Below are 249,144 nucleotides of genomic sequence, written 5' to 3'. Positions count from 1 at the left end.
ACTCATCAGTATTCCCCTCTGTCTCTCTCACACTTTTCATCTTGTCCTCATCTTCCAGCTCCACCACCGTTGTTTTGGGTCACATTCCTGGTACAGACTGTTACAGAGATGTGGAGCTCTACCTTGAGGTAAACCTCAGAAAAATATAAATCCAATTCACAACAACAAAAAGAAGAAATAATCAGAAAATAATTAAAACACAACCCCAGTGAAGTCCCTGTTCTGTTTTGTTACAGTTTTAACTTTGAAATCTTTTCCAAGCGACTATAAACGTTGAGAACATGACTGTCGTTGATCTAAAGAAGAGATTCTTTGAAATTCTTATAAGGTCAGAGTATAAATGAGGTTTTACTACACGGCTGCAGAACTGACTGAATTTAAACTCTCTTCAGACTTCTTATTACACTTTTATTTGGGGTTTCTCCTCCTTCAGCATCTCTCTGTGATTTAAGCCCATTTCCATGATCAGGTTCAGTTTTACACACCCTTTATATTTGCTCCTTAAGGCGAAGTATTCCTCGTGCCCAGATGTGTAAAATATGTCTGTAGGACGAGGGTTAATAATCCAGTCGGTCATAATTGGGTCATGGGCTATTAAAATGTGAAGAGCTACAATGATTTATTGATTGGCAGAGATGAATCACGCTGACATTACATGACTCCCGATGATCCTGGCTGGCTGCAGTCTGTGAGCTAGCGTATGTAAAGTGGTATCAGTATGAAAGCCAGTCAATTATGAATTCTCCACAGCTTGTTTTGTATCTGCACATCAATCTTTCAGACAGAGGCTGGTGTGCAAATTAGCATAAACACAGCAACATCAATGTCAGCGTGAAAGACTTTTTGTAAATTTTTTTGACATAATGGAAAAGAATTGGGAAATACGTAGATACATTTAAGCTGGAATATTTCAGTAGCTGTGTATGCATGCATCACAGCTATTAAATCCCTTTGCCCTCATCAAACCAAATCTCTGTTGTTTATGTTGATGATATAAAGTACTAAACCCCCCAACGACAGAAAAAGCATTCAAACTGACACCCAATAACAAACCACGTTTTCTTCCTCAGGTCAGGTTTTATTAAGTGAAACTGTCACAGAGCCAAAACCTACTAAAAATATACCCCAGGCTGAAACCGACCATCTGTCACACATCAAAATACCAAACTGCAACCCAAGGCAATCTGTCTGGGCACAGAGCATCAGTGACTTCCTCTCAACTTCTCACTCTCTGTTCCCTCCACTCGATTCTCTCCTCAGTCTGTTACTCTGGTGACTGCTGCACATCTCCCCTCTGTGTATGTTCTTCATCTTACATCATAGATGCTGTGGTACTGTATACAGTGGAATTCCCTGTAGAAGACCCTACATGAATCACAGATTCCCCAACAAAAGATCCAGATTAGCTGACAAAAAGCGGTTAGCAGTTAAGTCTCAGGGTCATGTTTTATTTGAGCAATAAGAAACAGCCTTTTTTTTTCTATAGCTATATAGACTTAAACAGTTTGACCCTAAAATGAAGAAGAATTTAAGTCTTTATGTGTATAGATATTTAATGGTAACAATAATGAATATTAAGTCTGTTCATACATCTGCTGAAAAAGGCAAAATATAACAGCAAAATAGAGAACATATACAAATACCTTCATCAATATCTAGTAGCATCTTTTTTTAATGAACAGAGGAGATGGCACAGGTGTTACCCTACTGTACTGCACACATCTGTTTTTCTAATGTCCCTTAAAGTGAGTGCACCAGACTTTTGCTGCAAGTACTGCCCGTGTGTCACTACAGTAACCTGTTACACTGTGGATGCTGTCCACTGTTAAATGCATGTCTGTTTTTCTTAACAGGCGAAGCAAATTCCAGGCATGACGATACTCACATGTTCAAGTCCACTTTACTTTGCCAACTCTGAACTGGTGTTCACAAAGATCAGACAGGTGCCAATACACACACACACACACACACACACACACACACACACACACACACACACACACACACACACACACATTGATCTCCTAGAGCTCTGTCCTGATATGTAACTATTAATCTTGAATCTTCAACCTAATGATTATCAAACATTAAGTCTTTATACTTTCATTTAGTTGACATTATGGGGATTTATTTTCCCCATAGTGCAACTCTGTAAACAGAGTTTATAGACAGTCTGTGATAGTAAAACAAAAACAAATAAAAAAAAGCTTATGAGTTAGAGATATGATTCTTTGATAAAAAGAATGAATGAATCCTTATGAATGGTTATTTTTCTCTATCTCTTTGTAAGTTAGTAAGTAGGCATAAACTTTGTTACACATGTTTAACTGCTTTTAAACATAAAACTCTAATCAGCCAATCACATAGCAGTAGCTCAGAGACAGGTGATTTAGGTGACTTTGAACGTAGGATGAGAAAAGACGGGCTGGACTGAGTATTTCACAAACTGCTGATCTACTGCGATTTTCCCACATGACCATCTCTACAGTTTGCAAAGAATGGGATGAAAGAGAGAAAATATCCTGTGAGCAGCAGTTCTAAAGGAAAAATGCCCTTTTCATGTCAGAGGTCAGAGGAAAATGACTCGACATGGTAGACATGGTAACAGAAAAGCGACAGTAAATCAAATAATCACAGATTACAACCATGAAGAGCATCTCTGAACACAAATGTTGAAGCAAACGAACTGCAGCACCACAGGACCACACTGAGTACCACTCCTGTCAGCTAAAGACAAAAAACTGAAGCTGCAATTTGGCAAAACTGGACAGTAGAAAATTGGAAAAATGTACCCTCATCTGATGAGTTTTGATTTCTGCTGCAACGTTCAGATGGGAGGGTCAGGATTTGGTGTAAACAACATGAAAACTTGGCTCCATCCTACCTTGTATCAACAGTTCACTGTATTCAGATGATCTCCATGGTCACCAGATCCCATAGCGCACCGTTTGGATGTGGTGAAATTTGAGATTCACATGAAGGATGTGCAGCCGACAAATCTGCAGCAACTGTGTGATGCTGGCACGTCAGCGTGGGACCAAAATCTCTGAGGAATGTTTCCAGAAACTGAATCGGTGAAAATGTCCAGTGAGTGTAACTCTGAGTTTCATCGCCAGCCCCATGCATTATGCAATGTGCTTGTGTGTGGATTTGTGCACTAGATTTGATCCCTCTAGTTGAAATAAAAAAATCTCAAAAGCATGTTTGAAGCACTGAAATGTAATTCTTTCACTTGTAACTTTTCCTCTTCACTTCTTTCCTCTTGCAACTTGGAGACGGTGAATCATGGTCAGAAGGAAAACTCAGCTGGAGTTCACATCGCTGCTTCTTCGGTTTCTTCCCCCCCAGCGCAGACACACATGCACACCTACTGCTTGGTTCTGGATCTCAGCTCTGTTACCTTCATGGACTCTGTGGCCATGACGGCACTTTGCAAGGTGAGGAGAGAAGTGCAGGATGAATGCAGCCAATGCATTTCTATGAAGTTTCATGTTGAATAAATTACGTTACTTTAAACATGGAAGAAATTTATTTGTTTGATATATTTATATTTACTCTAAACAGTCTAAAGGGAACTTATTCTCTGAGGCACTGTCATAGTGGGCAGTATTGTAGGTTTTTTATTTGTTCTCTGAAAAAAACTTATCTTTCCACTATCACCCAGAAAAAAAAATTACTGAATAAAATCTATAGAAGCCAGTAACATGCTACGAATAATGCTAATGCTAATGTAAATAGTTAAGATGCTAAATAATGACAAGATAATTAAAATCTACAAGACTCCAGGTCAAACAGAGTCCAGATATATTTTTCTGAGACAATATTTCTAAGTTCCTGAAATTTATCTTCATGTTTGAAAGTAAAGTGAAACGTTTTTTTGCAGGGTTTTTGTGTGTGATGGAACAGATCAGTGTTGTGTCAGCAGCAAATGTGGAGAATATGATGGAAACTACAACAGACTGAAGCTGAATGAACAAAATAATGACATTTTCTTTCTCACTAAGCTAAAGCTTTTCTTTACCTACAACTTTTTGTCACATTTGTCACAGATAAGACAGAAAATATAGTTTAGAGAAATATTCAGTCAGTTGTTTTACGTCAATATCACTAAAAATAAATTCAGCTTTAGAAATTGGATCACCAAACAGATGTATTCACTAACTTCTCAAGGCTTCAGGAGGGAAAAAGAGCTGTCAGCCTGATATCTTTTTGCTGATTAAAGATATTAGCAAGAAATGATTATGTAAGAAAAGACCAGCGTACTGATCACGTGTGAGATAAAAACAAACCACGCGATTAACAACGTCACGTGTGTGCATGTTGACGCAGAGCTTTTGCATAATTCTTATCTAATGGATAAGAAGAATTGAAACGTATTTGTCCCACTATGTATACATGTGCTTTTATATGATATTGGTAATGTTTATATGGTCACAAGCTCCCTATGTTTGTGTGTGTATTCACCAGGTTGTAGAAGTCTTGGACATCCAGGGTGTCGGTGTTTTTCTGGCAGCTTGCCCAGGTCAGCCTCATGTTTCATGCGCTCTTACTGTATCTCCCACAGAGTGACTTATCTTCTATTTCTCTCTCACACACTCATTCACGCACACACCCACACACACACCCTCCGTTTCTCTTGGGTTTGGCTGTTACTGTTTCCACAGGTCAGGTTCTCACAACCCCTCCTAACTGGAGCTTTGCTTCAAGCTTCTTTTTCTTTCATTTTGAACTTCATGTAGCTGCCAGATTTTTTTTTCTTTAGGAGCTTTTTTTTGTATTTCAGTGCACACACGGCAGGTTGTGTCTTTCTAATGAGACATGTAATTTCTAATTCTCTCTGCATGTTTACAGAGAAAGTTTTATCCCAGCTCCAGACTCAGGGTTGTATACCAGACAGCCTTCCCCGCTCCTGTCTCTTTCCATCGGTCCATCATGCCGTCCAGCACTGCCTCACCATCCTGCCCAGGTCTCTGGAGGTACGCACCATATCACTCTCTCTCTCTCTCTCTCTCTCTCTCTCTATATATATATATAGATATATATCTATATATCTATATATATATAGATATATAGATAGATAGATAGAAAATTCTTTTATTCTGCCTTTCGCAACTGCTCAACTCCACTTTCACGAGGAAGCAGAGCTCATACACTCCTAAAATCATTCCTATTGTTTCTGTAAAACTGTACAACAGCTCTCATGTTTCTGACAGGTGAAGACACCTATCAGGACAAAAGGTCTCACAGACATACCTGTATCAAACTTTCCGGCTGCTTTTGTTACTGTTGTATATAAAATTTTGCCCTTACATATTAAGGTCATCAGTATGAGTCTATGGTGCTTTTTTCAATCTTGTTTTTATTGTAAATTATCTATCTATCTATCTATCTATCTATCTATCTATCTATCTATCTATCTATCTATCTATCTATCTATCTATCTATCTATCTATCTATCTATCTATCTATCTATCTATCTATCTCATATTTTTAAATATGTGTTTTGTTGAGCAGCAGGTTTTCTGCTGTGTTTGTGTAGCCACAACGAACATGTAACTGTTTACAGCTCCTCTGTACTGTACTACTGCATCTGTGAAACTGACTCACTCACTTGAGAGTGTAGTCAGTACAGGCTGAAAAATACTAAGTGTGAAAATGCAAATTGAAAAAAGAAAAGACAAGAGTAGTTAGTTAGAGGTGAATTTAGCAGACTGTAGGTTGGTACACTGTCTCTGATTGAGGCGGGAGGATTGAAGCTGTGTTACCTGGATTTGCATGTGAGTCTTTTCAGTTGCATTTTAGATCATGTATGAAGGTGATTGGATCTGGCTGACCAGAGGAGACAGTGTGGATCACAAAATATTATTTCTGTGTCCGAAAACTCTCTTTGCTCATTCAATCATTTCTCCCAATATAAAATTAAAATGCTTAGTCATAGTTACCAGTAAACTGAGATTTTGGACACTTATTGTCACAGGTGCGGTCACAGCTCTTGGGAGAATTGTATGCGTGTTGTGAACACTATGTTTGTTTTGTTCTGTTGGGGGGATTTTTACACTCTAACTATTGAACTGTAAATCTGGTGAACTGATATTTTGCTGCACTGGTTTTCTTTCCTTTACATTGCTCATTTAAACTGTAATGTGCTTTTGTGTCACATAGCATTTCAACATATTTAAAGATTTTCTCTGTTTATTCTTTGCTTCTAATCAGGAAATCAACTCGGACACAAGCGTTTGTTAAAACAACAAAGGGACAATAATCCTGCATAAAGCAGACCCCAAACACAACCCTGGGGTGGACAGCGTCCATTTATTTTTGACAGAAATGCTCTTTTGCATTTGCATGTTGCACATTTCCCAGGTTGGCTTTTCTCAGTCTTTGCTTTTTTGTATTTCCACAAATAAATGTAACAACAAATGTATTCTCCATTTCATGCTGTTATTAAACATTCTGAAATTTTGCTGATTTTCAAGGCAGAGTGAAAAGTTTGAATCTCCTGGTTTTGAGCCTAGTACACCTGCTGCTCCGCAGCACTATCTGTCACACCAGAAAGGACTCAAACCCAAACATCCTAGCTTTGAAGAGAAGCGCCTTATCCATTAAGCTGTTGAGACTTGAAAATACCTGATGACAATGCAGACACAGAGCACTGATGGGCTTATTCATTAACCGAGGCAACAGTGTTCTTACAGTTTTTCTCCGTCGCTTTGGTGCTTTTCTCACATCACTATTAACATTAAAATGCTCAAGACAGCACTATGCACTTTTTGTACAGCCATTTACAGTAAAATCTACAGTAAAGTTAAATATTCCTGTAGTTAGGGAAGTAAGTGAGTACAAGACACTGAATACGTATGTATTATCTATTCAGCATCCACAAGTATGTTTTCCATTTTTACTGTGTAGGCTGTTTGTAATTCAATTTCCGGGACATTTCCAGGACAAAAATAATAATTAAAAAAAGTATAACATTTGCTTGACAGCATTTGAAAACTATACTTGTATATAATGACTCAAGCAATGAAATGAAGACAATTAGTTTTATTGGGAACGACTATTCAGCATCCACAAGTATGTTTTCCATTTTTACTGTGTAGGCTGTTTGTAATTCTACAACATTGTGCAAAAGAAAAATACTCTACAGTCACTTATTTAGAATAAACATAAGAAACACCCTTTTGGAAGAGCTGTGCACAAATGTGAACCATATAACAGTACATATTGTAACTGAACATACGTAAATCATTCTGGCACATCCAGACGTTCCCGTCTGTCTGGCTACATATTTTCATCTACATCACAATGGATATCATTCCTTGCAATGCAGCGAGGAAAGTATCACCTGTAGTGGTGAATCCACCCTCTGCATGACTCAGCTGTGATGTCATCACATGCTGCATCCATTGGTGCTAGCAGGGCCATTTGCGCAAGTGAATGCCGGTCATAAACCTTCCACCTCCAGGCAGAGAAAAACTCCTCTTATCGGATTAAGGAATGGGGAGTAGGGAGGGAGAAATTCAACCAGCATTATGTCATGTGCTGCAAACCACTGTCTGACCAGATATGAGTGGTGAAAACGGATGTTATCCATGAGTGATTGTGAACAAGCGGCTTGGCATTGGTTACAACTAATACTTCACACACCTCCTTGTCAGTGAAAGCTGAAGTTCACCTGAGAGAAATTGTTCAATTTCCGGGACATTTCCAGGACAAAAATAATAATTAAAAAAAGTATAACATTTGCTTGACAGCATTTGAAAACTATACTTGTATATAATGACTCAAGCAATGAAATGAAGACAATTAGTTTTATTGGGAACGACTATTCAGCATCCACAAGTATAGTTCATTTTGACTGACATGACATAAGCAAATGATAATGTTGTCGACGGCAGAGAATTGTATGAAAGCAACTGATACATGTCCAAGACCACTTACAATTTGTTCAGAGGAAGGAGAAATTGCTACTATGATGTGCACAAATGACTAAATGTTGTTGTTGCTAATGGCTTTGAGAATTTTCATTCTGATCTGAGAAAAGCACCAAAGCGACTGAGAAAAACTGTAAATAAAATATGCAATATAGAGTAATCCATAAAGATATAAGAGCTTTGAATGTGATGCACAGTCTTCAGAATGTGGTAACAGCATGCCTATTGTCATGGTCCGGAGTTACTCGGTGTTTTAGTTTATTATTATTCTGTGGTTTTGTTTATTCTGGGTTTTTGTACTCTGCTTTTTCACGTTTCATGTTCCTATGTTCTGTCCCCCCCAGTCTGTGTCAAGTTTGTGTGTGTGTTGTGTCATTACGTGTATGTGTTTCCTGTTTTACTTTGAAGGTCTCTGTCTGATGTCAGTGCGTTCTGTTTACGTTTCCCCTGCCTCGTCAGCTGTGATGTCTCCCAGGTGTGTTTCCCTCCTGTTTCCCATCCCCTGATTGCTGGTCTGTGTATTTGTAGTGTGTGTTCCCTCGTCCACGTTGCTGGTTCGTCTGTGTTATTCCCCTCTATCATTCTGTGTAATTCCCTGTGTATCCCTACATCGCCATTTCTGGTTAGTCTCTGTTAGTTTTTCCCTGTTTGGGTCATACTTCTCCAGGCTTCTTGAAGGGCATTCAAAGCTCTTCTTCAGATGAAAGACATGTGGATGAGAAAGAACCAGTACTTTCTGATGAATGTCATTGCTGGATTTATTAAAGAGGAAAAAGACATACATGTTTTAGCCATGAGCCATCATTAGCATAACGTAAAACAAAAAACAGTGACAATATATAAGGGGAGGTCCAAACGCCTATTCGAGTCCTCTCATCAAACACTGAATAATCATATATCTTTGTGAGAATAATTTGAGCACACTCCCAATGTCAGTATCACTTAAAGACAATCTTATTAGAAACATAATAAAATTGTGCATTACAAAGTTTTCATTGATTTTAAAAGAATGTATGTAACAATCTCTATGTGAGTTTTCAAGGTTACTGACGTGACATTGCAAATGCGTGTGTGGTGTGTCGAACCATGTTGGAAAAAGGTCAGGATGAGGTCTATGAACCTTCACTATCATCAACTTTGACAGGATTACCCCGTTGACTCACTCAATCCCTGACACTGGCTCAAGAAGTAATGAACAGCCTAGCTAGTGTACTATTCCCTGTAGCTTCACATTATCACGTCACTGTGGCGACTAAACAACAAGAGTTGGAACCATGTGATAAAAATCCAGGTTGGTCAGGTTTGTAACACATGCACCAAAGCCATACTGCCATGAACTATGTGGCTGGATTGTGACACCCTGTTTTTGTTTTCATGCATTTTTAAAGTCATACAAAGATTTAATGCACACAATAATGCAGGTTAACAATACAGCTTGTATTTAATGACTGGCTCAGTCACCGTCGTCGCTGCTGCTGCCTTCCGCACGGCCGGCCTCCGGACCGGCTCAGTCGTCTCCTTCGCCGACGACGGCGAAGGACCAGTCACTGGGTAAAACTATGCAAAACTGAACAAAAATAAATTCTCTCTCTCTTTTTTTTTTTTTAGAAAATGTTTGATGAATTGTAAATGTGTTCAAATGTGTTTACACATCATGATGTGCAACTGTAATTAATGATTCACCATTTCAAACATAATATCCAAGATGATTAAACTGATATTACAGTCATAACAGATCCCCTCCCTTTACTGTTCTCTTAAATATCAACTTGATTTTGGGTAGCAGTCATGTGTCTTTCCAAGAAAATGTTCTCGAGTTCAAAGATTAAATCTGAGCAAAGTTCATGGTTTGAATGCTGCTATGTTCAAATGAACATGCTGCTATAGAGATTCTCTTTACTTTTCATGTAGATCCTTCTCATTAAAATATGCTGATAAAAGTTGTACAAAAGGTTAGACCCTTCTCAGTCTTATCAATAGACAAAGGGGCCGCATTATAAGACCTGTTAATATTCTTTCCTGAGGAAGAAACCTCACCAGATATGTCTACTGTACCTTTTGCAAAACACTGAAGACAAGAGTCAATCTCATTTGTGAGTAGGAATGAGAATTGATAAGAATTACATCCAATTCCATTATCGATATTACTTATCGATTTGATTCCTTATTAATTCTCGATTCTAGATTGGGTTCTCACTAGCTCTGCATTTAGAGTTACCACCATCACTAAGCAGCATATCAAAGACATTACAAATTAATTGCATGTTGTCTGGTCAAATGTTCGCGTACGCTGGAGGTATTTCATCTCTTTGTTAAGATCAGTGTCAGGTCAATACTCAAAAAAGTAACACTTTTATTAAAGGTAATGCAGTACGTTACTTAATTACTCCAAGAAGAAAATAATTCATTATACTCCTCATAACATTACTTTCATCTTACTCTGTAAAATGACCTGAAGTACACTGTCTTATAATAACCATTTCACAATATAAACTTGAGGCTACAGCCCCACACACCAACACAAATCCCTATCCTGATGAGGACACATATATGAAGAGAAAGCCAACAGCACAAATGAAAGAGGAAGCATATGTTTCTTCTACTGTAGAAACATGAACTGATAGAAATGGAGGCTGCAGCCTGACTGCTCATCCGTTTGTTACCTGATGAAGTTCAGCATCAGCTTCACTGCAGCTCACAAATGATGGCTCACTTGAGCCGTCCTGGGCTGAGGTCGGCATTCCATCAGCTTTAGCATCACTCTGGGTTCTAGGCTAGATTAGCATTAGCATGCTGTCTGTGCAGGTGTTTGCAAAGAGCCAAAGTTGTGGTGGTAGCATAATGCAGCTGTTTCTGTCCTGGATGCAGTTTGCACTTTACCATTATGCCCTTGTCCTTTAGAGCAATAAAAATAGAAGTAAGGTCCATACCCATGATGCAAACTGTCCTGCTATTTTCCTCAGCTGACAACTGAAATTAGCTGAATGTAGTGCAAGTGCAAGAATCGATGAGTCCAAGGGATTCGACTACTAGGAACTGATTCTTGAAGAGAACTGGTTCTCGATTCCCATCCCTTTTCATGTGACATCATCCTCTGGGGTCTTGGTCATTGTTTTCTTTTTTTTTCTTTTTTTTTTTTTTTTGTGTCCCGTTTGGATCTTTAGCCATCAGAATTGTTGTCTTAAGGCCAAGAAAGATGCCAAGCGGATTTATTTTACCAAGTGGATCATCATGGCCTTGCCATATTGGTCCATTTGATTGACCTTTATTATAATTATGTATTTATTTTATTTTCGGTTGCTACAAACGGGACAGACGTGACTGGGGGATAGGACAGGGAGAAAGAATGAAAGAAAGAGAGGGAGAGAAAGAAAACCAAAGGGGAGAAGAGACGGTGAGAAGGGGGGGAAGAAAGGAAAAAACAAACAAACAAACAAACAAACAAAACGCCTGGATCACCTGTATGGAGAAAAAAAAACAGAAGAGAAAGCAAACAACAAAGAGCAACATAATAAAAACAGCACCATCACAATAAACTAGCTAGCAGTAGATAACAGTAGATACTAAATAATAAACGATATTGTGCAGCACGCAAGATAGACAGCGCACAATGTGCTTTGAGGCAGCAGCCAAGAAAGGTGTAGTCCGCGTCTGTGAACACCCGTGTGTACACCTGTGTGCATACCTGTGTGGATCAGCATGCTTGTATTCCAAAGGTTTCTCCATGTAACGATCTGCTAGGGAGTGTGGGGAGCCATAGCCCCGTCCACCAGGGTATGAAGCAGGTATGGAGGAGATCCAGGCCCCAGATATCCAGAGGCCCCAGAGTACAAGGACCCGAGGAGGACCACCAAAAGGGGGGGGGAACCGTGCCACCCTCCTGGGAAGAGCTGAGTAGAGCCCCAAACGAGAGGTCACCCCGCAGCTACGGAGCAGAGGCCAGAGGGGGTTGCAGTGGCGTGCCCGCGGGCTCCGCCGGCAGCCAGCTGTGCCAGAGAGGACCGAGCTTCAGGCCCAGAGGCCAGAGGCCTGAGGGCATCCCACCCCCCGGAAGGAGCCCAGCCGGGCCACAGGCGCCCGGCCCCGCCAATCGGCCACCAGGAGTGAGCCGGTACATGCATGAGCGCCCAGCCCCAGATGACAAGGACCACCAACACACCAACGTCTAAGGGCATCAGCCACCGGCAGGGAGTGTGGTGAGGGGAGATAGGCCTCCGTACTTTAGAGGGCCTGAGATGTACCCAGAGAGGTTGAGTCTAAGACCCAACCTGACATATAGACACAGACAAAAAGGCACACGCGGACACAGACGTGCATTCCCACCCCCATATGCACAACCAAATACTCGGCACTCACCCAACGTGTAGACAGACACAAATAGACACTGCACAGACAGTCGCACTCCCCAAACATACTCTATATCTCAGGTCTAGGTACCCCCGCCCCCAGAGGGGCAAGCCGCACCTAGACCCAGGAGATGTAACCCTTCTCTCTGGGGTGGAGGCAAGCGGACCACCTCCTTATCTGCAGTAGCAGGGAGGCCCCGCATCCCAGACCCCAGTCTGACGGCCAGCACCTCCTCCCAGCCCCCCAGCCCTGACGGCTAACAGAACCGGGGTGAGTGAAGACCTCAAACCTCCCTACGCCCGCTCATATGTAATGTTGTTGTGTGCTGTTCTAAAGTGCATTTAAAACTCAGGAGAGCATGGTACTAGCTTCCTCTCAGAGAGCAGCACGGCTCCTCCCGAAAACCCTCAGTGTCTAAATGCATTTAAAATTGAGGGTAGGGCACCAGCGCCAGAGGTGGGTTGGAGTACAACGACCATCCTCTGGATGCTGTAAAACGTGCCCACCCCCAAGGCCCTATATGTATGTGTTATGTGAGAGTGTGAGTAATGTGGATGTCTAGGTTGCAGAATAAAATTGAGGCACAGGCGGCCAGAAGGGGACAGAGGGGGAGTGCCTCCCCTGCACCCTGGTGACATACCTGCACCCCAAGCCCTGCGTGTGTGGGTGGGTGTGGTAGAGCGGGAATAGGGAGGCAGCTGAGGATGGGGAGGGAAGAAAGGGAGGGGCAAGCGGCCCCTCCCTGGGGCCAGCTCCCCCGCTGACCCCAGTAGGCACCCCCACGCTCTGGAACCCACCAGGGCAAGGAGGCCCAGGCCCATCCGGACCGGGGCCCGCAGCAGCAGCACTGCCCAGCCCTACAGAGTCCGGGGCAGCCCACCCGACTCCACCCCAGAGAAAACTGCACCCACCCCATCATCCAATCATCTCCCAAACTACACAAGACAATAGACACCCAGGTTGAGTTCATTCTCCCCCTCTCCTATATCTCTCCCCCCACCTGCAGAGTGAGCTCCTGTAGTGAGGAGACCACCTGCAAAGATGTAACAACCTCCCCACCAGTTAGAGAGCCCCCTAGTTGGGCCGATGCACCAGAGGTCCCCTGCACTGGGGCTGAGCCCCCCTGCACCCACCCGCCCACTACTCCGGCGACACAACAGCCAGGACCCAAGCCCCCAAGGCCCGGCCAGCACCCCAGACCGGGGGGCGGAGCACCCCCAGACCCCCAGGCCTCCACGCCCGTCCCGGACCCTCCCAGGGGCAGCCAGGCTACCAGGCCAGTAACCAACGTCCACCAGCACAGACCCTCCCCCATCTCCGCTGTACGCAGCCACAAGGAAAACACCATCCAAGAGCCCCAGAGCTTCTAACCAGGTCATGGCCACAGCCCCCAGGTTAGGCCCTCCAGGGAAACGTCCCTAGGGACTCCCCAGACGCCCTAAGGCCGTCCCTACCCCCACATCAACCACAATAGCGAAGGCAGGACCAAACCATGACCCCCCACCCCCACTAGGTGATGAAGCCGATCAAAGGAGCCCAAAGGGATTGATCAAATGTGATGGCAGAGGTTGTATCAAGACTAATGTGATCTATTAGATGGTTTTTATATTGGTTAGAATTAAGATTATTTTTATTTTTCCAGTTAATGAGGACCATTTTCTTGGCAATGCATAGGGCCGTAAAAACAACGTGGGCTGTGTTTATTTCTGCAGTGACCTCATCCAAGTTGCCCAGCAAGCATACTAAAGGGGAGGCTGGAATGTTACATTTCAGACACTTTGATAAGTCTTCACATATCTCACGCCAAAATTTCTGAACTGGTGGACAGAACCAAAGAGCGTGGATGTAATTGTCCGGTGTATTTGCTGTGCAGTGTGAGCAGTTGTTGGAAGGCGTATAGCCCATCTTGAACATCCTATGACCAGTATAGTGCACTCTGTGTAATATTTTGTATTGTATTAATTGCAAACTGGGATTTCTGATCCATTGAAAGGTTTTTAAGCATATCTGAGACCAAAGGTTTGGGTCTAAGTTGATTGATAAATCTGCTTCCCATTTTGCAATAGGAAGGGATATTGATTCATCTATTTTAGAAAGTGTTCTGTATATTTTAGACAATAATTTGGGGGGTTTTAGACTAAGAAATTGTACCACACTTGGTGGTGTTTGTAATTCAGCTTCACTGGGATTAAATTTCTTTTTTACTATGGATTTAATTTGTTGATATTCCAAAAATCGTTTCTTGTTGATCCCATATTGTATAACTAGTCTGTCAAATGAAATAAAGTCTGTTCCTTCCAATATATGTTCCAAGTATTTAATTCCTTTGCAACTCCAATCTGAAAAGTTTATCATATTATTGTTTTGTAATATGTCTGGGTTGTTCCAGATAGGTGTACGTTTGCATGGGATTAATGAAGACTCTGTCATTTTTAGAAACTCCCACCATGCTGTCAGAGAAGAGCTAATATTGATGCTTTTAAAGCATTCATGTCGTTTGATGTTTGAGCTGATAAATGGTAGGTCTGAAATTTCTAGGTTATTACATAGTGCCTGTTCTACATCTATCCAAGGTTCATCTAAGAAGGTGTGTTTAAACCATCTAGAGATGAACTGAAGCCTGTTGGCTAAAAAATAGTGATTAAAGTTAGGCAGATCTAATCCTCCTTTATCCTTGGTCCTTTGTAGTGTTTTTAAGCTGATACGTGGGGGTTTATCTTTCCAAAGGAATTTAGAAATGTACGAGTCTAGAGATCTGAACCAATCTTGTGATGGCTTATTTGGGATCATTGAAAATAAATAGTTTATTTTTGGCAAGATCATCATTTTTATAGCGGCGACCCTTCCCATGAGTGATATGGGTAAAGATTTCCATCTAGCCAGGTCGCCTTCTACTGTCTTTAAAAGTGGGATGTGGTTTAATTTAGTTAATTCTGAAAGTTTAGGAGAGACATTAATACCTAAATATTTTATATTTCCACATTGCAGTGGGGAAGGAGAAGAATTATGGAAGGAGCAATTAATCGGAAGAACTGTTGATTTCGACCAGTTAATTGAATAATCTGAGACACTTGAGAAGGAATTTATCAATGCAATTACCCCAGAGATATTGGTTTGTGAGTTTTGGAGAAAAAGTAACACATCATCTGCATAAAGGCTGATTTTATGTTCTATATTCTTACATTTTATGCCCTTAATTGTTGTAGCCTGTCTAATTGCTGCTGCTAATGGCTCAATAAAAATTGCAAACAGTGAAGGGGAGAGTGGGCATCCCTGTCTGGTGCCCCTCAGAAGAGAGAAGCGGGAGGATGTTTGGTCATTTGTTCTGACACAAGCTGTTGGGGAGTTATATAATATTTTTAACCAGTTTATGAAACAGGGTCCGAAACCAAATTTATGTAAAGTTGCAAATAGAAATTTCCAGTTAACTCTGTCAAATGCTTTTTCTGCATCTAAAGAAAATATTATGGTTTCAGTGTTTTTACTGCATGAGTAGTCTATTAAATTACGTAATCTACGTGTATTTGTTGATGAGTGCCTACCTTTTATAAAACCAGTTTGGTCAGGATGAATTAAAAGGGGGGTTATTTTCTCTAATCTCTTTGAGAGAGCTTTGCAGATTATTTTAAGGTCTACATTAATAAGGGATATTGGACGATAGCTTGAGGGATATACAGGGTCTTTGCCTGGTTTTTGTAAGAGACTGATATTTGCAGAGTTCATATTTGGTGGTAGTCTACCATTTTCTTTGATTTCCTGCAACATCCTGTGAAAAACTGGTGCCAGAATTGTCCAGAATTCTTTGTAAAAATCTGTTGGAAAACCATCTGGACCTGGAGCCTTATTATTGGGCATACTTATCAGAGCTTCCTGGAGTTCACCTGGCGTCAGTGGCGAATCCAGTGCCATTGCTTGGGTGTCTAATAATTTTGGAAGAGTTATGTTGTCGAGAAATTGATCAATTTCGTTTTTAGATGGGTTTATTTGTGGTGTATATAAAGTTTCATAGAAATCCCTAAAAATGTTATTTATTTTTTTAGGATCATATATTGTATTCCCAGATAAATCTTTAACAGCACATATAGTTGTTTTTTCTTTATTGATTTTTAACTGGTTAGCAAGAAATTGTCCGGATTTGTTACCGTGTTCATAATTTTGCAGGCGAAGTCTTTGTACTAAGAATTTAGTCTTTTTATTAATAATTTCATTTAATTCTAGTTTTGTCTTGCGTATTTTGTTTAATATTTCTTGATCTTGGTGTGACACATAGGCTTTTTCTAAGGATTTGATGTTTTTCTCTAGTTCCTGAATTTTTTTGTTTTCTTCTTTCTTCTTATGTGATGAGAAAGAGATTATTTTACCTCTCATCACGGCTTTCCCTGCTTCCCAGAGGACAGATGCTGATGTTCCAGGAATGTCATTAAAGCCTAAATATAGAGTCCATTCTTTTTTAAAGTATTTGATAAACTCTTCGTCTTTGAGCAGTGATGTATTAAATCTCCAGTTTTTTCTTGGTGTAGTATTATTCATCTGTATTAGTGTTAAAGATACAGGAGCATGATCGCTGACAGCTATAGGATGAATCTCAGTGTCTGTAATGTTACTCAGCAGTGAGCTGCTGACCAGAAAATAATCCAGACGAGAGTAGGAGTGATGGACATGTGAGAAGAAAGTATATTCCTTACTATTGGGGTGAAGGGTCATTGTTTTCAGTCATATCACATATTAGCGCTCAGTTACACAGGCCTAAGGACGGATCAGGGTTCCCATGGCAACCTCCAGACAGTAGAACAAAATATGTATTCCCCAGCTGGTTTGCGAGTACTTGCTGGGTGAAATCGGCCACAACGTGGGTGCTGTATCTCTTTGTGGCCTTCCAGTTGCTTTGGCTGCTAACAGATTGCCACAGTAGTTTGCATGGAAAATGGCAACTTGTCTGCAAACACTTGCAACATGTTTGGCAATGAACAGCGAAACCGCAGAATGTCTAAAGCCAACCACAAACTTTTCTCCATCAGAGTAAAAGTTGTCCCTTATGTGCAACCAACACAGTTCAAAAGGCACAACTTTTACTTTGAAAGTGAACAGTCTCTGTTTGTGGTTGGATTTGCTCTTTTTCAGGTTTCACTACAGCTCAGGCAGCAAATGGTAAATGATTGCAAACGAGTCTGGGTGTTCCATGCAAACTATTGGCGACTGTCACCAATACTTATGGTATACTTATACTTGTGTTTATAAGTATTTCGACAGTGCTAGATTTTAACCAAAGCACTTTTATCTAATGTTCACACACACACTTACGCTCCAATGGGGCAACTCTGGCTTTACTATCTTGCCCAAGGATACTTCGACATGCAGACTGGAGAGTCTGAGATTAAACCATCAACTTCCAATTTGCAGACAACTGTGTCTCTCTGTGTGTCCCGGTACTCTGAAGTACTTCATTCCAGATGTATGTTCACTTTGAAATAACTATATGCATGCTGTATTAAAATGCCAAGCTTTGGCTTTTCTTTGAGAGTAACTTCGTATAAATAGATTGTGTACATAATGTCGAGATCAAAAAGTAATTGGACACGAAGTCAGTAAAAGTTATTATATTTAATATTGTGTGGAAAATGCTTTTACTTTTTGACCCACAGACATCAGCAGATGGTTTGCCTCTTCCCTGGTGAAGCTCTACCTGTCATTCACAGCAGTCACTGTCAGCTTTTGGTTGTTTGGGGACTCAATCAATCAAAAATATGCAACCTCTTCACCATGTGTTCACATTGGCAGTATGAATGATGAAATGTCATCTCATGAGTTTTGATGAATTTGGCTGAATCTGAGCACTCATTTTGCTTGTGTATATCTTGGCATTCACCCCATTGCTTCTGCCAGCAGTAAATCCTCAATAAATGTCATGTTGCCAGTGTCTTTGGCAGCTATACATGCCCAAGTAACTTTGATGTCTCTCTAACAGATTAATGCTTTGATTGAATCACGTTATTCATATTATTTACTTGTATAGTCAATTTTTTAAATTGACAGGTAATTCCATCTCAGCGTAACAAGTGACTATCAACTCTCAATGAGTTTTTTCCTTCGTGAACTTACGCTGAAATAAATCACAGCTGCCTACAATATGTTATATTGCAGATGAAATACTATTCATTAACTGCACAAATATTGTGTTCTGCATGCTAGTACTACAACTAGCATGCAGAATGTAATACTAATACTGTGCCATACTAGTACTATTGTTGCAGTACTGTTATACTGCAATAAACATAGTGGAACATACATTACAAACAGTGCATAGTGGAATCTAAATGGATCTGAATGGTGTCTAAATACACTTCAGAGCTTCATTACAGAAGAAAAGCACACAAGTTTGTAAAAATCTTTGTATGTGTGTTGATTTTTTTGTGTGAAAGCGCTTCCCATTGTAGTTACTATTAACATGACAGCGATGAGGAAAGCTAAAATTAAAATGCATATAACTGCTATCACAGTTGGTTAACAGTTATCTGGATGAAGTTTGTGACGTGGGTTTCCAAATACAGATCATTAACTTTGACTAAATTATCTTTTTCAGAGAGACTGCAAATCTAAGTCACTGGGTCAGGAAGCAATGAATAGCCTAGCTTCACGCCGTTGCATTACTGTTGCAAACTAATCAGTAAGACCCAGTTGAATATCAACCAGGTTTCTGGTACTGGCTGTGCGTGTTTTTCTAAGAAAATGTCCATGGGTGGAAAGATTAAATCTGAGCAAAGTTCACTGTGATGTTAAAAACCCTTCTAGATAAAATAGATAAAGCCTTTTTTTATCAGTCAACAAAGAGGCTACTTTCAGAAGTTGATATTCTTTCCTAAGGACAAAATCTCACCAGATGTGTCTGCTGTGCCTTTTGTGACATGAAGTAAGAAGCACTGAAAACGAGAAACTAATTTGTAAGTTCTTAACCTTCTGGGCTCTTGGCCATTACTGCTCTGTACAGATGTGTCTGATGTTTCATGTTACTGTGTAAAAATGTATAAATTCAAATGATTTTAACAAAAATGTAATCATTTTCTTTTTAACACGAGTTCCTTTGCAATGCTAACACAAAACCTTCTTTAGTTTCTTTAAACGGTGCATTATGTTTAAAGCAGTTCTATATCAGCCTGTCAAAAAATCAATACAGTAAAAAGTGTTGTTGCTGTTGTTTAAACTGTGTTGAATTTCAGTCTTTTTGAAATGCTATATGTTCCGTTTACTATTAACATGACAATGATGAGTAAAATAAATGTATATACAATACAATGTAAAGGTCTGGAGTCATCCTTCATTTTATTACATTTTATTTTAAAAAATGGGAAATATGTGCAGTGATTTATTGAAAGATGTGTATAGATACATAGAAATACAGTATATATAACACAATCAGAGCTTCTACAAGTCTAATAATCATCAATATTTGGTATAATTACCTTTATTCTTCAACACAGTCTGAAGTCTCTTAGCCAGCTTTCTTATACTTTCTTTAAGTAATACTTCTCCAGGCTTCTTGAAGGGCATTCAAAGCTCTTCTTCAGATGAAAGACATGTGGATGAGAAAGAACCAGTACTTTCTGATGAATGTCATTGCTGGATTTATTAAAGAGGAAAAAGACATACATGTTTTAGCCATGAGCCATCATTAGCATAATGTAAAACAAAAAGCAGTGACAATATATAACGGGAGGTCCAAACACCTATTCGAGTCCTCTCATCAAACACTGAATAATCATATATCCTTGTGAGAATAATTTGAGCACACTCCCAATGTCAGTATCACTTAAAGACAATCTTATTAGAAACATAATAAAATTGTGCATTACAAAGTTTTCATTGGTTTTAAAAGAATGTATTTAACAATCTCTATGTGAGTTTTCAAGGTTACTGACGTGACATTGCAAATGCGTGTGTGGTGTGTCGAACCATGTTGGAAAAAGGTCAGGATGAGGTCTATGAACCTTCACTATCATTAACTTTGACAGGATTACCCCGTTGACTCACTCAATCCCTGACACTGGCTCAGGAAGTAATGAACAGCCTAGCTAGTGTACTATTCCCTGTAGCTTCACATTATCACGTCGCTGTGGCGACTAAACAACAAGAGTTGGAACCATGTGATAAAAATCCAGGTTGGTCAGGTTTGTAACACATGCACCAAAGCCATACTGCCATGAACTATGTCACTGGATTGTGACACCCTGTTTTTGTTTTCATGCATTTTTAAAGTTATACAATGATTTAATGCACACAATAATGCAGGTTAACAATACAGCTTGTATTTAATGACAGGGATGTGTGGATATCCCCAAATAATATTAAATTTAGCTATAGAATCTATATGGTTACAGAATATATGTGAAAGTGTGTAAGAGGGGCGATAAGGATGTGTGTATTTGAGGGTTTTTTTAATGTATATGAGTATTTATTTCATATATTTATAAATTTCATCTCTAAGATTTAGTGTGTAATGTGAGGGAGGACAAATATGAATAAGCAACGACAGGATCATAAAGCTCCAAGTCCAAAAATAAAACCTACTATATTTCTGGTTGGTTATCAGTTTATCCAGTGATCTGTAATTATCCTTCAGTGTGACCACAAATAAATCAAACAAATCTGACTCTGCTGAAAGGACCAATATCTTTAATCATGCACAGATAAAACATAGAACACAGATAAGGCGCAATAAAGGAAACTAATGCGCAGCAATTCAGTCTGTAGTTATCTCATAGGTTAACCTGTGTGCGTCTGCTGTCTATACCACAAAGTCTTTTATGGTAGTACCATAACATGCCAGAGTACAAATTCATTCTGAGACAAACCATGATTAACAATAAATAAATAAATAATTTTAAGTACAACATGAGCGATGGAAATCCCTCATTAAATCATAAAACAAAAATGTTCTGAACATTTTTCGACCATGTCTGTTTTCACTTGTACAGCACGTACAAGGAACTTTGTCCTCTTCCTCGACTGACATGTGCTGTGTCAAATCTAGAGTTGTCTTCAAGGTCTCAAAGCAATCAGACCACAAGACAGACAGCAACTACCCTCAGGCAAGTTGGGGAGAGAGGAGCTCAGGAGCTCTCTTGGCTTTCAGAATAAAACTTTGCCTTTATCTCTTTGCTACAAAAAAAAAGAATATAGGAATACATAGAAATACCGTCACTACTTGCAGCCACTTGGATCTGATGCAGAAGATTTCATTTGATGCCTGTGCACCATTGTCCACAAGAAGGATTTATTTATCCCAATAGGTATGTACAACTTTATTACTAGCTTTTGATGCAGCTGCAGACATAACAAGGTAGTTACTGACAAATGTTTAAAGATTTTCAAAAACACATTTTTTTTCCCCCACAATAATTATATTTTATCATGATAATTTTTTAATAATGTCTAAAGTAATGGCAAAGATAAGAAGCATTTTTGTACTTCAGCCATGGCAGAGAGAAGGCGAATGAGTTACAGCGTCCACAGGGAGGTCCTGGATGAAGACGCAATGGATGAGATGGGACAAAAGTCTGTATCAAAAACATCTCTGCGTGAGAAGGTCAAAAAGTCAGTAAGGTAAAGCACTTTACAGTATATTTAATCAACTGTATATCTCATCCCATTCACAAATGACATTAACCTCCTAGGACCCTGTGTCCACATATGTGGACATCACATTTTGGGTTATTTAGACTAAAATACTCAATTTTGCTCTACATGGGCCTGATATCCACTTACGAGGACATTATACTGCTTCTGTTCTATCAAACTTTTAATCAAATAGCCTCATATGTGGCTCTTATTTTTCTTAAAAACAAAAATAAGGTTAAAAAAAATCTGGTAATTCTTTGTTTTTTCATTCATCGGGCCCCAATATGCCCAAATATCAAAGAGAAATTAAAAATGCATGTTGTGAAAGAGTTCGGGTCTTAGGAGGTTAATATTATAAACAATAAGCGTTCTACTGATGAATGTTATCAGCAGACATACTCCAGTTTTACAGTTGATCATAGAAACGATGAGATCAATGAACTGAACAAAAAAAAAAGTATATAGACGAGTAACATCAGCATCACCACAGGTATTATGCCAAAAAATTGATTTCTAAAGACCACAAGCTGGCTGTACACATGCATATATCTGCTGTAAAGTCTTTAACTTCATGTGGCTGTCCGACTGTGTAGAAAGGGCGATGGCTCACTTTTGGGACCAGCCTCAAGTGGCTATCCTAGGAACTGCAATTAGAGATTGAATTCATAGCTCTTGATCACATAAACCAAATCAAACTCAAAGAAAAGTGTTAAGTCTTGCTTTATCTAATTATTGCATGCAAAAGCCATATTGAGGTATGAGTCTCACTTCACACTTTTGTGAAAGCGTCTGCACTGGTCTACACTTAGGTTAAGATATTTTAAAGTTTAAAAAAAAAAATTTAAAAATTTAAAAATCTTGATTCTTGTTTTTATGGCCTTAAGAGTTAAAGCTCCCCCACACCAGTCTACTCCACTCCTATTCTCCAAACCGGATCCTTAGGTCAGCAGATAGAGGTCTTCTGGTGATTCGACGTACCCGTCTGAAAACTAAGGGGGATTGCAAACCTTAGCGACAAAATTGTGGAACAGCTTATATCTCTCTATTCTCACCCTCGACTCTGTGGCATGCAACATCTGAAAACACATCTTTTCAGACAGGCACTTGGGTAATGTCTCTGTGTTTTGTGTTGTTTTACTTGATTTAGGTGTGCGCATTTTGAATGCCTCTGTAAAGCACATAGTGGCTGGTTTTCGTCTTACTTATTAACTTTTTCAGTAGTTCAGTAAAAAAGCTGGAGTCATCAGAAGTGGTTTGGCATCAACTTCATGATTAATAAAAAAGCTTATCCCTGAAGTATTTTCTTTTAAATATCACTTTCTGCATCTATTTTTACCCTCTGCTGACACAAAACACATCAGGTGTTCTGGCCACCGGATGAAGAGCTGCCTGCTGGGTACTGTTCCTATTTTGTCATGGCTTCCCCGTTACCCCATCAGAGAAAATGCCTTGGGCGACCTGATCTCTGGGATAAGTGTGGGCATCATGCAGCTGCCACAGGGTGAGATGAAAGTTCAAGAGATAGTAGGAGAGCTAGATATAGGTATAATGTTCTAATTTGTTTATCATAAACTGCGGTCAAAAATGTTTCTTCTCCATTGTTGAAATAATAAAATGTTTCTTTATCTATTATAAAAAAGTGTAGAAAATCCTCTGTTCCTATCACTGCAGGTATGGCCTATGCCTTGCTGGCATCTGTTCCTCCAGTATTTGGCCTGTACTCATCCTTCTACCCAGTCCTTATCTACTTCATCTTTGGCACATCCAAACACATCTCAGTTGGTATGTAATAGTTTATGGTTGCGTGTTCTATTACAGCTTGGTATTAAACTAGTAATAATGTGGCAACAGATAGTTACTACTATTAATTACAAATTAACATACAAGTAAATATCTTGCCTCAATAGTGGTTATATATGAGTAATATTACCTTGAAATGTGTGTATCACAACAGAAAGTGATGGTAATAATACTTATTCATACTTATACAAACGTATGTCTATGAGAGAAAACGACGAAGAGTAATAGTACTTTGGTATATTAATAATTAAAATATTAATGATGACCTGATATCAATAAAATGGTAACCTTTACACCTTTGAATTTTCATATGCTGACATTAGTAGTAAAGTTGATGAGATGGTGACCCCAAATTAAAAAGGTGATATTAGGTGATTTCTTTTATATTTAACAAATAAAAAGGTGAAATTAATTCCATCGTAAATCCCCAGCATTCTTTAGTGTTTAAAGGTTTAAAGGTACAACACTACTCAGCATTATGTTTAATGTTGTGTGATAATTACCTGGAAATGTGTGACAACTACATTCAACAACCACTATGGAGAGTGCCGTAGTTTTACAAGTTTATTATGTCGGTCAGCTTTAAGGCCAGCAAATGTCTGATTTATATATTTTAAAGTCTAAAAGTTTGCTTACATGCGCATTTATAGACATATTAGAAAATATTCAGTAAGACGTTCTTGTAGAGACACATCAACACTTGTCTAAAATAAAAGTTTTTGTAAATCTATTTATAATATTTGTTTCCTAAATCACTAGACGACATTAAAAGACATCACACTTGGAAAAGTTGCCTTTTAAACTGGCTAATCAAAAAGGAAACAACTTGGAAGCGAAGTAACATTAATCAGAACGAATGGAGACTTTATACACTAGTGATATGATTCCCTCAGAGCAAAGTCCAAACTACTTCATGTTTGTGAAGGACCCATCAGTTTCCAGGCTGAAATAAATCAGTAAAATAAAAAAAATCTGTAATAATAAAATTATTAATCAGTGGAATAACATGTTGCTCCACTATGTTTTCATAACGCCGCCTAATAGAAATCATTTTCTATCTCTGTTTTTTAGGAACATATGCAGTGATGAGCGTGATGATAGGAGGAGTGACTGAGCGACTGGCCCCAGACTCAAAGTTTATGACATGGGACAATGTGACCAACACCAGTATAATTGACACAGTTGCCCGTGATGAGGAAAGGGTCCGAGTGGCTGCAGCTGTCACATTTATATCTGGGTTATTTCAAGTAAATATTTGAAATCACTCAAAATTTCCACCCTGCATTCGTGAATTTTGGAGCCATAACGGGGCACTTGTCTCACTGAGTTTGGATGTTTCTTTTGAACAAATGGAAATATCTTGTCACCATCAACAGGCAGCTGCTGCTCAAACATTAGTGAATAAAGTAAAATGCTGTGCAAATGCTAATAAGCTTACATAGCTGTTTGAGGCCCATCTGCCTGACAGCAAATGCTTTTAGACTTCAGTTTCAATATGTTATTGATTACTTCAAAAGAATGAAAAGAAGCTTCTCGCTGCATGAGCCTGCAGGGACTCTGGGAACTTCAGCCTGGAAACTGATGATGTTTTTGAGTCCAACGGCTAAAAGGGTCAATTTAATCTATTTCATAAATTTTAAACACAATTTTTTTTGCATTTCTAATAATTTGCACAGCTCCTGTGTCGTGAATGTGAAATGCAAATGAGTGTTCTGAGCATTCACTTTTGCAGCTACTGCATGTTAATCTCCACTGATTCATGTGATGTGTGTGTAGATTCTACTCGGTCTGGTCCAGTTTGGTTTTGTGGTAACCTACTTGTCTGAGCCACTGGTCCGAGGTTATACTACAGGAGCTGCTATCCATGTCATCGTGTCTCAGCTCAAATACACCTTTGGCGTTAACCCTGCGAGACATAATGGACCTTTATCCCTGATATATGTAAGAATTACATTAACTTAACCATTTAGTGCTCTTGCTGGCAATTTTATGTACTTTTTATTTTGAATGTTTTGTATTTTAGATCCATTCAATTATTCACTTATTTTAGCAGTCATTTTCTTGCTCCTGTCTTCCTAGACTGTATTGGAGATATGCTATCTCCTCCCAGAGCCAAACATCGGCACTCTTGTGACCAGTGTTATTACCATACTCGGCCTTATCGCTGCTAAGGAGCTCAATGCATTTTTGGGCAAGAAAATACCCATTCCTATACCCGTGGAGCTGATTGCTGTAAGTATGCAAGAATACAAACAGTAGTCTTGAGTCACACTTTATATCTTTCTATATTACTTCCAATGAGCCAAACATGTCTTCAACAATAGTTCTCTAGTCTTTCTCAAGGTCAAGGTTTTTTGTTTGTTTTTTTAAACACTGGCTGTTTTTTCTCTCATTTTCAATCCGGTCTTTGTACCCGACCATTTCACAGAATTGTGTTTTGTTTGTTAACCCATTTAACACCAACCTATGAATCATTGGCCAGTGGTGTACCTATTTGGTACCCTGAGGTACCCCTAAGCAAGGTACCTTCCCTGCCCACTGCTTCACTGAGTGAATGGGTTAAATGCAGAGAGGAATTTCCCCATGGGGATCAATAAAGTATATATGTTATTTATATGGTTGGCTCAACAACAACAAAAATGCATTTTCAATATGTGTCACATACACAAATGTCAGCAAAGAGCTGACAGATGCATCTGACCTCTACTGCTCACTGAAGCCTCATCATTAACAGTCTCAGTGGAAGAGTGGCTGTCAAGAAGCCAATTTATACAAGAACTGGACTAAAAGTCAGCAACTGCGGGTCTTATGAATTAGTAATCCAAATTTGAAAATTCTGTTGTCAAGATGACAACAGCGTCTACAGTCCAGCTGTAAAACACGGGGTGGCTCTCTCATGGTTTGGGGCAGCATTTCAGCCAGTGGTGTTGGCGGTCATAAATTTATGGATTTATGACCACAGAAAAGTACCATCAGAGTTTGATCCACCATGCAATACCACCTGGAAAGCATCTGATTGACAACAACTTCATTTTTCAGCATGGCAATGATTGCAAACACACTCCCAATGTGGGAAAAGCATACATACAAGAGAACAATATCCCAGACCTTGATATTATTGAAGCAGTGTAGCATCGTTTTGACTCGAAAGGAATAAAAGGCAGAACCATCCAAAGAAGCCTGGAGAACTATTCCTCAAGACTACTTGAAAATCTCAAAAAAATAAAAATTAATATTAAAATAGCGACCCTCAAGTTTGTAAGAATTGTACTGATTATATTTTTGTTTGCACCTTACAATAAATCGCTACACTTAATTCCTTAAGACTTTGTACTGCACCATACAAAATGTGTACCCTGAAAATCACTATTATTTTATTTCCAGATCGTTATAGCTACAGTTATCTCATGGCAATTTAACCTGCAGCAGGAATATGGAGTGGATGTAGTGGGAGTTATTCCCTCAGGGTGAGAAACAAACACACACACGCGCACACACACAGGCACGCACACACACACACACACACACACACACACACACACACACACACACACATCTGTCACTTGAAAAGTGACAGTCACTATGAAAAGTAAAGCTTTTCTTGACTCTTGTCTCTTCCTGTATATCAGTCTCCAGCCACCTGTTTTCCCAGACACCTCTATCTTTGGTCAAGTGATCGGTGATGGCTTTGCTCTGTCTGTGGTTGGCTACGGCATTGCCATCTCTCTGGGACGAATCTTTGCCCTAAAATATGGATACAAGGTTGACAGCAACCAGGTAGGATGATTACAGGTGGACACAAACATGAAGTGATACTTTAGTACACTGTAAATAAAAAGTGTGTTTCATGTTTTAGGAACTAATTGCTCTGGGTCTGAGTAACTCCATTGGAGGAATTTTTCAGTGTTTTACTGTCAGCTGCTCCATGTCTCGCACTATGGTTCAGGAAAGTGCAGGGGGCAAAACTCAGGTCAGTAGAGAGTTCAAAAAACTCTCTCTTGTTTTCTCACCTATCATTCCTAGTATCCATGTTAAAGAATACACCCACAACCAGCAAGCACCAAAAGAGGTTTAAAGCTGGGATATGGAACCTGTTTTTGGTGTGTTTGAAATTAAAAAACAACCCCAGGATAATTATTCAGCATCTTGCAACTCAATTGATCTAAAAAGACACTCTTGCATCTCCTTTTGGTTCAATGTTCACCTTTTAGAAAATCTAGGCCATGAAGGAGTCTTGTTTACAAACCAAATCAATGAGTAGTATAAAACAGTATGAAAAATGTATACCAGGGAAAAATGTTGTAGATGACTCTCATCTGAAGAAGCCAATATTAGGAGCTCAAATCCCATGTGAAGTCAGATGCACTGACTTACTTTTGGTGGATTCTACATGTAGCTCTAAGTGAGAAAAAACAATTTGAAATGATCTTTTAGACAGTTTGATCTCTTTTCTAGAGATCAAAATCTCTTACTTGGGAGACCTTTGCCCCACATAAATCAACCCAGAACCAACTATTTTAGCTCCACACATTATACCACAAACTCTGTAATGTATGAATCTGATATTTTGCCCTAAACAAACCACAAAATATCATGAAACACTGTTCCCTTGCCATAGCCTTCAACTGATTTAGTAAATCCAATAAAGATAGAACGGTTTTCTTTATTTGTCTTTTGTAACATTTGCCGCTTTCCCCATCTTTGTTCTGCTATCTTTGATATTTGAACGCTAATGATGTTTAATGCTTTGCCATATTTAAGCTCTAAAGGGATGCTTCATGAGATCATTGAAAGCATAAACATTCTCATCCCTGCACTTCACTCTGCCTCTAGCGAAAAACAAAGATCACAAAGGTTAAATGCAATGAACCACACATCATAATTAACGTTACTCTGATACAGTGCATGATTAAAAAACACTTAGGGAATTGATTTTTTTTTTCATCATCAAACTCCACCTACACAAGTACAAATTTACTGAAAGGCTAAACTGATTTAGTCTGACAACACCATTAATCAGCCAAGGGCTATCGAGGAGAGGAGAGGGTTCAATCGATGTAAGTTCGCTTTATAATCATATTCAAACTAATGACCCTGACATCAAGCAACTGTTTCGCAGATCTCACTGTCCTGATTGCCATTCACTGTGTGCATATTTCCCCGCCTCTTCACTCCAGGTTGCTGGGGCTCTGTCAGCAGTAGTGATCCTTTTTATCACGTTGTGGATTGGATCACTCTTTGAAGATCTGCCCAAGGTACTCTGTGTGTGTGCGTGTGTGTGTGTGTGTATGTTCCTGTTTAACTATCCTTGTGAGGACCAAAATCTGCATTCTACTATACTTGTGAGAACCAACAGTCACTTGTAAGGACACACTCACCGGTCCTCACAAGTTTGAAGGCCTTTTTGAGGCTCAAAATGTGGTTTTAGTGTCAGGGTTACAATTAGGTTATGGTTAGGTTTAGGGTAAGGGTTAGGCATTCATTTTTAATGGTTAGGGTAAGGGTCCTCACTAAGATAGCTGAATGGGGTTTTGTGTGTGTGTGTGTGTGTGTGTGTGTGTGTGTGTGTGTGTGTGTGTGTGTGTGTGTGTGTGCGCGCGCAGATTAGCATACGCATGCTAATCTCTTAGCCTTAGGTAAAAAACAACAGCTGAGGTTATGTTGTCAAAATGCACAAACAGGTATTTCTTCTGCCTCAGGCTAAAGTTATCAGCTACTTTTAGAAAATAGTTTTTTTAAGCCCAAACATGGACCGAGCATGATGTAATAACTACTATTAAACAGTACTTCAGTGAGAGGCTAATGAAACTCGTTTCGACTGTTTCGAGAAACGTTTCCACTTAAACCGTTTCCCTGATTTTGCAGGCGGTCTTGGCTGCCATCATCCATGTCAACCTCCATAGCATGATGAAGCAGTTCTTGGACATCCCTGCTTTGTGGAAAACCAACAGAGTGGATATGGTGAGTGCACTAAAAAGGCCACAAGGACGTGGTTAATGCAGCAAAGGTATTTTACTGTGTTAACATAGCATATCTTGTACTGCATATACCGCATATCTTCCTTACCTGCTGACTTTTAGATAAAGTACTATCCTGCTTCACAGTGCCATTTTATAGAAATTATTTGGAATACAAACTACCTGGATGAGCAACTCCATATAAGAAATCATCCTGGCTTCATATGTTTCAGCTAATTTCCTTGGAATTAGCTAAAAAAAACAAAAACAAAAACAAAAAAACTGTTAAGCAAATAATGCCCATAAAATTAATGACAGTTTTCTGCCAACATGTGTACATGTACAACATGTGACCTGCTAATAACAATCATATGTTTTCTTCCTCACAACAGTCCCCCATTCGCTGTGGAACGTTTATGTAGGTCTTTGGACTACAAGTATGCAGGCAGACAGGCTTGTGTGAAATAAAAACCAACAGCGCACAGCCCAGTGGCATTGACACAGGTAGAATGGCCAATGATAGAAAAGTGGACTTGAACAAGAAAGATAGCGACATTTCACCACAGGGAGGAAAATGCAGAAAAAACTTCAATGACTTTTTATTTCAAATTACAATGTAATTATATTGACAAATACTGTATATTGTATAGTATTATGTGTTTCAATACTATGTAATACTATATAAGTATAATCTACAAATACTTAAAGGTAGGCACACTAGAATGAGATGGTACCAAGTCAGGTTATTACAGGATATAGAAAAATAATTATACTATAAGTAAATTAAAGTACAGCGTAAGTAATTTTTTAAATTGTGCAATTTCATTGTAAATTTGCAGAAATACTAATTATATTTCCCCATCTCACATCCAACCAATGCTGTGATGTGTGATAGAGCTTCTTTTATTCCACTGGCCCTTTACTTTGCCAATATAAATGTCACAGCAACTGTTCTCCCTTACCAATTTACAAGAAAAAATAATAACTGTCAAAATTTTCAGACCTATGTCACCTCATATTGATAGAGACAAGTCTTAATTTTTTCCCCACAATCACTGTTCAAACACAACTTTTAAAAGGACTGTAAAGGAAAGAAGTGTCTCCTTTACTGTGAAATACTCAAGATTTAGAGGTTTAGCCTCTTCATAATATGACCCGAGTCCTCCAAAATAATGTGCACGTCCAGTGTAAAACGGGGGAGTATTGTTGTTTTTCAGTAAAATTATCAAGAAATTAAACAGTACCTAAAATTAATTCTGCAGTACCATGATTAATTGTAGTATAAATAATTACAAATACTTATACAAAGTACTAGAAGTAATCATTTTTATTTATTTAATTACATTTATTATTTAAATATAATTTTAAAAATGCAATAAATATAATTTTTTAATAATCGGTCATTTAATTTCAAATAAAACTGAAACATTGAAATTTCATTTAACTTTAAGCGAATGACGTCTTTGGTCTGGGGCCATATTATAAATTGTTTCTGGCAATGTTGCCCTCTTTTTTTCATGCTATCAAATCTATTCTGGGCTTCACAGGTAGGGGGCGTTAAAGAGACCGAGACTAACGTCTTTCAAATATAATAGAGGCAGGGAAACAATGTACAGTATGTGACAAATGAGGCACTTTTTTTTAATTACAGCAGACCACAGGCGTAAGCTATTCCTTATGCTCTCTGTTTCTCTTTGCAGCTGGTCTGGGTGGCCACCTTCATCCTCACCTTGCTGTTAAACCCTGACATAGGACTGGCTGCATCCATTGGTTTCTCCTTGCTTACTGTCATCTTCAGGACACAGCTGTAGGCACACTTTGCGTTGGGTTATATATATATATATTCACAATTAATTATGTTTTTTCACAACCATGTGGTCTGTCCTGACCCATGTGTTCATGTCAGCTTGTCAGCACAACTTCACTACAAGTACGCAAACAAGACTTGTGCACCAAAACAAAACAATAGCTGCTTTTTTTGTGTTTGGTCCTCAGCTTGCCAAACAGCCATACACAGCACTATCTTATATACACTTCCCTCTGTAAACATGGCCTGCACGTATCTATGTATCTATATATATACATACATAGATATATATCTACATCTATATCTATATCTATATCTATCTATATCTATATCTATATCCTCCTGACTACCAGCAATGCAAATTTATCCTCTGTAGAGCACCTTTCTAAACCTGAATATCTCCCATGCACTGCATACTACAGAATTGCCTCCTTTTGGTATCTACAGAGGACATTTAGGGCTTTCCAATGATACCAAATGTGAAGGGCTGGAGCTTTGGGAACTTTAGTTTTTTCATTAAGGAACATGGCGGCCATCGCTGCAGGCACATTTTATGGGAAGAAGACAAGTAAGTGCATAAAACTTCTTATTGAGCAATTTTTAGCTATAAATGTTGTTAACATATTTTAAATAAGTCTCTTAATAACACATTAAAACATAGTATGCTTAATTCTAACTTCATTTTAGTATAGTATTGAAGTGTTTAAAAAATGTCCTCCGTAGTGGACATTTGTAGTCATTTCCTCCATTTTGTTCTGTTTTTTTAAATGACCAGAAAAGGAGTCATTTTTAGAAGCAGAAAGAAATTTATTGCAGTTTGATGAGGGAAACCCAGATCTTGAGTTGTCTGATGAAGAAGATCATAGGGAATAAGCCCTTGAAGAAGAAAGAAGGAGGAGCATCAGAGATGGTACTCAGACCTGAACTTGCTGTCATTAAGTGGTTGGACAACAAGCCAGTTGTCATGGCATCCTCTGCCTATGGCAATCAACCTCAGGACAGACGCACAAGATGGTCTAAGAAAAACAAAAGGTTTGTCCATGTGCCAAGTCCACTGGCAATTTCTGAGTACACTACCACTATAGGTGACGTGGACCTTGTTGCCGAATGTTGAGTTTCTACAGGATGGTCTCTCGCACTCAGAAATTGACAGTATGTGCAGTTCTCTACTTTTTGATCTGACAATCACCAACTCGTGGCTTCAGTATAGCAATGACTTGCAGTTTTGGGGGAAGAAACCACTAGAGTTCCTTGAGTTCAAACTTCTCCTTGGTGAAGAGTTGAAGCAAATATTTGCCATCAAAGTTCATTTTTACATGTTTGGCCTTCCAATGTCCTCTGCAGTGGACATGTGATATCTAAAAAATGTAAACTTTTTTTTCCCAAAAAATTATTTCAGTTTTCTAATTACCTTACAAACATTGGGGGATTTAAAAAAATTTTTGATTGGACAAGATTTTTTTTCCTGGTAGTCAGGAGGATATCTATATCTATATCTATATAGAAGTGTCCAGTTGAACATTAAAACTCACTACAATTCAAACTGATTAATGGCCTACAATGGCCTATTAATGGATTAAAGCATTAGAAATTGTTAATTAAGGTTTTCTGTGTGTGACTATTTCAGACCTAAATATTCCATACTAGGGCAGGTCCCTGAAACTGACATTTACAAGCCACTGGACGAATACCATCAGGTACAGAACTGCTTTTTTTTTTTTTTTTGCTTTTTAAATCAACTGAAAATGGAATGGAAAATGAGCACTGGTACAGAAATGAACAGCACGTTTTTAGCGTAGTTACTCTTATATCATACTGATACTATATAAAATGTCTTCTTTTATTATTATTTCAAAATTTCAGTTTAGCTAGTTCCAGCAGTCGACCATGAAATACTTTTTCTAATCACATTACATCTTTGTACTTTAAATAGTGTTGTATTATCAAGTTTTAAATATCATTTTTCAAAAGTGAATTACTTAATAAGTGTTGTTTTTATTCTGTCAGAATTTTACTTGGTTTGGTCATTGATGGGGAAAGCATGGATATGTAACAGATGAAATAATGATGAAACAATGAACTTTTTTCTCACAGCAGTTTTGTTTTTGTAGTTCCAAAAAGACAGTTTAACAAAAACTACAAAGTCCTCATTGGCTGGGATGTAAATTTAAGATGCTGCTTTTTAGTTAATTAATTTTACTTAAAATAATTTAAGTAAAATTACCATTGGTAGCTTATGCCCAGTGGATGGTGATCAGGGGTGGAGGCCCAGTTTACAATGAGGTATGCTGCAGTTATAGGGGCATCACAAACAGCCTTCCTAGGAAGCTCTACGCCGGGGTACTGGAGACAAGATTTCATCCATTAGTCGAACCTTGGATACAGGACATTTGGTACTCATACAATAATAGTGAGAGGTTGGCCTGTGTTACCACCAACAAATCAGACCATTTCCTGGTGGAGCTGGACTCCATTCACGATAGAGGGAACAAGTTGGTACAACGTCCAACACCGTTGGATGTTGTACCAGTCTGTTTTGGTTAAGCGGACTATTTAAAATAAGCTACATTCACACATTCACCTATGGCCACAACCTCTGGGTAGTGACCAAAAGAATGAGATCACTGATCCAAGCCATGGAAATGAACTTTCTTAGACATGGGATGAGGTTTTGCGACATTTAGGGGAATTTCTTAACTAAAATGAGCCAGTTGAGATGGTTTAGGCATCTGACCAGGATGCCTTCAGGACATATGGTAAAGTGAGGTGTTTTAGGCAAGCTTCAGGACCCAGAACACACTGGAGAGAATTCACTGGCATGGATGGATGAATGGATGAATGGATGGATGGATGGACGGACGGACGGACGGACGGACGGACGGATGGACGGACGGATGGATGGACGGACGGACGGATGGACGGATGGATGGATGGATAGATTGATATTAGATAAATTGCTATGAAATTATGAACAAAAATCCATATATCTGATTGGTCAGGTGTAACTTTTACTTCATACTAAAGCCATAATGGAATGTTTTGATTGATTAGCCTGTTTAATCCATTCGATTTCAGGTGAGGCGAGTGCCAGGGATTTTGATCTTCCGTTCCTCTGCCACCCTCTACTTTGCCAATGCTGAGATGTACCAGGAAGCCTTGAACTCAAAGGTGAGAACACAGATATCCTAAACCGAAGCTTCAAACCAAATCTTAATCCTACAAAAAGATTTTTTTACAAAGTGACAAGAAAATGTCTTTTAAAAACATCATTACTCTTAAATTCTCACAAAGAGCACAAATTAACTTATGTGGGTGCATTCACCCCCACCAAGACCATAAAGCCAAAAACAAAACACAGTATCAGTTTACAAAGCACAGCATGACATACTAAAAGCTCAGATTTAAATGAATACACAGAAACAGCACACCACAGCTACACACACACGGAGAAAATGAAGCAGCCAAACACATCATGTTGCCGTTTCCGTGCAATTAACTCCTCTTTTAAAAACATGATTTCTGACACACTAATAACCAACCAGACTTGTCACCAATTCACACATCACAACTGTGACAGACATTGTTCGCAATGTCATTCTCTTCTCTCATTTTTTTCCCCGCTCAGCTTTTGTTTAAAACACCCCATCCCACTCGCTCCTACGCTTTCTTCCTGCCCCTCCTCTTCTGTCACGCCGCTTTGGGGTCAGTGGGAAGACAGACAGAGGGAAGTTGGAAATAGGATGACAAAAGATGCGGAGAGGGAAGGCACAGACACTGAATAAGAGAAGGATATAATGGAAATGTTTCATTCATTAAAATGTCAGCATGTCAAAGTCAAAGGGTTGCTTTCATGCACAAATAAGCTCTTGCTGAGCAGTCTGGCAGAGGCTGCAGGTTTGTTTGCGAGGTGAGACAGACTCAGGTGCTTTTGTGACACCAGTTCTGACGCGTTCTCGAGAAATGTACGATTACTCTCTGCGTGTCCTCACCGGCACTAACGAAGCTCATGAGCCATGCTGTTATAGGATTGTTACTGCTCCAACTAGTCATGTCATTCAGCACAAAATTCCACACAGAAAAGCCCCAGCAATCAAGCCCAGGACCTTGTTGCTGTAGGCTAACAGTCCTAACCACTGGACACTACACTGCCCACTTTGAGAATCTTGTTATATCAAAGTATACAACAACGGGAAAGAAATAGCCAAAGTATGTCCTTATATACTTTTTGCTCACTTTTACTCTTGATGTTAGAACTATAATTAGGGCCAGGCTCGTAACATGAACGTTACAATTTACTCCTGTAAAAATAAGTCATATATAGCAAAGACCAAGCCTCATAAAAATGCAGTGCATGACACTAAGATACACACTAAGTTACATTCTTTGCCATGCATTCGAATTGCAATTTGCTAGAAATATAAAGGATCATCATTTAAATGAAAAATAAAGTTGGATCAGGCATGCCCAATTTTGTCTTTTTCTCTACAACAAGTTCCCTTTTTTTTTTTTTCTTTTTTTTTTTTTTGCCTGTCCCATTTGGCTCCTCAGGCGTCAGAATTGTTGTCTGAAGGCCAACAAAGATACGCAACAGATTTACTTTATCAAGTGAATCTTCATCACGGCCTTGCCATATTGGTCCATTTGATCGACCTTTGTTGTTGTTATTTATTTTGTTTTATTTTATTTTCAGTTGTTACAGATGGGACATACATGGCTGGGGGATAGGAAAGGGAGAAAGAAAGATGAAGGAAAAGAAAAACAGAGGGGAAGAGGGACACTGAGAAAGGGCACTCAAAAAAAAAAAAAACTCCCAGACCACCTGTTGAGAGAAAAAAAGACAAAACAAGCAAAAATAAAGAGAGCAACATAATAAACACAACACCATCGCATTAATCTAGCTAAGTGTAAATAACAGTAAATACTAAATATTGAAAGTAGTTATGCAGCACGCAGGACCGACGGCGCACAATGTGTTTTGTGGTAGCAGCCAAGAAAGGTGTTGTTTGTGTGTATGAACAGTGAACACCTGTGTGCACACCTGTGTGGATGAGCGTGCTTGTATTCAAAAGGTTTCTCTATGTAAAAAGGTTTCTGCATGTAATGGTAATGGATTTCTTTTAGTCAAAGAACTTGACTTACAACAAGTAAGCCAAGTAAAAGAAAGAAATCCATTACCATTCCTAATAATCAGTCATTGTATTGTAACAGTGACTCCACTCATTCAAGCTGCTGTCTACCACACCTCTGCTGCTTGGTTGTTTGTTGTGGTTATATTATGTTGGTGCTAAAAAGAAACTGGACTGACTGAACTGGCCAAACTGGCTGAGAATCCCTGCACAAAAGTTTAAGCACCCAACATAATGCATCACCTAAAGGTGAATGGTAATTTGTCTCTTCTTGTGTTAGCCCTGTGACACGCTGACTCACTTTCTAGGGTGTACCCCGTCTCCGATAACTGGAGACGAATGATTGGGTGATTCCACAGTCATATGAAGTAAAAGATTTTTGTGTAGCATGTTCTCCTTGTCCTGTCTTTTCTGGGAAATGTTAGTTTCCCATTATTAAAACACCAACCAAACACTTTAAGTTTACAGCTTAACAAATAGTTTTAGTTTTAGTTTTTTATCAGACAGGGTAACTAGCAGTGGTATTAAGTAACTGATCTGACTGTTCTTTGTTTTGTTTTGTAGTCTGGCTTTGACATTACAAAGCTCCTGTCAGCAAAGAAAAAACTGGAAGCCAAAAAGCAGAGACACGAGAAAAAAGAAGCCAAGAGAGTCAAAAAAGAGCTCAAGAAGAAAGGGGTGGACGTGGTAAGGACAAACTAAGAGATGACAGATTTAGAGGACTTTATTTCACATTCGAATGCAAGAGCTTTCTTCCACATATACCTGTTTCAGCATTCCAGACCCTATAGCTTCGATTGTGGTCGTCTTAAATGTCACTTTGATTAATATCTACCCAGAACAGGGAGCCAAACATGGAGGAGCAGAACTATGTGTCTGTCATTGAAGTAGATGCTGAGCGGGACCCCTCACTCCCAAGAGCCATTGTTCTCGATCTTGGCCCTGTCAACTTCCTGGACACCGTGGGGGTCAAGACACTACGAAGTGTAAGGACAGATCAGTCACATTTACATGCATATATACAAAAAGAGCGAAATGTAACATCTTTTTCAAATGCTTAAAAAAACTGAAGACAACTGCAAACTAGTTTTTAAAAAATCAATCCCTCTGTCCCTTTTGCTAGAATTTAGCTCTCAGGTGGTAAATTTCTATGACTCGAATTATGAGAATAATGCGATCATTCACAGTTTGTCCCTCACTCTGTGCTTTTTTGTGTGTTTCAGATTCGAAGAGACTACGGAGAAGTTGGAGTGGAGGTGTTTCTTGCTGGTTGCCAAAGTAAGTCCAGTTACTTTCAACATTCTCACTGGAAATAAATGCAATACACTTTATTATGACTTTATAAGGATTTGGTAGATATAATTTTCCTTGTGCAGTTTTCTAAGAGCCCATTTGTCTTTTTGCCTTGTAGTGATCTAAAAATACCTTTAAAAATAGAAATACTCCCAAATAATATTACTTTTTACTCTTACTCTTCTTATGTCTTTTTACTTTTACATATGCAGTCCTGATCTACTCGGCCACATGCAATCTGAGGCGTTCAATGACAGTAGATGTTATCTTAGCTGATGTTATAGTGCATAAAATACCTGATATGTTTTCTTTTCTCAGAAGACTATGTAATTAGCCCTATTCATGGCAAGCTAACACATATTTTTAAAATGACATCTGGTCTAACTAATGTGTTTTAAAGCCTTTACTCTCAGCTTTTATTTTTTGACATAATAGCCTCCTAATTTAGGCCTTACTTGCAGTATGTGGACAAAACACATTTCTCTGGAACCCGGCTGTGTGGAGGTGGGGGATCTTATTTCACAGGATCAGCGCCTGCACTTAATACAGGCTCGGGACTTAGCAGTTAGACAAAACCAAAAAGGACAAAAGACAAAAATAGAAAGTGTTAAAGTGAACTTTGAACTTAAGAAAACAACTAAGGAAAAGCAAGGAAAAGAATTACACGGGACAGGAAGCAAATGGAAAATGGCTGGATGGCTCTAAGGACCAAAACAAATTCTGTTTTTCCTCGCTTTTTCTGGAACGTGTCAGTTTAACTGAGAAAGAAATGACATGGAAGTGTTTGTATGACAGCCTTAATAAGAGCTGTTTGAGTTCTTGGAAATACCAAGGAAAGGCGCTTCGTTTATGACTTCCTCTAGCAGATGACACATTGCTCCATCCTCTATGATAGGGAAGAAATGATTTAATTTCATAATTCACAGCAATAGACCATCCAGCCATTCATAAAAACAATTAACTAACCTGATTAAGTGGCATAGATCATGTAAATATAGGTTTTCCACCCAATGGTGAATTTATATAAACTCTCCAAAATAAGATAATGAGCTATATTAACTGATCAAATTACATTTAAATTGTATTTAAAAGCTTGCATTTGTAATGTCCATTTCTGCATTTCCAGAATTTGGGATGATCATGAACATAATGAGAAATAGGGTGGCTGTAATTTATTAGGCAGAGCGTTGGTGATTCGATCCCTGGCTACTCCAGTCTTCATCCCAAATATCCTTGGGCAAGATAATCCCAAGTTGCTCTTCAATGCATCTATTGGCGTATGAATGCGTGTGAAAGTTAGATGGAAAACACTTAAGCATAAAAAAACCTTGTGTAGCTGGGTGAATGAGTATAAAGTGCTTTGAGCGCTAAATTTCTGCAGAAAGGTGCTGTATAAGAACCAGTCCATATATGTCTGAGCCTTTGTGATAAAAGGTGAACACAGAGAATTTTACTTCAGATATAGAAATCCTAGACAAAGAGGATAATAGATCACATCTAGCAGAACTAAAAAAGAAAAGAAAAAAGAAGTAGATTTATTTCATTTTGTGGGGTATATTTTCCTGTTTCTTTCAAATTAAAGGCATCATAATTGCAAAATTACTGATGTGATGAGGAAAGACAAGTCTGACTGTGAAACTGCATGCTTATTGACTAATGACTCCTGACTGACAGCTCGTAAGCCCATGAGGTTTCTTACCACAGACAATCGTCTGTCCTGAAACATGCGAGCCTATGACCAAGATTTAATGTAACCACGATTTTATTTTTGATTCGCTGTGATCCAAAAAGTGCGACTAAGCCCACAAACTCGACAGGAAAGTGTTCCCAAAGGTCCCATCAGAAAGCCATTTTTCCATTGACCTCTATACGACCAGAAGTCTTTTTACGACCACAGCTATCGCCATCTGGTGGGATTCAGACAGAATGCAGCTTTTAGGCGCTTCCACAGTGACTTCGTTTTTCTGACCTGGAAGCTACCACCATGTTTGATCCTGTCTATGATTCGAATGTTTCCTATGAAAACAATGAACAAATGCAAAAATTAAAAATAGTAGAGTATATTACATTTTAAATACAGCAAGTCCCATGAGGAATACAGTCTCAGTCACTGAAAGACAGACAAAGTATACATAAATGCGCATAAATAAAGAAAGGAAGACACAAGCAGGAAGGCGCGGAAGGAGGGGGGAAGTGAACACCAGGAAAGAGCACAATGAAAGCCATAGAAAATTGTGGAGCTCATAACAAGTTTATTGTTAGTTAATATTTACACAGGTAGGAATTTTATACAAGAGCAGCCCTTCCTGTTTCTCCGTTCTCTCCTTTTCATATTTAAGACCTTGTTTCTTTTTCTGCTCTCCATGCTCCACTCTGTGCCTCCATCTCTTGTTTCTATTCTATTGCTTTTCTTCCTACACCGACATGCTCAATTACCCATTTCATCTTCCTCCAGCTTTCTTCGCACGTCTCTTTTTGTGTCTTCATCTCTGCCTCTCTCTGTGTCTGTCTAGGCGGTGTGGTGGATAACCTGCAGACCGCAGGTTTCTTTAATGACAAAGTAACAAAGTCTTGTCTCTTCACCACCATCCACGACGCCGTTCTGTACTGTCAGTCTGCCATAACACAGAGCCAAAGCATGGAATATAAGGTATGGGCACTCAAGCATACACATCATGGCACATGATGGAGGATGTCAAAATGCACTTTGATGTTATATAAAGTGATGAAGAATGCAAAGAATAAATCCTTTGCACTTAAACCTCCAAAGCAGGAAACTTTCTTTGATATTTATTTGTTGCAAGTCATTAAGCTGCACAGCATTGTTGCTTTCTCAAACACCCAACCTCTAATTTGATGTTTGTGGGTAGCTAAATTTTCAGGAAGCTGGTGTTACTATGTTTCTTCCTATGAGTTAGATGGGCATACTCTCAAATCTGTCCATTAAATAAGAAGTTGAAGGAGCCAGAAGGTGCTTATTATAGCGTGCTTTGAACAGTGGGAGCGGTTATATCTATGTTTACATGCTTTGTTTTCTTGTAATGTTTAACTTTAAAGACTTTGTTTCCATCTTACTGTAATCACCATGTGGAAAATGTGAAGCCACATTCCTGATTACCTTACTTCATTGCTAAATATATTAGGGGAGTGATTGAGTTCACTTGCAGTCAGTGGTGTGGAAATTATTCATTAAGCTAATCTTTATAGACAATAATTAAAATGTTTTTTCGGGATTGGTTCATTGATCCTTAATATGTCCAAGTAGTGTGACCTGCACCTCAAATTGACTGCACAACCTGAGGCAGATGGGTGTTGGAAAAACATGACAAACATTTTCTTTATTTTGAAATTTATTGAGTATCTACATGTATTTTTCTGTGGTTTAACTCAAAGTTCAATTTAAAACACCAGAATTTTTCACCTCATGTATACATTTAAGTATCAGAAATGCTTCACACACCCACCACACACCATCAGTCTCTGTCTGAAGGCAAATTATATTCTGCCTACACAAGGCCAGTGTGTGTGCACGCACGCGTGTGCATACGTGTGTGTACGTCTGTGAGCTAATCTCATTTATTCACCTGTGCTTCCATGCATGTCCGCAAATTGTTCGGCGTGTATGCTTTTGTTTCTGCCTGGTCTGCCTCGGTATTTAATTGTTTACGTGTCTTAATGTTCCTGTTCCTGTAGAAAGACAAAGGAACAAAGACTATTCAGGGTGTAAAATACAATTAACAGAAGCAAAGCCCTTTCACAGAAGAAGTGGGAAGCTCACACAAAAACACACACGTATAGCAGTCTAATTTTCCACTGCTCTTAGCTTAACCTAGCATTGTGAATTATATTGATTGGCTGATGAATGCTAACATCAGCAGCTTTCCCTAATGTTGTTCCTTATTGTGATCCTAACTGGGATAGCTGATCAAGTACACACAAACATGCTGGGATACCGGTGATGTAAAAGTCGACCGTTGGTCTCACACACAAAAAAAGCAAACACAAAACAAAATCACACATAGTCATGTGCATGCAGAATTCCCCTTTGAATCCGCATAAACAGCCTATACTATATACTGATACCAGTGTGGATCCATACTGTGGGTTTACATGCAGATGAGAGGTTTTTGGAAGGTGATAATATAAGAAGCAGGAGAAGGCAGTCTATCTCCCATGTAGCATACACTACACGGACAAATGCACATAAGGAACTGCTTTGCCATGAAAACCTGTGTAAAGAGGCTCCCTGTGCACGACTTGGTGCTGGTGTTAACGCCAGAGGAGGCTTCGAGATTTGCAGTTATTGAGTCAGAAGAGTGTTGGAGACTTTTACTCACTATGTAATTCAGCACTCTGTTACCCTGTCGTATAAGTTTACATTGTCTGCTACTTTGTGGCTGGGTTGCTGTGACAACTAAATGCTTCCCCTTTTCAACAACAACACCACTTACAGCCAGTCATTGAATATCTAGACCCACGTCTTGCAACAGTGGCAAACTGTTACAGCACTATGTGCAATTTCAGTAAGAGCTTTAGGAGAACCCAGTCTTTCACAAATGTTTGTGGCAGACTGGGTTTGGCAATGGGACTAAAAACACCTGAATTCAAAAAGGGAGAACATGGTGAATCTCCAGTTCACTTAATTTGAAATCTATCATGTTACTCTCTCTAAGGTAAACTTTAACTGAAAAAATTAATATAACAATATTGTGGAGCTTCTTCTATATTTGATCACTCCTGTTTTATTTCACAGGAGATTGCTGCAACACATTTTTGAGTCCACAGAGGAAACAATATGATATTATAAAGAAGTGACAGACACTCTGTCTGTTGGAGGAGTTATCCATGGAGCTTCAGAACTGAATCTACCTTCTGTCTCAAACACAGAGACATTTACACACAGTACAACAAACACAGTACACATCATGTGTATGCATATGCACAGCTATCTGTTATATGTGTACGATTATATGGCTATAAGAGTTTGTATGTAATAGAAGTCACTGTAATAAGCTTCACTTTTCTGATCAATATTATATGCAATTTTTTTTTAAACCTTTAAGTGCATTAGATTAATTTAATTTCACATTATCTGTAAAAGTATACTATCCTTCCAGTATGTGCGCATCCATATAGGTAATGGTCTGCATATTATATGGTGCTCTGTGTATAGACGTATAGACTCTAATCAATCAATCAGTCAATCAAATAATATGTATAGATTGTTTTTCTCCTGTGTAATTTTTAGACAAACCTTGCGTGTGTTTTTTGGTTTTGTTTGTGTTGTGTTAGTGTTTTGTTTAGTTTTTTACTGTTAATCATAACATAAATGCTTGCCATGATAGATTATTTATGAAGGCAGTGTTCGTGCTCTTACATGGAAAAATAAATATTATTTTAAGATACTTTTTGTCTGTCGCTTTTGTTTGTTTCCCTTCTGAACAGAGGCAGTATTAATTACATTTTTTTTTCCAAGGAAGACGTTTCATTCTGTGTCACAACAACAGGAAATCTCTCGACGCTTTTGAAACAGTCTGGGCAGATGACGCAGTTGTGGATGTAGGATATTCTGTTCTCTCTGAACTGGGACTGGCTGCCTGATGGCTGCTTAAATATAAACAGACACCATTCATCATATTTTGACTCTTTAACGTTAGGCATGGTCAAAAGAAAGGCATGTGACTGAATAGATTCCAGCTGTCTTCACTCTTAGATCTGCCTATGTCTGCTGTTGGTCACGGGTGTGCATACATGTGCATACAAGTGAGCGAAGAATAAAAACATTTCTATCCAGTGTTTCACCCAAAAAAGATTTGCCTTTGCTGTTAAGCAAAACCGGGTGTAATGAGTCATTGTTTATTGCAATAGGAAAACAGTGAATCATATTTAGCTGTAACAAAACAGTCCATTTTCCCATAAAGGTTTCCATTAAAATGCCCTTTTTGTTCTTTGGCATAAAAACAAACCTCCTATTTTCTGTGTGTTTACTTTCAGAGTTCAAAAAACATACAGCCTGTACATATTAAATAAGTAACAGCATGGTTCTGCTCTAACACTTAGAGTATGTTTTGGTTAGCAGCCATGTAAAAAACAGCAATGCTTTGAAGTACTCTCGGGTTAAAGATTTACACCATGACATTTCTACATAACTGTAACAAGGTAAGAAGTTAAACCACTAGAAGTCAGGTTTGATATCGTCAGATGTATATATGCTGGGTGAGGATGAATCTTGGCCTAAACCAACTACTATTACCATGTGGGTGGTGATAAGTTCTGAAACCAGGATCTTTTTCCAACATTAAATCTGCACTAATCAGTATTTTAAATAAATAAGAGCTGCCATGATTGTGTGCAGTGTTACAGTGGTCACTATAAATGTCAGTCCCACAGAGAGGTGGTTAGAAAAACAAGTGATTGTTAATATTACTCTTTGTCAACAGAATATGCAAACACCTACTTAAAGTGTCCAAGCAGAAATTTCTGGTAATATTCTGTTTTGTTTCTTTCATATTCTTCCTTACCTTTAATGAGTAAAAGGAATTTGTGACACATTCACTACTGCAAATTAAAAGGGTAGCCCAAATATAAACTCAGGGGACATTTCATTAGGTGATGTGATCAGTGTGGATAAAATCTTTTAGCGACATTTCCAGTAACTTGCTGAATATTTGCCATGAAGAATTACGGTATACCTAAATAAAGTTGCCCTGAAGCATGTGCTTCATTAATGGAATGCCAGTGTTTATCCTAAAGAGAGACTTGACCGAGATTATTTTTTTAATCTTTGCCCATCTACTTCAGTTTATGTATGTTTTTTTTTATATATATGTGTGTGTATTTAAGATTGTGTACATTGTTCACATCACCTCCACAAAAATGTAAACTGTAGAGCGTGTGGTTGGAAGAACTGTATTGTTTGTAATTCAGGTCTTAATGTGAAATATATGAAAATTTTGCATGAAACATTTGAAACAGGGCTGTATATATGACATAGTGATTGTAGTACTATTATAGTACTAGCCAGTACAGTTGACTATATTAAAGAATCAGGTATGTGACAGAAACCGTGCAGTTGTTATTTTTCCACCATTGCAGGTCTGTGAGTTACCCATGGCTAGTTCTACTGTCATTTTCAGATGTAAGCACAATATGTCTGTTTCCTGTACTGTATGATTTTCATCATTTTCTGTACGTATCTGTACTTTTCTCAAGCAAGGTAGGCGGAAGCAAGTATACTCTGCTTCTCGTAATAGAGCACGGCCTTGCAATGGCTTTGTTTGAGAACATGTTCATCTACTTTCTACAAATTTATTTTAGCTCACAAAGGAATGCAGAGACTATATATACCATGCCAAGAAGAAACATTCCATACCGAGAAGTATTTTAACCTAACCCTAGAGCTGTAACATGGGGCTGTTTTGGAGGACAATCACAACCGACTTGTTTTGTGGCGTCAAATGGAGCAGGCGCTCCATTGCAAAGAATGCACGGGGGATGCCCATGGTACTATTAATAAGTAAATATTAATGGGTCTGGTATGTTCCGATGTGAGCCATGTGGGCTGGGTTGTTTTTTTTAAGTGTGTGCTAAATGAGGCTAAATAGAAAGGGCGCATCCCCGCGTCTGGGGAAAAAGTGTGTGTGAGTATCGGCTCTCTGTGCGTGTGTATGTATGAGAGAGAGAGAGGGCGTGTGTGAATACTTTAGGTTCTCCCTCAAACGCCGCCGATTGCATTCTTCTCTTGACGGGCGGCGAGAGGAGAGCGTCGAAGCAAAGAGGCAAGGAGAGCAAGAGAGAGATTAAGGCTGAAACTTCTCTGCATACGCTCCTGAACAGGTCAGCTCCTGAACGCTGAACACTGAACGCTTCATATTCTTAGAATATTCTTTTAATACTTCTGCATATGGTGAATTACAGTGCGGGGCAATACAGGACCCTTCTACTGTTTTTCTCCAGCATCGACACAATGTTATTGCTTTAACCAGTGAAACTTGTTTTGTGATGGGTTTATGCGCATCCAATATCATTTCAGGCTTTCATTCATCATTTCATCATAAATGTGAGTGGTACTGTTGCAGCGCACAGATCCACTGGCGGGCACTGGTATCGATACGCTGCGCATAGCAGAGGAATCGATGAATTAAAAGCTAGTAGGTATCAGAGATGCGTGCAGGAACCAATCATTTGCTCTCCTTACTGGAGGCACGCAATTGATGTCCCGTCGTCGCGCATCTCAGTTATTTTACGTATTTATTGGCGCACGCAGACGGGAATGTTTGATTGCAGCACAAAATGAAAAAAATAGGGTTTTGCACACACATGTCGCCAATGTGTTCCAGTAATGATCAGTCCGCACGAACGGAAGCTTATTTCCGCCTGTGTGCGACACATGAATACTGTTACTCACTGACTTATTTGCCCTCTTATGATCCTGTCAAAAGCACCTGACACCAGCCACGTTTCCCCGCATAGAAACGGGTACGAAAACAGACACGGAGCGCATTGCTGAGGGAAAACTATCAATCACAATCCATTCTCTTACACCCGAATTTGGATGTCCGGACATCACTGGCTACTGGTATTGAACCTGAATTAACAATGGAAATGTTGAGCGGAAGTAGATATAGAGTTTACTCACATTGTAGCTAAGTATTTCTTTCCTTTAATTAAATCTATAAATAAATAAAAGGTTGGGTTGCAGTTCACCAAAACTGAAAGGGACGACGCGATATCTCAGAAAACTGCTTCACACCAGAGCTATTTTTATCTCAGGTGATTTGCCAAGTGTTACACACGCCGCCCTCTTCGTTGTAAACCACCAATACTATGCAAACTGACACAGTGTATTCAGATAGACCTAGAAAAAAAGCCTCAATGATGCAAGACATGAAGGAAAAGAGAGAAGGAGGAAGGGGTGTTGTGTAGAAGAAAGAAGTAGGATACACTAAGATTTGTAGAGCAGTAGAAAAGGTAGAATAACTGGAAAGGCATATCCCTCTTTTTTGAATTTTGATTTTTTTTTTCTGCGGCATTTACAGCATAACTAATCCAGTTTATACAGTTTAGAACTACTGAAAATCTTCTTCTTCTTCTTCTTCCGGCTGCTCCCTTTAGGGGTCGCCACAGCGAATCACCTGCCTGTATCTCACCCCATCACCAGCATCCTCCTCTGTCACAATAACCCTCTCCCTCCTTCACTACATCCATCAGTCTCCTCGGTGGTCTTCCTCTCTTCTTCTTCCTTACATGGCACCTCCATCTTCGACACTTGTTGTCCAGCATGTCCACCATCCCTCTTCCAGACGTGCCAAAACCACCCCAGCCTTGCCTGTCCAACTTTGCCTGATAATTTATAACCTGTGGAAACTAAACAAGTAAACATTCATTTATATTTCATCAGAGCTTTCCCGCGCTTTTTGTCATCTCGTTTTCGTGCACGACAGTGTAGTAACGCAGTTCTGTGACATCGCAGGCGCAGTGTAGGTGTCTAAACTCAATTAGAGAGAGAAGGGTTAAAGAAAGAGAGAGCACGTGGAGAGAGAGAGAGCGAGAGAGAGCCCATATGGTCTCGTGACGTAACGCCGGACGCTCGAGCCTCTGCTTGTGTGTGTTTATGTGTGTGCGTGTGCGCGCGCGCTCTGCTTAGAATCCGGAACGGCACCATAATAATACCGTGCACAAACTGTCGCCGCCGCGTGCTGACAGTAATTAAACAACAAAAACAACAATGAACGCCGTGACCGCCGCGTCCTGCCTGCTCGTCGCCGGCTTCAGCTGCTACCTCTACGGCAGCGACGTGTTGTCATCGCTGCTCCGTGTCTCTGTTACAGACTCCTCCATGCCCGAGCCGGGAGCTGCTCCGCGGCGAAGTCCGCAGGGAGTCCCCTACTCTGACCTGCCGCACATCGTCAACGCAGACGGATTGCACCTGTTCTGCCGCTACTGGGAACCCACCGGTCAGCCAAGGTCAGTGAAACGGGAACTAAATGTGTGGCTGCGTTCACTCTCTGTGTGTCCCTTTGTTAGCCCATAATCTGTTGGTCTGCAGAAGAGTGTGCGGCTGTCATTTAAAATGAAAATAAAAAATATCTAAAACGTGTAGTAATTGTGTTCACATGATCGCTCTCCTGTGAGTCACATGATGACTTTTTGACGCCTAATTTTCAGACATGCGCGCAGTCCACTATTCAGCTACAGTTACAGAGTTTGTTCCGTTCAGTGTAAAACCGGCACCAGTGCAAACAGTTTGAGTTCATTTATTTGTATAAATGAGAAGTTCACTCAAGTTTCACTTTCAAACCGCCTCCCAGAAGGAACTCTGCGACTGGTTAAACAAGTTCAAGTGCTCTCCAATCACAACTCGCCGTCTTCTACGCTAGTACAGGAAACCACAATATGTACTTGCAGATGTGATATGAGGCCTAACATCGTCTGAAAAGCACCCAAGATTAAAAACAGGCTGTGTGCAGTAAATCAGCATTAATGAGTCTCTTTGTCTGACCCATGCTCAGAGACATTTTAATTGTGTTAATCTCCTCATAAAGGGGTGACCAGATGCACCAGTGACAAACACTGGGCCATGGTGACCTTCATTAACACACACAAAAAAGCAGATCCAGGATCAGTTGATTTGAATTTATATATAAGTCTGCAAAGCTGATCTTTTTTTAAACAAAGCTAAAATATCACACGGTTATCTCTTCTCATAGAAGCTTCATTTGAAAACATCAAAAGTGTTTTTGTAAGAAGAAGCCCTTGACACAAATGTAAAACCATACAGAGACTGCATACATCATCTCTGTATAAGGAACCTCATATGGAGCCAAGCATGTCTTCCAACTGAGCTGCAGCTGCTCGTAGGGACACACGAGAGAACCGATGAATGAGCTGAGAGTGTCGCTCCAGACTACAGCTCCTTTTCAAAACCTGTCCCAGCAGGAGGAATTACTGGTTTTACAGCATCCGCATTTGTCCACTCTGTATTCGCAGGCGCTTGAGTTTTTAAGGTTGTTTCCTTTCGCCTTCCCAGCAACAGTGAACGGCATCATAGTTCATGTGCGAAAGGCCTCAAATCCTGACTCATCCGGCATTCTGGTGTGTGAAAGAGTGTAAATGGCACTCCTGCCTCTTAGCCAAAAAGACATCAGACAACATAGCTGGTTGATTAATGGGTCGAGTTTGTTAAAAAAACACACTGACTGGTTCGATAGTGAAACTTTCCGCAGTCTGCTGTTGCAGGCCCTTTAGCTATCACTCACATACTTTGAACATTTTGACGTCTGCAGCCTCTGCACATGTGGCTGTGGCATGAAACAGAACGCAGAGGTCACATTCGTTTACAAATCACACTGTCACATGCTGGACGAGAGCACAAAAAGACAGATGTGGAAGTACCACCAAACATCTGGCATCAAGTTATTACTGCTCACCCATACGTCTCAGGGGAGCAACGACTCATTAACTCATACTGTGTCTACGCCTTTGCTGTAAAATTGTGTATTTGCTCCATAAACTCCGTCTTATAGTTTACCACAGCATGTGTGAATATATGCATGTTTACTATGCACGCATACATATTTTGTGTGTTTATAGCTGTGTATGTGAGTAGCAAAGCCTAGATAGCTCTATATTCTAGCTTTTACTAAAGCATAAATGTGCAAGTGGGACAAAAATTACTGCTTGTTATTGCTCACAGTTCCACTGTGGACTAAAGCCTCACTGTAGTCACATGAAAACACCAAAATCACCCAACAATATTGTAAGGCTTGTAAATGTGGTATCTGGACTAGGCTCATACTTTAGTGCTGCACATGCTAGGTGAGTTTATTTGAGTTTAGTGTCTTGCAAGATCACATTTAACAAGTAGAGCTATAAAACAGCCAACTCTCTAACTGGTGGACAAGCCACCGGAGCCACCTTGTCAATAGAGTTTTTGGAAATACGCAGTATGATTGTTGTTTGTGGTCCCCAATGTCCCCAGTGTCAAAAATACATAAATAACAAAAGGAATTCCAGTGGTCCATCATCTCAGCTGATGATTTCTCCTCCTAATCATATGTAAGAGAAGTTAAAAGCTGAATCATTGCAGAATTAAAATAGCTGCAGAGTCCTCTGTGTTGTAACACTTTTAGAGCAGAGCTTTGCCTGGCTTATATAAGAGCTTTCTCACTGGAGGGCCAGCCAATGAGCACGCTAAAACTGCATGCAGGGATGGTAACAGGGAGACATGCAAGAGTCAGTTTAATGATGTAATGTGTATTGCCCAACTCTTACTTAAAGACTGATACAATAATGCGTAGTTATATAGCTGAATTCAGTTATTTTTCTTGGTGTTTTGTGGGCAACGTTTTACATCCTCCTAATCAGCAGTTTATTAGCAATGTAAAGTGAATAAAACCCCAGAAGCTGCATTAAAAATGTTTACAGGATGCTTAAACTCTTCAGTGAAACCCAGACTTATAAAATTCTTTATTTGAGACAGCAGCTCCTGTACGTTAGACGAGGTAGGTTTATTAATTTAAATGATCACAGGTGGTCGTCTAACTGTTCTCTGTATTACTTTAGGGTCTTTACCTTGAAAATATAAAGCAGCTTGCAGTGATTATTGTTGTGATTTGGTGAACTGAATAGACCACCAAGATATCCATATGTTCTTCAAGATATCCAAACGTTATCCCTGTTAGTTCAGAGTTAAAAGCAGCGTCTCCCAAAACTTAGTGTGATCTAAATCTCTCGTTGTAAAATCAAAGTTGGACAGTGAAGGTACAACTGCCGAGGACAAAGCGGCACTCAGTCTTTTGTCTGTCGTACGGCCTACGCTTAAGAAATTCTCTCCTGTTTTTACATGTTTCACAATGACTTTTCTGTAGTCTGGATGATGGATCCACAGGCTCACAGCTACCCACTCACTGCAGTAATCAGATTAGTAATTTAACACAAAGTGACACAGTGTGTCCAATTTGTGAAGTCTAAGTCTTTGTAAGTGCAGCTTAGCCAGAAACATTTTAACAATATTATGTGTTCACGTGTTATTAAAAAGGGCTTACAGTTGTTATCTAAGCAGAACTATATCTGAACTGGTATATACAGTACCTAGGGGAAAGCTGAATATGTTATAGGTTAATAGATTGTTCCTGAAAGCAGCAGCAGGAGTATTTATCTTTTTCACTTTTGTGATAAGAATAGTTTCACGTCGACCTCAGTAGCACCTCGTGTAGAGATAAACTCTGAGGATCAAAGAAATCTCCAGACAGGGTGTTTTCCTTTTGACAGTTTATTAAAAACAGCGAAGGGTTTGTGTGGTTATGAATAGAGTGTAGCAATGATAATGACATTATGTGAACATCTAGGACTACAGCTTATTATTTTATTTATCATATTTTTGCCAGTGAATCAGACAATGATAAAAATGAGAATTTCACGAAGGCAAAGTGACCTCACAGCTACTTTCACCACGGCTGTTAACATCACCAAAGTTATGAAGAGAGGTGTTGTAACCATGGTGGCAGGCCAGCAATTAATGACTCATATCTGTGTGGGCCATGTAGTTTATTGCATGTGATGTTTGATTAGTGACGAAGCAGAAACTGAGCACACGGTTGGAAAGCAAATGTATGCACTGGAAACTTCAGCTCCTGAAAGCATGTCCAGGCAGGTGTTTACCAGGCAGCCAGCACCACGCACCTTTGTAGAGCTTGTACAGAATCAAGCTTCCACAAATCATTGATTATTGCTGTTTAATTAACAAGATAATCCTGCTTGGAGCAATAGCCACACGCTCTGACTGATGGACATGTACGAAATTTAGGTAACTTCTAGGGTGGCTTTGCTGTTGTTCAGCATTTACCAGAGTGAAATAATAACTAGTTTCGTAAACACTAACACTGACTACTGTTATAAACCTTATCAGTGCTCCTCTGTTTTTATATCTTATTTCACGTTTAACTTGTACTAAATAAGACATTTTCATTCTTAAGTTAAATAAGGCTTTGTTACCTTCACTCTGTTGTTGCCATTTCATTTAATGATGCATGAAGAATGCAGATGTACAGAATATATTTTTATGTTCACAAGCTGTTAACTGGCTTTATCTTTTATTATACAACGTAAAGCCATATTATATAGTTCTTTATTTTTTTCAGTATTTGTTATTTGCATTAGTATTAGAGGAAAGGTCAAAGGCTTCTGAAAGTTCTTTCACTAGAAGCAGGAAGTAGGTGAAAAGTCGACGGGTGGACTACTTGGATATAAACAATGATTGACAGATCTTCCGCTACTCGGATGGACACTAGTATACCACACACACATACATTGTACACCTGTATTTTTACAGAATACAGCACACAAATATGTGCACGTACACCAATCAGGCATCACATTATGACCTTTCTATCAGAACCAGCAATTTGAGCTACAGTTTTTCTGTGGGATATGGGGGAATGAGGACCCAAAACGCATGGTTCTGCGATGCAAACAGTGCACTTTATTTACAGCGAAAGCTGTAAACACAATAACTCCCCGTTGCTCCCTTGAATCCCGTGTGTGTGTGCTCCCCTCCGACGTCTGTGCTCGTGCTCCCCGCTGTTGTGTTCTCGCACACCCTGTGCGTGCTGCTGTTCTGGTCCACTCTTCCACCTGGGGGGGAAACCACAGAAACAGCCATCAACACCAACCCTGGCGGGAGCTCCAACACTCTCCTAAGTAGCTCCCCCGACGAGCCCTGATCACCAACAGGTGTGTGGCAGGAACTTCAGGTGTGGCCAGTCCTCCTGCAGGGCCACACCCATCAGGCCTGCATGTGGCTGTTCTCCATCCTCCAGCCACACATGTACACACCCACACCCTGCCTATACATATAATGAGTGGAACACAGACTAACACAGCATTGTGCAGAAAGACACACACATCACCAAATAATAACGATAATAATAATAATAACAATAATAATAATCATCATAATAATAATAACAATAACAACAACAGTCAAAACTGCTCACGGACCCCCAGTCCTCCAGAGCCGGGTCCGTGACATTTTCAGTAATTTGAGCTACAGTGGCTCGTGCTTTGGATCGGTCCACATGGGCTAGCCTTTGCTCCCCACATGCATCAGTCAGCCTTAGCTGCCTATGACCCTGTTGATGGTTCACCACTGTTCCTTCCTTGGACCACTTTTGATAGATACTAACCACTGCAGACCGACACTGACACCCCACAAGAGCTGTAGTTGTGGAGATGCTCTGACCCGGTCGTCTAGCCATCACAGTTTGTCTCTTGCCAAACTCTCTTAAATCCTTACTCTCGCCCATTTTTTGTTTCTAACACATCGACTTTGAGGACAAAATGTTCACCTGTCCCCTAATATAGCCCATGCGCTAACAGGTGCCATGATAAAAAGATAGTAAGGACTATTCACTTCACCTGTCAGTGGTTATAATGTTATACCTGATCGGTGTATGCACAGGTTGTGTAAACAGGCCATGGTCTTATCAGCCTTTTTTGCTGATAAACTCTAAACAAGCTTCTTTGTGTGTTCATGTTTCTGGGGTCAGCCTCTTTAATTTCCTCGCTGCTCATTTCCACTGTATCCATGATACATGATACAGATACTGTATGAAGACAAAAGATGCACTGCATTGTATTTCTTTTCGTGTTGGAGCTTGGGGGGAAATTAGGCTGAGTAATTGAGTATAAAATATGAGCACCATGTGAAATTTCCCAAATGGGTGATTCCAGGTGCCAGCTGGGATAATTTACTGTAAATTAATATAGAAAAGAGAAAAAAAAAGAACTGACTCCAAGTGATCTACTAAACAGTAAGTAATCATTTTTGCATAATTATCACCTCCAGCAGCCTTTACATTAAAATGAGTTGAGCCATGGATTTTCCAATTGAAAGCATAAATAGCCATTTAGATACTTCAGGTGGTTATGGTAGGTAATTTGGTAACACTTATGATGTGATGCATTGTGATGCATTGTAACAGCAAGTAGCGATAAAAAACATATTAAAATGCAGTAAGATAGCAAATGAAGTGCTACATTACATCACCATTGGTTTAAATTAGAAACAAGAACAAATATGCAACAGGTGTAAGTGCATACCTGTGCAATATGACTGAAATGTCAAATTATTCAAAATTGTAATAGCTTCATATTTCAGACGTATGCATTAGTTCCAATGATTTCCAGTGTTCTTGGTCTATCTGCATGTCTGTATTTGGGGTCCTTGGGGAAAATAATTTCTACTAAATAAAAAATCTGAACAAGACACTTCAAAAAAATGGAGAAGGATACAGACAGAACAGTGACAAAATAAGAATCAGCCACAATCGAGCTGCCGCAGTAATCAGGAGGTACAAAATGAGTACAGTGCAGTTTATCACAGTAGCTGTGTGGCTCTGCTTTTAAAACGATGTCAGAGATGGTGCACCTCATGAGCAGTCAAGCCCCATAAAACTCTGGGAAAGTGCTTCAGTCTTGGCACAAGAGAATTTTGTGACAGCTCAAAGTATGCGTGTAAATGTGAAGATGTAAAAGTCTTAATATCGGAAGTACAGTTTTTTGGTCAATTCAGATTCAGTACATTTCTTCAGCTCAGACGGTGTCCAGCATGTTTGGTGTGAAGCTCCAGTAAATGCTTAAGAGGTGGGAGTGTGATAATGTAATGGCTATTTACATTTATAGGCAGCACCACAGGAGCCTGTGGGTATACCAAAATAGGGACTGACTGACTCTCTCAGTCTCCAGAAACCTGACAGGAGAGGAATATTCCAGCTTGTTAACAATTCAAAGCATGTGGCTAAAATCAAATTATGGCTGGGCCAAGTGTGTTGGTCAACATACTTGGCCTGGCCACAACCATTTGGGGTTATTTTAAAGAGAAAAGTTGTGCAATAGGAAAAAACGCTTTTGTGTGCGTTACTCGTGTCCTCCATGCTGAGGGGGATTGAATCCATCATTAACACTCTCTGTGCCAATGACAAAATATTACAGCAATCAGTGTTTTTACATTATGGATTAGTGTTAAAAGTTGAACTTTCTGCTTTTTATTTTGATATAGAGTGCTTATCAAATTTATTAGACCACCAAAGTTTATGCTACAGCTGTCCTGAATTAGTATTGGTGATTACCAAAATAATTTCTTTATGTTTCAGTAATGGTTAATCCACCTGCATGCACAGGCTCTAAACTGTAACCCTGCTCACTCAGTTTAAAAGTAACATGATTAGTGGAAGGTGAAACAATTGTGGTTCATTTATTCCTGTTTACTGTATGAAACAGAGGAACAGGTTAACATGTTAATGTGAAGACATTATTACACACGCTGCCCGTAACTCATGTATGGTAACGTCGTTCCTCTCAGGATGTTTTTGCACTGGACGCTGACTGTGCAGACCAGTTCACTTCATTTATCTTTTGATATGAAGCCCTGCTTTACATGTGCATCTCATGCCTGAGCTGATGTCCTTCTGCTTGAAAGTAGACAGCTGGCAAATGTACTGTGACATTTCATTTTTAAACCTTTCACAAACAACGGGCTGTTTGACATTAAACTAATACCATTTGTTGGAATTTCAACAGCATGTGCGCTCTTTAGTTGAACTGATCGTTTTTTTATTTGAAATGTTTCACGGTGCAGAAGAGTATTATTTATCTAAAGACCGTAAATATTTAGCTGTTTTTTCTGGTTTGAGTTTTCATTTCACTGGTGTAAACTTTCCCGGTAAACATCTTGACATTAAATTACCGTCGGCTGACCGTCTCTCCTCAATATTTAGTCTTGGTGGAAAAACGGCAGCGTTGGCCTCTGAGGTATAAGTCTGCCTTCAACATCGTCTGGAGCAAGAGAGTCAGAAAGAAATTAATCCACAGAAACATAAAGATCAGTGGAAGAAAGCCAAATAAAAAATATTTGAGCCCATGAGCATGACAGGGGCCCAGTCCTCAGCCCTCAACAGATGACACACTGACACTGCAACACAAGTCTATAATCTTGACATCAGGAGCCATGGGTGTGGTTCACTATGCAAGAAATGAGACAGAACTGACATTTGGATATGTAAAAGAGCCTTCTCAAGGCTCTAGTAATACTAGTCTGTGTACACGGAGAGACCTTTGTGTGGACATCTGGTCCTTAGCAAAATTAGCTTTGTACTGAAATTTGATTTTGTATTAATGTATTAAAAATAAATTAAAATAAAAAGAAATCTTTGTAAAAAGACAGCTTTGGTGTACCACTATAGTACGTGCACTTTGCAGTGTTTTGCCATCATACTGCCACCAGTTTTTACCCTCAAGATAACATTGCTGTCTCAACCATGTTTACTGGGTTTCTGATGAGACTGCCTGCAGTCTGTCTGCCTCCATTTCTTTCCATCACACAGCAGTCGCTCTCTTGTCTGTTTGCGTGTGTGTTTTTTACTGTCAAGCACACCCTTGCACACCTTCTATAATAACACCACCATTTCTAGCGTAGCTTTCCATAGCAGTTTGTCACAGTTTCTCTCTCTCCAAACCTCCTTGTCATTTTCCGCCTGTCACATCGTTCTTCTCTGTCATATCCACTTTGTTTTGCTCCGATTGCATCAAATCTTCCTGTCACCTTGGAAGTTACTGACTCATACGAAAGTCTGAAGGTCTGAAATGTCTTGAATCGAGCACACTTGTTACAATGCAGTATTTGTGTGTCTTCTACCACTGCATTTCATGCTGCAGAGTTAAAGAACTTGTATAGCAGTGCAAGGTGCTTTGGATCCTGGATTTCTTCCAGTCACCTGTTGCATTAAAAATAATCTCATGTTGTGCAAAAGGCATGCTTTCTATATAGACCACTGTTAAAAAAGAAAATGTAAAACTTGACAGGACACCAACTGCAAACCCCATATAGTACTTGTATTGTGCATTATTTTTAATCCAATGACATTTCATCGCTGTGAGGCTTTCTCAGATTAAGCTCTGTGACATGCTTAAATGCCTAGAGCCAGACAGCATAAATAATCCTGTGGCAAGAGTTCCTGTGGAAAAATGTACAAGGACTTATTTGTGTCCTCTGTTTTACTGTTTGCGAGCATCAAAATGCCAGAAATTATTTAACTTTGCATTTGAACTGGAGAATTTGAGCTCTGCTGGTAGGTTCTATAATCTTGCTTGTAGTCCATCAGCATTGTGTTAAGGGGATTAACTCCTTGGTTTTGTTTAGGCCTGTGGTTGTTTAGAGTAGCTCTGAGTAGAGCCAGTGGGAGGCATGAGTGTTTTAATAAGGCTGGTTATAAGCCATGCTGTTCCAGCAGCTAAAACTGTGTGAGAGACAAGTGGGTCTCTGGTTCCCATGAGAGAAAAGACAGAATAAAAAGAAATAATGAGAAGGGGTGAGAAAAGTCTTTTTTTTTGGTATGATTTAAGTATTTCAGCTTCATGTATGAAATAATCCGAGCTCTAATTCATTATGCAAAAGATTCATCATGCAAGTGTAATGAGCCACACCAGGATACAGCTTAGAGTTCATTTGCAGCTGCTCCAGCTTTCAAGACATCAAGAGAAAAACTTCCAATTCTAAACATCATTAATTCAACATACAGATTCAACATACAGAACTGCAACAGACTTCTTTCCTGTGGACAGACGAGACCAAAGTAGAGATGTTTAGCCATAGTGCACAGCACCATTTTTGGCAAAAAATTAAACATAGCATTTGTGTGCAAACAACTCATACCAACTGTCAAGAATGGTGGTGGAGGGTGGATGATTTGGACCTGTTGTGCAGCTACAGCATGTGGGCACCTTGCAGTCACTGAATTGACTATGAGCTCCTACCAACGTATTCTAGAGTTAATGTGAGCCGATCTGTCCGAAAGCTAAAGCTTGACCCAATTAGGGCTGTACAACAGGACTGCACAGAGTCCTGTGAAAACTCCAATTCAAAGTTGTATATCGCATGTGTGTCTTCTCAGACATACAATATGCACCTATAGCTTGAATGGTTCGTGTAGTTGTATGAGTGTAAAGTGTAAATTCCAGATATCGTCTAATCCAATTATCCAAAAGTGCATTCTGATAGGACACGTGACTAACATTTGATATTTTGAAACTCCCATTGTTCTTCTTCTGTAGCGAGAACTCGTCCACTCAGTTAAAGGTAAGGTTTGTATTTCACAAAGAGTCAAATGTCAAAATGCCACAGTCTTCTGAACTATTTGCAAGTAATTGATTCAAGCGAACTCCTCCTGCCTCTTCCTAGAAGACATTTAGCAAAGTGAAATTGCTTGCTTTGCAAGGCTGACCCAACACACCACTGCGGCCTGAATATTTCTGAAAATGATTCTTCTGGAGATTCCTGCTGTTGAATGAATAGATACATATGTTAAGATTCAGTTAAATCCTTACATCTCTTACTGTTAGCTGCCAGCAGACAGTAGCTACACAGATGAAGCGCCATTAAGCTAAAACCTACTGAAGGATGAGAAAGACGGAGAAAACTGGAAGAAAGAGGAAGAAAATGATAAGATCCCACAGACATAGGAGGCATTTGAAAAGCAAAGACAGCAAATTAGCAAAGACGGCGTGTATCCTATTGTTCACCATGCAGTTGTCTTTACGGTGAACTTAGACTAACCCCAATAATCCCCTGCTGCCCCTTGGCATGTGTGTTACACAATATTATCCTCATACAAAGATGGTCATTCACACACATGCTTTTTTTGCGAGCCGAGGAACATGTAGCCCGAAGCAACGGCTCTCTCCAAATAAAAAAAAAAAAAAAAAACGAGGAAAAGAGCTGTTAGTGAAATTTGCTAATGACGCCCGATGAACATCTTCTTCTATTATACTCCTCTGCATCCACCCCTCAGCTTGCCTCACACTTTCAGTCCCTTTCCTCCTGTTTCACTTGGTTCCTTTTTTGCCTCCCTCTGAATACATTTGGGCTAATTGTCTGCTGCTGATTGAAGCTTTCACAGCCTTCTCAGTGCTGCTGCTGCTGCTGCTGCTGCTTAGAGTGGAAAAAAACGCTTGAGCATTTCGGTGCCGCTCCGCTGCTTAATATGCACCGATAGCAGAGGCAAAACCTTTTAAAAGAAACTTGTCTGACAGGAGAAGACTAGACTGTTAATTAGCAAAAGATATCCCTTTCTGAGTAAACAGGAACTAATAGCCTCATGTCACAAAGTACCTTTAATGTTTGAAATATAAAATTGTCTATTTGGGTGTAGAAGAAGAAATGATGCTTTGTTATATTTAGGGAGGCGTTAAGCAAGTCTCTACATGCTTGAAGAACAGTATGTTGGTGTAAGATTCTGAAAACGTGTTACACATCACTGACAGTGTGCAGGGATGCAGTAGAAATACTTGTCAACTGTGTAACTTCTAGAGCTAATGAATCTTTTCTCTCTATGCTATCCTTGTGATGGACATGTGCAGTGTGTACCTTATCTCTTGCTCATTGTCAGTTAGAACAGGCTCCAACTTGTGTCCTGCTCCAAACGGATAAGCAGCAAGAAAAGAAACAGATGAAAATGGATGAGCAGTGATGGTTCACTCTTTGTTTTACTGGACTCCTCTGATTCTGTTTTGAGTTGAAGAGGAAGGGATTGGTTGAGGCAGGCATGCAGGCAGATGGACGATAGCTGTTATCTCTGAAAACACAGCCTGCCCATTCTTTATCTGCCATTTTTTCCCAATGTCCGGCTTCACAATCCCCCCTTGACACACATACGCAAATACATTGATGCACATCCAGTCAAGTAAGTGGTGGGCAGATGCGTGAATTGAATCCTACTGTTAATAGGTTTCTTTTAGATTACATTTAGATGATGCTTTTCCATCCATGAACAATTCTACTTTAACCCCATTTTAAGTGGTCAGTGCAGGAGTTTATCAGGAAATCTAGGAAGTACGGTTCTGCACAAAAAACAGGATAAAGCTCTGTGTTTGTGAAGAGCTAAACTATTTTTTTGTGTGTTTTTTCCTCTCAGGGCTCTGGTATTTATTGCCCATGGAGCTGGGGAACATTGTGGCCCATATGATGAGATGGCACGGAGACTGAAAGAACTCTCCTTGCTGGTATTTGCACACGACCACGGTGAGTGACAGACACGTAAATCACAGTGCTGTTTTGCATCCATGCATTTACACTTATGGCTGCCTTCATTTTTTATCGGTAGTTTGCACGCAAAGCAACTGGCACAGAAAATCCATCACTAAGGAGAACTAAGGCTATCAGGGAGAATTAATTAGTTTTCATTTTCCCCTGTTGTTCCACGGCACTGCCTCTCTGCATTGTTGTTTTAATGCCATGTCGAGGAAAACTTCACATTCAAGGCTGGCTGTAATAATGAAACTTGTGACTTGTGGTTTAGAAACAATCCAACTGACCTCTTGGCAAAAGAAAAGAGCCCAGACAAGAATCAGACAAGACACAGCATGCTTTAGGCTTTGGGTTTCGGTTTAATGAAACAACATCTCTGTTAAAGATCACCCTTAATAGCGCTCTCGAAATCTTTTCATTAAGGAAACTATGAAACTCTTGCGATAGATAGAACTGCACAGGCTTCAAATTCCCATATTGACATCCACAGAAGGGCCGCTGTTAATGGAGTGAAAAGATGTATTTGGTACTTTAACGCATTCTATTCAATCCAAAATCATGAAGACTTTCCATAATTGTTCAGCAGCTGAAAAGGCTGATTGAGTGGATTCATTAAAGTTTAAAAACTGGCTTATCGTGGTACTAAACTGTGAACTTTTTGAGTAATATGTGGACTGTGAAATGACACATAGAAACTGGCTATGGTGGTGCTTTAAATTACACAGTAACCACCAATATTTTGAAATTTACCTGTTAAACAGTATGCGCCTAAATGTTGCGCCTTTGAGAAAGGCGCCTGTAATTGTGCAGCTACGCTGTGGGTTTGGGTTTACTGAGGTCAGTAAATCTTTGCTATAGACTGAGACATCTCCACATATACTTAGGAGCAGAAGTCATAAAAAGAACTTTAGGAATCACTCACGTAGTGACTTGGTCGGGGGGAAGTGAAAGCTTTTGGGATTTTCCTGATCAACACCTTTGAACATTTACGGCACATTTCCACCCTTGTTTGAAACGATCAGTTGACAGACTACAGTGACCACCTTGGTTGTATTTCCTCAAAAACAAAAGAAAAAAAAAGAAATGAACCCAGGCACACTTTGGGCCATTTCTTCCTCTCTGACATTGCTCCCAGTGTAGATACTTATATTTGAAGTCATAGTTGTTTTATGCAAAGCCATCAGAAATCCATGCCAGTACCAATAAAGTAAGAGATAAGCTCAGAGGAATGCAATTCAGATGGATTGGACAATCTGGGAGCAGTTCTCAAATGGAACTGACTTCACCTTAAAAGCACTTGATATAGTTTAATCTAGTCACTACATGCTCAATGTGTTCACTTAAAAAAGAAAATGTAAAATTCTTTCAAATGAAAGGTTTGGGTAGAAAGAGAAGGACACAGAGTGTTAGCTTTTTAGTCGATCGTAATTAGGTAATGGCTTGTTAGTCAGTAGTAATTAGATAAAGGGAAATGTCTGTCCCGATGCCTCCATCAACAAGGAACGATGTGCTCGTAGGCTAAATACAGCAGGGACGTTTAAATCCATGTGACTGTGCAGCAGTTGCCGTTGAACAGCAGTCTGTGCACTCAATAAAACTCCATAATAACAACAAAAAGAGTGAGAATGAGATGACAAAAAAGTCTCAGTGGCAGAAATGTGAAAATATTTACAGAGGTGAAGATCCTAATAAAGAGATGACAGATAATAAACTGGAGTGAATGATAAGGACGGCTGAGGCTGCTCGCAGAGGAGCAGTTTGTTCAATGCCTCGCAGTAAAATGTCACACTGTTAAATGGAAAATACTGAACTGGAACAAGTCCCTGTAGACTCCAGTTTTTCATCTATTTCTTCCACATTTACACACACACACATCGCCTTGGGCAGCTCTTGATAGAGTTTGCAGATGAGATCTTTCACTCTTTCTCCTTTTTTCTGTCTCTTGTGTTTTCTTTCTAATTATGGGCCGGTAAGGTTTTCATTCATTCACACCCTGCATTGACTGGTGTTTTTTTTTTTCTTTTTTCTATCTAGAACAGGCTGCATCTTTTTTTTTTACCAGTTAACAATATTTACAGATCAAGCTGCAGATGGCTGTTGTTTCTTTGAAAGTTACTGATTTACAGAATGCAAAAGCAAAATGCAAACTTCAAAAACCAGGTAGCTAGCAAATATTAATAATAACCTTTGTAGTTCTTATTATCTTTATATGCTTTATTACTAGTGAGTGTTGATTTTAACCACCTTCCTGATCTGGATCTTAGATCTCTGAGAGCGTGAGATCTGTTGATCTGCCATGCTCTGGGGGCTGTAACGCTTACTGGAAATCGTTTATGTAAGGGGCATCTCTGAAGAAATGCTCTTCACGGCTTTTTGACTTTGCATCTCATAATGCAAACGCAGATACTATGATGGGCTAATAAAAAGGACCTCCCTCTCTCCTACATGAAAAGTTCAGTCGTAACCTGACTCATTCACTGCAAGAATCACAGGTTAGAACTTAAAGTCCACGATGCTGTAAACCACATTACTGAGGCAACAAGGCATTTTCAGATACGTATTGACTGGTTATGGCCACAGAGAGTCCAAAAGCCTGCTGTGTTTCTCAGTAAATGTGTGAGGATTTGTCTCCTTCCCTGTCTGGAAATTTGCAGAGATGTGGGTAAAAAGAGCAGTGACACACCAGAGGTGGATCCCTCCACAGGAAAACAAAAAGTCATTGAAGAAAAGCAGTTTTCCATTTGTCTATACTTTGGTAAACAAGGGAAAGAAATTCCCAGATTCCCTGAGCTCGACAAAAGTCCTGAAGTTCTGAATCTATTTAGGTACCGTTCATAATTATTCTGTAAATGCCGTGCTGACATTCATTATTTTCACTCTCCTCTGATTCATAACTGTTTCTAAAATCTTTGTATGTAACATGCACATTTGTTCAAAGCAAAAAGGATGAGGAAATAGGACTTTTTTGGTGGTGGGGGTTGGTTGTTTTCTTTTTACCTGTTGCAGCTTTTGTAATGAAATGGTTTGTTGGATCTGAGTCCTGGAATGTTCTCATGGCCTTATCATAACCATCAGTTGTCTAAAAGGTTAGGTGTGTGCGGGGACATGTGTGTTTTCCAGAAATACCTGTTATTACCTGTACTAACAGAAGATATGGATTTAATGGGGTGAGAAGCCATTGAAAGAATAGAGCGGTGGTGGTTTACTGTGCATTGATCTCAAGTTTGCACCACTCCATCACTGAAGCTGTGATTGGACATTGATTTGCACACAGTGATGATTGCTTTTGATGCTATTGATGGACAGGAAAGCACTGAGGGTGAAGACGTGCTCTTGTACAACCCCTTTTCCAAAGAAGCTGGAATGATGAAAAACAAAAGGACAAAAAGACAAACTATCAGATGTTAAAAAAAGGAAATATTATTCTTTTTAGAAAAATTGGGTGACATGTTTGGACTTCTTGCAGGCCACTTTAGCACCTGGATTTTTCTTTTTTTTTTACTATGAACCCGTGCTGTGGTGATGTGGTTTGGCATTGTCTTACTAAATAAATAAACAAACTCTTTCCTGGAAAAGATGTTTTCTGTATTTCAGAGCTTGGATATATTGTATGTGTTTTGACATTCATGATAAGAGAGCAGCCTAGCTGTCAGGTGACCACCACCTGGTGGTGAGTTTGATCTTGTGGTGCAGAAGGATGCTGGGTAAGCCTGGCGTGCCAAAACGTTTAGTTTGAGGATGTGCTGCGAGCACATAGCAGAGGCTCCTACCCCAGAGATCTTCAACTCCCACCATCAGCAGAGATTCAACAGCATCCTGAGGGAGACTGTGGACATTGAGCCTGAATAGATCCACACCTCAGATGAGCTACAGCTGTGAGGGGGCATGTGCCTGCAGTGGTGGCCATTTCCGAATGAGATGCTGGACCCCAGCCATCAAGCTGAAAGAAAGAGTCCTGTCAACCTTGGTTGGTTGGAATTCGTAGAAGGCTGGAAGGTACCTGCAACTCAAGCCATGCGTGGCTTGTGCTAAGGAGGAGATTGAATATGATTTTCAGTCAGCCAAAGCGGAATCTGGTAAACTGTCCAACTACTCAGGAGGGTGGAGCTGCTGACCTGAAATGAAGACATTGTCGGGCAGTGGCGCTCTAGAATCCAACTTATATGCCTTTCGTAGAGGATCAGGGACTGGAGTGGATGAGAAGCTCTTGATGCTGTGGGACTGTCTTAGATGACACACCTCTGAAATAGGACATGGAAATTTGGGACAGTGCCTGTAGACACTTGTGTTCCAACTTGCTGGGGATTGCCCTGCCTACCTGGGATGGTCGCATGGGCCCTAGAGAGGAAAGATGGCAGAATGTTCACATACCGTTCAGCATTTATGGTTAGCCAGGCCATGTAAAAAACTACTCTTCTCATACCATAATGGATGCTTATATGTAGCCACTGAGTTCTAGTTTTTCATAGCCCTTTTCTTGCTTAGAGACTTCTCTGAATTCTTCTAATCCCATGTCATGTATTTGTTATGTAGATAATGAAATCCACCAATGCTCTGCAATTTTACAACAAAAAAAAAAGAAAAAAAAAAAGAAACATCACAAACTTCTTAAAAGTGGTAAACCCTTCCACATGTTTACTTGAAAACATCTTGAAATTCAAAATAAGCATACATTTTTTGAATGCGTCCCATCTTTTTTGTAGTGTTTTATAGGACGCATGCATTTCTAAACACTGACACACTTTCAACATTACAGAGCCAACGAGAGAAGGTGTGAGATGCACATGTGAATGTTTATTAGCTAGTGTTATTGGGTTGGTGGTTACCATGGCAGCCAGCCTCACCTCTCAGTTATTGGTGCAGAAAGCCCGAGGACAGCACATATATAATATATGGATGTGCACATACATATTCAGATATTTTCCCTCCTCTCCATCTGTCAAGCTCACTTCTATCATCTCTGTTTTCGTCTTTTCTTGCTTTCATCTTCTTGTTTGCCCCCTTTTCCCTCCTCTTTTGTCTTGAACCATCATTTTTTTCACTTCATCTCTTCCCCCATACTTTTCCTCTACTAGTCCATTTTATTCTTACTCTCCCTGTTTTTTCTGTTTCCCTTTCCATCATTTCTTTTATTTTTCTTTACGTCTCTCATCACCAAAGCAGAAGGCTTCCCCTTGAGTTGAATTGTATGTGGATGCAGTCAGTCCTTAAAAAGTTTAAGGAATAAATGTAAAACATATTTTTATAGTATGCCTGTGATTTGCCTTTTATTCTCATGCAGTTACCCTTTCAACAGTTTTGTGTTTAATTCAACTTGTTGAACTGCTATAAGCTATCACTCTAGGCTTATAATTACCCTTGTATCATGCTACTTTGCCCTCTTTTTATAAAAAAAATGTGAAGTTTTCTTGTTTTTGAAGGTCTTAAATAACGTGTTAAACTTTCCTGATTCTTTCTTCCACAGTTGGCCATGGCCAGAGCGAAGGTGACAGGATGAACATTAAGGACTTTCAGATTTATATCAGAGACTCCCTTCAGCACATTGACCTGATGAAGTCTCGCCACCCTGACCTGCCTGTATTTATTGTGGGCCACTCCATGGTAAGACACTTTCCATGAATGTGTGTCAGTTCCTGGAATAAACCATGCATGTCTTTGGAATTGTTTGCACAATGATGTCTTTGGCTTTTGTCTTGTTCTGTGTCCTGGGAGCAGTGTTGTCTTTTGATCAGGTTGGTTTTCCTGTTTTGTTTGGTGTTAAATTGCATAATGTGCCTGAGATCCTCATACAGTATGCTTGACACAAATAGAGCGAGAGAGCTGGCTAAAACCAATGTACAAGTCCCGCTCAAGCACACATTTGATGAGGCTTCCTGTGACATTTTGACACGTAAATGGGGAAAGTGTTCCTCGTCTAGTTGCATGGTTTTCTGCTGCTCTGGACATGCAAGTCTAGATAAACTGGTTGTTGAATATCAGCAGAATCAGGCATTTTTTAAGTAGCAGTGATTAAGTAATATACTAAGTAAAATACTTAGTAACTTGCTACCTTTAATTATTAATTGACTTGCTAGGAGAACCGTGTACAGTTTTTCTGTATAATGGTCAAACTTTACCTATCATCTAAAGTATAACAGACCAAAAGTTCAGGGAAGGCTTGCGAAGTTCGCTGTTCTTGGTAAACCCCAGTTTACCTTTCACCTTTCACACAGTGCCACAGATTCCCGAGAGCCTGCAGCTGCTACGGAAAACCTCCAACAGGGCAGTCGCAGGTTCAGTGACCTGCTCAAGGGCAAATGTGGCTGTATGGCAGACACAGACAGAGAGTGTTCACTTTCGTCAGTCTGCGTAGAAATCTTCTATTGACCTGCCTCATCATTGACTAGCCTATGTGTTATTATCCACTAATGAAACAGATTTACCTAGCAAAATGAAAGCATTACGGATTCCAGTATCATCTACATTACATCTGAATAGAAGCTAAAGCTAGCTGCTGTACAAGCAAGGAGCTGGTGCTAAGTAATGAGCTACTGGCTGCTGTATTTTACTTGCAGTCCTTCAGAATTATTCTGGGGTTTTTTTCCATTTTAAATACAGCCAACTAACTTTCAAAACCCTATATTAAACTTAACAGACTGTTATGCTAGCTGCTTGTCATTCTCGAAGCTAAACGTATTACCCCTTGACTTGTTCTTATATTGTACTTTTCTACTCTGAGTGGTCAAAAGGCTCTTTGCTACAAGAAAATTCAGTGAAATGCAGTATTAGTTGTTCATTTAACTGAACCAATTAAGCGTAGACCACTTGTTTTCCTCAAAGCTTATCCAGCTAGGCTTGCATATCCGGGCTAGTGCTAATTGAAATGGCAGTTCATTACATAGCTCACTCAGAGAAGCATAGAATCTTTAATTCTCACATAAATAGCTATGGCCAGTTAAGAATCGTTAATTGACAGTGGACTGTGGAGGGAGAGCTACAGGGTGTGAACTTCACACAGAAAGGCCAAACCAGGAGGTTCACTGGGCAGTGCACCACAAAGTTGCTCTACTTTCTTAAACAACGCTGACACATGCAAAGAAAAATTCCTAAACTAAGAATTAAAGCTTCGTTTTAATCCCTTGTTAACCGCAGAAAAAGTTATGCTGGGTCTTCAGCTGGTTTAAACTTCAGTGCAGCGAACATGAAAAGAAAATTCAAATAGCCTTTACTGTGGCTCTGTGAATTCGGCAGACACAAAACTGAACCAGAATTCTCATTAAAAATAATTAGACAACGCCTGGAAAGCTTCAAGGCCAGCTTTGGAGCTATTTTTAACTGATTGGTTTATTCTGTTTTCACAGCCTCTCGTTGTTGTGCTCTGCGACCCAACTCTCAGCACAGCTAACAGATCACAAATGGTAGTGATGAGTTATATAATAAATGATTACTGTCAGTGTTTCTAGGTCGAGTCACTTTGTACTCCCGTGAACTTGTTTCGGTTAGATGAGCAAGTCGCTCCGATTCTGCATGCCAACATTTTTTATGCTTTCATATGTGAGGCTTTATGTTTCTTAAGGAAACTGACATCACTCACTGAAGTCAAAATCTAAAACAATAAGTCCTTTGAGCATTGCGCTGTGCAAGTCAGAACGCTTCGAAACGAACCCAAGTATGCTTTCAAAGATTTTTAGTACACAGCTGCAGGTATCAAGCAGAGAATTGTGAGTTCATTGCAGAACTGTTTCGCCATGCCTTCCAGCACAGCTCTACATGCTGGTGTATAAATACTGGCTCATGAAGCTCTGTTTTTGTGATTAGGACCTTTATTTCATTCAGACAATCACTAGCTAAGTTCAGGATATACTTTTTTGTATTATTTTCTGCTATAAAGATTTTAAGTGCTATGTTTTGCATCTAACTGTCCTCTATTAGAGATAACAGCTCCTCCTTCTTTGATGTCTTTCTTTTAAATAGGTCATATTTACTGTCGTCACTTGGGCCTTTAGTTGCTTCAAACAACATGCTGTTTAATTAATGGGTCCGCCTTGGCGAGCCATTTATGGCTCATGCGCTTTAGTGCAGTAGGACTCTGTATACAGACTGAGGCTGTGATAAAGGGATCTTAGAAGCACAGAAGTACATACTTTGTGTAAACTCCACTGTGGGATCCCAGGCTGAGGCGGAGTGCTTGTTTAGACAGCAGATTCTGTAAATATTAAGAGACAGCTGAGCAAAGTCACAGCAAAACCTCTTTCTTTTCCAACTTCTTTCTCTATTTTTCATCATCCCTCACTTTCCTGCTTCTTTTGGACTTCTAATAAATCCATTCAATGTGTCTCCTTTGGCCTTTTCTGTTGCTGGCTAAGGATTATACTTGTGTATGTACACATGGACAGTTGTGGACACCCTAGATATTCTTCAAATCTGCCTGAGGGAAGCGTGTTACATTGTAAGTCTGTGCAGCAGGGAGCTTCTTGTTCCCCTTCTGGTGATGAAAATTAAATCACTCAGACTGAAGCAGACCCTACTTACTCATGGACACTGAAAGTCATAAGACTCTCAAGTTATTGGTTTAGACTCAGGTCCTTCTTTTTTTTATTTTTTTTTTTATTTTTGGTACCACCTGTGATAGCAATGGAAATAAAATCGACTGGGATTTATGTAGCTTTTTCTCATCTGACTGACTACTACTTTAACTGATCAAACACACACATCCACACATGTGCAATAACACTAAGTGCAATAATCTTTTCTGTCATCGTTGTATCTTTACTCAGTTGTATATAGCATTTGTATTCTATTTTTATCTTATTGTATATTTATTTTATTTTATTCTACTGTATATAGTATTTTATTTTATTCTATTCTGTACAGTTGTGTACTGTATTTATTCTTATTGTATCCTAATTTTTGCCTCATAACTTTTGCACTGTCCACTTCCTGCTGTGACAAAACAAATTTCCCACGTGTGGGACTAATAAAGGTTATCTTATCTTATCTTATCTTATCTTATCTTATCTTATCTTATCTTATCTTATCTTATCTTATCTTATCTTATCTTATCTACTCGAAGCACAGAGAGGCCCCAGCTGGAGATAAACCTATTTTAACTTTCTCAAAGGCAGTTTTGAGTATCTGGGCTTGTGTCTGCATTGATGTCTATTGACAGCAACAATGCAAGAAACTAAACAGCAGGGGTGTCAAATATAAAGCCCAGGGGCCAGAATTGGTCTGACAAAGACTCTAGTCCAGCTCACTGGACTAAGACCTCAATTATGGCCAAACTACAGTTACTACTACAAATAATTATTATGTGGAAAACAATTAAATGACTGAAAAGTTCCTATTTTTTCACATTTTTTTTACAGTGGGTCCACAGTAACAAAAAATATCTGAATATTTTCTGTTAATTGACAAAAGCTTTCAGTTTTCTAATTACAGGGCAGTCTGGGCAATTAGCTTTTTCTCAAATTTTACACTTTTATGTCTTACAATTTAAGCCCAAAGAGTGGTGCTGACACAATAATTTCATTTACAACAACAGCATTTCAATGTTGTGTAGAAAAATGACATACTGTTATAATTGCTCTTCTTTTTCTTATATTAAGAAATCACCAGGATTAAAAATGCAGGTAAACTTCTGCACAGTGAAAGACAGAAAGGGTCCGGCCCGCTTAAGATTAAAGTGAGCTGTATGTGGCGCACGATGTAAAATGAGTTAGACATCCCTGTCGAACAGTCATGAAACTTCACAAGCGTAATTGAGATTTAACTAAAGCCAAGTTTGGAAATGACTCACTTGTGTATTAGACCCATGAATACAAGTATACATGTAAAAATCGAAGTAGTTACTGCTCTATGGTCTATGGGGGTGGCTGTGTTTTTGTGTAAAGACCACAAACACCGTCCATTTCAGTGATTCAGATCAGCTGAGGTAATACATCGCAGGCTGGAAGCAGCCACACCCATAATGATGCACAACTTTTAGCTTGTGCTAAAATTAAATTAAATCAACTTAATGGTGTGAGTTATAAAAGTCAGCTTTATTTTTAACCCCGTTGCTTGTTGCTAGACAACATCAGAGGGGTTTGTAAGTTTTTTTAGGTTACAGCTGGAACCAGAGGAAAATCCTAAAAAACACCCTGAAGATGAAGTCAGTTGTGTAGTTGACTGTGTAGTGTAGAAATGGGTGTGTCTGAGGTTTCACTGGTGTCACTAATGTCAGTTGGTCACTAGTTTCCCTTTCCATTTAGTTTCATATCCTTCTCCCTAGATATAACTTTTTTTTTTCATTTTCATCTCTCTTCATTTCATCCTCTGCTACATTCTTGTTTCCTTTGAAACAAATAAAAACCCAAACTCAGTTTTCAGGAAACCTGCCGCGGGTCAAGTGATGTGCAACTGTGTTTTCACAGGCCTCATTTTCCAGTTTCCCTGTGTTTTCACTTTGCATCCTGTTTCTATTAGTCTGTTCCTCTGCTTCTACAGTTTTATAAATCTCTCAGGCCACGATGACGCAAAAAATCCAAACGACTACACAATAGAGACCACCTGGGTATTCTGCTGTGTGTGTTGAGAGGCTGCTCGAGTGATAACATCCTGTAATGTAGTCGGCAGAGTCAAGCTGCAGTGACGCTGTAAAGAAAGTCACAGTTCTAACTCATCAAAATGTTAATTTATAGTTAATCACAATTGTACCATGTTTTTCATGATATTTTATATTTTATTATATTTATTAAGACCTGTGAAACAGGAAAATTTCAGATTCTTTGATCTTATAGTGTAATTCATGTCACAGTAGTCTGAAAGTGCGACCTACTGATGACCATATAAACCTCAGAACATGAGCATTTTTGTAGCGTGGGTTTAAGTTTTTAGTTCAAGCTATTTACAGCTTGATGAAAAAAATACCACAATTCATTTTCACAGTTTCCAGAACACATAAACATGTGTGAGAACTTTTAAACGTGCGACAGCAAGAACTAAAAAACACATTACGGTTGCAAATTTACACAAAACCAAACACTCGACTTTTTTAAGGGGCTCCGCTGTATCTCTTTTGGTTGAGCAGTGACACAGAAGTTTTCAGCAGTTTGTCCACGTTGTATCTGCTCGTGGGATGCTGTAAAATCCCTTCAGCTTTGGCGTCTTCCCACTCGTACTCATTTATTTCTTTCTCCATCAGTATTTCTGGCCGAGGCTTACTTGTCCTTCCTCTGTGACAGCCTTTTATGTAACGGTTCAGCAGTGCTTAGGAACTATTTGTTCAGCTTCTAAGCCCTCTGTCTCATCTCCCCTCAGTATCCATTACTCACACTAACCAAAAATTCCCTTTGTGATGCACCGTGGCTTCAATAAAAACGCTTCTTCATTTCTAATCGGCTTGGAAAACTTACATATAATGGGTGACATTTTTTTAATTTGAAACATTAGTTCAAGTTAAACATCTCTTGGTGCAGTCCCTAATTTGTCCTCTTGGCACCATTGAACAACACCATTGCATTAAGTTGTTTTTGTTGTTTTTTTGTTTTTTCTATTAGTGGTGAGTTCATACTGAATGCAACAGGTGTTCACTTATTGGCCATATAATGTTTATTAAGCCTACATCATATAATGCCGCTATTTTAGCCTTCTAGTCCATATAATGTCAGTGGTGTACTCTCTGTTTACACCATGCAGTGTTAGTGGGGCAGCTGTACAGTCCATATAATATCAGAGTGTTAGCTCCTTGGGCTATTTTTTGACAGTTCGAGTCCACCCACTGACAGTGTGTAGCACTGTGTACAATACCAGCATTCATTTTGTCAACTCAAGTTCAGAGGTAGAAGAGTGTATAGGGCCTCTTATCAGCTTCTGAAAGAGCTTCTCTGTCCCAGTCATCCATCTGTCACTCTGTCTCCCTCTCTTCCCTTCCCTATTCACACTTATCTCACTCTATCAGTGCAGACCCTTTGACACAACTGCATTCATTGGCATTTTTTGTTGATATTTAACAGGCACTAAATATGCTGAACCAATCAGCCATTTTGCAGCTTTTAGCAGCCCCACCACTACCCACCACCACCACCACCAAAAAAAATGCAACTTGAAGTTGAGCATTACTTCTGTTTTTGCAGCAGTACGTCCTGGTGTTCACATGTAGATGTTTTAGCGAAAGACAAAAATAAGAAGAAAGGGGAGATTCAGGCAGCTGCCCTCTTTTTTTCATACTCCCTGTGTGTTTGCATGCAGGCGGCGATGCGCGAGCGTGCACTTGTGTCTTTACAGAGTGAAGTTTTCTGGTGGGAACGGTTTTGTCTTCCTTTCGGTACCCTTTTTCAACAAAGCGAGGCTGTGATTGGCCCCCGGGCTGATGAATATTCACGTAGGTGACAAAGAAAGCTCCCCACATAAACAAAGTTGAAGCCAATTAGTCTCCCACACAGAATCACTGTGCTCCCGTGCGTGTGTGTGTCATGCACTTGTTGCGTACGAGAGGAGAAACCGTGCCAGAGTCGACCCTGACGAATCGATTTAGGTTTTGGCTGCCATGGAGCTGCTAATTGTCGTGGCCCTACGTTACAGAATTGAAATCACAATATGAAAAAAATGTCAGCGTGGGTGCTAAAGTGTGGCCCTGGTGCGGATGTTCTGTGGAGCTCAGCAGTGTTGTGCCCCCGGGGCCCATGGTCCCACACTGACATTTCTCTGTGTGGAACAATAGCAAGAAAAAATAGGGTTGGAGATCTACACAAAAGATGGCTTGTTTCATGTTAGCTGTGACCTCTGAATAGTTTTCCTACTGCTCCTCGCATCAAGACCTTTCACCTACTTTAGGACCTTTCCACTTTGATCACATGAGAAAAGGCACTCCTTTTCCTCTATTGGAGACTAAAGAAGTAAGACGTGCCGAGTCTGTCTCCTTACTGAAACCCTGTCTTTATAACTAATGCTGTTATTTGTGGTTTTCTCTGTTTTGTTAATTTTTTTCTCATTTTTTCAATTTATTTTGGGTCCCTTGAGAACAATATGCTATATTTTTAAATAAGAAGATATCGTACATCGTACATGATGAGGTTACTACTGCACTGATCAGTACACAGCGACCAGTGACAACATCCACTGAGGTGAAATCTCCATGACTGCCATTTTCTTTTTTATTTTAGATATATGTGCTTTTTTTTCTTTGGCCTAGTGAGTGCTCTCACCTTTATTTTGGTGTGTTATATAGTTCATTATCAAACAACAGCTGTCGACCGTAGCACCGCAGAATCTTTCATCTACTCATGACTGGAGGCTCATGCTCGTGACAGCATGACAGGATATAAAGATTACAGCATCCTCCCTCTGCTGAGCTGTGTTGTTAGCTAGCTGCTTCTTTTGATAGGTGGATGAAGACAGAAGTACAAAGAAAAATTAGTTCTTACATAAAGAAAGCTGTGCACAACAAGTAGGCTATGATTTCTGGAAATTTACATGAATGTTGGCGTTATTAAATGTGTTTTTTGTACACCACCAGGCAGCTGCCATTCAGTCTTATAATATTTAAGAAAAGAAAGTCGATTTCTCCCAAACCAGGATTTTCACACGTTAAAAAAAATGTTGTACATGCCCAAAGTAAAATATGTTAAGTTTCTAGATAATTTTAAATAATGTAACCAAGTTTGGTAACCGTAAGAATCTTCATATCCTATTTTACATACAACATCTTTAAGCAGCATATAAAATTAAAGAGGAAAATTCAAAATTAAGTGACAGAAGCATGAAATGCTCGCAATAGATTTAAAGAAATAGCTTGACAAATATTATTTGTATTACAGTTTCATTAAGCTAATATGTTCTGCATTTCTTTTATAGGGTGGTGCTATCTCAATCCTGACAGCCTGTGAAAGACCTGGTGATTTTGCTGGAGTGGTTCTGATAGCTCCCCTGGTCCAGATGAACCCGGAGTCAGCCACACCATTCAAGGTACCACATACCAATCACCAACCCTTTAAACCACTATTCTCTTCTTTCTGTTCTTTTTTTCTCCTCTCCCAACCCAAGAGGCAGTTATCTTCCTTTACTCAGGTTTGCTGTGGATGGTGTTTATAATACTTATAATACTGGCACCTTTTATTTTGTGTGTTTCAAAGGCAACAATCAGTTCAGGTATCACTAGAGCTGCATAAATGGCCTCTCACTGAGTCTTTGATACAAGTATGTCCCAAGTGTGGCCAATCTCTGACAAATCTCACAGAGGAGGCTGTTTTAACAGAAATAAATGACTTTTTTATTCCCTATTTTATGAATTAAAAGTCTAACACTAATACATAATACTGCAATATTTAAAACCAAAATAGGAGAAGGAAACAGTCTTCATGAATGATGTCACATGAAAATAAGCTATGCTCTTCTCTGTTTGTAGGTTTTCATGGCAAAACTGCTGAACCACATGCTGCCCAGCCTCACTATGGGCTCCATCGAGTCCAAATGGCTCTCCCGGGACAAGAGGCAGGTGAGAGACTGATGCTGGCAATGTGTGTTTTGGGTGGCTGAGCACTCTTGTTGTTTGAAATTGAAATATCACTCACGGAGATTGTGGGAAATAGAATTTCCAAGGTGTAAATTTGTCCGCGGTTGATTGTCTACGCTCATGTCAAGTCACACTTTTTTATTGTCCAATCCCATGCCAAAACACCACATCTTTGTAGACACTGTACGCCTTTTCCAAACAGCAGGACAGGTTTGGGTGCATCTGTTGGTTGTGTTATTTTGTAAACACATTACATGCTACACACCCATACTTTGTAGTGCCCCTAGAGACATCCCTGGAGAAACAGAAACAAATTATCATGTCACCACGCCTAAATTTTGCACGGATGTGTGTGTGTGTGTGTGAGTGTGTGTGTGTGTGTATGCCTAGTTTACATTAACATTCCTACATCCTGCTGCTTCTGCTTCCTACAGTCAGTCAGAGGAAGTTGTGTTCTTCCAGATACAAGAATAAACAATAGCAGATAAATACTGAATCAAAGGATGTAATCATGTAACACACAGGTATCCAACTGCATAATGAGACTATGTGATACGATATTGTTACTAGAATGAAAGTTGCAGGGGTGGATCATACTTTGCTCTGATTTCTCACTGTAACCTTTTCTTCATGTGTTTTCAGTAAGCAGAAAGATCAATTTCACAACTGAATATGAAACCGTTCGGATCAGTGGGAATGAACGTCTCAGTCAAGTTCGGTACATAAATGTTCATGGCCTCAAGATGTTCTTTCACCAAAAGACAGGAGAAAAGTAAAAAAAACTAAATGAAATTTGCTGTTGCAGGATTTATATTTCTTTTTTCATCATCTACCACCAATCAGCTCACAAACGATCTTATGATCAGTAGAACTTTTTGATCAGTAGCAGTTACATTCTTGCACGTTATCTTTAAAACGTGAAATACAATCTTTAACATTTAATACAAAAAACAGTGAAAAAAAAATAGGTTGAAAAGAAATAATAAACTATTACTCTCATCAAAACATTTTGAAGTTAATTTATTTCATTTTGTAGCCCAAAGTTTTCGATGATAGATTAGATGGAAGGACGTCATCTACAGCACGAGGTTTCACAGTCTCCTGGGCTGATGTGGTGTCATTAGTCAAGCCACCTGTGACAATAGAGGAATGCTCTTTCTGTCAAAGTCAGCCACAGCTGTGCTTACATAGATGCTGAATAGACATGAGTAACTGTATGACTTATGTGACAGCTACTTGTAACTACATGTTTAATGTCAGAGAAACAGGGAATTCCCTCTCCGATTTACCTCCTTAGCCTCCTTTTTCCTCCTTTTTCCTTTCTGCTTCCTTTTAACGTAACTCCACTTTATCATCCTGCTTCGCTCACATTTTTATTTCTAAATAAAACTCCCTGTCCATTTATTAGCGACCATTTGTTCCCGCTTCCCCTCCAACTGCCACAGATTTCCCAGGAGTCTTTTCATTTTCATGCCCATATTTTCTCCCTGAGAACAACTTTTCTCCCTTCAGCGTTATGCCATATTTGGAGAAAACTACAGTATGTATTTGCTTGTTCATTCTAGGCTGTGCACACCCTTTCTAAATGTGTAACACATATCTTCTCATAGTTATATATTGCGAGAAATTAGAAAATGATTAGGCTTGCAAGATCTTGCCTTTATTACAAGTTGCATTAACATTTAAGTGGGGTTTTTATTGAGCATTCTAACAAATTAAAATTAAAAAAATTAAATATTAATTTACTTGTATGAGTTTTAACAACTTGAACACATAAAATGTATTTCTCCAGCATATAATCTATAATGCAGTTCAAACGTGTTGTAGCTTCCAGCTAATTTTAAATCCAAACACTGACCACAACCTGACCAGATGTATTTGGCATCTGTTACCATGGTGATTTAAGCCAGGTAAAGGAGAGGAGTAAGAAAAGGGCCAGTTTAACTCGCTTTATCTATCAGTGGTTTTAACTTTTAGGGTGATTGGGTGATGGCAAAATGAAATCCGCCATATATTATGTTAATTTTTGAATGAAAACAACCGAATCCTCATTTAGTCTGTTGTCATGACATCCTTTAGTGTTTACAGAATGTTGTGGGAGCAACCTGGAGAATTGTTTTTGTTCAGTCAGTTGTGTGCTGAAGAAAGAGAGGGGAAAGAAGCAGACAGTTGTCAAACCAAAGATAAGCGATATGCAGCGTCGTGAGAATCCAGCAATGACCGGCAGACCAAGGCCAAACAACATGCAACCTGCAGGGACTTGGTATCATCATGGCAGGCCCCGTTTTCCACCAAGAGTAAGGCACAATCCGATGCAGGATACTGCTGGACTCAGAGCCCAACTGGAAGAGACTCAGTGGCAGCTACACATGTGTAAATCCAGTCTTAGAGAAGCAAACACGAAGGCCTTGTATCTTGAGAGTCAGGTGGATGAGTATCGCAGAAAGTTCTACTATTTGGATATAGAAACTGAGAAGACAATCAACGATCTGAAAAAGCAGCTGGACTCAGCGCTCAGTAATGAAACCAAGTCTTCCCTGCAGGACATTCACACGCTCAAATTTGAGCTTCGTGAAGCTAAAATTGAACGAATCAACAATGCAAATAGGTTGATTCTAGCAGATAAGATCATGCATAAGCTTACTTCTAACCTGGGCGATGCCAACAAGAAGCTGCAGCAGCCGAACAGAAACTCTATAGACACCCAAACGATGATCAGTGACGATCCTTCAAAGAACCAGTGCTGCGAGATGCAACAGATGTGCATTGACCAACTCCAGCAGCAGCTTCAAAACGCTAAGGAAGAACTGAAGAAGCAAGCTGAGGAACACGAGGATGAGAAAGAGGCTTTACGCTCTGAAATTAAGCAACTTAAAGGCCTCAAAGAACAAAATGAGGAGAAGCTGATGAGTTTAGAGAAAGAGCTAAACGACACGAAAGCTTCCTACATCGCACTCCTGGAGGAGCAAAAGAAGGAGAATGCTAACTTCACACAGGCACTGCAAAAAGAAGAGGAGGAGAAGGCCTCACTTCTAAAGACTCTGAAGGAGCAAGAGGACATGGAGAAGAGATTGGAGGAACTCACGTCTATAATCAATGAGTTAGAACAAGAGTCGGAAGAGAGGAAGAGGAGTTGCTGGCCTTTTAGGTTCTTTTCTTAACTGGCATCTGTCAGTCTGTATTAAAAAATGAATAAATAAATGTGTTTTATGAAATAGCCTTTCAGTCTTGTGCTTTTGTTTAGGTGACAACATGAGTGCACAGTTTTGGGGCAACATTTTGAATACGTTAGGGCAATAAAATGACTGGGTAACACCTTAAAATAAAAAAATTCAAATGAAACTTTACACAACTTAAAATTCACAACCATTATTTGAATTTACTTACAGTACAATAAAAAAAAATGAAAAACCTGACTTTTCCCCTCATTCTTATGTTCTTAGGTATTTGTAGGTAAATATAATTACATTTTAATTCAAATAAGATACACTGAAATTACATTTAATTACAAGGGAATTACATCCATAGATGTGGGCTGTATTATAAAGTGTTACCAAGGACTTTAGTTAAGGTTAGCAGAAGATCACATTTTTCCTGATACATTTGAAGTTTGCATGAAATACTTCACATTATAAGTATAATTTTTTTCAAAGAAACAATGGAAATGACTATTTGAAAAGCTGTCAGAGCTGTTGCATTTAAATGTAGCCAATAGGGACAAAATATTGTTTATATATTAATATTGTTTCTTGTAGATACAGTATCAGGTAAAATATTTTATACATATATATATAAATATATATATATATATATATATATATATATATATATATATATATATATAAATAAAATACAGCCTGCGACTAAGGGCATAATTAAAGAGAATGTAAGTGTATTTTATTTAAAAGTAAATTGTTATTATACTTAGCTACAAATATTGGGTTAACAACTCAGGTTTTTAAGGGAAATAGTAGTAGTAGTAATTTTGCAGAAAAACAAAAAAATGTGTGGGTTGAGTGGGTTTTCTCCGGATACTCCGGCTTCCTCCCACATTCAAAATATGTGCAGTTAGTGAGGATAGGTTAATTGGAAATTTCCCATAGGTGTGAATGCAGGAGTGAATGGTTGTCTGTGTCTATGTGTTAGCCCTGCGACAGACTGGCGACCTGTCCAGGTTGAACCCTGCCTCCCGCCCTAAGACAGCTGGGATAGGCTCCAGCCCCCCCCCCCCCCCATGACCCTGAAAAAGGAGAAGTGGAAATGAATGGATGGATGGATGGAACAAAAAATAGATAGATGCATAGGAATAAGGGGGTAACAAGTGAAGTGGAGTGGCTTAACCTTGCCTAACTTCCAGGTCTTTTATGTTTTAAGTGAAAGAAATTAAATTAGACTTGGCTCCATCAGTTTAAGGTCACATAGGCCTGCACATTTATTTTATTCTGATAAGTTGGCAAGGGAATTTTAATGTTGATAAATAATAGAATATCCATCATAGAGATATATAGGGACATATAATGAATATTAAATAAACCTGTAAAAAAAGACGTAAAAAGGCAAGGCAGTTAATATGAATGTCAGTGAATGTGACATCTGTTATAGAGCGCTTTGAGTACTCTGAGAGAGTAGAAAAGCGCTATATAAGAATCAGTCCATTTACCATTTATATATTAATATTGTTTCTTGCAGATACTGTAAAATACAATTTTCCACATTTCACACTGTGTACTTCTGAAAAGTTTTTCTCACAGTTTTCTGTTATAAGTTTGGTTTGAGAAACAAAGTGAATATTTGATCACTGTACTAGCTGTTAGATTCAACATTTAAAATGCAGAAAGGACTCTTTATTGTTCATCTGCTCTTAGGAGACTCCAGGCCATCTGTGCATGAGCAACCGTTTTCCCTTTTAATTTGTACTATTTTTCTTCTGGCTGACACGTTTGTGCAATTTATTGCCCACAGTAGCGCTGCATGCATCTAATTGTACACAGACTCTCACTGATGATGTAGAGGTGTCAAAAACTTAAAAACTTGGCATTACAGGGTTGAAGGAGCGTTTGTGTTCTATGAAAGGGTTGCTGAGTTGAGTTAAGCCTGACCAAAATTATTTCTCTGAGCTTACTTAGAAAGAGGAACAGCAGGAATGAACTTACATTGATATCAGTCCAACATCCGGTGGAGAGAGATGATAAACCAAAGCATCTCCACCCTGGCCTCTTTTGTTTCTCTCCTGTCAGGTGGAGGCATATGACGCTGATGAGCTAAACTATCACGGCGGGATGCGAGTATCATTCGGCATGCAGCTGATGGCGGCAGTGGAGCGTATGCAGAGGGAGATCCCGTCCATCAGCTGGCCCTTCCTGCTCCTTCACGGTGACGCCGACAAACTCTGTGACATCAGAGGCTCCAGGATGATGTATGACAATTCACCGAGTACAGACAAGAAAATCAAGGTGTGTATGGTTAGTTTACAGAAAACTGTATCTGTAGAACTGCCTTAGGTTCAACAAGGTGTTGGAAACATTCCTCTAAGATTTAGATTCATATTGATAGATTAGCATCACATAGTTGGTGAAGATTTGTTGACTTATTGTCATGTTCAATACACCAGTTTGACATGATATGAATAAAACATGCCATGCTGGAAGCAGCCATCAGAAGATGGATGGTTGGATGGTGGTGGTCAGCAACAGTACACGCTGGGTACAATGCTCAGTTGGTACTAAGGAGCCCAATTACACCACCAGCAACACACTAAACTATTGGCACGAAGCAGGACTGCTTCATGCTTTAATGGTGCTGTAGAAATAAAATAAAATTGAATTGAGTTGAACTGAATGTTGTTTATGCCATATTCTCTCCCTACTATCTCAATGTTGAAGCTGAAATCGAGAGTCATCAGACCAAACAACACAATTTCTGGTCTTTTGATATCCAATTTTGGTGAGCAGGTGTGAAACACAGACTCAGTTTTCTGTTCTTAGCTGACAGGACTGGGGTGGTCTTCTGCTGCTTGAAGGTTCAATCTATTGTGCACTGAGAGAAATTGTTATGCATATCTTGGTTAGTTGGTTATTTGACTTATTGTTGCCTTCTTGTCAGTTCAAAGCAGTGTGACCATTACCGTGACATCTGACAGTGTCCAGGAAAATCCCAGTAGATTAGCAGTTTCTGAAATACTCCAAATACACCAAACGCCATGCCACGTTCAAAGTCATTTAAATTATGTTTCTTCCCCATTTTGATGGTTGGCCTGAATTTCAGCAGGTCTATATGTCTAAATACACTGATATGTAATTAGGTGATTAAATATTTGCGTTAATAAAGTTTCAGATGAGCGTTTATAAAGTGCAACAACTGAACGTGACACAGTGCATAAATATGGTGAATAACGTTGCCTCCAGCATTAAAGGTGTCTTCTGACACTTTAAAAATGATGATTCGAGATTACAAAGCTGAGGTCTTTGTGTTTGATTAATACAGAGACTGTCCGTCATTAAAACTCGTTGTTATTAAAATATAACATAGAGATGGGTGGCAAACTAAAGGAAAAATATACAAACCCTTGACTTTACAGTCAGGGGATTTTACACAATGCTGTGAAGCATTTTACAGTGATGTGATGCAACACATGCCTATACCTGTATTACATTATGGAATGCAGCTTAAACCTCTTAAATCCCAAGAGCTTCAACACTGGTATTTGTAAAGAGGGAAGTTTCACACACTATGTTGTCACATGGTTCATCACATGGAGGTTAAAAAGAGGATGAACAAGAGACATGAGAATGAGACACATGAGACGTGAAATCAGATATAACGAATGTTCTGTTTTCGTGCAGCACCGTGAGACAGATAGTGCAGGGAGCAGAAAATCAAGTGGTGCTTGTGAGGCTCAGATGCTTCTTTATCACATGTTTCATCAAAGTAATAATTGGACCAAATGCAGGGGCTTTCCACGTTAGTTCAAGCTGTAAATGGAAGTCATTTGATCACAGCAAAATATTTGGTGTGATCAAATGACTTTTGTATTAAATCCCTGTAGGTTTGGCAAAGCAGGAAGAATCCGTTGCAACTTTGACCACACTGCAAGTTGTTAAAAAGCATTGTAGAACAAAAATGAAATGGTTTTACATACATCCCTCTGATCGTTTCTTATCGTTTCTAAATGTTATCCCAGATCTACGAAGGAGGCTACCACGCTCTTCACCATGACCTCCCTGAGGTTGCTGAGTCCGTGCTAAAGGAGCTGACCACCTGGATCACAGAGCACATCCCAGCTGCAACATCGCAGGAAGCGCAAGGCTCCTAAATGTATGGCCTGCACACCTCTGTTGAAGCTCTGAGGAAACTGCCAATCTCGTCATAAAACGCCTGCTCACGTTCCTGTAGTGCGTCAGGCATAATAATACTACTGCACTTTCCTGTCTGGGAGTTATTTGGGCATACTGATGGACATTATAGTCTCTGTATAACAGGTTTATTAGCAAATCCTCTGGGTTACTGTAAAAAAAAAAAAAACACACACACTCTTCCTCCTATCTGTACATCAGGCCACTGATATAAATTGGGCAATAGGGTCAGTTCTTATTGTAAATACTCTGTAGCAATGGTCAGCATCATGGCAAAATTTCTGATCAGGGATGTGCCTCATGTGTTTATATGCTTCACATCATCTCCACTGAACTGCTCGTGTGCAGCTTTTAGAGAGTAAAGACTGTCACAAACTTTACTCCCTAAAAGCAAGGGTTCGAAGTGCAATAATGGGTATGGCCTTTCATTTTCTCATTTTATAAACAGGCCAGATCTTTTAAATATTAATAACAGAGGCAGCAGAATACAGAAGCATTTCTTTCTGCCTCAACTACCATTAACAGACTGGGTTAGAGGTCAGGTACAGAAGGAGGACGGCACCTTTGGAGCTGTTGTTGGTTCAGGGATGGATGAATACTTAATAGATAACTTATCATTTAGCGACACTGAATAGCCATCTTAAAGTCTCCTTAGTTTACTCCACCATACTCTCTGACCTTATCCCATCTCCTCTTCCTCTCCTGCCTCCTCACTGACTATAAAGGCAGCTTTTATAGAGCTGATCAGAAGCATATACTGAAAGCACTCTATATGTAATAGTCTTCTCCTGACTTCCTCTTTGCCTGATCTGAGGACAGATGGTTAGCCTAAAGACAGATGGTTGACAGTGATACATCATATGAGGATAAGGTACTGTAGTCAGTCTAAATCCAGACGATGATCTAGCTTCATATATTTTGTCCTAATGACGATGTAAGTACTTCTTATCTGCCTAACTGAGTGACCGATTATTAAAATAGTTTTCCATATAGGTGCTATATATGCGATCCTAGTCAAGAGTGTAAGATGGGGCTAAATTATTCAGATGAAACTGCTTTGAATCGCTCTGCAGGTGGGAGGTCAAAGGTGAAATGTTCTCTGACCTTTATGGCCGTAGTCGAGCTCACTGTCAGTTGTTCGCTGAGGCCAAGCCTTGATTGATTAAGTTCAGGCTGCAAACTGGGGGGCCCAGCTATAAAGTGAAAGGGGAACATTACATGACTTTATGCCAGGAAGCAGCCAGTCTGGCTTCGTTTTTTTTTTTTAATCTTGTTCTGTAAAACTAACCTTTGATGTTCTTAAAGTATAGGGACATCAAAGGTGAGGACAAGGGGCCGTTCAAAGGGTTAGCATTTAAAATCAGCTCTTGCTCGATGTGGGTTTTCAGCTGAACCACAGCAATAATGTCAAAGTAGCCTACATTTGTGGTTTGTCAGTAATTATAAACTAGACAGACACGCTCTGAACTACCTATTTTATAGTGTCATGTAGACTGTAATTACTGGTCACATGCACTTAGCTTTTACCTGTTCGTCAAGCACAATGAGGTTTCAGATTATTAAACGTGCACCGCTCACAACTTGGAAAGCAATTAGGGTCTTTTGTGGTGCTTCATTTTTGACACCAGACATCCGTGATACCGCTTTTAGTGACTCGTTCTGTGGTGAACACATCCAGTAAGCAGTTCTTTGATAGGGATTCAACTGGCCAGCCTGTTTTCTTTTTTTTTCTTTTTTCGGTATTACCCGGAGTTCAAAGAGACTCATGCACATAGTGAAGGGGGAAGCTTGCTGCTGTAACCACGGTGACCGTTACTCTTGTTTAGTCATAGCAGCAGCAGTGTGGCAGAAGAGTCCTTTTTTTCTTTTTGACATGTGTTGTCACCACGGTGACCACTAAAAGACTGGCAGAATGAGAGCAATTTCTGGCCTCTCTGTCTTTATGTCTCTTCCCTTTGCCCCGCCTTGTCTCACCCATACTATTTTTTCTTTGTTTGTTTATTTTTTAGCCACAGTAACCGGTGCTCTTTGTTCCATCCATCATGCAAGCCTTTGTTCTACTACATACTCAGACATTGTGTATCCTCAGCCACCCACACTGTCCCTAGTGGCCAATTATCAGAGCTGCAACAGGTTATATTGTAAAGTGTTCAGATACTATTTTTATCCTTTTTTTCTGATTCTTGGACCATATGGCTGAGACCAAGGGTGCTAGATGTAGGTGGGAGGAAGGGGCCATTAAATCTTTTTTCTTTCGTCAGCTTCTTCTTTAGGTGAGCTGGTGTGCTTTAAATCAGAAAATGGGTTTCTGCAACATTAACCAACAAGAAAGACTTTTACATCGCAGCAAAACAATCAGAAGGAGCAATTTAAAATGTCATATTAAAGACATTTTAGTGTGACGTTGTTTTGCTCCCAGTGTAAAAAGATTACATAAAATGACTGATGATGAGGGAAAAGGCTCTATTATCAGGACTGGCTTAGGCAGTAGACCACGTGTTTTTTTGGGAGGGGGTTGTGGGAAGGAGAGGTTATCATAAGGTCAGTAGTTTAACGTCCAGGTCTGACATCTTTAAGAGCTTTTTGCCCACCTGCTTTGAAATAAGTCGAGCGTGACACATACTTTAACTTTCCACCGCACCGTTTAAATGTGACCTGAAGTCACTTACTTACAAACGTTGATGTGGCTTCTTCTTCTATTAACATCTTTCCTGATGTTTTCAGACTGAACTGCGTCAGCTGTATTATCGAGTTGCATTAGAAAATAAAATAATTAATCGTTATTGGCAGAGTGCTTTCCATAATGTGAAAAAAATAGCATTGAATACAAAATACAACATGAGACATGAAAGCAAACAAATCAGTGTAGAAGAGGGAATAAATAGAAGGAACTTCAGGATGTAAGTGCATCCTCTTCTCTATTTTTACAGACGTCAAAAAATACTTTGCCAGAACAAATATTGGATTACTTTGCAGCGGGTGCAGACATAGATGGAGATGTAAATGTATTCATCAGTCCCGATGGGAGTCAGACCCTTAACCTCAACTGAACTGCAGGGGTTTTTATCACCAGCCCTTCAAACACAATCTGCTCCTGATTAGGCTGCAGCAGGAACAGCGCACACAAGTGTCACGCGGTCCCAGTTTTATTCAAACTCATAATAGCACCCCTGCTGCAACGCATCAGCGTGATTGTTTCAGCCTCGCAGGATCCTGCATAATTTCAAAAAGCTGTACCTGTCAGACTACATGAGTGCATAATACTGCTGTCGCTGGCTACGGGGGTGGAGAGAGATGGAGATATGGTGAGAGGGGAAGAGAAAGAAAAAGGAGAGGAGAGAAGCTGTCAGTAACCATGGCAGCACTGTTTTTTTGGGGGGGGGGTTTTTCAGAGTAAAAATGTGGATTCATTAATGCTACAGGAAGTGTGCCAGACGTTTGTGTGCTTTCAGGGCCGGTTGTCCATTTGCTGCTCTGAGGATTCCCTTTTGTGTGAGCACTGAGATAAGAGAGCAAATAATTAGCATCATCAGCTCACAGTGAATAATAAGAGCTGCACACACTCAGTGAATTTGGAAAAAAAAGACTGTCTAGTCTGCTGTTTGGTCTAAAAACATACTATTTCCACTGAATGATTTCGAAGACATAACAAGGCCTTTTATCACATAGGTTTTTGCATTTTCCCTATGGAAGCAAAACCTTTTCACTGGATTTTAGTCCTTTCTTAATAAAGTGTAGTCCCCTTATATTGTCTTTACATCTTGTGAAGGCTTGTAAGCCATCACATGCCCCCTTTTCCCTGATATGTATCCTTACAAGCATGGAGTGAGAGAAGAAATGCCATAAATGTACACATACATTACTCTATTAATAAATGATAATCCACTTGACTGTTAAGGTCCTTCAGTTTTTAGGCTTAGGAAGTTCAAATTAAAGTAGAGAAAAGAATGAGGGCAGGAAACCACTCAATCTAATTTGGCTGCAGCTTTCATAAAGAAATGTATCACAGCTGGCCTACAGGGTGGTGTAATTAGGCCGCTTCAGTTTAATGTTTGTCATTTTTTTATTTCGACTGTATGACTGTTTCTAAGAGAAGAGCTGTTTTATGCTAATAAGCCTGAGGTGCACAGGCCAGTCTTTATGTAGTTTTATAAGATTAAAGTGCACTTGAAAGATTCAGTTTGCATGAATGGGGCTCTGGAGTGAGTGCTGAAGAAAGCAGCAAGAATTGAAGGGGTCGTCTTCCAAAGTGAATGTAAATCCAGGAAAAAGGTTTTATCTTATTGTCGTAATCATGTGTGTAGAAACAAAAACAGATGCTCCAGGTTGTTAACACGTAAACCTTTAAATGTTTGAATCGTCATAACTGTGTTTTGGAGCAACGCCCCAGCTCAAATCTTGCTGTTCTAACCGACAGTTTTGACAAACTTGATTTGTTTCCAGCCGTCACGCTGCTTGGTTGCTGAACACAATTGTAATACTCTGCACATAGAAATGCTAATGAAGAAATGAAGACTACATTGTATTTTACATATCTTTTATTTATCTTGTATTTATAGAAATTCATTTAATGTATAGGCATCAAAGTACTGATAACACATCACGACAAGGCACTTTTTTTTATACCACAATCCAGTCGCTCATTGAGTTTCCCATCTATTCAAGACTTCATAACACTTTTGTTGTTATGGAAACTGGTTGACGGATGTATGTTTGTACAGTTAAGCAACCCAGAAAATGTATGGCAGTGTTTCTGAAAAGACTCTGTCTACTGAAGTTCATGTCTTGAAAAACGTCACACACTGTCTTTGTCAAAGAGTTTTGTTTAAACTTCCAGATTTTAATTTGACTTTTTTTTTTTTTTTGTTCTTTTTAAAAAATATATATTTTTTAAAAAAATGATTAACAACCAAAGGGTGTTACTGCTAAAGGTTTGTTGCCTTGTACTTCTTTATCAAATTAGATTTTCAGGAAGTTGTTTTCTCATTTTGATCTTTATCTAAGGTGAAATAAACATGAGTGCAAAACATTTACATAACACCTGCAATTTATACACCACGCAAACTACTGAAAGAAAAAAACAAACAGTTATCAGGTTTTCAAGCAGATAAAAAAGCAACTCTAATCAATTTGGGGAAATTTTTAATTTCATATAATTGAAGAGATTTTTGTGACAATAACTTTTGTACATTTATTTTTGAATTGTATTCTGGTTGTTGTCTGTGCCTTATTATGCTAATGAATGTGGTTTTATGCTCACGTGTGAGTCTGTGAGTGTTTTCTGCACTTGAAGCATCTGTTTCTCTGTTTACTCTTTTCTGAGTGCGTGTGTGAGTGGGTGTGGTCACGTCTGTTTCCGTTCCTGGTTGAGTAATTGTGTCTTTCTGCTTATCGTCTTCCTGTCTGTCTGTTTTCACTGATGTCTGTCTAAATTTCTGTCTTTATCGTAGGTCTAAGCAGGTTGGGGTTGAAAACTGTTTCCGAGTCTTTCAGTACAGGCTCAGCTACAGCACATAAATACCTCCCAGATTCTTTAAAGACCTGTTTTGTCTAAGCCATTTAGAGAAATGCAATATTTAACACAAAAATTGATGCATTTGGCTTGCTAATATGGCAACAGCGTTGCTGGGTTGTCTTAAAGTTATTTCTTTTGCTCCCAGTGGGACTCAACAGCAAAAACAGGAAGTTCAATCACATAATAATAATAATAACAATAATAATGATATGAGGGTTTGTAAAACAACAGAAATAACATGCAGATTTTTCCATTCTGACCGCCGTGTATTGAACGCCTACATTATTTAAGTGCTGTGAGGTTAAAATTATAACTCTAGAAAGTCTCACAGTTATGTCGTCTGTCTTAGAGAGTCCAAGATTTACTTTAATCTGCGTTTGTGTCAGTATTTCATTTTGATTTTTAAGGGTGGCACGGTAGCCTTCTTGGTAGGAAAAGCTCTACATCTTGATAAGCTGAGGAATTTTGGCACTGCGGACAAAATTGTAAACACAAACCCTAACGTCATCTTCATAATCGTGCATTTGCAATGTCAAATCAATCAAATGGTTAGTGTTTAGAGACCATACACCACAACCTACAAAAAAAAGGGATTTGTTTTGTTTTTTTTATGACAAAACTTTATTGAGTCTTCCTTATTAAAATTTTTTTTCTCAGTTTATGTAGTACTGGATGTACTTTATGTTAACAGTGTTGATGTGAAAAATATGCCAGTTTTTAAACATTTTCTACACCTCTAAAGACCGTAGTGCACACTTTCATTTAACATCGTCCTGTACTTCTCATACTTCGCACTGATGCATTATAGTCACATCATAGGTTGAGTGTCAGCATTTGACATTTTACTTCAAATCTGGCACAAAATTGTATATAATATGTAATAATGGAAATACTTCTGAATGGCTGAATGGCAACTTATTTGTTACTAGACTGTTGATAATGTCCATACTCTCTTACAGAATAAATGACTGTTTAACTGAACAGGCTGGCTGGCTGGACTTACTGCTGTCTCAATTCTGTTATGTGGCTGGGTTTGCGTAAAGAGGGGAGGTTATCAGTCATCTTCATTGTTATTATTTTATTTTGAAATCACATGTAGCTCATGACCTTAACACTTAAGGTCACGATTAAGGTCATAAAAAGAACAGAGTATCACATGTGAGAATTTTTCAAATTTGTCAAAGAGTGTAAACAAAGAAAAAACATTTGGATTCAGCTCCTACTTCGGGTGAAATGAAGCTTGGAAAGTAGATTTTTTTACACAGTAATACATATTGCACGGTTAAGTGAGGTGTGACACAGGTCAGTAGGCTTGGTCGACCTGATTTTAGTAGTGTTTCATGAGCAAAACTAAAGACTTACCTTGGGAGAAAAAAAATCTGCATTTGTTTGCCAGGCTGAAAAGTACGCATCAGGCAGTAGGTGGCAGTACTGGCTCATACAATTCACTGAAGACAGGCTTGGTTATATGAATGTGGTACTGGAACTGGTACACACACATGCAAAGCATGAATGAACCGAGGACTGGTGTGAGATTTCTAGGGTTTTTTTCAGTCTTGGAGCATTAATGTACTCTGACATCTTGTCCACAAGCTAAGGTCCTTGTGTTAAGCGCCGTCTTGTCTTCCAAGTGCTGACCAACCTTTCTCTCTGTCTCTCTGCTACTGCTCTGTCTACCTCTCCCTAGCCTCAGCGTGTGTGTGTGTGTATATGCATAATAACTCTTCTTACTTCCTCTCAGGAGTAGGCATGGCCACCTAAACTCTAACGATACACCTGTCACTCGTTACCTTCATCACCTTCATCTACAGTACTTAAAACCAGCTCTGCTTATCATTCACTGCCAGACTGTTGCACTACACTGCTGCTAGCATTATTCTGGCTTTAATTAAAATTCCAGTCCTATTTAGCTTTGCCTGTACCTCACTGCCTTAGATTCATTCCTGAAGAGTCAGCTGATTGTTTTGGGAGGAAGCCAGCCCTAAGCCCATCTCCAAGGACTACCAGCAGGTGGAGTGAACATTTGGAGAGCAGAGTATGGGGAGTGTTTCAGTATCAACCCTGGGAGTCAAGTTTTTTAGACATCTGGACATGGATTTTGTTTGGAGCTTCAGATTAATCAATCTGGGGGAGGTTTGATTTGTTAGTCTGTCTTAACTACTTTAGAAATCTCCTTTCTGATCTGGTTTGATACTCAGACTTGTGAATGAACAATCTGCAGGCAGATCATTGCAGATTTATCCAATGGAAGAGACTAAACTTGATACTTGATAGAAATATTTTTGAATTTCATTCTGCATCATTCTGAGCTTTTCTGCTGGCAATGTTCACATTAAAATCTCTGAGCTCTTTGTTGCGTGTCCTTTTGGTAACAAAACACAACACCTTGTTTAATAAATTTAACTGTATTCTTAGAGTGGCAACATGAAAACATCACTTATGTGTAATTGTTTTGGCTTTCCTCCTTTACCATTTTTTTTTCTGCTCAAAGATTTTTGCCATGTAAAGTACAGCCGTAGAGTCATTTAACATTCTTCGAGTTTATTTGTCTTAATGCACAGGTGAGACAAAGTTTGCTAGAAGCATAATAAGCCACGCAAAGCACATCAATGGAAGCAAATCAGATGGGACCTGTCATCACTCTTCTCTCCTCCTCATCCATCTTGTTGTCAGCACCTGATAACAAATAAAAATGAAAGTTGCTGTATGTCTGAAGTCCAAGACTCAAGTGTTTGGAAAGGATAAATACAAAAGCTGTCCAATTTTCTTCTGGTTCCCTGTTTTCTCTGCTTTTCCTCCTCCTCTTTACCCAGTAAATGTAGGTTAGTAGCTCTCCTTGAGACATTTTTAGAGTTTGTCAGGACCACATTAGCAGTAACTCTCAAAGGATGATACTTCCAGGAAAACCATGGCCAGAATCCACACTCTAAATCTGTATATTATACCACCATGGTAAGATATAGATAGATAGATAGATAGATGAAACTTTATTAATCCCTCGGGTGGGTTCCTCCGGGAAATTCAATTGCATGTTACAGATACAATAAGGGGAATGAGAGTAAGGAAATACACAATCTAACCCTGATTTCCACAGTGTATCGTTTTGCACAATCTAACCTGTTCAATGACAATGTGGAGGTATATTTTTATATATAAACGTTTTACTTGTTTTATGTTGAGTTCATTCTTCCAGCAGGGGGAGCCTGGAGGTAGACTTTCCCGTTTGTTGGAAACAAAGACCTGAGCCAATCAGAAACCGGTTCAAGGAATTAAATCCGGGCTCGTTGTGGCCATGGCAACGGATTTACCTTGGTGACAGCTGAGAAATAGAAATGGAAGAGGAGATGCGACATCGGCTGTAATGGTCCTGAGCAATACTCTCAGAATACTTCAGATCCACCCTCAGTGACCCCACTGCACCATGACAGGTTAATTTCTTCAGGGGGTGGACTCCCGAAGATCTGCAATAAAACAAAGTAAACAAAGGCAGGAATATGGAAAGGGAAACAGCAACCTTCAGTAGTACCCTAATTCAGGAGAGCTCTGTGTATGAAAATAGAAGTAAATATAGACTGGTGCATTTAAGGAGATGATATTCAGAAGGTTACATGAAGATTTGATGTATTGGCTCAGAGGGTGATAGCAGAGACTGTTGCCTAATCTGAACATATATATGAAAGCCCAGAGAGTCTGGAAAGAAGGAAAGGATAAAAGATACCAGGTTAAGGACGAAAATTAGAAAGTGATGAGAGCAAGTGAACACCAACGAGGTTAAGGCCGTTCAAGAAAGGTTTTCTGTTGCAGCTTTTTATACAGTTTACTATTTGATATCATCCCATTTCAGCATTTAACTTGTCAGGAAAATGTGTGTTACTTGGGTTACAGTGAAACAAAATTGACCATTGTCCTCATAACTATAATGATAATTCTCAGAGACACCCCATTGGCAGCTGGACAAAGGCAGATATTCACACTCAGCAGCGTCTACATATATAAAGAATGTTTAAATTATTACACACACGCATCTTTACCAAATTGTCAAGGCCACTTCTGTAGGTGTGGTCCTCTTGTAACTGTACAAATATGGTTCTGCCTTCTCTACAGCGTCTAATCCAAGAGCTGTATGTAATTGGCTGTGGTATTGGAATTTTTTATTTTAATTGGCCCTGGTTTCTGTCACTCTACGTCAAACGCTCTCTGCTCACTGTGTAACCACGCCTCCTCATGCTTTCCGGAGCCAGTGGTTCATTCGTGCGTGTAGAGCCGTGGATTGCCTCGCCGGGAGGGAGGAAACGTGTTTCGTTTAATTTTGCTGGGTTCTCGTGCTGTCATTAGCAGTGCTGCTACTACAGTAACGTTTTAAACAGTATTTTCGCGGGTACTTTGCGTTGTAATTAACGGCGGCGTGGCATAACGTTGCGAACAGCAAGGTTAGGCTCTGTCACCTGGCTGCAGCAGCTGACTTGGTGTCTTGCGGAGAGTGGCGACAGTTCCCAAAAGAAAACAAGCAATTGCTAGTTAGCAATTCAGCCAGTTAGCCTGTTAGCTAGCTAGCTCTTGCCTTATTTCCACAGCAAGTCCCTCCCTCACAAAGTGCGTGGACGCTGTTGGCTGCGACGGTGAAGTCGAGTGTTTTTTTTTCTTTCTTTCTTTTCCTTTTTTTTAAACTCCCCTCCTATCAACTTAATAGCCAGCATCCCTATACAGTTGGTTTGCACGGGAAATACCCCCCACAAAGGTTAGATAGGTTAGGAGACGGTAACGTAAAATTGCTGGCTTTACGTTCGACAAGTGTGTTCTGTGGAGGGATACGGATCATACACTGGCAGAGAGACTGGCTAAAAGAAGACGCGAAATAAGAGCGAACAAGGAAGACACCAGGAAGGAGGGGACTGGCTAGTTTAGCCGGTGAGACAGAATCGCACGTAAGTGACTCATACTTCGCAGCAGTAAGTTAGGTTGACAAATGGCTTAACCTGTACAACCTGTACAACTTGCACTGCTTGCGGCTATCCAGTCTTCTACTCTTCTGCGGCTTAGCACCTACAACCAGTACGCCATACTACAAATGTTAGCTAGCTGCACAGGCTTCCTTGAAGGTGGCTTAGTAGCTAGCACGACAGCTAATTGAATGGTTCGAAAGTGAAAATGTGCTTGAAACACATCTCGACTACGCTTTCTTCACACGTTCCGTCTTAACTAAGGCTCAGTTAAATAGAGGAGTTTAGACAAGTTGGATGTGTGGCTTGAACAGCACCGTGTACCAGCTAGTTGTCATGAATGGGAGCTTATTAGCCGCTTTGCTAGCTAATTCCTGCCGGCTACCCACTCAGATTGACAGCTCAGCTTCTGACGACACGAAACCTGAATATTAGTTTAACCCAGCTCGTATCGCCCCTTTACAAAACACAAGGCTCATATCTATTACGTGCAGCTGTGGGAACTGTGTGTTCCTGAGCTGAACCAAAGATAAACTTGTCAATGTCATGCAGAGTTCACATGACATTACACTATCTTGGTTATAAATGACTGTAGCTGTCAAACTACTCAGTTAATCAGTTTTCTCATTTGTATAGGTTTCATCAGTCACTTAGCATTCACAAGTCATGCACACGTTTATAGTAGTCTATAGTAAGCCACAGCTGTGTAAATCAGCAAATAGGCAACAGCACAGCCCTGCACTTAAACACAATTATGATTCTGTACCAAGATCAGTTGTGACAAATATTCTCTTCTCTTTTAGATAGTACATCAAGCCACACACAGCCATGAGTATTGAGATACCGGTTGGGTTGACAGAACTGCTGCAGGGCTACACTGTGGAGGTGCTCCGACAAAGGCCGTCAGACCTGGTGGATTTTGCCGTACAATACTTTACCCGTTTGCGGGACACTAGAAGTCAGGATGGGGCCAGCACAGGCGGCAAGACGGGAAAAGGAGTGATGTTTGACGGGGAGCCGATGCAAACAGAGTCCAATGGAGAGGATGATGAAGATGATGACTCCGACTTTGAACGTAGGTTGATCTTTTTGTTGTTGAGATTGTCAGCTGTTGTGGTGCAGGTGCTTGTGTGAGTGAAATGGGACACAATGAGTGATTGTGTTTGATTTTGTTAGGGAAAGAGCATGTGAAGGTGAGGCCAAAAGACTTGTCACTGATATGGTCAGAATTTATCCGTCTTCTTGGGAGATTCTTTAGCGTGTTACGTCTGCCATATTTTCATACATGCACTTGCTCTCAGAAAATCCCACTGAGCAAACATCTTGGCAAAGCAGACATGATCTAATCTGGGTCTACTACATTCTCATCATCTGACTTTCAGGATCTGAAATAATTTATTATTTACATGTGTCTAAGGATCTGAAAGAGCCGTCTTTGTTAAATATAGATTCAATCTGCTCTTTAACATATTCTTAAATTAAATTTATACTTCCAGAAAACTGAAGTAGCCCAAGATGCGAAAGGTAACAAGGTAAAGCTGTCCTGTAACGACATATAATGTTGTAATAACAAAATCGGCATGTTGTTTTCCCAGAGCAGTGAATGTGTGTGTATATATAACTCTAAATTGTACCTCAATAGTGATACTGGGCCTCTTTTGCATCAATCCCTTGTGTTTGGCACACTGGCATAAGATGTAAGCTGCTCCCAAACTCAGTTGTACTCTGTGCTCCTGAGAGCAATGTGACCTAGATCACACCAGTATGTTCACTGGCATCATCTGTAAACTATCATGCATATATGTGAAACTATGTGGAGATAAAAACTGAAGCCCCTTTTTTGTTTGTAAATAGTAATTGGAATCCAAATGCTGCAACCTAGCTGGCTGCACAGCTTTTGTCAAATCACCAGCAGGTACCGGAGCACTAAAGTGAATTTTGGGCTTCATGAGATCTATTCTTTTTGGGCCTGTTGTTAGTATTCCTTTTTTTTTTTGAGCTTCTATTTTAGTTTTGTGGTTTAACAATTATGCCAAATATACAGTTTTAAATATACAGTTTTAATCTCTGCTGAAAGCAATGTTGGCCAGCCTTGTAGATTGGTACAAGCTGGTTCATGGTGAACAGGGATTATGGTTTCTTTTTCTGCTAATACAAAATGGGTTCTGCCTGCTGTAAAACAGCTGTGACTTCAGCTGAGAGAGGTGTGTGCATGCGTGCGTGCGTGCGTGCGTGCGTGCATACGCTTTGGTGTACACGCGCCAGATGTATTTGAGTTTCAGTGAGTCCTTTTGCATACTTGTGAAAGTAAGCAGTTGTGTTCTGGCATTATTTCACACCCGTTCAAATTCTAGCCTGGTGACACATAAAAAAATGTGTCCAAGTACACTGTGATTAGCAATCACACCTCATTCTAGGGGATAATAAAGGAAAGGGAGCTGCAACAGTTGTGCTCCAGGGAGAAATCTGGATTCTGGAGTTCACACACATGACTTCCATGACATTAGATTATCCAGTAGGCTTGTGTATACTTCCCCCAGGGGAACATTAACATTATTTCTGATGGTAATAACACAGGCCTGCATAATGAAAGGTATCATGTGCTCTTGCCTGACCACTGCTGCAGCCTATAGGTATAAAGAGTGATCTAATTCAGTTAGTTCACTAGCACGTGCTCTAAGACAGTTGCTTTAGACACCAAAATAGCATTTTTAATCCACAAACCAAGAACGTCATTACTTATTTTTCTAGGTGAGAAATACAAACCTGGTTCTGTTAGCTATAAAGGGGACATTCTGCATAACTATCAGCACAGTCTGCAAACTATGCTGGTAAAATACAAATGTCATACTTCTACTTAGTTGAAATATGATTGGTTATTTGGGGCATTTTGTTGAATTTGGTACTTGCTGCATGTCCTCTCTTGCATGCCTTCTGTTCAAGACTAGGAGTAATTTTTCTCACATTTAGAGCACAAGTGATTAAACTGTATTACTGCTGAGTTGGCAGGTAAGGTATTTTGAGTTGCTATCCTCTTTATAAAGTATGGCTGTTGTGAAATTAGTATTGAGCTGTGCAGTGTAATATAAATATTGTTTAGCTGGCCCTGAATTCAAGAAAAAATTGAAAGAAGTTCAAGGTGCTTTTCCAGTTGTGTTGTTTTGGTTGATTTTTTTCATGAATCTGTGGTATCTGGATATTCTTTAGACTTTAATTCTATTGTTTTAATAGGCTACTTACATTTACGATGACTCACCAGTGTGCTCTTAACCTTTCTTTTGCTCTGCAGGAAATCATTGAGTGAGTGTGTTGGCTAAAGGCCTAACATGTAAATGAACTAGATAGCTGCTTGTGTATTTCCATGGATGGTACACCGTATCCCTAAAAACAGGACGTCTTGCGGTAATTTACTTGTCTTGTTTCTGTAACTCCTGCTGCCTGAATCCACTTAGGGCTCACCACACAGGTCTAAGCTGGTTAACAATAGGGGATTTAGTTATACATCCATCATATTTTGGTGATATTCAGGTTTTTAAGTAACCCTTTTTATATTGAGGCTGAGCTTTTAAGAAGTCATTTATTGACAATTTTATAATCTTCTTTCTTTTTGCTGAATGGGTGACATGGACACCAAACTGTGGGTTTCTGGTAGTGAATTTAAGATTTGCATTTGGCAGGAGTAAAATTCACTTCTGTGAATATTAGGATTGCATCATACTTACCTTTAATGGTTAGTAGCTGAATCCAGAACAAATGCGTCCATTTTACTCAATTTTCAGAAATACAGTGATAATGAGAAAAAGGGTGCAACACAACTCCTAGAGATGATAATAGAAACTAATTAAAAGTGTTTTTATAAGAAAGACAGCAGGGATAAAGCAGAGGCTGTATTAAAAAATAATTGAGGGAGGAGAAGAGAATGGGTTTATGTAATTATTCTAAGCTGCACAAAACTTTGTAGAAATGCTTTGTAGCTAGATGGTTGTGCTGCATGGATTCATAACAGAATGCTAGCTTAGATTTTTCTCTTCAGAGTGCAGATTTTCCATAGATTAATAGCTCTTAGCCAGTTTTGTCTAGTAATGATTTAACTGTAACACTTTAAAGTTTTTTTTCCTTCCTTAAAAGCATCGGTCCATATTTTCAAAATTCTACCTCCGTGTGTTGTTTTGATTATTTATAAGCACTGGTATTTTGAAAACAGATATCTTGAGAGGAGTCATAACGTCATCAGTGTTTCCTTTTCATCGCAGCAGCTCTCTTGCAACAGTAAGTGCAAATTTTCCCAGATGGTTGGTATCCATTTCGGACTGCAAATCTTCTGTTGCTGTTAAACACACCATTAGATTAAGAGATAAGGTCTGTTAGAAATTTTTTTTATGATACATAGACATCTTTCTAAGAAGGGTGTCCACCAGCCTTTAAATGTCATCAAAATGGAACACATTAAATAACAGGATTGAGGGCCTTACAAAAATTTAATAAAGTGCAATAAAAGGTTTCCAGATCTCAAACTCATTTGCTGTTTTATTTAGGTGCAAATTAAATGTGACAGTGTGTCATCAGGTTTGTTTTGATGTGATTAAACCTAGAGTAAATGTTTTGAGTTAAAGTGTGTTTACCCTGTTAAGAGTAAATACTGTTAGGAATTTATGTATTTAAGTTCTTCTACCAAAGAAAATGTACAGGAAACATTAAAGCTCTATGGTTGAAACACCAGTAATTGGAAAAAAATATATTTTTGAGTTTGTGTTGCAAGTGTCAAGTGTTTTAGTTTCTGTCATATCTGTCCAACATGATAGAAAAACACTGTCATGCACTTGTAGATTTGCATTGAAGATGTGGTTGTGTTCTAGTTTTGCATGGCCACAAGAGTCCCCCAGTCCCAAAATTCATCATCTGGCCAAATCCGAAAGCTTCATCAGAGCTCAAAATTTATCAGTCCGAGTTTGGCATATGAGCTGACAAATGTGTGGATGTGTCTGTCAATGCAGACCACAGTTTGTTTCTGTGTGGAGTAGATAAAATGTGTTTCTTGCATGTTTGGTTTGTGTCAAAGGCTCTGCGTAATTTAGCTCAGAGTATGGCCGCACACAATGTGATGAAATTCTGCCTGTGACCTCTTTCTGTCTCCACCCTTGCTCTGTCACCACCACCTCAGTGTTGTTTACACCCTGCTCCCCCCAGTCTCTTCCTTTGCTCCCATAGTGTTCTGCCTTTCTCCCTCTATGTCCCTCTTTTTTTCCCTTCACATTTTTCCTTTATGTCTCTTAAGCAGTTTGATTTGGCTTTTTTTTTTTTTTTAGTAGATAAAATTAACTCATAACATGATTGTCAGAACAAACTGTTTCTAAAAGAGAAAACAGAGAGACTCCTATAGTTTTCTTTGATGTAAATTGTGATCCTGCTACTGTTTTCATTTTTTTTCTATCACTCTTTAATTCATATATTTGCTACTGGACCATTTCCCCCCCCCCCTTAATATTGCTTTGTGCTTTAGTTTCACTTATTTGGGATGAAAGTACAGACTGCTTTGTCTCTAAAGACACTAATAATTGGTTCAGTAAGACGAGCTGAGATGTCAGTTTTCATTTTCGTCTAGGAGCTTTGTGTCTGTGCACAGTGGTAACAGTGATTAGTGGAAGAGGGAGTACGTGTACACTCAAATGACTGTTGTCACTCTAAGTGTGCACAATTTTATATCTGTAGGTTTGCGTGCTTGTGACTGGTCTCAGTTTAGTGTTGTGCAACAGGTGACCTGATTAGTAGACAGCAGTGTATGTCCAGGGTGCTTTTAGCCTGCAGGCAAATCTCATCCAGCCTACTATGGAGACCAGTTGGACTGGCAGTCTGATGGTGTTAAGTGGAAAAGCCCCCAGACGGCTCATACTACTCTGCCTGGCTGACAGTTCACTAATGCAGTCGCTGTCTTTACTCTTGTCTTATTTTTATCATATGCAAAAAAGACAAGTTTTGAAAATGCCTTTTTTTTAGCCTTCTGTCCATATGAAAACAGGGGTTTTGTTCATGTTCAGGGCGAGTAATTATCAAATTACCAGCATGGTGTTTGTGTGACCCTCGTAGGATTGGCTACCTCCATAGACTGAACCTGACTGAATCTAAACTCGGTAGCCCAAACACATAAACTGAACCAGCTGTAAGATAATGGAGTGCTGGTAATAGGATATTCAGAGGGGAGTAATACCAGACTTATGGCATTAAGAAGAAGAAGGAATAGGCTGTACTAGCTGAAAAGTCTTCAGATACAACTATTAAAAATTTTGCCTATCTCAGTTGGTGACAATACGTGATATTACCAATTATTAAGTCATAAAATCTGTCTGGGTCTGTCTCACCTTTGCTCTTCTCCATGCCCTACCTACACACAGCAGTTTCAGTGTGACAGTGACACCAATTTAATCAAGAAATTGAGGAGTAGTGGCAAAGTTGTGCGTCAGCAGACACAATTACAATACATTTAATAATGATATTCATTTTCTGCATTAATTGGAAAATAAGCTAAAAATTGCCTGGATTGACTAATCATTAATACCAGAGATCATTATCCATCTATTTTAAATGCCGTGTAGAGTACATAGCAGAAGATGTGATGTTCCAAATTCATGATACAAACATCCTTCGTTGTGTATTAGTATCCACACGTCATCGCCTATTTTATGGTCTTAGTCATCTCTACACTAGTAATAATAATATAGAAGAAGAAATTTTATGGAAGAGACGTTAGAAAAGTTATGTGAAGTATGACCAACTGGAATTTGAACCAAGTCAGATACGTCTTTAAGCACCTAATTGTTAAGCCCACTTTTTGTGCTGATGTCAATAACAAGTTTATGTATGTAAAGCTGAGAAATAGCATTTAAGATTTTTTTTTCAGTATTGTATCATATATTATAAATTAACTAGTAATGTAACTGTTTTACTTATGCTAAATAACTTTGTGCTGCTGCTAAATGATTCGTGGTTAAAGCATGCCAGTCTAATGGGGGGTGGAGTCTTTAAACATGGCTAAGGTCATAAAATTGATCTCTTTTGTGCACTCTGTGTTTTCTTTTCCTTTTTAGCACCAGGGGAGTAGTATGCATTTATGTATATATGTATGTATTTTTTGTCTGCCTGTTGATCAGACTGTAGAACTCTAAATTTGTCTCTTTGTTGTGTCATTCCTTTGATTTCTTCAGAGTGTGTGTGTGTGGGGTTTTTTTTTTTTGTTTTGTTTTGTTTTAAATCTGCTTAAACTTCGTTATCAGCTTCTTTTTTTTTTTTTTATCTTGGTGTCTCTTTGTTTGAATGTCTTTGTAGCCTTATCTCTCTACCTTTCTTCACCCTGTTTCTTCACGTCTCTTTGAATTAAAAAAAAAAATGTATATGGAAACCGACAAATTTTCTTAATTCTATTGTCCTGTTTGTATATTTCTGTATATGACTTTTTGAAGTATTTGTCTTTACATCATTTTCTGGATCTATATCTTTTTAAAATAACAATACACTAAAATAGTTTGAGATGGCTATAGTGTCAGTTCTTTAGTCACTCTTCAAGTCTCAAACACTTTATGTGGAAATGAGATTTCAGGAGACATTTATGTAGCTGTCCTAATTTCCGTTGTCCATTTAAGGGATTGTCATCGGTTATTGGTACAGCAGGCTATGAGACAACTTGGCTTGCATGTATTTGCTAGTAGACATCATTTGAACCTTTGTACTTCCTTGTTCTCTATCCTCTAGCCATCTTAGTCCCTGCAACAAAACAAGGAAGTGGTGAGGGATGACTGGCTTAAAGAGAGAGATTGCATTTTATCTTCTGCTGCTCCTGTTTGAAGTTAATATGCATCCCGTGTCTCTAGCACACTATTCTTGTGAATCATAATGCTGTCTGAACCCTGCCTCGCCAGTCCAGTTAAAGCCTTCAGTGACACGTATATGTAGATTTATTACCGCCATCAGAGGCATCTAGATTACATACTTCTGGACAACAGATCTGAGTATGATGCCAGCCTTCTTGGTGTACATTAAATCCAGGCTGGAACCCTCTCAGGAGACTGTCTCTGTCCCAGTCGTGCAAAAGGGTCAGGTTGACCAGTGCAGACTACTGTCATGTCATCATGTTGATCTCTTTGGTGCATTATAAGAAGGTGTGATGTTTTCTGAATTCAGTTCATTATGTGTTACGTCTCACCTTTGATTGTCATTTGCAATAGATAATGTGGTATAAGCCAGACTTCCCATCAGTGGAAATGATCAGGTCTGTACTTTAGTTTGGTTTGGTTTCACTCTTTCTTGAAAAATAAAACTATAGTCTCTTTTGAAAAAGTTAAAGGCTCAAAGTTATTTAGCTTACCCCAGTGTTCTAACAAAACATGCTGTATTTATCCTACTATACGCACTGTATATGAAGATGTGCAAATTAAAATAAGAAGAAAGAGTGCAGGAAGTAAAAGAGCTGAGAAGCATCAATGTTTTTTGTAGAAAATGTTTTAACCAGTTGTTTTTACTTTTTTTCCCCCAATTTGGACAATCCACAAAGCAAGAGTTTTAGTTTCAATTCACTGGCCAAATAAAGGCAATAAAACTAACACTAAACCAATATTCTAGGTATCAGAAACATGCTCATTTATTGATGTTTCTCCTGGGAGAGAAGCGGGGGAACTACAGAGGGGAGTGAACAGATGAGGGCATGGGATAGCAACAAAGTTAAGGAGGATGACAAAGACCTGAATTGAAATTATAAAAAGAAACAAATACAACTAAAGGATGTGGGAATCATTCCTCCAGCGTTTAGGGTTGTTACTGGCGCCACATTTGTCTCAGAGGGCCATAGCTCCAGGCTGGAATTTGGGAATCCCGGTCCTTACTAAGAAGTAAACCAATGCTTTTTTTTTTTTTTTTTTTTGCTTTTTTTCCACACATTTTCATGGCACTCTAACTGATTCCTGATGTATACCAAAGATGTATCGTCACAGAAATGTATCAGATCCATATGTCTTATATTGTTTTGTCATTTTTGAGCACTCTTAGCCACTATTGGATTGTCTGCAAACATGCTTCCTGTATGAACAAGTGCTTTTCCTTTTCATGGAGCAGCCATTGTTGATTATTCTCTCTTAGCTCATGCTGCTCTCATATATTCATATAGAAAACATCTATAAATGGAAATTATAGCGCATATAGTACAGAGCAGGATTGTCAAACTCATTTTACATCACTTCAGTTTTAAGTGGGCTGCATCAGTGCAAGTGCCCCTTCCTGACAATGGATGGAAGTTTAACTACATATTTAATCCTTGAGATATCTTAAGATCAGAAAAAAGTGCAAAAGTACATCTCAGATTTTCTACATGATAAAGAAATGCTGATGCAGCAAATGGAAGAAAGCTGTCAGCACAAATTAAATATGTACAATTACAGAAAGAAAATCCTGGTAGCCCAGACTCCTGTAATTACAAAATTGAAAAGTTTTGAACAGAAATTTCTATAGTGGATGGTGATAAAAAAGGAATTTTTTCTGTCATTTAATTCTTTATCTCTTACAAAATTACTTTTGAAGTATGAATAGCCATTTCCCTAAGCTTTCCAGTGGGCCGGATTAGAGTTTTTACCAGGCTGATTCTGGCCACTGGGCCTTATGATTGACACCCCTGGTGTAGAGGAAAAATTGTGTTCACATAAGGTTCAAAGGTAAATGCTGAAGGGAAACTTTGTTGTCTGAGTATGTATATACACATTTTGAATAGTTCATTTAGTATGAAGTCAGCTGCCTGTTCAATGCAATAAACTCAGATAAGCCTGTGACCAACAGTTGTTGTTTTAGCTCTGTTTCACAACCTAGCGATGTGAGATAAGAATGAACTGATGAACCTGAAACCTGGTCGGTTATCAGTTTATTTTTTTTAAATAATTTCTACCAAAAATACGTGCATTTATTTAAAAAAAAAAAAAAGATATCATAGTAACTTAGTATTTAATGTCCTCCATTGGCAGGTTGTTTACCTATGTGTTAGCCATGACAGAACTAGGGCTGCCACGATTAGTCGACTAGTCACGATTATGTCGACTGTCAAAATCGTCGACGACTGATTTAATAGTCGACGCGTCGTTTGAAGCTTTGTAAGATCACAAAAGACGCAGGAATAAGTAGTAGTATTTAAGAGTGTAATAACGGACTGAAACAGAAGATGGCAGCACTGCATGTACAAGGATGCCAGCTGCCGTTAAAACCCGAAGAAGAAGTAGCTCTGTCCCAGAATTCATAGCGCAGCCCAGCTCAGTTTCCAACAATGGCGGCAGCTAGTTAGTTTTAATATTACTCTTATTATTCTTTCTGGGTCACAAAATAAACGTTTAACATTTTTTTAGGCGAGAATGTAACTGTGTAAACCTCAAATATCTGTTCAGTTTATCAAGACACCACATATTTTCAAAAGCGCTCTGACGTTTTCGGAGACGTCTGTTACCCACTAGCTCGATAGCTAGCCGGGGGCAAGGGTAACTAGAGCCCGTGAAAACACCGGACTCCCGGCAAATCGTTTTCAAACCTACCGCCGTCTTTCGCTACTCAGGTTAAACATATATAACTCACTTAGATAATTTAAAAATGGTATTGTTTGGCTTTTTTTTTAGTATTTTATTTGTTCCTGAGTAAATCGGTTTGGCTGAGATTAAAGTTATAGTTTTTACACAGCTGAATAAACGTCAAGCAGACAACTGATTATCAGAAGTGTGAGATGCTCGAGAATATACTCCGGTGTCCTGTTATATTTTAGATAGCAAGGAGTTTATTAAACTTCACCGAAACAACCTGCAGATTTCATTAAAATTTAATAAACTATCATCTTGTCTTTATTTTTAGTTAGCACATACCTTAAACACTTAAAGCTTTAAGCTAATGATAGTTATACAAGAGCAGATCCGTGCTGGTGCAATAAGCTGTACGCTGTACATCCAATGAATGCATGATCTGATTAGTCGACTAATCGCAAAAATAATCGGTGACTAGTCAACTATCAAAATAATCGTTTGTGGCAGCCCTAGACAGAACACATCATTTTAACCTTGGTTCTTAAATAAGTAGGACATTGTGTAAAAGGAAATTTATGATTCATATTTTGCAAATCATGTAAATCCTATATTTTAATTAAAAATAGGACAAAGATGACATCATCATGTTGAAATTGATATATACACTCTTTAAACATTTGAATTTGGATTTTATGTCAACAGTCATGTCCTCCCTTTGTTCTCTCAATCGGTCTGTCAGCTTGCCGTTCTGTTTCCACTGGAACCTACTGTGTCATTCTCACGATCCCCTGTCTCCCTTGGCCTGCCTGTGTTTGTCTTGATGTACTTGCCCAATCTCATTAGGTGACATGGCTTAGAGAGAGAGGTTATTAGGGGGGTTTAGCAGAACCATCTTTGGCACAGTAAGAAAGAGAATTAACAAGGGTTCGAGGTATTGAGAAAGAAGGAAAGCATGAATGAGAAGAGGAGACTGAATCAGCGAGAAAGCTGCGGTTAATATCAGCCAAATATCTTTAAAGTTTGCCTTTATCTGCTCTTTCAGCCTCTTTAGCTGACAGGATGTAAATACTGTTCAGAAGTATTCTATAATACAATATTTTGTTGCATAACTGCTTAAAGGAGATTTGTTATAATCAATCTAAATAATCAGTGGCACAGTGGCCTCCATAAAGTGTTGCCGAGGAGGTAAAAATTAACCTTGCAGGGTTTTTGTTTTCTTTAACTCATCAAATAACATTTTAATATTGGAGCCACTAGGCAGCAGGTATTTGTATAAATTTGTTGTTCAAATAAAAACAATCACAACAAAATTCAGAGTGGGCATCCTGGAACTTTATATTTCATGGGATTTTATTGAATGCACAAGGAGAAAGCTTTATGTAGACAAGCACTAATGATTGTTTGTGTAATTTGTTACATATGAAATTAGCCATTTTTTTTAAATTGTATTTTTTTTGTGTTTTGTGTTAGGCAAAAGTCATTGAGGATTTTTTTTTAATTTCTAAACTCCTTTGATTTGTAAAAGGAGAGATGAACCTGAAGTATATAGGTTATAGCAAGATGGAGTCCTTCATGTTCCTCAAACCTCGGCCTTCCAAAAATCCTTCCTTCCATACCAACCCACACTACAGGGAGTGCAGAATTATTAGGCAAATGAGTATTTTGTCCACATCATCCTCTTCATGCATGTTGTCTTACTCCAAGCTGTATAGGCTCGAAAGCCTACTACCAATTAAGCATATTAGGTGATGTGCATCTCTGTAATGAGAAGGGGTGTGGTCTAATGACATCAACACCGTATATCAGGTGTGCATAATTATTAGGCAACGTCCTTTCCTTTGGCAAAATGGGTCAAAAGAAGGACTTGACAGGCTCAGAAAAGTCAAAAATAGTGAGATATCTTGCAGAGGGATGCAGCAGTCTCAAAATTGCAAAGCTTCTGAAGCGTGATCGTCGAACAATCAAGCGTTTCATTCAAAATAGTCAACAGGGTCGCAAGAAGCGTGTGGAAAAACCAAGGCGCAAAATAACTGCCCATGAACTGAGAAAAGTCAAGCGTGCAGCTGCCAAGATGCCACTTGCCACCAGTTTGGCCATATTTCAGAGCTGCAACATCACTGGAGTGCCCAAAAGCACAAGGTGTGCAATACTCAGAGACATGGCCAAGGTAAGAAAGGCTGAAAGACGACCACCACTGAACAAGACACACAAGCTGAAACGTCAAGACTGGGCCAAGAAATATCTCAAGACTGATTTTTCTAAGGTTTTATGGACTGATGAAATGAGAGTGAGTCTTGATGGGCCAGATGGATGGGCCCGTGGCTGGATTGGCAAAGGGCAGAGAGCTCCAGTCCGACTCAGACGCCAGCAAGGTGGAGGTGGAGTACTGGTTTGGGCTGGTATCATCAAAGATGAGCTTGTGGGGCCTTTTCGGGTTGAGGATGGAGTCAAGCTCAACTCCCAGTCCTACTGCCAGTTTCTGGAAGACACCTTCTTCAAGCAGTGGTACAGGAAGAAGTCTGCATCCTTCAAGAAAAACATGATTTTCATGCAGGACAATGCTCCATCACACGCGTCCAAGTACTCCACAGCGTGGCTGGCAAGAAAGGGTATAAAAGAAGAAAAACTAATGACATGGCCACCTTGTTCACCTGATCTGAACCCCATTGAGAACCTGTGGTCCATCATCAAATGTGAGATTTACAAGGAGGGAAAACAGTACACCTCTCTGAACAGTGTCTGGGAGGCTGTGGTTGCTGCTGCACGCAATGTTGATGGTGAACAGATCAAAACACGGACAGAATCCATGGATGGCAGGCTTTTGAGTGTCCTTGCAAAGAAAGGTGGCTATATTGGTCGCTGATTTGTTTTTGTTTTGTTTTTGAATGTCAGAAATGTATATTTGTGAATGTGGAGATGTTATATTGGTTTCACTGGTAAAAATAAATAATTGAAATGGGTATATATTTGTTTTTTGTTGAGTTGCCTAATAATTATGCACAGTAATAGTCACCTGCACACACAGATATCCCCCTAAAATAGCTAAAACTAAAAACAAACTAAAAACTACTTCCAAAAACATTCAGCTTTGATATTAATGAGTTTTTTGGGTTCATTGAGAACATGGTTGTTGTTCAATAATAAAATTATTCCTCAAAAATACAACTTGCCTAATAATTCTGCACTCCCTGTATAGGTTAGTGTGGAGGGAAGGGTTGTAGGGAATGGTGGTAGTTTACATCAATACTAGAGCTATTCCTTCTGGACTTCCAGTGTTCATTTTAAAACAAGATGTAAGCCTGTTATAGATCATTTATGAATGCAACATCTGGAATTAAAATACTTACTAGCACAGTAATAAAAGAAATAAAATGGTCTGCAGGGTTGGACAAGTTGCTCCATAGTCTATCGACTATTTGGCGTCACTGCTAGGCAGCAGAACAGGCCTCCTGATCCACCTTCCATATTGCATAATGTGTGGCCCTGTTGAGAGAGAAACACAGACTGGCGTTTCTCACTTGCTGCATAAAGAAAAGTTTAAACATTAACATATGCTGCTCATTGATTTAGGCGACCATAATTAGTTAATGTAAGTGGATGGATAAACAGCTATGCTGAGCAGCTATAACAGTAGCAACTTGTAACACTCACTGGTTCTTTACTCTTTTACCTTGGACCTACAGATCTACTGTCTATATTTCTACCAAAATGTACAAATGTACTCTGTTCTCTAGCTTAAAAAAATTCTATTAGGAAAAAATCCAGCAGTTTGCCTTGTTTCTCATTTGATGATGATGGATCAGTGTTGCCACTTTAAAGGTAAGCATTAATTTCAAAGCCGGTTTTGTTTTTTGTTGTGTTTTTTTTGTTTTTGTTTTTTTTCCCCCCTCCCAAGATTTTGGGATGTTTTATTAGTTTACAGACAAACATGATTGAAAACACAACCACCTTGTAGGAGGAAATGGCAGGTTGCTTTTAACAAAACCATGTGAATGGACTATACTTGGTGAAAGAAATTTGTTTTATTTGCTAACAGTTGATAATGATAAATGGTGAATCCCAAAATCCACAAGTAGTTTTCACCACTTACCTGACAATAGGGACTCTAAATAACTACCTTTAAAATAAAAATGAAATGGTTCGCTTCAAGACATGTAGATTGCCTTCAACATGGCGCTCTACACTGTTGCAGCTATTGTTACCATAGAAACCAATGTCCTTGAAAATACTCTCAGCCAATTGCTGCTGGACATGACAGTGAAGGGGAGCGGTCTCACATAATTGTGAATCAGATAAAGAAAGTTGGGAGGTCACAGGTAGTTCACAGCCCTCACTTCCATAACAAGTATCTGTAGCAATATATTTGCATAGCCTTGATATGACTGACTTTCATATCCCTGTCCTTGCGTTGCACTTCTGATAATGTGGGTTTGTGTAAGCCTGTTACTGTTTTTCTTCTTAAAAGAGTAGCTGCTCTGTTCATTGGCAGTCAGTAAGAATTGAAGCTGCAAGTGAGAATCAAAGAAAATAAGAGTGATTAATTAAAAACAAAAGGAGGATGAGTGCAACCTGTCACTATCTTTCTAAATCTTATAGACTTCCTTCATTTCCATAGTAACACAAACTAATTATGTGTACTGGGTTGGATTTGTTGACTTGACTGAAGGACCAGGTCAAACACGCTTGGCTGCTTCAGTGGCATAACAAGTGGTACCCATTAGTTAGGTAATTAAATTCACTACCATTTGACATTTAACTGTAAACATAAGCTTGAGAATTTGGAATTTTGACCCACTTTTGTGACTGTAAATGGTCATGTAATGGGAAACCACATTGGCCTTGTTTATGTTATACTTCAGTGCTTTGATCAGAATGTGTTACGCTCTAGGCTGTGCAGGCTGACTGTTCTGCAGTTCATAGTTGTACCACCACACAGTACTGTTGAAGGTCATATTTGTTTTTTGTTTTTTTTAACTTGGGCGTTAATGACATTCTTTGTCATCCCGCAGATTAAAATAAATACATGTAGCATTATCATGGGTACAAGTAATCTTACATCAGTTAGCCACAGCAATAACACCAACTCCCTAATATTATATAGATCTGCTTTGTACCCCCAAAGTAGCCTTTACCATTCAGTGTATGGACATTGGTGCACTGGGAATGCACATTTTCACATTTGCAAATGTGCAAGATCCTTCGGGTCCTGAGAGTACATAAATAAGAGTACAAAATACCATCCTGAGCAGTAACCAGTCAGTGGCTGTAATACCACTGTCTGGTGTGAGGAGTAATATTGGTACTAATATTGATATTGGCCAGATGGCACATGATTCATTATAGCTATTCATGTTTTTTGCTTTGGTTGCCTTTGTCATATGAAGGATGTGTCATCCCTTGAGCCCTTTTCTGACATGGGATGCATAAATGGGATGCTTTATAAATCTATCAAAGTAATGGTATTCATAATTGCAAGGTATGTTGCTGTGCTAAATTGTGTGTGTTATTTACTTTAAAATTGGATGACATAATTAAAGATGCTTCGCCCTATATGCGGTTACGAAAACGCGTTTATATACACTTTACTAAAATTAACTAAGCAACAACAACAACAAAAAAAAGATTATAAATTGTGTCTCTATGTTGGGGGATATTATTTATGGCACCCTGTACATAAATTCACACTACATTCTCACTTTGTACAAGGTTATGATAGATGTTGCTGCTGTATGCCTGTAGTCTGCAAACTAACCTTAGTTCCTGTTAATGTACTTGCCAAAGCTCAGATTATTTTCATTACTGGTGAATCTCTAGTCTGACACGTCGCAGTCTTCATTCAGACTGTTAAGTTTTATTCCATAAACATTTCAGTCTTTAATACAGCAACTTGAGTGAAGAAAAACTCAATGTAGGAGAGGTCTGTGTTCATCTCTTTCAACTAAAGTCTTGCTCACAAAAAATGGAAAAGCAGAAGCACAGAAAACTGCAGGACCATAATCTGGGAGTTCTCTGCACGGCATCGGAGTCACCAAAAGGGGAATCGAGGTTGGTCATGACACAGGCGCCTGAGGCTAAGGACTATAAATTATTTCCTGCTATTTACAGATGATAAATGTTGCAGAAAAAACTACACCAGCTAGGTTCATAAATTTAGTACCAGATAAAGTCAGAAGGGGGATTGCTGTCATATACGTTCTGCAGCGTCAGTTTTCACAGGTGACTGATAATAATGCCCAACTTGTGCAGATTTATAATCCAGCAAACTATCAGTTATATCGCAGATTCTGCTAACATTAACATACTAAACACTACTTAGAAACCAAACCTTTTTTGGTCTTTAAACGTTTTTTTAAATGGAAATTTCATTGTTGCAATTATACTAGTGTTCATATCTTGGCTGTTACTTGTCTCTGGCAGCTTGTTTTGGGCTGCTATCACTGCCAATACTCAGCCACACTCGGCTGAATTGTGTTAGAAGCATCGTGTTAACCTCATAATCCCGTAGTCCAATTCCTCCAAAACACAGGTGAATCCTTCAGCGCCATTTCTGCAGGAATTTAAAGTGTTCCTGTGGTCTTCCTCTGTTTTTTGTAATATTAACCATCTTTTATCATCCTTTTTCTTGTGCAAGATTGCACAAATTCCTCGATACTGGCACAAGTACTGTGCATCAGCTTTGACATCAGCATAAAGCTGTCATCAGTGATCCCCAGTAACTATTAGCTGTCTTCGTGAATGTGGTGTTTCTAAGAATTTCTTTTTGGGAGGAGGCAGCATATTGGTCATTAGAGACAGTGTATTGCCCCCCTGAGAGAAGAAGTCTGGGAAAACAAACTACAGCGTAGTCATTTAGCTTGGTCACTCCCATAATCAAGTCATAACTACTAGGTTATGAGTCAGTAATATGTATTTTATTGAGTAGACAATCATCAGTGAACCGTAACCTCTCTTAGTTTACTCAGAATGGTCAGGATTGCATTAAGTAGCTGCTGCTGGATTAAAGTGACACTTGACGCTTATTAGTCTTGGTGTCATATAGCATAGTTTGTCTGTGCCTGTTTGTTTGTTTGTTTTCATTGATGCTATGTGATGTCCAATAATTGAAAAAGATAGCACACTCATGATGTTTGTAAAAGAGTGGTGTTTCTTTTGCTGCACTAACTGCTACCCTGTGTGAATACTTGGGAATTGCATAGTATTAACACTACCAGGGGCATGGGGGATTTCCAAAGACCTTAAATAAGCACTTTCTCGTGGTGCTTGAATATCATTTGCAAAAGCCTTCGTACGCCTGTGTCTGTGCTGCCATTGCTGCTGCTGCTTACAAACTTTGAAATTTTAGTGAGACTTTTGTGATAACTTGGAGTATATACTGAAGTCAGACTTCAGATAACTGAGTAATCAAAATAAACATTACATTTTTAGATGTGTTGTCGATCTTTTCAGCCACCTCGCATGTAAGCTGTGCGGCCAATTTATTTTTTTCTCTGTGTGAATTCTGTGCTTTTTGGGTTACACAGTAAACCATCTCCTAAGGGATGTGTTTAGCTTTCCACTCCATAGATGACTCTTTGAGTTATCTTTCTCACCAAAAACAAAGGACGACAGGTTTGTTATATTACAGCCAGCTACAAGTTGATTTTGGAAAGTAGTACATTTTAAAAAGACAGAATGTACCTTCTACTTGACACAAAGAAAACATTTTGCTCCCTGTGTGAATCTAACTAGGAAGTGGCAGGGCACATTTTTTTGGTTTTCTGGTTATTTGCTACAAGTTCACTTTGGAGTGCATTTGATTTTTAGTGGTCAAAAACTATCCACAAGTTCCCATAAACACGGGTAATACAGGAAATTGTATTAGTGAGAATGTTTTGACAATATTACTTTAATATCACATTTTGTGACAGATTGAAGTAATAAACACAAGAAAAATTGTCAATTTGAGCTTAAAGACATTAGAGGCATTGGCAAACCTGATGGCTGTGGTGATGGGAAAGGGTTAACACCAATGCAGCTATAAGCAGTACAGGGTTACTTCCTTTTAAGGGCCTAAGTCTTAGGGAGCGTGTGATAGAGGGAGTTAGATGGGAAAATGAGTGAGTCACATATGGGGCAAGGGGAGAGAGGGAGAGGACGAGACTTTTTTTGTGTTGAGAGATGGTAAGAGTTAAATCATAGGCAGGATGTGGAGTGAGCAGAAAGTCGCATGGTGTGAAACACAGACTGAAACAGTAACTAAACTGAGTGTAATAGCAAAAAGAGGAAGCATTATGACAAAAAAGATGAAGGTATAGGCTTTGAGAACTGCTGAGACGTTTGTTTTGGCAAGGACGAATCGAAATAGTCTGAATCAGTGAACAGTAGGATGCAACATTTACAGCAAATGTCACTGCAAGCACAGTACTGTAGAAAAGGAAGGAAAGGGCAGTGTAAAGATACAAGCAAGGTAGATCCTCCAAGACCAACATGAACAGAAGGGGAAAAAAGTAGTATGTACATATCAGAAGTATAGGAAAAGACAATGTGGAGGATAAGATGAATAAAACAAAAAATAAATTATTAGATAGTCATAAATTCCAGAACACATGGTAAATCACAGCTAACTATAGGCTGTGCCAGTTTAATTTCTTTGTCCCTTTATGTCCATACTTTCTATATTACATGTCATCAACCATTAGTTTTTGCATCAGCATGTCACAGTGACTGTACAAGCTATTGTTTTATGCCGAATTGCCTAAGATGGGGTATAAGATATAGCCCAGTTACTGAGTAAAATTGTTCTTGCATCATTCAGTGTAGCGCTGGTAGATTTACTGCTCTTTATAGAGATATAAAAGCTATTTTTCCTCCTTAAAAATCTATATCAGCACTTGCCAAAATCCTGCTTGGCTCATTGCAGTAGCACCTCATATCTCGCCACTCAATTGTCTTTTTCCTCCCGTGAACTCCTGAAGAATTGCTGCTTAAAATCTCCTAAATTTCTATGCAGTCCTGATTAACAGGTTATGTTATTAGTCTGCATCCATAAAGAACTATTTCTTGCACAGTCTTCCAACTGTTAAAAAGAGTTATTTTGAAAAATTGTTTTTGGTTATTTGGGCTGAGGCTTAACAGATGAGATTGATGTCATGTATTTGTCAACAGTACTACCATAGTTTTTGCTGCTGTGACTTATCTTGCTTATTTTAGGTGTTGAACTTTAAAAAAAAAAAAAAAAAAAAAAATGAGCCCAAAGTTCGCAAGCTTGATCCTTGTAATCTCCATCCTACTGCTGGTGGTATGAACGTGCAGTTATGAACTGATGTTAACTATAATTTTGTTGAAATATTAAGCATTTTCAGAGTGCGCTCTGTCTATTTGGTAAGGTCCCAATTTGCTAGATGCAGTAATTGGCAGGTTGCTTGACACTCATAATTTGACTCTGGTATGACGCACTGCAGCCAGCAGGCATGATATGTCAGCGTTCTTGATACCTGCATTGCACTACACATTTTAACCCAGTATGACACAAAAAGATGCCACAAGGTTTGTTATCGATCTGCTTCCTCTCTGTAAAGCCACAAAAGAAACCACACACTGAACTGATTTATCAGAAAACAGTGAGAATACTGTTCTTGATAAGACAATTGAGATCAAATTATTTAATTTTTACTGCAAAGCTATTTTGTCACCACTTTTTTTTTTTTTCAGTTTTTTACACTTGCTGCTTAGTTCACCTAGAGTTATGAAAAAAAAAAACCATTTGGTCAACAAGACCAGTCTAAAAGGAATAAGTTGTTGTAGCTCTCTTGTTGCCCAAAAAAAAAGAGAAAAAAAGACAAACATTCACTACTCTGGGACTAAGACTCTGAGACGACCCAGTCGCCCACCATGTCCACCTATTGTATCCCTACTAGAGCTGTGCCGTGTCATATTGCCCAATAATACCAGTATAAATTTTTACGTGATATTAAAATGTCATATCATGATATCATTGCTATAGCAACATTATGCATTTACCTTAGTTGTTGTGTGCACTAGGGAGATGAGACTAGGTATGTCTGTGAGCAAAGCTGCCTGTAAGGCCTCCCATGAAGATTTAGTACCTAAAAAGAGAACTAGCTTAACAGCCTATAACAAAGCGTAGTACTTTGGGAAATCTGCAAGAAGATTGTTCCTGCTAGGGAACAAGATGGAAACAGCAAACTTGGTTCACCACTTCAAAAACATACCAGTGAGTACAAGGATACGAAGGAGGAGATGCTAGAAGCTGGTGATATGCGACCCAAAAGTAAACAAACGACTCACTTGCTAGCTGCACACCATATGACAGGAAGAGCAAACAGTGGATGGAAATTACTGAGGTGGTCACATGGTAAAAAGGCAGGGTTTTAAAGCAACTGGTTAAAAATCTTGGCCCAAGATATACAACATACCAGCTAGAAAATGTTTTTCAATTTTATTTTACAGGATTAACTCTTACTTCTTACTCTTACTTCTGTTGCTGTTAAACTAAAGTGTTAAACAACTATATTATACTTTTACTTAAAATTTCCAGAGAAAATACTACCTAGGCTACTTTAGTGCTTACATCTTTATGCTTGATATATTGCTGTGTCACTACTGTTGCACTGTAATGCTCCTGGTGCTGGCACCTTGCTTCAATAGCTTCACACTTCAAATTATGTAATGGGTCATTTGTGACAGTTGCTCATTAGAAAAGGATATTATAAATAATGCTGCCTGCAAGCTGCAAGCTTTGATGAAATGTTGTTCTGTATTTTTTCTGTATATTCAGAAATCTTCTTGAAATATTGTGATATAATTTTGAGGGTATATTGCCCCTATTCCCTACTATGCATTTAGTTAAATTTAATAAAACTGTATTCATTAAAAATTGTATTAAAAAATGTATTATTGTTGCCGACTGCTTATATATATATATATATATATATATATATATATATATATATATATATATATATATATATATATATATATATATATATATATATATATATATATATATATATATATATATATAGGGGTACATGTGTAAATGTTATCTGCGGAGGAGGACATGCAGGGTAATGGCAGAGAATTTTTTTCCCCCACTTCAGACCAGTCTGCCAGTCCTCTGTACTTTTCCCTCCAGTGAGTGGATTTGTATTCAGTGTACAAGGGAGTGTGCAGTACTTCTCGAGCTGATGATGTGTTTTATTGAGTCTGCTTTTGAGCTTGCCAGTTATGTGTCTACATCTCCTGTTTGTGTGCCTATATGAACACCTTTCTTATGCTTTATGTATCTGTGTGGATTGCTCTTTCTGTCTTGCTGTGGGTCCAAATGCCTGTTTAAGCTACTGTTTGTAAATGCATGCGAGTGTGTTTATGTGAGGGCGTGCCAGCAGAGTCTTGCTGAAGTCCTTGGCGGCTAGCTCTGGAGGAGAGGCAACACGTGAGGGGAAGCTCCACATCTGACCCTGACCCCTGACGCTCTTATCAATCAGGCCTTGAGAGGCGGAGAAAGTAAGAGGAACAGGCATAAGCATAGAGGCTGAGAGGACTGGATGAAAAAAGATGGAGAGAGGAGGAACAGATGGCAGGAACTGTTGCTGAGCAGGGAATATGCTTTAGGTGAGGGGGGAGAGAGGAATAGATAGAATACATCAAATCCAAATCACAAATGTCTGTAAAGTCATAGTTTATTCTCAGGGCTAGTACCAACTAAGTTATTATATTTGTTTTTTTGCATTTATTGAAAGATTATTGAATGTGTGTTTTTATATTTTAGATGTATTCATAGATCAGCTGTGAACATTTTAGATGCAGTTGTTGTTTTTTTTTCTATGAGACATAAAGCCACAATATCAAAACAATAATACTAACATTTCATTTTTGCAGGTTGAGCCAAGTTGTAGGGATGAAACTATACAAATTTCTCAGCAATTGGGAGTTGCTACTGTGGAATTAGAGATGAAAAAGCAATCAATCATTACACTTCTTCAGCTATGTTTGATATGCTGGCAAAATAATGGTCTTCCCCCTCCCGTAATAGGACCTGTGCATGTGTATCATTTTTTAAACTTGAGTTAGGGTTAGACTTTAAGGTAAATTTTCTTAATTTAATAAAGGGTGTCAAATAGTCACACATAGACTATTTTCAGTATTGTTCTGAAAAATTGCCAGCAGCACATAAATGCCAAGCACGATCAAGTCCCCGTAGGGCTGTGCGATATGTCCAAAATCCTCATATCCCGATATTAAGACATCTATCGTCCGATAACGGTATAAATCACAAAAATGTAACATTTTCTGTAAATTCTGTGAATCTCGGGCAGCTCGACTTGCGTGAAGTGTTTCCAGCTGGGCGTTGCAAACCTGGAGTCGAGTGTTTTAACTGATGCATGAAACTATACATTTTTAGACATAGGTTGTAACGGCCACCGTTTTCTTTGAGTATTTATTACACAGCGTGCTGCGGGGAAAAGCCTGTTCTAACGTTTGAGTCTAAGGTTTATTTTTTAGCACCTGACGGCTCTTTTTTGCTTCTCATCCGTAAACACTCTGCATCTTTCACGTGATTCAGTTTATTTTGAAAAGTCTCAACAGGATCTTGAGCTTTATTGTGAAAGGTTTATGTGGAACAAGTGGACACGCGGTGGTTTTTACCGCTGTTTTACCGCTAACGACAGCGCATAAAAACAAACACTTGTCTGTCTGTAGTGTGGTTATATTAAATATAAGAGAAAGAGAACTTTAAGAAATTAATATAGCCACTACAGTGACCATCAAAAAAAATATTGCTGTAAACAGTTTATTTTGCGACACCACGAAACAAACGATAGCGTAAAATGAAACGATAGACGTTTTTACATCGTCATCTGATATATATCGTTATATCGAACAGCCCTAAGTCCCCGTCACTATTTTATTCTGCCAGACTCATTCTGTTTAATAGATTGAAGACTAAATGGTGTTTGACTCTCTGCCAGGATGGCTAATGTAATGGACTGACCCGGTCTTTTAAAAGCCAAAAATTTCCTCCATTTCAGTGTTACTATTCCAGGAAGAGTGGTTAAACGGAAACTAGGAGGTGTGAGCAGCTAATACCAGACAAATCCAAACTTGTCACTTTTTTTCTTGTAGCACTACGCTTTGAAAGCCAGCACTGCTTCCTTAGTTTAAGTTGGGGCTCATTTATTCCTTGTTAACTGTAGCAGATCTCTTTTGTGTTTTCTTCAACTGTACCTCTCAAACTTGTCAGTATTATTAGCGTCATCACCTAGTAGGCCTGTTGTTGAAGCAAACATTGCAGAATTGGAATTTGAAGCCTCTTGTGGCTAAATAACTCATTTGGTCTCCTCCAGCTAACTGAATGATGTATCGATGGGCTGAGCAGACAGTTACACACTGAGAAAGGTTGCAAGGGAAATCGATAGAAAACACCAAGCAGGGAATCTCTCTCTCTCTCTCTCTCTCTCTCTCTCTCTCTCACCCCCCCCTCATATCGGTTTGCCGCTTCCTGTATTTATGCACAGTCTCAAGTCAGGGTGCTCTCTTTTTTTCCTTCCTTTTTTCCTTTTCTGTATTGATAGTCATACAAGGTAGCTCAATAGTCATCACTCATCAAATGCTATCAAGGCATTTTATAGTCTTTTTTTCCTTCACTTTGTTTCCCCCTCCACAGTCAGAATCACTCTATCACCCCTTCTGGTGTTTTTGTTTCTTCCTCTGTGGTCCCCTCTCTATTTTACTCTTCCCTCCATCTGTTAATGCTGTTATAGCTGTGCGTGGGAGTATAGGGAGGGATGGAGAGAAATGGAAAAAACATGAGGAGGGGGGTGCTCTTCTACTTGTTACGAGCTGGATTGTTTGGGGTGGGGTGGGGTGGGTGTGTGTGTGTGTGGGGGGGGGGGGGGGGGGGGAGATTGTGAAGGGGGTTGTGTTGTTATGGCAATGAGATCTTCTTTGTGTTAGGTTGCCAAGGCAACTTCAGGCGTACACTTGGTACCGCCACCACCACCACCCTACCCCGCCCCCAACCCCCTCAGCCACATGACTGCAGGGAGAGCACTTCACGCTTTGCATGCGCAGCCTTATGCACCCACACACTGGAAATGCATAAAAGCATGTGCACACACAATTTTATTATATCTACATCCTTTTAACAGAGGACTCTGCAGACTGACAGTACCCAAATCACTTTTAAACTGACTATTGTAAACAAACTATTTTACAGTTAAGGTTTAGATATACTTTTTTTTTTCTTAGCCATTAGCATGGACATTTGAAAATTATCCAAACATCTACTGGCTACACTGGAACACTTGATCAGCAAAGTCATCAGACCAGCGTCGATGGGTTTTTAGAGTAGATTTATTTTTAAATATTAGAGATCTACTTTTCAGATTTTTTGGGGGTGGGGCTGAAAAGATTTCTGCAGCACAATTGTTTCTCACCTCAACACTGCACCTAAATCACCCCGAAAGATCCACGTCTACTTGCTGTTTCGTTTGTTGACTTTGGTTGCAGTTTGACACACATGGTGGTGAAGTGCATAGCTCTAAAAAACCACAGGACCAGAGAAAAGTCATCTCACTGTTCATGTCACTGCCCAGACTTTATATCGCATTAAAATGGTCTGTTCTGAAGTAAACACAGTGCAGCAGCAGATCGCCAGTGCAGTGATCATCACTTATGTGAACTGCTGCAGATCAGCAGTTTGTGATAAGATCCTGCGGGTGTAGCTCCTCATACCACTGTCATTTCAGTGCAACCTTCATGGCAGCACTGAAATATGGTTGCAGTATCACAGCAGCAGTAATCCCAGGGCAGCGCTAAATATATCAGAGCCCTCAGTGTTATATGGAATCAAGCAGTATGCTGCCTACAATCAGGGGACACAGACAACCAACGGGAACTTAACCTCCTAGGACCTGGTGTCCACATATGTGGACATCACATTTTGGGTTATTTAGACCAAAATACTAAATTTAGCTCTACAAGGGCCTGATATCCACTTACGAGGACATTATACTGCCACTGTTCTATCGAAATTTTAAACGAATGTCCTCATATGTGGCTCTCGTTTTTTTTAGAAACAAAAATCAGGTTCAAAAAAAATCTGGTAATTCTTTGTTTTTATATTCATCGGGTCCCAATATGCCCAAATATCAAAGATAAATTAAAAATGCATGCCATGGAAGAGTTCGAGTCTTAGGAGGTTAAAAGCAATTCTTATGGACTTGTCTCTGCCCAAAAGAAACTAGATGAGACTTTGAAAACTTCTGGACTCTAAGAAGAGGGAATCAATCTTTTGCATTCAAATAAAAAACACCAAAAAACCCAAAAGAATTTAGGCACCATTTGAGGATACAGTAAAATCACGGAGGAGGACAGTATTAACTTGTAAAATATGTGATTAGTTAGTCTTTTAGATAGACCATATAAAGGAACGTGAAACCTAAGCAACAGTGGTCCGGAAATCAGTGTGTGCTTTAAATGTAAAGGGCAAAAGTACAGACAACAGCCGTAAAAAAAGTATTGTCTGCATGTATTCAGTCAAACAGCAGTGAGGTGGGCATTATAGCAGCTTTTTGCTGAACAAAGTACATCAGTGTTTCCAAGCATGGCCTTTTGTGGTCTATGTGTGGATCTTAAATTCTGTGTGAGGAAGAGGGAAAAAAAAAAAAAAAAATATATATATATATATATATATATATATAATTTTTTTTTTTTTCCTCTCTCGTCTTTGTGCCTCTTGCCTGCAGTACCTGCAGCGATCTGACCTATTCGTGAGTTTGAGTTGGATCAAAACAAATCATTTTAAGCAGTTTGGAATGCGTCCTCCCTGTTGGTGGGTGAATGGTAGCGCTTTAAGGGAAATGGGGATTGTGTTGAAGGGAGAGAAAAGTGTGTTTGGGAAAGGGTAAAAATTAGGTTAAGATGAAGTTAAATCTTCCCAGTTGGTGTCGGGATTTTTCTCAATGCACCTCTTTTAAGAAACCAGCTTATGTTATGTTTTTCGTTCAGTGTATCACAAATTGTATATCTTCAGACCTACCAAGCTCTTATGGAAGAAGGGCTGATAGATGAATGAGCAGGTGAACCTGAGGTCACTGATGGAAGAATGTTAGTGCTATGTGCATGTGTGTTAAAGGCATAGTACATTGTTATGGATTTTAGCATGTTTAGCATTGATGTCTAAGTTAACTACAGCACATATTCATCTTGTTAGTTATAGAAAACAGTATTCTAGTTTATTCAAGAACACTTACAGTCAGTGATAGACCATTTAATTTTAACCCTGAACTAATGGGTGGGTTGTTTTCCAGCCTTGCTTTTCTGCAGGCTTCTCCTCGAGTGCTGTGTGCTGACCACATTTCTTATGGACATGATTTCCAGTGAAAGAGGTGGAGGAACAACTAAACATGTGAAAAAAGGGCAAAAAGTATACTACTGCTCTCTGTGAAGCTAAGACTTGTTGACTTTGGTTGCATGACGACGCATCTGAAGTCAGAGTGTTGTTAGACTTTCCCTTTGTAGCTTGTAAAAATCAATAAGAAGATGTTTTTAAAGCTCATCACAGTAATTACCAATATAGAAAACAGTGTTCATTTATGAAGCCATACTGACATCACTACTGTAAGACATAAGTTAGGTGCCCCGACTGAGATTTCTTTCTAATTTCACATGAAATATATTAGGCTCCCTGTTAAATAAGTGAAATAGGATATCAGTGTAATTGTGTGTCACCACTGACTGCTCATGTGATAAACAAAACAGTGACCCTTTTGTAGATAAAAAGACTACTTTTGGATTTTTTATCTGTATTTATGAGCCATTTGTGGGGTGTTTTTGTTTTGTTTTTTAGACAAACATTGGTTTGTCAAAGTGCTATTTTACTTCTCCCCCCCCCCCCCCCCCCCACTTCATGCATTAGTGTTGGCAAAATGAAAATTAATCTACTTCCTGTTTTGGCTAATGTTAAATCACAATCTGCCAAGGACTGCTTCAGTTGGGCGTGTAACTTTTATGGGAGGCTCCGACACTGTTTTACTCATGCATGGCATTAAAACTGAACATACAAGCAGGCAGATCCAGATTTCAAGTAAAGGAGATCACAAGAACCTGACTATCTGGTATATATGTGAGAGCTAACACACACACACACGCACACTTGTGTATCATTTACTCTTGGATGTGACACAGATGTCAGTGTACTATTAACTAGGACCCCTCTATGGCTTTATCTGTTGAGCCAAAGTAAGCCTGATCTCCAGAGAGAGCAGGCATTGTTAAACCCTCTCCATATCCCCAGATGACTGCAGTAAAGTGGTGTGTGTATGTGAGTTTTCCCCAAGCTCCTGTCTTCACAGTCCAGATCTAATTTGCTCTGACAGGATGGTAATAAGGTAGCAATAGACACATGCTGTGTGTGTGTATCTGTATTTCAGCCGTGAACCATACCCACGCTGGCTTGTAACAGCCCACTGCTAGAAAGCAGGTGTTTAGAACCTCAAACTTACCCTCTGCGTGCGTAAATGAAGGCCATGTTGCACACAGACTTAAATACTCACAAGCACATACAAACTCGAGGGCACAGCTGTTGCACTGGCTTTACCGAAGAAACACATTATGTAACCAACTTTAGTTTGTCTAGATAGAAGTGATATCGTCTCATTTTGTATCTCATTTGAAAACCTATCAATGCACTAAAGTAGATATACTTCCCAGCCATAACTAACACACACACACACACACACACACACACACACACACACACACACACACACACACACACACACACACACACACACACAGCTAATACATTGTTTCACTGTACATATGTCATCTCACTGTTCATATCATCTACACTGCTATCTATTTATACCCAGCTGTGTTCTTCCGGGCTGCCATAGCTCTGAAATTTTTCTTTTGTCAAGTGCGCAGGACTTGAAATCATGACCACATATTAAACTTGATTATAGTTGTTGTTGAAACATTTCCAGGAAACATTCCCTGATTTAGGTAGGATGTTTTTCCTGTGTTTGGGTTTAATGTTGTTACTAACATTGGCTAAAGCCAGGTCCTGTATAACTATCAAAGTAACACAGGAAATGAATGTGTTATTGTCTCTGAATACTGAATACTCTGAATAATAACGGCTAGAAATGTTAAAGCTGTTTTATTTCCTTTGAAGAGCTCATTGCCCTGTTAATAATTTCTTTGCCACAGGGCCTCACCGGTCCTTGATCTTGAGAGGCCATAAAGCCAGGAGAAAAGATTGTGAGCAAAGGGATGGCTTCCTGGCAAGTATTCCTGTGGCTCAGCTGGGAAAAGTCTGGGGAAAAAAACAAAACAAAACAAAAAAAACAACAAAAAGGGGCAGCACCAGCAGTGAGTGTAGCTGCTCCATGCCCAAATGGTCAGCTTACACTCACAGAACTAGACCAGTTTCAGGCTGTAGTCTCACCCAGTTAACTCTAAGACTACAGCCCTACTTTTCATGACTGGTATGCACTGTGGATAGCTCGTTTGTAGCATGATAAAGAGTTCAGTATTAATACATGCAAGTTTATTGGTGTCCCTAAGGAGAAAGGCCTTTACTAGGTGTTTTAATCAAGACTGAAGGCAAAGTCCATTTCTTGTTTTATTGCTCCTTGTATCATGATTGACACCATAAAGGGACTTTTTCATGATTGCTCTTATTTATAAATTATAGGGCAGTGTAATAAAAGAAGGGTTGCTCCACTTTATTTTACACGTCACCACATCTGAAACTGTATTGTAATCTGAGTTCATAGTGCACTCCATCCACTTGTATGAACATGACGCAAATTGATAAGCATCTCTGTGAATATGCAGTTATTAATGTAAATGCATTGACCATTATTTGGCTCAGTGTTTGTTTAGTTTGTACAGAGTACAATGTGTTTAGCTTTGGGTTTCAGGAATACATTGTTTTTTATTGCCCAATCTGGGATGAGCAGAACTCAGAAAAACACATCATGCCGCCTCATAATTTGTTTTTTCCTCATCACATTGCATTGATCTGCAGCGATTACCGTTACATACTGGTAGTGGAGGTGCATGCTGTTTTGAGTCCTTGAAAGCTGAATTTGAAAGCAGAGACAGATCACATGTGCTACCCTGGCGGCTCAAAAATGTTAACAGCGCCCCAGCAGCATCTGTGCATCCAAACAGTGCTTTGCAGCAGCTTGAAGCTGGCTACACTGGCCTGCATACAAGTCGTCTTGTCGAAGCAAAATATAAACAAACCGTAAACCTCTGAACGCAGAAACCTGTCGACACTTGGGGGGGAAAAATTGTGTTGCTTATTTAGGCAACCAAATGATTATTACATGTAATGTGATCTGTCAGCTAGATTTTATTCCAGCATAACCTTCATTACACGTATGATTAGTTAGAAATGTTTTACTTGTAAACATGCATCTGAGACTTCCTTATTAAGTTGTTTGTTAATATATTCATATCTCTATTTTGTTTTGTTTTTTGGTGATCAACTTTTGTTTTATTTTTCCACTTTGTAGTCATGAAAAAATGCATCTCTTCAGCTCAGGGAAAGTGTGTGTGTGTGTGTGTGTGTGTGTGTGTGTGTGTGTGTGTGTGTGTGTGTGTGTGTGTGTGTGTGTGTGTGCTGGTGTCTTTAGTCACTGCTCATTAATGTGTATAAAGAGACTGATAACTGCTAATCTGAAAATGCTCTTTGTTGCGTTCTCATATCTCTTAGCCTAAATCTCTCCTGGTTGCACTTGGTTTCTCTCTAAATCTTCTTGCCCACCTGCATCTCTGAATGTGTCCCACTTTTAGTCTCATTATTTCTGTCTGTCTACCTTTTGTCCAATCTCCTTCAATTATGAACACCGTCTATTCAGAGCACAAAATAGTTATATGGATTTTTTTTTTTCTTGCATATAATCATGAAATTGTATTAAATGTCACCACATTAAAACATAATTCTTTCTTTCTGTCTGTTCACAGCTCCACCACCAAGCAGATTCATCAGGAGAGTGTCAGGTAAGTTCACCAGCGTGTGTTTGTGTGTGTTTGACGTCATGTCCCCCAAGTGTAAACCACACCATTGGCGACATTACATACATCACTGCCAAAACAGCTTACCAACAGTTTATTTGTGTGTGTGCGTGCCTGTGTGGCTGATTAGTATCTGCTTTTGCAGTAGAACGGTGTTTAGGCATTTTTTTGGGGGGGTAATCACTGTATTTGTGCACGTCACAAATGTACAACAGTGTTAAGAAGCTTCACTGTGGTGTGTTTTGGGTCTTGTGCATCTGCCTCGTCTCTGTTTCTGTGCTTTAGCGTCTGTGGTTTGGTGTGCACTGTGCTCTTGTTTTCTCACGCTCCGTCATACTTCTGTAGTGTTTACACGAGTGGCTGAATGTCGTCAGCCGTCACAGAGCGCTGCACTTTGATTAGGCTCTGGGTGTGTCCCCTGATGTTTATCTGCACTGCCTTTTTATCATTACTGACCTCCTGTCTTTACCACAGTCTTATGGTTTCCTTGGAGAAATTGCACATTTTAACAGAAATTGCACATTTTAGCAACTTTATTTTCTTTGTTTTTTCTTTTCTTTTTTTAAAAGCTAATTTAGAACAATGACATTTTGCTGCCCAGAGGTCCTTGTTGCTATGATTTGATAAACAAAACTGTTCAAATATTCTTTGTTGACAAAGATACTGTGTGGTGCCACAACCTTTGTTGTGGTAATGTTGTAAGACACGATGATCCCTTCTGATCCATGAGGAAGAATTGCTTTAATATAACAACAAAGATGGAGCGTCACTGTGCTGCTCGTCATGTTTCCCAGAGCTGTCACTGCAAAGATTCTTCAGAAACGAAGGCCCATGTTTGTAGTTTTCCTTTTCAGGCATTTGTATGTATATTCAATGATGGCTTCATTTTTTATTTTTTTGGCATTTTGGTTGTGATATACAGTCCTTTGCAAAAGTCTTGAGCTCCCCTTGTTTCTTTATATTTTACGAGGAGCCACACTTTTTTATTTTTAAAGTAGTCTTGAGCAGTAGTTCTCTTTCTGAAGGTCTTTCAAAGGTTTTCTTTGGAGTTTGGCTGCTTTTTCACGCATTTTTAGTCCAACGTATGTACCTGACCTTTTACACAGGATGCTTTTCTTTTTTTTTTCTCTCTTTTCCTACCTAGAAATCAGGAATTAATCAGTCCTGTATCTACACATAGCAGACAATCAATTTTCAATTGTATCCTGAGGCAATTTGTTACTAACAGCCTGTTGCAAAAACAAATTTGCTCCAGTTTAATCTTTTAAAAAATCCCAAAGAAGAGCTATTTGAAAAACTGTAGAAGTGGAGGATAAAGGAAGAGGTTATAGGCCTTAAAAAACACACACAAAAAAAACAAACAAACAACAACTTACACCAGATGAACAAATATCCCACGAATCCCCAAATTTCACAAGAACTGGATTGAAAGTCAGTGGGGACAGGTCTTATGGCGTGATGAATCCAAATTTGAAATTTTTGTTTAAAATTTCTGTTGGTATTGATGGAGAAGGAAAAAGAGGTTCAACAATGTCTACAGCCATCTGTAAAACATGGTGGAGGCCCTGTCATGCTTTTCAAGCTGCACGTCAGTCAGTGGTGTTGAGGATCTTGTCAAAATTGATGAAATTATGAACCCAGAAAGCTACGATCAGATTTTGCAATATATCTAAAAGGCAGCCAAAATCCAAAGAAATGCGTTGTCTGTGTGTTTCATTAAAAATAAAGGGGTAGTCTGCCCTTAAATGAATAAGAGAAGAAAAGGGAGTAGAATACTGTCCAGAAAAGGTGTAATGATGTCATCCAACAGTTACACAAAAGCATTTACTCTTTACTTTTCTAAATGGTGAGGTAGGTGTAGCATCCAAAACTTAATATGTGACTAATTTCACAAGGAGATTGTTATTTAGATACAAAGATGTTTGCCTAAAACCTTCTTGGCATTGTCTTGTAATTAGGATTCCTTAATAATTAGATTATTTTGTGATATTAAACCACTGGTCTGTGGTTCATTTAGTAACAGGCGTGATTTCACTTTCAGACCGTCTAGTGCAGTGTTCGACAACACTTCCAAATAAGTTAATTAAACAAAGATGGGGCATCGTTTGTTGTGGCTTGGCACTATAAATCAAAATATCCTCTCTGTACAGTGATATTATGAGAGTCCTGTTTTGTATTGTAGCAGTTAATATGAGGATCTGCTCAGAGTTTCTGTCCGCTCTAATGCAAGAACAAATAGTTGGGGGGAGAGGGCCGCTTTCCAAGGACGTGCTAAGTAAAGGAATTTCTGATGACGTAGTTTAAAGTGTTAAACAAAAAATTCAGCCTTGGAGCTTTTAAACTGTGCTTTAAATCAAAAAATGCACTTATCATCATTATTTTCTTTTTTAATAATACAGCGTTTGGTCCAAACACTTGTATTTTGGGGCAGAAAAAGTAAGGAATAACCTATTTGGATGATCCAATATGTCCATCACCTTTGTGTGTCTTGGGTGTGATGCCTCATTGTTTAAGATTGTGTTCTCACTCCTAATTAACTACCATATTCTGAATTGAAGAGCACTGAAACTCACACTTTTGCATTTTTATTTCTTCAAACTGAAACAAATGAGTTAGCACATTGACTCTCTAGAGATCACACTGCTTCAGACATCATTGTTATGACTGCTGGAAGAGAAGACTCTACTCTTGTGCGCGCGCACACACACACACACACACACACACACACACACACACACACACACACACACATGGAGGCATCAATGTGTTTTGTGAGAAGTGGTGTCTCTCTCTACAGAGATGGAGGAAACAGATAAATAGTGACTATCTAAAATTACCTTGTCAGTGTTTGTCATTCACTGTGGCAAAACATGTCGCTGCACGTGTCATTTCCTCAATCCAGTGTCCTGCGGTCCTCTCTTTCCCTACGCTTGTGTGTAGAAACATTTGTTTGTTTTTCCTTGTCCAGAAGAATGTGATAAAATTGAATTATCTTACAAACATAATTATCTTACATACACACACTTTTTGTTGAGTGGACTCTGGGCTGTTAAGAGTGGTTCATTTTGAAGTTAAATTAGTAAATTAGCTTACCAGTTTACAATGTAAGGGACAGAGTAGTGTGTTTTTGACAAGGTTTGTCATTTTTAAGGCAAGTTTTTGGTATGTTTATAACAATCTTATTATATTTTTGTATGCCTTCTTGTCCTGGTTATTTAGAGCTTGGTTAAGTTATTATACAGTGCTATGCAAAACTCTTGAGCCCCCTTATTTTGTTTATATTTTGCTGCCAAGCAGCCAGACTTCCTTCAGTTGTTTTTTCTTTTCTTTTTTTTTGTGTTGAGTAATAATTCTCCAGGCTTTCTAAAGGTCTTTATATTGGCTGCTGTTATACTCACTCACATCTGACCTTTCTCATAGCAATCTTTTTTTAAAGACTTGACACTAACATATGAATCATTAAGGAGTTAAAAAAAAAAAAACCTACCTAATTCAAGGGATGAACCAGTGTTGCTTCTACACATAACAAAACAAGCCATAATACCACATAATTTGTTTCCATTTCTGTAGTTAAATCTACGAAAAATCCTAGCAATAACGCAGGCATGAAATTGTATTTTTTTTCCACTAACAAAGTGATCAACAAAGAAGCTATTGGCTGAAAAGAAGGGGCAGCCATAAAATAAAAATAAAAAACTGTCTCCAGCAGATGAACAATACCTGAAAGTCATGTCCTTACAAGAAAAAAAAAAAAAGCCAGCAAAAACCTGACACATGGCCTGAAAGATGCTTTCCTTTTAGTCGATCCATCTAGTATTCACTGAAACAGTCTCAGTAGAATAATGGCTGTGCTGAAGCCATTCTTAACTTAACTAACCCGAACTCTTTCATGGCATGCATTTTTAATTTCTCTTTGATTTGACTTTTGGGACCTGATGAATGTAAAAACAAAGAATTTCCAATTTATTTATTTATTTATTTATTTTTACCAGATTTTTGTTTCTGAGAGAAATGAGATCCACATAGGAGGACATTCGTTTAAAATTTCGATAGAACAGTGGCAGTATAATGTCCTCGTATCAGGCCCTTGAAGAGCAAAATGTATTATTTTGGTCTAGACATCCCAAAATGTGATGTCCACATATGTGGGCGCCAGGTCCTGGGAGGTTAAGGTAGATGTGGAGAAAAGGCCGAGGTATGCCACATTCCACAAGAACTGGACTGAAAATCGTTGCAGACATGTAGACAGGAGGACAGGAAAAAGGTGCAGCAGTGAGAGTTTGCAGCCATCTTTAAACCACGGTGAAGGCTTTACAGTGGTTTCAGGCTGCATTTCAGCCAGAGGTGTTGGGTCTTGTCAAAATGGACAAGAAGTTATGAAGAATCACGAAAAATGCCATCAGATTTTGATGCAGCATACAATACTATTTGGAAAGTGTCTAGTAACAGATTAATTTTTCAGCATGACAATGATCCCAAACAGACTTCCAATGGAGTAAAAGCATCCCTGGATACAAAATCCCATAGTGCAATGCCATCAGTCACAGTGGCTTTGGGACCTGAACATTATTGAAGCAGTGTGGGATTATCTTGACAGAAAACAGAACAAAAGTTAGCCAACATCTAAAGAAGAGCTTTGAATGTCCTTCAAGAAGCCTGGAGAACTATCCTTGAAGACTACTTAAAAAAAAAATACAAGAAAGATTGCATAAGAGAGTTCAGGCTGTATTGAAGAATATTTCCATGTATGTTTGCTTGTTTCAGTTAATCACTGCATGTATTTCCCATTTTCCTAACAAAATATAAATGAATGGGGATGGGTCCAAACTTTTGCACCGTACTGTAATTATGTTTTTGGTTGAAGTGGCTTAATGCTTACTCTGAAAGAGTAGTAGAAAACTGTATTTTTTACCTGGATTTCTTTGTCTGTAGTGTGTGCGGAACCATTAAACCCAGACGAGGATGACGAGGACACTGAACCCAGAGTGGTTCACCCAAAAACAGACGAACAGCGCTGCAGACTGCAAGAGGCCTGCCGAGACATCCTACTCTTCAAAACACTAGATCAAGTAAATCAGTCACACAAACAAACAAAACAAAACAGGAAGAGATGTGTACACAGATGGTTAGCAATGGATAAAACTATTTAAAAAAAAAAAAAAAAGGGGAAAAAGGTTGAACAAAGAATGATTCCTGAAGGGATGCCTTCCTCATTAAACCTGTCAGTGAGGCCATGAAACAATATTTATTATTAACTTTCCCCATTTGTTTATTCAGGTTTCCTGCATGCTATGAGATACGTAAAATACTCAAACATTTTTTATCCACCCTGCAAAGAGTAAATCTGAAGCATCGAGAGGGTACAGTGCAGTAGAGTTACACGCAAATAATGCTATATTACTACTTGTGGTGTTTGTGTGTGCAATGAATTACTGTCTTGTTTGGGTCACATAAACAGCACAGGTAAATTATGTTTCTTAAAGTCAATTGCTGTTGGAGTAAATCTGACACTGTGAAAAAAAATATTGTATTGTGGACTCGAAAATGGTCCTCTTCCTTTCCCTTGTGTATTTTCTAATACCATTTCCCTGATGGGATAATTAAATTTCTTCTCGTCTCCCTTCAGGAGCAACACACACACAGAAGCTAACTGAAATTATTGATGCACGAGCGCATGCGCACACAAAATATATTTTCCCTGTTACTCATCTTCCTCATTTGTGGCTGACATCCTTTTTCTGTTCCCGTATGAAGGAGCAGTTCTCACAGGTGCTGGACGCTATGTTTGAGTTGATTGTTAAGCCTCAGGAGCACGTCATAGACCAGGGACATGATGGAGACAACTTCTATGTCATAGAGAGGTAAGAAGCAGATGCCCGTGTCAGATCATTAAAACTGGGACTGTTTGTTTATTCAAATACAGCCTGTTTATTTAGGCTAGGCTGGATGGCAAAAAGGCCAGTGATGGTGTTTTACATCATATTTGTTGCAAAAGACGGTGATGACCAGAGTTCCTGTTTTGTATATTTGAGTTATTATATTATACTGAAAGACCAGACAATATACATTTGTATTATTTAAACCAATGCAGTGCCATATTCCTGCATCATAATGTAGCATCAGTCTGTATGGAAAAGAGTCAGACAATTATGAGCCTCCTAAAGTATAAACCATAAATCCTTCCATTACATCCTAAACAACTGCCAACTAGATCTGACATAGTGATATCACTTAGAAAGTATATTATGGTAATTAAGAAATGAGTAGAAGGTAGTTTAAAAAAGCACGGCTGTTATTTTAGAAATCAGTAAATAAGTTGTGACTGCTGGTCATAACAGTTGGGCTTGGGTTTGTGCATTGTTCAGGTTTGACAGGCGTGTGTATCTGTGTTTATGGTATTAGTGGAGCTGTGTATTTCACCTGCTGTATTGTTAATGTAAACACATGGTGCGTTCACAGGTCTTTACACGCCAGGTTAAAGTTAACTTGCATTAAATATACCCTCCGTGTTATATTTAATATGGAAAAATGAACACATTGTGATTGGAAAATTATAATTACTCATTCGTCTGCAGGAAGTTGTGCTGATTGCTGCGGTAGCTTTCTCAGGCCTTGGTGAAATACAAACATTTTAAGTTCATTTCAAGAGTTTTGTACTTTAAAATGTTAGATGCAACTTGAAAGGTTTCCATGGTGATCTCGAAGAGTACAGTGCTCTTGTAGGATATAGCATCTCTTTGTCGCTTACATTACTCTAACCAAAGTGATTACTTAAGAATGACTTAGGGATTACTTGCACTGAAAAAAGCCTGACCTCAAGATGTCAGTTTTTAACCTCTACCACTGAAGAGAGAACAGACTTCCCACTGTGTTTCTGGTGGCCTGCCAACGTTTGTCCCACCCTGGCCTCAGTTCATTCTTGGCATGGCTCATATCAGTGCAGTACAGCAGTGTAGTTCCACTCGTGTGCTATCGTTTCATCTGCATACACACTTTTAAACACAGGGTGATCTTTGTACATGAGACATGCAGTGACCTTTATGAGCAGCATGCCTGCCTGATCATATACTATCCTGTGGTTTTTTTCCTAGCCTGTGCAAAGTGTAGGTGGCAGCTAATGTCACGAGCAGGGTGGGGTGTGAACATGGACACACAGAGAGACGAAGGGATAAACAGAAAAGAAAAGCAGTGAGGATAATAGGATAAAGTAACATTGCTTGTTTCCCATTTAATCTTTTTCTTATGTCACTGAGGCATATTTGTATTATAGACATCTCCTGCTTTCCTTATGGTGTCGTATTATTAATCAGCTTAAACAGATTGGTCTGTTTCTGCTGTCAGCTGATTCTGAATGGCATAACTAAATGGGTTTGTGTAGCTGGCGTGTGTGCCACTATATGGTAAATGTCCACTTAACAAAATCATAGACAGTCAGTTCTAAAGCCTCTAAGACAGGAAGTGGCTAGAAATCCTTCAGAGCTCCTCAAGGATGAGGAGTAAATATATAATGGGAGGAGTGACGTGAAAGATGTGAAAAAGGATCATTGTTGCTTTCAGCTGTGATTACTTAAAGTGTTATTACTGTAATCATTAAATTAAAAGTTTCAGTTTTGAAATCATTAAGTTGCGTAATCTTTCTCTCCTGCCTGGATTTTCCCATGAAAGCTGTAATGTCTTATATGTTTTCAAATCACTGTGAAGCTCAGTGCCCAAAATAATTTTTTAATTCTGTTTACTGATATTGAGCATTTGCACCGTGTATCTAGTTTAAACATCACTGAAGGCTGTGCCCAAGGGTGGGCTTAGAAAAATTATGTACACATCCCCTAAGTGCAGGAAGAAATATCTGTTTGTCCTTGAGCAGCAGTTCCACAAATATACTCGTCGCGTTCTCATTTGCTGCAGTTTATCAAGAAAGTACATTTAACACTAGAAACACTTCAAAAGCACTGAACTACGTTAGTGTGATGTTATTCCTAGTGGTTGAATGAAGAAACAGAGGTGGTGAAAGAATCATGGCTCTTTGTTTATATTGACCCAGACATATTTATCCAAGCATGAAATTTATCAGTGACCACCAGGTTTCACACCTGTTTGGTTGTTGAATAATGTGTGAACAACACATACAGATGGGTCTAGAGGGGGGAAGAAAAGAGAGGCTATAAAATTGTCGAAGTAACTTGCAACAGCTTTAATCCGCTTTGGCATGGATTCTACAAATCTATGAAACTCTACCAGAAGGATTTAACCGATGTAATGCTAATACAGCTTTCAGATCTCATATCATATCTACTATCATTTAAATTTAATTCATTTTCAATTTTAATTTATCAATGGATTTGAATCAAATCATCAAGCCATTCATTAACTTCTCTTGCCCTATGAATGGCAGAATGGTCTCACCATAGGATGAAGGTGACCACATCGAACAAGTTTGCATTGATTTGCAATGAACAGATCCACCAGATCCTTCACTGCTTAACTTTCTCACTCATCTGTAGCTACATCTTAACTTCAGGCAGCTGGTGAAACAGGTTATCATTGTTCCCTCTGTCATGATAATCCAGTCGACGTAAGCTAATACTCACTCGCCACCGATAGGGTTTTATCCCCTCTACGCAGCCAATGGGAAGACTGGCTAGCCTACAAAATGAGGGGTTAATCCTGCCAAGCAACAACGCTGCAAATTACCTACTGCAGGTTTAATCCTCATGCAGACAGACAGGGAGAGTGGGCTTCTCAACTGAAGCATTAGTCTCAATGAGTCAAGTAGGCACTATAACCTTTTTTTATTAGACAGTGGGATAATATAACAAATCCAACTGTTTTCCTGTCATGTTTTCCTGCTATTAAATCTTTTACATAATGGATTGCAAAACAGGATGCTTTGTAAAATGAAAGAATTTGAATGCAATGATTTGCAAAACATTTGAAGTACATTTAATTGGTAGAAGAACAATGAAAAAACAAAAAATGGTAAAAGTGAGGAATTTTCTTGAGTTTGAAAAATATATGATCATTTTAAATTTGATGGCAGTACCACATTTTAGAAAAGTTCAGACTTTTGTTAATCACATTTTCTTTCAAGCATGGCTAATGGTACTGTTGGAGTTATAATAGTGAAATGTGTTGTCATTCTCACTAAATATTTTGAGCGGTTCAGGCAATCCTCTGTGGTATTTTGCATTTCATAATGTACCAGATGCTTTTAATAAGCGACAGCTCTGGACTGCAGTCAGATCAGTTTATCACCCCAACACTCTTACTGTGGAGCTATAATGTTGTAAGAAAGTAGTTTGCTATAGTCAGGCTGATACAGATACAGCAGCATGTACTACTTCAAAATTTGCATTGCTTGTTCGGTGTCGGTGTCCATAAACATATGTGAGCTAATGCCTCCAGCCCATAGAAATCGCCGATGCTTATTTTGAATGGTGCAGTCCTGATGGCACCTCTGTACCTAAATGAGCTTGTGCCCAGAGGATGTGTCATTTACACTTTTATTCATTGCTGACAGTGTTTTTCACACGTGTTCCTGAGCTTGTATGAACCCACTGATTTTTCCATTATAAAATCTTTTATGTTTTAAATGTAGTGCCTCCTCGGGGCCTTATGATTCTGCCTGTTCACTGTTAGTTTTCAGCCTTGTCCCTTGGAAACAAAGATTTTCCTTGTTATATTACACTGAGAGATGTATTACAAATTATTGAGCTTCTTCTTACACAGTATTTCTCAGGGAAATAGACACTTCTCCATCTTTACTTCCTCTCTGAGATGCTCTTCAAATTAAGTGAGTTTTTGCAGTGATACGTTTTCCCTGGTTATACATATGCGCGCCCATCAATCCATTTTAGATAGCTTCACAGAACATTGCAGCATCTTTATGTGCTTACATTACTGAAATATAGCATTGAAATTATTTGCAAATCAATGCATTCTGTTGTTTTGTTTTTTTTCTTTTTAAGAATAAACACAAGTCACCAAGTGTGCCACACTATCACGGTCCTATCCACAGGATAGAGATGCTCTGTAAATAGATAACCATGTACACCATTTTGTAGTTAATAAACATTACTCATTTTGGGTGATCAGTGATGACTGTCATCAAAAAACCTCTTATAGCAACTAAAATGGTACATTTTTTCAAAGCTTGTGGAGAGGTTGAACACAGTCTGAGGAAGAAACCATAAAATGTTTATGCAGATCTTGAATCACTTTCTTTGAAACTGCAGCTCTGTCCAAGTGCCCTACTTTTCTCACTTTGAGACTCTGCCGCTGGCTTCTTGTTATTTCTAACCTTCTGTCCATCGCTCTCTCGCCTTCTCTCCAGGGGTGTGTATGACATAGTGGTATCAGGAAAATGTGTGGGTCAGTATAACAATAAGGGCAGCTTTGGAGAGCTGGCACTCATGTACAACACGCCACGTGCCGCCACCATTGTAGCCACCCAGGACGGAGCTCTATGGGGACTGGTAAGAACTTATAATCCACTTTAAATCCTTTTCTAAAGCCACCACCTACATGAAACTCCACATTATTAAGCATTTTCTAACTCCATTTTGTTCTTTGTTTTTCAGTAACATTTCAGTTATGACCCCTTTGAACTTACATCAGCTGTTGTACATCTGTTGTAATAGTATAGCAGCCTGTACGGGTCTGTAAAGCTCAGGTTTAAACTGTTTTCATTGAAAATTGTCTCCAGAGGATTGCATTGTGAAGGCTGGGAGCTGTTTCTGTGACTGAACACAGTTTAATAGGCTGTGATGCTGAAGCATGTTAAGAATGGACTCCTGTAATCTATGAATGGAGCCAGTGGCTTTGTAATGTCTTTTGCCGCTGCAGCTCCACCTGCTGGCCAAGCAGAGGAAGAACAATGTGACTTTTTCTCTATATGAGGTATTTGTTTATTAGAGACATTTTTCCTCTCCTAGGACCGTGCTACATTTCGTAGACTCATTGTAAAGAACAATGCCAAGAAGAGGAGGATGTACGAGTGTTTCATTGAGTCAGTGCCCCTACTCAAATCACTGGAGGTGAGTTATACTTGGATTGGTTTGAAATAAGCCTCATCTTACTCAGTTTAGGTCCCCCCCACCCCCACCCCCTCATATTAAAGAGTCTAAAGTTCAGCAGAAAGTATAAGAATGTGATTGATGAATCTGAGATGAGCTGGGATTGACTTTGGGGGTATTTGCAACATTTGACGCATTTCTTCTACAATATTGCCATTTTCCCTTAAATGTTTGTCTTCTCGCTTTCCAGGCAACAGAGAGGATGAAGCTAGTTGATGTATTAGGAGCAAAGCAGTTCACAGATGCTGAACGTATCATCACACAGGTGAGAGATGTATTTATCAGCTGTAGTTTCATGCTGCAGCGTTGAAGGTCTTTACATTCATATAGAGCACTATATTTATAAGTGTCTTTTCTTTCTCCTCAGGGAGACAAAGCTGATTGTTTCTACATTGTAGAGTCTGGGGAGGTCAAGATCATGATGAAGAGTAAAGTAAGAAGCTCAACTTCTTTGAATGAATGTATTTTCAGTGCGCATTTCTATAAGCAGAAAACTTAGGATCATACTTACTGGTTTAACAGTATGCAGTTAGACAAAAGCCTGATTATATTCTTTCACCAGGTAATTTCTGTACAGCACAATAGCAACCCACACTCTCCATTGAAATCCATCACAACACAAAAGCGTGTCCTCTATTTGCCTAGCAACTATGGGAATCATGATTGTCTGCTCAGTCTGCTGAGTGCCTCTTGCTTCGGGGTTGAGGCTCCTAACCTTTAATCCTGTTCCCTTTTCTCCTCCCCCCTCTCCTGCAGACGAAGGCAGACCACGCAGACAATGCGGAGGTGGAGATAACACGCTGTACCAGGGGTCAGTACTTCGGGGAGCTGGCCTTGGTCACTAACAAGCCCCGGGCCGCCTCAGCCTACGCAGTGGGAGATGTCAAGTGTTTGGGTAAGACAAAATATACTTGGACATCAATGCCAATCCTGCTATCTCAAGGATAGTGATAAGGAACTTAGATGTGTGTAACCCTTGTATATAGTTGGGCATCATATAAAATCTGTGAATGAGTAGTATTTAAACCACTCAAACTTTCAACAGGTCTGTGGTATTCATTTTCTACTAATTGAACTGTTACAAGCACTTTGGCCTGAGATATCAAGTGGCATTTGAATTTTGATTAATTCACGGCCGGCTGTTCATCACCTTTTTTTTTTCTTTCTTTCGTTTTTGATTGAAGGTCATTGTGTCATTATTTTGCCTTTAAAGTGGGTACACTAATTCAGGCTCTTCAGAGTGTGTATGAGCAGCTCTTCAGTTTTGAAAATGAACAGGATTATTATTATTTTTTTTTAATAACTGGTTGTGTTTTTGTAGCATCCCTGTGGTTTTTATTTAGTTTTCCAGTCATCTGTTATTTGTTTTAATGGTGTATTAGCTCCACTCTGTGTTCCCCTGTTTACTCCTCTTTAGTGTTAACCATAAATACACTGTTAGTATACACTCTTATCCATCTTGTATTTCAGTGTATTTTCTGTTCCCTGACGGTACCCCAGCCTGTCTTGAACAAATGCTTGATCTTTTAAGAAGAGGAAGTGTCATTAATCCGTACTGCAGCGGCATATGCTGTCTGCTGTACTCCTGTCACTCTCCCACCGTTGTTAAAGATGAGCAGGACTTCAAAGGCCCCCTGGTGCCTGTAGTGCTGTTATGAACATGTATATCTGTCACAGTGCATCTGTGACAGATAAGATAAGCAGTCTGCTAAATGTATTAATGATGCATCAGAAACATTTCACTGATGACTGAAGTTGTTGTTTCATTCGGGATGAATGCTTATGCTCGCATTTGTCCCGATGGAGGTGAATTTGTCTGGTACTTTGGAGACCTCGGGGTTCAAGTGGGGTTCTTGTGAGATGTGTTTCCAGCTTGGCAGCTTCAGATGATTCTAATCGCAACTCTACTCATTGCACTTGCCTCTCAGAAATACGTCTACCCTGATATTCTAATGTAGATGTTTGGGAAAGCCAATCCTTTATTTATTCTTTTCAGGAAATTTACATCACAAAGGCAGGCAGCTTCAGCACAGACATAATGCCTCACATCCCAAACAGAAAAACTTTATCTATTCCTCATGGCTCCAACTTCCTGTTGAGCTGCACACCAAAGTATCTGTGGTTAAAGACTATAGGGAGTGCAGAATTATTAGGCAAATGAGTATTTTGTCCACATCATCCTCTTCATGCATGTTGTCTTACTCCAAGCTGTATAGGCTCGAAAGCCTACTACCAATTAAGCATATTAGGTGATGTGCATCTCTGTAATGAGAAGGGGTGTGGTCTAATGACATCAACACCCTATATCAGGTGTGCATAATTATTAGGCAACGTCCTTTCCTTTGGCAAAATGGGTCAAAAGAAGGACTTGACAGGCTCAGAAAAGTCAAAAATAGTGAGATATCTTGCAGAGGGATGCAGCAGTCTCAAAATTGCAAAGCTTCTGAAGCGTGATCGTCGAACAATCAAGCGTTTCATTCAAAATAGTCAACAGGGTCGCCAGAAGCGTGTGGAAAAACCAAGGCGCAAAATAACTGCCCATGAACTGAGAAAAGTCAAGCGTGCAGCTGCCAAGATGCCACTTGCCACCAGTTTGGCCATATTTCAGAGCTGCAACATCACTGGAGTGCCCAAAAGCACAAGGTGTGCAATACTCAGAGACATGGCCAAGGTAAGAAAGGCTGAAAGACGACCACCACTGAACAAGACACACAAGCTGAAACGTCAAGACTGGGCCAAGAAATATCTCAAGACTGGTTTTTCTAAGGTTTTATGGATTGATGAAATGAGAGTGAGTCTTGATGGGCCAGATGGATGGGCCCGTGGCTGGATTGGTAAAGGGCAGAGAGCTCCAGTCCGACTCAGACGCCAGCAAGGTGGAGGTGGAGTACTGGTTTGGGCTGGTATCATCAAAGATGAGCTTGTGGGGCCTTTTCGGGTTGAGGATGGAGTCAAGCTCAACTCCCAGTCCTACTGCCAGTTTCTGGAAGACACCTTCTTCAAGCAGTGGTACAGGAAGAAGTCTGCATCCTTCAAGAAAAACATGATTTTCATGCAGGACAATGCTCCATCACACGCGTCCAAGTACTCCACAGCGTGGCTGGCAAGAAAGGGTATAAAAGAAGAAAAACTAATGACATGGCCTCCTTGTTCACCTGATCTGAACCCCATTGAGAACCTGTGGTCCATCATCAAATGTGAGATTTACAAGGAGGGAAAACAGTACACCTCTCTGAACAGTGTCTGGGAGGCTGTGGTTGCTGCTGCACGCAATGTTGATGGTGAACAGATCAAAACACTGACAGAATCCATGGATGGCAGGCTTTTGAGTGTCCTTGCAAAGAAAGGTGGCTATATTGGTCGCTGATTTGTTTTTGTTTTGTTTTTGAATGTCAGAAATGTATATTTGTGAATGTGGAGATGTTATATTGGTTTCACTGGTAAAAATAAATAATTGAAATGGGTATATATTTGTTTTTTGTTAAGTTGCCTAATAATTATGCACAGTAATAGTCACCTGCACACACAGATATCCCCCTAAAATAGCTAAAACTAAAAACAAACTAAAAACTACTTCCAAAAACATTCAGCTTTGATATTAATGAGTTTTTTGGGTTCATTGAGAACATGGTTGTTGTTCAATAATAAAATTATTCCTCAAAAATACAACTTGCCTAATAATTCTGCACTCCCTATACTTCTGCTTCTGGGTGGTTATCGGTATTGGTTATGTCCTCCTTCTACCTCTCTTAAAGTCCACAACCATCCCCTTGGTATTTGCGATGTTAAGATGGAGATGATTACATTCCCTCCAATCCACAAAGTCCTGTGTTTACATATATATGTAACTTTATGTGGGGAAACATTTCAACAGTACCCCTTGTAGACTGTTTAAATGTGTTGTGACAACTGAATTTAATCCTCAGATGTGTTTCACATCCATCTCTGTTTCTCTGTTTAGTAATAGACATCCAGGCATTTGAGCGCCTCCTGGGCTCCTGTAAGGAGATCATGAAGAGGAACATCGCCCACTATGAGGAGCAGCTGGTGGCTCTGTTTGGCTCCAGCATGGACCTGAGAGACTGAGCCTCCCATACCACCCTCCGTGCCTTCTACTACAAACACACATACAGACAGACAGACACACAGACATATGTCCTCTCCCACATCATGCAGTGGCTATAGAGACTCATAAGCTTTACACAGATGGTGCAAATGCATGAAAGTGTACTTGGCTCACCTCCAGGTATATGAATCCTCAGAGTATGAACACACACTCCATCACACACACACACACATTCACTGATCTCTGTAGGCACTGAGAGACGCTCACTTAAGTCTGCTCACCCTCGTGCACAACCAGCTCAACAGACCCCTTGTTAAGCTGACTTTGGTTAGATATACACATACAGAGCTAGCTGAAGGCCACATACCTTGTTGCTTGAGCCAGCTTCAACCTCTCAGTATGAATGCCTTTGCTGCAGTGACCTAAAACAGGTAAAAGCAGTGTAAGGACGTATAGTACACAAGCACTCCATACACACGTCCAAAAAGACACCGAGCTTCACATGTGCAGGCTTTGCATTCACGTGAGCACTTAAACAACTCCAAGTTGTTCCAAGCCTCAGCCAAGGACACATCAACCCATGGAGACACACACACACGCACACACACACACACAGGGTTACAGGGGTACAACATATAGGCAACCACAGTTGCAAAAACGGATACACTGTGGTAAAATGGAGATGAAAAACTTCCCTGAAAAGGAAAACTTCAAATTCAAAAAGGCAAAAAAAAAAGAGAGTTTAAAAAAAGATACATTTTAGAAACATTTTATGAAGATTCAAAACAGAAGCTTTGATAAAATATTTAAATTAACAAAAAAGAGTGTTTCCTCTTTGGGGGGGCTGGGGTGCAGAACTTTGTGAGCACGCTCCGTTTCTTCCTCTACTGTTGTTGATCGAGTTGAGTTAGTGCTGGTGATTATTGCAGTACCACAGAAGAAGCAGTGAAAACAATAACAACCCTATGTTTTCTGGGCCATTGTTATTTGTCATTGACGCCACACTTCATTGTATTGAATTAATTAATAATGTATTGTTATTCTTTTTTTGCTTTTTGTTTTGTTTTACTTTGACCAGTTCTGATAAAATTCACCATCATCTCTGACACAATGTAAAGAGAAAAAAAAGGAAGAAAAAAAAACATCTAATATAACATTAGTGCTTATTTCGCCTTGATTATCCTTGAATAAGTTGTCCTGGATTTAAAAATGGAAAAAAAATAAATAAAAAATTTTGTTAAAAAAAATCTTGCCTCTGTTAAATTTCTAATGCAACTTTATATTTTTTTCAGTGGCATATTAATAACATGTAAATGCAAGTATTTGGGTGATTCAAATGCAGTGCGTGTAACACTGAGCTTTGGTTGATTCTCACAGGCAGTTTGTGGTCCTTCATTATGTTCTAGCCTTCAGCTTATGTAGTAAGAGACTACTCATCACTACTGCACTGCTTTGTTAACGTCATTTCCCTTTGTTTCCATGTGTCAATTTTCATCTTTCCTAAAGGTGCTTGTACATGATTCAGCTGTGACTCAACTTTAGACAATACTTACTGCAGATCACTGTTTTTAATTAATTTTTTAAAGTTACAATAATGAGTCATACATTATGCATTATTTAAATAATAGCCAAAATATTCCACCTACTATATAACACAAAGAAGCCACTCATGACCTCACTGAAAAGGTCAACGGAACAGATTTTCCTTTAATTTGTCACTTTTTGTGTATGTGTAATACAACTCCCATTCGCTGGGGGCAGACGTGACAGCACGCACTCTTGACGTGAGCAGCAGCATTTCCTCCCGTTATGGACGTACCGGTTTGATGGTAGGGGAAACTGATACAGGAGCGGACACTATGAACGGCCATAAGCTTATACAGTCGTGTAGCCAGATTTAGAGCTTACCGCAGATCAGCTGTGAGACAAACTCCTGTGAGAGGACGACCAGAAACGGCAACCAACCACGAGACTTAAAAAAATGTAGGTAACTTTGTGGTGGTAGGAAGCGACCGAAAAGGTGAACTTGTTGCTTTAGAATAAACTTAAAATGAGTTTCTTACTAATATTTAACTAGTGTCACTACGCACCCACGGGGTACTGCTTATTGACGCCTAAAGCTGTAAATAAGCACATGGGCATGCTAGCATGTCGCTGTGAATGCGAGTTCATTTAACTTGCATAGAAGTGGACGCCAATAAGGGAGGAGTAGATGACAAATATATATATATTTTTAAAAAAATACCCACGTAACTACATCTTCCCAAAAATACCCAGTTGGGTGGTCACGTGTGTCTTCTTATTTTTATGTCAATATTTTATCTGAAATGTGCTTAATTATTTTAGGATCAGGGGAGTTGTGGGCAGTGAAACATCGAATAACTACAACTCCCACAAAGCATACATTTCTGCTCTTGCTACTACCTGGGGAAAAAAAACTTTTTTTTGTCTGTAATAAATCTGTTTTCTGATTAACGAGAGCATTAAAACGGTATTACCACGTTTAGTTTAGCGTCTTACTTTCTTCCCTCTTTAAGGTACCCGATATTTATCTTGTTGCCCTCCCACCCCGTGTTATTTCTCACTATAAAGGTTTTTGGGCTATCTGGCCAAGGAAAAACATAAAAAAGAAGCATCTTATAAGTGAGAGAGGTTAGAAAAAGGGAGTAATCCCTTATTTTTAAAGCATACATGAGTAATAATATTAACGATATTGCTATATTTTAGTGTTCTATTGTTGTATTTCATGGATGTACACTGCTGTACGCAGACATGAAACGCGGTTATACTACGCATGTGCAGAGGACGACAACATCGAGTGTCTATTGCGCATGCGCGAAACCCATGAGCACGGAAAGTAACGTTTTTAGTAATTACTGTTGTTGTTGGAAAATCTGACATCCTCGCTTCATTCAGACGTCACATAATCACATCAGTGTTTTATGAAGAAGCGGGAGTTTTAGTGAAAAATAACGTAGGAAACACACAACTAAAGTTAGAGGCGTGGCTGTGATCGCAGTGTTCCCATAATGCATTGCGCGTGTGTAAACGTTTATAGTATATTTAATAATTTACAATGTAGCGTTTGTGTTTTCCTAAAATGTGGCGTGAAATTTCCGAACAGTATTAGTTCGTGTCTATTTAGTTGTGGCATTATTAAACGTTAAAGTGCGAACCGTAATAGAGACTGCTATGTCGGAGAATGGGGTCGGGCTGCCGCTCGTCTATTCTTCAGTACACTCTTGTTTCTCTTCAGATCGTATAAATCTTTCGCCTTTTACTAAAGATTTCCGTGGAGTGGAACAATAAGAGTTTGATCTAATTTTTTGATGCCCTGCGTTAGCGGGGCTTGTTTCACTGTGAAAAATTAATGTTCGTTTCTAAATGTTGGTCTATAAGTTTTGTCGGATACAATTTTACTATTGACAGTTGAATCGAACTGCCAACCTCTAGTGTGGTTCTTGGTAATAGATAAACGTCACTTTTCCATGTCCACCCCCTTCACAATAAAAGCCCAGATTTTGGCTGTCTTTTTGTACTAGTTTTACTAAATAAAGTAGTTTTGGTTAATTTGTTTTGATTTTAAAATTAACTAATAAATGTTAGTTTTTTTGTTGTCATTTTCCTTATCAAATAACAGACCTATTCCTGTTTTGGTAGGGAATGTCTGCAAAGCATATATTGTGAAAGTTTATAAGACGATTGCATTAGTCTCTAAACATGCGTTCCAAAAACAGCATAAGCTGTGACTTCAGTTGAATTTGAATTTCGCAAACACACACACACACACACACACACACACACACACAGTCAGATAAAAGTGGACCTCTTTACAGAAACAACAAAACATACATAGAGCACACAAAACACTGCTGTTGATTTAAACATAATATGGAAATGTCAGTCATTTTAATGCAAAATCCAAAAAAGAAAAAGGTTTCTTTTACTCTCGAGCAGTTACAGGAAGTTTCCAAACTCTGTTTTTCATCATACCCGATGTAAGTGTTGTGGCTTCAATACTGAATATGATTAAAGTTTAAAAGGCAGAGTCAGACATCAAAAAGAAGGTAGTCAGTGCCTTATTCAGTAAACTCCCATTTCCTGTTGAAGGAGAGTATGTGAAGTAGCATTGCATAGCCAGTAACACATTCAAATCAGTTTTACAGTCAGCTGTTTCGTTTCAGCATTTCTCTCTTGGTGAGTTATTTATTTACTTATTTAGTCCAAGAAAAACTTAAATTAAAAACAACTGCAATGTTTTTCTCACTGTCAGTCATTTTTCACATTTTGCATGCACAACTTGGGGTGAACCCAGTTTTTCTTCTTCTTTAAGACGACTTTAATTACTGGTTTGTGACTCTAATGTGGACGACTTGACTATAATTTAAAATAACATATATATAGAGATATACTGCAGTGTGAATGCATTTGGGTTTTTTACATAAGAAGCAAGTACAGCTTGGCTTTGAGTTGAATTAGCTGGATTAGTTCGTTTCAGCGTCAGTTTGTGCTGACTAAACTGCACTTCAGCCTTTCTGAAGAAGCACTGTGGTGAAACTGTGACAGATAACTACTGCTTCCCCATTTAGAATGATAACAGCTATTAAACATCAGGACCTCAGCGTACATGAACAGAATCTATTCATCAGTTAAACGCTCTCACATCTCAAGCGCACATAAAAATGCATGAGCGAGGCTATGATTGCACTTTGATGTGTATTTGAGAATTGCGATATTAATTGTGAGGCAGTTTAAATCCACAGTGTGGATTTGAACCAAATGGACTTCACACGTAGGCTTACACTTACACTCCAGATCAGAAGTTTGAGCTCTTTGTAGTATTTAAAGGAGAGTGAGACAAGATCTCAGCATATGATACTCCAGCATGTTGTAGATAAAATGGAACTTACAAGTTGGTTCAGTCACACCCCCACATCACATCTCTCACATCATACTTGGTAAGTGATGTGAGAGATGTATTTTGGCAGTTTCTTTAGGCTTCTCGAGTTCCCGTTTCTGCATTCAACACGTAAAAGCTGCTGCTGCCCTGCCTGCTGTTTCAGCAGCTCTCACATCCACCTTTAGGATCCACCGTTATATTATGCGCCCCCCTCTCTCCTCTCTGCTCTCTCCTATCTTGTCTCTTTTGTCTTACTTCTTTCTATCACCTTTCTCCTTTCTATCCCTTTGAAGAAGTGAGGCTCCATAAATATTAAAGAGGTAAGTATTACTTCTCAGTTGCAGTGAATTTATAGAAGAAAATAAATTGTAGAAAAACAAACAGAAGAAAGTAGAAGAGAAATAATAATTGAACATAAACCACTGACACACTCCGGGGCCTGATTAACCCTGGCAGGGCCTCCTTGGATGAGGGTGTCTAGTGAATTATATTACTATATATACATTTGCTGTTTCTGGTATGGTTTTGAAAGCAAATGAATGCCTTCACCTCTAATCCTTGCTCGCACTGCCTGTTGGGTAACAGACAGTGTTTTAACCACTCAGCTAAGGAGGAACTGCATGCTTGAGACACTTCCTGATATTTTCACACTTAACCATAGAAGGTAAATGGAGACTGACTTGAAACCCTGATCGTCGCAGGTCTGAACCCGTAACGTCAACGTCCGACGATCCGAGGCGACAACACTTCTACGAGGTCTCAACACTGGATGGAGACGTTAAAGAGAAGCTACACGTAGTCTCCGAGCAGCCAGAGAAGGTCCACGCCGTTCCCATCCACCAGCGTCCCGACCTGCTCGTTCCCTGCGCAGACCTCGTCAACTGCGAGTGGCAGAGGAGCCAGGCCGCCCGGGTTCACTCTCTCCAAAAATCCTGCTCAGAGTTTCCTGTCAACCTGGTCCTCCTGCAGGGCCGCGGGGAGACTGAGAGGCTACTCGGCCACGCCAGGCTGTCTCGGGTCGTGGGTCACAGCGGCAGCCTTTTTGTCGAGTCAGTAGTTGTGTCCGAGGCGGAGCGAGGCAAGGGCTACGGCCGCACTCTGATGGAGAAGACCGAACGTTACGCCAGAAGTCGAGGGTTCAAGCGTCTCTGTCTGACCACCCACGATAAGCAGCACTTCTACGCCCACCTTGGCTATGTGCTGTCGACACCAGTGCAGAACGCGGGGGCCATGACGGCATTCATTCCCATGGAGACGCTTCTCAGGTTCTCCCGAATGCCGAGTGAGGAAACGAGCGTGCAGACGCAAACAAAGATGCACGCTCAAGGGGACAGAGACTCAGGAGGTGGTTGTGCTGTACGGTCGCCTCCATCCTTTAGTTTACCTCCTCCTCCTCCTTTATCCATCCCTACTCCTCCTCCACCACCTCCTCCTCCTCCCACTATCCCTTGTCCTCCCCCTCCCCCTCCTCCTCAGTGTGCAGGGCAGTGTGTAGTTCAGACTCTGACTGAAACTCCGTACAGAGATGCCAAAGGACTTCCCATCTACTGGATGCACAAGGACATTTGATGATCGCTGTCAGATACACACCAAAAGGCAGAAATAAGCACAAACTCACAAAACACACACATATTGGAAGTTTTCTGAAGTGTGCTAGCAAACCAAAGAAGTAAACACTCACACTCAACACTTTTACTTTTTCCACGTCACAGTTTGCAGAAGTATTTCCCAACACCTGTGAACAGATGCTGCGTGTGAACCCAGCTGCATGTGTACCTGTACGTCTGCATCGCTGCACTGAGTAAAAGAGAAATGATGGTGAACATAAGGACCCAGCAAGAAACTGGGGATAAACTTTAATGCTTCAGTTTCACTCAAGAATGTACTTTTTTTTATTGTGGTGACTGATGTTTGAGCCTAACTCTGTACAGTGTAGCCTGTATGATACACAGACGGGATCCGCAGCAGCAGAATTAAACTCATTGGTTCAGTTTGCTGTGTTTACTTGAAAAGAGCTTTAATAATTGTAATTGTTACAACCAGTACAGCTGAGCAAAGCATAAACGTGACTCCTCTGCTCCCAGCTTCCAATGCGGGACCTTGGCACAGCAGAATTTACAGCCCAGAGTGTTTTATGTGTTTTTTTCTGGCAGTTAAGCGAATTAACTGCAGGCAGGAGCGCACACTCGCTGCGGATTATGGCCCAGGTTATATCGTAATAAATATTACATATTTTCCTTGTTGTTGTTTTTTTATGTGTTTTGTAATCCGGGTTTTGAGGTTTGATTGAAACAAGAATAAATTAAAGATCATGACTATTTCCTATTGCTGTGAGACTGCTTGACTTCCATATAAATGTGTTTTGGTCCCCAAATGTCGAGAAAAGGTGGCGCTGTCGCCGCTTCATGCGCAAAAGCGCAGCGCGGTGGTCATGTTAAAAGCGCTTTGAGTGCTCCGTTGAGTAGAAAAGCGCAATATAAGAATCAGTCCAATTACCGTTTAGCCTTACACATCAGTGGGGCCACACAGCTACAGCGATGGGGCACGCCTATCACTGTTCGGCACCGAGTGCGCGCGGAGAATCCAGGTTAGCGCTGGGGAGAGGGAAAAAAAATCTCTCATCTAAGCAGAATCTAATCTGAGCTCTGATCGGATGAGAGGGTGACTCACATCTCTCACCTCAGTGAAATATCAGTCTATCCCGGACTGTCTGAATGGCGGCATCAGTGTAACGTTTAAGGAAAGGGGGCGGAGCTCGATGCGCAACAGGTGCGAGGCTGCAGTTTCATCTTTGCAGCTCTTAGCCCGAAGATGCACACCGTCTGCCTCCACCTGTCCATGTCTCAACTCCAATCGCTTCATCTGGAGTTCTTCAGCCGTAAGCTGGCTGTGCATTCAGCAGGAACTAGAAGCTCCACATCGGCTTTGACTGCTTCCCCTGCAGCGGATACACCAGCAGCGCCAGCTCCCCTCCTTCTGTTTCCTCACATTTAGAAAGGTTTGAAATGAGAACAACTAAAAAATAAGCTTTTCTGCGTTTGTTGAGCTGCTTTGATGTAGAATTTTTCGCAGAATAATGCGAATCACAGTCATTGTTGCACTCAGTGATAAATACTTCATATCCTCTGCAGTGACAGCTCGGACCAGTGCAAATATAACCAATCTCAACCACTTAAGTAACTTGTTACGCATCAGTCTTCTAAAAATCTGTCTGCTGCTGTTATTTTCTCATGTTGTTTGTTATTTGGTTCATTGAAATGTTAAAGATTTCTTACAGTGGGTGAAAAATGATTGGAATAAAGAGACTTTCTTATCATTATAGCTTTGACTGGTCTTTATTTTTGCATTTCTTATCATGTTTTTCTGTCAGATAAAAGCCCGTACTTGTATATACAAAGTTAACAATTTAAATGCAAAAAAGTTCACCAGGACGATTTCTTTCTCCTGCCAGGAAGGACACATCTGTGGGTGAGCAGCCATGGAGCTGTCTCTCCTCCTCCTCCCCGTCTTCTTCATCTCTTCCCTCTGTTGCAACTCACTGCCACAGAATTCCCCCCAGGCGGATGCCTTTATCGGCACCTCGCTGCAAGCTGTGGCTGCAGCTCATCCCATCCTGCAGAACCAGCCTTTTATCCTGGTGTGGAACATGCCCACGGCAAACTGTCCACAGCGATACAACATCCACCTGGACCTGGGAGACTTTCATATTGTGGAGAACAAGAAGGAGCGCTTCCAGGGACAGGTAATCGTCCCTCATCCATTTATTTTACTAATATTCTACTTTAAAACCATAGAAAGAGGGCTGGTGAGGGCACTGTAACAGTAACAAGGATTAAATGTGCAATAAATCCAAAACAAGTGAAAAAGGGAAAATGTTTGATTTTCCAGAAAATGACCATCTTCTACCGCGACCACTTGGGAAAATATCCATACCTCTCCCGAAATGGCAAGAAAGTGAATGGAGGACTCCCTCAGCTCGGCGACCTGGCCTCTCACCTCTCCCTCACGGTGACGCAGCTGTCCGACCTCCTGCTACCAGATTTCAGCGGCCTAGCTGTCATCGACTGGGAGGAATGGAGACCGTTGTGGGAGACGAACTTTGGAGCTAAGATGGAGTACCGGAGGTTGTCCAAACTGCTGGTGAAACAGGAGCAACCAGATCTTTCAGAGCAGGCAGTGACATCGCTGGCGAGGCAGATGTTTGAGGAGAGCGCTCGGAAGTTCATGGAAGAGACACTCCAGTCTGCGGTCGGAGAACGCCCCAAAGGCTTCTGGGGGTTTTATGGTTTTCCCGCCTGCTTTAACAAGAACAAGAGAAAGACAGGTTGGTCTAACACTAACGTTGAACGTGTTGGTGTTCTAGCAATCTGAACAATAATGACAACTCCTTTTGTACTGATGATACAGGCTGATCTCTGTCTTTTATTTGTATTTCTGTGTGATCAGATAAAACTTACACAGGACGCTGCCTCAGGGGGACCAGGCAGCAGAATGATGAGCTGTCCTGGCTTTGGACTAAGTCCTCTGCTCTCTACCCCAGCATCTACCTGCCACAGAAACTGGCAGGGTCTGCAGATGCAGCTCTAATGGTCAGGTACAAGAAAATCAGCAAACCCAGAAATGCATTTACTTACACTCTGCTGCCTCAGGCACTCACATATCCAATCATGACAAGGGTATGAGCAGTCCTGTCATTTAGCTTTTGTTAGCCATGATGGCCAGACAGGTGGTTTCGCTTACTCATGGGTTGCTCTGACTTCTTTAACCAGACACAGACTGCTGGAGGCTTTGAGGGTGGCGTCAGGTTGGCCATATCACAACAACACCGACCACGCCACACCCGTCCTCCCCTACGCCAGGCTAGCATTCACACACTCACTCAAGTTTCTCAGTAAGGTAGGACTTTTTTAGCATACATCACATAACATTAAGACTTTAAATATGTGGCATGACAAACTGTCTGTGTGTGTGTGTGTGTGCAGATGGACCTGGAGCACACACTTGGAGAGAGTGCATCACTGGGGGCAGCTGGAGTTGTGCTGTGGGGAGAACTGAAATTCGCCAAAAACAAGGTGTGCATGTGAGAAAACATTATCAGTGTGTGTGTGTGTGTGTGTGTGCCTATGTGTAACCATATTGATCTTCCCAAACCTTCCAGAAACAGTGCATTCTCCTCAGAGACTACGTCCACAATGTCTTGGGTCCCTTCGTTCGATCTCTGAGGTCTGACGCAGAGCGCTGCAGCCTCCAGGTTTGCCACGGCAATGGACGCTGCACCAGGAGACACCTGGGCTCTGACCACCGGCTCGGTGACTCTTCCAAACATTTCCAGAAACACTTCATGTGTCATTGCTACCAAAGCTGGACAGGGCAGGGGTGCCAAGACAAGAAGAGCGAGAGCAGAGAGGAGGAAGATTGACCTGAACTTTTTTGTTACGGTGCTGTCCATTTATGAGTTCATGGGGATAATAATACTACTAATGGAAGTTACAGTTTTGAGCAGTGTGGTCCAAGTTCATTTTAATTTCATTAGTCCAAAGGTTTTTTCAAAATTTTTAAATCTTCTCTGCCCTTTCTGTTTTCCAGTGTAACCAGTTGTTAACACCTTGCTGTAAATCCTTTGCATTCCTATTTATGGAGTCATCTCTTGATTGTAAACTTTAACAATGATACACCTACCTCCGCGAGTGTTCATGACTTGGTCAGAGGTTGTGAAGTTGGTATCCATGGAGATAATTCTGCCATCATGCACTTTAAAAGTCTCCTGTGGCCTTTCAGTTGTTTAGACTTTTTGGCTGTTTCTGTGGTCGTGTGTCATAAATGAAAGGAAGAAAAGAAACTGTGTTTGGCTACATTAAAGGGACCTGTACTTAAATTTGACTCTAATGGGCATTGCATAGGAAGACTAAAGTGTAATGTTTTACAGTTGCAAGATTTTTTTTTCTCAACCAATAGTAAAATAGTGTCTTGTTACCATGGAAGAAAAGACATTTTAAACTTGACATGTGTACATAAAATCTGACTGAAAAATCCCATCAAACATCACCATGAACGACAGAACACTGTAAATAAACGACTTGATGAAAACACGTAACTATACATTTACCCAGTCACTCTATCAAATACATACTTGACAAAGTTGATGAAATCAGAAGTCCGTTTAATTTTCTGGCTGTCCACAGCGTTTGTACTTTATGTGTTTCCTGTGATGCCCACAGTGAGTCACCCAAAACGACTGACAGCACAGTATAAAAACAGCTTGTACGTTTTTATACACAGTGGCAATGACATAATGGTCTGACATTATTTCAAGCAATGTGAGATCAACCACTTCCCTTCTGCCACACTGCCACCATTAAACAAAAGCTTTATTTAAAAGTCCTTCTCAAATAATCCTAGTAAACCTAGAAGTTGTTTTTCAGAAAACTCCAATCTCATATTTCTACGGTAATAATCTGAAAACGCTGTCGGTGTTTTGTTTTCTGTGCATATCTTCCTCACGTCCCTCCTGTCGCTCTCTTGGCTGTCAGGTTGTGCCTCAGTGCGTGCAGCTCTTGGATCAGCAGTGACAGCTCTGTGGCTGCAGCCTCTTTTTCTCTCACCGCCTCCGTCAGCATCCGTATTGCGCCGCCCTGCTGGACTGGAAGAGGAGCAGCCAACAATAAATGTTTGCTTTTGTTTGCACATTTCTTTTATTTTTTCTATTTATTTATTTATTTTTATCTCACCTAAGAAGTAAAAAATGAGTAACACTGTGAGCAGAAGCAAAGTGATGATAGCGCAGCCCATGGCATAGGCCCGGGATGAACTTGGCGTCAGCATGTCCTGCAGTCGGCTCTGCCAGGATTTGCTGCCTGGGTGGCCTCTTTGATTGGCAGCTGTCGTGTCGCAGGTGTAAATGTTCCCATTTGGCGAAGGTGTGTACGCCGGACGAGGAGCCCTCATTCCTGAAATCGTATTTTGTCAGAGTCAGTGTTTTTATGCGTCATCGCTTTGTGGATGGTGTGTTTGGGGCAATTTTACCTTTGTGGCTGTGCTCGGGGTGTGTTCGGTGGAGGTCGTTGATGGAATCGACAGAATGCAGCTCGATCTCGGTGAGATCTCTGTCGCTGACCCTGTAGAACTGAGGAGTGGTCTGGGTGGAAGAGGGCCTCGACATGTCTCCTTGTCTTGAGAGAAAAATGAGGAGGAAAATATGCTCACTGTTTGCTCCAAAAGGCTCAACTAATGAGCAACTACTTTGTTGATCATTTAAATGAGAGGTGCTGCAATCTTGGAATAGCTCTGAAATGCAAAGAGAGGCTGTGGAATTTTAAAGTTCCATAATAATAATACATTTGAAGCTTGGGTCTGTAAAGATTATGTTTCTCTACCAGAGCTCTGTTCCTATGGAATAAGCTCAGACCTTAACTCAGTCATCAACTTTCGTCTGTTCTCTCGAATAGTTTGTGTTTGGTTCTCATCTCTCTGTGCTCTCCCTAAGGTGGCTTTACCGAAATCTCTTCCTGTTAAAACGTAGATCTTCCTTCCTACTGTCACCTGCATGCTCACAGGGGATTATCTGATGTTTGAGGTTTCCTTTCTAATATTGCTTTCCTTCTTGAAGTGAATGCTGCTGCATGTTGGTGGTATGTAGGTAAATTTTAACTAAACTGATCTCAGTCACTGCCTTTGGAAAGTGGACCACAGCTGCATGAAAAAAGATTTTCATAAAATATGACCAAAAACATTGTACGATCCTTAAAGTAGTAAAATAGGCCCAGATTAAGTAAGTGAAGCATTAGATTCAGACTGGGTTATTTATCAGTGAAAATGTGCCAGTATTACACAACTTTCAGTGAAGATTTTTAAGCCCTTGCTTTCAGTATCTGTAGTTTGCTTTAATCCTACACACCATCTTGGAGGAATTTTATCCCATACAGAAAAGCTTTAGGATGTTGGTGGGATTCCTCGGATACTCACTTCAGGAAAGGTCAGGTCAGGACTTTGACTGCTCAAACCCCCAAAATTCATAACCCAGAGTTAGTTAAACTCCAGGGATATCACTCTGTCCAGTTAGGAAGCTTCAACCACATCTGACAGTTTGCTCAGAAACATGTACATGAGTAACCCAATCAATGATATTGTGTGCTTCTCCTGTTCCTCCTGCTGGGTTGAAGCGCTTCTACAGCCATTTCCAGCTCTTCTTAAGTAACTGCACGTTACCTGGCATCTCCTCCACACTCTGGAGACTGTGCTGAACTGCAAACCTTTTTGTGATGGCATTTATGAAGGTGCCATTCCGGAGGAGCTAGATTACACAAGTAGTCACAAGAACACTAGGAAAAAAAAGCAAAACTAGGAAAAAAAGGGATAAGGACAGAGAAACAGTCTATAACATCTGCAAAACGATTCCTTTTTGGGGGTTGTCTTGTTTTTGCTTCTCTGGTGAATCTGTTGTCACTTTCAGTGAAAGGATTTGAAATGGATTCATAATGGTTTATACTTTCTAAATGAACACACTGACATCCCTAAGGTTAAACAACACCACCCTGTTTCATGCTGTAGATAGGAGAATAATGTGTCAACCTTTACTCAAACACAACATTTGCTCCACCGAGGTTGTTAGAGAAGCCTTCAGTGGCTTAGATGCTATATCCTACATTGCTTTGTGACTTCCCGGACTATCACATGACTGGTTCTCCTGGTTTCTCTCATGCCACGGAAATTCCCAGTCTTGAAATGAGGACACAGATACTAAATAAATAAACACAGATTAGGTCTTCTTTGGAGGGAAGAAGTTTGTGATATATTCTGCTGGTGGAATAAAGCAGCAGGCTCGGGGTATGAGGGTTGCCTATTTGAAGAGAAAACGCACAGGTCACATGGGCAGCTGATTAATCAGAGCTATTATTAAAGCTGGCTGCCTAACCGATAAAGGCACTGTGCTGCTTGAATTTCAGACAAGGGCCAAAGGAGGTTTCTATCTGGAGACTAACATAATTATAAGTGGGATACAGGATTTTATGAACCCACCTAAATAATGTAAACGCATGGACCTGAGCAGATTTCTTTTACTGGATAAGTACAAAAAAGTAACATTTTCTTCTCACCTACCTTGTGTCACCATGAACAAATGCTGTGTTAGATTTTGTCTCTTCTCGTCAGTCACTCTTCTTGCTCCCCCAGTTCTCACACATCCAGACACCCGATGGCCAAAACATATGGCTGCACCCAGTGGCGCAGCAGTTAAATCAATTCAATCTCCCAATGGGTCTTTCAGGAGCCACACTGTGACAAAATAAATCCAAATAAACTCCCGTTCAATCCCAACAGTAAAATCGTAATATTTTAAAGCCAAAGGGAAAGCGTAGATTTTTCCCAAGGGTCCTTCTGCTCCTGAGTGTCACCGAGCAACTGCAGGATGCCCCAGAGCCACCCCTCCTACTACTAACTATGTTTGTGTGTCTGATTTAGCCCACCCTAGTTTTTTTCACCCCTGCTCCAAGCATGCTTGTGCACACGCCCCAGCTTTCCAGGCCTTAAAGGCCTAAAATAGCAGAAGGAACACGGGGTTATTATTAGCTGCTCAGCCAAAAGGATGACTCAAAGATCTGGGTGGAGGGCATGATGGGGGTACAGAGGGATAAACACACTCATAAATACTCACAAGGACAAATATCACAGTCTGGCAGCTTCACCTGGCCAAAATATCCTCTCAAGTGTGAGAATCAAGAATGGATGCTGTAGTGTGTACATAGAGGGTGGAGTAACTGCACTCAGAAAAATTATGGTTCTTAAATGGTTCTTCAGATGTCTTCATGGTTCTTTAAAGAACCATCATACGTCAAAGAACCTTTTTATTTTGTGGATGGTTCTTCAGCTATTACAAATGGTTCTTTAAAGAACAAAAGGTTCTTCATCCTTAGCAATCTAAGTTTGATGTTGTAAATGGCATAAATATTTATTCACTATAACGAGGCTGTGAATTATACTGTGTGTTTTCTTTGTGTGCATGTGTGTGCGAAGGGGGAGGGCGGGTTACCTGGCAATTACCCTTTAAGAGAAGATGGTAGGAAACTGAATATTCAAATAAAAGTTAGAAATATTTGCTTAAAAATATACTGGTGGCAGGGGGCAGGGGTGGGGGGGGGGGAAGCCTAAAGACCCTAACCCCCCCACACACACACACACCCCTAACCCTGCAAACCCATTATGAATATGGTGAGTTAACAAACAGTAGACACAATACACACATTCAAATACTGTACTTTAGTTTTAAATTTTAATAAAGCATTACTATTTTCTACTCCAAGGCATTACTTTTGAGATTATTATATATTTTTGAAAATATAGCATAATGATAATACTAGTTATTGTAAACTTTACAAACCACCCAGCAGTATGTAAAGTCAAATTATAAAATACAAGTAAATAACAATTGCAGAACAGAATGTCAGTGTAATGAACACACACTTCGTTTTGACAAAGCACACTGCTTAGGTAAATGATCTGAGTAGTTGTTCATCACTGAGCAATTTGTTAATATGTGTTTCGAGCCAAATAAATGACAGGGAGAGAGAGAGTGAGGTCAGGACACGTCATACTATAACCTCCCGGGAGCGGACGGAGGGAGTCAGTCGTTGGGATGCGCATGCGCAGACAGAGTGCGCGAGCGGCGGGCCTTGACCTTTCGAGAAAAAAAAACTCTTTCTCACGGACGGTGACAGCGAAACGGATAACAGTCTTCAGTACCTGCTGGACTTTGAAGCTCTGGATTCTGGGACTGTTGGAAAAGGTAAAACATTTTCATTAAAGCCTTATTACTGTTTTGTTTTTGTTACTCGTCATTGTAGCTTGCTGTTAATGTTGTGCTAACAGTAGCGATTAGCTAGATACGTTAGCCGTTGACGTCAGCGCAATTTAGTATCCGGTATACAGAAACTGTTTTCCTAACAAAACCACTGTTATAATTAAGTGAAGGTGCTCCCAGCTATTTTGAACTTTTGGCTTCTAAAATATGTGGTTCAATTGCGTGCTGCGTACATAACCTAATGTCAGCTAGACCGATATTAAAATTTAATATATTGTTAAAGTCACTAAAATGGCGCCTGAAGCATGTTGTGACGTGAGCTCTGTGTCTGCTCTAGAAACTCTGAAATTCTGTAGATCTGAGCCGTACATTAAATACTCACATGAACCTGTACTTTGAATTCTGTATGAGCTGTATAAAATACAGCTATGCATAAGTGTTTTGAATGAATAATTAGATTAGATAACTCTAACTCTAATTATATAGAAATGAATAGAAATGTGACATGAGAAGGTGTGTCTTTGACTGTTCCTGTATAACTTATTTTGGACTAGTTGCCAAGTTATGCTCCGGTCATTTGATGTTTCCAAGATAATGTTCTTTTGTAATATAGTTAAATTTTCTTTGTATATTTCATTTATCCACCATCATACATACAAGCTAAGAAGAGGTCGTTATACTAACAAGAGGTATCAACGTTCAGCACATGGTTAAAGTTTATAATCCAGCCAGGGTGTAAATATCACTCAGCAGCCAGAGCTGAAGCAGGTAGCATCAACACATAAATCTACTCTACCCGGCTTAAATCACAAGAGCACCTCTGACCAAAAAGCTGTAGATTTTTCTTGTTTGCACAAATTAATCCAGATTCACATTAATTGTGTTCACAGCTCCAACAAAATGAGGAAGAGGAGGGGGAGAAACACAATTAGGTTGAATTACAATTGGATGGAAGGCGAGGACAAGGAGAAGGAAGCTTAGGATGAGGAGGAAGAGAAGCAGCAGGAGCATATTTAGGGATCCCTATGATGTCATTGAGGTTTGTTTCATTAATATGGTCCTCTCACAAAGAAAGATGACTTGTTTTAGTTCACTTACTTCCTGTATTAAATAGTGATGTGGAAAACGTTGTGGAAAACCACAGAGCAGGCACGTATAGTGCATCTGCAGGTAAATGAACATCAAATCTCTAAGACAGACTGAAATCTGTATATTTATCACCCTTATGATAAAACCCATGTCAGCCATTGGTTTATGGACTTTGTATTTTGAAGCCTCAACATTTGCTTTATTGCTGTTGCTATGTTGGGACCATATTAGGATGAGGGATCAGAATCTGGAGTCATGCACACTATTGTTTCATTTAGTGTGTATCCATAAGATTCGTACAGCAGATCCAAGTTGTGCCTTGAAAACAGGAAAGTCGTCTGCATAGAGGAGAACTTTAATAGCAGGCTTGTACAAAGTGAGGCTTTGTGCTCACATTTGCTGCAAACACTCGTTTTACTTCTGTCACCCTGTTTTGATGCAGAATTCACTTGAAATCAGGCAAGAACTGGAGTTATTTTTTATAATGTGTTCTTGTGAATTGATTGTGTATCGCATATGTTTGATTGATTTGACTTTCTGCAAGACAACAGTCGTCCGCTGGCCAAAAAAGTTTTCCAAATACCTCCACGTGATCTAGCCTGGATTTAGAAAAGAGTAGCAAAAAAAATCTGCACCTCCTGCTTCAGATGCAATTTGTGTTTCTGTGTTCAGAGGCAGCCGCGAGAGGGGAGACCTCGGCTCATCCAGCTGGAGAACCTGACCAGGAGGAGTCGAACATTAACTCAGCTCTTCCAGGGCACCCTGCAGACTCGGCTGCTGGCATCGGCGAGGGATGACGTGAACGCCAAACTGGAGTCCATCACAGGTCAATTGCAGGTATGCGAGTCAGACCTTCTGAGGAGGGTTTCACTTTTCTCTCTTCTTTATAATTGACTCTTTTCTCTCTCTTTCAGCTCCTTGTCTCAGAGTGGGAGGGATTTGAAGCACAAAGGGAGGAACTTGTCGTTTGGTTGGCTGATATGGATGTCCACCTGAGTGAGGTTGACCAGCTAACAGGAAACACCAGTGAAAAACTGAAACAACTGCAGGTGTGGGCTTGTTTTGATATGACATATATTTGATATGATACATACGTCAGAGACATTATCCTAAACTGGACTAACAAAGGACCATGAGTACAACATGAAACGTACATTACATAGCGTAAGGCTGAAGTTCATTGATCATTTTAATCATAAACTTGTTGTTGAAATATTTTTACTCAACATGCAAACATCTGCTGATGAAAATGTGTTGATTTATTGGTCTGTTATGAAGCTATTGCTATTTCTAATGTGTTTTATCACTTTCTGATGTTTTATTAATTAAACAATACATGAATTCATTGTTGTGTTATCTGTAGATATAGTATTTATATATATATATATTTATTTATAGTATAGCAAATATATTTAATTATTACTGTTTAAAACACTAATATGTGACATGTATTAGTAGTGATGTTGTGCTGAGGGTTAAAATGCCTTTTTGTCTTTTGGTATACTACAAAATGACAATAAACCATTAATATATGTCTATGCTGTGCTCGTATTTATTTTACCCTACTCAAATTCAATTTATGATACATTTTATTTTGAAAGATTTAAAATGGTTTTTTAAAGAACCACTCAAAAAAGGTTCTTTAAAATGTTTTTTTTAAAGAACCATTTGAAGGAAGAACCTTTTTAAAAATGGTTCTTTGAAAAACCATTAAAGGTGCCCCAAAGAACCATTTCTTGATGGTTCTTTGGGGCACCTTTAAAGGTTCTTCAATGAACCACTGAAAGAAATGGTTCTTCAAAGAACCATTGTTTGAAAGGTTCTTTGTGGCACCAAAAAAGGTTCTTCTATGGCATCAGTCTAAAGAACCACTTTTGATTTTTTTTTTAGTTTTTCTGAGATATGCAGAGTTTTAACGAACAATTTGAACACTATTATTCATTTACATTATTTGTTCTCAACAGAGATGGGCAGTAATGCGTTACAAGTAACGTGTTACTGTAAACCGATTACAGGCACTTGCCCTGGTGGCCATTCTTTCAGTGGGCATTTCTCAACAACAACTACAAACACTAGTGAAGTGAATGGGCATTTAATTAAATAATGAAAGATTTAATTCAATAATTAATGGCATATTTAATTCATTTTGTCACTCCTGGCCCTCCACACCTCACTGCCATGATTGTTTGTGTAGTTATTGGATTCTAAAACTACTAGAATAGAATAGAAAACACATAAGTTGCAGTCTCTGTTTTTTCTTCACCTTATTGAGTTGAACTGAACTGAAATAAATCTGTTCTTTTCTGTATGGTAATGACCAGGACCTGTCCCAGCTGTCTCTGGTGGATTCAGTATTGTCTCCAATGTTTCTGATAACTTCCAGTTTGGGAAGTTTCCCATGCAGGTGAGGAATGCAGTGACTGACAGACTACCCCTCCTTGATTTAGGACCCATGCCAAACACTGAGTAAAGACTTCCTTGCATTAAACCTGCATAGCTGTTTTCACATTTATAACAAATCACCTAAGTGACCGGCAGTGATCGTATAGTTAGTGCTCTGAGTTGTTGCCTAAACAACCCCTCTTCAAATCGGAGTTACAGCAGAGAGAATATGGCACTGAAGCAATGATGACAGCTTTAATAACCTATTTCATCTTCAATTATTCTTGTATGAAATTCTCTTAAAGTAGCAACTGAATTTCAACCAACTCAGCTAGCTCTGCATATTTTATTTCCTCTGTTAAAATAAAATGTGGCGGAGCCCAGCTGTAATTGTACCTTGCATTAATATGGTGTATTATTGATGGTGACACAGCACTGCTTAGCATGTCGTCCTGAATCTCACAGGTGTGCCAATGACCTGTGCAGTATATGAGGCACTAAAATCCTGGTGGATTTCTGGGATACGAACAGGAGGGAGTCATGTGAGCTCTATCAATATTGCCCCACTTATGTCTCAGACCTGTATTTATGTATGTATGCACTGAAATCGCGCTGTAATATCCAGTTAACTGTCCACATTTGTACTCTGTTTTTCCATTTATTATATTTTTTTCATTAATTTGTCTGAAAAAAGATCCACGTAGTAACCAAAGAGAGCCTAAATCAATGGTCTCTAATAGCAGCCAAATTATAAGAGCTTTCATTAGTGATGGTGAGATGAAGCCTTGTGATGAACTGAAGCTTTCCATCCAACTGGTCGACTCATGGTTCGAAGCATTGTGACGATTCATTGGCTCTACTGCGCCATCAAGTGGACGATTAAAGTCAGATAGGCTCAATGATTATAATGATGTGATGTGTAAACCTCTAAACTTAATAAATAAATTGTTTTCATGGTTATTTATCCCGAATATTGTCTCAGTATGTCTGATACAAAAGAGAAAGTGGAAACTATCAGGACAGAGTTTTGGTATGATTGTGTAACTGTGTAATCATGCTTATGTACATCTGGACAATGACACAAACTAGTGTGTGGTGCTTCACTTTTTAATAAACTAAAAGACGTTTAAACATATTGGCACCCAATTAGCCTTTATTACAGGTGCAGTTATAACCACTTTAAACTGTTGAGTTGAATTCATAATCTTAAATGCTTTTCAATGCTTTTTATAATCTTAAATGTTTATCTGCTGGTTATGTTGGTCTGTATGGGAGAGGCCCCAGACTTCAGTGTGTGAAAGACTAGGTTGCAGGCTGACAGGAAACGTAGGCTTTTGGAGAGCGTGCTTGTGAAAGTGAAACTAAAGCAGAGTCTAAGGGTAAGTTATTTTGAGGAGCAGTTTGGATGATGCTATTTGAATAACTAGGCTATTCATTATTATCTTTTATTCATTTATAATCTTAATATTAAGCTTTGAGTAGTGGCATTCATTTAAAGCATTTATTCAATATATTACATATATAGTTTTAGTGGATTGTTGCACATATGAGAGTGGCCTCTGTCTGGTTGTGAGTGTTAGTAGGTGAGGTGAGAGGTGAAACAAAGTGCAATTGAGGTCGGGAGACATATACACACACATCTTAGGCAGATTCATTTCTAGGTAAGAGTTCAGATATATTTTTCTTGCAACTGCATTTTGAGTCTGCAGAATTGACAGTTTTTGCTGCAGAGCATGCCCTGAGGTTTTGGAGAAGCGAGAGCGAGATGAGCTACCGGAAGCACCTGGCGTGGAGGCGAAGAAGATGTTCTTTCAAACTTTGTTAAAGTCGTTAATGGAACGTTTGTGGTTTTGAAACTTATGCATGTATTGTATCTGCTTGACGCATGAGGGGGCGTCATAAAATGAAACCCTGATGGTATAAAACAACTGCTTGTGTATTGTCAGAGAGAGATCGATGCTGTCTGCGTACAATGTTCATCTCCCACACGTGTGTTCATTAAAATCATCGTCTGACCGACTCTCCTGGACCGGTGTTGTGATTTTGAATCCCTCCTGTATCCCTCCTCAATATTTGAATATTAGGAGAGATGAGATCTAAATGTTGTCAGACAAATATTCTCTTCCTTGCTGGTTCCATCGAAGGAGAAATGTTCAAGTAAGTATGTAACTGGGACGTAATCCAATTCCACAACACAATGTGACGGGGAATCAGCTGTGTTTTGCTGCTCAATTTATTTAGAATCTGGTGCAAACCGGCGAGCCAGTTCCTGAATCAGTCACGTGGTACGGACTGCCCGCGAGGCCTCGAACATCACTGCATACGTAATCAAAGCAAGCCTCGATACGCGCTTTACAAAACTACCACGAGATTACCCGACACACGCTTCAAAGCTTCGACACACAGGAGACATCACTACTGCACACAGCCTTCACACGACAACAGGTGCACCACACTGCTAAGTGTGTTTTGTGTTTAGAGTTTTGCTAAATGGGAGACTGAGCTTTGCAAATGGTGTCCTAACCAGATGAATAGTGTTTAAGATTTTGGCAACAGTGGGACTGATTTGATGAAAGAGTTTTCATAGTTGACAGTTTACTTTTTACAATGGGGTTTAGTGTTTTAGCAATTCAGAAAAACTGTAATACACCTGTGCTTTTCCCAGCAACTGAGGCTTTTACCCTGCACAGTTTAAGGTATGATAAAGCACTGACCTAATAAATGGCACAAAATACACATTTTAGCTGGGAGCTGGTCATTCACAGGGGAAAGGCCCCATTGTACAACAACAACAACAACAGTAGTAATAGTAATAATAATAATTTATTATTAGCCAGGCAAGTATATCATATACCAAACATGCTTCCAAACTAATGAATTTTTTTGCATTCTTCACATCAGGTCAAAATGTACTTTTTTTAAAAAAATACGTGTATGACATTTATTACACACAGATTCAGTGAACCCAATCCAAAGAGGAAGTCTGGAAGTCCGCCATTTTGAATGTAAAATGACATTTTGGCACAGTTTTAGTGTTTCGCTGGTTTACACATTCACCTGCAAAGTGAGAGGTCACTGGTTAAATTCCATTTGATTACTTCAGGAACTTTTTGGGGTTACTTCAGAAAGGGACATCTTCGTCAAAGCCATGTTTGTGGTGGAATTTTGATCATTTACCACTGGACATAAGATTTTCATCTCTAAAAATGTATTTTGTCCAGTCTGTCCCAAACTTCACACGTTTGATGACAGTCTGGCGATGACTACATGCCAATATCTGGTCACACATGGTGCCACAGTTCTCATATAACATTTTAATCAAGACTACCCCACTGTGATTGAAGTATTTCTTGCAAAACAATCATAACCAAACAAAACCTTTCCTGTTCTGTAAATGAACAGTAGGACAAAAAGATTACTAGTCATTGCGGAAAGCACAATTAATGTTTTTGTTTACATCGTTGGAACGAGGAAAAATTCCCCCACCACAAAAACAGAAATATTCATGAAAGCAACCTGTAGTGCAAACACGAGGGCTGACTTTATTACTTCCTGCACTAGAAACCTGCCGATGTTGCTGATATGGATAGATCACTAGTCTTCCTTGTCTTTATCTTATTATCTCCTGTTGAGATGTTGCAGCAGAAAATACAGCCCTCCCTGTTTAAACTTTTTTTTTTTCAGTGTTTCAACTGAAAAAATAGAATGCCTTTGATCCACAATAGAATACCTTTGATCCAAAATAGAATGCCTTTGATCCTTTGTTATGTCATCATCTTGCTGAGAGAAAAAACCCTTAAGTAGGAGGAGCTTTGCTCTGTTAAACTTTGTTGCTCAACGGACCTTGACCTGACAGCAAGCAAACCCTTTTGGAGAGTTTTGATTGAATTTCGCGTTACTTAGCAATTCACTGATCAAGCCGACACATTTCACCATGTCAGCTAACCCATCCTTCCGCTCAAATGAGCTTGGAATAGTTAAAGGGAGCATTTTGGGAAAGCACTACAAGGTAGAGGCTTTCCTCGGAGAAGGGGGCTTTGGTATTGTAGCCAAATGTCGTGATACCATGACCAACCGAGCTGTGGCTATTAAAGTGAACAAGAGCCGCCCTGATATTCTGCAACAGGCGAAACTGGAAATTTTCATCCTGGAGCAGCTGCGACGGTTGGATCCAGATGCCGCCAACATTGTTCAATGGAACGGCTTTTTCCACGACGGAGAGCGGGTTTGCCTGAAATTTGAACTCCTTGATCAATGCCTGTGGGACTACATACGGGACCGGAAAAACCAGGGTCTCCCCATAAGCGAAGTCAGGCCAATTTTAGGTCAACTGACAAATGCTCTGTCCCACCTGGGTTCTGTGGGAATAGTGCACGCTGACCTCAAACCTGGAAACATCATGGTTGTAAACCGCCATGAGTCTCCCATCAAAGTCAAACTTATAGACTTTGGCCTCGCATGTCCTGCGTCTGCAGTGATGCCTGGTGACCGTGTGGGGACGGTTGGTTATTGTGCACCTGAGGTTATGCTTGGCCTTCCTTACAATGAAGCAATTGACATGTGGTCTCTGGGGCTGGTGGCTGTGGAGCTTGCTACAGGGGTGCCACTCTACCCTGGAAATGAAGACTATGATTATCTGAAATTCATCATAGAGACTCAGGGTCAGCCACCAGATCATGTGCTAGACTCTGGCGTGTACACTGAAGACTATTTCATTGAAGACAAAGACAAGCAACAGCGCTGGACATTTAAGACTGACCAACAATTTCAGTATGAGACAGGATATGAGTCCCTGGAGACAAGACACATAATACTTACACGTCTGGATGACCTCGAACAGCTAATGATGTTTAGACGAGGACCAGAAGCTGGCCAACGTTTATTTGTCAGCCTAATTAAAGAGATGTTGGCCTTGGATGCACACCAGCGGATAACACCCTCTCAGGTTCTCCGGCATCCCTTTTTCAACCCTAAGAGTTCCCTGTGCATTGACATGAGTGCTGAAATATCACAAAACCCTGTGGTCTTTCAGCACCCTTCAAACTTGCAAAGCAAGAGATCACAGAAAATCAACTGCAGTTTTCAAAACTCGGTTGAATTTTCTCAGCAAGTATTCGTCCGCACGTCAGCCAGTCCATCATTCAACTCAGATGAGGTTGAAATAGTTAAAGGGAGCATTTTGGGAAAGCACTACAAGGTAGAGGCTTTCCTCGGAGAAGGGGGCTTTGGTATTGTAGCCAAATGTCGCGACACAACAACCAACCAAGCTGTTGCCATTAAAGTCAACAAGAGCGACCCTGATATTCTGCAACAGGCACATGTGGAAATTTTCATCCTGGAGCAGCTGCGAAGGTTGGATCCAGATGCCGCCAACATTGTTCAATGGAACGGCTTTTTCCACGACGGAGAGCGGGTTTGCCTGAAATTTGAACTCCTTGATCAATGCCTGTGGGACTACATAGGGGACCGGAATAAACAGGGTCTCCCCATAAGCGAAGTCAGGCCAATTTTAGGTCAACTGACAAATGCTCTGTCCCACCTGGGTTCTGTGGGAATAGTGCACGCTGACCTCAAACCTGGAAACATCATGGTTGTAAACCGCCATGAGTCTCCCATCAAAGTCAAACTTATAGACTTTGGCCTCGCATGTCCTGCATCTGCAGTGATACCTGGTGACTTTGTGGGGACGGTTGGTTATTGTGCACCTGAGGTTATGCTTGGCCTTCCTTACAATGAAGCAAGTGACATGTGGTCTCTGGGGCTGGTAGCTGTGGAGCTTGCTACAGGGGTGCCACTCTACCCTTCGGAGAATGACTATGATTATCTGAAATTCATCATAGAGACTCAGGGTCAGCCACCAGATCATGTGCTAGACTCTGGCGTGTACACTGAAAACTATTTCATTGGAGACAAATACAAACAACAGCGCTGGACATTTAAGACGGAAGAACAATATAAAGGCTCTGCTCCAGGGACAGGACATGAATCCCTGGAGACAAGATACATAATACTTACACGTCTGGATGACCTCGAACAGCTAATGATGTTTAGACGAGGACCAGAAGCTGGCCAACGCTTATTTGTCAGCCTAATTAAAGAGATGTTGGCCTTGGATGCACACCAGCGGATAACACCCTCTCAGGTTCTCCGGCATCCCTTTTTCAGCCCTGGCCTCTCTAACAGGATCCCATGTATCAACATTGAAGGACCATACTGAATCAGTCTCCAGCATGGCATCTTCCACCCTGGACAAAAGTGATAAAAACACAAACTGGGGTTGGAAAATGATATTAACAGCAATTACAATGCAAAAATTAATTAAGCTGCTTCAATAATGATCACTTTGGCTTTTTTTTTTAAAATTTTCACTCCCCCCACCCCAACCAGTCGTGGCAGAGGGCTGTCCCTTCCTGAGCCTGGTTCTGTTGAAGGTTTCTTCCTTTTTAAAGGGAGTTTTTCCTTCCCACTGTCGCTAAATGCTTGCTCATAGGGAAATCTTCTGATTGTTGGAGTGGCCAAAACTCTAGGGGAAGTAGCAATTCTTGTGAAAATTTAAAAAAAAAAAAAGCCTACCAATCTTCAAAGCGCAGCAGCGGACACCTTACCATCACATCAGTCCTTCAATCAGACCTAAAATACCACCTTTACAGAAATAAATTCCATACAAATTGGAAATAATTGTTGTTTTTGATTGTTTATAAATATATAGTGCTACCCTTCAGCCTCCTAGTAGACATAACTGTGTTATAAATGTGAAACTCTGATTTTCAGAAAAGTTGACCTCTGACCTTGAAGTCAAGGTCACTGAGATTTAAGCTTCACAGAGATTTTCAGTAGATACAACCATGGTATTGACTTGAAAATTCTACACTATCACAGACTTAGGTGCCCACAGCACCTCGCCATATACAAAAGATTTTTCTATTCATATATGTATTATTAGTTTATTTATTTCTTTATCCCGCTCTCTCTCTTTTTTTAAATTCACCTTTCTGTTGCGATGCTCTAGACATTTCTAAACCCCACAAGTTCTGCCTCAATTTTCAGCCCAATTTTCCTATACTTTCACTTGAACACGTCCAGCCTTCACCTCTCACCGGTCCTCGTCCCCTCTTCTCACAGCTTCCTGTGTGGCCTCCCAAATCAAACACAGGCCCAAATCAGCCGTTTCTTCTTCTCTGTTCATTCTCTCTTCATCTTTTCAGTCTTTTCTTGGCGGTTAACTCCCAGCATGGCAAATATGAACTCAGACAGTCCAATGCAGTGCTTTCACACAGTCATGTCACTGGTACACTTTCCAGCTTGTAATTCAGAGCGCATGTTCCATTAACATACATGCTGCTGGACCCTTCAGTGTTTTAGGTCAGTTGTACTGTCTTCTGCCTGCTGTTAATTCTTCAAATCTACGGTGTTGTTCTGTCTGTCTTCTGTCTTCATCAGGAGATTGACTGTCCTTTAAGCTTCTCCTCAGGATAAGGGCAGGATGAGAGGTGAAGCTGTAAAATTTCAGCCAAAGCCTGGCCTGTTTGTCGTTCCAATTATGTTAATCTATCATTTTGCCGCTGTACTATTAACACACTAAGACATTTATTTAATATCATTTTCATTACTATTTCTTAGCACTTTCATTCTCTAATTCCTCTGTTTTCATTTTGAAACGTCTCTCACAAGCTCACAAGCTATATTCAGACTTCCTGCTTCACTCCCTGCCAGACACACACACACCCACACTCTTCACTTTACTGGATTTTCATCCGTTTCTACAGCCTAATCAAGCTCTTATTTTATGTTCACACTCTATATACCCTCTGTAACTCTACTAATTCTAATATAAAAAGAATGCACCCTCAGCACAGAAAAACAGAAAAGTCAGTGATGTACTAATGTAGCAAAAATAGGTGTAAGAGCCAAAGTCAATGTTTATGTTTTGCTTATTTGTTATGGTGGCACAGGTGTATAGCTTTACCTGCGTCTCAGGTGATGGCATGTGGGTGTGGTCACAGTCTATTTACCTGATGTCGGTGTTCGCAGCAGGTGTGTTGGGTGAGTGGTTTGTGGGCAAACTTTTCTGTTGACCGTCATTTTTTGGCACACCAGTTAATCCATGCGCTATTTGTAAATTGATTGAAAGCGCAAACGTTTGTTTTTGTTTTGTTCTTAAAATAAATGCGCAAAGTACAAGTACGACTCATTATGGATTATTGGAGGCGCGTCACAGGGACACAACCAACTCAGCCGGCCGCGGCTTTATTTATGGATGAAAGTCGCAACATTTAGTCAACAGAAAATTGTTGCACGTGTCATAGGAGGATTCACAGGTGGTAAGTTTAACACAGAAGGGAAACCCTTTTGACGGGAAGAGCAGTGGAGCAGCCAAGGGAAGTAGTATATATAAACACAAATTGCTAAAACTATAATTTATTTTTAAAGAAAGCACTAAAATACTCTGGCCAGGCAGGAACATGAAGTTAAAAACATTAAAAGTAATTAAAACTATACAGCCAAAATGCAATGGCCTCAGCCATGAAGGTCAAGTCCCATAAAAGTCCAAACGGTGCAGAAACCAACAGGATCGTCGCCGTCCTGTCTGCCTCTTCATTCTGGTGCCAACTAAGAAAGGAGAGAGGGCCAGCGGCAGTCACCATTCTTAGATTCCACTGGAGGTACGTCTTACACAGGATTGATCGGGACTTACCCCGGATGGGCAGAGCTCCTAACTCCGCCCGCCACTGTGTTGTGCTTTCACACGGGTAGCCATAATCTCGCCGTCCCGGGGACATAAGGCGCCATCCCGCTGCCTCTCGATCCCCTGCTGTGGGCCTCTCTCGGCAAGGAGCTACCTCCCGTCAACACCAACACAGACCTCTCTGCTCAGCCCCGATCACTCTCTCCAGTGCGCGGTCATCTGCGATCTCTGGTCTCGTTCTCCTTTGCCGCACGCCTCAGCCAGCTGCCTATAGCCGGGCCTCTGTGCCGCTCTGCGCGGCCGTCGCCCACACCGGTTACCACGCCATGTCTCTCCTCCTCCTCCCCTCTCACGCTCTCTCTTATTAAATAGCTATCGCCAACCCCAGGTGTGCCAGGCAGGCACTTTGAAGCTGTGGAATATAATGTTGTTTTGATGCATGTGAAAAAGTGACGATGAGTGAAATAAAAGAAGCCGAACATGAACTGGAAGAAAAAAGATCTGCAAAACTGACGGCTAAAGCGCTTGCTTTTAAAATGGAAACTTTGCAGAAAGAGCGAAAGGCTCATGTTAACAACATTAAAGGGTTAACACGTGATATTAAAGAATTGATGAAAAATGATGACAATGCAAAAACTGTGCAGCTTAACTTGGGAAAACTGAATGATTTGTATAAAAATGCCAAAGCAGTTGATGATGCATTCATTTTATTGATTCCTAAAGATGAACAAGACACTCATATTGATTGGTTTGGATGCATAACAAAATGTAATGATGGTTTTGTTGAAGATGTGAAACAGTGGCTTCTTGAAGCTGGACGACCTTTTATGGAAAAAGGCAATGAAGCTGAGAATGTGCCTACTGCTGTTACTTTAGATGTGCCTGTTTCTGCTGAGACTGTTTTATCAAAGGAGACGGTTTCTTCCACAAACAATAAACATAACATCTTAACATCTCCAAAGCAGGTTAAAACAAATTCTGACATACAAGATGAAATACAGCCAGGTGACAGTGTTTCAAACGTAGGAAGCAAAAAGAGTAAAATCAGTTCTTCAAGCTCAAACTCCAGAGCCTCAAGTACAACATCAGCACGAATAATGGCTGAAGCTGAAGCAGCTGCACTGATTGTAAGGCAAAAACCGCTTAAGGGTAAACACGCCTTGGAGGAACATGAAGCACAGTTAAGGAGACAGCGGGAGCAACTGGAGCTGGAAACAAATATAGCTGCCACGGTTGCAAAAATGAAAGTACTGGCAGGCTCAAAAGGATCCAGTATTAAAAGTAAACTATCAAAAATATCAGATGGTATGGAGTCATATTTTGAAAAGGGACAAAAAGTAACTCAAGTATTGAATACTCGTCCTGATAATCCTGTACATGAAAGGCAACGTGCATATCTTTAGGAAGCATAATGTTGCAGACTCACAATCTCTCTTAACCACAGGCAGAGTTCCAACACAACCTCAGACTCTTTCTGAAGATCCCTTGACATATCAGTCAAACATTAGAAATTCACGTAAAAATAAATATGTATCTTCTCAAATTTCTAGTCATGAAGAAGACTGTAACATCTTATCTGTCATGAGTAAGCAAAATGAACTCACTGCTTTATTAATCCAACAACATAGTCTTTCTTCATTACCTAAAAAGGAGATGCCAGTTTTTGATGGAGATCCACTTCAGTACCAGACTTTTATTAAATCGTTTGAACACAACATTGAAAGCAGAAATGAAAACCCTGGAGATTGTCTTTATTATTTGGAACAACACACAAAGGGTCAACCAAGAGAACTTGTAAGGAGTCGCCTACACATGACTTCAGAAGCAGGATTCAGAAAGGCAAAGTCTTTATTACGGCAGCATTTTGGTAATGAACATAAACTTGCCACGGCTTACATGAGCAAAGCACTTGCTTGGTCTTCAATAAAAGCAGAGGACATGAAAGCTCTTCAAGCTTACACAATATTCCTAAGAGGCTGTTGCAATGCTATGGAAGATCTCAGTTATATGCAGGAGCTTGACATGCCTGCCAACATGTTAGCTATAACAAAGAAACTTCCCTACAGGCAGAGAGATAAGTGGAGAACTGCAGTCAGTGATTTCCATGAGAAGTGTAATCGACAAGCTACATTTAAGGATCTTGTGGAGTTTTTAAAAAAACAAGTGAAGATCGCATCTGACCCAGTGTTTGGGGACATCAAGGATATCTGCACAACAAACAGAGACACAAGAAAACGTAAGTCTCAAACTCACACAAGATTCAAAGAAAGTTCTTTTGCTACCTCTGTGATGGCATCTGAAAAAGAAAATGACAAAGTTAAGGAAAAAGAAAGAGCCACACAAATAAGGAGTTGCTTGTTTTGCAAAGGTGAACATACCTTAGAAAATTGTCAAGAGCTGGAAAGAAAAACGCAAAAAGACAAAATCACTTTTCTAAAAGAGAATGGAGTCTGTTTCGGATGTCTTTGTAAAGGACACATTAGTAGAGACTGCAAAAAGCGCTTCAGTTGCAAGACGTGTGGTTTAAAGCATCCTCAAATGTTACACATTTATCAAAAGACAATGAGTAAAGAACAAGAATCAAAGGAACAAACTCAAGATCGTGCCATAGTCTCTATTCAGACCAGTGCTCTTACTGGGGCCGGTAAAGATGAATTCAAACTTTCAATCGTGCCTGTGAAAGTTAAGGCCTAGAAAGGAAATGTAACATTGTACACCTATGCATTTCTTGACCCAGGCAGCACTGCATCATTTTGCACAGTGAAGCTGATGAATAAGCTGAAAATTCATGGAAGAAGATCCAACATTCTGCTGAGAACTATGCGTGTCATGCTAAACTGAATGCTGATAAAGGATGTTAGGGTCATTATGAAAAATCATCAAAATGTGCTTTGAAAACAATGAAAGCTATGGCTCAATGGGGCCCATTTAATGTCCTCTCTGTTTCTTTCATTCTTGATCATTGAACGAGAGCAAAAAATCAGCATAGTCTTCAGATTCAATGCTTTTTAGATACAGAGAAATTATAAAAGGATGCACAACTTTTCAAATGACTGCATCTCTTTTAGTAACATTGGTAGGTGTACTGCTTCAAAAGCCCTCACCCTCTTGGGCCTCTAGGCTCCATCCTGGTAGGTCTGTTCAGTGATCCATCCTTGGTTTTATTGGAGGAATTAGCAGCTGGTGGAGGTTTGCTCCAGAGAGAAGAGGAATGAAAGTCAGTAAAAGCAAGAAAGAACACATTTGTGTGAATTAGACAGATCGGGGAGAGTGAAACAGCGAAGTTATGAGGAGAAGAGGCAGTGAAAGTGGGCGAGTTGAGTGCCAGGCTGGTAGGAGTATGAAGGTGGAAGTAAGACCTGCTTCAACCTGTATGGTTTGGAGGCAATGGCATTGACAAAAAGAGAGAATCTGAAGATGTTACGATTTTCATTGGGAGTGACCAGGATGGACTTTAAGTGAGTACATCAAAGGGAGAGGGTGAGGAGTTTGGAGACAGATTCAGAGGCATGGCTGAGATGGTTTGGCAGAGGGGTAGTGGATATATGGAGCTGATAGGCAGGAGGAAAACAGGAAGACCTCAGAGGATTGTTGGATGTAGTGAGGGAGGGCATGCAGAGGGTGTGGAAGAGAAGAATTTTAAGGATAAGGTGAGATGGAGGAAGATGATCTGCTGTGGCATCAGCTCAAAGAAGAAGCAGCTGAGATCAAAACACACCTAGCACAACTAGTCATAAATGTAGCATTAAAGTCGTATTCGAATCGCCACAATCTGCAATTTTTTCAGGCTTTTCTTCGCTAGTTATGCTAAAAGATTTTTGGTATTGAATAAAAATATTGACACTGCACGAGGCTCTGAAAATCAGGTTTTACTTTATGCGAGAGCAGAAACACTCCAGGGCTAAACATTTCCACATTTATTAAACTGAGCTGATATACATATAATAATAATAATAATAATAATATTTTATTCTGAATTTAGTCTCCCAAAGAAAGAGAACTTTAAGGATTTGTTGTTTATGTGTAAAACAACAGAATTTCATGAAGCTGATGTAAACAAATGTTTTTTTAATTATTATTTTATTTTATTTTATGAATGAAGTGGGAAGCCAGTAATATCTCAGGTAACACCCACTTTGTGTTTTCTTTTATAAGATTGAGCGTGATTCGCTGAACCAACCAGCAAACGTCTGCGCGCCAGCGGTCCAATAACTACATAACCCACAAGTCCTTGCAGCTAATCGTAGCGCTTCGTGTGGTTTTGCTAGGTGAACGCACACTGCACTGAAGAGTTTAGAAGCACAGCGGAAGTGTTACCCCGTCAGGAGCAGCGAGAGTGCGTGCTGAATTTAGCGGGGACTCAGGTGTCATGATGTGGGCTCGGTTGACGGTTGGAGCCGGGGCTTCGGGGCTCGGGTTGCGGGCTGCAGGGGACGGTTTGCTGCGGTTCGTTGGAGCTGGATGTGCGGGGAGGAGGCAGCAACAGAGCCGGGCTGCCAGCACAGAGGTAAGCAGAGCCGTGAACTTCAGTCCTTGCAAGTGTGCCAAAGGCTTTTGGCACCAGACTCCACGCACCTTTTGTTGTTATGAGTTATTTATCTATTTGCTGAATTTTCACTCATTTCATTTGTCACGTGTTCAATATTACTTATTAATATTTTTTTTTAAACTCTAACTTTGGTCCTGTGGTATGTTTATCCTACTTTATAAGACTTTAAAGGACAATTTCAGGCCTGTAACTCACGTACTTTAATGAGATTTAAATGATATTTTTGATTGACTCGCTGAAGAAATCTTGCTCTATTATTGTTACTGCCTACTGTGTGTGTCTTTAGTCCTGTCTACCTCCCCTCACCCCCAACAGGTCACCTCAGAGGCCTGCCTGGTTCTTCCTGTTAAAAAGGACTTTTAACTTTCCACTGCCGCCAAGTGCTTGCTCATTGGGGGGTTGGTATGATTGTCTGATGAGGTTTCTCTTTATTGCTGTAGGGGTTTACCTTACAATATAAAGCTCCTTGAGGTGACTGTTGTGATAAGGATTAAGGCGCTGTATTAATAAAACTGAGTTGAATTAATACAGTATTAACATGTGAGTTTGTGACAGCAACGGCTCGCCCATGCACACATAATGTATATCTGTCCCTGCAGAGTGGCCCTCCCCCCTGCCTGCTTCACTTCACTGAGCTGCACAAAATGGCTTTATTAAAACCACGAGTGACTGACTCTGCAGTACTGTCAGCAAGGTTTAACGCAGGGCCAACTTACCCTTTCATCCATCTTTTTACTCCTTCATGACATCCCTATGCTTTTGTAGGTTTGTATGCAAAGAGGGTTTGGGTCAAAACAGTTGATCAGTATAGGATCAGTCTTGTTCTTTCACTTTCAAGTACAAAGCAGTATAAATCCACAAAGACTTAGGACACAGGTGTCGAACTCCAGGCCTCGAGGGCCGGTGTCCTGCAGGTTTTAGATGTTTCCTTGATCCAACACAGCTGATTTAAATGGCTAAATTACCTCCTCAACATGTCCTGAAGTTCTCCAGAGGCCTGGTAATGAACTGATCACTTGATTCAGGTGTGTTGACCCAGGGTGAGATCTAAAACATGCAGGACACCGGCCCTCGAGGCCTGGAGTTCGACACCCCTGACTTAGGAGTATATGGGTCTGCAACCAGAGCAGCCACATGCCTTCGGTTTGTTTGCAGTAACTGCTGACTGGACAGTTTGGAAAGGTGCAGACACACTCTGTCCCACAATGCGCTGCTGTTGCTGTGGCTGATAAGCCCACCTTCACCAGCTGGTTCAAAGGTCAGACTGAAGAGAGCACGAGGGAGAGGCCTATCAGCTGAGCTGTATATTAATCAAAGATGTGTTGTTATTATGTTCCTGCTCACTGTGTTATTTGCTGAACATGCTAAACTACTAAACCTTTTAGAAACACTTTAATAGATTTAATAGCATGCAAGAACTCAGCAGTCACAGTATTTCATCTGTGGACTTTCACTACAAGCCTGATGTTTTCTTTTCCCCAGACTGCCTTGAAGAAGACTCCACTATTTGACTTCCACAGGGGGCAGGGGGGAAAGATGGTGGAGTTTGCAGGCTGGAGTATGCCCGTTCAGTATAAAGACAGTCACATTGCCTCTCACATGCACACCAGAGAGCACTGCTCCATCTTTGATGTCAGTCACATGTTGCAGGTGAGGCATGTGCTCTTAAACATGGGTGCAGATTTCAAGTAGAGCATCGCAACTTGGATTTGAGACTTTCTGAGATATTCTGCTGTAAATATTGGGAGCAGAGTGTGACCCCTGTGTCAAGCAATGTGTGTGTCAAGTGAAGAAATGTATGTGTTAGTCACATCATGGCAGAGTAAAAATGTCTAATAGTGTCTGGCTGTTGTTTTTATCCACCACCCAACTCCAGGAAACTGCTGCTGTTAAAGATTTAATTACAGACTTTTTGTTTTTCTGTTAGACCAACGTCCACGGCAAAGACAGGGTGAAGTTTATGGAGTCACTGGTGGTGGCAGACATCGCAGAACTAAAGGACAACCAGGTACGTTAACGATTGTTTCGTTTTAAAACTGCTTTTACTGACTTTTTGTTCACTTTGAGGCAAGTGAGGGGAAGCTGTGAACACAAAACTAGCAGAAGATCAGACATGTTGACTTTAATCAATTTTTTTTTTCCTTCCAAAAATATAAACGTCTGGTGCTGAGCAGGCAGTGTACACAGTTTATACTTAGAGGGTTTCCTCTAAAGCAGCTGCCGGTTGTATTTAGAGACAAAAACAATGAGACTGTATCCACTGCAGCATGAGGGCATCAGTTCACTCTCGTTGTGTGAATGATTATAAAGGATGTATCTTTAATCAACTTAAAAAACATATTCAAACATACATACATGTATGTATACACACAGGGGTGCACATAAGTGGTCCGCAGGTGCGCATGCGCTTTCAAAATAAAAGACGCGCACCAGATAAGAAGTTGCAACGCGCGTTTGCGTACATACGATTTTCTGGAGGAGGACAGGCATTTGTTTAGAGCTCTTAAAAATGTCAAAGAAGTAAGCTCTTTTAAGCAATTACTTTGGTGTTCCTCCACCTCCAAAGAAATGTCAGCAGGAGTCCGAACAGCAAAAGAAGCGCGTGTTCTCGTTAAAGTGGTTGCAGGAGGTGAGCTGGCTTCAAACAAATGATGAACGCACAGAGATGTGGTGCAGAATATGCCGTGAAAGTCTCACTCTAGTGGACAAAAACAGTGCTTTTTATATTATATAAAAGCCGAGAATACGCGCTTCTTTTGCGGTAATGCAGAAAACAGATTTTTAGACGGGAAACTGTTCTTGAAGTTCACTGAGAGAGAGCTCTGCATGAAGTGTGATTTTTATCTTGGTGAAAGCAAAACAGCCAAAGTCAGAGGGAATTCATGACGGTGTTTATGTGAAGCGTAGTTTGGATCTTCTTTTGCTGCTGGTTCAGTCAATATTGTTTGGAGAGAGATAAAAACCTGCAGCTTCAGAATGTAGCACAAAAAGGACGTAAACACAAAGCGCGGACCCGCTGACACATCAGAGTCAGTGAACTGTCGGCTTTCAGCCCCGACCGTGCCCGTGCCGTCGAGTGAGAAAGGCGACATCTCACTGATTCTGATGTTTCGGCGGCTCCCCGCTTTTTGTTCAGAATCTGTGTACCTGCTCTCATTTACTGTTTAAGCTGTTTGGTGGTTGTTGAAATTTTGTGAGGTTTAACCTGAGATTTTGGCGTTTTGGGCAAAATACATTTATATTTAAAAATCGATTCAGGATTTTAATGAATCGATATCACGTTATCCAAGCTAGAATCAATTTTAATCGATAAATCTGTAATTAAAACCCACCAGTAGTTCCAAGATCTGCGTGAGCACCCAACTGTGTCCAAGTTTCAACCATCTAGCTGTTGACTTGAGGTGAAGTTGAAGAATTTGGACATAGTCCTCATTCTTCATTATTCAAACTATTTTGTGTAATGTACTAGTGTCACTGGTAGTAAAGCCTCACCTTTACTCCTCCAAACATGCCTCCTGTCATTGTGGCCAAAAAAGCTTTTCTCATCTGACCATAAAACTTTTTCTTGTCCATGTGAACAGCTGCAAATTCCATTCAAGCTTGAAGATGCTGATTTTGGAGCGTGTGCTTCTTTCTTAATTGGTACCCTTTTAGTTCACAGCGACGTAAAACCTCACTGTGGACAGTGATGATGGCGTTCCAGCAGTATACAGTTATACAGGCTTGAGTCCTTGTGGTTCCTGGATTGTTTGTCTTTCCTTCAGTTGTTTGAACTGATGATCTTGGAATCTGCAGTTGTTTAGAAATGGCCCCAAGAGACCTTCCCAGCTTGTCTAAATCTGAAGTTTCTCTTAAGGCATCTTCACTGAGTTGGGTTTTCAGTTATTCTGAGTATTGGCTAATCCAGTGAGTGCAAGAGAGACTTAAAGACGAGAAACTTAACATAAACACGATGTCCACAGTGTCCTTTTTTCTGTTTCCTTAATTTCCTTTCTTGCCTCACCTCCAAGGGCACGTTGACCCTCTTCACTAATGAGAAAGGTGGGATTATTGATGACCTCATTGTGACAAAGACGGACCAGGGCTACCTCTACGTTGTCTCCAATGCCGGCTGTGCTGACAAGGACTCTGTTCATATGAAGGTGAATTCAAGAAAAGTATGTAGCAAACAGGCCGAGAGTTAAAAAGCATCTGATGTGTGTGGGTGTGTTTTGTTTTCAGGCCAGACTGGCAGAGTTCAAATATGCAGGTTTTGATGTGGATCTGGAGTTTCTTGATTGCGCACTGATTGCTGTGCAAGGTAGAATATTTGTGCGACAGTCCGCCTTCTTTTTCTTTTCATCGGTGCTCTTACTATAGTCTTCATCACTTCCTTTCCTTTATACTTCTCTTCCTGCTTCCTTTTCATCTTATTTTACTTTCCTCTGGTTTTGCTTTCCCTCATTCGCTCTTTCTCTGTCCATCCATGAATTTTGGCTATTGCTTCTGATTTTTTTTCCTTTTCTTTTTGAACTCCTGCAGTTTAGGTGTCTCAGATCTTGCAGAAAAGAATTTATTTGCATGTCTCCAGGTCCCACTATGTCTCAGGTGCTCCAGGCGGGATTGAAGGAGGACCTCAGTAAGCTAACTTTCATGACCTCTGCCCTGGCCACGGTGTTCGGTGTCCCTGACTGCAGACTAACTCGATGTGGATACACTGGAGAGGACGGGGTGGAGGTGAGCACATATGTGTGTGTTTGCAGGTTCTTTCATGCTTCGGGACAACTAGTTTTGTATTATAACTTGTGTTTAATGGACAGTGGTGTGTGTGGTGTTGTTGTGTGTGTGTGTGTGGTTTTTTTTTTTTTTTTTTTTTTTTTTTTTAAAAAGGCTGTATTGGCAAGCAGTTCTGTGGGGTCCCACAATTTTCTGCAGGCCCTGTCCCCCATCACTCCCTCTGCCAACCAAAAGCCTGTGCAAGTCCTCAAATGTCCGTTATTGCCTGGACAGTGTGTTATTTCTTTCTAACCTCAGTGTGTAACTCTTATTAGGCCTGGTCTTTAGTGAGCTAACCACTGGGACTTGTGCAAAAGCCCACACTCTCAGATACAGTGCCATTTATGGAAAAGAGTGCAGCTCTAAAAGAGGCATATGTGACCTATCGAAACCACAAATGCAAAACCAAATGTTAGGCCAAAGTCAAAAGGCTGTGGACTAACTACTCTGTATCCTGCCATTGTTGATTCACAAGTTGTCTTTTTAAAGAAAGATTACAGTTACTTGCTGATATGCACCCGCTCAAAAAAGAAGAACCTGTTCCATATGAATGATCTACTAAAAGAAGTGATGTTTTTTTGCACTGTCTGAACACTCTGAACTCCTGTAGAAAGCAGGATGGATGTGGTTGGATCTCTCCATCGATCTTACACAGCGATGGTGGCAGCTTGATTTTCTTGGTCTTCATTTCACTCGGTGCTCAGGCTCACATCTGTTTACTATACTTATTGTATCGGTTTGAGTTATCAAGCTAATTACCGGTTTCTCTTAAAAATGTTAAAATATTAATCTGTAATTAATGTTGAGTGACCCTGTAGTGAAGCTTATGGGCTCAAATTGTGGTCACAAATATTTTGTACTTGTAAATCAGGATTTGTATGTGTAAAAAGAACTTGTGTGTGCGTAAAAAAGATTTGTGTGTGGACTTAGCCAAAAAATGCGTGTGAAACTCTGGACTCAAGTTTCAAGTTACAAGTACGAATTTTGACCCTATTTTTCTTCCTTTCATCTGATTGGTCAATGTCATGTCAATCACAAATTTAACTATCCAATCAGAGAATAGATGGGTTTGGCTGTCGGAGGGGCGCTTTTTTGAACTGCAGGTCCTTGAAGGGTAATACAGTTTGAAGCTGGAGGATCTCTATATAAATATCCGAGATAAGCTAGGTCCCCTGACTTTCAGTAGCTGTTGAAAGGATAAAGTTGTGGTATATCAGTGGTTAGAAATACCATTATTACTTTAGGATTAGTTTAACACAAAGTTAGTGCTGATCCGGGACCGTTGCTGTGAGTCACAGTGCGCAGCATCAAGGTCCTTTCACATTGGCGGCAGCATGTGCTGCTAATGCTAACTGCTAACTAAAAGCCAAGGATCCAGAATTTGTTGCGCTGGCTGCTGAGCTCTGTGGGTTTTTGCAGCAGCTCTACTTGTAATAGATGCACCTGCTCCTTGTCGTTTCTATCTCTGACACACAAATCTTTTTACACATACAAATCCTGATTTACAAGTACAAAATATTTATGACCACAATTTGAGCCCATAGAGGCGACTTAAACATTTGACGAACAAGTTAAAGTTTGCTGGTTTTTGTGTCCAGAAGGAGACACAAATCTCTTTGGGTTTGTGTCAGGAAGCTGATTCTGCTGTTTGAAAAAATAAATAAAAAATCTGACAAATAAAACATAGAGAGGTACCTGCTGTGGTGACCCCCTTGTGAATAAGGGAGCAGCTGACAGCAGCTTCTTCTTCTTAATATGTAATCAACATCCTGAAGTAGACTTGATACACTTGCACTTATTCTGGCATTCATTTGATGCAAATCATGTTTGAGGAAACGTCCTCTCTGCAGACTGCTGCTTTGATTGTTAACAACAAGATTCAGTTTAATTTTTGGTGCCATCAGCCGTAGATCTGCCTGGTTTCTTGTAGATATAGCAGAACTAGATGGCGCTCTATCGTTTTCCAAGACAAAAAGACTCCTCAATGTCTTGTTCCAGAAATTCTTACTCAAAACATCCAGAAACCTTATTGTGAGCACTTAATCTAGAAAATGTTTTCTGTTGGCTGAATTACAGCAGCCAGCTGTATCACTCAGTACAATAAAGATTGTGTAATTGAAGGTTTGCATCCTGTGAAGCTTTCATTACACAAACTAGCTTACTTTTAGCTAGCTGCACGTCTTTTGATTGGCAGATATAAAATAGTTCCTACATTGACCTACACACACACCAGGGTCTGTGGCTGACAGATCTGTAATAAACTTCTCCAAAACTGGTATAAATTGCACTATGTATCATGACATGCGTAGATGTAATTTTGAGGTGAAATTTGTAATTCTCTGAACTTTATTGATTTATTGACATTAAAGGTACTTGGATAGAGACGTGGCTCTACAGTTTGCCTGTGTCTCTGTGTGTCAGATCTCCGTCCCTGAGTCCAGAGTGGTGGAGCTGACGGAGAAGCTACTGATCAACAGTGAGGTGAAGCTGGCCGGGCTGGGAGCTAGGGACAGCCTACGACTGGAGGCGGGGCTTTGTCTTTATGGCAATGACATCGATGAGACCACTACACCTGTGGAGGCCACGCTTGTCTGGACCATAGGTTGGGGTTTAATTTTTTTGGTCGTTTATTCTTTTTTTCTAACGGCTGCTTTTGTGTGAGGCTGTCATGAAACTTGTGATTTGAAAACATTTAAATTATTTTGTTTTTATTTGCCACTTAATAAGCAGCTGTCGACTAAGGCGTCACTCAAAGGTAAACGTTCTTCTGATTGGTCTCCGAAGGCGAGAAGCAGCACATGTGTTAGGATCTTTTCCTAATAGTTTCACAATTGCATACCAATTAGATACCACCATCTGATAATTTGGAATTACACAAGATTTATTTATTTATTTATTTATTTTTTTTAATTAGAGGATCCCAGATGTTGTTGTGCACGCCTGCCTTTTCATTCAGTCTGTCAATGAACTCTGCTGGTGTCTCACACACAGGAAAGCGCAGACGCCAGGCCAAAGATTTTCCCGGTGCTGACATCATCATACCTCAGATCAAAGCCAAGACAGCCAGGAAGAGAGTGGGTCTGGTGTCCACCGGCCCCCCAGTCCGGCAGCACACGCCTATTCTCAGCCCTGATGGAAAGGTCATAGGTCAGAATGTGCCAAAGTGCAAACACAGACATAAAAACATACCCCCCCCCCCCAACAATTATGAGAGTATTGTTGTTTGCCACAGTATCTGTTATGATGTTGCCAATTGGGGTCTCCAGACTCAGACATTTTCAAATCTTACATGTTAGGGCTTTAAAATAGATACGATCGCAATGTTTGTATTTCTGTGGTATCATATCAAATGTCAGTGAGATGATTAAGTGTTTCTTCACACGCTGCATGATTGCAGACATGACAGTGCCTGTCATATAGAAATAAAAGACTGAAAAAAAACTGTACAACAGGATTTCCTTGGAAAGACAAATTCCTTTGTGTTTTGTACAGGTGAGGTGACCAGCGGCTGCCCCTCTCCCTGCCTGAAAAAGAACATTGCCATGGGTTACGTGGATGCGGCATTCGCCAAAAATGGAACAGCCATCCAGGTCGAGGTCAGGAAAAAGGCAGTGCCGGCCACCGTCAGCAAGATGCCCTTTGTGCCCACCAAGTACTATACTGGTTAGGAGAGACGCTTGTATGGCGAGTATAGGTGCTGCTGAGCGTTCCTTCAAACGATCCCGTATTTCCCAGCACTGCCCCTTCATTCTTAGCCCACTATTTAAAATGTACAAACCTTCACTGGTGAGTCCAACAGAGGAAAAATTAGTCCAAAAATTACTACTGACTATTGATCAGTCACTGTAACGCACAAATATATTAAGTTTAAAGTACTCACAGTGTTCATATTCAGAGTCACCAGGGCTGCTGCTTTGAGAATGGACATTATAGGAGCTCATGTAGAAAACAGGGTGTCCAGATGACCCTCTTCATAATGGATTGCAAAGCATTTTTATCCCTTGTCCCCCCCCCCCCTGTCCCACGTATTAAGAGTGTGTCCCACATTTTGATTGGCTCTGCAGGATGTGCATGTCTATAAAGTCTGGCTTGTAATCAAACTGTCTGAAGACAGCAGGGAAGGCCTTATATTCAAGTGGAAGTTAGTCCCACGTAGAGTCATGTAGCTCTGCCCATCAGGGAAAGATGATTTTCGTAAATGTGATGGAAACTGCCACAAAGAAAATTATTACGTTAAACTGGGAAATTCAATTTTTGTCCAGCTAAAAAGTTCCACATCGTCTCGTTTTTTGTTTTTTTTGGGATCGGGTCACCCTACATAGAAAGACTTTGCACAGACTGCCAGTCCTTATTTAATAATTCAGTATTATGCATGCATCTGGTTAAGAAATTCATGGTGCACTAACATGGGTTCCCCTGCGGATGATGGGGCTGAGACATTGTTCACGTTGTTCCGAGACCAAGTTGTTTTGGGTTTTTTTGTTTGTTTTAATGAAATACTTTGCCGCACTTTTATTTTTCCAGTGGGAGTAACAAAGATGTAAACACTAGCATTTCACTTTTTATTGCTAACAAAACATGAAATCATTTCAGTTTGTCGCTGTTGGACCAAAACAGAAACTGCACACGACAATTTCCCTTTCTAAGGTTTTCTGAATGTTATAAACCAAATTTCCAGTGACCGTGGTTTTATAAAATGCCTGATTTGTAAACAGTGGCGACTTGTTGTCCTTCAATGCAAAATGTCTCTGTCTGAAGTGTTGTAGTTTTTTACTTTAATTTACTTTTTTACTCTTGGTTTGGTGATTCATAAAGAAATCGTAAGATAAAAACACTTTGCACCTGGGCAACATGTGGTACAAGACTAACTTGAAAAGATGTTAATTGTAATTATTTTCTGTTTTCTGTCTGCTTCTAATGAAATTTTAATTATCAAATGGGACACTGTCTTATGACTTATGTATGTCTGCAAAACTACTGACTCTTAGGTTCTCTTGAGTATTTGCTGTATGTGAGTTTGTACTAATACTTGGACTAATTATCGAGTTTTTGTAAACATTTTCTATTGATATGAGGTCTTTTCTTTAATAAAGGTGATTTTGTTCAGTCCTCTTCTGTCATCTTCAACATCATTTGTCCAGAATATCCATTAATCCTGTTATAAACAGGTCCATCTAAGCCTTGCCTCTTTGTTTTTAAAACATGGTTTAAAGACAAAGTTAGAGGTTCCCCCCACCTCAAGCTCCGTATCCTGTATTTATTGTTAGTGCCACCATCTCCAAATGTCAGGTCTCGATACTGTGTTGTGAATAATACCCAAATCAGAGACAGTAAAAGATTTAAATTCAAGATTACATTGGTAAAATGTTCATCTCCAAGCATGAGTCTGGAGGGATGTAAATGTGTTTTCCCCAAATTCGACTCATGGCTCACACCTTTGAATCAATAAAACACGATTAAAGGCGAGCCGTTTGGTATGAAAACCCCAGAAATTCAAACTTCAGTTAAAAACAAATGCATGACTCAATTTATTTAATCATATCAAGTCCACAAAGGAACTTCATTTACGACGCGTGACGTTGGCTTTACACGTAACCGGAAAGGAGGGACTTTAACTGAACAAACCTGGCAACCCCGGCTGCCGGTTTTATCAGTAGCTACTGAGGGGAAGATGGTGGACTTGGCGACTACAGCGTGCTCAAAACTCCGTCCCAAACGCTTTGAAAAATACTTACCATCTTACCCTAGTATTAGATATAGATTACCCGGGGAAAATCATAGATAATACACCGGGGCAGCTGCTAAAGACAGCCACTTTTCCGCCAACGGACAACTCTTTATTCATAGACTGAAGAAAGCGAAAAGTTACGGAACGTGGTGTTGGTTGGTGATCGTAACGGAGGCTAGCCAGCGATAACACGAAAGAAGGTGGCTTAAAAACATCAACAAACCCCCTAACCCTTGTAAATACGAACAGGCTTCAGTTCCTGCTGTTTTCACGCCCGTCGTTCAAATCCCTGAGCTAGCTAACCTCAGCTAGCTTTGTTGTGAAACGGAGGATCAAAGCTGCTCGAAATGCCGCGGAGTAAGACGGGGAAACGTGGCTCCGGTAAGCCGGGTAAGTAGCAATAGCAGCCATGCTAACTCGAGCTCAAGCAGGAATGTAAGGGAATAGAAGTCTGAATACGGTTTGAACAGATCTAACAGTACACTTGGAAGAAAGACTAGCAGTTTGAAGCAGGGGTATTTTTGCCATATGGAATAGACGCTAACAGACGGGCAGCCTGTTGCTTCCCAACTTTAGCATGTGAGTTGTTTTGCACCCTGTCGTGCACATCCATGTGTGTATAATCAGTGCTACAGCTTAGCAGTGCAGTCTGCATTTGCTTGGCGTTAATGCTAAAGTCAGTTTGACACTCTAATAAGCGCGAGGAAAGCTTGATCCATTTTTTAATAGCTGCAGACTTCTGCATTAAGAATTATTATTTAAGCTCATTTACATATGAATGCATCAATAAATGCAAAAAAAGGTTGCAATACAGAAATGAATGCCCATTTTTCATGTTTTCTTCTCCATCATGGCCATTCTTGCATTACATTCACCTTTCCCTCCGTTCATGAACCTGTCCACTGCTCTTGCTCCAAATATACAATCTATTTCAACCATCCGTTCATTCCATCATGTCCAGGCTCTCTTCGTCAGGAAGTTCTTCAGCTGCAGCTGTCGACTAAGGCGTCACTCAAAGGTAACTCCTCTGACTCTTGACTCCCGACCCCAGCTTCTACATCTGGTTCTAACCTTGTCCAGAAGCTCTTGAACCTCATGATAGTGCATGCAGCAAATCAAACGACCATGTCGTTGTCGTCTATTCCAGCTGCACTCTTCCTTCTGCGTGCCTTGGCTGTTCACTTTAATAAGATGTAGCAGTTATATCTGAATGTTCTCATTCTTTGTGTGCACGTCTCACGTGAACACCATGCACTTGTCCTGGCTTTAAGGCAAGATTAAAAGATAGACATTACAGAAGTATGAATGTCATCTAATGACTTTTGACCTTTTCATCCACCCGTCCTGCTGCACTTACAGGTGTTTGGTTTATTTATTTATTTAAAAAAAAAACTTTTCTTGTTTTATCACCATCTACTCTGATCGTGAACTGGAATTTTTCCTCTTCTTACCTGCACTAATACCATAAACAATTACTTGTTGCTTCCTGTGTGACTATGTCATGTGTAAGCAATGTCAGGTCAGCGTGACATTCTGGACGCTGAGTTAAAGTCACTGGTGACACATTGCTCTATGTGGCAATCCCTAACTTACTGTCACATATTCCTTATTAACACATAATATAATCATGTTAATGTTTGAGCTTCCTTTGAAACCCAAAGCTTTCTGCAAACTTTAATGTACGGGATGGATGGACGGGGAAAATTTCAGTGTAAATTTTTGAAGTTGTTTAATTTATGCAGGATAACAGGATTTAAAGTTATGAGCCACAGTTCAGCAATAATCCCCAGCTGGTAGAAACATGGGGAAACCAAGTATTTTACATGCTGGTCCAAAGTGTAAGTGTGGCTAAAGGAAGAATCCCAGATTACAGAGGATAGGCTTAAGAAAAGAAGAAGGAGAACCAAAGCATTTCATTATCTTTGGGAAGAGGCCAACAGGGGCAGAAACAAGAACCACGTGTATTGTCAGTATTTAGCTTTATTCAGATAATTCAGTAGTACAGTGTTTTAAATCATCGACTTAAAAAATAGTGCAAAGCTGACAATATGCAGATATAAATATCATTAAAATGACTTATTTGCCTGGGAGAAGGCAAGTACAGTGCTAACAGGATGGGGCCCAGGATACAACCTTGTGGAACACCTCATATTATTCAGTTGATGATGGATAATTATGAGAAATGACTGACAAAGTCCTATGTGAGAGAGATACAAAGACAGCCTTTTAAAGCTATCTTTAACCTCTCAAGCAATATATGATTGTGAATGGAGACAGCACTGACAACCAGCAGTACCAGTAGAGAATACTTCTACATATTCCAGTAGAAACAGACTATTTAAACTCTAAAAACAGTAGTTTTTGTTATCGATGCAGATTTATGCATCAGTTTCCTGCAACACTCCGCGTGGTGTGGTATTTTAAGTTGAAGAATTTAGTTTTCCTTCAAGGTCTGTTTCTGGATGACTTCAAATAGGGCTTGCAGTTTTAGAACAAGCGCTGACGGTGAGAAAAATAGATGTCTGAATATTAGCTGTGCTGCTTGACTTCTCCAACTGTAGGGGTAGTGATCCATTCAGATGTTTAGCAAAGTGCCTGCAAGGAGAATGCAGGTTAATTTAGCCATTGGAGTCCTATGTCTTCCATCTATAGCATGTGGGCTTTTTAAAAAGCTCCCTCCTCCTCGGCTCGAATCTGTCAGCAGAGCCTTATTTCCCAGTGGCCGACCAACTGCTGGAGCCGTGTGAGTGACTGCTATGTAAGCATAAAGTGGCAATGTGGAGAGGACACGTGAGTCCTGGCGGGGAGCTCACACTTCACTAACTGAGCTGTGTGTGGGCAGGCCTGCGTAGGAAGGTGTGGAGCTCTGTGTAACCAGTGAAGTGACCAGCAGTTCAAGGATGGTGACTGGGAAACTGCTGACTGATATTGGCCCACAGTGTGTTATCTCAGCTACCAACAGTATGTTTGCCTCGGGCCATTCTGTCAGAGTAATCAGAACATTACATAAGGAAAGCGCACTTCAAGGAACGCTGTTTCGATCATCGTCTTTTTTTCTGAATTTACATTTTTTCCTGTATTTCCTCATGTGTTGTTTCACAATTATTTAAAAGAAAAGAGTTATGTAATTATTAACTATTAAGTAGAGAGCAGTTGTTGCTAGGAATCATGAACCGATTCTTGGTAGAGACATTTGGTGTAGTGGCAATAATGAGACTCGGATTTGAAGCTAGATTCCCAAATATTAGGTGTCAAACATGGTCCTAGTTTCTTTTCATTTCTTTTTATCTGGGAAAACAGGTGGAAATAACTACAAGATATTGCAAAATGTGTCAACAAAGTTTCTGTATTTGCTGTGCTTTTGTGTTAGGTATTGAACAGAATGGAGTGACGTTCCTATTTCGAATTGCTCCAACACCGGTGACCTTTGGGCTACCCCAGCTGTCCTGTTTGACCTCGACACGAACACCTAAACACACGCATACTCGCGCACACACAGTCTGACCGTTCTGGATCCCACACACTGAATGAATGAATAAATGAAAACCACACTGGTCTTCAGTAATCCCAACAACAGTAGAAAGTCCTGAGCCAGCAGGAGTGTTAGCTTAGCTCTGCATGCCTCACTCTTAGCCCTTCTCATACACACACGGCAGAGCTGTGTGGAAACAGAACATCTGGCGCTAATAAACAAATAAAAGATGACGGAGCATTACCTAACGGAAAATCCTTGGGTTATCTGGTGTTTGCTGTGGTTAGAGACTTCATAGTATCATGTTATCCTAATGGAGCACTTTTCTGTGGAACATTCTCCTTGTCATTTAGTAGAATGGGAGGCTGCTTGGTGTGATGCACTTTTTCACTTTCCTTGTGTTTTGTTTATTTTTTTATATTCCACTGCAGCATGTCATTACATTTTTGGCTCCTTTCTCTTGGTTTGTGTGTTGTTGTTATTTATTTATTTAAAAATTTTTTTTTTTTTTTAAAAAAATAAAGATTCCTAATATGCAGCAGATGTAAGGAGGTCTTAAAAAAAACAGAGTATAAAAAAAAAAAAAATCTAAGTGTTTGAAAACATTTTTTTTCTTTGCTATACCATGTGCATACAAATGAAGCAATTCTGACCACTAAAGTCAGACTAAAATATTTAGCATTGAATTTTGTTCCACTGAATCTAACACCATTCTGGTGTTTGTGGAAAAGTCGAAGAATGTGTTTGGGTTTGTTTTTTTTCCTGTTAGTTTGGTAAGCGTCACACTAAGAGGAAGTTGTGCTAACAGGTAATGTAAGTGATGGGTTACTCAACACGTCCTGCTGCCTTGGAAAATGGCAGAACACGTTTCAGTTTCACTAATGTTTTTTGCATATGATTGGAAGTGAGCTGCTTATAGTGACATAAGAGGGCCTCAGTGTCATCCAGATCTTCTTTAATCATATAATAATTGGGAGCGCTAATCAAAAAGTTTGGGCTAACTTCTGTTGTGATTTATAACAAAAACAAAAAAGGACTTATGTTAGACATTAAAGCATCAATGTATACAGTTTCCATCCATCTTCTTCCAAATATAAATCCTTTTGCTCTTTTCTTATTTTATCTTTTCCGTCTCCAGGTGCTAAAAATGGAGTAAAGGGAGAGGCGGCAGCCAGCGATGATGAGCTAACGTCGGACGTTCTCAGCCACTACAGCAGTGCCAGCGAGAGCACCTCGGTGCTGGAAGAGGGCACGGGTAAATACACTACACAATTCATTCCTTCTGCATGTGCATTCAGTCTGGGTTAGGACCATTATTTTCTAATTGATTTGCCACTAAACGATCTGTGTATCTGTGGCCGGAGTCTCCAGTCAAAACTTCAAACAGTTGCCTTTTAATGCAGTCGTATCAGTTTTCTGTGTTGTTTGATCTGACACAGGAAGTGAGCAGGTGGATGAGCAAACTGCCCAGGAAGAAACGGAAGACAAACTCAAACTGTGTATAGACAACCTGACTGATAAGAGGTGAGAAACAGTTGTTGTTTTTTTTTTTTTTAAATCAATCAAGAAGTGTCAAGAAAGAAAAATGAGCATGCAATGGCATTATTAACTGCAAAAAACCCCGGCTCCAACACCTTTTGTTGTTGTTTTCTTCCTCATGTCTTAGTGCAAAGACTCGTCTAGCAGCTCTTGAGTCGTTGCGACAGGCCTTCTCCTCCAGAGTGCTGCATGACTTCCTGACAGAGAGGCGTCTCACCATCAGTGACTGCCTTGAAAGGAGCCTCAGAAAAGGTAATGCAAAACAACATGGATGGGTCTGGATTGTTTCAGTTAATCTTGCTTTCTGCTAACCTGTTGATGCCACTTTGTACAAATTCAAAAGATTTATGAAAACTGTGTTTTTTTGTTTTTTTTTTTTTAAATGGAACGGAAGCGTGAGAATGATTTAAAAACTGCAGGTACTGATAAAACTTTTTCTCTTCGTGTGTCCAGGCAGTGGGGAGGAGAAGGCGGCGTCGGCCACTGTTTTTGCTCTGCTCTGCATTCAGCTGGGGGGCGGAGACGAGGCGGAGGAGGGCTTCAAAATGCTTCGCCCGCCTCTCACGGCCACCTTGAGTGACAGCAGTGCCAGCATAGCAGCTCGCCAGAGTGTCAGTAATCACATGAAACTTGTGAACGTTAATGCAGATCTGGATTTAGGATGGCCTATTCGGAGGGGAGGGGGGGGGGGGGTGTTTTTTATTTTCTGCTCAAATGTTATCTGCATGATTAAGATTCTAACTAAGCCCAGATTGTGTTAGGATCACACATGAAGTGTCGCTGTCTGTCCTCAGATACTTGTGTGTTAGTTTGACCGTTGTTGCATCTGTGTCCCCGTTAGTGTGCTAGGACTCTGGGGATGTGCTGCTATGTCTCATCTGCTGAAGATGGAGAGGTGAGAACACTTTGTAGCTCATCAGTTTAATTCTAAGAAGCATAAGCTGGACGTTTTCAGAGTAAAAGAAAAAAACTTAAATAACTTATGCTGTTATGCATTGATGTTACCTCCTCACAGGACTTAATCAAGTCATTGGCTCTTCTGGAGAGTGTGTTCATGTCTTCGTACCCTAATGGAGAGGGAGTTCTGCCCACACCGAAACCTGGAAGTGCAGGTCTGCACACTGCTGCCCTGCAGGCCTGGTCACTGCTGGTCACCATCTGTCCCACTTCTAGACTGACTGTGCTGCTCAGCCAGTGAGTAAAACAACCTTCTTATGGCATCTTCTGTTATGACTGGCAACTGACTTTAGTTTTAAAATGAGAGGCGACAGCAGTAGTATCTAGCAGTGTAGCTAACTGGTAATTGTATGCCTCTTTCTTGCTGTAGTCACCTCCCTAAACTACAGGCGTGTCTTCAGAGCAGCGATGTGAACTACAGAATCGCAGTAGGAGAGACCATCGCCCTGCTGGTGGAGCTGGGGCGAGAGATAGACGAGGTACACACCTGAACAATAAGAACAGACAAGTACACTCACTTACAGGCGTATAGGTTTAAACGTCTCCTGTGTTAGTGCACTACATATTTGCGTGTGAATGTCTGCAGGAGTTTGAGGTGGAGGACGGTGAAAGTCTGTGTGAATGCCTGAAGAGTTTGGCCACAGACGGCAACAAGCACAGAGCCAAGAACGACAGAAGGAAACAACGCTCCATCTTCAGAGAGGTGCTGCATTACATAGAGGTATGTTATCTCACGTTGAAGCTGTGTAAAGACTGACAGAAATGTTTTTAGGTGCCCGATGTTCTGTTTTAACTTGCCGAGTAGCTTTCTTCAGCATCGCTTTACCCACATCTGAGCTTCTCACTTCTCATTTCTTTCTCCAGAACGAGGACTTCACAGAAGAGAAAATCAGGTTTGGAGTGGAGAACGTTTACATTGACAGCTGGGTGAGGAGAAGGATCTATGACGCCTTCAAAGAGATCCTCGAGTCTGGAGTCAGAGACCATCTGCAGGTGAGGAAACGGAACAAAATGCCTTCATCTTTATCACTGATCACCAGAGTGGGCTTGTTTTCATACAGCCTCATTTACTGCAGCTGCTCGGTGCTTTCGGTCTCTTCAGTCTTGTCTTCTGTCACATCTTGCACGGACTGCAGAAAACAAAAACCTGAAGTTGAGTGGGAAGACTGGTACTGGCTGCTCAGCCAGCAGGCTGCGAGGATACCAAATGTAATTTTGTGTGGAGGATATGCCAGTCGGCACACAATGAGCACACCTACACACAGGTCGCTTGTGTGGGCAAATCCCACTGCCTCTGTTAGGTTTATTTAGGGCAAATAAGCTATGAAATGATGCACAAACACTCTGAACTAAATGATCCAATGTTTAAAGTGACGCCTCTACTGAAAAAATCCACTAGAATGAGATACTATACCTTTAAGAAGGCATGACGTGATACTTAATTTAGTAAGTTTAATGTTTTTTTTTTGTTGTTGTTTTTGTTTTTTTTTTAAACTGGATTTTTTAAGATGCCTTTTGTATGTACCCTCCACTTGTGGTACAGGTGAGAGTTGCATATAGGTGGGACTTGTTGCTGGTTTGATTCCAGCTAGAGATACAAATCCCAGGAAGGGCATCCGGCATAAAACTGCCAAATCAAACAGGCGGAGCTCCCCGCTCTCACAACTCCTTGTAGCAAGGGAGCTGCCAAAAATAGCTTTGTTTATGGAATAAAACATACATGTATTGCCCATCCTCCTGCATCGCAGTCTGCATAGCATAATTGCAACAAAGGAAAATCGGTTTTATCGTTGGCTCATATCGTCTAATTTTTGTTTTGGTGCAGTTCAACCAACTACTGAGAGACATCTTTGGACTTGGCCCACCACTCATCCTGGACACTGCGGTCAAAGGCAACAAGATCTCACGGTTTGAGAAGGTAACAGCAGCTTCTGCTGAAACAATCTGACCTTTGAGTATTTTCTTTAAAAATGTAGCGTTTGAAATGACCGGTGTGCGATTACAACCTTGTTTTTATTTTTTGGCTTAAACAGCATCTTTTCAACTCGGCTGCTTTCAAAGCCAGAACTAAACAGAGGAACAAGGTCCGGGACAAACGTGCCGATGTCATGTAAGAGCACGGCCACAATGAAGAAACCGAGGAACTCCTTTCATGGATACAACGTGATGCCTTCAGCTCTTCGCAAGCATACACTCAGCAAACAGGGTTATTTTTGTTTGTTTGTTCGTTTTTTTGCCACTTGTGCTCTTCACATGCAGTGTCATTCTCCAAATTTAAAGCAGCCAGCGTTTATTCTCAGTTTGCGGAGGATAGGTCCCGATGTTCTTTCAAATCAGGCGCCGGCTTTGCTGCCATAGCGTTTCTGATTCTCCACAGTGAACATGAGCTGTGAAACAAAGCAAAACTTCCTTTCAGTGGGATTATAACGACTCAATTCAGTGCAAATACAGAGGAAAAGGTAAAATCTCACTTACAGAGTCACACTCAGTTCAATCTGTTTTCCTGTCATCTGACCGGTGAGGCAGGTATTTTATATTTTGATACCTATGGTCCCATTTAATATCTTAACCTATCCAACAATGAACTGATGTTAAAAGAGCCAAGGACGTATTCTGGAAAAACACTGCCTCGCTACATTTCAGCTGCCAAACCAGAAACTAACTTTACAAACAATGCAACCTAAAGGAAAATGTGTGTGGTGTTTTGTGTGGGGGTGTGTTTTATTGGAAATTCATTCAATCATGACAATTGAAAATTAAAAAGAAAAAAAGGGGAAAAAAAAAAAAATCAAATAAGAGGTAATATTGTCATGTTTGTATTCATATTTTTTGGAGTTGTATTTCATTTTAACCATTTATAGTGAAGAATTGTATTTTAATAATAATTTATTAAAGGGGACATAATGTGTGTGGTTTTTTAAGACTTTTAAAAAAAATACTACAACTTGTTTACAGACAGAATTATTGGATAAAGATGGTAAAATGAATCTGCTGCCTCTTTTTTTTTTTTTCTCTTGTGTTTTTGTTGCAGGTTGGTGACTCATACCATCTATCCATGTGTATGTACTGTAGATAAAGGGAAGATTGGGGTTTATGGAGATATGTGTTTATAAAATGTTGGATGATAACATACACACCACTAATCAGAGCTGCTGATCAGTGAGCAGTTTGGGTTTGTAAAGGGTCAAAGCCAACAGGTTTGACCCCTCACCCTGGATAAAAGTTATGATCTCACCAAACTATCTTATCGGTGCTTGTTGACAAAAGTTTGAATAAAGAGAATTTAAGCACACTGTTTTCTCCTAAGTTCATAAAGTTACATCAGAAAGGAGGTCTAGTTTCTGCCCGGAAACATGATATTTAGCGGATCTAAGTGTTAGTGTGAGCACAGGTGCTTTACATGAAAATCCTAAAATATGTGAAATTATTGTAATTTAAGCTGTAATTACCTTTAAGAATAATTTTCCAAGCCCGGAGCATAGTAATTGTACAGTGTAGTTTGGCCAAGTTTAGTCTGTTTTTTTCAGAAAGAAAACACCTCATTAATCATGAGACAGATTCCACGCTGCCAAAAATCCCTATTTATATATCACTGTGGACAGCGAGTAACCACTAAAAATTAATGTTTTTAAAAAGTATGTTCTGGTCACTTTAGTTTTAAAAAATTCTTCGCACTTTCATTCAGACTGTAAAGGTTTCAACGGATCTCTGCTGCTTCTCCGTGGTCATTTCCCTCAACTACACCCCCCCCAACCTGAGCCAAGTGGTATAGCCCATTCATGAATTCAACATGGAGTCGCTGGTGCAGCGAAAATCATTCTTCTGACATGTTGAGCTGCAGCCAAAGAAGCGATATACAAACGTTAACAGAGCTGTGTGGAGGTATTCGTGAGTCGAGCTGCAGTGAGCCTCAGACTTCATATAGTTTTAACATTTAATACACGATGTATGACCGTGCAGCGGACTGCAGCGACTGTTGAAGTTTCAGGGTTTAAGGCTTGACAGGAACTACGAGTGAACCACGACAGGCTCTGATGGAGCCCAGACAAATCACCGGGGTGTACGGAGAAGTGAGCGGCCTGCCTGTGCCTGTTTCAGCCCATGTGAGAGATGAGCAGCTCCAGGAGCCCCAGATATACACGGTGACAGCAGGTGAGCGCTCCCCCTCCCTCCCCATGTGTGCACAGATGATGATGATGGTCATTATTTATTTATTACCACCCGGCTTCCCACTGTCAGCTAATTTATGTTCACTGCATGGATAGTTCATGAGAAAACAAACGGAAAACTCTGAACCTGCTCAGTACTGACCCCAAAATGTAGAGGAGTGGGAGAAAAGGGGAATAAAATGCACCCAGCTGAAACTTCTCTAAGTAAAATACACGATTTATTATTAGTACATATGCTTCATAGTAGGAAGTGCTTTCCATTTAGGGTCCTTTTAAATTTAGTGTGCACTTGAAGTTAACCCTAGCCATCTACATTCAAGAATACTTCCTTTTCAGCATTAGTTGTTCATAAGTAAGTACATAAGTGAGTGACTATGAGGTGATTAATACCGGCGTGATCGCTTGGTCAGTAGGTCTTGGATATGACCTGATATCTTGGTCTGATGATCTAGAGGAGTAACTACTGGGACGTCGTGCCATGGTTGTATGAAGCTGTTAATTTGCACCTTAATGTGACAGTTTATGGAGTTGTTTTGGGGGTTGGGGGGAGTTATTTTTTTAAACACTCAGTCCAGTAGTTGTCCAATCCAGCTCACACTCTCCTCTTGTTAACTGGAATCAACAAGCAAGATTAAAAGAGCTCCTCACTACTTGCTTTCATTTCAGCGTAAGCAATCAGAAGATGTTTCCATGTGGAGGGCCGTGTTTGTTTGCTTTTTTGTGAGAGCCTGCCGTTTGAGTACAAGAGCAGTGACCTTGTCTTAAGGGTTTAAAAGGCTTTGCAGCGTAAACCCGTCTGTGTCGGGGGAATTCCATTCAGCCTCAACGTTACTGGTTCATTTTAAACGGGATTGTGAAGCTGAGGGATCGACGCTCGAGTCAGCTTTAACTCTGCAAGGAGAGCCAGCAACCCCCACCGTCCATCTCACAGGGGAGAAAAGCTATCGGAGAAAATAGTGCAACCATGAATAATAATTTAACTGGATCATTAAAATAACAAGTGAAAAAATTGAGCAGATATTTTGGTTTAATCTGACGGGGGAACACTATCTTTTATTATATTAATATTTGCTTGCCAGGATGTCATGCAGACACATATGGCTTTTTCTCTGTTCTGTGACAAGTAATAAACTTTTCTATGTTCACTGTGTCCATGTGCAGAGTGGAGTCAGAGCGAACTGGTCCGATGCTCCAGACTCCGATACTTGCAGGAGTTCAGGCTGATCTCGGAGAGCAACACTCACAAGAGCATCAGGACTGTTCTTCCACCAGGACCGTGTGTGTCTGTGTCCGGAGAGTGAGTTGGGCCATAATTTAATAGTAATAATAATGGGACATTTTCTAATGTAAAATCTTAATTGGTTGGCAAAAAAACAGTGCCTGAAAATCTCTACTGACTTGATCTCAGGTGGTTTTACGCCTGCTGCTGTGATGTACGAGTGCACCACAGGGTGTCTCAGAAAGCTGGAAATCCACTGAGTGTGGTTGAGGTGCAGTAGAGAAGCAGTGGATCCCTCTGTCTGCATCAAATTTTGGAGTCAGTTTTTCTTTGTCTTTTATTTTTTTAGGTTGTTGAGTGGATTCTCACCCATTCGAGGCCTGAGAGCTGTTATCAGAGAGACGAGCGGTCACCAGCTCCTCGAGGTAAGAAAAACGGGACGCTTCATTTTGTAATGTCTGCGTTTGCGCATCTTAACAGGCTGCTGTTTATGGTCGTGTCTGTTTAGATATGGAACTGCCATGGCCTCAGAAAATGCCTCAACCTGACTGCTCTTAACAAACACGGCCGAGTGTATGACGATGGTGAGATGAAATCCTGACGTATCACCACCAGAAACCGATAAGAATCAAGGACGTGGTCTCATCACCGTGCTGCCATGTTGTTCTGCATCCATTTACGTCTGTATTTTTAAAACAAACAAACACTTATTCTCACATGTGTTTATTTTCAGCTCAGTTTGGCTGCCTGTCGTGGTCAGCGTGTGAGAACAAACTGCTGTACGTAGCGGAGAGAAGCAAGAACGCATCAGCCGAAACGCAAGATGGGGGACACGCGTGGAGAAAGGTATGATGCAAACATATGTTCGTGCTGTTTTGCTAACCTTACAGCAGAGTGTTTGAGTGCCGGACTCTTGTTCTGTTTTTTTGGGGGGACGTGGGTTCCGATGCCCAATCAGGACAGGAGTTTGTACTGTGAAGATTGGGGGGAGGCCCTGACCAATAGGAGCGAGCCGGCGATTTGTGTGGTGGATTTGGAGATCGGCGCGGCCAGCGTGTTGGAGGGCGTTCCGCCTGATGTTTCACCTGGACAGGTGAGGATGCAGAAGTTTACGGCACTGAACCTTAAATGTTCAAACACCTTATTCTGTAAGTAACTTTCATACAAACTAACAGGAGGATGTTTTTTTCTCTCTCTGTACATTTGTGTGTTGTTATCTCCAGGCTCTGTGGGCTCCCGGCAGTCAGGCAGTGTTTTTCATTGGCTGGTACCACGAACCCTTCAGACTCGGACTGAAGTTCTGCTCCAACCGCAGGTTAGAGAGCTGCTTTAAATGCGCTTACAGAAACAGCAAAATGACCCTGAAACTTGTGAATGTTTTCAGACACTATGAAAAGAAAATGTAGTTAGTTTGACTGAAGCAAATACACGATTTCTGTATACATATACATTTAAAACGTACTTCTTCACTTTATGTCTCTGTTGGTCTAAACTCTTTCAGGTCAGCCTTGTTCAAGATTGACCTGTGTGGACATTGTGGTGAGAGCATTCTCTTTGTCTGTTTGTTAATATATTAAAGTTGCGCCCCCACCTTGCTCAGTTAGCCCTCTCGTCTTCCAAACCAGAACGTCTGTCGGGGGAAAACCTTTCAGTGTCCAATCCCAGGCTAAGTCCTGATGGGTCCACGCTGATCTACCTGCAGGGTGCAGTGTTTGGCCCTCACAACCAGTGCCTGAGTCTGCAGCAGGTGCTGTATGTGTGCTCATGTATGTGGGGTTTTTGTGCATGTCTGTGTGTTCTTTCTCTTAATGGCTGACTGCGGACTGACTCATGGATCATCCTCCACAGCTGGATCTGGAAAGCGGGGAGACATCTACGCTGCTGGATGTTGTCAGCAGGCCACAGGCTGGTACGTTACAGTTCCTGAAGGTGCCAAAAGAGAGGCTCGTGTCAGTTTCAATTAGAATTTTGCAACTATGATGGATGAGTTTTTCAAAATTCAGATTTGAAGAACTATAAATTCTCACAGTAAGAGATTAATGCATCAAGAGAACTTAAGTGTTACTTGTGATTGCTCGTAAAGATTGAGGAGCTCGGTGGAGAGTTGAACCCCTCTGCACGTCTTTCTGTTCCAGGTGAGTTTGCAGGCATGTATGAAGCGCTGCCGTCCTGCTGCTGGTCTGCAGACAGCCAGAGAGTAATGTTCAGCAGCGCCTGCAGGAACTGGAAGGTAACAAACACATTTCTCTGGCACAACCTGGTATAACTGAAACAACTCCTATTTTTTTGTCTATAACATGTTGTGTTACACACACAAACACACACACACACACACTTCTCCATGGCTCATTTTGCGTTTCTCTCTTTCAGGGTCTCTTCCTAGTTGACAGAAGATCAAAGATAGTCACCTCCCTCTCTGATAGTAAGAGTCCGTCCTCTCCTCCATCTCTATCACCACCACCTCCTCCTCCTCCCCCTCCTCTTTCCCTCCTGTCCTCATCTCCATCACTTCTTTTCCCTCCTCCTCCTCCTTCTCCCCTCTCTCCTCTGCTCCCCCCTCCCCCTTTCCCATGTTGGGCTTCCTGTCCTCTCCCATCTCCTCTTTTCCCTCCTCCAGACGATTCCCCCTCTGTTTCTCATTCATCATCTCCTGTTTCTCCGACTCCTCCTTCCCCTTTTCTTCCACCTCCGCCTTCTCCTTTTCTTCCGGTTCCAGTTCCTCCCCTGCCTCATGAATCTCCCCTTACTCCTCCACCTCCTTCTGATTCTCTTTCTGAACCTCTCCCTCCTCCTCCTCCACTGTTTCATCTTCACCAGGAGGACAAGGGAGAACAGAAAGGTATGACAAGACCAAAAAAAAGAACAGCACATCTTGCCTCTCTAAGGGTTGACTTTTCTCTCTGTTTGTTTCACCCCTGTCAAGAGCCCATGTGTTTATTCTTCATCTCTTCTTTCACCCTCTTCACCTCCGTCTTTGTTTCCTCCTCTTCAGACCTCTCGGATTCTTCTTCCCAACTTTATGGCAGCTGGAAACTGCTGACAGTCCAGAGAGATCTGATGGTGGTCTGCTGCTCCAGCCCGAACACCCCTCCCACTCTGGTCGGACAAACCACAACGCCACATGTGAACACAAACATGCAATGCATGTGCGAATCTTTTCAGTTATTTAAAATGATTTGATATGTTTCTGTTTATCTGCTTCTTGTTTCCACGGGGATGGACGTGCATTCAGAGGGTGGGGTTTGTCCCGCGTGCAGGTGAGGCCATGTCCTGGCAAACTCTGCAGGAGCCCCTCATGACCTTTGACTTCAGCTGGAAAGTTCTAGATGTGACTCCTCCATCGGACGAGGAGAACGCAAACTACCGTGAGCTTTCAGTTTCTCCTTCAGTAGACGTGTTTTGAGTTTCAGCTCCATTGTCCTCTTACTTCCTCTCTGTCTTATACAGCTGGCTTAGACTTTGGTGCAGTCTTGGTTAAACCATCTCGTCCCCTTGGTGAAACCAGGACACCGCTTGTGGTCTTCATCCATGGTCTGTATTCATGTCCCTACTTGTTATGCCGTGTTATTGCCTTTTTTCTGTCTACTGTGTTTGTGATTTATTAAATCGTTTTCCTGTTATTGCTGTTTGCACCACTAGGGGGCCCTCACTCTCAGTTCCCTGCAGAGTGGAACAGCACCACAGCTGGGCTGGCTAAACTCGGCTTCGCTGTGCTCATGGGTGAGATACATGTGCTGCTTAGATGTTGTCAGGCTCTCATGCCGTGCACACAAATGAGTTTAACGTTTTGGAAAATGAGGTGGATTTAATTTAATTTAAGGTAAAGATTAAAAACTGGATTAGCTTGTTGTCTTCAGAGAGTTATAAATACAGCAAACGGTATATTTGTTTCTTTTTTGGTTTATTCAGTTAATAGTAATAATTAAACAGTCCATAAAAAGTACACATGTGAAACAATGGAGTGAAGGCTCTGATTCGCTACCCATTTTCTGCTGCTTATCTGAGTCCAGCTCTCAGGGGTAATAGTCTAATCATAGAACCCCAGACCTCCCTCTCCCCAGCCACCTCCTCCAGGGACATTGAGATGTTTGAAAGCCAGCCAAGAGATAATCTTTCCAGTGTGTCCTGGGTCTTTCCCAGAGCTGCCTCCTTGTAAGACATGCCTGAAATACCACTCTTATGCAAGGGCCAGGAGCCCTCCTAATCAGTTGCCTGAACTACCACAGCTTTCCCTTTCAATGTGGAGGAGCAGCAACTTTACTTTGAGTCCCTCTTCAGTGACTCCTCACCCTGTCTCGTGAGAGCCCAGCAACCCTTTGAAGGAAGTTAATTTTTGCAGCTTGTATCTGTGAGCTCATTATTTCAGTCACTACCCAGAGGCTCGTGACCATAGGTGAAGTCAAAGCTTTGTCTTCACACCAGTCAGTCAGTCGGTGTCCTGCTCCACTCTTATCATCACTCATAAACAGGACCCTGACATACTTAAACTCCTCCACTTGGGTCAGTACCCTGTCCCTGACCCGGAGTCGACACACCTTTTTTTCAGCTGAGAACCACGGCCCAAGTGTGTCTCTGATTCTTTTTATTCTAAATATGAACCATTTTTTAAAAAATACATATATATATATATACATAAATACACGATCATCCCACCATTACCAGATACATTACGTTATCTTGTTTTGTTTTGTTTTTTAATAAAAGAAAGAAAATACAGAAACTTAATATCTTCTGGTGAACAAGCAAATCAGTCACCATCTACAACAACTACAAGCCTTTCAGGGTTAATATTATTAATATTAATATTGTTAGTATTTCTTTAACATTTCAGTTTTGATTTCGCGGTTTTTCCCTTTCTAATTTTGTGTCTCTACCCAGTGAACTACAGGGGATCCACGGGGTTCGGCCAGCACAGCATTTTGTCACTGATCGGTCAGATTGGGAGCCAGGATGTAAAAGATGTGCAGGTATGTCCTTTTTGTTTTTTCTGCTCCCAAATCCAGGAAAGAGTGATGTCAGCAACAAATCCTGCCAGTGATGCAGTTTGTCAGAATTACAAAAACATAATTATTTTTCCCATATTTGACCATATCTGCACATGTAACTCTATCACTTGCACAGTCACCCCTGCAGATGTAAGGAAATGATCTGTCCTGGCTTCCTTGTCTTTCACCCAGAGGGCTGTGCTTACTGCGCTGGAGCGTGACCCGAACCTCGACCCCGATCGCTTGGCTGCAATAGGTGGTTCTCACGGCGGTTTCCTGGCCTGTCACCTGCTCGGTCAGTATCCTGAGTCCTACAGAGTGTGCGCAGCCAGGAACCCTGTCATTAATGCTGCTACTCTATTGGGAACCAGTGATATAGTGGACTGGTGAGGCATCCATGCAGATATGCGTCGACAGATGAGAGCTTTTGTTCTGCTGAATCAGATCAAATCCACTTCATACATGAATGCTTTCTGTCACCCCATCTCCAGGCGTTACACCAGTGCTGGGTTTCACTACTCGTACGACCAGATACCCACTGCTGAGGCCCTGGCTGCTATGTTACAGAAGTCACCCATCGCACATGCCGCCAAGGTCAAACACAAACACAAAAATCCCATGTGATAACCTTAATGAAACGACCAGAAGCGATAGCTACAAAGCTGCTTTAATAAGGAAATCTTCTTTAGACCCCTCTAGAGCTCACAATGCTGATTAAATCCCAGACTCCACAATGACGAGACAAAGGTGCCTCAGAGATGATGTTACCGCTCTTATACTCTCAGTTGTGTCTCTAAAAACTAAGCCCGCCCTGTGGAAGTTCAGTCGTTGCAATTGTAAACACAGGACTTTTTTATAGCGTGCCTCAAGTGATGTTTTTTGAGTCAAAAATGTGGGTAAAGAAATGTGCTGTGTGACAATGTGCAGATCAAGGCTCCGGTGCTGCTGATGCTGGGAGGCAGAGACAGGAGGGTGTCTCCACACCAGGGGATGGAGCTTTATAAAGCACTGAAGAGCCGAGGTTCACCTGTCAGGTATGACGGGGCACAACAAACTACATAAAGACAATCTGACAGTGTGAGCCCTGCCACACTGGTTTTACTCATATTCAACTTAGTCATTCCTGTCATTTATTTCTTTAAAATCAGGTTGCTGTGGTTTCCTGAAGATGGACATTCTCTGTCCAGAGTGGACACACAGGTTGACTGCTTCCTCAACACAGCGCTGTGGCTGCACCAGCATCTCTGACCACGCACGCACACACACGTACGCACAGCCACGAGGCCGTTTTTGTTGTTTTTTTGCTTCAGCTCGACGCTCTGAGAAAAGTGGTAGAAATCTGGTTTTTGATCAAAGCTGAGAATCTTAAACATCGCAGACTTTTTAATAACTAAACAACGCTTTTTGAGGTAAAGTTAAAAAAATAATAATCAAAAGCATGAAATAAAGAACATTTTTATAATGCAGCAATCATGTGTGCATGTCTTGTTGGTTTTATCATACATCACTTAGTACCTCTATCTAAGTCAGGGGTGTCAAACATAAGGCCCAGAGGCCAGAATGGGCCCGGTAAAGAGTTCAATACGGCCCACTGGCGAGTGTATAGATTTTGACGTTTTAAACTGTATTTTCATAATTTTTACAACTTTTTCTATTGAAAGAAATGTCTGTTTCTACACTAGATAGAAAAAATGTATATTTTTTAATTGGAAAACTTTTTCTGTAATTTTATGCACTGGTCCGGCCCACCTCAGGACCAGTGACCCTATGTGGTCCAGGCGGGCAAAGATCTACCAGCACACATGGGGCATGTAATTTAAGGAACTATCCAGCAGATGGCGGTCTCTTCATATTGTAGCCATAGACATCAGCTGGCTATGCATGTGTCGGTTCAGATGCATGAGATTAGCCCACTTAAATGAGTAGCCATCAAACAGGTGGTTGTAATCACATCTGCTGCTTTCAAGTTAACACAGAAAAAAAATGAAAAGTGGAAAAACTTAAAAATCAAAGCAAACCAGGACTCCAAGTGTCATTTGAGTCTTTGTAAGCACACAGACCCGCTGCAGAGCTGCAAACCACCTGAAACTTAAGCTGGAGCCTTTAAATGAGACTCTCAAGCAGCTTCCTCATGTGGCTGCCTGAACAAATAGTCTACTGTAATGCTGACCTTTAAGCACAGGCAAAGAGATAAAGCAACTCTGGGAAAGAAACATGTTTAGATTTAATGGTGATGAACTCTGCAGGAAAGAAATCCTAGATATCTGGTAAAAAAGATGGTTGTTTAACTTGTCTTTAATCCATTTTGCACTAGGCTGGAATTTCCCTTATTTCTGGGGTGCTTCAATCATGACTTCCCCACAAACACCGGAGTGCTTAATATAAAGCTGTAATTTTCCACTCGCAAACCTTGCACTTGGCTAAGAGGTGTGCTGAAACAGTGGCTGAGGAAAGCAGAGCCAGTTTATCAGTACTTTGATGGCCTTGAACAGTACCACCGCTTCATTTCCCAGACAACACAAGTGGACATTCCTACAGCTGATAGTACTGACAAATGAAATTCACAGATGCACATTTTGAAAGATTAAGTGGCAAGATGAGACGCCGAGGTGGGCGATGTCCTCCAGAGGTCTCACGCTGGTGTCCCAGACACGGTGGCGGAGATAATTGGCCTCCCCACCAACACTTTGCTCCTGTGGCCTTGACTGCAGCAGCTGCCGCCTGATGAAGTCACTGCCACGTGGGTGTTGGGTGGGGTCACCAATTCTGAGTGAAAGACGGAGGTTGCGTTGATGAGGAAGTGACAAATGAAGACAAGAGGAGTGAGACAGAAGCGACCCGGTGTTCGAGACAATGAATGAGCCAGATAGAAGGGAGAAGTTCCTCTCAGCGGTATTTGCTGTGTGGGCTGGGACTCAGAGGTGAAGCATTGTTGAAAGCTGGAGACAGGGAAAAGACTCATGCTCATGCTGGGTGAATGTAGGAGGTAGATAGACAAAGAGAGGGAAGAGTGAAAGTGTGTTGTCTGACACTGGTGGACAAAGAGCCTTTGGTGTTTGGTTCATTCTGGTGCTTTCCCGCTGCAGCTGGCTGCAGGACAAGTAAAGTAAAAGCAGAGGACGATGGAAACGAGCAAGGGAATCAATCTGGCAGTGTTGCAAGTGCATCCTCTGGAGAGCATGAGCAACAATTGTAGTGTGTCCTTAAAATCTGAGGGAGCTGAAGGAGTGGAAGACAAAAGAAAAAGATAGATGTCCTAAATCACTATCTATAGCTGATGAACAGTATCTGAAAGACATGTCCTTAAGAAATAGAAGAAAATCAAGTAAAGATCCGACACAGGACCTGAGAGATACACTTGGCCTTTCACTTGATCAGTTTGAAGCCTCATTAGAAGTTGCCTCAGTGGAACGTGGCTCCCAGTCAGCCATTCTTAGAAATCAACAAGCCTGGAGAACTATTCCTGAACAGTAGAAATTACAAGGAAGAAAGGACAAGAAAGCTCAGCTAAGAGAGATCAGGCTGTGTGAAGAATAAAGGTGGTCATATCAAGCGCTCATTTTTAAGCTCATTTTTGCAGAATATGCTTTTTATGTGTTTGAATGTTTCAACAATATTTATTTAAATTTTCCAAACAAAAAGTAAAGAAGTGAGGACGGGATCAATACTTTTGCACAGCACTGTACACATACTTACATACACATGCCAGAGGAAACAGGCCTAAAGAACTCTTTCACTGCTGCGGTTTAGAAGCCCCGTATATTTTCAAATCCCCATAATAAAACAAAAACTGCAAACTGTGTTAAAGGTGAATGAGATGGCATTTGATGTCGACGGGCTTTGAATTTGTCTCACTTTTCTTCTGGCTGCAAAAGTTTGTTCCAACATTCATTTCCTAGTCATCAAATGTAAAACAATGGATTCACAAGGTGAGTAAGTTTAATTCTCAGCCGCAACCTTTCAACATCTGTTGCCCTTCCACTTTAGAGTGGGAATTTCCCATCTCCTCACCCACACCCTTCAGCCATGGCCTTCACCTGTGGACACTGGTTGTGTGCCAGGGTGTTACATGTGCATTGCTGAAAAGAGCCAGTACAAAAAAATTGTTCCTTTTACTGTCTAACTTTAAACAAATTAACAAAATGCATCCTGGGCCTTTTATTCCTTAGCATGCTTACAGTACGTCCCTCAGCATAGTCCTTAGTCCCTGTTATTTCCTTTGTCTTGTTGTTTTTTAGCATGAAAGAGCGATTGTGTGCACACACAGTGTTCATTCAGGAGCCTATTAAAACGGGCCTTAAAGAGGGGAAGCAGCATTTTACCATCTCCCTTTTGATTCACCCTTTGACTGTAAAAGGCTGTTTGAACAGGAAGAGCCCCAGTCACTAAAGGAGAGACCTTCCATTGTGTTAGCGCTACGTGGATTGCAACCTTTCACTTTTATTTTTTTGGTGTCATTCCTTTTCTGTCATGTGAACTTTGTTTAGAGCTGTTGAGTCACAACAGAGCCGTTTTGTTTCTGGGATTCATGAAGGGATAGCTTTGGGTTTGTCATCGATACAAAACAAGCTGTGCCATTGTCTGTAGAGTCTGGGAGGTAAGGTGTGTTGGCGGTTATGTGGGCACAGTAAGTACTTTTGGGGTCTGCTTCTTGTTTGCTTTCGGATCAGTGTGTTTATGCGAGCTGACAAAGTGTTTCTGTTTGTCTAAAAAGGGATCTTTTGGATCATTTTTCCATATATGTGCCAGTGCATTAAAGACCCAAGTGTAATTATACCAAAGCAAATCAGTTGTTTTTTCTTGATTCCAGGATGATGATCTGTCTTGGTCTAAGAAATTTCCCCAAATTGAATTAACAGCAACATGAGGAAATCATTTGGCGTGTTGTAAGAAAATAAGGTTTTTAGAATTTAATGATGGGCAATAAAACCTGAGATAAAGAGCTTCTAAGTGTTGAGCCATTCTGAACAGCTAATACATTTCTCCCCACTCTGAGTGAGCAGTAAACAAAACATGATAATTTTCTATATCTGTGCTACATCTACTGTACTATCAAAGTCTCCAGCAGATCATGGGAATATTCCCCCTTTAGCTGTGGGAGCTGTCTGACTCCATCATACACAAACCTCTTTTCATCTCTCCTCCTCCAACCATTTGGCTCGGCTCCATCTTTCTTTTGTCACATTTATCCTTCTTCTTATTCCCATGCTGCATCCTAAGCCACTTTTGTACCAGTGCCATGCAGGATAATAGCAAGGGTGGGTAGGTGGGAGGGGGCTCGCTGTTATCCTCAGAACAACTTACACCAAAGGATGACAGGACAGCTGCAAACCCCTCGTGGTGCTGATATATTGATATCTCTTATTGTTGTTGCTGTTTGTTGTCGTAGTTACCGTGAGCATGAACGACCTGTTGGTTAGAGAATCTGCTAGAACTGAAGGTAGGAACGTGTTTGTAGATGCAGCATTCCTTCACCTGAATTTGATTATACAGGCCGGGGCAGTGCATAATGGTCTTTATCTGGCAAAGAAGAAGGGAAAAACAGTGAAAGTTGATATTTATATAATTGAAAAGACATTTTACTGATTTTTTTTTTCACTTAAGGAAGAGTTTACTTGCTTGTTTTGCAGGTCCTCTAGAAATACTTGCCTGTAGCATTTGGAAATCTGACCACATTTTTAGGGGAAAGGGGTTTGGCAGATGATGTTGTTTACTAGGCAGAGCAGACATTAAGACACTAGTGCTTTAATAGTATGTAAAGGATTCATTGTTGTCGGGATGAGACATCTTGGTCTGGCTGGAATGCCTAAACACTTTGATTTTTAGCCTCTGAGGAAGGAATACAATGCTTTCAAGGCTCGGTTAGAGTGTTGTTACATAAACACTCTCAAATAATTTGCCAAACTATACTACATTGCCAGAATTATTCACACACCCATCGAAATCGTTGAATTCAAAAGTTCCAATCTCTTGCATTGCCGCAAGTGTTTAAAATGAAACACCTAAGCATGCAGACTCCTAGAAATATGTGTGAAAGAGTCTCTCAGGAGCTCAGTGAGTTTCAGCGTGGTACTGTGATAGGATGATACCTTTACAACAAGTAGAAAGGTATCATCAAGTCCAGTCTCGAAATTTCCTCACTGCTTAATATTCCACAGTCAACTTTTAGTGGTATTATAACAAACTGGAGGCAACTGGGAACCACACCAACTGAGCAATGAAATGGTAGGCCATGTAAATTTACAGAGCAGGGTCAGTGGATGCTGAGGCGCAGAGGTCGCCAACTTTCTGGAGAGTCAAATTCTACAGACCTCCAACTTTCATGTAGCCTTCAGATTAACTCAAGAAAAGTGTGTAGAGAGCTTCATGGGTATCCATGGATGAGCAGCTGCATCCAGGCCGTGCATCACCAAGACGAAGCAAAGTGTCAGATGCAGTGGTGTAAGGCATGCTGCCACTGGACTCTAAAGCAGTGGAGACGTGTTTTTTGGAGTGATGAATCACACCTCTCCATCTGGCAGTCTGATAGAGTCTTGGTTTGGCATTTGCCAGGAGAATGGTACTTGTCTGACTGCACTGTGCCAAGTGCAAAGTTCGGGGGATTGTGGTGTGGGGTTGTTTTTCAGGAGTTGGGCTCGTCTGCTTAGTTCCAGTGGAAGAAACTCTTACTGCTTCAGCACACCAAGATATTTTGGACAATGTCATGATCCCAACTTTGTGGGAACAGTTTGGGGATGCCCCCTTGCTGTTACAGCATGACTATGCACCAGTGCACAAAGCAAGGTCAGTAAAGACATGGTGAGCGAGTTTGGTATGGGAGAATTTGACTGGCCTGCACAGAGTCCTGACCTCAACCTGACAGAAAACCTCTGAGATGAATTAGAGCGGAGACTGTAAGCCAGGCCTTCTCATCCAACATCACATGTCTGACCTGGAAGAATGGTCAAAAATTCCCATAAACACTCGTAAACCTTGTGGGAAGCCTTCCCAGAAGAGTTGAAGCTGTTATACCTGCAAAGGGTGAACCAACATTATATTAAATCCAATAGATTAAGAAAGGAATATTAAGTGTGAATGCAAATGAATGGACACTTTTGGTAATATAATTCAATTCATTTCAGTATTATTTATATAGCGCCAAATTACAACAGTTGCCTCGAGGTAAAAAACCCCAACAGGCAGATGACCCCTTATGAGACAGCACTTTGGTGACAGTGGAAAGGAAAAACTCCCTTTTATCAGGAAGAAATCTCCAGGAGAACCAGGCTCAGGGAAGGATGGCCATCTGCAATAACGGGTTGGGTATGAGGGGAGGAAGACAAGACAATGACACGTTATGGAGTTTAGCTATGATGCAGGTAGCCAGGAACTCCTGCAGTGAAGTTATACTTTCTTTATTTTTTTCTCAAATACTCTGAACCTAAACTTATGCTAGAGTCACACTGGAAGAAAACAGTGGTTTGGGCCCATGGCATGAGCAAAATTCCAGAAATAAAGTTAATTATAATATATTATTATCATTATTATTAACCTTATTATATACGTTTTTTGATTAATAGCATCAAAATGGCGGTTATACATAATCTGTTGGTGATAACACAAAGTTTCACTGTGATAAATTGGTAAAAATTGCAAATCTGTTGCCATCTACATACACAGAAATTCATATTAACTACTTACATTGAGAAGCCAGCCTAAATTTGATAACGAATAACAGGAAGGATGAATGGACTTTATTTTATTCATTTTTTATGTGCTCCCAATAAATGTTCTGAGAAATTTTTGCATTACACAGGCTCCTCACTTTACTGTTGCCTAAGAATAAAAAAAAAATAGCCATTTTAACTGCAGAAGAACATGTTTTCACCCTTTAAGCTCTCCTGACCATCTAACTCTCTGAACTCAGAGCTGATTCAAACCACCTGATTTTGCTGTCAGATGTTCTGCCAGTGCGCAGGAAACTTTCACTTTGTCTAAACACTAAAAACATATATAAATATTTTGGGTCTGGCCTTGTGGTGTTCATAACATTTCCCGGCATTAATACCTTTTTTTGACTCTTCACTAATAAAAAACATTTACTTTATGTTCATAACTTATATATCTTAATATTTTCTCTGCTAGCAGAACTGCACTTCTCACTAAAAAAGCACCTTTCCCAAACTCAACTCCCTTTTGGGCAACTGCTAAAGCCACCGAAAACTAATAAACCTTTTTCCAAGCACCATTTAAAATCCATTAATGCACATGTGCAGATGAAGCCACACACTATCCTAGAGACATATCTGTTTCTCTTTTATAGGTGACAGATTGCAGAATTATCTAAAAACATCACATTAAACGAAACAGAGTAAAAGCCCATAGTAAGGATCACCTCATAAAAAGCTTCTTTTATCAAAGCAGGTTTTAAATGGAGATTTAAATACAGACACACATGCTTCTATAGCTAACTCCCCAGGCAGGCCTCTTGCCCCATCACAAAGTCTGATAGGTTTTTGATCCCCACCATCAAGTCTGCATTAATTCCTACCAAGGGCACATAAACTAAACATGAATTACTAAAACCTGGGTCTGACAATATTTTGATTTTCTTCTTTGTCAGATCAGAGAGCTGATAGTGTTTTCTGCATTCAAAGATATGATTCTCCAAGCTAAGAAACACGGGCATTTTATATAAACAGAAACTCAGTTAGGAGAGGAGGCCTCGGCTCTTTATGTTTTTTTTGAAGAGAGCTACTGAAACCATATTCTGGATCAATAGTTTTTGCTGCTTATTACCTTGTAAGTACCAGGCTAGATTTTGCTCAGTAAACCCTGCTGCCTTTGACTTATGTGACTGATTTGGTTGCATAAACTATTCAGTACAGGACAAACTGTTCACTGTACAATTTGTGCAGAAATTTTATTAAAGTCTTAAAAGAGTCAATTACACCCCAGAGCGTCACTTATACTAATCTAAGCTCATCCATGCCAGATCTACCAGGCCCCAAAACTGCAACATTAACAATGAAGATCTGAATGTAGTGTATATTAAACCCCCCATTCAGAACTGTTTTTGAGCACTTTGTTGCTTGTGCAGTTTTTCTTCAAAAAACTTTTTTGCTCACGTCAGCAGCTTTCATTCTTTCCTGCGTTTGTCTCAGCGTGTGTGCGTGTTTGCCTGCATGTATGCACAGTGTGTGTTTGTATTAATGATCTATGCAGTGAAGCGTTTTGTATCACGTGTAATGCATAATTCATTGACAAGTGATGGGATGTTCTTTCATTAGTCAAATGGGATGCGGCTACCACCTGTCATTACACTGCTCACTGATTCATATTCTGTGTGTTTGTGGGCGTGTGTATATATATATGTGTGTACTTGATTTATATAATTTTAGTATTTGCTGTTTAAAATTGTAGTGTAGCTATTTTTTTTTTATCTACAATTACTGTATAGTGATGCCACTATAGTTTTTTATTAGATTTATGTCGGAGAGTATTTGTAAACAAAGGAGTTCCAGGCTTATGTTTTATCTAAAATGATAATGTAAACAGAATTGCCTTTTGATGTAATAAATGTACAATATTTTTAATGAATTTGAAAACATTTTTGTGCATTCTGTTAAATTTTTTATGCATTTTTATTTTAAATGTTACATCTAATCTGAATATGTGATTCTAAATGTTATGTCCCATCACTTGTTATGTGTTTTGGAGTATGATAGACCATCAGTGATGCATCAATGGTGATCTCAGAGTCTTTCAGAGTCTCAGAGAAATTTTCATTATATTTCCTAGGACACATGACCCAAATGACTGAATTGGATAGGTGCAAAAAAAAAAGAAGAATGCATATATTTCCTGGGTTGTAGTGATGCTAGTTAGGTAGCTGTCCGATAGCTGCAGACAAACATTTTACTTTTATACTTCCTGAGTCAGGGGTGTTGGTTAGAAGTCTCTGCTCCTTATGAGGTGCAGATGGAGAAGCCGAGAAATGAGGCAAGACTGTTTGGATTTGCGTTTGCTCAGTTATGTACATTCACATGCACATTAAGTTAGGGTGCGAGTGTGGGGGTGTTTTAATTTTGGCTGGAGCCTTTTGGTTTATCCAGTAGGGATTTCAGACAGCGAGGGTGTGTGTGTGTTTGTGTTTCATAAATGCTGGATTACCTCTCCTCCATCTCCTCCCCACCTTTACACATGAAGAAGCCAAGTCCCACTTTCTGAAACACACAAACAGCCACACACAGATAGCCACGGTGGGTAAACTACACACGTTTTTGGCTTTGTTTGACCTTTCATTTATTTATTTTTTAAAGTGCAGTGACTCCGAATGTGGTCTAAATGTCAACCTTGCTCAGTACCCAGTGTGTGTGTGTGTGTGTGTGTGTGTGTGTGTGTCTAATCGTCCCTCTGCATTTATATTAAGATGCAGCAGGCGGCGTGTGTGCAGCAGCATTGCTTTCTTTTTAAGACTTACTGCTGTACTTGAAGGGATGCGCGCATGTGCATGTTGCATAAATGTCCCACCTCATGTTTATTCATCAACTCCTCAAACTTCTTTGCAGCGTTCGACAAACTCTGCACACTTTGATCTCCGGATCACTCAGATAGCTGAGTCAACAAAAAAAGAAAAGAAAAAAAAAGCTAAAAGCTAAAAGCTAAAGACACACACAAACATTCTGCTGAACACAGACACTGAACGTGGACACACCAGAACAGCACAAATAAACTCGTTGTAGACACACACACACACGCGCGCGCGCGCGCGCGCACACACACACACACACACACACAACCAAGCCATATGCATAAATATCGATCTCCAATCAAACAGCTTCATGATGCATCTAGAACTGCTGAGTTTCTTTTAAATATGGATAAGTCCAGATTCTATATTTAATCAGTGCTTTCAGTTGAACTGAACTGGACTTAGACAGTAGAAACAGAGACAACATTTATTCTTTATTTTTAAAGGACCTGTTTCCAAGCTACTATAGTGTGACTACTAAGTTAATAACTATCTACAGTACATCTTTTGTAACAATTGTTGGACGCTAGCTTTCCCTTAAGGAGCATAATATATTACTGTCATTTGTATTAGTGCAGAAAGAGTTGAAAATAAAAACAGAAGTTTATCCAGTTTTGTTCAGTGTGTATTTGGGGGCCGTGCTATACCATCATTTTCCCAGGTATCTAGTATGTCAGTTAAAAGTTAGTTATCTAAATGCATTGCTTGTATATATTCTCAGTATATATACTGCTTCTTTGTACACTCACTGGCCACTTTAACAGATACACTTTGTCAGAGGTTGGGCCTTTTGCCTTTAAAGCTGCCTTAATTCTTCATAGCACAGATTCAACCAGATGCTGGAAACATTCCTGCGATTGTGGTCCATATTGAAATGATAGCATCGCACAGCTGCTGCAGATTCATCAGCTGCACATCCATGATGTGTGTTTTCCATTCCACACGATATTAGACGTCTACTGGACTGAGATCTGGTGACTGTGGAAAACCAGTTTGCGATTATTTGGGCTTTGTGACATGGTGTGTTATTCTGCTGACAGCAGCCATCAAAATATTTTAAGCACTGAATTGTGGCCTTGTGATAGGCTGATTAGATATTTGTGTTAATGTGCAGTACCTAACAAAGTGGTCGGTGAGTGTGTAGGTGCTGAGGTTGACTTTTCCTTACTTGGACCTTTCCACTTGTAGGGCCTGTTTCACTGATGGCCTTGTGTCTGTTGAGAGTTTATTTTTATCCTACATGCCTGCTAGTCCTCTGAGTAACCAAAGTGGTATTATAACTGATTTCTCCTTGCCAAACACCCGAGGGTATGTTCACCACAGCGCACGCTAAAATTTAATCTTATGTGGTATCTCATGTCTTTACATGCATTTTTATCAGTGTGGGTTTTGGTCTTTCATGTTTGCACAGGATTTTATTTGCATGGGCTAACTGTTTGTGCATGTGTTAGCTGAAGCAGGCAACGGGTTTGTGATAGCTTGCGTTCAGGGCACGGTGGGCCCTTGCCAGCTGGCACGGGAGACCCTGTGCCATCAGAATATTGGTGTGAGTTTCATCTGTCTGGGCATTCAGTAAAGGTGCCCGTCATGCTTGGCAAACACAACGCTCAGCACCAAAACATTCCCTCTTTCCTTTTCCACAGGCACACACAAACACATGCACACCCGCAGTACTTGATACGTTGCAGGACTTGTATGCTGATACTAATATTTGTGAAGGGCGCTCCAACTTTCCTCACAAAGTAATCAATCAACCGGGCTAAACACCGACCTGCTCCAGCAGAAAACAGCAGCTGTGGCATGTGAATATGAATTGCCAGTGAACGCGATGCATGGTAAGAGTGCCAAACGGTTAATAAATAATCCTTCCTGAGAACATATGGTTCGGGTTTGAGCCTCATTTGTGACACAGATGTCTCATTTCTCCAGCAAGATGCTTCCCTGTTTCACCTGGTCACGCTGCTCACGGTGTCCAGCTGTGATGAGAAATAAATATTGATAGAGGATGGATTAATGCGGTATTGTGTTGTTAGAGAGTTTAATGTGGGAATTGTCAATCTGCTCAAGTTTATTGTCCTTTTCGGTGTCCTGTTTGCCCCATTTAAACTGTTATATCGGCTGGTCTAATAGTTTACACTTGTGATTTCAACAGCGGTATCACACCTGTGATACCTCTGTTTGTTTCCTCAAAAGCAAATAGATTAAGCTGATATCATGTAAAAAGATGGAAATCTCTATGTATTGCAGGGCAAAAACCATATGTGGAGTAGACGCATAACAGAAACAAACACATCAAGGAATATTTTTGTCCTGAAACAGTCCTGAGTCATAAAGTTGAACAAACATGTCTCCTGTACTTCAGGGCAGTTGGGGATGATGGTATTGCTGGCACATTCTTCTGGAGCACTGGCCCATGTTTCTCAGCCATCATCAGGCCCAGAGCGAAATCTGTCCCCTGCTGCAGCACAGACTCTGTCCTGCAAGCCTTCTGTTTTCTGTTGATGAATGCGTCCCTCTCTGTGTTTGTGCTTCAAAAAAGAAAAAAGAGAAAACGCGAGACAAACAAGTCCACGTAATAAGAGATAATAGCGCCTGAAGCGTCCTCTTCTGCAGCTTGTTTAAAATAATTCCAGCAGACTGATGCATGTTTCAGAGGAAAAAACAGATGTTGTGTTTCTGTCACATGCTTCGGCCTTACAAATCTTTGTGTCACTTTCATTGTCGTGGTGTGCTTTTCATCTGCTTTGAAATCTGCACATTGTTACGGATACAATTAAGGTTTGTGAAGCCTTATTTAAGCTTGATTTATAATTCTCCTCCACCGAAGGCTTGAGAGCCGGTTATTGCAAACATGTTTTTTTTTTCACAGAAAACACCACCGCAATTGTTCTCAGCAAGTGTCCAAAATCAACTTTATATTGAATTAACAAAGCCTTCTCTTGGCTGTAGATTGTATTACGAGGGGAGCAGGGGAAGAAGTGAGATGTTGTTATTCGAGCGTGACAAAATTTTTACTGCAGTGTGACCCCGATCATCTGTGAACCTTAAATAAGTAAACCTGAAACATAATCATTGCCCAAACCAAATGAGTTGTCCATTTGCTTAAATCTAATCAAATCATAATGTAGACATATATACTGGCCATTTTATTAGATACACCTTGCTAATACTGGGTTGGATCCCTTGTTGCCTTCAGAACTGCCTTAATTCTTCATGGCTCAGATTCAACAAGATGCTGGAAATATTCATTCTGGGATGAATGCTTTGCACAACTGTGTTGCAGCAAGTAGTTATTTACAGTCTTACTTGGCGACGAAGAAAACAAAGAAAACAAAAAATAATGAACACTCGTCCTGAAACCAACAACGGTGCCATGCTTGAAATTACAAAATCATCTTTCTTTCACATTCTGGCACTCATGTTGGAACTTCAACAGGTCATCTGAGTTCCTGCCATGTCTGATTAGACATTTGTTGGATTATTATTTGATTATTTAGGTGTTATGTTAGAGGCCACAAGCAAACAATGGATTATAGGGTTTACTTTGAGGGTAAATTATGAATTTCAATGATCACGTCTACCTTCATATTTTTTATATTTTTGTACAACCCCCCAAAAAATGATATATAAAATAAAATATGATAATAATACCTTTTTATTTTGAGTGTGGTGCCGTTCTTACATTTGTCCTGTGTGAGACGGTGAAACGTTCTTTAAAAACAACACTTAAATTTTCCCCTATTCCAGCAAAATTTCAGGGAACCTTTTAGGATCTAACTAGTACGTTTTCTGTCTACAGCCAATGTTTTAGTATTTCACAATCAAAAACAGAGGCTGATTGCTGAAATCTGCATTTTTTTGTTGTTGCTTTGAGTCCACTGTTCACTGTATGCAGATGTTTTTTATGTAAATATTTTGAATAAGAGTTTTCTCTAAAGTGATTTTGGAAAGCAACAACAGACTCCAAACACGCCAAACCAGTAACTATTCCAGGCGGCCACATGTCACTTAATGTGACCTGCATTTTTCCACTGCAAATTTTTATTACTTTATTTTTTCTATGAGGTCTTTGGATATTTACAAGTTGCATATCCAACTTTTACATATTCACCACAAATAAAGTATCCTGCTTCTACTTTTTGCCCCCGGGTCAGCTGTTTCTTTTCAGAGGTGGGGTGACCTTCTCCTCTACGCTCAGATCCTTCCATCTTTTCCTCCATTATTGGCTCCATCCATCATGTCTCCTTCCTCTGTCAGGTTAGCAAGCAGTGAAAGGATTTACTACCTACAAGCACGAACAAGGTTCACAGCACAACCATGCCCATCCACACGACTACCTGCCAGATACCTTTCAGTCAGGATTTTAAGAACAATTAAGAGTTATAAACAGCATTAAAAATGCGATATGCCTTGAAAGGAAACTTTATGTAAACTAATGTTTTCTTTAATGGTGCCTACAACTGGAATCCTCTCACATTTCTAACAAATAAACTGAAATGTAAGCGGCACAGTTTGGCCACAGAAGAAGTCGTTTATGAGTAGTCATCATGGGTTCAATAAATATATCTTAATAGTGCAGTAAGCAATAAAGAGGACAGTCTCCTGAGCATTCTCTTTGTCATTACAATAGTTCACTTTTTTTTTTATTGCAGAAGAAAGGTCTGTTACATGTTACTAATGTGAAAGTGTGTCTGGAACAAATGCTGTGCAGATTTTATCGACAGCATGACAGGACAAAATATTAGAATAAGTAAACAATGCAGTTTTGCTGTATGGCAGTGCAAACTGTGGCAGAGATGCAACAAGTTTAAATTGTTTCAGCTTCTTATGACTCCACTTCTTAAGTATACTGGGGTACAAGAAAAAGAGAAAAGAGAAAGAAACGAAATTCTTAGTGCTTCAGCCGGATACGGAGCGGTCACACAAACACACTTATAGCCGAATTTGTACTGTTTTTTTTCTTTTTTGCTACTTTATCTACCACTACTCTGCTCTTTCTCCTGTACAACCAATAGGACCAAACAAAGTCAGTCTGTGACCTGCTGACCTCTTTAAACCTGGATGATATGATCCCACCTCACCTGTTCCAACCTTCCATGGCCCCTATGAACAAAAGTATTTTTAAGTTTTTATACTGATCATTTTTAGAAACTTGTTGGTATGTAGGCTAGTGTTAACTCCTCAGGCGAGTCTTTCACCTGTCAGCTAGAAATGGAAGGGCAGAGTTTTTCTTGTAGTTTTTGGCCCAGAGGCTTTGGAACAACCTGCCCCAGCAGAGCAGGATTAACAGATTCATCTTTTAAATCTCTTCTAATAAGCAGACGTCTATCGTGGAGCACAATCTAGATTGAATACCATTTATTTTATTTCAAATTGTAAGGTTTATTTCAGTTTTTCTTCCTCTTTTTTAATGATTTTATAATTTGCTCATTTTCACTTGCAGCCTTCAGCTTGAAAAATAAATATGAAAATATTCTTTATGACCTTATGGACCCAATTCATTAACATGTACCACCAGCACAAACTGGATTTTGGTGTAAAAAATTACTCTTAGCAGCTACAAAGAGAGTGCAGTGACAAAACTGCGATGATTTTTTACCATTTCTACGACTGACCGTGTTATATATGAATTTCTGGGAATTTCTCTTTCAAGGTACAACATAAAGAGAGGACAATATTTGAATCGAGTGCACAAACTGATTTACTAATGTTTGTGGCATGCAATTTACTGCAAATTGCACAAATATTTAACACAGGAAAACAAAAGCATGTTTTATTTGTTGGACATGATACTGAAATGACTGCACCTGTGTTCAGAAAACAACACAACTTTTGTAATTCACCTTTAAAACTAAGTGCACCTATATTATTAGTAAATCTGGCCCTGTGACTTATGACACCAGGTGTGTGGAAACAGGACTGGTGTGTAAATGCAAAATTCACTGATGAGAAGACAAATTATACTTCAGCTGACAATAAGTAGAATTTATCTCCTCTGCAAGCAGTCCTACATATTTGTTTAATGTGCACATCAAGGACATATCCTGTTAAAAAATGATTCCACGATTCCTGACGACGTTACTTGAAGCCAGAGTACTGCCATCCATTTCTAGGCTAGACTACGGTTAAACACCATGTTTCTAAGATTTTTAAGGTAAACTACAATAACCTCAGTTTTATCTCAATTTAGAAGCAGCAAATTAGAGGTAATTCAGGTCTTTATATCTTAAAGACATTTTTGTAGTTTAACTAATTGTGTGTTGTCTGGCTTCATGAATAGATAAAACTGGGTGTCATCTGCATAGGAATGAAAATGCCTAAAGCAGGGGTGTCCAACTCCAGGCTTCAAGGGCCAGTGTCCTGCAGGTTTTAGATATCACCCTGGGTCAACACACCCAAATCAAATGATTAGTTCATTACTAGGCCTCTGGAGAACAAGACATGTTGAGGAGGTAATTTAGCTATTTAAATGTTAGATGTGTCCTGTGTTGGATCAAGGACACATCTAAAACCTGCAGGACACCCCTGGCCAAAGGGAAGCATGTATAATGTAAATAATTTGGTCCTAGCATGGAAACCTGTGGAACTCAACAATTAACCTCAGTGTGTGAAGAACACTTTGGAAAGAAAATAAATGAACAAGGAGTCCCATGAACAAGGAGTCTGTTAGATAGATATAAACTTATACACAACTGTAATGAACTGATGTGATATCTGGAAATATTGTTTATGGTGATAATCGTGATCATACTGGTCATGATCATGTGGGCAGTGGTCCTGAAGGCATGGTTGGGGCCTTCCTTTCACCGTTATAATAAGACTAGATGGGAGCCTTGACTTATCAGTGGATTTTTAATTCTCATTAGATGATAAGAAAGCATAACAATTTCTTTCAGTGCTCCACACAATACTATAACTTGTGAACTGTGATTGTGACGTTCTGGTTACTGAGAGCAGTTTAACGCTCAATCCTGTATGTTAATGAGTTTATGCTGATCAAAAAAGGTGATTGTATGTTAACTAGCCCAGCTTTACTAACTTTCAAGTTGACAGTGATATTGCATTTTCTGTTTATAGTTGAAGTTACAAAATACTTTAGTTGCTCAGAATTGAACTTGGTAAATTATATTTTTCATGAATGTTGCATCCATGGATGTTTTTATGGATGCACTTGTTTTTAACACCTGAGAGAACAGACACAGAGATCGGTTTATCAGAGTGACAGATGAATTAATGAATTAAACCACTACCCAGTGGATGGCTGACAGAGGTGGAGGTAAGAAGTTGTCTTAGATGAATGGATATATTAAGAGACAAGTCCCACCACCCCTGCCTTCTTCAGGTCCTGGGTGTTGGGACTGTGGCACCTACTATTAGACACTTACATGGTGTCTAATTGTGAACACAAGCACGCTCACGCACACAGGTGTGCACACAAGTACTCACAGACACACACTATCTTGGGCTGCTACTGCCTCTAAAAAAATCTTGTATTATTAGTACTGTGTGCTGTTCAGTAACATTGTCATTGTTATATGTTGCATATGTTGGTTGTTGCTGTGGTCTCTCTGCTGTTTTGTTTTCTCAACAGGTGTTGAGATGTTCAGATTCTTTCCTATTTTTCTGGTAACTTTCTCCCCAACTTCACTTTCTTTCTATTTGTTCTATTTCATCCCACAGTCTTGTCCAATATGGTTGTAATAATCCAAAATAAGAGATGAGACTGAATGATGGAAGGGCAGCCATCCTGTATGAGGACAGATTAACTGAGAGGTTAAGTGAAAACTCAACACTCTTCTTTTTTTTTTTTTTTTTTTTTTGACTCAGCTTATTATCTAAAAGGCTTTAGATTTATGAGAGAACCCAACCTGCTTGTCGCTTGCTTTCATGATGCCCTTTCTTTCTTAGTTTAATTCAGCTGATGCTACTGCTCCTTTGCACGCTGTCCCTTCAGTGAACTCCTGCTTACTCCCAATGATCTTTCCCAGAAGATAAGCTTAAGGCTGGGAGTCCAAAACCCTGCCAGGGGCAGTTTAATTGTAAAGTCATCACATCCAGTAAATTAAAGACTTTATAAATATGTGATTTTAAAAGTCAGAAAGCAACCTGAGTCAGTAGACTCTTGTGATTAATTTCCAAATGATGTGATACATTTTTTCTAGACCTGTCATATTTACGATGCCCATCTTTTAAATTTATGGGCTTCAGACCCCCCCCCCCCCTTTTTTTTTTCTAACAGTGCCTTTAGGTGGCCCTGTGGTATGCAGATAATTTGCTAAAGTGCACCAGATGTAGTATCTTTCATCTTGCCAGTGATAGAGATTACGTAGAGTGTCTGAGAATTGGTGCAGGTGATAGGAATCAGGTCAGGGCCATACAGGTAATCCTCAGATGCACAGAACACAAAGCTTTACCTTAACTGAAGCTGATTGTCATGCACAACAGATCTTCTACAGACATTGAACTGATGCTTCAGACACTGTTTGCCATAATTCTTGCAGTTGTTGTCACACTTTTCTTGACCAGAAAGCTGTGTAGCTGAATGCCTACTGGCAACCATACTAACTCTTTCTAACAGGGTAGGGCAAAAAGACTGATACAAAATAGTATCACAACATGTTGTGTGTCAATATTGTATTGATGCAGGGATACCAAATATCCATATTTTATTAAATAAATTTAAATATGCTGGGAATACTACGGACAAGAGAGCCCATCTCATGCACCACCATCCAGAGATAATGACTCACATTAGACACAGTTAGCTTGACAAAACTACCTCCTAATTTCTGTCTGTGTAGACAGCAACAAACATGATTTTCAACAATTTATCACTGGTAATTGCTTTTTTAGCAGAAACATATTGCATGTAACTGTTAGCTTGATCCCATAAGACAGAATCATTCTATAACGCTATCAGTCTGCAGTTGAATTTTAGGAATGAGGTCTACTTCATCTTATTGGAACAAACAGATGACAAAGTTGAACTTTGTGGATGTAGTTTGCGATTGAAAAAAGGCAATAAATTGCAACATATGTTAGTGCAGTACTCAGCGTATCACAAAAAGCGGGTCTTGTGATTCCCACCTGTAGTTTCTAACCAAGGTGCTTTCTACAAAGCTACTTAAACCTTGTATAAAAGAGCCTGAGTGGACCTTTCCAGTGCATTTCCATCCTTAGATATATTAACAATGAGATATACTTTTTAGAAGCTGCCAATCAACATGTCAAAAAAAAAAGTTCTAATAAGTGTAATAGTTATTGAACAGCAAAGTCCTGCTGCTAGCTTTGATGTGGATATTTGGACCCTCAAACAGATATGGATGGGTTTTAGAGACTGCCATTTCCTATCAAGTAGAGATTGTATTTTTAATAGTTTTCCCATGCGTCAAATGAACATCACATACATCAGTTACAGTAAATAATCAATTTAAAAGAGCTAAAAACAGACAAAGAAGTTCCTTTTTCTATCACATTCTCCATACATGGCAATTAGTTTCAAGCCCAGATGGTCCCTGGGGGCTTGTCCTCTTCTTGACTCGTCTTCTGTCATCTGTTACTAAGCAAACTCAAATGCAGTTAGAAGCTAAAGAAATTTCAGGCCTTCGGCCTGGCCTATGTTTAAACCATATATGTCTGTAAGCGTGAATGCTGTTTAACCTTCTATTGCTCCAAGTCACCTACAATAGATTGTGAAAACATCGCGCTCCACAAAGCTTGAGACCTTTTATTGACTGAGCAGAATACACTTCTTAATAAGCCCAAATGCAATGTGTGTATACAATGATTATAGTTGTACCTGTAAGAGAAAGGTTAATCTGAGGCCAGCAACTTTAATAAACATCTTAATGCAATATCAATGCTGTGGGTTATATTATTAATGCAAGGTTAATGATGAAAGTTATATTGTAGCTGTAAAGTAATTTCTGTATTCCCATACTGTAAATGCCAGAGACCAAGAGCAGCCAAAGGTTTTGTGTATTACATTTCATTTTCATTTCATCTGCAACTTTTGCTTCCAGTACAGTTTAGAGTCATTTATTTTATAGAGTTGATTTTTTTTTGTTTAAAATGTCATCAGTTCATTTTTATTTGTTACAGAAGTTTATTTGTTCAAATATGGGAAGTATATTGTTAATTGAATTCCAGTCTTGATCGTGATTTTGACCACAATTTTTACCACAATTTTTACCACAATTAAATGAGCATGACTGGGTGGCATTTAAATTGCGTGTGCCACTATAAAAAATTCACAGCAAAAGCAGATCAAGTGCTTCCTGACCACATGTTTGTATGTTCCAGTCACAGATGCTCCTTGTACTGCAGAGAAGCTTGAAATTTCCTGGACTTGTCCAGGTGAGTAAAACTATGTTAAAAGACAGATGTGCAACAAAATTTAAATATCTGGCACAGCAGGAAGTGAAGAGCATCCATCAAAACCATCGAAACAGATCATCAGCTCTTTTTTGGAAATACTTTGATTCATCCATCCTCTTCCACTTATGCTTGTCAGGGTCTGGAGCCCATCCCAGCTATCACAGGCCGAGAGATAGGGTACACCCTGGACAGGTCGCCAGTCTGTTGCAGGGCTAACACAGAGAGACAGAAAACTATTCACACTCACACCTATGGGAAATTTTAGAATGACCAATTAACCTAACCCCACTAACTCCATGTCTTTGAACTGTGGGAGGAAGCTGGAGTACCTCCCACGTAGACACGGGGAGAACATGCAAACTTCACACAGAAAGACCAAAACTCAGGACCTTCTTGCTGTGAGGCAGCCATGCTAACCACTGCACCACTGTGCTGCATACTTTGCCATTGATGTTAATAAAAAGAATAAAAATCACACACAGGGCAAGGCTGCACAACTGACTTATTTAACCACCTGAAAGACACAAACACCGCAAAGTGCAGCATAATTGAATAACATGAAGGCCAAGAAAAGTGGTTGTAACGGGAATAAAACCCAACACCAGTTTGTCCATAAAAGCGCAGCTGTACAGTGTTCACTGAAATCACCAACCAATCGCTAAAGATATGTATTCAATAAAATGCGGCGAATGATAAGTGCCTCAGGAAAACGGTCAACATACTTTGTCACTATCATATAGAAATGAAAGGTTAGTATAGTGTATACAGTGAGGCTTACAGGCAGGTGCATGCATACAAACTCACGCACACAACCACACCCTGCAGGCTCACCCTCATGCTAATCATAGATGCATGTAGCAGAAGTGGAATGCAGCACTTTGGCTGTAAACAGGATGCTGACCCACATAGTGCTGATTACAACACTGTTCGTGCAACCACTGCACAACCTGTCCACTTGTGCACAACTACCTGCTCTTTTTTTCATACACTATTTCGCTTTGCTGGCTCCGCGCGTGAAAATGTATCGACTTTTGAATATTTTCTTTGATTTGCTGATTTTGCTCATTACATTCATTATTTGATGAAATTCCTCGACAGCCTACTGAAATTCAAAGCATGCCCACTTAACCTTGATCCTCAGGTACACATCTGAGCTTGACTGATGCCTGACCAATTAGCCATTCATTTTTTATTTACACTTATACTTTGACAGATTCAACTTTAAATATACACTACCATGACAGCTTAATGTATTTTCTCTGTTTGTAGCTTCTCACCACTGCTTTCATTTCCACATCAAAGCCTGTCTGCACCATCTCTGCCTGCATCTGATGTCGTGCCAACAGACACATTGTGCTCGTTTCCTCCATTCATCTATGTGCTCATGTGGTTAAGGACGAGCAGTGCCTTCCTGACTGGATCTAAAGTATGTTTTTGGTATTTTTTAGGGGAAATTGGAAATAATTTGCTGGCATCTGTGCACACATGACTCATAATAGACTTCCAAAGTACACGTTCCCTTTATTTAAAATACAATTCCACTTCTTTTGTGCACTAGACGTGATGGATGAAGGGGTGTGTTTGGTCTTGTCTGCTGACACACACACATATACCGACACACACATAGGGCCCCACTCTTCTGTGCTCACATCATTATTGACAGATGCACAAGGCTTGATTAAAGATGTGTGCGTTCATTTCTATTTATGACCACGTGAAATCTGTATCTCCAAATGCGCGTTTCTGTGTAATTTTACGTCTGCCGACTTCAATCTCCGTGTTTTCCAGGTTCTGATACCCACCTGCGTGTGAGCTCTGTAACTTGACTCCATACAGTAATTTTGTATAGAGTTTCCCCAGTTATTTTCTACGTTACTGACAGATGCTCTTTGTGCTGAGACGGAACACCTGTCAAGTCAGGAAAGGAGCTTTTCTACCGTCACTCAGCTCCACTTTATCTTCTCCATTTGTAGCATATCACACACCTTGTTTGTGTTGCGGCTGACTTCATGTGTGGGCACTTAGACGTACCATGTGTGCATTTGGTGGGTGGGAAGTGTGTAGCAGAATTATGTTATCAGGTTTCATGTTTTTCATTAAACTTTACATGAACCTTACACAAACAACAAAAAAAAGACTAAAGCGATCGTGTTTACAAGAAGCAGTTGTGTCACTGCTCTCGTGAAGGCGCTGTGGAAACTCTAAAAGAAGCACATAAACATAATGATCCACGTTAGCTTCCCTATACATTATATATGAAAATTCCCTGTTTAAATCTTGTTAAAGTTCTTGATTAAACACTAAAAAAACATTCCCTTTGGTGACTTTAAAAGTGCAAATCAAGACAACCTACTGAAGCTTACAGTGTATCATCATCATCATCATCATCATCATCAGTATTGCAGTCTTATTAGAGACTGTCATGGTGACCTGGGAGATTTGGAAACAGTGCTCTCCATCCCTCCTGATCCTTGGCTCTTCGTAGCATCTTGCTTAGTTTGATTCCAGTCCACCGAGTGATAATGTCCACCCACCTCTTCTTTTGTCTCCAGATACAGAGCCTAACAAGATGGCCATGGCAAGCTCTAATGGGCAGGTGGCATGGCTTCAGTTCCCATTTTAATGTTTGTCTGATTTTCAGCACTCACTCAATGCAGTTCCTGGATCTGTGGCGAGATTGTCTCTCTTTTGGCTCCCTTTTTTAGTTTCTTCATCAGATGACTAAAATCGGATGAAGAAACCTTTTTTTAAAAGCTTGGATCCTTTATTTCATTTCAGCAGTTAATGCCCAGCTTTCCCAGGCATAAAGCAGAGTGGAGATTACAAGCGACAGCATTAGTCTGATCTTGATTTTGAGTGTCATCTTCTTATCAGTCCGGGTGGGTTTCAGTCTGTCCGTAGCTGATGTTGCTTTTGCTATATGTGCCAGAACTTCATGTTTAGAGCCTTTGTCTAACGTTTTTGCTCACACGTACTTAAAAAATGTGGCAAATTCTAGTTGTTGATCATTGATCTTCATGCAGCACAGTCTAATATCTAAATCATCAGCCAATCAGCCAATCATCTGTCATTTTTTCATCATTTTAAAAATAAAAACACTCAAGATCAGAGAGTAGAATTATTTAGCTTCAGGAATACAAGCATGCACATGATGAACTTTCAGCAGTGAAACCAGATCTACCACAACTTGTCTCTCTGGGAACAGCACTGCTTCAGTAAATTTGGTTTCATTTACTTTGCCTTGGCTACAAAATAATAGGCTGTCTGTGTTGATTTTGCTGTGTATCCCACAGTGCTTCACAAAAGGTTATAGCACACAAAGATAATAAGATGTTAACATTTACTGAATATCCTATTATTACATGACAATGGGCATCCTCCAACAATAACAACCTCAAATGTGGGGTGACCGCAGTATTATCAAAGAAAGTTTATTCAACTTTGAAACATGTTACTCTAACCCACCATCACTGGGATCCTTGAAGCACCACAGCGAATGTGGCAAAGAATTGGATGGGGTTAGCAGTCAGTGAAGGAAATCAGTAGAAGGTCAAACACAAGAAGGATGTAAAAAATGTAGAGATACATCTAAAAGAGGACTAAAAATGAGAGAGATGTTTAAAAATAATGAATTTAAACCTAAAATTAATTTCATGAACAACATGCAGTCACTGACAACAAAGGTTTAGAATCTTGCAATGTTGCTTTCCAGCTTAAAAATCTGCTGTGGCAATCAAACTGATGACTTTTCAGTTAAGCAGACGCATTGAGATTGTTGAAAGAGGCAGTGGGATAATGAAAGGAGTAAGGAGGAAAAGTGTTGGAAGAAAGAGGAATGCGACAGAAACAGAATACAGCTGTTGCTGCATCTTTGTGTCGGGGCTGGTGGAGCACAAGGACAGGTAGACAGAAAAACACCTGGAGACTGATGGTCATATTTAGTCAGGCGAAGGGTGTCATCACGTGTTTGCGTGCACACAAGCATTCATACGCTTGCTGTTACAGATGGGAAGGCAGGGAGTTGTGTTTGTGTGTTCCTGTTGGTGTGTTTAGAGATGGATGTCAAACCTAAAGACATTAGTGGAGGAACAAGGCTTTAGTTAACAGACTGTGACCAGCCTGCCACAGTTTGTCCTTGGGATTCAGAGACAATGAGAGATGAGATGAAACATTTGATGGCTGGTATTATCCCAGGAAAACCAGTTTCTTTCCATTTTTCTCTCTCCTGCTTTCTTGCTACATTAATTTTACACTCAGGAAAACATCTTAAAGCCATACTACACTGTTGCACACATTTCAACTCTATATTGACATACATTTGTACTGTTTATACATAATTAATTAAATAAATTTGTGTTGTAATATATTATAAAAGCATATTCTTTCAGTTTCATCAATCTTTGAAACCTTTACTGTAATTTCACTTCCTTTTCCCAGATCAAGCATCAGTCTTTGCAAGGAAGCTGCATGTAATGTGAAACAATACACAAACTCGCACAATTATGGTTGCATAACCGTTGTCTAATTCAATTTGAAAAGTATTGGAATATATCAATTTCCAGTATTCAATATACTAATTGAGCCTAACTGTTGAAGTTCAGTTTGACTGAATAAAATCAACATCTTTTTTTGGGCTTATGCAGAGGCTTTGACAGAATTCTCTTTACCAGTGTGCAGCTTAACCTTAACCAGCACTGGCTGCTGGTCAGTCTACCTACCCAGTGCAGAAAATGAGGATTTAGGAACTTGTCTACTCAGACTAACGTAATGCTGTCCTGGTGGAGAGAGAAAGCAGCCTTGTTCCACAACTGTGTCAGAACCATGATGTTAAAGCTGAGGATAAGTATGAGAGTAAAGCATGAAAGGTAGACCATGGGGTCATGCACGTACTATTCAGGAGCCTTAACTAGGCATCAAATTTACAGCAGTTGAATATAAAAATGAATGATGTATGGTGAATTAATGTTTTAATTAAAACTAGTACATGCTAATGCTACACAATTATTTGTTCTGTTCATGCTGCTGACTGAAATAAAAATAATAGGATACAATCAGCAAAAATAGATAATTGTTGCTGATTGCTAGGTGGTTGCTATAGGCAATATGACAACAATTGTGTATTCAGCTTTTGTGGCTATAAATTTGATTTTATTTCCTTGATATTAAAAAGATAGGATGATTGCGCAACATGTTAAATGTGCATAACACTAAAAAAAAGGAAATTTTAACACATTGATACGTAGCTGTTGGGCAACCTGATAACATCATTTTATTTTACATAGATAAGAACCTTCAAGGGCCTAAGATATACTGTGTGCCAAGTTTGGCGGCTTAATTCTTGACCATATAGGACGAGTTGGCGGCCAAACAAGCAAACAGACAGGCAGACAGGCAGAGATTTTGTGTATTACATTAAAATTATTATTACAAGGCCAATTATGAAATATTTTGATATTGTCTGTACAATGCAAAAAGAATGACCTGTTGTTTTTAGATTTTTTACTGATAAATGAAAACAGCAGTCAAACAGATGGGATGATAAGTGCACCTGCACTGAATAAAAAACATAAAAACAGAGGTGGTGTTGGCATCAAATATGAATTACATGAACAAACATGCACTTTGAAGAGATTTAGTACTTGATGCTTGTGTTCAAACTCGTGAATAAATCTGCTGAACTCCACTTATTCCAGCATATAGCCATAGGCTACATAAGATTTTTTTGAACTTTTGAAGGGATTACAAACTTAAAAAGAAATTTTTATGCTTTTTTTTTTTAAACTTTTGACTTTATGTTTGTGCTTGAAAGTAATTTGTGTGTTTTATGAATGAATGCTGTCCGTTAGGGAAACAGTGAAGAGACTTTTCCCACAGTACAAAACCTTCCTACTATAAAAGAATTCAAAATGTTTCAAATGTCTTCTTTCTTCAGCTCCCAAAATGTGGTAACCCATCGATAGGTACATTACAGTGCTGTGGTGGTAATAGTAATGTAGTAATGTAGCAAACTAGTCAAGCGCTCTTAATAACCTAATTACCAAGAAAGTGCTTTCCCAGTATTACTGGATGGAAGCTGGAATAAAGGAATTATCCATCTAATTCAGCATGGAGATAAGGGCACCCGTTAAACAAAGAAGTCATAATAACATAAAGACAGTTTCTTTGGGCGAATTCTCACTAAGCTTCTCAGAATCCGATTATGCTCCATCGTAAGAGTTTGTGGAGGTTTTCTGGGAGCAATTTCACCTCCTCCTTCTCCTCGTTCTCCTCGTGTCCTCTGGCCACCACATAGCTCCCATGCTGTACTTTCCTCTGATTGGATCAGCCCACCGTCTGGCTGGACGGTGACCTTGTGTGCTATTGGTCAGTTTTGGGACGCAAGGTATGAAACCACCAGCTGAGCTTCATTAGGACTCGGATCAAAGTAACAAGTATTTCACTCTCTCTCTCTCTCTCTCTCTCTCTCTCTCTCTCTCACACACACACACACACACACACACACACACACACACACACACTAACTCACTCTCGTCATTCCTCCGTTTTTCATAGAGCTTAGTAGAATTTAAACACTTGGGATTAGTTGAGACATGAAGGATTTTTAACCAGCCAATAATCCTTTTCTGTGTGGCATGATCCTTTTCCCTTTTGACAGGAAGGAAGGAAAGAAAAAAGAGGCTGGACAGAGAATGAAGGACAGTGGAGGATAAAGAGGGGAGGAGAGAAGTAAATAAAACAGAGGCATTTAATTTAAAATTTGAACCTTAGAGCACAGTGAAATGTAGGGTACACAGGGTAGATAAAATATGTGCGGTATACTAAAAAAACAAACAAACAAAAAACGTGTTTCTAAACAAAGCGTCAGAAATGCCTCAATTCTTTATGGCATACATTCAACACGGTGCTAGTAGCATCACACTGCAGATTTGTTGGCTGGACATCCATGATGTGGTTTTTCCCATTGTACCACATTCCAAAGGTGCTCTACTGGACTGAAATATGGTGAACACTGACATGTTCAAAAAAACAGTTTGAGATGATTTGAGTTTTGTGACATGGTGCTGGAAGGAGCCATCAGAAGATGGGTACACTGTGGTCCTAAAGGGAGGGACATGATTAGCTGCAATACTCAGGAAGGCTCTGGTGTTTAAGCAATGCTCATTAAGGTGCCCAAAGTGTCCCAAGAAAATATTCCCTACAACATTACACCACTACTATCAGCCTGAACCACTGATACAAGACATGATGGGTCCATGCTTCCATGTTTGAATTCTTACCCTACCATCTCCAGCAGAAATTCAGACTCATGATCTCATGTGAAATGTAGCCTCAGTGTGGTCCTATGTCTAAACACTGGTGTTGTCTGCTGATATAGTCCATGTGCTTCAGGGTTCAATCTGCTGTGCATTCAGAGATTTTCTTCATATACTTTGGTTGTAAGGAGTGGTTTTTTCAGTTACTGTTGCCTTCCTATCAACTTGAAGCAATCTGGCCATTTTTCTCTGACCTCTGGCATCAACAAGGCATTTTTGCCCACTGTCACTCACTGGTTATTTTTTCTTTTACAGACCATTGTCTGTAAACCATAGAGACGGCTGTGTGGGAAAATTCCAGTAGATCCACAGTTTCAAAGGCTCAGCTGATCTGGCACCAACAAACCCGTGCCACTCGACATCACTGCATTTTGTAAAGTCACTTTTCTTCCCCATTATCATGCTTGGTTTGAACTTCAGCAGTGAACAAACAGTGCTTTACTGCTTTTATCTGCCTGTTTAGGATTATATTGGTATACAGAGGCCTGTAGATTAATCTTCAAGTGTCTTTCACGTACAAGGCTTGAAGATATGGCATGGATACATGGTCAGGGTAAACCAGGGCTTTGCTGGTGAACACTACAATCTCCCCATTGAGCTCTATGGGCTCGTGTTTTGTTGATCCTTTATCTCAGACATCACCTTTTCTTTAGTAGTTCGGGTATGCTGCAAGAACAACAGGCCCATTAACAATTGACCTTACGAACATGAAACCCTGTGTTAAACCTGACGTTACCTTCTCGCTTCAGTCAGCCAACATGTTTGCAGTGTGTGCGTGTCAGATTTTAGTTTACTTGGCCTGTATCATCACTCTCAGGTGTGTCTGTTCTGCTAGGTTACTTGGCCTTTGTGTGTGTTTTTGCGGGTTGACAGCTGTGTTTGCGCGGAAGCACTGGCAGAGATTGCTACATGTGGAGATGAGCCAGCTTGTGGTCTGTGTGCTCTAAGGGCGAAGCCTCATGCAGCTCGCTGCGCCTTATGATAAATACTGCACTCACTCTTCCTCACCAACACACAAACACACACACAGTGACTAATGTTTGTATATTTGAACCGAAACTATAAGTCCTAACCAGTACGTGCCTTAACCCATCACTCGCCTCACACTTAATCTTAATTCTATGTTGGTCGGTTCAAACAGTTTGGCTGCCACCCTGTATCTCTCTAAATTAGCACAGTTAGCACATTTAGGAGCTCCTAAATCATGTGTTATTGTAGCTCTTAGTTCACAACATTACATGCTTTTCTAACAAGTGGTAGTATTTAGCAAATATCACCATAACAGCCAATAAAATTAAAACTACAGTGTGTAGGAGGTTATTACATTTTAAAAAGTGGATCTGAGCCAAATGTTGTTCTTAGAGATTTTTTATTCCTGTCATCGTTTAAGTATAGAGAAAAAGGACATGGATGCAGATGCTATAGTTAATAATTCAGCCATTGTTGAGACAAAACGGAGGTGATGGTAAAATGTGATTGGCAGCTTATAAACTGACTTTTGAAAAGCTTTTTATAATCCCCACCATCTTCCTCTCTTCTTGTCTGAAGCCACATGAGTCATCAACCTGAGTGATGTATAAACACACTGAACAACTCAGAGTATACACTGAAGCGAAGCACTGCATAATCACACATCAAGCAGGAGGGATAGCGTGGATTGATTACTAATCCTAGCCTCATTGTGCGCTTAATCCCTCTCTGGATCTCAGCATGGAGCGGCTCACTCACTCACATTTCCTTATAGCCTGTCTATCACCACGTGGCAGTTACTGTGGTGATGGTGTCTACGCCTGTCAGTTGACTCAGTTAGGGTGCTGCTGTCCCGTCAGTCACTGCTGTTTTCTCAGTCATGGGGATCAGACTAAGTGTTTACAGCCCCCTTATGGTCTCCTAGAGACGGTGACCTTTGACATTTTGCATCCTAGATGTTTTAAAGCAAAACAAATGAAGTTTTTACATGTTTCTAGTATCTATTTGTTGTGTCTTTGGGCAGATTAGTAACTTTTTTATGTTTATGTAGAACTTTATTTATGTAATCATTAAAAAAAAAAGAAAACTTGTAAAGTCTGCATCGGTTAACTATAAGAATACTTTTAAACATCTGTTTTGAGTGGTGTGTCTTGTACATCTATGTCAAATGAAATGTGTAAGGTTTTTCTTGGCACTCTTGGCTTGTTCTCACATTTGTAGCTACAAGACCTTCTTGCGGTTAATGCTACACGCGTCAACTTGTCAGTTTTATGAGCGAGATTGTTGATACTGTGTGGGTTTTTATAATGTATGGGTGGATGTCTGTGCATATACAGTATGGGTATGTCTGTTCCATGTATAGAAGGTCTGTTCTGACTGCTGATTTACTGACAGGCTCAAACAACAACACTCACTCTGCAAGGGCGGAGACACTGTGGAGGTTTCTCTTTGTCTTTATTTATAATTTATATACATTTATATATTATTATGAAGCTTATGGCTCATTCACACTAGATGCAATTGGCAAAACCGGTTATCAGATTGCAAGTAGCTGTGTGCAACATCATCAAGCTCTGGGCAGCCACCTGTCTACACACAGTTGAGATCTGTCTGGAATTGACTAAAGTGGGTGCCAACTGGTTGTATCTTGGTTATATTCCTATTTAAAAGCAAAGTTGCTCAGCACATATGTCATTCTGCAGTTAAATTGCCACCCTACAGCAATTACGTCACTATTTGTGGATCAATGTCTGAATTTCTGTTTCAAATTTGTGCCTGTAATGTGGACGTAATCAGATGATGTGAAATTAAATTGATAAAAAACACATTGCATGCAACTGCCAACTTGACCCCATTCAGTCACAGACCAACAACAGTGTTATGGTTATAAAGTGTTACCGTAGTTGATATCGCTGTCTTGATGCATCAAAGTTGCTTTTAAAGAAGCAAAAATTTTCACTGAGACCCAGACACAAGTTTACTGCACACAATCGTAATAGCTTTGGTCATGCTGTTGTTTCCAACCACTGTCATCCCTAGTGTGATTATTCCAATAGCAATACAAAAAATAAAAGAATAGAAAGACAATATTAAGTAGAATATTAATGAGAATCCTATGCTTCCCATTCACTGAATGCAAGAAAGCTGTTCCATGGAAAAACTATTTTTGCTTTTGCTATTTCCTATTATGACCTTACCTACTGGAGATCGGAAGCCTTTCTGGATCAGGAAAAAGAGCTTTACACCATGTGGGACATAAAATGAACCAGCATTTTGGTTGTGCGCAAAGCGCCACGTGTAGAGTGAGTAAAGTTGAAATGACAAGTAGAGACTAAAGAAAACAGAGCCACAGGTGTTTCAGATTCTTAGACAAGGGCTGAATTCCTCCAAGTAACACTATAGCAAGTGTGATGTAGGTCATGGAGTTGTGTTAGAGGTCATGTGGCTGTATGAATATGAGGCTTATGTGTTTGCACTTTCCCTTTTTTTTGTTTATACCCATTTGTATTGTGTGCGTCTGGGCACTGGGTCGTGCAGTGTGTACTCTGTCTGTGCTCCACATGCTGTGTTTTAAGGTTAAACATGATATCATGCCCTTGGGGTGTAGCGACAGGCTTGGGCAGATCTCTCTTTACAGCACTGCTCATCCCTCTGGCCCCTGACCTTCAACCTTTGACCTTTTATCCCCTCACAATATATGCGCTGACAGCCACACAGTGGGTTAACCTCAGGGACTACAGAGTGAATGCCAAGACAGAATATTTGAAGCATCTTGGCAAACATGAGAAAGAAATTTGTTCCCATTTCGGGACATTCTGTGCTTTAGATGAATTATGATCATACGTTCAAACAAAACCACTGATCTCAATTAATTTTTTCACATCACAAAATCTGGATAGCGTTCAGCCCGCATTTGAGCAACATGAGCATCGACTGCAATGTTGACACAACATGGATCAAATGTCGAGTGCGACCTGAAACTTTTTTCTTCCCAGTTCTTCTACACTGTCCCTCATCCCATCACCTTTTCTACACAGCCCCTGGTTCATGTGAAATGAGTTGTGACCACGTTGCCTAAGGCAAGATGAGGTCATGGGTTCCCTAAGACCCCTTCCTTTCTTTCTCCTTCTTTCCTTCCTGTTAGAAAAACAGGTTTCTACCTGTCCAGGTGAGCCAAGAGCCCCATCATTTCTGCACCTACACAATACTTTTAAATCCTCGTGGAGCTTCGTGCACATGGTCTTGGCTTGAAGTATTTTATCTGTATACTTAGCAATGTAATGTTTCACGTGGGTGATCTTTAAGATCGTTAATTTCCCTTGCTGGTAATGTCAGAAAATAGAGGCAAGATTTTATAAACTCACAGTGCAACATACTGTATATAAGGCAACCCCCCTCACTTTAAAATAACAATAATACAAATTTTCATAATTTACAATATACCAAAACAGTTTTAATCATTAAATGGAATTCTCTGTTTTAGAGGAGGCTTTTTTGTTCTTTACCATTTTCTGCTTTTTCATGTGTATGAATCAGTTAAAAAGGACAAAATTAAAATAAAAGTGATGGATTAACTCTTTAAAGCCTGAATCCTGAAATAATCCCCAGAAAATTACATTTGTTTGAAAATGGAGTGTTCGTTGAACCTTCTGATAATAATTAAAAATAAGAATATTCATTTGCACTTGAGTTTTGATTTGTTTTGTTTTCGTAAAGGTGAGTATTCAGTGTAATTACTGTTTTATTCTTGGTTATGCTGCTTTTAGACTGTAGTCAGCAACTGTTCACATAAAGTTACTGCAATTCAAGAACAGTGGCAACTCCGATCTGCTTTTGAGTCTGAGGAGCAATTTGTATAACCTCCTATTAAAGTTTTCCAAGATTCTAACCTGATATTTTCCCCATTTAATTATTTGTGAAAAAAGCCTGGGGTTATGTTTCCAAATCTATTTTCTAGCTGTGCTCAAGATCTTGTTTCTAGATCTTTTGCTTCACAATGGCTGTAACGGTGAAATTAGATATATGTTTGCCAACTGATGTGTGACATAAATTATGTGTAAATGTATCCCCACTCTACCTTAATAACCCATGTCTGCAACTAAAAAGTGTTATAAATCTTTTTTGTTGCTTTCACTGGTTCCACTCTTGGTTGCTGTTTCACATGAGCTCAAACTTCATTCAGAGGAGTATCAGTAACATCTTTGACTGCTTTAGGTAATAAAAAAATTTATTTCCTGTGTTCCGGTTGTGCGCTTTGTTTTAATGGCAGTGTTTGTGAGGGTTCTGTCCATCGTTAAGAAATAAAGCAAAAAAACCCAAAGCCTGGGAGGAAAATCATGCACACAATAATGCTGTTTATGAAATAAGTATGCTAATATTCTAACAACCATCTTTCTAGATGATTGCACCGGGAATGAATAGTTCCAGGATTTGTCTCAACAGTTGACCATCTACAAGTTCCTCTAGATGTTTACTGACTAATTAGTACAGTGAGCTATTATTTATCCAAAGAGGGACAGTATTTCAATGCACATGTGTGTCTGCTGAACAGAGATGGGCAGTAACGTGTTACTTGTAACGCGTTACTGTAATCAGATTACTTTTTTCAAGTAACGAGTAAAGTAAGGGATTACTATTGCAAAAACGGTAATTAGATTACCGTTACTTTCCCATAGGAACGCTGCGTTACTGCGTTACTAAAACCGTGTTTTTTTGCGAGAATGTCTCATGACAATGACGTGCGACGTTTGTGACAACAGCTGTGTGCAGATCAACAATGGATCATATATCGAGTGCAGGAGAGAGTATGAGCCTGCAGCGTTTAAAGCGTGGAAGTACTGACCTTACTTTAAGTTTGATTCCATAAAAAGTGACAAAAACATTAGCGTCCATTAGCATTGTGCGTGGGAAGAAAACTTCTTTTTACAGCGAAAAAAAACCCCTAAACTTCCAAGCAAGCACCGAGTGCGCTATGACGTAATGGGAAACTCACAGAGAAACTCGCGGATTCTTCCACTGACCGCTGCGGGACACCTGCACCAGGATAAACCTCCACCTACCCTACTCCTGCTTTACAGGTGAAAATAGAGCAAAAGGACCGCTAGTCTTTGACTTTATTTATTTTCTGCTGCGTTTTACTTGCATCTATTTGAAAGACTGAGTGTAAACACAAAAAATATATATTTTATGTGCTGGAATGTGCAGAAAATAGGTTTAAATATTAAACAAATTTCTTCCAGTCAGTGAATGTTGCATATAATTAAATTTTTGCTTGATGCATAAAGTTAAAAGATTAAAACTAATAAAACAAGTTTTAAAAAGAGACTTTTCCATTTGATTACATTTTGTATGATCGATTATGTAGAAAAAGTAGAATTGGGCTGAAAGATCTGTCGCTTTATCACCTATTCAGGTTGTAAATTGTGTTTTTAAAAAGTAACTAAGTAACTAAGTAACTAAGTAATTAATTACTTTTGAAAATAAGTAATCAGTAAAGTAACGGGATTACTTTTTTGGGGAAGTAATCAGTAATTAGTTACTGATGACTTTTTTCAAGTAACTTGACCAACACTGCTGCTGAAAGGCTGAACATTATCAGTAAACATCTGCGTACCCAAAATTCTGCCCTTGTGTCAAATATGCTAGTGCTTCCACATTGGACTCAATACGTCCTTTTACACAAATCTCTGATGTCCTGGACTTTTGTCCAACTCACACAAGAATAAAAACAGGATGCTATGACAATGACAAACTAGTTTTTGTGCAGTAATGACATTGAAAGGCTTTTCTGTTGGAGACTAATAGCAAATACTTACAGTGACCAACTGTTCACACCCTCAACCTTTTGATTGTAAATTGATTGAGCAGGTTGACTTGTGGGAGGCAACCTGTATACAAAAAGTCACTGTCAGACAGATTGGTGATGGTTTGCAAATTATTGCCATCAGTCAGTCTGAGTCACTCTTGCACAATGAACTTTTTGCAATAGGGCATTCGAATGAACAATACTGCAAGTGTCTTTGCCATTTTCCAGAAAAGTCCCTGGGTTGCATTCTCAGTTTCTCTTTTAAATCTACAAGGTTCTGTCTGGATTGGATTCTGAAAAAATCACCGACACCTCTGGAGGTTGGTCAGTCAGACTTTGGTGCTTTTTAAAAGAGGACCATTAACCTGCAGCCTACAACATTGTCATGGCTCGTGATTCAAGACATGGATGCCAAAAGACGCCTTGTACATAACTTGGAAATTATAGCCAGCAGCATCTGAAAACATGAAAACAGGAGTCTGACATCACATGTTTACTATTTTAATGTGTTTTGCACCCAGTCAAGCATTTTTTTTTAAAGTCCATCATAGCCTGAGAGTTTTCTAGAAATAGAAATCAATTATTTAGGCTGTAGATAAATGTGTATCTGTCAGTTTCTTACAGAATTATAGGCAGAAAAAAAATAGCTGTGTTAACTCAGTGTGTCTAAGAGGTGACTGCATTTTTAGGACTTTTGTGTCTTTTCTTTAGAAACAACCCTAAACCGGTAGCCATATCTGCTTGTGCCATACATGTGCCTCACATAAGCATCAGGATGAACTCTTAACGTACTTCCAATTCATCTTTTAAACTAAAAGTAAAACCACAATCTGAAAGTAACAGAGGTGATTTACTTCATCTCAAAACGTGATATGCTTCTCTCTGTCTTACTACAGTTTCTGCTACATCTTTTATTTCCAAAACAATCTGCTCATTGGTTTGTTGCCTGACACATCTTGGCTGTGTCAGGCAATTACACATGCAGATTTTAAGTTAATGTACTTGAGTAAGAACTACATCACTGCTATCAATCATTCCCCCCCTCCCCCCCCAATACTGCAGTGGGATTTATAGTACTGTCAGTGATGACAGCTTTATGGAGCCTCATGACTCTGCCCGGTTCATTCCACAGCAAAAGAAGGTGGATGAGTAAGAGGGTGTATCTGAACAGGGTCATCGAAAAATAGGAGGGGCTCTGTCTTGTGCATGTATACACAGGCAAAGATATGCTCATTCTCATAAACACAAAGGTGCCTAAACACATGCTCACATACTGTACAAATGCTAAAACGTATAGCCATGCACACACACACACACACACACACACACACACACACACACACACACACACACACACACACACACACACACACACACACACACACACACACACGTTGCAGCATGTTTGGTTACACATGTAGAAGTCTTTCTGTACAGAACTGGTATGAATGATGTGATAACTGAAATGACATATTGCTTAATTACTTCAAATATTTTATTGAAATATATTTGTATATATCATCTGTCCACCGTGTACCTGCGTGTCGCCCTAAGGTAACTAGGATAGTGGTTAGGGCTTAACACCCCCATGATCCTGATAAGAATAAGCGGAAGTGTATGGATGGATGGATGGATGGATATGTATTTATTTGCTTTCCTTAGAGTGATTGTATGTCTCCCTATTAATTCTATATTGATTCTTATTCTTTAATCCAGGCTATACCCCAAAATGCTCCTGTAGTCATCTGACGTTCTGTGCCTCCCTCGTTTTCATTTTTTTCCCTTACTCCATTTTACTCCAAGGCTGGGCCGACTGACCTTGGGGTTTATAGTAAGGGAAAAGAAAGAAAATAAAGGAAAGCGGTGGAAGGAGAGGGAGAGGAAATGAGAGCAGGGAAAGTAAAACTATAGTTTTAGTTTCAAAGTTCAGACAGGGGACTCTTGATGGTTGAGGAAAGTTGAACTTTGACACTTTTAGAATTAAAAATCATTCGTTGCTGCACACAGACAGCTGAAGGTGTGTGTAAACATGCTAATATTGTTATAAAATGATAACAAATCGTAACATTAAACCGAAATTCAGCCAGAACCAGAATCAGACAGCGATTGTTAAATTCCTCCACAAAGAGTGATGTTGTTGCTGCAAAATGACAAAGGCACTTGGTAACCTTGCTTTTATATAGGAGTTTAACCTGAATACAACCAGCTGAGTAAAGTCCACTGTTGCAAAGAGACACATCACAGGTGCATCAGTGCAGCCCGGGGCAGTTTAATAGCAACGTGTTGGGATGTTACCTGCATTTATAAATTAGACAGCGATTGCTTGCAAATTATTATAATGTATATTATTTGCAGTTATTTGCAAACCTGAGAGTAACTGCTGTCAATATGAGTCAGACTACAACTGTTGGAGGCTGTTTCCCAATAGGTGACCCATTTTTCCTAGTTCCTATTTTTACTACAGTGTGACTGAGCCATAATATGTGAGAGAAAAGGATTGGGTTAATTATGAGTTGCAATAAAAAAGTGAAAACAACTTCCTAGTTAAAGTAGACAGTTCAGAATAGTCAGTGTTAATCAGAGCCGAGCCTACAGAAGAGTCTGCATTAGAGGTCATAGCCAGCTTGGATGAATGCTCACACAAGAGAAACACACCCATGTTGGAGAGAGTGACATTTTGATTCATAGACTGTTGCCAGAACCATCACATGCACACCTGGAAAATGACATTTTGGCTGTTTTTGTTTGGCCCAAAAAGTAGTTTCCAATCAGGTAATCGCACTACTTTTCTAGAGTTCTTATAGAAATAATTAAGCTTACTCAAATCCCTCGGTGCTTAATCCTGCCAGGCCAGCAGGACTCTTTGTGTACAGCGAGCTGTCGCAGTGGGAGAAAAGTATAGGAGGAAAAATAACCTGACATGAATCTTGATGTAAAGTGCTTCGTGACACATGTTTACACAGGAGGGCCTGTCCACTCCATCGCCATTAAGTCCAGAAATCTGTGTGCGTGTGTGTGTGTGTGTGTGTGTGTGTGTCTGTGTGGGAGAGTGGGATAGAGCGAACTCAGTGCTGACTCTGCTAGAAGTGCCTGACCTATATTTAAAGTCATAAGGAGTGATGCCAAACCAAACCAGACTTACCAGTGAGTGTGTGGTTTCTTGCTTAGGAAATCAGGATATCATTTAAACGTATAACATTCAGATTGTCAGATTCTTTCCAACTCTTTCCTCTTTGCTCTTACATACTTATTGTACTTGAAATTTTAGACCACTGCAATGCAAATGCAAGGGAGGCTGTATTTTTTGATGCGGTACTAATGATAGCGTTCAGCAATCTGTCATCTTCACAAATATTGACCTTAAATATCAAAGGAGACAGAGTACAACGCTTCATTGGGAAGTGGTAGTCATACAGATTTTGTGAGAAGAAAATGCTCTGAGAAAAAGGTTCTGTGACAGAAAGAGTGGACTTCTGGGCTTTTCTGAGTTTTACAATTTGCGTCCAGTGCGTACTCCTCAGTAATAAACCTCAGTACCCCATGTTAAAGGATGTATCAGTTCCTAAACATATATCTGGGGGACAGCGGAGAGAGAAGGCTGACTAGAGGAGCTGTAATTAAAGATGCACAGGTGAATCCTTTGGGTGTGTTTTTTTCTCTGACAACAAAAGATGTGTGGCACACAGCTGGAATGTGGAGGGAAGATAAGCATTTCTTTGTATTCAGAAGATGTTTTCTAACTTGATACAGTTTTCCGTTTATGTATAAGATCAATAAAGAAGATCTGTAATGACTCATCCGCCTGCTTTCCTATGCGTTAGGCTGCTTTTCTGTTCTCTACATCCCTACCTCTTTCCCACGCTGTCAATCTCAATACTGTCATCATTACTCTTGTCCAATCATCTTGCTGTTCGCCTTCTTTGGGCCAATCAGCCTCCACTTTCCTCCTACCCATCTCCACCTCACAGACACCTCCTCAGTCTTCATCTTCACCACCAACAGCGTTTAGACTCCAGGGGATTCTGTCCTAAATCCTATCACCGCTGGGATTCTGTTCTGCCATCATGGGTCATACATTAATTTCTTTATCTCAATAAATCAGCTTCAAATTCTTCCAAGTGATCTCTCCTTAGTGAACTTAGATCAGTTTAAAATGATGGTTCAGAACATAATCATCACAAAAAGATAGCCCCCAAGAACCTGAAGAGGGAGCCTATTTATTAGGTGGCCATTGCTCTGTTATCTTTTCACTGCGGTACATAACACAAACCTGCCCGTGGTGCCTCATCCTGCCCATCCACCTCTTGAGGATCCTTTAATCAGATCTGATCCTAATTAACATTATTAGTGAGATTTAAGGAGGCACCTTTATTCTAATGGCATGTTCATGTTTAAGCTAAAAACCTTCAGGGTGTTTTGTCGTGCAAGCTTTCATCATGAAACAATGGTTCTTTTCCAGTGATGTTCCACCAGTTGAAATAGACACTACCTAGCTTTTGGAATTGACCAGAGCCCTCTTTCCATATGGTTTTGAAGATTCTTACTGGGGAGCATCACTGGTGGAATATTCCACTTTAACTCTAGGTGCTATTAGTAGAACGCCACTAGGTTTCCAGTGCTTTAATGAAATCTGTTTAACTCCCTGATGGAAGCTTGTACATCAAAATGTGTTGGACTTCTTCCAAGTTAAAAATGACTGTGCCATGAGAACAAAGGCATTTTAAATGTTATTAAAAAAAGAAAAAGAAAAGAGTGCTCTGGAATTTCTTGTGATGTTGTAGCCAATACAGCAGGTATTAGGAGGGTGGCAGTCTGCTCTATTTTCTTTTGTTTTTTTACCATCTCTTTCTTTTTGCTGCTTGGTAAGCCTTTGATACTTAAATACAGTTGGTTACATTTATTGCAGGTCAAACCTGCAGAGCCATACTTTGCATGTTGAAAGAAAAATTATGTTTAAGCAATGTGTTGAGGACATAGGGTCCTTCAGTGTCCATATGGCAGTGGTTTAGCTCACCAGTGCGCCGTGACTTTCCCTTAAAAAGCATCATAGTAGCTGTATCATGTCGTCTGTGATAATACTACGGTATGTTCTATCTGTGTTTCAGTATTTATAAATTTTTTTGGTGTAGTATTGCGATATAATTTTGATGCTACTATATTGCCCACCAATAGATGCTTTTTAAATGAGAACGGGCCGTTTCTTCTCACTGGACCTCACTGGAGGCTCGGTCAGAACTTCACAAGAGTTTAGCTCAACTTCAGGTTCAGCTAAAAGGATCAGAAATGCTGTTTTGCTGTAAAATAATCACAAAAACAGTAACAATGAAAGCATGAATGCATGCAGGTGTAGCTTTTACTAATTGGACATATTGTGAGCCATTTGCGGTTCACTGCTCTCTTCCTCTCTCAGACATACACACAGCAGGGTGCACACACACCTTGAATAGGCGAAGGTTCTTTGCAGAAATGAACGCTCTTTGTTTGGAAAGGAAACTTAGCCGAGCAGAACTGCAGACTGAATAGCAAAACAGAAAAGAGAGAGTGGAGAGGCGAAAGCGACGACGGGAGAGGAAAACAGCGTGTGATAAAGGAGAATCAGAGATGTGTGTTTAAAGGGTGAGAGCAGGAGCTCAGGGTCAGACCTCCCCCGAATGCTACACAACAGGAGCACAGGGCAAGCAGATGGTTATCGACCACACGTAGATCCTGACAAATCGCATCCTTGAAATTGCTTCCAGTTTCAAAAATGGATGAGCTGGTTGGCTATTTGGCGCTCCTGGTATGCGGTATTTTTACTTCTGAGGCTGCCTGAGTAGGAGAATAATTCAAAGACTCCTTCAGTACCATTTAGCCTACAGTGGAGGGCACATTAGGTCACAAGTGCCTGCTTGGCTTCACTCTAAATAAAAACCTTCACTGACTTCTTTCTTTCTTCTCTAACAAAGAAACTGCTGAAACAAATACAGTGCAGCTTGTCTGGATGAAGGAGATTTAACAATACAGCCTTGAATAGAAAATTACTTAGAGTATTTTCCCTTTTGTCTGATTTCCCTACAGCAGTTAATACTCACCGTTTTTAACCGGTCAGTCTCAACCGGAGCGTCATACTGAATACAAGGGAAAATTTAAAAACAAATAAATAAATTCAAATAAAACAAACACAGCATTTTTGTATATTTTGATACACAATGGCTTGACATTAATGTAATTGATTAATCTGTATTACTATAGATATGATTACTGCTGCTGCCATTGGTGCTTGAGCTTGTACTAGACAGGTTCAGGGAGATTTTGGTGGACCTCCTCCTCCTGTATGAGCATTATGCACATGTGATGGGATTGGTCTTTTTTTCAGTTTGTGTCCTCAGCTAAAATATCTGAGTCTGGCTTGCTGTTTGCCTTTATTCTAATATTTATAGTTCATACTCTGATGGGGTTTGAGGGTTTGATTCTTTTGTTGGTTTTATTTTGGTTCTGGTAATACTTCACAGTTTTTTTCCTTTATTTAATTATGATTCCTGCCTCCCACATATTCCTCGGTATCATGTTTTACTGTGAGTTCCTTGTCTCTGTGTTTACAGGTTAGCTTCTGGGTTATTTAAGGTTTAACTTCGATAGTTCGCTGTCTCTTGTGTCTTGTTCTGAGTTGTACTTCCTCCCCTGTGATTGTCTTGATTCAGTTTAGCTGTGTCATTTCCCTTCTGTTCCCAATTCCCGATTACTTGTGTGCATAGATGCTGCTGTCCGTCCCCTTAGTCTCGTTCTTGGTATCTATGTATTTAGCTCTGTGCCTGCAACATTTTTGTCTGTTGCCTGTAAGAATTCGGATCTGATTAATCACATTTAATCCTTTGTTATGAACTTGACTTTCGGACTTTACATTTGGATCTAAACGTAAAGTTTTCTTTGTGTTGTTCAGCCTACTTTAAGTGCTGACTTTGTTTCCTTCTCTCTGTAAAGTGTAACTTTCCATCTAAAATATTTCTTTCTAGCAGGTCACTGCGACCTGTTTTGTGTGCTAATGGTTAAAAAAATAATTACATCTGAAAACTACACATTGAGTCCTTTGATTATTGACATTAATGTTGCAGTAAATCCTCTTCTAGTCTTCTATTTTAAGAAAACACACAATTTAGTACTTCATCTTCCCAAATACAACATCGTGTGTGGTCTGAATATCTACACCTGCACAGGTCATTCATTCTCTTTGCGATGGGCAGTTAACACTGAATGAACATTACTGAGCACGCATGCATTGTGGACACCTGCTTATACATATGTCTGTGTTAGCGCTCTCACTGCAGCAGTGTCTCTATTCAAGGTCAATTATGTGAAACGTTTCATAGCAACAGAGGCAGACGGAGGTTGTCTTCACTACACCGTTACAAAAAACTTAAAGCAAACCAGCGCCTTCTTTTTGTTTCTGATTTCCAGTCAGAGTTTACTCGAGGCTTCCTCTTCTGCTAGTCATTGCTAATCATGTAGTTGCAAAGTGAGTGGCAGTCCAACTTTAAAGCCTCACGGAAAAGAGAGCCTTAAAAAAGATGAATTTATCAAATGAGACGTGGGCAGTCAAACATGTATCCACCATTCCCGTGTATTAATGTGATTTAATAATTAATTTATGTCTGCTCTACATGCAGCACAAATATAGCCTTGGCCTTGAATGTGGAAGTGGTAGAGATACAGGAGTATACATCATTGAAAGGGTAGCAGGTTACAGGCTGAATGATGGAATGGAAAGTAGAAGTAAAAAGAAGTTTTTCAAACCTGTACAGCTGAAAGAGTCAAATGGGGCTCGTGGAAGTAAGAGTGGGGTTAGAGGTGCAATGAACAAGTGATTTCAGAGCTGAAAACGGGGAAAATGTGAAACTGGGCCGAGGGCAATACAGCAAGGAAGTCACCCTTATCGAAGGGAAAGGAAACAGGATTAAAATTGCTACAGAGCCAACACACACACACACACACACACACACACACACACACACACACACACACACACGCTCACTCTCTCTGAAGTCGAGATGGAATTATTTATTTGTAAGATTGTTTGTTGAATGTCAGGGGTCGTTGTTCAGTTGTAAATGCACACGTGGATTTTTGCAGGAAAGAATTCCCTCGGCATAAAATATTCAGTTATCACATACATGAGTGTGTCTGCATGTGTGTGCGCGCTCAGGTCTGTGTGCAAGCTTTCAAATCAGGCAGCAAGCATGTGCTTTTTAAAGCCTCATGCTTATTATTACATACATTACTCTAAGTTTGTTAACCCTGAGATGAGAAAAACTCTTTATTAGAGAGTTAACTGAAACAGATGTTTTGGTTTAACAAACCCAGAGTTCTGTCTTCCCTCCTTGCTGAGCCTGAAGCAGGTGTTGGGCACTGGCTGTTGTTGTCTTTCTCATTATCTGTTCATTGTTAAAACTGAACCCAAATTAATTCAATTCAACCTCTTAAGCCCCAACGCCCACAGATACGGGGGCAAAAGGCAGGAGATCGGTTAGGCGTTGGGGCTTAATAGGTTAACTCGAAGGCATAAAAGTTAACAGGACTTACTGCCCCACCACGCCTCCAAATGCAGACTTTTTTATGCCGTTTGATACGAACATGTAGGAGCGGCCTGCTGAAAAATTGCATTTGGGAAATTTGAAGAACACAAAAAATCCCCGAGAAAATGCTGTCCAGTAATGCAAATCAACGGGTCACAACTGCATCACAAACTGCTGTGATATAGTCAAAACCAACCGTGTCACAAGTGAATAGCATCTAATATTGGGGTTTTTCATGAGTCTGTTTGTTTTTCCTTTTTAAATCTCATAGTTTCAGTTACATTTTATGTCTTTTAGTCCATCCATCCATCCATCCAAGGGCCTGATTTCAGCACTGAATTTTTCATACTCAAGAGAGCCCCGAAGTTTAAACTGACTATATCCCTGTAACTTTAGGACTCATAATTCACCCATTTAAAAATCAGTTTTTTACTATGGAACCAAATGGACATGACTCACTCCTGTAATAGTCAACACATGGTCACTGGTCAAACTCAAATAGATGTATCTGGGGTGAACAAAGGAAAATATGACAGAAATGGAAGAAAAAGAATTTGGGGAAATTCACAGAAAGGGGAAATATTACCATTGTTGTTAATGGGGGGTGGTGGATGTGCTATGCCAGTAAATGCAGGTTTAACAGAGACGTGCTTTATAATTACAAGAATTTGGAAGCAATGTTTATAAGGTGAGAGCAAATTAAAAAAGCACCATCAAACAACTGGCAACACTCAAACCGACACCCTGTAAGAACCAAGGATGGCATATGTGTTAATTTTAAGTGATAGGTTGGGGGAAAAAAGTGTTATCATAAAGTTAAGTCAGATTAATGGGAACCAGGATGTTGGAAAAAGGAACAAACAGAGAAGAGAGAAGAGAAAGAAGACTGAGGTCATGTCTGTATTTGTCTATTGCTGTTTTAACAAGTTAAGAATGATAACAATGATGCATCGAGTTAAAGTGAGAAAAATAAACAGAAAAACATGAACTATGGAAGGTTGACCAAAGAAGGAGAGAGCAAAAGAAACCAGACAGACGAAAAAAATAAAGGACAGGAAAGGCTGATTCATACTTCGGGAGAAATTGTGAACCCTTCATGGTATTCTCGGGAAATTGTCATTACAGTTTCTTCACCACGGTACTTTGTTCGTGTTATGTTGTGCTACAAAAGAAAAAGCAGGATTTGACGCCAGAATCACAGGGGGTCAGACACAGGCAAAAGCATGTGGGTATTATAAATCACTCATGATCTGTCATGTTTAAAACAAAATGAGGACGCAACTTTTAAACGAGTCACTTTGATTTGTGAGCCTAAACAGCAGTAACTGTGAAAGCCACCAGTAAATAGCATCTGTATCCCTACACGTTTGAGGCCAGGTGTGGCAAGTGGCACCCGAAGCTCTCACTATGTTCAGTGTAGCTTTAGCCTGATGGAAGAAAAGAGGAGAAAGAAATGGAAAAAAATGACAGAAGAAAAAAAAAACAAGGAATGAGCTTAACAGGTTGAAAATAAAGATCCAAGAAAAGCATAATGATGGAATACCCGACTTCGGCCAAAACATCTGCAAAGTTAAATATGCAGAACAGAGAGACACTTTGCACAGGAAAGAGTGAGGGGTGGGGGGTGAACTCCCTGGTAGGGCTGGGCTGGGCTGGGCTCACTGGAGAAGAGAATCTGTAAGTGATGGAGGGGACACAGACTTTTGTGTATACGTGCACAAATGTACGTATGATTACACACACTTTCAGGAGGAAGTAGGGAAACATTCATATATTTAAAAAAAAAACAGGTTTTGTTGAAGCTGCTGACTGGACAAGTTCTGGATCTCCAATTACTGGAGTGTGAAATACCACTGTACTACAACAGATTAGGGTGAGGGTTAAGGTCATCTTACAATGTCATGTACATTTACTGCGCATTTGTCAGTTGGAGACAGGTAGTTACAGTTGGATGATTTCCTTATAAGTGGAGATTTATAGTATGCTACACCCAGTAATCCATGAATGATTCATCTAAAGTTCCACAAGAGAACTACTTCGTTATAGGCTTTCACACATTAAACTGTCTCTTGTAGTTTATTGTTAAGTCTAATTGTTGAATGTTGTCATTGTGCTTCTTAAATTTGTAAACTCTTAGTTCAATCTACAGGATCAAGACGTTCCTTTGTCTCTGACCACCTCTCCAGCCACTCTGTGCTGGGGGAGGATTATTGTAGACACATCCCTTGTGAAGATTCTGTTTGATGTTTGGTAAGCTTCCTGCCCTTTGTATGGCTTCACTGTGTTGTGCATGGTGAACCAATACAGGAATTGAACCATATATTGGGTGTGGGGGAGATTACCATTTTATGACTAAGGATGTTGTTAGAAACAGTTGGAAGTCACGCACACAGAGAGACACACATTCTCACACACTCACTCAACACACACACACACACACACACACACACACACACACACACACACACACACACACACACACACACACGTTCTTGCACATGCATACAGATGCTTACACATACACACACATAGTGCCTTGTCTTAGAACCATTGGGGGGTTTTACGGTGGGAGGTGCTTGTGTTGTATTGTGTATTGTAACAGTTGTCAATAAATAGCTGCCAGCGAGCTGCTCTTTGAAGGACTTTGGGCTGGAGACAGGTTAGGAGCGTGAGCTCCAAGAGCTGGTTCTTGACCAAAGACTTCCCTCGCTAGCGGGTTGAAGATGTTCTGTTATGTCTTGTTTTCTTCATGATGAATAAGTCTCTAAACTAGCGGGGCTTGTGGAAACACAGACCCAACATTTATAGTAATTTACACTGTTGTCACGCTAAATTTGAGATATTCCACACGCAGTTAAAATTGACCAAAAAGTCCAAAATGCCAAAAATATCCCCGACTACAGTTGCTTTAATTATTTTGTTTCCACCGCTCGGTGAGACGGGGTGAAAGAAAGGTGAGGCAGAGGATGCTGAGTGAGTAGTTTCCAGAGGAGAGCAGCACTGCTCTCATCACGGAAAATACTGGCAAAGACAAAGTGGCTTCCCTGATGGGAAGATACCAGGAAAAGAGCTGGTCGGATGAAACAGGGAGGAGAAAGGTTAGTGAAAGGTTGCTGACTGTGAAATTTCTCCAGAACAGGATCAGCTAAACATAGCAGCTAACAGTATGGAACAAGCTGGCAAAGCACGCATAGATGAGGCCCTTCAAACTTAAATTGATATTTATTTTGGCTTGCATTGTAGCACTTTTTAATGTTCGGTTTTTCAGGTAACACAGTGCAGGTGGCCAAAAGTGCTTGAGGGCTCAGTAAGAATAGAAAGGAGCTCTATAAGAACCAGTCCATTTACCATTTACCAAAAAAGAAGATCCAAATGATTTGTCCTTGGCAAGGAGCTGTAAGCATTTCGTAATTTATAGGCTGTCTATGCTGAGGAAACAATCCAAGATCATAAAGAGCAACCTTTGTTTTACCACAGAATATTTTCAGTAAATAAGACTAACAAAACTGAACAGAATTAAACCAAACACAAGCATCCAAAGAACAGCCCTACTGGGAAAAACCAGACTGTAAAAGAACAGACAAGTTTTGAAGTTAACAGCTGAGATCAAGAAGAACAGGTGGAACAAAGCAGCAGATCAAATACAGAACCTAAAACACTGGAGGCACAAGCACGCTGCACTGCACAGATGGAGATTTGGCTCAGAACAGATCATTTGACCTCTGACCTTTGACATTTATATGTTTGAGTTATATAAATTAGGAAAATCATCACTTGTATTGCCTTGATGCTTTAATTATTTGCTTTTATGTGTTAACCTGAAGTACAAAAATACTAAATTACTTAGCAAGTTATTGTATCTTTCTCGAGGAACTTCACATTACAGCGTGATTTCTCCAGCTGGCCTTTAAACCACCATAGGCAATAATTACTCACACATAACCAATTCCATCTGCTTTTATTACAGCTTTTGGACGAATGCTCAGCCCGTGTTTCAAATTTCAGCCACACGGCATGAAGAGCAGGCGCTGGCCAATGTTGATGCTCTCTCTACCTGCTGAATCACACTAGGCTAGGAGAATTTAATCCAAAATCCAGATCTCAAACTGTGAAAAAACAGCCAGCATATCCCCTCTGGAAGAGATTAGCAGGTAAAGATCAAAGAAAATAAAAGAAGGAAAAAAAAAACTTGACATGCAGGGTAATCAAAGAAAGAATGAAACCAGCAGGGAAGGAAAGGCACGCTTGCACCTTCTTTTTTTTTTAACCCTTAAGAACCCAGACCTATTTCTACTTTCATGAAAATTACGGGGGTTGTAAGTTATATCAAATAAATCATATATAACACATTTCTGAAGTTTTTTTTGTAATAGCTCCACCCACTGCCCCAGATCTGAAATGTCACATATGCGTCACATTGGGCATACAAGGTACATTTGTTCCATATTTAGAAAGTAATTCTGTAAACACTTTCTTGCTTTTAAAAACAGAATTTCCTTTTTATTTTCAAATTCTTAACATGGATAATGATGGTAACACTTCTTGGTTTACTTCAACAAGCTTCTTGGAAAAAAAGAAAATAAATCAGCCCAATGTTGGAGGTACAACTCGAACTCTCTTGGGTGGTGGAGGTGGTGATGAGATGTTCTGTGATGGGCGCCCCCTGTGTGATTTCCAAAGGATCAGGCTTGTGACAACTTCTGCCTGGAAGCTTCTTTGTTTCAGTGGCTTTTGGACACCAAGTAGCTTGCAGTCAAGACGGTAAATCAACCATGCGTTGACAACACCGAGCATGATGGTTTGCCAGAACAGGTACAGATACCACCTCCGTGACTTCATGTGGTACTTGTACCTTGCAATGCAGGCGTCAAGCAGGTCAATACCCCCCATGAATGTGTTGTACTCCTTCACAATGTGTGGCCTTTTGACCTCAACAAATGCCGTGCCCGATTTGCTCCAGCGACGGACTGTATCTTGAGGCTCAGTTGCACAATAGGATGAGATGAGGGTAACAGATTTGTTGTCATACCACTTCACAATAACCATGCTCTCCTCCTTATTCACCCTGGCATCAACAGATCCTCTGCCTCTCTGGGCAAGACTTTTTTCATCTTCAAGCTGACAACCTGCTAAGCGATTTCCATGAAGTATTCCTACAAAGTAGATCTGTCGCTGAAGAAGTGTGAGCACAAGTGGGGCTGAGGAGAAGAAGTTATCAGCAAAAACTTTGTAGTTTTGCTCAGCTGGCAGAGTTTCACACAACTTCACCACAACATCTCCTCCAATCCCAAGTAAAGTCTTCTTCCCAGTACCACCTTGATAAACAACAAAATCATGGAGCATACCAGAGGATGAGCACCGGGCCCAGGTTTTCAATCCCCAGGGGTGAGGCTTTTCCTTCACATACTGCCTTATTGGGCTGTGTGTCCCCTTGAAGGGTACCATTTGCTCATCAACAGAGTTGTACTCCTCTGGGACGATTCCAGACGGATCTTCCAGCACTTGTCTTCTGCATCTCTGTGTAATAAATCTGTATTGTCAGTGAAATGTAGAGATCCCAACAGGGTTTGAAATCGGTTGCGGGACATGTTATCTGCTACCATAGGACACCTGGTGTCATTTTCCCAGTATGCTCGATTTCCAGGCATTTGGCATAGACCCATCCTCAGATAGAGACCAATGAGTATTTCTAGTTCTTTAACAGTGGTATTTACATTTCTCAGATGGTTGGATTTTTGTACACTGTATACATTTGTTTGTTCCATTAACAACAGCAGCATATCATCTGTGATGAAGTTTTTGAAGTACTCCAGTGGAGTGTGGATCTCATCTGGAGGTTTGGCACAGGGTCCCTTGAATGTGGTCTCAGGGGTTTTGAACGTTTTCTTTCTCCAGGAGAATTTTTGTCCTTTGATAGCTGCCTTGGGCTGCCCAGTGTCCATATGGCTTGAATGTGGCTCTGTCTCTAAATCACTTGAATCACAACTGTCTGAATCACTGGATTCACTTGATTCATCACTCTCCACGTCTTTGTGGGGATGTAATTAGGGTCTTCAGAATCTTCATCTGAGCTACTTTCACATTCCTCATACTCACTGTTCTCTGCAGTGATAAACTCCAGCGCATCTTGAACACTATATTTTTTCTTTTTAGTTTAGTTAAATATGACTGAGAATTAACAACAAAGAATACATTTACTTAAAATAACTGAATGAGCTAAACTGACTAAGCAAATGATCAGTTTTTGTCTTTTTGTGACAAATATGTCACATCAGTTTTTTTAAGAAAATTTGGAGTTTAATGCCCGATGTGACATATTTGTCACAGCGATATTTAACAAACTGATTCTAGATCAAATTGTTTCAGAAATATTACCAAACTAGGTTACAAGTGACCTATGACATCTTATCTAAAGTTTAGAATTGCTGAATGAGTAAAAGCTTACCTTTGCAAAAAGAAAAGAAAGTTTTTAAAATTAGCATAGTGGTCTCATTAGCTAACCAGGTGGACCAAGACTTTGAAAATGGTGTCTTGAACACCCAGAGTGCCTCACTTGTCACATGACTGAACTAGTTTGTGCAGTAGACGTCACTTAGGGACTTTATTAGTTAAAAGTCAAAGTTAAACCATTTTAAATAGTTTTTCTCTAAGTGTAAAGGGGCGGTGACACCAGTGTCACTGTGGGTCCTTAAGGGTTTTAAAGGTGCAAGCGAGAAAGCAAGGCGAGAAGTTAAAGAGAACAAAAGAAAGTTGCAACAATTTGAAATGACAGGGGGAGATGAGGACAGAGAGGCTATTGTTAGGACACATGGTGGGAGAAGACGGGCTGATAAGAGAAAATGGGAATTAAAAAAAAATCTCAGCTTAATTGTAACTCTAGCTAAAATGTTTGATGTGAGAAAACCAACGTGCACGTAAGACACATAACTTGTTATCTCTGTTCTAAACATCCATTCCTTAAACCTACTTAAATGTTACATTTTGATCATCAAGTCTGAAGAAGTGCGATTCAAAAGTTTCACCAATTAAAAAGAAAAACGATCTTTCTGCACTTCCAGGACTGTGGTGCTGTGTTCAGATTGCTCTGTGGAAGTCCCATTATGACCACGCACTGTTGGTATACTTTTGATATTATATCACAATATTTCAAGACATTTTGCTGTTATGACAATAACTGCATTTATGAGGGTAAATAAATGAGGTTTTTTTTCCTCCTTCTTTACAAAGTGTTAATCTACGGAAACAAGGTGCCAGCAATAGTATTAGAGTGTTGTAATTTCCATCCACTGATTGCTCTTTCTGTCTTACGACACATATTGGCAGCTGCTAGCGACTCGTTCTTCGTTGCTTTACTGCACTCATCTATTTTTTTTTTGTTTTTTTTTTTTACCCTAAGTGTTGAAATATGCTTGTTTCTATTTTTAGTGATAACAGCCTTTTTCAGATTTATTTCAGATTTTTCAAAGTACGGTGCTTTATTGCAGGTTGTTTAACTAGCTTACTTTTCACTATAGATGCTAAATCCTCATCGGTGGCTGACACGTTGCTCCTGCTCTCGCATGTGTTTGGGCTTATCTGGTTGTTTAGTGAACTAGGGAATGTAAATGCATGGTGTTTCTATCTGCTTCCTAATTTTGGCATCATTAGCCATTTCCGGGTCCAAACGCTCCTTCACTTTCCAAAATCAAACAAACACTGTGGCATCACTGAGAGTCAAAAACTGTCTTTTTAGTCTCCAATTACAGGATCAGTGTGGCTGTGCTCACAGGTGTTTCAATAAAGTTTAACATCCAAGAATCTTTGAAAAACAGGATTTACAAGGTTTAACTGACTTAGAGGTTAGCTCGCTAGTTTCCATCTAAAGATGATGTGCTGTATTCTGACTAAAATATTTCTAAAACGCTAAAATATAACTTTCGACATTAATAAGGGTGTAAAAAAAACAGCAGCAGTATCTGTAGAATTACTGAAGTTGGGCCAGCTGACATATCAAAATTACCTGGTGGCTACCTACTGAGCTATAGCTGTGGTAATATACAGTGAAGCATTAGCACAGTGAAGATGAAGTTGTCAGGTGAGGGCTGTGTGCAGGCAGGAGTGGTGGTAAGGAGGACCCAAAGTGCAGACTCGCAGAGATGGAAGGTAAACTCAAACGTAGATTTATTGTAAACCAAAAACTACAATGCCAAACGGGCAGACAGGCAGAACACACAGCATAGTAGACAGTAGATCACGACACGGACACAGAGAAACACAGGGCTTAAATACACAGAGGGAGCAATCAGGGAATGGGTAACAGGAGGGAAACACAGCTGGGGCAAATCAGGCCTAACGAGACAAGGGGAAGCGAAACCAGATACATAAACATCAGACATGGACCTTCAAAATAAAACAGGAAACATAACACAGACTGAACTAAAGACACAGACTCACACGCAGGCACTGCAACAGAGG

General features: G+C 40.0%; 10 protein-coding genes and 1 non-coding gene across 16 annotated transcripts in view; 10 read left to right on the top strand and 1 right to left on the bottom strand.

The window, feature by feature from the left end:
• slc26a6.1 (solute carrier family 26 member 6, tandem duplicate 1) overlaps positions 1-6,463 on the top strand; it is a 14,251-nt gene extending 7,788 nt beyond the window's left edge. Inside the window, exons 13-18 of the mRNA XM_084917807.1 lie at positions 59-128; positions 1,854-1,943; positions 3,276-3,437; positions 4,468-4,522; positions 4,852-4,976; positions 6,214-6,463. Coding sequence (XP_084773933.1) covers positions 59-128; positions 1,854-1,943; positions 3,276-3,437; positions 4,468-4,522; positions 4,852-4,976; positions 6,214-6,243 — 532 coding nt within the window. The 3' untranslated portion in view covers positions 6,244-6,463. The remainder of the gene's footprint in view (positions 1-58; positions 129-1,853; positions 1,944-3,275; positions 3,438-4,467; positions 4,523-4,851; positions 4,977-6,213) is intronic.
• Positions 6,464-21,750: 15,287 nt separating this feature from the next.
• slc26a6.2 (solute carrier family 26 member 6, tandem duplicate 2) lies at positions 21,751-43,218 on the top strand. Its single transcript, XM_084916995.1, has 19 exons — positions 21,751-21,878; positions 23,255-23,394; positions 23,565-23,675; positions 24,765-24,940; positions 25,470-25,634; positions 25,773-25,925; positions 27,078-27,160; positions 27,323-27,470; positions 27,550-27,663; positions 28,871-28,948; positions 29,559-29,654; positions 31,351-31,457; positions 33,085-33,154; positions 34,533-34,625; positions 37,148-37,270; positions 37,423-37,569; positions 37,807-37,861; positions 40,390-40,526; positions 42,630-43,218. The coding sequence occupies exons 1-19, from the start codon at positions 21,751-21,753 to the stop codon at positions 42,651-42,653; spliced, it is 2,148 nt and encodes a 715-aa protein (XP_084773121.1). The 3' UTR covers positions 42,654-43,218.
• Positions 43,219-45,520: 2,302 nt separating this feature from the next.
• Positions 45,521-88,278, top strand: mgll (monoglyceride lipase). 2 transcript variants are annotated; one of them, XM_084917003.1, is made up of 8 exons: positions 45,521-45,712; positions 47,707-47,842; positions 59,845-59,951; positions 65,422-65,558; positions 73,773-73,883; positions 74,323-74,412; positions 79,668-79,883; positions 81,611-88,278. In XM_084917003.1, the coding sequence occupies exons 2-8, from the start codon at positions 47,715-47,717 to the stop codon at positions 81,740-81,742; spliced, it is 921 nt and encodes a 306-aa protein (XP_084773129.1). In that variant the 5' UTR covers positions 45,521-45,712; positions 47,707-47,714; the 3' UTR covers positions 81,743-88,278. The 2 variants fall into 2 exon arrangements, with proteins under 2 accessions (XP_084773129.1, XP_084773128.1); XM_084917002.1 differs by lacking the exon at positions 45,521-45,712 and having other exon boundaries at positions 47,431-47,842.
• A 3,280-nt stretch (positions 88,279-91,558) lies between these two features.
• prkar2aa (protein kinase, cAMP-dependent, regulatory, type II, alpha A) lies at positions 91,559-138,771 on the top strand. The gene is made up of 11 exons (XM_084917001.1): positions 91,559-92,222; positions 93,041-93,312; positions 122,753-122,788; positions 127,736-127,872; positions 128,558-128,664; positions 133,134-133,275; positions 133,735-133,836; positions 134,066-134,140; positions 134,243-134,308; positions 134,632-134,770; positions 137,837-138,771. Exons 2-11 carry the CDS (start codon positions 93,066-93,068, stop codon positions 137,959-137,961), a joined length of 1,176 nt encoding a protein of 391 aa, XP_084773127.1. The 5' UTR covers positions 91,559-92,222; positions 93,041-93,065; the 3' UTR covers positions 137,962-138,771.
• Positions 138,772-139,816: 1,045 nt separating this feature from the next.
• On the top strand, positions 139,817-145,292 carry naa80 (N-alpha-acetyltransferase 80, NatH catalytic subunit). Its single transcript, XM_084917004.1, has 2 exons — positions 139,817-139,924; positions 143,543-145,292. Coding segments are annotated over exons 1-2 (870 nt in total). The 5' UTR covers positions 139,817-139,922; the 3' UTR covers positions 144,411-145,292.
• On the top strand, positions 139,840-148,891 carry hyal3 (hyaluronidase 3). 2 transcript variants are annotated; one of them, XM_084916999.1, is made up of 7 exons: positions 139,840-139,924; positions 146,293-146,583; positions 146,730-147,165; positions 147,288-147,435; positions 147,611-147,737; positions 147,824-147,913; positions 148,000-148,891. In XM_084916999.1, exons 2-7 carry the CDS (start codon positions 146,320-146,322, stop codon positions 148,258-148,260), a joined length of 1,326 nt encoding a protein of 441 aa, XP_084773125.1. In that variant the 5' UTR covers positions 139,840-139,924; positions 146,293-146,319; the 3' UTR covers positions 148,261-148,891. The 2 variants fall into 2 exon arrangements, with proteins under 2 accessions (XP_084773125.1, XP_084773124.1); XM_084916998.1 differs by lacking the exon at positions 139,840-139,924 and adding an exon at positions 145,299-145,839.
• On the top strand, positions 141,178-141,291 carry LOC146364066 (U5 spliceosomal RNA). Its single transcript, XR_014799111.1, has one exon. It is a non-coding gene; the product is annotated as a U5 spliceosomal RNA (small nuclear RNA).
• Positions 148,892-148,984: 93 nt separating the features above from the next.
• Positions 148,985-152,253, bottom strand: LOC146364063 (uncharacterized). Its single transcript, XM_084917005.1, has 4 exons — positions 151,938-152,253; positions 149,865-150,010; positions 149,570-149,788; positions 148,985-149,481 (listed from the first exon to the last, which is right to left on the bottom strand). Exons 2-4 carry the CDS (start codon positions 149,998-150,000, stop codon positions 149,339-149,341), a joined length of 498 nt encoding a protein of 165 aa, XP_084773131.1. The 5' UTR covers positions 150,001-150,010; positions 151,938-152,253; the 3' UTR covers positions 148,985-149,338.
• A 17,773-nt stretch (positions 152,254-170,026) lies between these two features.
• Positions 170,027-180,203, top strand: amt (aminomethyltransferase). Its single transcript, XM_084917760.1, has 9 exons — positions 170,027-170,297; positions 171,822-171,989; positions 172,267-172,347; positions 174,350-174,481; positions 174,561-174,639; positions 174,910-175,055; positions 177,516-177,696; positions 178,086-178,241; positions 178,587-180,203. Exons 1-9 carry the CDS (start codon positions 170,160-170,162, stop codon positions 178,760-178,762), a joined length of 1,257 nt encoding a protein of 418 aa, XP_084773886.1. The 5' UTR covers positions 170,027-170,159; the 3' UTR covers positions 178,763-180,203.
• Positions 180,204-180,716: 513 nt separating this feature from the next.
• Positions 180,717-190,083, top strand: ifrd2 (interferon-related developmental regulator 2). Of its 2 annotated transcripts, XM_084917778.1 has the most exons (13): positions 180,718-181,212; positions 181,784-181,840; positions 185,433-185,549; positions 185,734-185,818; positions 185,961-186,085; positions 186,287-186,444; positions 186,675-186,728; positions 186,849-187,027; positions 187,161-187,269; positions 187,377-187,511; positions 187,655-187,783; positions 188,616-188,708; positions 188,824-190,083. In XM_084917778.1, exons 1-13 carry the CDS (start codon positions 181,170-181,172, stop codon positions 188,902-188,904), a joined length of 1,365 nt encoding a protein of 454 aa, XP_084773904.1. In that variant the 5' UTR covers positions 180,718-181,169; the 3' UTR covers positions 188,905-190,083. The 2 variants fall into 2 exon arrangements, with proteins under 2 accessions (XP_084773906.1, XP_084773904.1); XM_084917780.1 differs by lacking the exon at positions 181,784-181,840 and having other exon boundaries at positions 180,717-181,212.
• Positions 190,084-190,548: 465 nt separating this feature from the next.
• Positions 190,549-198,633, top strand: apeh (acylaminoacyl-peptide hydrolase). 3 transcript variants are annotated; one of them, XR_014798940.1, is made up of 21 exons: positions 190,549-190,942; positions 192,121-192,256; positions 192,528-192,603; positions 192,687-192,762; positions 192,912-193,024; positions 193,137-193,271; positions 193,402-193,493; positions 193,680-193,717; positions 193,804-193,925; positions 194,027-194,087; positions 194,314-194,408; positions 194,549-194,600; positions 195,171-195,277; positions 195,411-195,543; positions 195,626-195,709; positions 195,818-195,898; positions 197,057-197,145; positions 197,356-197,458; positions 197,655-197,757; positions 198,091-198,197; positions 198,312-198,423. XR_014798940.1 is itself a non-coding variant. In XM_084917583.1 (21 exons), exons 1-21 carry the CDS (start codon positions 190,825-190,827, stop codon positions 198,409-198,411), a joined length of 2,112 nt encoding a protein of 703 aa, XP_084773709.1. In that variant the 5' UTR covers positions 190,550-190,824; the 3' UTR covers positions 198,412-198,633. The 3 variants fall into 3 exon arrangements, 2 of the variants coding, with proteins under 2 accessions (XP_084773710.1, XP_084773709.1); XM_084917583.1 differs by having other exon boundaries at positions 190,550-190,942; positions 197,356-197,549; positions 198,312-198,633; XM_084917584.1 differs by lacking the exon at positions 198,312-198,423 and having other exon boundaries at positions 197,655-198,184.
• Positions 198,634-249,144: the final 50,511 nt, after the last annotated feature.

This window comes from Perissodus microlepis, chromosome 20 (genome assembly GCF_051167445.1).
Source record: "Perissodus microlepis isolate ML-2025 ecotype Zambia chromosome 20, ASM5116744v1, whole genome shotgun sequence".
Taxonomy (NCBI): Eukaryota; Metazoa; Chordata; class Actinopteri; order Cichliformes; family Cichlidae; genus Perissodus; species Perissodus microlepis.
The sequence above is the reverse complement of the archived record's forward strand: the minus strand, read 5'-3'. Positions and strand labels throughout refer to the sequence as shown.

What these genes read in the sequence shown, in the direction of transcription:
- slc26a6.2 (XM_084916995.1), top strand. Translation starts at nt 21,751, where the DNA reads ATGGCAGAGAGAAGGCGAATGAGTTACAGCGTCCACAGGGAGGTCCTG. An exon ending in GTGCAGGGGGCAAAACTCAG is followed by an intron (nt 27,664 to 28,870) that starts GTCAGTAGAGAG and finishes TCTTCACTCCAG; the next exon opens with GTTGCTGGGGCTCTGTCAGC. An exon ending in TCTTTGAAGATCTGCCCAAG is followed by an intron (nt 28,949 to 29,558) that starts GTACTCTGTGTG and finishes CTGATTTTGCAG; the next exon opens with GCGGTCTTGGCTGCCATCAT.
- mgll (XM_084917002.1), top strand. Translation starts at nt 47,604, where the DNA reads ATGAACGCCGTGACCGCCGCGTCCTGCCTGCTCGTCGCCGGCTTCAGC. An exon ending in GGTATTTGCACACGACCACG is followed by an intron (nt 59,952 to 65,421) that starts GTGAGTGACAGA and finishes TTTCTTCCACAG; the next exon opens with TTGGCCATGGCCAGAGCGAA. An exon ending in TTATTGTGGGCCACTCCATG is followed by an intron (nt 65,559 to 73,772) that starts GTAAGACACTTT and finishes TTTCTTTTATAG; the next exon opens with GGTGGTGCTATCTCAATCCT.
- prkar2aa (XM_084917001.1), top strand. Translation starts at nt 93,066, where the DNA reads ATGAGTATTGAGATACCGGTTGGGTTGACAGAACTGCTGCAGGGCTAC. An exon ending in AACTTCTATGTCATAGAGAG is followed by an intron (nt 128,665 to 133,133) that starts GTAAGAAGCAGA and finishes CCTTCTCTCCAG; the next exon opens with GGGTGTGTATGACATAGTGG. An exon ending in ACGGAGCTCTATGGGGACTG is followed by an intron (nt 133,276 to 133,734) that starts GTAAGAACTTAT and finishes TTCCTCTCCTAG; the next exon opens with GACCGTGCTACATTTCGTAG.
- hyal3 (XM_084916999.1), top strand. Translation starts at nt 146,320, where the DNA reads ATGGAGCTGTCTCTCCTCCTCCTCCCCGTCTTCTTCATCTCTTCCCTC. An exon ending in CAAGAACAAGAGAAAGACAG is followed by an intron (nt 147,166 to 147,287) that starts GTTGGTCTAACA and finishes CTGTGTGATCAG; the next exon opens with ATAAAACTTACACAGGACGC. An exon ending in CACTCAAGTTTCTCAGTAAG is followed by an intron (nt 147,738 to 147,823) that starts GTAGGACTTTTT and finishes GTGTGTGTGCAG; the next exon opens with ATGGACCTGGAGCACACACT.
- LOC146364063 (XM_084917005.1), bottom strand. Translation starts at nt 150,000, where the DNA reads ATGTCGAGGCCCTCTTCCACCCAGACCACTCCTCAGTTCTACAGGGTC. An exon ending in CCCCGAGCACAGCCACAAAG is followed by an intron (nt 149,789 to 149,864) that starts GTAAAATTGCCC and finishes ATACGATTTCAG; the next exon opens with GAATGAGGGCTCCTCGTCCG. An exon ending in ACTCATTTTTTACTTCTTAG is followed by an intron (nt 149,482 to 149,569) that starts GTGAGATAAAAA and finishes CTCCTCTTCCAG; the next exon opens with TCCAGCAGGGCGGCGCAATA.
- amt (XM_084917760.1), top strand. Translation starts at nt 170,160, where the DNA reads ATGATGTGGGCTCGGTTGACGGTTGGAGCCGGGGCTTCGGGGCTCGGG. An exon ending in CACGCTTGTCTGGACCATAG is followed by an intron (nt 177,697 to 178,085) that starts GTTGGGGTTTAA and finishes TCTCACACACAG; the next exon opens with GAAAGCGCAGACGCCAGGCC. An exon ending in CCCTGATGGAAAGGTCATAG is followed by an intron (nt 178,242 to 178,586) that starts GTCAGAATGTGC and finishes TGTTTTGTACAG; the next exon opens with GTGAGGTGACCAGCGGCTGC.
- ifrd2 (XM_084917778.1), top strand. Translation starts at nt 181,170, where the DNA reads ATGCCGCGGAGTAAGACGGGGAAACGTGGCTCCGGTAAGCCGG. An exon ending in GCATAGCAGCTCGCCAGAGT is followed by an intron (nt 186,445 to 186,674) that starts GTCAGTAATCAC and finishes TGTCCCCGTTAG; the next exon opens with TGTGCTAGGACTCTGGGGAT. An exon ending in AGGTGCTGCATTACATAGAG is followed by an intron (nt 187,512 to 187,654) that starts GTATGTTATCTC and finishes TTCTTTCTCCAG; the next exon opens with AACGAGGACTTCACAGAAGA.
- apeh (XM_084917583.1), top strand. Translation starts at nt 190,825, where the DNA reads ATGGAGCCCAGACAAATCACCGGGGTGTACGGAGAAGTGAGCGGCCTG. An exon ending in GCGCCTGCAGGAACTGGAAG is followed by an intron (nt 194,409 to 194,548) that starts GTAACAAACACA and finishes TCTCTCTTTCAG; the next exon opens with GGTCTCTTCCTAGTTGACAG. An exon ending in CCATCGCACATGCCGCCAAG is followed by an intron (nt 197,758 to 198,090) that starts GTCAAACACAAA and finishes GACAATGTGCAG; the next exon opens with ATCAAGGCTCCGGTGCTGCT.